This window comes from Grampus griseus (assembly GCF_964374135.1).
Source record: "Grampus griseus genome assembly, chromosome: 14".
NCBI classification, from domain to species: Eukaryota; Metazoa; Chordata; class Mammalia; order Artiodactyla; family Delphinidae; genus Grampus; species Grampus griseus.
In genome coordinates, this window is record NC_139008.1 from 72586696 (window position 1) to 72870268 (window position 283573).

Genomic DNA, 283573 nt, shown 5'->3' on the forward strand with positions numbered 1-283573 from the left:
GAAACTGGTGAAATTAATTTTAATATCATATTGAATTTAACCCAGTATATCCAAAATATCATCTCAACATGTAATCAAAATAAAAATGTATTAATGAGATATTTTATATTCTTATTGTCTTTTTTTTTTGTACTAAGTCTTAGAAATCTGATGTATATTTGACGCGTTGAAGACACATGTGGCTAGTGGCTACCATATTGGGCAGCACAGCTCTGGATTATCTGCTCAGAACCCTCATTCAACAGATGGGGAAACTGAGGCCCAGAGAGGGGCAGTGACTGGCTCTGGGGATGCAGGATGTCGACTTTATCCCACATCACCCTGCCGTGGAGGGTATCCAGGGTTCCCCACTGACGGCAGAGCAGCCCTAGCACAGCTCCCATCCTCAGCTTCCCAGGAGAGGTAATGCCTTTACATGGATCAGGCTTGAGGTGCCCGGCATGGCCTCTTATCTGACCTACTGGCCCATGATCACCCCTGAGGGAGCATCAGCTAGAAGCTGGGCTCACAGGTGTGAGGGCAGGCTCGGGTCTGCCCCTTCTCTTACACCCCGAGTCCCAGGAACCTGTGAATATTACCTAATGTGGGAAGTGGTCTTTGCACATGTGATTAAGGATTTTGAGATTTGGAAGATTATGCTGGATCATCCGGGCGGGCCCTAAATACAATTATAGCTGTCCTTGTAAGAGAGGGGCAGAGGGAGATTGGACGCAGAGGAGAGACGACAACGTGACTACAGAGGTGAGATCGGAGAGCTGCGGCACAAGTCAAGGAGTGCTGGCAGCCCCCAGAAGCCGGAAGAGGCAAGGAACAGATTCTGCCCTAGAGCCTCTGGAAGGAGTGCAGGCCTGCTGACACCTTGATTTCAGATTTCTGGCCTCCAGAACCGTGAGAGAATGAACTTCTGCTGCTTTAAGCCACCAGGTTTGTGGCGATTTGTTTCAGCAGCGACAGGAAACTAATACACTCTGTCTGGCACCAGACACCTCCGCCCCTAACTTAGTCATCATCATCCAGCTATTGTAACAGCCTCAGCGCCAGACTCCTGTCTCCTGCCTGCCCCCAGCCCTGCCCTCCACACACAGTCTAATTGGGTAATTTCCTTCCCAGATTCCCTCAGCACAGAGCCCACATTTATTAGCCTGAAGCACAAGGCTTTTCCTGACATGGTCCCTGAGCACTTCTCCACCCTCATTTCTCACCACTGGCCCCATCACTTTTGCTCCAGCTACATCAAACCTTCTTGCAGTTTTCAACGGTTACCTGTTCTCTCAAGCTTCTGAGCCTTTGCATATGCTGTCCCCTCTGCCTGGAACACTCTTCCCCTCCTGAGATATCTACATGGCTTGTTTCCTCATTGACTTCAGGTCTCTGCCCCAGAGACCTTCCCTGATGACTGATTTCAAAGTCAACCCCCTATTCACCCTCACATTTCTGATTCCCCTGCCCTACCCTGTTTTTTTCCCCCATGGTACTTATCACTGCGTATGTATTTAACTTATTTGCTCATTATCTGTTGCCCCCAATTAGAGTTAAATTTCACAGGGACACGGAATTTAGACTGGGTAGCTTAAACAATAAACATTTATTTCTCACAGTTCTGGAGGCTGAGAAGTCTAAGATCAAGGCGCCAGCAGGCAGATTCGATGTCTGCTGAGAACTCTGAGCTCTGCATCCCCTTATAAGGACACCAATCCCATCCTGGGGGCTCCACCCCCATGACCTCATCCAAACCTAATCACCTCCCACAGGTCCCACTTCCAAATACCATCACACTGGGGATTAGGCTTCAACTTATGCATTTTGGGAGGATACAAGCATTCAGTCCATAGCAGGAGGGTTTTGGGGTGATCTGTAAGGCCTCCTGGGACCCTCAACCCCTTGTAATCCTCAAGATCAAAGATTCCTAACCCTTCTGAGCCATGCACTTCTTCACTGAGCAAATCTTTTGCACGCATAAAATAAAATACATTAGATTACAAAGGACTCCAATTATTTTGAAACGCAGTTATCAAAATATTAAAAGAAAACATTTTTGATATAGTAATAAATGTGCTTCTTTATTAATGCACTAAATACCAAGAGCTAGGGACAGGTCTAATTAGTTTCATAATTTTGAAGCGGTGATGAGTATAAACAATCTTTCAAGACAGCAGCAGCGACAGCAACGTGATATGAAGATATCTGTGATTTCTCTTGGTGACAAAGTCACGGGCACTGCAAACACTATGGTTTGTTGTCAGTCTTCACAAGGGAAGGAAATGCTGAATTTCAGTTAGAGGCAAGTAAAGAGAAAGATGAATTTTTTCTTTAGATCCAAATTTACCAGCCCCCTCCAGTCAGATCCCCGGTCACTGAGTTAGAGGTGAGCCGGGAAGAGCTTGGACCCCAGGATGTTTCAGTGTGGAGAGATGCTCCTGACAAGTGTACCCCCTGTGGCTAAAATGGGGGGCCCTAGAGGGTGGCCTTCCTCAGCAGGCAAACCTGAGAACTGTGTAGGGCCTGCCCCTTCCTCCCTTCAACCCCAGGGAGTCACAAAGCCTCCTTTCTCAGGAAGACCAAATATAAACAGTTCAGGATTATCTTGAGAACAAGATGTTTGTTCACTTTAAAAATTGCAGACATGGCAAAGCGCTCAGGCCCACAACTGCAATTAATAATAATTTAGGTCAATCTTTCCTGGGGCGAAGCTGCATCTCGATTTTAGAGACAAGACCAATCTTTTTCTTGTTTTGCGTTCAGGTAACATTATGTTATTTATTTGTTCTTAGTCGTAGATATTTGTATTGCTTTTTCCCCCAGTTATAAAAGGAATACACGCTTATTGTAAAAATTTCTAAACACTACAGAAAGTGAAATTTCCCCCATTCTAACCTATTCTCCAGAGAGAACCACTGATAATGGAGAAGAATACATTATGTGTGCTTTTGTCACCATGCATGTACTTACACACATTACCACTCATATAATTCTTTTTTACCCAAATTGCATTCTATGAAAATTGTTCTATAACTTGCACTTTTCACCTAAGAAACCACAAATATTATTTGCCTATATGTCTGTCTCCTCAACTGGAATTTGAGGTTCAGAGGGGAAAATAACTGTGCTTTATTAATCTTTATAAATCTAATACTTTGCCCAATAATTTGTACATAGTAGGATTCCATAAATATTTGCTGAGCTAATAACCAACTGAATGAATAAATGAAGTTTTTTCAAAACTGTATCATAAACACCTTTCTATATTTGTTCATTGAACAATATTTCATTGTTTCAGGGTAGCTGAGAATTAAATTGTATGGATATGATTAACTTTTTCAATCACCACTAATGGGTACTTGGACTTGGGCTGTTTCCAATTTTTCAAGTTTATATCTATTCTGTGCTGAATATCCTTATATCAATATATATCTTTGCTTACTTTTTTATGCACTTTTTTATAGACTCAGAGAAATGATGGGTATTGCCAAATTGCCCTTTCTCTAGGTTGTACCAAATTACGATCCTATCACCAGAGAATCTGTTTTCCTGTTCCCTCACTAACATTGAGTATTTAAAAAAATAATATACTTTGAAATTTCAAGCTTAGAAAAGTTGCTAGAGAAATACCAAGAACTCCCATAGACCCCTCACCCAGATTCTCAAATTGTTAATGTTTTTATCACCTTTGTGCTCTCATTCTCTGTGATCCTTTTTCTGAATCCTTGGAGGGCAAACTGCAGATACAATATTGCTCATCTCTAAACACTGCAGTGGGTATTTTCCCAAACCAAGTTTATTCTGCTACGCAACCCCCATGCAACCCTCCAAATCAAGAAATCAGCATTGCTACAAGCACCACTGCCCAATCCACAGAACCCGTTCTTTTTTTCTTTTTTTCTTTTCTTTTTTTTTTTTTTGCGTTACGCGGGCCTCTCACTGTTGTGGCCTCTCCCGTTGCGGAGCACAGGCTCCGGACGCGCAGGCTCCGGACGCGCAGGCTCAGCGGCCATGGCTCACTGGCCCAGCCGCTCCGCGGCATGTGGGATCTTCCCGGACCGGGGCACGACCCTGCGTCCCCTGCATCGGCAGGCGGACTCTCAACCACTGCGCCACCAGGGAAGCCCAACAGAACCCATTCTAATCGACTGTGCTGACAGTGTGCCTGTTCTCCTCTGGTCCAGGATGTTCTCCAGGAATCTGTACTGCATTTAGTTCTTATGTGCCTTCAGTTTTCCCCTGTCTTTGAGTTCTCAGTAGTATTAAAGGGTATGAATCTTACATTCTGTTGGATGACCCTCAACCCAGATCTGCCTTGTTTCCTCAATTCCAGACTCAGGTCAAGCTTCCCAGGTGGGAGGACCACAGAAATGATGCTGCGCTCAATCAGTGTACCGTATCAGGAGGCACGTGGCCATGATCCGTCTCACCCTGGAGGGGAGGCTTTCTGAGAATATGTCAATATTCTGTTCCTTGTCAAACCTCCATGGATGACTTCTGCTGGATCAACCACCTCTGTGACTGTTGCCAAATGGGGATTTTCTATTCCTATCATTCCTTCTACACTTATTAGTTGGCTTTCTATTGTAAGGAAAAGCTGTTCCCTTTCTCCTGTTTATTCGTATCAGCAGGAGCTCATGGATTCTTATTTTATAATCCATTTCTAATATTATTTTCATGCTCCTAGTGTCCCTGATTTGGCCAGCAGGAGCCCCTTCAAGGACACAGTGTCTCCTTTGTCCTTTTGACATGACTCCATGATTCATTGATCATTTCCTTACTTCCTGGCACAATGAGATATTCTAGGTTCATCTTCTCCTCTTGCATTTTGCTTGCCTCAGCCTTGGAATCAGCCATTTCTTTGATTAGTCCTGGTTCATTTCAGGGCAAGATGGTACGTAAAACCAAGATATGGGCGCTCAGTATACTTGTCGCTACTGGAATGTCATGGCTTCTGTCTGTCTGTCTATCTACCTACCTACATACCTGTGTATGTATGTATCATCTATCTATCGATCCATTTATCTTTGTGTATGTATACACACATACAATCATTTATTCATTTATAAACTATTTCCATATCTATTTGTATGTATATTACAGAACCGTGAGTTCATATCCAACCTCTAATTCCAATCCAACACCTCAGGGTTCTCTAAGGCTCCCCTTTTACATTTGTAAATGTCTTCTCAGGCAGTGAAAATCTGGGCTCTTGTTATCTTCAACATTTTCTTTTTTAGCCTCAACACTTTTACTTATTTCTTTAATTGATTTGATTATTTGCTAATGTAAACCCATCCCCCAACCTTGCCTTCAGTCTTCTTTGCCCAACAGCTCAGCAAACCACCCATCATCCTGCATCTTTGGCTGCTTTGACTGTCAGCTCATGCCTGTAGGCTGCCCCTCAAGCCTCCCTCACCACCCAGCTTCCTCGGTCTTCAGGCCTACAGGCCTCGGGACCTTTGTGTGACACCCCCTCACATGCCTTCACCTCCAGCCCTGCATCCTTGACCACTAACTAGCGCCTCCGTGCTCCTACCCGCCTCGGTATTTTCAATCACTAGATTTTGCCAATCTTAGAGTTTCAAAGAACTGTCAGTGTTGTAATTTGAATTCTTTAGTCATTAGTGAGGCTGAGTATCTTTTTATGTTATTTCTTATTTGCATGGCTTACTCAATTATTTTGCCCATTTTTACTAAGTTCAGCTATTTTCTTAGTGATATGAAAGAGTTCTTTGTACAGTAGAGACCTTGGCTCTTGGTCATATGCTACAGTTCGTCTTTTGATTTTGTTAATGGTGTTCATTACCATTTAAAAAAGTTACATGATAAAATTAACATTTTAGGGTTTCATATTCCTCAATTTTTGTATAAATATATTTTCCTAGCATTTTAATCATTTAAAAATATATAAACCATTGATCTCTGGAATATATTTTGGTATTAGGAGGAAGGCTGGGATTTTTACCCTCCCCAAAGGGCTAACCAATTATCCCATCTTTTATTGTATAAACCATAATCTTCTCACTAACTTGAGATGTTGCCATTATTATAAATTAAACTTCAATATATTTTGGGGTCTATTGGATTCTCCATTCTATTTCTCTCCTTAGGCAACATATCTCATTATTGATTACTGTAGTTTTATAATACATTTTAATACCTGGTAAGGAAAATTCCCCTTCATTGTTCTTTTTTTTTTTTAAGGATTTTCACAGCTTTACACATTTATTTTCTTGGCAAAACTTAGAATTATTTTGTTAAGATCACAAAAAAATATTTTTTGAGGTTTTAATTTGGATTGCATTAAATTTTATATTATTTTGGGAAGAATTTATATTTTTTATGATGTTAGATTCTACTTAGAAAAAGGTATCTATCTTTATTCATGCAAATCTTTTCTTATATTTTATGTAGTGTTTTATTTTTCTCTGCATTAGAGGTTCTGCACATTTCCTGTTTGTTCATTCCTAAGTATTTTCTTGTTTTTGTTGCTATTGGGAAATGAGTCTTTTACTCCATAGTATTTTATGACTAGTTATTAATTGTATATGTGAAAGCATACTGGCAGGAAATAGTAGTCTCTGATGTGTATAAACACATGGGCTTTGGAATGGGACAACTTGAATTTCCAGCCTAGCTCTGTTATTCACAAGCTGTGTGACTGTGAGCAGATGACTTTGCCTCTCTGAGCCTGAGTTTCCTCATTTTAACGTAAGGATAAAAATAGTACCTATTTGATGGCAATGTCCCCAGTCAGTCCTTAACAAATATTAGCTATTGTTATTATTATTTAAAGTTTTGTAATGAACTGTTTTCCTGAGCTATTATAATGCATATGTTTTCCTAATTTAGTGTATTATTACTCTTGTATTCTTGTATTATATTGCATTATTGTATTCTTTCTTTTTTTTTTTTTTTTTTTTTGCGGTACGCTGGCCTCTCACTGTTGTGGCTTCTCCCGTTGCGGAGCACAGGCTCCGGATGCACAGGCTCAGCGACCATGGCTCACTGGCCCAGCCGCTCTGCGACACGTGGGATCCTCCCGGACCGGGGCACGAACCCGCATCCCCTGCATCGGCAGGCGGACTCCCAGCCACTGCGCCACCAGGGAAGCCCTATTGTATTATTTCTAATAGTTTATTAGTGATCCTCTTAGGTTTTCTAGAAAGGCAGCTATATAATACATGAATATTTTGCAGATCCTTTTCCAAAGGGATCGGTAAATTAATTTTCTTATTTACTTGTGGATGTCCTGATCTTATTTCTGACTTACAAGAAATGCACCTACTGCTGAACCTTTGAGTAAGATGTTGGTTATTGGAGACATATGTATATCTTCATCCAACAGATATCTAAATATATAGGTATATATTGATAATGTTATTAAGCTATTTTAAAATTATTTTTCATTAGAAATGAAGATTTCATTTCATGAAATACCATTTTTGGCATCTGAGGAGACCTTTGTCAGTTTTCTATTTCAGTGTATTGATATGGTGAATCATGTGTGTGGATTTCCTAATATTACACCATCCTTATGGTCTCGGAGCAAAACCACTGCTTGGACATTTGGGGGCAGCTATTTAATGTATAGCTGTAATTGATTTGTTAATATTTTATTTCATTCTTTTGCATCAGTTTTCTTTTTTCGGCTTTTAGTATAATTTATATGTCTGCTTTCTTAAAAAATTCAGAAAGCTTCTTCTTTCTGGATCATTACCCTTTCTCCTTAATTGTATTTTAAAAATTCTCATATAGTAAAATTGACTTTTTTGAGGGGATGTACAGTTCTATGAATTTTAACATATACATAGATTTGCGCAATCACCACCATAACCAGAGTACAGAATTATTCCATCACTATATACAACTGTCATATGGTTATTAACCAGAGAAAAAGGGGTGGGGGCAGGGAGGGAGGAACTTGCAGGACATAGAAGCAAGGGGGTTCCCAGGAATGGTTTCATGGGAAACGTGGTAGAATGTTCGACTGTGGTTAGTGGGATGGAAGACTGAGAGTCATAATAATTTGTTTCTTAAAATTACTATGTGGCCATTGTTGAAATCTAAGGGCATATCAGTTAACATTTGTTTCGGAATGTAACTGTTTAAGCCTATGAATTGTCTTCTCAATACGGCTTGAGCTGTTTAAATAGATTTCTTCTTTGAGTCAAGGGTTGTTGAGGATAGAAAATGTCTCAATTTCCGTTTTTCTTTTGCCTTTACTATTACTTTACATTTTTATTGCATCAAGGTCAGTGTTTATGAACTATAATATATCTACCTTTAGAATTTTTAGGTTTCCTTTGTGATCTAGCATATGGCAAACTTTTGCAAATATCACATTGGCACACAAAGAAGAAGAATATTCTCTGTTCCTTGTGTACAGGGTGTGAATATATTATATACACTCATATTTGATCAATTTTATTAATCATATTATTTAGATTATTTATATCCTTACTTATTCAACTTAACTGTCAAAAATCAAGAGAGGGGAGTTAGAGTTTCCTACTCTTGTATTTCTATTGATTCCACATTGCATTTATATTTGTAGTTTTTGCTTCATATATGTTGACACTACATTACCTGGAACATAAATTGCCATGACAATTATTCTAATGTTTTATACCTTTTATCATTATGGGTGATGCTTTTTTTTGTTCAATGATTTTTGGTTTCAATTCAGCCTCTTCTGATATTCATATCATGGATTGTGGTTTCTTTTTTTTTTTAAGTTTAAGGTGTATAATGTAATGATTTGATATATGTATATATTGCAAAATTATTACCACAATAAGGTTAGTCAACACATCCATCACTTCGCATAGTTATAATTTTTTGTGTGTGGTGAGAATTTTAAAAATCTACTTGATCGTGGTTTCTCTTAGTTTGCATTTGCCTGGCACATCCTTGAAAATTATTTTACTTTCAACTCCTGTTCAATCCTTCTCCTGGCCTCCCATTTTCTCTGCCCTCAACTCAACTACCAGTTACTGATAGAGTTTATCAAATGTTTTTACTTTTTAAAAAATAATATACTCAAACCTCAAACCTTTTTTCTTGATTTGTCAAGAAATAAAACAGTGTATCATAGTATCAATGGACTCTTTACTGTGAAAGATCACAAATCTAAGAGTTCATATTTCCTCCCCAACCCAATTTTGTTATGATCTGAGATTTTTATCACAGTTCATTATAGATATTCTATTTTTGTTGTTTATTTTTATATAATGTAGACTTTCTTTTGGGAATTATGTAATTTTCATTTTGGCTTGAAATTAATTTTTACAGTTATTTCGGCTTCGTTTTATATTTAAAAGGATCCAAGACTCAGTTCTTGCCCTTTCTTTCAATAGCTTTCCTATTCCTGACTTCTAATTTTGAATTATCTCTTGGTTGTTTGGGTTATATTATCAAAACCTTTTTTTTTTTTTTTTTCGCGGTACGCGGGCCTCTCACTGTTGTGGCCTCTCCCGTTGCGGAGCACAGGCTCCGGACGCGCAGGCTCAGTGGCCATGGCTCACGTGACCAGCCGCTCCGCGGCATGTGGGATCCTCCCGGACGGAGCACGAACCCGTGTCCCCTGCATCGGCAGGCGGACTCTCAACCGCTGCGCCACCAGGGAAGCCCTATCAAAACCTTTTTAAGAGAAATGTTGATGGATCCTACAGTCCTTGAGTAAATATGGATAAAATATTTGTTGAGTATAAAATTCTTTTTTTTAAAATTTATTTTATTTATTTATTTTTGGCTGTGTTGGGTCTTCGTTGATGTGCGCAGGCTTTCTCTATTTGCAGCGAGCGTGGGCTACTATTGGTTGTGGGCTTCTCATTGCGGTGGCTTCTCTTGTTGCAGAGCACAGGCTCTAGGCGTGCGGGCTTCAGTAGTTGTGGCACGCGGGCTCTAGAGAGCAGGCTCAGTAGTTGCGGCGCATGGGCTTTGCTGCCCCACGACCTGTGGGATCTTCCTGGACCAGGGCTTGAACCCATGTGCCCTGCATTAGCGGCCGGATTCTTAACCACTGCGCCACCGGGGAAGCCCTGGGTATAAATTTCTTAAGTCACACTTCTGTTTCCTCAAAACTTTGCAGATGTTACTTTGGTCTTCTGACATCAAACGTTAATGTAGAGAACTTGAGGAGATTCTGATATTCTTCCTCTTGTTGATAACTTGGTATTCCCGGCTGGATATTTATATAACTCCTTAAATTCTTTAAGCTGAACATCTTGATCAGAGTATGTCTTGATTTTCATCTGCCTCTAATAACATTTTTGCAAAATGAGTGTACTCTTTCAATCTTCGTATTCAGTTTTCCTTCATTATATGATGGATTATTTTTATGATGTATTTGTTTTGTTCTTTTCTTTAAGGCTACTCATCTGTGTGTTGACCTCCATTGTCTGTCATCGATGCAATCATCTTCTCTAAATTGTCCCTAGCTCTTTAACTGTTTCCTCTGCATTTTGTATGATTTTTTCTGTAGCCTATCTTTAATACTCCCATCTTATTTTTCTCCTGGGTCAGTTCTATCCTCATGGTTTCTTGTCTCTTTAATAGTAGCATAGTGGTATTATTCTGGACCAAAATTTCTTACCTTGGCTCTGCAATCCTTCTAATCTTATTCTGTTAAATTATTGTCTTATCTTCAGTTTCTTGGGATTGTGATACATTTGTGGTCTAATTTTTTTTCTGTTTCCTGGGCCATGTCTTTTTCCAAAACTGAGTTTTTATCTGTTTTTAACCTGATCTATCTCTTCCTTTCCTACATTGCTGCTTTTTGAAAATTTCCATAGTTTTAATGTTATTTTGTTGTTGCTGTTGTTGCTTATTTATCTTTGAACCGGAGGAGTTTTATCAGGTCAATTATTTGCCAGATATAGAACAGCTGGAGTCTCCCATACCTCCTTCCCTGTTTACCTGGGTCTTCTCTGTACCCATCACATCGTGAATTTCAGGGCTGCCCTTCTGGTGCCCGGAAGGTGGGACAGGAAGGGCTGGGGACCTGGGTAGTAGTTACAAGTAAAACTTGTATGATTTTTTCTCCACATAGCACATAGCTTAAAGCCCTGCAGGGGAGTCACTCAGCCTGGTTGGGGACACATCCAATCGGGGACAGTGGGGAGGAGGGACACTCTCAATTTCAGGTGGTCCCAGCAGCTTCAGAGACAGTCCACCTTCTGAGGCTACATCTTTGCCATAAAAACAATCAGTTTCAGGCCATCGATCCAGCCAAGCTCTTCTGCCTTCTTGTGAGATTGAGTTTTAAAGATCCCAGCTCCTCCACCTATTGACAGGGAGGCCAAGTGGGTAATTCTTTGCATTCCACATCTTTCCTGGGCTACCTCACCCACAGGAAGTGCTGTTTTCTCTCTCCATTCTGTAAAGCCTTTATTTGTTGTCAGAATGTTTGTCCCGGTGTTCCTCCCCTTGAAAGAGTTCTGCTCCCCTCTCAGTTAGAGGCAAATATTGTAGGTTTGTCTGCATTTGGCCAACTCACTATTTTCTAAAGGGGGGAGGGTCTTCTACCCCTGTGGTTGTCATTTAGGAAATGAGATTTTTTTCTTTTCAATTTTTGAATTTTATTTTATTTATTATTTATACAGCAGGTTCTTATTAGTCATCAATTTTATACACATCAGTGTATACATGTCAATCCCAATCTCCCAATTCATCACACCACCACCCCTACCCACCGCTGCTTTCCCCCCTTGGTGTCCATACGTTTGCTCTCTACATCTGTGTCTCTCTTTCTGCCCTGCAAACCGGTTCATCTGTACCATTTTTCTAGGTTCCACATATATGCGTTAATATACGATAATTGTTTTTCTCTTTCTGACTTACTTCACTCTGTATGACAGTCTCTAGATCCATCCACGTCTCTACAAATGACGCAATTTCATTCCTTTTTATGGCTGAGTAATATTCCATTGTATATATGTACCATATCTTCTTTATCATTCGTCTGTCAATGGGTAGGTAGGTTGCTTCCATGACCTGGCTATTGTAAATAGTGCTGCAATGAACACTGGGGTGCGTGTGTCTTTTTGAATTATGGTTTTCTCTGGGTATATGCCCAGTAGTGGGATTACTGGGTCATACGGTAGTTCTATTTTTAGTGTTTTAAGGAACCTTCATACTGTTTTTCATAGTGGCTGTATCAATTTACATTCCCACCAACAGTGCAAGAGGGTTCCCTTTTCTCCACACCCTCTCCAGCATTTGTTGTTTGTAGATTTTCTGATGATGCCCATTCTAACTGGTGTGAGGTGATACCTTATTGTAGTTTTGATTTGCACTTCTCTAATAATTAGTGATGTTGAGCAGCTTTTCATGTGCTTCTTGGCCACCTGTATGTCTTCCTTGGAGAAATGCCTATTTAGGTCTTCTGCCCATTTTTGGATTGGGTTGTTTGTTTTTTTAATATTGAGCTGTATGAGCTGTTAATATAGTTTGGAGATTAATCCTTTGTCCATTGATTCATTTGCAAATATTTTCTCCCATTCTGAGGGTTGTGTTTTCGTCTTATTTATGGTTTCCTTTGCTGTGCAAAAGCTTTGAAGTTTCATTAGGTCCCATTTGTTTATTTTTGTTTTTATTTCCATTACTCTAGGAGGTGGATCAAAAAAGATCTTGCTGTGATTTATGTCAAAGAGTGTTCTTCCTATGTTTTCCTCTAAGAGTTTTATAGTGTCTGGCCTTACATTTAGGTCTCTAATCCATTTGGAGTTTATTTTTGTGTATGATGTTAGGGAGTGTTCTAATTTCATTCTTTTACAGGTAGCTGTCCAGTTTTCCCAGCACCACTTACTGAAGAGACAGTCTTTTCTCCATTGTATATCCTTGCCTCCTTGGTCATAGATTAGTTGACCATAGGTGCGTGGGTTTATCTCTGGGCCTTCTATCTTGTTCCATTGATGTATATTTCTGTTTTTGTGCCAGTACCATATTGTCTTGATTACTGTAGCTTTATAGTATAGTCTGAAGTCAGGGATTCTGATTCCTCCCGCTCCGTTTTTTTCCCTCAAGACTGCTTTGGCTATTCGGGGTCTTTGTGTCTCCATACAAATTTTAAGATTTTTTGTTCTAGTTCCATAAAAAAATGCCATTGGTAATTTGATAGGGATTGCATTGAATCTGTAGATTGCTTTGGGTAGTATAGTCATTTTCACAATGCTGATTCTTCCAATCCAAGAACATGGTATATCTCTCTATCTGTTGGTATCATCTTTAATTTCTTTCATCAGTGTCTTATAGTTTTCTGCATACAGGTCTTTTGTCTCCCTAGGTAGGTTTATTCCTAGGTATTTTATTCTTTTTGTTGCAATGGTAAATGGGAGTGTTTCCTTAATTTCTCTTTCAGATATTTCATCATTAGTGTATAGGAATGCAAGAGATCTCTGTGCATTAATTTTGTATCCTGCAACTTTACCAAATTCATTGATCAGCTCTAGTAGTATTCTGGTGGCATCTTTAGGATTCTCTATGTATAGTATCACGTCATCTGCAAACAGTGATGGTTTTACTTCTTTTCCAACCTGTGTTCCTTTTATTTCTTTTTCTTCTCTGATTCCTGTGACCAGGACTTCCAAAACTATGTTGAATAATAGTGGTGAGAGTGGACATCCTTGTTTTGTTCCTGATCTTAGAGGAAATGCTTTCAGTTTTTCACCATTGAGAATGATGTTTGCTGTGGGTTTGTTGTATATGGCCTTTATTATGTTGAGGTAGGTTCCCTCTATGCTCATTTTCTGGAGAGTTTTTATCATAAATGGGTGTGGAATTTTGTCAAAAGCTTTTTCTGCATCTATTGAGATGATCATATGGTTTTTATTCTTCAATTTGTTAATATGGTGTATCACGTTGATTGATTTGCATATATTGAAGAATCCTTGCATCCCTGGGATAAATCCCACTTGATCATGGTGTATGATCCTTTTAATGTGTTGTTGGATTCTGTTTGGTTGTATTTTGTTGAGGAGTTTTGCATCTATATTCATCAGTGATATTGGTCTGTAATTTTCTTTTTTTGTAGTATCTTTGTCTAGTTTTGGTATCAGGGTGATGGTGGCCTCATAGAATGAGTTTGGGAGTGTTCCTTCCTCTGCAATTTTTTGGAAGAGTTTGAGAAAGATGGGTGTTAGCTCTTCTCTAAATATTTGATAGAATTCACCTGTGAAGCCATCTGGTCCTGGACTATTGTTTGTTGGAAGATTTTTAATCATAGTTTCAATTTCATCACTTGTGATTGGTCTGTTCATATTTTCTATTTCTTCCTGGTTCAGTCTTGGAAGGTTATACCTTTCTAAGAATTTGTCCATTTCTTCCAGGTTGTCTATTTTATTGGCAAAGAGTTGCTTGTAGTCGTCTCTTAGGATGCTTTGTATTTCTGCGGTGTCTGTTGTAACTTCTCCTTTTCCATTTCTAATTTCCTTGATTTGAGTCCTCTCCCTGTTTTTCTTGCTGAGTCTGGCTAATGGTTTATCAATTTTATTTATCTTCTCGAAGAACCAGTTTTTAGTTTTATTGATCTTTGCTATTGTTTTCTTTGTTTCTATTTCATTTATTTCTGCTCTGATCTTTATGATTTCTTTCCTTCTGCTAACTTTGGGTTTGGTTTGTTCTTATTCTCTAGTTCCTTTAGGTGTCAGGTTAGCTTGCTTATTGGAGATTTTTCTTGTTTCTTGAGGGAGGCTTGTATAGCTATAAACTTCCCTCTTAGAACTTCTTTTGCTGCATCCCATAGGTTTTGGATCGTCATGTTTTCATTGTCATTTGTCTCTAGGTATTTTTTGATTCCCTCTTGTTTTCTTCAGTGATCTCTTGGTTATTTAGTAACGTGTTGTTTAGCCTCCATGTGTTTGGTTTTTTACGTGTTTTTCCCTGTAATTGATTTCTAATCTCATAGCGTTGTGGTCAGAAAAGATGCTTGATATGATTTCAATTTTCTTAAATTTACTGAGGCTTGATTTGTGACCCAAGATGTGATCTATCCTGGAGAATTTTCCATGCACACTTGAGAAGAAAGTGTAATCTGCCTTTTTTGGATGGACTGTCCTATAAATAACAGTTAAATCTATCTGGTCTATTGTGTCATTTAAAGCTTGTGTCTCCATATTAATTTTCTATCTGGATGATCTGTCCATTGGTGTAAGTGAGGTGTTAAAGTCTCCACTATTATTGTGTTACTGTCAATTTCCTCTCTTATAGCTGTTAGCAGTTGCCTTATGTATTGAGGTGCTCGTATGTTGGGTGCATATATATTTATAATTGTTATATCGTCTTCTTGGATTGATCCCTTAATCATTATGTAGTGTTCTTCCTTGACTCTTGTAACATTCTTTATTTTAAAGTCTATTTTATCTGATATGAGTATTGCTACTCCAGCTTTCTTTTGATTTCCATTTGCATGGAGTATCTTTTCCCATCCCCTCACTTTCAGCCTGTATGTGACCCTAGGTCTGAAGTGGGTCTCTTGTAGACAGCATATATATGGGTCTTGTTTTTGTATCCATTCAGCAAGCCTGTGTCTTTTGGTTGGAGCATTTAATCCATTCACGTTTAAGATAGTTATCGATATGTATGTTCCTATGACCATTTTCTTAATTGTTTTGGGTTTGTTCTTGTAGGTCCTTTTCTTCTCTTGTGTTTGCCACTTAGAGAAGTTCCTTTAGCATTTGTTGTAGAACTGGTTTGGTGGTGCTGAATTCTCTTAGCTTTTGCTTGTCTGTAAAGCTTTTGATTTCTCCATTGAATCTGAATGAGATCCTTGCCAGCTAGAGTAATCTTGGTTGTAGGTTCTTCCCTCTCATCACTTTAAGCATATCATGCTACTCCTTTCTGGCTTGTAGAATTTCTGCTGAGAAATTAGCTGTTAACCTTATGGGAGCTCCCTTGTATGTTATTTGTCATTTTCCCCTTGCTGCTTTCAATAAGTTTTCTTTGTCTTTAACTTTTGCCAATTTGATTACTGTGTGTCTTGGCGTGTTTCTCCTTGGGTTTATCCTGTATGGGACTCTCTGCGCTTCCTGGACTTGGGTGGCTATTTCCTTTCCCCTGTTAGGGAAGTTTTTGACTATAATCTCTTCAGATATTTTCTCGGGTCCTTTCTGTCTCTCTTCTCCTTCTGGGACCCCTATAATGTGAATATTGTTGCGTTTAATGTTGTCCCAGAGGTCAGTTCGGCTGTCTTCATTTCTTTTCATTCTTTTTTCTTTAGTCTGTTCCGCAGCAGTGAATGCCAGCATTCTGTCTTCCAGGTCACTTATCCATTCTTCTGCCTCAGTTATTCTGCTATTGATTCCTTCTAGTGTAGTCTTCATTTCAGTTACTGTATTGTTCATCTCTGTTTGTTTGTTCTTTAATTCTTCTAGGTCTTTGTTAAACATTTCTTGCATCTTCTTGATCTTTGCCTCCATTGTTTTTCCGAGGTCCTGGATCATCTTCACTATCATTATTCTGAATTCTTTTTCTGGAAGGTTGCCTATCTCCTCTTCATTTAGTTGTTTTTATGGGGTTTTATCCTGTCCCTTCATCTGGTACATAGCCCTCTGCCTTTTCATCTTGTCTGTCTTTCTGTGAATGTGGTTTTTGTTCCACAGGCTGCAGGGTTGTAGTTCTTCTTGCTTCTGCTGTCTGCCCTCTGGTGGATGAGGCTATCTAAGAGGCTTGTGCAAGTTTCCTGATGGGAGGGACTGGTGGTGGGTAGAGCTGGCTGTTGCTCTGGTGGGCAGAGCTCAGTAAAACTTTAATCTGCTTGTCTGCTGGTGGGTGGGGCTGGGTCCCCTCCCTGTTGGCTGTTTGGCCTGAGGCAACCCAACACTGAAGCCTACCCGGGGTCCTTGGTGGGGCTAATGGCGGACTCTGGGATGGCTCATGCCAAGGAGTACTTCCCAGAACCTCTGCTGTCAGTGTCCTTGTCCTCACAGCGAGACAGAGCCACCCCCCGCCTCTGCAGGAGACCCTCCAACACCAGCAGGTATGTCTGATTCAGTCTCTATGGGGTCACTGCTCCTTCTCCTGGGTCCTGATGCACACATTACTTTGTGTGTGCCCTCCAAGAGTGGAGTCTGTTTCCCCCAGTCCCGTCGAAGTCCTGCAATCAAATCCTGCTAAGCTTCAAAGTCTGATTCTCGCAGGACCCCCAGGTTCAGAGGCCTGACATGGGGCTCAGAACCTTCACTCCAGTGGGTGGAGTTCTGTGGTATAAGTGTTCTCCAGTTTGTGAGTCACCCACCCAGCAGTTATGGGATTTGATTTTATTGTGATTGCGCCCCTCCTACCGTCTCATTGTGACTTCTCCTTTGTCTTTGCATGTGGGGTATCTTTTTTGGTGAGTGCCAGTGTCTTCCTGTTGATGATTGTTCAGCAGTTAGTTGTGATTCCAGTGTTCTCGCAGGAGGGAGTGAGAGCACGTCCTTCTACTCTGCCATCTTGAACCAATCTCCCTAAGTTTTTTATCATTACTTTTTCCATCTCATTGTTAGGCAACTGCAAAAATTCACCATTATTAAATGCAGGTGTTATTATAAGTGCAATTGTATGTGAATGTGGTTTTCTGCTCTGCCTACTGGAAATGGATGAAATCTCACCAAAGTATTGGCTCACCCTGGGTTGGAATTTTCCACCTGGACCCCTTACGTTGAGGAGTTATCCTAGACTCTGAGAAGAAAGTCTAACCACAACAAGGCTCATTTTTGGAAGGATCCCCAACTTCCTAGTGTACCCCTCTCTCCACAAGCCTAGAACCAGATATTCAATTGTCTCAGGATCCCGTTTTTGGAGGCCAGAGATACTTCAGTCCAATACCCTCCCTTCACTTCCCGCCAGCAGCTCCTTTTCCTGTGAAGCCTTTTTATCTCTGTGCCCAACCCCAGCACAGAAACCTGTGACTCATCCTGGGTTCTTCCATCCTCCTTAACTTCACCATCCGATGAGTTACCCTGTCCTGCCTCTGCTCCCAAAACAGCTTATTCACACATCCCTCAGTGTCGCTGGACCTGTTTCCTCATAGAGGATGAAAAAGGAGAGAAGTAAAGATAAAAGGAAGGAAACAGTGAGTTTTTTCTCTTTGATGTAGGCATATTCTAAGGAATTTGACATCACACAGATTGGGTCAAATCCAACGTTGCTCCTTCTTAGCTTTGTGTCTTTGGCAAAATAACACATCCCCTTTTTGAGCTTATTTTCTCATCTCTAAAATGGGTGTGATAATATGTATTTTGAACATGAAATGGCACAGTGGACCTGGCACACAGCAAGTGATGTATTTTAGCCAGACTGCCTGTCCTCCCTTCCTTCTTCTTTCCTTCCTTGTCTCATTGAGAATCTGTCTACTGAGCTGTATTTTTCCATCCAGGCAAAAGTCCCCCTGCGCCCCACCTCCAAGTGTGTGCACTGTTTGAGAGGGTGGGCCGTGAGATGAGGCTGTGAGTCGCAAACACATCGGCTCCTCCAGTTTCCGTCGCTGGCTTACAAATGTCACATTCATCCAAACAGCAATTTCAGGGCAGATTTCTTTTCTGATGTGTTGGTGTTTCTGAAAAATTAAATGGAGAGAACATTGAGGTGCCAAAGAACATGATGAACTCATGGTAGGAGCAGAGTCAGCTCTTCCCCAGGCCATAAAGCTCTCAAATTAGACTCTGCAAGGAGGGCTTGGTTCACCCTTCCCCCAAAGCAAAGGGTATCCCACTTGCCCTGAGGTTCTGAAGTTTGGGGGACAGACCTTCAAGGCTGACCCATAGTCTGTGGCATCTCTCTCCTCTGTCCACTTCCATGTGGAACCAGGTCCCACAGGAGAGGCTGCACACCTGCCAGTCAACATCTCATTGAATTGTTCTTTCTTTTAAGGTCAACTTTATTGAGGTATAATTTACATGTGAGAACATGCACCCATTCCAGGTGTCCAGTTCAAGGTGCTTTGACCGAGATCCACAGTCATGTAACTACCATCACAATCAAGACAGAACATTTCCATCACCCCAATAATTTTTATTTTAAATTTAGAAATATTACGACCATCCAGAAAAATATAGAGTTTAATATTACAAAATAACAGAAACTTGCCACCAAGGTTTAGCAAAGGTTACTGTTTTGCCATATTTGCTTTGGTCTGTTCTATTTCTCTCTCTCCCTGCCCCCCCCCCCATCTATGCTCCCTTTTAAAGAAATGGATTAAAATTCTTTTGAAGAAATGAAACATTGTAGATACACTTGGAGCCTTCCTTATCCCAGTCCCCAAAGGTAACCAAAGTCACTACCTGTGTTTAAAGGTAACATGTTCTGGGGACTTCCCTGGTGGTGCAGTGGTTAAGAATCTACCTGCCAATGCAGGGGACATGGATTCGATCCCTGGTTTGGGAAGATCCCACATGCTGCGGAGCAGCTAAGCCCATGCGCCACAACTACTGAGCCTGTGCTCTAGCACCCACGAGCCACAACTACTGAGCCCATGTGCCGCAACTACTGAAGCCCGTGACCTAGATCCCGGGCTCTGCAACAAGAGAAGCCACCGCAATGAGAAGCCCGTGCACCGCAACGAAGAGTAGCCCCTGCTCGCTGCAACTAGAGAAAGCCCACGCGCAGCAACGAAGACCCAACACAGCCAAAAAATTTTTTTAAAAAAAGGTAACATATTCTACCCATGTTTTAAATTTCATTGCATTGTGTATGATCACAGACAATACACTGCTCTGTCAGGGAGGCTTCTGATGTTTACATAAAATAGTGCCATAATGTATGTGCGTAATGTATACCACTTATTTTTACCCAACGTGTGCTTTTAAGATCCATTCACCTTTTTACAAGTAGATGTAGTTCCTTTGCCTTAACATAGTGTTATAGTGTAAGAATGTTTTTAAATTTCCTTATCCAGTGCCCTGTTGATAGGCAGTTAGTTTGTTTCCTTCTTTTCTTCCTAATAATATCGATGCTGGAGTGATTATCCTTGAGCCCATGTATAAGAGTTACTCTCAGGTATTTACCTGAAAGTGGGATCGTTGGGTCATAGGGTCATATGGTCATAGGGCAGACACATCTCCGACTTTACTAGATATTGCCAAATCTCCAAGGTGAGAGTGCCAACGCCCTCACCCAGAATGTATGAGAGTTCCTGTTTATTCCACCTCCTCCGCAACATTTGGTCTTGTTCGATAACTCTCCCCAATCTGGTGTTTATGAAATGGCCTGTCAGTTGTTTTAATTTGCATATCCCTGATCATCAGTGAAGCTGAGCATGTTTTCATATATGTGTTGGCCTTTAGAGTTTCTTGTGTGAATGCATGTTGATGTCTGATTGCTTCTACTTCCTCTACAAAATAAAAGGCAAGGTCCCCAGCTGAGGTGGTGGGGATTGGAGATTTGAGGGGAGAGGAGGTGAAGAGTGTGAGTTATCTTCCTTTGGGTTGCTCAAAAGCAGATCCTAAGAAAAGGATCCCAGAGCATGTGGTTTATACGGAAGGTGATCCCAGGACACACAGGCAGAGGAGCGAGCAGGGAAGGTAAAGAAGCCAGTACGGGGTGCATAGTTAAGCCCATTGCCACAGTGGGCAACTAAAGGTCAATCCCAGTGGGGAATCCTGGGATCCACCCATGAGGAGAGGGAGCTGGGGTATCTATTCACCAACTCGGGTAGTTTTTGCTTGAAGGTTGCTCCTGGTTGGGGATTCCTTAAGTCCCCAGCACTTAGATGGACTGCAGGGATGAGGAGAGATCTCTGCCCACCAGAGGAAGCCCTCAGGCAAAGACATGCAGATGATGGCATTAGAAGTTGGGTCAGCACTGGTATGGTCAGGGCCCAGGGGTCACGGGTGGGACCCTCACAGCATCTGCTGTGGTCAGAGAGTGAATTTACCAGCAACAGGCTTCTGAGCAGTGCCATAAAGCGCTAATGGTGGTGGTTTAAAGGAAGCCAGAGAGCATGATAAGTGCTCAAAGAACCGTGGTGATCATCAGCTCTCATGCTTACAGATGAGGAACTGAAGGACCCAGAGGAAGAGAGACTTTTCCAAACTCACAAAGTACTCTTACATGTCAAGGTGGCAGGTTGAGTTCCCTTGGGGCTTTCACAGAAGAAAACAACGATTTTAAAACAGTTTTTATTTTATGGAAGTAAAACACAATTATTGGAGAAAATTCAGAAAAGATAGCCAGAAGGAAAATTAAGAATCACACCTGGGCTTCCCTGGTGGCACAGTGGTTGAGAGTCCGCCTGCCGATGCAGGGGACACGGCTTCATGCCCCGGTCTGGGAAGATCCCACATGCCGCAGAGCGGCTGGGCCCGTGAGCCATGGCCGCTGAGCCTGCGCGTCCGGAGCCTGGGCTCCGCAACGGGAGAGGCCACAGCAGGGAGAGGCCCGCGTACCGCAAAAAAAAAAAAAAAAGAAGAAGAAGAATCACACCTATAACCCTGAGACAAATACTGTCAACCATCTGGTTTGTATCTTTCTAGTCTTTTTTTCTAGATGTATTCATATCATATCCATATACTAGTTTATTTTCAACAAAATTTCAGTCACATTAATCGTGCAGAATATACTGTCCTGTAACATGATTTTGCACGTCACAGTGTATCATGTACATCTTCCAGTATCACTGAATACTCTTCTACATCAGTGTTACGTGCTCCCCAATATTCCACTGTTAAACATTAGTATAAACACCACTGCAATAAATTTCCCAGAAACTAACTCTGAGCATGATCATGCTTATTTCCTAGGAATAAATTCCTAGGAATGGAAGAAAATGGGTAAGCACTTTTAAGGCTGTTACTATATATTGTCAATTTGATAAACTTTGCTAACTTTGGAAACTGTACCCAACTGCTCAGGTCAAAATTCTTGAGTTGTTCTGCATATACTAATTTTGTACTTTGTGGTAGAATTTCTGTAGGGTTCCTGGAAATGGGTTTGCTGAATAAAATGGTATACTTATTTGCCATTTTATTTATTTATTTTAAAATTATTTATTTATTTTTGTCTGTGTTGGGTCTTCGTTTCTGTGCGCGGGCTTTCTCTAGTTGTGGCAAGTGGGAGCTGCTCTTCGTTGCCGTGCGTGGGCTTCTCAGTGAGGTGGCTTCTCTTGTTGCAGAGCGCAGGCTCTAGGTTTGCGGGCTTCAGCAGTTGTGGCGCACAGGCTTAGTTGCTCTGCAGCATGTGGGATCTTCCCAGACCGGGGCTCGAACCCGTGTCCCCTGTATTGGCAGGTGGATTCTTAACCACTGCACCACGAGGGAAGTCCCTTATTTGCCATTTTGGTAGACACTGCTGAATTATCTTCTAAAAGTATTTACCGTAACCAACTTTGTTCTTATCCAAAAACATGCTATTTTTCTTTTTCTTTCTTTTTCTTTCTTTCTTTTCTTTGTTTTTTTACTATTAAATGCTTCAACAGAGTTAAGTAGTTGTTTCTTCATATAGATCATGCATATTTTTTAAAGTTTATTTTTAGGTATCTTTTGTTTTTTATTGCTGGCATGAATGCAATTTTTAAAATCTGCTATATTTTCTAATTGGTCATTGTTGGAAATCTAAGAAAACTATTGATTTTAGTATATTTATTTTTAAACTATCTGCCTTCACTGAAACTATTATTATTTCTACCAGGTTTTAAATTGATTTTCTTGGTTTTTTTCTAGGTAGAAAATTATATAATGTGCAAATATTGATCATTTTGCTTTTATTCCTAATATCTACACCTTTTATTTCATTCTCTTGCCTAGTGATGTTGGTAGCACCTCAGAAGAGAGTAATAACAGTCTCTTTTGTTTTTCTCATGGTTTAAGGGGAATGTTCCCAAATGTCTTCCCATTGATTGTGTGGCTAACAGTCATTTGACGTCAGTGTGAAATTTGGAGGGGTGGCGGGGGGAGGTTTCATGCTATGAAAATATCCTTCTATTCTTATTTTATGAAACATTGCTCTCAAGGATAGATGTTATCTTTTTAAATTGATTTTTGGGCATTTATTGAGGTTATTCTTTTTCTTTTTATATTAATAGTCTATCAAAGTTTGAATAATCATTGCTTAATCTCACATTTTTTCTCTTAACATACTCTTTGGTTTATGTGCTAATATCTTATTTAGTATTTTGCAGGTGTATTCATAATTGGGTTTATAGTGTTCCATTTTGTGCTTTGTCTACTTTTTTATATTGAGTCCTGCATAATTTGTAAAAATAATTGAAATTTTAATTTCATTATGCACTGGAATTACTTAAATGGCAAGAGACTGCTATAGTATTTGAATGTTTGAGAGAATTCTACTTTGTCTGATGTTAGCACTGTGGCTCTGCTTTCTTGTTTGTTTGCATTCCCTAGAACATCTTTGCTTTTCCTCTTACTCATAATCTTTCTGAATCGTTTTGTTTTACTTAAGTGTTTTGTAGACATCCTGGAGCTCTATTTTGTGCTTTAATTCAAGTAAGTTTTTTTTTAAAAATATGTTTATCCCATTTTCATTTATTGCCGTAATAATTTCTGTTGTTTAAAAGTTTTGTTAGGCTATTGCGTTTTTTTTTTTGTTTGTTTGTTTTTTTGTGCGTTACGCGGGCCTCTCACTGCCCTGGCCTCTCCTGGCGCGGGGCACAGGCTCCGGACGCGCAGGCCCAGCGGCCATGGCTCACGGGCCCAGTCGCTCCGCAGCATGTGGGATCCTCCCAGATGGGGGAACGAACCTGCGTCCCCTGCATCAGCAGGCGGACTCCCAACCACTGCGCCACCAGGGAAGCCCTAGGCTATTGTGTTTTTAGTTGCTGTGATTCATGGCAGTATTATTTGCTTTGCGTCTTTTGCTGTATTGCTTATAATTTAAAAAGTAATTTAATGACTATATAGATTCTATGCTTTAGATCTATTAATAATTGAATAACAATTAATCCTAGATTCTCCAATTCATCGATTTTAGAAGTAAGACCTGGTCCTTCATCTCTCTATATAAATGAGTAAGAAAATATACATTTTTACTTCCTTTTGTCCTCTCTGTCAATCTCAACTCCAAATCTAAACCACCAGATTTACTTATCTGTGTATCCTGAATTTTTGTCCCAGTGTATTATAATGAAATTATTATTAATCTTGTATTATGTGCCTTTCTCTGCCAAGGAATTGAATACCTTCATTCTGTTTTATAACTATATTAGTCATGGTTACTGAGTCTTAATTCCATGTTTAGGATTTGGATAGATTTGGGGCTCACTGCAACCCTTCCATAATACAACTTTCATATCCAAAAATATTTATTTATTCGACTAGTTCCTGAGGAAGACTTTTATAGTGATCTCCTCTGCAAACTCTCCAGCATTTAACCACATCTTGTCTGTTTGCTTAACAGGAGACTGGCATCTTGGCTGAGCTTAGAATTCTAGGACCATGTTCTTTTTATTCCTTCAAACCTTTTTTTTGTCTTCTGGCAGTGAATTGAATGGCAGAAAAGTCAAGGTTCTGTTTCTTCTCCATGGATATTTACATAAATTTTAATTTAGATGTAAAATGAAATAATTGTATCAGAATTTGCCTTGTTATTGTCTTTCACTTTTTCCTTTCTTTGGTGGACTGCTTCAGGCTTCAATTTGAAGTTCTCTTTCATATTAGGAAAGATTTCTTCTTTTATGTTTCAAATGTTTTTTTGGATACAGTTTGTTCTGGTCTCTTCTTTAGGATTACCAGTTATCCTATATGTGACCTCTGTTGTCTTCTCTATGTGGGTTTTCTCATTCTCTTGTCCTTTGCCTCTATATTTTGTATTATTTTCCTCATATCTACGCTCAATCTTGCTGATTTGGGTTCCTTCAATGATGAGGCTGTTTTTCATTGCTTCTTAAACTATTTTTTAAAATGTTGCAATAGCATTGTTCATTTCCTTAATATTTTTTCCTAGTATTGCCCATCCTTTTGTTAACCTGATCTGTTGTTCTAGGACCTCATTTTTAATCTTTTTTTATTTTGACCCGTTGATTTTTTCCCGTTCTGTTGAAAGTAGATTTGCCCCAAATTTTCATGCTTTATGGGTTCAATTTTCAGAAACATACTCTTCACATCTCTATGCTGCTGTGTTTGTTTCATTATTTTTGTGGCGAAGCTTTTGCTTATGTCTCCTTTTTTCATGTTTGACTAGGATTCTAGTTAGGATTTTTATTTGTTTCAGACTAACATGGTCAGATTTTCCTTGGTGATTCCCCACACCTCACACACCATCCCTATGTATTTGAGTAGCTTGGGAATCACCTTACAAGAACCATCTAAGGGTCTATATATTTGGATGCATTTAGAGAAAAATTAAGAAGGATACAAAACCAACAGAATATATTGGTTATTTCAAGGTAGGAGTGGAGGGAGAGAGAGACTATTAATTTTTTTCTTTAAAAATCTCTTTTTAAAAAATGGGCAAACATTCTGAAAAGCAAATAAAATTTGCTTGTAAAAAGATGCTTGACTTTGCTGATATCCATTGAAATGCAATTAAAACACTGAAACATCATCTCTTGCACATCAGATTGGAAAAACTATTAAAGTTTTATAATATGTAACATGGTGAAAATATGGGGAAAGATGCACTATTACAAGAAATTTTTTTTAAAAGGGAACTTGAAGACTGCATCATGTAACTTAAAATACTATTTCAGGCATTTAAAACCCAGACTGAAATGGGGCTGTGGAGAGAGCGGGTGAATTTAGTCTTAATGTATTTTGTTTTCAATTAAGAGATAATTCATATACTCTTAAGAACACTATGAACAAATTCAAGATCAGACTTAATTTTGCATTAAGATTGCCGTCAGTTTTTCTAGACTGTGATGTTTCACCTAAAATGCTGATATCTCTCCCCTGCTTTATCAAATACCATACATCAACATCATGAAATAGATACAGAGCCTAGGGGCTGCAAGTTTCTGTCAAGGTGACCTTGTAGCCCAGGTCCATGGCTCTTGCCCTCAAACTATCCTGCAGAAACTATAGAAACAGGAGGAAACTTGGATTTGAGGAATTAACAAAGAACTGTTGGGGAATTCCCTGGCGGTCCAGCAGTAAGGACTCCACGCTTCCACTGCAGTGGGCAAAGGTTCATCCCTGGTCACCCCGGCCCAAAAAATAAATAAATAAAACAAAACTGTTAGAAATCCTTGGGGAGTTTGAAGGCTGCTTTGAGCTGGAGTGTGTGTGTCTGTGTGTGGTGTTTCAGTGTATGTTTATGGTGTGTGTGTATGTATGTGTGTGAGGTGTGGTGTGTGATGTGCATGAGATATAGTATGTGTGGCGTATATGTGTGTGTTGTGTTTGTGGTGTGTGTGTGTGCATACTCATGTATGTTGAAGTGTAGGAGATAAGGCAAGTAAAGGCAATGGTTGGAAGATAGTTTAGAGCAGTGATTCTCAATCCTGGATGCAAATTAAATATTATCTGAGGAAACTTCTAAAAATATTCACACCAGATAACAATGATATGTAAGAGAATGTCCTTGTTCTTAGGAGACTCATGTTGAAGTCTTAGAGATGAAAAGTTATGATGTCTGGAACTTACTTTCAAATGGTTCAGCAAAACAAAACAAAACACCCTGCACTCCCATGAGGGAGGGAGGGAGAGAGAGAGAGAAAGAGAGAGGAAGCAGATGTGGCAACATTTGGTGAATCCAGGTGGAGATCACACTGGTGTTCATTATACTATTTTTTTCAACTGTTTTATAGGTTTGAATTTTTTTTTTTCTAAAATACAATGTTGAGAAAGACAATACTCATCTCAGGCTACATCTGATTTTATCAGTCTGTGGTGAGGTGGCATTTTTAAGAACCAGGATTAAAACCCATTGGCTTGAAGGAAAGCTTTTTAAAAGTTTTGCTCTAGCTATTCCTCCTGAAATGCCCTGATACCATCTTTGAGCATCACTTCACCACAGAAATTGGAAGCAACAGCCCCGACCTCCAGTATCAGTAGAGTAAACGCGGGACAGCTAGGTGCTCTGCTGGCCATCATGGGATCATGACTCACAGGCTAAAAATAACTAGACACCCAAGGAGTACGTCTCTTATGGAAGAAAGACAAGAAACTATATGCATCCCATCTGACACAGAATTATTGAGACAGATGGATCCAGAATTTAAAATAAGCATTATAAAAAGACTTAAGGAAATAAGGGAAGATGTAAAGAGTGTGAAGAAAAATTAAGAAATTGTTTAAAAGAACCAATATTAAGCATGAAAAATAGAACAGTGGAAGTAAAGGATACAAGAGATGGCATGGATCAAGCAACAGTTGACAGAATCTCAGGGAGATGTTGATAATTCATTATTTGTCATTGGACATTGTATCATATTCCACTAGCATCTTGCTGGATACTCGTGGGCTTTTTCAACCTGGGAATTGATGTCCTCTCTTTGGGGAGAATTGTTATTGTTTTGTTACTGACATACAGTGACATTGTGATTTATAATAGCAAATATATATTCAGTCTTCGACCCCTTTCATGGCACAGAGCTCCTAAAACCCTTCACATTTTCTGTGATAAGAGTGTTTTGCTATGTTAATGAGGTCACTTTTGGAAAGCCCTTAGGTAACCTAAGGATGGGGGCTGACTGCCAGGGGAAACAACCGTGTCATTAGAGGGTTACAACTTTCAGTACCTCACCCTCCATCCCCCACCCTAACCTCCGGAGCAGGGGAGAGGGGCTGGAGGTTGAATCAAACCCCAATGGCAGATGATAATGAAGCCTCCAAAAAAAACCCAAAGGGCCTGGTTCAGAGAGCTTCCAGATTGGTGAACACGTGGAGATGTGGGGAGGGTGTCTCTCCTGGAGAGAGCATGGAAGCTCGTGCCCTTTCTCCATACCTTGCCCTGTGCAGCTTTTCCATCTGGTGGTTCCTGTGTTCTATCTTTTTATAATAAACCGGCAATCTAGTAAGTAAATTGTTTCTCTGGGTTCTATGAGCCACTCCAGCACATTAATGAAACCTGAGGAGTGGGTGATTGGAATCTCTGATTTATAGCCAGTGGGTTGGAAGCATAGATGACAAACTGGACTTGTGATTGGCCTGGGTGGGGGGATGTGTCTTACAGGATTGAACCTTAACCTGTGGAGTCTGGTATATAGTGTCCAAATTGAGTTGAATTGTTGGACACCCAGCTGGTGTCTGAGAATTGCTTTTTGGTGTGGGGACCTCTGCCCACAATAGAATTGCTACCAGAACCTGTTTATGTACTTCCCTATATTCCTCCAGAACTCCTCTTAATTTGGACAGTTTCTTATCTTTTTTGCCAATTTCCTATATCTTTGTCTTTTTTATCTACTTTCTGGGAAATTTCCTCATCTGTATCTTCCCATCCTGCTATTGACTTAAAATTTTTTTCTCCCAAAATTTTTTTTCTCCTATTTTCTTTTTTTAAAATAAGTTTATTTATTTATTTATGGCTGCATTGGGTCTTCGTTGCTGCGCACGGGTTGCGGCAAGCAGGGGCTACTCTTTGTTGCAGTGCGCAGGCTTCTCATTGCGGTGGCTTCTCTTGTTGTGGAGCTCGGGCTCTAGGCACGTGGGCTCAGTAGTTGTGGCACGTGGGCTCAGTAGTTGTGGCTCGCGGGCTCTAGAGCGCAGGCTCAGTGTTGTGGTGCTCGGGCTTAGCTGCTCCGCGGCATGTGGGATCTTCCTGGACCAGGGCTCGAACCCGTGTCCCCTGCATTGGCAGGCGGATTCCCAACCACTGAGCCACCCGGGAAGTCCCTCTCCTATCTTATTTTTAACTTTAAGAGCACTTTTTTGTTCTCAGAATCTTTCTTTTCTCAAAAATAGAACCCTGTTCCTGTTTCATGCTTGCAATACTTTATACCTCTGAGGAAGTTAATACTTTTTAAAAGGAGGTCTTCTTCCTGAATCATATCTGTTTCTTGAAACCCCCTTGTATTGGTTTTTATTGCTTCTGTAACAAATGAACACAAATTTATTGTCTTACCATTTTGTAGGAAAAAAGTTCAATACGGATTTCACTGGGCTAAAATCATGGTGTCTGCAGGACTGTGTTCCTTTCTGGAGGCTCCAGGGGAGAATCTGTTTTCTCGCCTTTTCCAGCTTTTAGAGGCCACCCACATTGCTTCCTCATGGCCCCCTTCTTCATCTGCAAAGTCAGGAACTCACATCTCTCTCACTCTTTTCTAGTTGTCACATCTCTCTCTGACCATCACCAGGAAATGGTCTCAGCTTTTAAGGATGCATGGGATTAGGTTGGATTCATCCGGATAATCCAGGATAATCTCATCTCAAAGTCGGTTGATTAGCAACCTTACTTTCATTTGCAGCCTTTAACCTGCCACATAACATATTTCTAGGTTCTGAGGATTAGGACATGGACATTTTTCGGGGGTCATTATCTTGCCTGCCATAACCCCCTCTTTTTTAAAAATCTGGTCTCTGATTTTCACATTAGTGGTTTTCTCCGATGTCTGGTAGTCCTTAGTTATCTGAACATATTTAATAATAAGGGACTAAGAAAAGTATTGGAAGCTCTGAAACATGAATAGAGCTTGTTGACTGTGAGTTTCACTGTGGGTGATTTCACTGGCCATATCTGTGGGCAACCCCAATGTTAGCATCTGAGGGTCTTTCCTGTTGCACTGCTCAGATTCCCCAGAGAAAACTTTTGCAATCGCCTGGCCTTCACAGTTCACCAAGATGAGTAGGGGAAGAGGCTTGGGGATTTCAAGATCCAGGGTGTGTATGTTTATTCAATTCTTTTGTTCCCTTCAGTGATGCTTGGTGTCCCTTGTACAGAAACTAGACATTCAGTCCTCTGCCTGGGTGTGAAGAATCAGGGAGGGAATGGGTGAGCGGTGCCCGACAGTCTCTTCAACAGACTTTCAACTAATCATCCAGCTTTTAGTCAAATATTCCCCTCTACATCCAGAGATACCTGATAACAATTGCTGATTATTTTGGCGAGATTGGAAGGGGTTTAGTATAAATTTATTTACCCCTGCTGTCTTAGAACTCAGCTTTCTTAGTTCTCAGCTAAATATGTCTCATTGTTCCATCTTCCAAAATTTTGATGTTGCTTTTTCTCCTATTGGTCCTTATTAATCTATGCTTTATTTGTTGTTGCTAAATCCCCTTATTGTGGCTTTAATAGAAATTCTAAAGGGAGCAGAGCTCAATGCTTGGGTTCAATTCATCATCTTTAACTGGAAGTTGGTACATTGTTCTATATTTGTTGTACCCCCTGGGCAACGTGGAGATGGGGAAGTGCCCTGGCCCACTGTGGGTACCCCTTCTGACTCCCATTTTTTTCCCTTTTGGGGAGTGGATCAACCAGTTTGAAGAGATGTCAAGCTAAAGGAAAAAATCATAACCATAGGCTTTCTGTATTGAAGGCCACTAGTGTTTCCACCCCAACCTGTATCTGTTGATGATGTCGGTCTATATTTGTGAAAACAGCTTCAAGACAGTTAGCCCCCTCCTCCCCGATTCTGCCTTTGCCTGGATAACATCCGTGGTGTGTGTGTGTGTGTGTGTGTGTGTGTGTGTGTGTGTGTGTGTGTGTATGTACATGTGTACACTTTCCTCCTTTAGAACGTTGTACCCTCAGCAGTATTAGGACTCTGGATCAGAGAGATGTGATAGGAGCTTTGGGCTTATTGGGCCCCATTACCATAGCCTCAGAATGGTGTCTGTGTAGGGCAGTGGGTCTCTGATTTTCTCATGGCTCACCCATGTCTTTCTCTTCATGCCTCCAACTCGGAGATAGTGCCATAACTTAGCACTTAGTTTTACAGCCATAGGAATATCTAGTACCATATATGGCTTAAATACAGGGCAGCCCAGAACATAACGCATACCTCCATCCATTTGCCAATTTAGCACAGCCTCCAGATTCTTAGCCAACTTAAATATTAAAAAAAAATTAGTGCATAACTGAAACAGATACTTATAAATTTTTTTGGAATCATTACCCACACATTTAAAATTATATATTATAAAAATAATTTAATTTACTGCTTTGTTTCCACTCATCTTTTAAGAAGCAATTTTGTTCAAGCTCTTCACCGGCATCTTGGACATCGGTGTTCTTGTCATCTGTAGGGCCATTTTTTAAAAATCATCTAACAGTTTTCCACACCGCCTTATCTTTATTTCCATTTAAGGCATTTGAGATACATTAATATTTGAATCTATATGTTTGCTATCACAGAAACTTTTATCCCAAACCACAATAACACATTATGTCAGGACAGGCTTTGGGTTGTTTAATTTGTCCTGGAGGTGTTTGTGCATGATTTCCACAGACAACCATTTCCTGTATTGATTTTAAAGTGAGCTTTAAGAGGCTTGTTTACAAAGACATCTGACACTTGCAATTGTGAGATGATACCTCCAGCAATAATTACTAAATCTGTGTCAAATTTCTTTGCCTTCCTTATTTACTGATTCTGTCAGGTGCCATCTCTAATCATCCCAAACCAGCATTGATTGAGGTCATTTCAGGTTGATGTTTCTTCCCCAAACAGGATTTTTGTTCAAAATAAAGAAATTGAGAGTGTACTCCCATAATATGAAAGATTTTGTAAGGACTAAAATTTAGGGCAATTCTTTTCTGAGAGTTTATTTTTAGAAATACATAATATTTAGAGTAAATTCCATCCTAAATTGATTTTATTGTTAATTACCAGTCCTCTTTCATCATGATCTTCTTATTTCTGGTCCTATACTTTAATCCAACAATCATCAGGAGTTAAGTACGTTGTTTTTATTTTTTTATTATTTTTAAAAAATTTATTTATTTATTTTTGGCTGCGTTAGGTCTTCGTTGCTACTTGAGGGCTTTCTCTAGTTGTGTCGAGCGGGGGCTACTTTTTGTTGTGGTGTGTGGGTCTCTCATTGCGGTGGCTTCTCTTGTTGTGGAGCATGGGCTCTAGGTACGTGGACTTCAGTAGTTGTGGCACATGGGCTCAGTAGTTGTGGCTCACGGGCTCTAGAGCACAGGCTCAGTAATTGTGGCACATGGGCTTAGTTGCTCTGCGGCCTGTGGGATCTTCCCGGACCAGGGATTGAACCCATGTTCCCTGTATTAGCAGGTGGATTCTTAACCACTGCACCACCAGGGAAGTCCCAGTACAGTTGTTTTTAAACATCGTTTACACAGTGATGACTCTCTGTTTTATATCTTCTGACATTTCCCTTGATCTTCAACTTATATATTCACCTGGCAACTCAAAACCTCCAATTAATATCTAATAGGCATCTCAAACGTAAACTGTCCAAAGGAGAGTACAGAAGTATTGACTGATCTCCTCACCACCCCCCCACCCCAGAACCTGTTTCTCCTTCACTCTTCCTTATTTCAGTTAATGACTCCATCATGCATTTTTCTGCTCAGGTTCAAACACTTAAAAGTTATTCTTTTTTTTTTTTTTTTTTTGAGGTACGCGGGCCTCTCACTGTTGTGGCCTCTCCCATTGCGGAGCACAGGCTCTGGATGCGCAGGCTCAGCGGCCATGGCTCACGGGCCCAGCCGCTCCGCGGCATGTGGGATCTTCCCGGACTGGGGCACGAACCCATGTCCCCTGCATCGGCAGGCGGACTCTCAACCACTGCGCCACCAGCAAAGCCCCTAAAAGTTATTCTTGATTCTCTTCTTTCCCTCATCACTCCTGCACCCAATTCATCCTCAAGTTGTATTAACTCTTCCTTCAAAATTCACCATGAATCTGATCACTTCTAACTTCCTCCACTACCCTCACCCTTGTGCCAGATACTAATCGCTCTCTTTCTCTCTTGAACTATTGTAAAAAGCATTGAAACTGGTCTCCCTTGACCCCATACAGCCTACTCTTCACACAGCAGCCAGGAGGATCCTTTTAAAAACATAAATCTTTTGTTCACATCCCTCGTGTGGATTCTCTTTATATGTCGAATAAAATCCAAAGTCCTCAAGTGGCCTGTGACAGTGCCCCTCAATACTTAAGAGGCAGAACAATCATCAGGGGATTTGTTACAATACAAATTCTGATTCTGTAAGTCTGGAGCAGGGCCTGAGACTTTGCATTAATCTTCCAGGTGATGCTGATGCTGCTGGCCTACCGATGGCACTTAGAATAACAGTAGCCTTTAAAACTATTTGCAATCTGTCCCTTGCCTTTCTGATTTCATTCCTACCACTCTCCTTCTCCCTCAAACATACCAGCTGTTCTATTTTCTTTAAAAAGATATCCAGTTCCCTAATGAAATTCTCCATCTTTCCTTTTATCTGAAATTTTGTATCTGATTACTCCAAAACCTGGAGCTGTTGTGAAACCATTCATTTGTCTGTTGTTTCTGCTGGTTTTATTCATGTCGTGTCATCACCTCCTGTGCCTCGTTATTTTTGATTGTGTGCTGGACACTACATATAAAAACTTGTAGAAATAATTTGAGGCCCAGGAGGATGTAATTTTCCTCCAGAGAGGATTTGCGTTTAATTCTAGCAAGTGCCTATGGACACTAGCAAGGGAGAATTACCTTAATCCATAGTTAGGCTTTTGTCCCTGTGGGAGGGGATGGTCATCTTCCAGCTTACTCTTAACTTTAGGGTGTAGACTTTCAAGGTGAAAACCCAAAACCTGTGGTGATTACCACTCTCCCCCAATCTTGATGGGCCCTGACATTTATTTTTGCCCTCTTTGAGGATGTTGAATGTGCCACTTCTCTTCTCAGAACTTTTACAGAATTGGTGAATGACCTTTTGAGGGAAAGTGTCCCCAGCTGCCAAACTTACATTCACTGGTTTCCTCCTCCTCCTGGAGCTTGTCTTGGTAATTTTTCCCTGCTCTTTTAACTCTCAAATGCCTTCATATAGGTGTTATTTTTACATTTTAATCATTTTTTCCCCCTGATTGTATTTAATGGAATCGTTGTATAGATTGTCCTCTGTATCTTTCTTGTATTACTTCTAGGTGGAGGCATTTAAAATCAGAAGTTAATAACAAGACATATTTGTTCTTGGATTCTTCTGAAGCTACCTCCTTTGGGGTCATACAGGTCTCATATTTCAGGGACAATGTGGGAGGATTCTGGTTTTAACAAATGGAGCTGGTGAGAAAAACATAGAAGATAATATTCCATGCATCACCCCACCATATCTATCTTTGTTTTATTTATTTATTTATTTTTAATTAATTAATTTATTTATTTTTGGCTGCGTTGGATCTTTGTTGCTGTGCGTGGGCTTTCTCTAGTTGCTGTGAGCCAGGCTACTCTTCGTTTCAGTGGCAGTCTTCTCATTGTGGTGGCTTCTCTTGTTGCGGAGCACGGGCTCTAGGCACGTGGGCTTCAGTAGCTCTTTTAGAGATCTGGGTTAGCACCACAAATTCAATATTACACCCCTGCTCAAAAAACTTCAGTGGCTCCCCACTGAATTCTAAATAAGAGCCTAAGTTTTAGTCTAACACTCACATCTCTCTAGAATATGATCCCAACTCACCTGTCCCATCTCTGGTGCATTTTCCCCCCAGCATTGCCTGTCCTTCTCCTCATGCATCTGACATGCCATTCAGCACAATACAACAGAGAGCATGGACTTGGGCTACAGGGAGATCTGGTCAGGAAGTCCAGCTTTGCCACTGACTAGCTGTGTGACATTGAGAAACTTTCATCTGTCAAAATGGAGAATAAGTCTACCTATCTCACTTGGTGGTTGTGAGGTTTAAATGGAATAGGGTATGTAACTATAGGGGACAAATTTTGCTCAGTCCCTCTCTCCTCTTATTGGGGGAGAGACTTCCCATCTTACTTTCACCCTTTGGTTCTGTGGGCTGTCAGTCATTGCAGCTTTCTTCCCTGGACCAGAGCTGGAGAATGGATCCCATTGGGCCAATCGGGAGTCTTCCTAGGAGTTTTCAAATTGGAGTTAAAGGAAGAGGTGGAGCATTTTTTTAAAAAATTATTTATTTATTTTTGGCTGCGTTGGGTCTTTGTTGCTGCACGCGGGCTTTTTCCCTAGTTGTGGCGAGCGGGGACTACTCTTCATTGCAGTGTGCAGGCTTCTCATTGTGGTGGCTTCTCTTGTGCCACAGGCTCTAGGCGCGTGGGCTTCAGTAGTTGTGGCACGTGGGCTTAGTAGTTGTGGCTCATGGGCTCTGGAGTGCAGGCTCAGTAGTGGTGGCACACGGGCTTAGTTGCTCCACGGCATGTGGGATCTTGCGGGACCAGGGCTCGAACCTGTGTCCGCTGCATTGGCAGGCGGATTCTTAAGCACTGAGCCACCAGGGAAGCCCTGTAGCATCTTTCAGATGGGAGAGTGTGAAAGGTGTGAGGGAGGGAGTTTGTGGTGTTCAGGTGGCCCGGAAAGCCAGTGTATGAGAATGAAGCCTAGAGAGAGCTCTGGAGGCATTTAACTTTGGGTTCTGGTGATTTCTGCAGCAGCTGTAGCTCTTTCCATACTAAGCAAACACACCCATTAATTATTCTTTTTTGCCCAAGCTAGATTACCATAGATTTCTGACTCGTGTCTGAAGTCACCTGACTAATTCAGTGATCAGAGACTGAGGGACCCTCCAATGAGGTCATTGTCCTTCTTCATCCTCTCCCCACCTCAGAGCCCTCATCACTCCAGTTTTGTATCATTGTCTTCTCTGATTCTTATTTTCCCATCAGATCCGAGGCTCTGTGTGAGCAGAGAAACAGTCATCTGACTTGCGCTTCCTCGTGAGCTATCTTGCGGTTTGGTCAGTGTTTGAGGACGTGTTTATTAGTTCACAAGACTCAGGCCACATCAGCTGAGCGTCAGAGTCCTTGAAAGGGAGCAAGGTACTTAGAATACTCCAGTATGGTTGCCAGGACTTCTGCCACCTCCCAAGGGGGGCTAGATTTGGATTTCTGTGGATTTCAATGGCTAACCTACCTTCATTTGCACTCAGACCCACCAAACCCAAGTTTCTGGAAGTGGGTCCTGAGAGTATGTATATTTGTCAAGCATCTGGAGATTTCAATGTGACCAAACTCGAGAATCTCTGGGCTGAGTCTTTTATGATACTCTGAGTTAATAGTCTTACTTCTTCAGATTCCTGAGTAGAGCAGTTTGGGGAAAGTTATGACCAAAACAAGCCAGTGAGCTTAGTTTCTTATGCTAATGGTCACAGAGGCCTCATAATTACATGACAACACAAGTGTCCCATAATTAGCGTCTGCTGTTCTGTTCCTGGAGATCAATTGTTCTGCAACAATGGCCGTGCTCAGCACTGGACAGCCCGCATCCCGCTCAGCTGCTCCCCTCCACATTCTTTTCTCATGAGAGAAGAGCCCCTGAGCTCTCAGGGCTTTAACCCTCTCCTGCCAGGACCCAAGGACCAGAACCGAGGTTGGCGAGGTTCATGACATGAGGCTGGGCATCAGAAGGAAGTGGAAGAAAGATTCTCAGGAATGACTGAGTACTTGGGGCAGCTAGCACTTTGCATCTAAGGCTATGTTTCTCACTCAGATCTGACGAAGTATAACTTTTGGGACAGAGGCACAGGAATCCTCCCGGGGATTCTGATTATACCAGGATTTGGGACACATTGACTAAATCCTTACCTCTTTCAGGCTGAAAAGTTGGCTAAGAGGGCAGGGAGACTTACCCCTGACACATATCTATCACTCAGGCTGTCAGAGTAGACTTTCCCCTCAGTGGGATTATGAGTGACCAAGCAGCAGAGTGGTGTAGTGACAAGAACATGCATTTGGCCTTAAAATTTGTGTCAAATCCTGGCTGTCAGCTACCAGCTATGTAGGATTTTAGGAAAATTATTTAATCTCTGAGCTGCTGATTCCTCACCTATAAAATGATGATAAGTCTACCCACCTCTATTATTTGTATATTTCCAATTTCTTTCTTTTAAAATAATATTCTTGGCATTATGAGTTTAGCATTCAGGGTTCTGACCAATGGATAATACTTGGGTGTCCACAAAAACCACCTGGGGACCTTTTATAAAATGAAGTCCTAGTCCCGTTGAGCTGGAATCCACAGGGCACAACTAAGTCAGGAAGGAGTGTTTGGAAAAAGTTCTAAAGGTCCTCCTGATGGACACTGGTGGTTCAAACCCATCCGTGAGAGGCCTAGAGGGACCGTGACATGTAAAAAATGTGTGATTTTGCAGAGGCAAAATTAACGTGATTTTCCACGTTAATATGTTGGAGCAAGTTAGCAGGGAGTCACCCTAGACAAGCGCCCGGTATAGACCTGTCTGTCTCCTTTCTAAGATTCACAGGGGTCCAAACACTTTATTTGATTTTCTTATTTAATCCTGAACTTGTATTGCTAGTCTGGGCCACTCCCACGAGCTCAGACCCGTACACCCAGCTACCTGCCTGCTCTCTCCATCCGGAAGCAAACAGACTTCTCCAATATAATTTGTCCCAACTGAACTCCTGATCTCCCCTACACCTGCTCCATGCTCAAGCTCAATGGCAATTCAATTCTTATACTTTCTCAGGCCGAACCTTTGGGTCCTACTACACTAAGGCTGAGATATCTTTCCCATCCTCGTGGCCACCACTCCGTCCTAAGCCACCATCACCTCTCTCAATGATCACCATAGCACGTAAACGATCTTGCTGCTTCTACCCTTGACACGCCCCAGTCAAATGTCGCCTTAACCAGAGTCCTTCCTGCCTCAGATGCAATACCCTCACGCCATTCCATTTCCTTTCTTTGTTTTTCTTTTTAGCATTAACACTGGCTTTTATAAGTTTGCTTATTTTGTTATTGTCTATCCTCTCCTAGAATGTAAATTCCACAAAGGCATGAGTTTTTGTCTGTTTTATCGGTGCTGGGTTCCCAGTGTTTAAAACAATGCCAAGCGTATGACAGGCACTCAATATATGTTTGCCGAATGAATGAATAAATGAATCAATTACCCACAACATCTAAATATTATTGTCTTCATTTTACTGAGCAGGAAACAGAGGTTCAGAAGATGTTGTTACTTTCCCCAAGGCCACACTGTGAGTAGAGAGAAGAGCTGAGTTTCGAACCCGGGACTGACTAGTCCAGAGATCATTCTTCCACACGTGGAGGAGGGGCGATTTTTGCAATCTACCACAATTTCCTTCTAAATAGAGCTCCTGCGTTGGCATTTCAAATTGAGATTGCTATCCTCATAGGTCAACATGGAAGCTTAACCCTAAGACAAGGTGGCTTTCTTACCCCAGTCTCCCAAAGCTCTCTGCACTGAGCCAAGATATCCATGCAAGAATCCAGGCAACCATAGTTAGTACTCACATGAGAAGAAATCACACCCTCCATGGCTCTTTTGCTCAGCGCTCCCCACTGGTGAGGAATCATAAGGAGAAAAATACTCAAACCATGGGAAGACCCATTTGCACAAAGATATTTATCACTGAATTACTCACTTGGGAGAATCCTTGTGAATTTAAGTCTGAGCTTTGGCGCCCATTGTTAAGAGGTCTGGGAGCAGAGGAGGAACCAGCAAAAAATACCATGAAGGAGCCATTTGGGAGGCAGGAGGAAAAGTAGGAAAGTGTGGTGTCCTGGGAGTCAAGTAAAAAACGTGCATCCGGGAGGATTCCAGGAGACAAGATCAGGAAATGGTTTAATATGGAGAAAATAATGAATCTCCGCTCAAGGATATAAAATAGGACTTTCATAAATATAATAAGTCCAATAGGACTTCCTATTCTGGATAGGAAGAGTTAGTATAGTAAGGATGTCTGTTCTTCTTAGATTAGTCTTTCATTCAAGGTAATCCCCCTCAAATTGATGGGAATTTAACAATTATTATAAATCAGGAACAGTAGGTATGAAAGAATAGAATGGCATTTCCTGAAAAGGAGGCATGAGTGGGACTCGCCTTACCCATTTACCTAAGCATGTTGCAAGTAAAAGGGATGGGGAGTGATGAATTAATCAAAGGGGCCACAGAGCGTAGATACAGACTCAAGGGGCCGTGGCTATTGTCACATAATGAAGTCAGTGTTTCACATTTGGGGAAGAAATGATGAATTATTTATTAAATCGTATCTAAATTGCCTAGCCATTGGGATAAAAAGTTAAGCTAAAAACTGTCCTTGGGTCTTACTCCAAAATAAACTTCAGAGATAAATCAGAGATGAAGAGAAAAAAAAAAAAGAAAACAATCCTTAAATCCATACAGCATAAAAAAAAAGACCCCAAGAGAACATTTTAGTGATCTTTAGAGAAACTAAAGGAAAAGATTGACAGATTTAATTGCAAGAGGACAGATTTCTTTTGTTTGTTTTTGTTTTTTTGAGGACAGATTTCTATACAGCAAAAGAAGGCATGAAAGTAAAAGACAAACACCAATGTGGAAGAAAAACTTGAAAAACGTATATGAGAGAAAGGGTTGATAGCATTAATATTAATTTTGAGATTGGAGTAAAGTTGAGGGTTAAATAAATACTTAGGTTGGGGGAGAGGGAAAGAGCCTTAGACTCTGTCCACCCCTCCTCCTGCAGGTATCTGCCTCCCTGAATTCCCAGTTAGGTGGGATAGCTTCCAGGTGGGCAGGCTGGGCCATGGGGAGCTTGCTAAGTACCAGGAGCTGAAAGAACCCCACTCCGCCACTCCGCCACCCAGAGGGCCCCCCTGGACCCTCCCGTTATCTCCCCACCAAGGGGCAGTGATGGGAATTAGGAGAAGTCATGTAAGTCCTCTTTCCCTCAGAGGCTGACCCCAGGGGACTTGAGGCCACGCTGGGCATCGGAGCTGGAGGGTGAGAGGCTAGAACAGGTGGGTGGGAAATAAGGGGGGTGTGCAGGGTCTGAGGGTGGAGATTGTAAGCAGCAGGGAGGAGGGGAGTAATGGAGAGGAAGATTTGGGGGTGGAAGCCTTAGGCGGGTAGGATTTGGGGTCAGAGGGGGGGTGCCACAGGCCCCAGAGATGTCATTCTGCACATCCCAATCCTTCAATTTGCAGTGACTTCCCTTTGCTAAAGAAAAGGTACCCTCATGTCCTTGGTTTCAGGAAATAATGTGATGAGTGAAAGCCCATCTTGGGACATTAATTACTTAATTGGTTCATTCATTCAAAGAAGATTTATTGATTGTTTGCTGTGATCTACATGGAGCTGGGTACTGGGAATACTCTGGTGCCATTGCGTTGATACATTTTAAGGCAATGTGAGAACACTTGGGTTTAAAATGGAAAACCACGAGTAAGGGGTTTCTCCTCCAACTCTAATTGGCTGCCTTCTGGGGGAGTCAGAGAAAACCAGGGTTTGGGTTTCCATCCTAAGTTTACTGAACCTGCTGTGTGCCAGGCGTGGGGTGAGCACTGGGGTATAGGGCTGACGATCTGCCTGTGCTTATTAATTTCATAGGAGGCTCAAACAGGGTCACACAGTGTCCAAAGTGAAACAGTCTTTGAACTGACACAGCCTGTTTCAAAGCAGCTGAGATGGGTTGCCTTTTTGGCATTTGATTTTTGGTGCTAGGCCAAAAAAAGAAAAAACAAAAAAAGAGGGTGGGGGGATTTTATCATAAATGCTGTTATTTAATCCACTGTCACGTTGTAAGGGTCCTTTTGAATTTTTGATGGAAAAGATGTTTTTGTCTGGGTCCAGCTTCAGGACAAAGGGAAATTAACGAACACAGAGCAGAGTTGATAGTGTTTAAAAACAAGTTCAAAGTTCCTATACTTTGTAATGGAGTTGCTGAGCAATAATGGAAGAATCTCTGACCCAGCAGGGTGAGTTTAGCCAAGCCCCACCCACAGGGCCTGAGAATAAAGGCCCCTCCTCCCAGCTGTCACAGGCTGCTCTCTAGAAGCTTGGGAAAAAGATTATGATGTGCTGGGATGTTTTTCTGCAATGACACAAAAATCTCAGTGGTGTTCTGGAGGATCGATTTAGATGTAGTGGACTAGATGGGTCCACTAGATGGGACCTTGCTAGATGGGTCCAGCGAGGACTGGGAAACAGATGCCCTGGGTTCCAGTTCTGGCTTCTGACTTTGCCCAAGGTCCTCTGTTGGACCCTGTTTCCTCTTCTGTCAAGAAGGGGTCATGAGCTGAAGAGCTCCCTTTCCCAAGACTCAGTGAGGATCAAATGTGAGAGTCACATCCCACCCCTACCCCTGTACAACTCACCTGCATGTTCCAATTAGAGTCTCAAGCAAGGCCAAGAGCTCAATCCAAGGCTCACTTGGTAGCAGCTCTTGTCCTTGGCCACGACCACACACCTGTACCCACCTTCTTCACATCCCTGTCACCTCCTATGTCACTGAACCAAAAACCTGTGCTGCCCCTCCCATGGTGTAACACTGTTCTGAAGAGGCATTTTTCCAGGCAGGGACTGCATGTCCCAGTGTGCCTTGCATCTAGGGTTAGCCACAGACTAGTTCTTATCCAGGGAAGGTGAGCAGAAGTGACAGGTCACTTCTTGGTTGGGGTTTGTACAAAGCAACTGGGGCTTCTCCCCTCTCCTGGCCTTTATCTGCCAGTTCAATGCAAAGAACTCCAAGGCCCTGGGGGAGGGTGGAGCCCAAGATAGAGGAAGCCTGGATCCCCGAATCACACATGGAGTAAAGCTGTCAACCAAAGAGTGACAACTAGATTGGACTCTGCAGTGAGGTTAAACCACTGAAATCGGGGGGTTATTTGTTACAGCAGCTAATGTTACCCTAAAAGAGGCACCCTCTCTGCGTACTCCTCTCCTCTGGCACACCCTCCCCTGCTTCCTTCCCTTCCAAACCTCTCAGACATTCACAGATGCCATTCAGAATATCTGGATCACTGCTGTTATCAATTCGGTCATTGATTGAACAAATATTTATCGCTCATGTACCATGTGCGAGAAGCAGGGCTGGGCACCTGGGACACAAGGCAGATTCCACCCCTGCCCTTCCTTGAGGAGGTCATGGTCTGGTTGCCTCTTACCCCCAAGTCCAGCTGCTGGCCTGAGGCTTCATTCTCCCGCCTTGGGATCCAGCCTACCACCCCGTCTTCTTGTCCTGGACTTACCCTTCTCTCTGAAGGCCAGCCCATCCTCACTGCTGAGGACACACCCTAGAGACTGTCTCTCCCTTAGTACTGCCACTCCCCCACATTAAATTAAAACCTTCAGCTTGCAGGCCTCATTATACCATCCTCAGCCTTCTCACAGTTCCTCTAGCCCCATCCCATGGAGACCTCAAAAACCAGAACCTCCGCCCTTTTTCACTCCCTGTCTCCTCCCGCCTTCCTTTCTCTCTTAATTCAGAATTGACTCTGAGGCTGAGAGTTTCCACAGTTCCTTTGCAAATGCCTTCACCCCTTGTTGTGGAAGGCTGGAAAATTTGGGTGGACCGGAGGGTGCATGTTCAGACATCCCTGGCAACGCAGGTAGCCCCGGATGATTCTCCAGGACCTGCTAATTCATCCGGATTTTTGCCTGGCCTCCCTTTGGACTGGGCAGCCCCTCCCCCCAATAAACACTGCCTGAAGTTTGACTCAGGACACAGCTGCCCACCCCTGGGAACAGGCATCTGAGTAACTGATGTTTTTGCAAACTGACCTTGCTGCCTTTTTAAGTGGAAGGATTCAGCCATGGCCACAGGGCTTGGCCAGCAGAATGCAGGCTGGATTTCAACTCTGCTCACCCCCTTTACACAGTACACAATGTATGCAACTGTCCATGGTCACCTTGGCTGTGAGCTCCTAAGCCTGGCTCATAGGGTCCTCCCTCTGACTTTGCCTCTGCAGCTGTATCCAGGCCTCTCTGCCATGCTCTGTACTCTCTACCGACAGCCAGCTTCACGGGGCTGTTGCCCATCATGGGCTGCTACATACCACTCTGCCTTCCTTTTGCTGTTGCATCTGAACAAAGCATTCTTCTTTGCTCAGCCGGCTCTGGTCATTCTTTTGTTTGGGAGTGTCCTCAGCCTGGAAGTCTTTCTGTACCCCTTGCATCCTCCCTTCTTGCTTCCTGCAGCTCCGGGGTCACCCCCTCATTGGGCACTCACTGTCCTCGACTGCAGGGTCTGCACACACAACTGTCTGAATGCAGCCCCTCTGGGCAGGAGCACATCTGTCATCTGGGTAGCCTGCTCCAGCCCTGGACCTTACAACAGAGGACAGCAGGAATGGAATTAAATGAGGAAAATGGCTTCAACCTCAAGGAGTGGTTGGTACAATGAAATGAGTCCATACTGAGAGATTCACTCATTCTTGATTCACTGGTTCAGCAAGTACTTTCAGAGTACACCTTGTGCACCAGGCTCTGTGCTGGCCCCTGGTGCATAGTGAATAAGACAGACACCAGTTCTGGCTCTGCTGGAGCCCCCCAGTCTTAGCTTCTACATACATCACTGGATCAGAAAGAGGAATGTGAAAGACGATTCTGGTGGGAACAGTGATAGAGGAAATGGAAAAGGACCTCAAATGATCCTAATCTGCAGGTAGAGGGGTGGAAGCCCATGGCTCTGGAAGCAGAAGGAGGGCCACGGGCTGTAGCCTTGGCCTGGGACTGTCCTCCACCCACCAGTGACCCCCGAAGAGCCTGGGCCTGGAAGTCAGGATGCTGGGCTCCCAGCCTACTCTCACAGGGCAGTTCAGCCATCTGCCTGGGCAGTGCCCACCCCACCTCCTCCCGGGGGTTCCAACTTTGAGGGAAGAGGAAGTTCCAAGGCTGAATGACACTGGAGCCCCAGATCTGATGAGAGTACGTGGTGGGGGGCTGCCCTTGGCACAAGCCCCCTGCTCTTGGGTACAGAGGTCACTCCAGATCCAGGGGCGGCCAGAACTTCTTTCTGGGCCAGAGCCAGGCTGCTTGCTCAAGTGTGAAGAACCCATCTTCTCACCCCCTGCTGCTGGAGTTGCCATTTTAATAACCAAGTTTGGGAGATTCAATTAAGATTGGGAGCCCCATCCCTCTTCCAGGGAGGCCTCACAATTGGTATTTTTCTCTGCAAGAGCATGAATGGGGCCCTTTGCAGGGGTTTTTGTACAGCAAGCAGCACAGAGAGAGAAAAAGGAAAAAAAAAAACAACTTTGGCTCAAGGATGCCAATAATAGGGGACTTCTTTTCCCGGTCTCCCCATGGAAGGTTGTCAACAGTGCAGGCATAATCGGGCCGGCGGCTGCCCTGCTCGGAGAGGGGGACGTGTGCTCCTTTGTTACGATGGGCTGAATAGGATGTCCCTGCACCCAGACCTGGCCTCCCGGCTAACAAAGGGCCCCTTTGTCACCCCGGGCAAAGAGTGCTGCCGAGGTTGCCACAGCAACACAGAGACAGAGACTTAACGTGCAAGTGACATTTCAGATGGGAAGCGGGCATTCAAAAATTCAAATTTCTTTATGTGTAGTGGTTTCCTTCTCTGGATATTTTAAAGGAAACACATGGCAAACAAAAGAAAAAATAAATAAGCCAACAATAAACGCGTAGCCAAGCCAACAAACATCACTGCAAGTCAGCATGCTGGTTCCTCCTCCCTCAATGGGTGAAAAGCCTTGTTGACAGCATCATTGGGGCCCCTAGGCGACCTGTGTGTTCTTATCCAAAAGGCAATCTGACACCATTAAAAAAAGTTTGAAAAAAATCATCTAGAATTCTACCTGCTGGACACAGGACACTTTTTCTCTGTCTCTGTCTCTGCATTCCCTAGATGGTCCTGTATGATCTGCTGCATGCCAGACCAGGAGCTGGGGTGGGGGGATGCAAAGGGGGTGAGCAGGGCTTGATAGAGGAGGGGAACTTGAGAGGGATTTGCTGCTAACCCAGTGCTGGTGCTTAGTTGCTATTTCCAGGATGAAATGAGGGAGGAAGGGAGGGAAGGAAGGGAGAGAGAGAGGAAGTGCTCTCTCTCTCTCTCTCTCTCTCTCTCCATTCTTTTAAAGGGGAAAGCATCATAAATAGCAGGATGCAGGCAACGTGTCAGGCAGAAAATATGTCTTTAAACAATTGCTACCACAATATACAAGGTATTTTCCTTTAGCACTTTATTATGACACTTTAATAAACAACACTGAAGGAATATTACAGTGAACACCTGTATATCCACCACCTGGATTTGGCCATTAACATTTTACTTTTTCTGGCTTTATTGCATATTTATCCATCTATCCATTTCTCTACCCATCCATTAATCCTTCTTATTTTTTGGACAGATTTCAAATGCAGACATCCTTTAACTTCCCTAAAATACATCAGCATGTGTGTAATTATTTAGAGTCCAGTATTTGTTGACATTTTTTCTTTTGATTTGAAATTTACATGAATTAAATGTACAAATCTTTTTTTAAATTAATTAATTAATTTTTGTCTGCATTACGTCTTTGTTGCTGCACACGGGCTTTCTCTAGTTGCAGCCAAGCGGGGGCTACTCTTCGTTGCGATGCATGGGCTTCTCATTGCTGTGGCTTCTCTTGTTGTGGAGCACAGACTCTAGGCACACGGGCTTCAGTAGTTGTGGCATGTGGGCTCGGTAGTTGTGGCTCGCGGGCTCTAGAGCACAGGCTCAGTAGTTGTGGCGCACGGGCTTTGTTGCTCTGCGGCATGTGGGATCTTCCCAGATCAGGGCTTGAACATGTGTCCCCTGCACTGGCAGGCGGATTCTTAACCACTGCACCACCAGGGAGGTCCCAAATGTACAAATCTTAAATGTACGTTCTCTGAGTTTTGACAATGGCATCCGCCTGTGTGACCCAAACCTTTATCAAGATATAGAACGTTAGGATCATGCTAGAAATTTCCCTCATGGGAAGACAGACAAACAAATAGTCAGATATCTTCTTCAAGGTGAGAAGTACCAATGAACTCTATCTTTATTTTTCTTTGCCCAAGCCTGTACCTCACTGAGGCTACTACAGGTGATGGAGAATATAGGCCAGAGGGGTGTCTGGGTCCAAAGTGGAGCCTTGTTATCCTTAGAAGGGGGAAATATTAGCAGACATTCTCTTGTGGAAATGAAGGAGACTTAAGATCACAGATTCCCGAGTCCAGGCAGCCCACTCCTGCCGAGAGCTGAGTCAACTGAAGATGGGCCTAAGGTTAGGGCCAAGAGATACCCATCTCTTCACCTGACTAACTCCTCAGTACCCTACAGTGCCCAGCTCAGCATTACCTCCTTCAGGAAGTCCTCGTTTGTGTTCCCATTCTATTTTTTCTCACCTCTATTATGTTTACTACACTGTATTTAATTGACTATTTGTTTGTCTTCCCAATTCAGCTGTGAGCTCCTTGAGGGCACAAATTATGTCTTGATCATGGTTCAATCTCTAGTCTCTGGCATGTGATCAAAAATATTTTTCATATATTACCCTTACTAATATTTGCCAAATACTTTCTAAGTGCCAGGTAATTTGTAATTACCTTTGTTTTTAAAAGTATTGATTTTTTACCCAGTTGCTATAAAAATTTGTAGATTAGAGGAGAATACAGAAAATAGAAAATATGTAATATGGAAAAATATAGTCTAATGACAAAGACAAACCTTGAGTATGATAAAGAAAAAGTATAGATAATAGATACAGAAGAGTTCTTAAAGCCATAAGACTAAAAACACCTTTACACTAATACATTTGTAAAGTTAGAGAAAATGAACAACTTTGTAGAAAAGTATAATTTACCAACATTTACTGAAGAAAAATATGACATAATGATCTAATTATAATTTAAGCAGTTGAATCAGTTACCAAAATGCTTCCTCAACTCATTAGACAAAATGAGTATAACCTTGGCATGCAAAGCTTGGCAATAACAGTACAAAAAATTTAAGACCAATTTCAGTTACTAACATAGATGCAAAAAATTCTAAATGAAATAATGCAAATGGATTTAGCAGTGTATTAAAAAATGAATTATGACTGAATAGAAGTTTCAACAATTATCCCAGGAATTCAAGGATGGTTCACCATGAAAATATCTATTAATATAATTTACAATATTAGTAGGTTAGAAGATAAAATCCAGATGATTATTTTAATATATGCTAAAAAATATTATAAACTACTACTAATTCATGCTCCCCAGAAAAATCTCTTAGCAGAATATGAAGAAAAAGAAACTTTTTTAATTGATAAAGAGTATCACCAAAAGTTTACAGTTAGTATCTTAATAGCTTAAAGGTGAACTGTAATCAGTTTTCTTATTGAAGTAAGGAACAAGGCAAGAATTCCTGATATCAACACTTCTATTTAACATTGATTCTAGAGGTGCTGGACAATGAAATAAGAAAAGACAAAGAAACAAGTAGTAAGATGATTGGAATGGAAGAGCAGAATCAGTCTCCCCCCGCTTATCTTTCTGCAGATAATATGACCATTCATGCAGAAAATCCAAGAGAATCTACCGAAAAACTATTAGAACAAATAAGAGAGTTTAGTTAGTTTTGTTGACACAAGATATTCATCCACAACTTTAATATTGTTCCTTTATATACATATTTATAAAATCTCAAAGGATTGAAAGACTTTTTATCAAAAAACCCCTCAATTCTCCCCAAGTTAATTTAATAACTAAATATAATTCAAATCAAAACACTAACAGGGTTTTCTTTTTGCATAAACTGAAATTTATATGTAAGATTAGAGAGATGTAGTAAGGTCTAGTGGTTATGAGTGTGGACTTTGGAGCCAAACTAGTTAGTTGAAAATCCTGGCTACACTATGTACTGACTACAGGTAAGTTACTTGGCCTCTCTGTGCCTCAGTTTCCTCACTTGTAAAATAGGGATAAGAGTAGTACCTACCTCATGGAGTTGTTGTCAAGATTATTAGAGGTAAGAGATGTACAGCATTTAGCATAGTGCCTGGCACACATCGGCACTCAGTACTTCTTAGCTGTTACTAGAGCTTCTTTTAATTTCCCCTTAGAGAGCAGCACATCGTTATTTATCTTATTTCTTTTCTGAGTGGGGTTCATTCACATTTAACTTTGCTGATTTCTTTCCTTCTGTAACTAGCACACACTAATATACAGGTGCGTACATGGCAGACAAAGGTAAGGAAACCTTGCGAGCTCTCAGGGGATATGTTCTAGATGGCTCATTCATTACAAGCTTTTTGTATTGTAAGACAATCTGCATGACGTCATTTAAACTCAAGTGTAGTGTGTTGTTGCAGAAGGTGCATGGATTTCAAGTATGAACCCCAGCTCCACTGCACGTTTGAGGTTCAGGGACTTTTTTCTAAGCCTCAGTTTCCTCATTTGTAAAAAGTGCTTTGATAGGGCTTCCCTGGTGGCGCAGTGGTTGAGAGTCCGCCTGCCGATGCAGGGGACACGGCTTCGTGCCCCGGTCTGGGAAGATCCCACATGCCGCGGAGCGGCTGGGCCCGTGAGCCATGGCCACTGAGCCTGCTTGTCCGGAGCCTGTGCTCCGCAACGGGAGAGGCCACAACAGTGAGAGGCCTGCGTACCGCAAAAAACAACAACAAAAAAGTGCTTTGATAATAATGCCCATCATGAAGGCTGGTGAGGGGATGCCAAAAGATAATGTGCTGGTTCCCACAGCAGGGCTCCATGAACTTCAGTCATCTCCCAAGGATTCTGCACCCTCCCTCTTTCCTCCCAGCCCCCACTTCCTCTCCCCAAGAAAGTCCAAAGAGTGTAAAGTCTCCCAGATGGACCTTGGCACTGCCCCTCTGGAAAGCTGGAGAGCGATTCATAGGTGGGACATCAGGGAGAAGTCCCCTCCTTTTGTGAGGGGACTTTAGAGCAGTTGACTAGGTAAACATGGTTTAATAACAACGACTCACAATTTAATAGTGCTTCAGAGTTTTAGAAGTGCTTTGCTATCTATTTCCTCATTGCTTCTCATAACAAACCCGTGGAGAAGGCACTACCTTCCCATTTTTCAGAAGTGGAAACTGAGGCTCAAAGGGGTACATTGACTTGGGTAAGGCAAAACAGGGAGTTGAGCAGAGCTTAGGACTTGAACTCAGAGCCTTTGGTGTCTCAGTGCTCTTATATGAAGGGCCTAAGTGAATTATCCTGTGCTAAAGTCTCTGCCACATGTGCATCGGTTCATCTGATCTTTTGTCCAGCAGACATTTTGAGTGGAAGTTGTGGGCTGACTTGGCCAGTTGTCAGAAATAATGGACAGGTTGGAATGCTGTTGCGGGAGTACAATGGTTAGGGCCCCAAGAATGCCCAACTGATGAACCAGACAATAGCCACCCACCTCAACCAAGTTCCTGAAGGAGATGCGTGCGTGCACGTGCAAACCCACACGGAGAGTGCACACACACACACACACACACACACGGAGTGAGAGTGCCTAAAGAAAGCAGAGTTCTGCTCTGTTATTAGGTGGACTTGAGCCCTGTGGCAGACACTACTGGGGCTCTGCCCACATCCCCACAAACCTCAGCATTCCAGTGCATGAAGCCCCAACTTGTGGCTGCTGGTACCTGCATCTTCTTGTCTAATGGCTTTCTCTGGTTGACAGAACCCCATTCTCCTTGCCAGGCTGAACTGCCCTGGAATTAATGCTCTTGAGAGCAGCCTCTAACCAAGGCTGTGAGGAGTTGGTGGGTAAAGGCTCCAACTACTTGTCCCTCAGGTGGGATGACTCTGAGGCAGTGTTCTACATGGTTCTCCAGAAATCCCCAGTGGAGTGAGGCTCCCGTTGCCTACAGTGGTAATTTGCATGATAATGTGCCCATTACTGACTGTCTTTCTTTCCTGAGATCACTTTTCTACCCCCTACCTGTGTGTCCTGGGATCACTCTCCAATAAACAACTTGCACTAGGATTCTTGCCTCAGAATTAGCTTTTGGAAGACCCCAACTAAGAGAGGTGAGCTTTTCCCTGGGGACCTCTTTTTTCCACACCCCAATTGAGCTTGACATATCCCATCACATCTAAGCCTGAGTCAGATCTTATGCACACTGGCCACTGGGAGGGAAGAGACAGAGGAGCAGATACTGCCAGGAGTCACCCACATGTGCTAAATTGTGACTCCTCTCACTGGCAAATGTAGCCCATCTGTTCCCCGGAATCTGGACAATTCAGTGGCTTCTTCTTCCTGAGGGTGTGCATGTGTGTGTAGATAGGAAGTCCCTTGAAAACCCTACCTCCCCTGGAAGTGGGCAGGAAACATCCATCCTGTATGAGTCACTGGAGGCACCAAGATGAGTGAGCCATCATCCCTGCCCTGGAGATACTCATAGGGCAAATGCGTTATTACGGTTCGGTGAAATCTACACTAACAGTCCTGTGTGTAGACAGTTGTTGGAGCAGCAAATTGGAGCAATGAGTTGGATTCTTGGAGAAGTCTTCACCAAAGAGGTGTTACTTCTACTGGGTTTTAGTGAATAAGTTGGAATTTGTTAGGGTTTTCATGGTGGAGGGAAAAGAGAATAAGGTTAAGTATGCCTAGACCCGTAAATCCCCCACCTGGAAGTGACACACACCACTTCTGTTCATGTTCCTTGGCTAAAGTAAGTCACAAGGTCCTACCTAAGCACAAGTGGGTGGGGAAGTACATTTCTACCATGCGTCCATAAGGGAATGATTCAAACTAGCCAATCCTACATTTGTTTATGCTGCTTTGCCTGTTCCTTTACAAGGAACCCACAATAAATGTTCTTGCCTACAATTATTCCCTCTCCCCGTGCCTCCTAACTGACCCTGGTGCTTCCCCATGTGGCCCCTACGGCATAGCACGCCTCTCCTCTTGGGAACTGTGAGTAACAAACTATCTTTCCAATGGCAATTGTTTCCTGATCCATTTTCCTTACCAGAGCTAAATAATAATAAAGTATGTTACAACACATCCATATTCTGATATCTCAGCTATTTATGATATCAGACACTGAGAACTGGAAGATGCATAAGCAGGTACTCTGGGTCCCCAGACTGGATTACTGCAGGCAGGGCATGACCAAGCTGGCTTGAACCAGCTGGGAGACTCCCCTCTCCCAGATTGCACCTGATGTCAAGAGGAAGAGAAACCCCACTCCTGTCCTGAGAACAAAAAATGAGGCTGAGGTGTTCCTTTGAGGGAAATGAGTCATCAACTTCCTATCTGATCAATTCCCACAAAAAAAGGGCAAGCCCAAGCTTTGGGGTCTGCATGGCTTCCTTGCTGGGATCCACTACCAGACTTCCCAGAGATCTCTTTGGTGCTGACCTCCCCTCAGGGAAGGGAGTAGACATAGGTGACTGACAGGGTTGGTGTTTGCTGCTGCTGGCAGACCCCAGGGAAGCCAAATTGCTTCCTGAAGTTGACCCACTGCACATGGACCTCCATACTCTGGTGGCTGTTCTGCAGCCCTGGCCAGAGCTAGTGAGACCAAGACTGTGGAAATATGGGCTGTGGGAAGTGCTCCAGGTGGGATTCTGGACTTAAGTACTGCTGATTAGTTCTGATATTAACACTGTGATGTTGAAGATTCCTCCCTGGAATCATACTTCTTGTCTGTAAAATGGCCACAGCGGTCTTATTTCTTGACTCAGAGGATTGCTGTAAAGATTGACCTCCTCAACCCACAACAGAGGTATCTACAAAAAACAAAATGAAATTAAACAAAAAAGCAAGCAAAAAACTACAGCAGGCACTATAATAAATGGTGAAATATTGATAGCTTTCCTTCTGAGATCAGGAATGAGACAAGGATGCCTGCTATTATTACTTCTTTCCAACATGTACTGGCAATACTAGCTGGTGCAACAAGGTAAGAAAAAGAAATAAAATGTTTAAGGATTGAAAAGGAAAAACTAAAACTCTCATTTTTACAGATGAAATAGAATATGGTATATTTTTTTAAAGTCAAACAATCTACAGATAAATTGTTAGAATAAGTGAGTTTGGCAGTGTTGCTGGATACAAGGGCATTATACAAAAATTTACTTCTATATGTAATATGTTCCAGATCTATATTGCCGAGTAACAAACCATTCCAAAACTTCATGGGTTAAAATAACAATAATCGTCTATTATCTCTCATGGTTTCTGTGTGTTTTGGATTCAGGAAGCACTCAGCTGGATGTTTCAGAGTTTTTCATGTGGTTGCAGTCAGGTAGTAGATGGAGCTGGAACAGCAGGGGACTGGCTAGGCATTTTCCTCTCTTTTCTTTAGTTTCAAGGTCTCTGCATATGGATTCTCTGTGTGGGTTACTTTAGACTTCTTCAAAGCACAGCAGCTGAGGATGTCTTACACAGTGGCTTAGGGTTGCAAAGACAAATGTCCCAAAAGAGGGAGCCAGACAAAAGATGTATCAACTTTCATCACCTAGACTCAGAAGCCACACAGCATCACTTCTGGTACATTCTATTTGTTAAAACCCAGTCACCAAGACCAACCCTTTTTAAGGGTTAGACTCCACCCCTTTGGAGGATGTCAAAGAATTTGCTGACTTATTTTAAAACTACCACACTGTACTGGCAACAAACAGATAATTAAAAAATATATATATATAAAGGAACCATTGACAATAGTGTCAAAAACATAAAATACCCAGGACTAAAAGTAATAAAAGATGTGCGAATTCTCTACATAGGAAACGACGAAACATTGCTGAGATGATTTTTTAAAAAAACCTAAATAAATGAAGGGACATACCATGTTTATGGATAGGAAGACAATGTTGACAATGTCAGTTTTACCCAAATTGATCCAAAGATTCAAGGTGCAAATGCAAATGTCAAGAACAGTCAAGGCACTTCTGAAGATAAAAGTGGGTAAATTCATGCTATGGGACATTAAGACTTATTATAAAACTATAGAAATTCAGACTGATAATGGCACAATGAGAGACAAATAGGCTAATGGAACAGACTAGAAAATTCAGAAACTGTCCAATGCACACATGGACTCCCTGATTTATGACAAAATTAACACTGCAGAGAAGTGGGAGGAAAGGTGATCTTTTCAATAAATACTGCTGGGTCAGTTGGATGTCCAGATGGAAAAAAGGAGAGAGGCCAGTGGGAAATTCCTTCTAATGAGATATGGCAATGAATTCTAGAAAAAATGACTGCTGAAATTTATTTAGAAGTCCTTTCCTTTCTGAGCTGTAATTTCCTTCTGTTGTTCCCAAACCTTTAGTGAAAGTCTGTTTCCCACACCTGTCTTGTATTAGGGGATCTTTATGGTCACAAATAGTGGTCCTAGCTTGAAGCCAGGACCAGCAAAGCCCAAATTGCAGTTGGGAGCTAAGTTCTAAGCTGGTTCTTGGGTGGGCAAGGGGCTCACTCCCTTTTTTCCAGATAGCATCTCATGTCCTGCTGCCACCCAAGAATCCCATTCTAATTCACTTCTGCCTCCTGGCCTTGCGCCCTTCCCAGCAAGGCATCCTCAGTGTGCCAGAGTCAGGAAGGCAGAGGGCAGTGGTGGCCCAGTCAGTGGGAGGTGAGGGAGTAGAGACTGTTAGAGTAGACAGTTCTTAGATGGGAAGGGGAGGAGCAACAGGCCAGCTGCCAGCAGGTGATGTGAAGAGTTAGGGGGCTTTTTTTATGTGTGTGTGTGTGTGTGTGTGTGTGTGTGTGTGTGGCGGGGGAGACTGTTTCAGTCACCTCTCTGTCCCACCATGGGAGCCATCTCATTTCCATTCTTCTCTCACTCCAGAAGACCATGGTGGTGGTGGTGTTCGTGGTGATGGGGGTGGCAGATTCTGGACACTTCCCCAGAACTTCACTTTCTGGCTATTTCTACGGCCCTCTCTCTGTCATTAAAGGGAGAAGGATCCTTCTGCCTTCTCCGGGTGGTTTCAGTCCTAGATCCTCTGGGGGCAGCGGAGCCCACTCCATTACCGACGCCACAAGTCCTTGTCTCAGTTTCCTCATATGTAAAGTGAGAATTTAAGCAGCAATCCTCCAGGGCCACTCTCGCAGTGACTCAGATCAGTGGGACACGGAGGGAGAACATCCTAACGTCAGCCTCGGGCTCTAGGCCGCAGCCCCGGGGTAAGACAGCACCCATCTCCGAAAGTGTGCCTTCCCTTCCGCCACATTTAGGGCTCAGCGACGCCCTAAATATCTAGGGCGGGGAGTGTCCCACTTCTGGGGAGGGGTGTCGTACAGGCTTCTCCCTCCCTTCACCCTTGGTGGCGGAAGGCAGGACGGGAAAGGGCCGTCTGGACCGGCGCGCAACCCTCCGGAACCCCCGGGGGCGGAGAGCCAGGCGGGGGACCCGGCGTCTGCCTGGCCCGCGGGAGGAACCTCCTCACCCGGGTCCGGGCCCCAGGCCCTCCGCGGCGCCCGAGGCCGGAACAATAGCGCGCGCTGGCGGGCGGGGGCGGGGCGCTCCGCCGGGCGCCGCCCCCGGCCCGCCCCCCGCGCTCCCACACTAGCTCGCACACTGGCTCGCACACTGGCTCCCACCCGCCGCCCGCCCAGGCACTACCCGCGGGAGCCGCCGCCGCCGCCGCGCCCGCCATGGACGTCCGCCTGTACCCCTCGGCGCCCGCCGTGGGCGCGCGGACCGGGGCCGAGCCGGCCAGCCTGGCGCCCCTGGACTATTACCACTGCGGCAAGGTAGGCGGGGGCGGGGTGGGGGCCCGGGAGGGCGGGGCCTGCCCGCGCCTTCGGACCCAAAGCCGAGCCAGAGCGCCCCGGGCTGGAGCGCGGGCAGCAGTACCACAGCGGCTCGGGACGCGGGCGCTCTCGGGGACACACGCGGGGAGATGCCGGCGGTGCCGACGCGCGGGGACACGCACCCATCAGCCCCGCCGACGGGCACATGCCACTCACGCCGATCCCTTGGCGGTGACACTCACGCCCAGAGTTGTTGGGATCACAGGCAGAAGTCACCCCGACAGTCACTCACACGATGTCACAGTGACACACACTCACCCACGTCCCCCTGACAGCCTCGCATGCATTCACAAGCCGACACACAGTGACCCACTGTCACACACACAGCCATCCTGCTTACACTCCCGTCCCACACAAGTCACCCTGACAGTCATTTATTTCTACACAGCCACACGCAGTCACTCGCCCACCTGCGCTGCCACACCGCCACATGCAAGCCACCCGGTCCCACACTACGACGCCACACACCGCGTTCCATGCCCCCATCCGCCGTCACACGCAGTCACAACTGGGGACAGGCACACAAAGAAGTCGCTCCGACAGTCACTCGCTCACGCTCCCAGTGACTCAAGACAGTCGCACGCTGTCACCCATAGCCACCCCATGGACGGGGAACCTCAGGCACCCTAATCGCCCTGACAGCCACACAGTCACACGCGGTCACACCCGGGGGCAGCCGCGGCCACCACATCGCCCCTCCCCCACCTCGGCCGTCCACACTCGCGCGTGGGCGTTTTAACTTTTCGGCGCCGCAGCGCACTAATTGGGCCGTTTGGTAATCGGTTGTCACCGCCCGGCGGGGCCTCGGATTGCAAGCTGGCCATAGCCCAGCGAGGCCTGTCCCCTCCCGGGAGCGAGGCCTGTCCCCTCCCGGCTGGGGCTGCGGTGAGGGATACCCCTTCTTTCCCGAGATCGCCGCCTCCACCCGCAGGCAGGTCCTAGCCCTGCTGCTTCGGGCGCGATGCGAGCTCGCGCGCCTGGAAGCCCGGACGGGCGGCGACCGACCCCGCTCCCCGCGCCGAGCCCAGCCCGGGACGCTGAGGTGCAGCGGCGCAGCGCGCGTCTCCTCCCTCGCCCGGGAGGGAACTTTCGAACTTAGTTAGAAAGCCGGACGGTCCGTGCGTCCGCGGGTCTGTGCGTTGGTCCGGGGCCGGCCGGAGCCGAGCGCGGCTTTTCGTCACTCGGAGCCCGGATTGAACGGCGCGCGTGGGTTTCCCCGCGGCCCTGGCGCAGACGCGCGGGCTCCATGGCACTGTGTGGTGAGTGCGCGTCGGGTGGCTGGGTCGGCGGCCCTCCGGGGCCTTAACCCCACCCCACGGGCTTTTCGTCAAGCTTCTTGCTGTGGGGATGCTGCGGGGAGGGGGCGTCCCCGCGCGGAACCTGGGGCCGCCCAGGCTGAGTGCGTCCTCAGGCCTTGGGGAGCGGCTTCTGGACTCTGGGGGCAGAGCCCTGCGCAGTTCGTCTGGGGCTTGGGGTGGGGTCCGGGGCCCTCAGGGCCGGGGGCGGCGTGGGCCGGGGGCAGGCGGCAAGTGAGGTCTCTCAGAGGATGGGGCGATTATCTTTTGTCCGGTGACGGGCAAAGTTAGAAGCCGAAGAGGGGGATGGTGTCTTCAAGAGAAGGCCGGTTCTCGGGCTGCTTCCATCTGACGGAGGAAGAATTGATTAGAAGTAGCAAGTGGAGTCTTTAGGAAGGAGAAGACGGTTGGGTTTGGGGCAGCTCGTCTATCTTCTGCCCTTGGCTTTGTTATTTTTTAAAATATGAAGTTGGCAAGGTTCCAGCTCCTGGTTTGGGGGCCGGGGTGAGATTGGGGATTTGGGCCTCAGAGTCTGGTTGCATGGGTGCCCCTCGCCTGCAGTGCTCCTTTTGGGGGTGGTGTTTCTGTAAACCCCATCAGAGTGGGGTGGTCTCATAAGGGGGCCTTTGGGAGGTGGAACTCAGCCGAGGCCCCTGCTTTATTCTGATGCTCTGTAAAGCTCTGACTCAGCACCAAGAACCAGTGTGAAACCCTGGTGGGAGGGAACCAATCAGGGAGTCAGAAGCTGGTGATTCTGGTTTCCGCCTGTGAACTAGGACCCCTGACCCAGAGCTGAGGGTGTGTCCCGGTGGAGGAGGGTGGCAGCTGGGCCGCTAAGGTAGGTGACAGAAAGGTCTGGCATTGCATTTGGACGTGGGATCTGCTTCTCGATCCTTCAGCCTCATGGCAGGGTGAGGCAGAGAAAGTCACTTGGCTCAGGGAGCGGTGGGTCAGAAGCCTGTCGGTAGCAGATCATCAGGGGGCAGTCGCCTTCAGCGCTGGCGGTTGCGGGGGGCTGGGGCAAGTTGTGCCCAGGAGCTGATGTTGAGGGACTGGGGAGGCTCCGTTCTTACGGCTGGTCACTCTCAGAACTGGAGGGGAAACAGGCCCAAGATGCAGCCATGACCACAATTGGGGTCTATAGACTGGGCTGCAGAACCAGGACACAGCCTGCACAACTGGGGGCTCTGTCCCTGGAGCCCAGTTAAGAGGCTTGTCCCCACACGGCCTGAGAAACACAAGGGCAAGCCTTTGCCAAGTGATGCTGGACAGCCATGGGGCAGTTGACCTGGAAGGGCCCTTGGCGACCATTCCCTTGGTGACTGTCCCCTTAGCGATCCTCTAACACAGAGATTCCAGCCTCTTTAAACCAAAGTCATGAGCAGTGGCTGTTCTTTGGGTATCTTTTGTTTGAGAAGATACACAATGACTCAAAGCTGCTATGGTTTCATTTTTGCTTTGAAATAGATGTTTATTAATCACTATAATATTAGCATGCATTTGAAAAATAGCTTACAAGATATGAAACAGGCACATTACTTATTTTACGTAGTAATGGCGCCTGGTGAGCATAAGGGTTTGTGGCCCTGTAGCTCTGTCTGTGGCCCCCTACTGGGAACCATTAATCCCCTCCTTCTTCCTTCACACAAGGGGAAACTGAGTCATGGAGTAGTATACTCATAGGTTACGTAGCAAATGAAGAGCACAGCTGAGGCCTGAACCCAAGCTCCTGGACTCCCAGCTTCACACTTGTCTGGTGTTCCCCACACACCTCTGCCATGGTTTGGGGGTTAGGAGTCATGATGTCCTTCTAGGGTAACTATGAAGTCCCTTCATTAGGGTTTTGGCAAGGTGTTTTATCAGGCTGGGGGCATTGCCTGGGACTTCTGCTCAACCATGGCAGACTAGTGGAAACTGGCCATTGGGATTGGGCAAACCTGGATTCAAATCTCCGCTTGTGGCTTTGTGACCTAGGGCAAATGATTTTAGCTCATTGAGATATGATTTACATACAATAAAATGCAAATTTTTTTGTGTGTGGTACGCGGGCCTCTCACTGCTGTGGCCTCTCCCATTGCGGCGGAGCACAGGCTCCGGACGCGCAGGCTCAGCGGCCATGGCTCACGGGCCCAGCCGCTCTGCGGCATGTGGGATCTTCCCGGACCGGGGCACGAACCCGTGTCCCCTGCATCGGCAGGCGGACTCTCAACCACTGCGCCACCAGGGAAGCCCTAAAATGCAAATTTTAAGTGTACTGTTCCATGAGTTTTGACAAATATAACCACACATATGGTGTGGTTATATCCCAATCCAGATATAGAACATTTCTGTCACCGCAGAAAGTTCCCTCATGCTCCTTTCCAGTCAGTACCCCCTACCCTTAGAGGAAACTACTTATCTAATTTCCATTATCAATGCTTTATTTAAGTTCAGTTTAAATGTACTAAGTTAATTTAAGTTTTAGAACTTATGAAGCATATACATTTTTGCATTTGGGTTCATTTTGCTCAACGAAGTGTCCTTAAGATTCATCCATGTTGTGTATGTCAATAGTTTTTTCTATTTTATTTAGTAATATTACATCGTACGAATATAGCACGATTTGTTTATTCGCCGATGGACATTTGGGTTTGTTTCCATGTTGGGACTGTTATAAATAAAGCTGCTGTGAACATCCTTATACAAGGCTTTCTGTGAGTGGGGCAAATTATTTAATATCTCTGAGCCTCAGTATCCTCTTTAGGACAACATTGTCTACCTCTGAGGTTCGGGAGAGTTAAGTGAGTTGATATAGGATAGGAAAGTTCTTGACACATACCAGCTACTAATTAGATAACAATGCTGTCAACCACCTGGGACCTATTCCAGTAAAAGGCTTAGCATCTCTGTGTTCCAAGTAGCCTTAATCCCTGGTCCAAACATCCTGGGTACAAGGTCAACCCAGGATGAACCCAGGGTGTTCAAGGCCATCCTGGGTAGCACTTTCTCCATGCAGTGCTCCATGGCCAACAACCTTCTCTCTGTCTCCAGGCACGCCCCATCACCCCAAGAACTGGGGTTCAAAACTGCATGGGTTTTGACATGTTCTGTCATCCATCATTCAATCAACAAACAGTTATCGAGCACCTCTTTGTGCTAGGCACTGCACTAGGCAACTGATGGTACAGCAGTGAAGCAAAGTGACACATATTTCTACCCTCTGGAGCTTACATGTCAGCATGGAAAGGCGTAAATATATGGGTGAGGTAGATATGGTATTGTGACTGATGCCATCATTACAACTATGGAGAAATATGAATCAGGGAAGAGGGTTAAGGACATTAGGTCCAGGCGCTGGTTTGCAGTTTTAAGTAGGGAGGTTGGGGAAGGCCTTGTGGTCTAGATCGGTAGGTCTCAAATTTATGTACCCATTAAGCATCCTCTGGTAAGATTTGAAACAAAAACAGATTCCTGGGCATCCGTTCCTGCCCTGAGATTCTGATTCAGCTGATGTGTGCTGGGGTCCTGAGGGTCTGCCTCTCTGATGAGCGCCCATCCATGCTGCTGCGGCTCTGGAGACCACACTTTATACAGCAGCGATTTGGTTGTTTGTATACAGGCTTTTGTGGGCTCCCACCAGGCAGGAACCATGCCCAGCACCTGGCACAGTGCCTGACCCATAATTACTCAGGAAATTGTGCTGGCGGGTGAGTGATTCAACTCTCCACCCACACAGCTCTGGGCGCAGCATCTTGCCCCTGGATGGGATCTAGAAAAGCTCGGTTAGTGAATGATTGCAGGCTCCTTATGGTGAAAATCTATGAAGTAGAAGTTGCTGGTCCCACCTCACCCAGACTTGAGATATGAGACACCCGCTCAGCAACCCTAGTAGATGAGGTCCCCGCAGCATCTTTCTGCTGGGGCACAGGTGGCTGTGGATGGGTCCTGGGGAAGGAGCCCTGGCCCTGAGGGAGCTCTGGAAGGGTGCCTCTGTCTCTGTTAGGAAGATTTTTTACTTTCTGTCTAAAGGTGCTCCCTATAGCCCTCCCCCAGTGTGTCCCAGAGGCTCCTCGAGGACCACACTTCCGTACCTTACCAATGTCAGGAGCAGCAGCCCAGGCCTGATGCAGCCCCTCCCCGCCCCACCCCCCCCAGTCTGCTGGGTGACCTTGAGCATGACAGTGCCTTTCTCTGGGCCTCTGTTTCCCTCTGTGCAAAGGGAGAGCACATTAGTGACCATTAGCCTCATGAGATGGGGAGCTATGGTGTGGAAATATAACGAAATAAAGTCTGGGGCATGTCCTTTATAACTGTAGAGTGTGGTGCACCGGCAAGGATGAGGATGATGCTTTTTGTTTTGTTTTGTTTTGTTTTGCGGTATGCGGGCCTCTCACTGCTGTGGCCTCTCCTGTTGCGGAGTACAGGCTCCGGATGTGCAGGCTCAGCGGCCATGGCTCACGGGCCCAGCCGCTCCACAGCACGTGGGATCTTCCCAGACCGGGGCACGAACCCGCGTCCCCTGCATCGGCAGGCGGACTCTCAACCACTGCGCCACCAGGGAAGCCCGGGATGATGCTTTTTGAAGAGATAGGCCCTCATATGCATCAGAGGGTAGTAACCACCGTGTCTGTCTCTTTTGTATTCCCAGAGCTTGCCTGGCACATAGGTGCTCAGTAAATATTTGCCAATTGAACAAATTCAGGGCTGGCCTGTTGTTCCCTGTGGCTTGAGGAACTTAGCATCTGTTTGGCTCTTATAATCCGAAGACTTTGCGGTGAGCACATCGTGTCCAGAGCAGGGCAGGGCAGGGGCCAAGAGTCTTTTGGTTGACCTGACATTCCTAGAAGAACTTCCCTGAGTGGGCCCAGGGAGCAGAGCCCAGCATGGAGAGCAGCCAGTAAACTGGGAAGAGCCTCACCCGCATCCCAAGGATCGCCCTGCAGGGTGGCTGCCAGCTCCGTTTGATTCTGTAGGGCGTCTATTTTGCTTCTCGGATTTCCCAGCGCTGGTCTCAGGTTAGGAAGGCAGTGTAAATTCTGGGACCTGGCAGACCTGGGTTTGAACATTACCTTACCATCTTCAGTGCAGGCAAGTTATTTCACCTCCCTGTGCCTCAGTCTCTGCATCTGGAAAATGGGCACATCAACACCTCCTCCACAAGGTTGCCATCAGAGCTGGAAATCCTGCCTGTAAGGGACTCAGCCCCAGCAGGAAGTGCTTTCATTTCTATTCACAAAGAGCAGCACAACTGAAAGTTAAAATGCAAGAGGAATCTAGTTTCAGCACTGGCTGCTGGGGGAAGTGTCTTCCTAACAACAGGCCTTTCCATGCCTTGGTCTCTGGATCTGATTTTCCTGGGCCTAGGGTTTGAAGAGGTCTCTGTGCAGCATTCTGGACAGACAAGGAGCTGCTCACTTCCTTTGCATCTTTCTTTTTCCTTCTTGAATCTGTGTGGGAGGGGAGGTGGGTTTAGGAGGCAGAGAAGACTGGTTCAGACTGCAGCTGCACCGTGCATCGGCATGGGCCGCTGACCTTGTGCACATGATTCAACTGCTCCAGTTTTCTCATCTGTACAAGGGGACAGTGATGCGTTCCTCATATTGTAGCTGTGAAGCTCAGATTAAAGTAACAGACATGGAAGTTCCCTCTAATGTAGAACAGTGTTTCCCAGCCTCAGCAATATTGACATTTTGGACCTGACAGTTCCTTGTCTTGGGGGTTGTTCCATGCATTATAGGATGTGGAGCGTCATCCCTGGCCTTTACCAGCCGGATGCTAGTAGCACCCCACACTCTAGTCACGACAATCAAAAATGTTTCCAGACTTTGCTAAGTATTCCCTGGGTGGGGAGGCAAAATCACCCCTGTTTGAGAACCACTAATCTGGAAAGTGTGGTACAGATAAACTAGGAGATGATGGTGATGAGAGTGGCAGAGCTTTGGGGCTCGTGCTTTCTGTTCGGTATTTTAGTCCTGTGTCTCCTTGTCAGCAAATCCTGTATCCATGTGGTTGACAGTTATCCTGTTTGTTTATTTACATGGACCAAAAAAACCTACATAGTGATTTTTCAGCATGGTTTGGGAGCAGCAGTAAAAACATGTGGTAAGTAATTATTAACTTAATGAGTCGTGGTAAACTGTAATTTTATATCTTAGTGAAAACATGTTGTATAACACGGGATAATAAATTTTGTTCAATTACCCTGATGCTTAAACTTGCTACTGTACAGTTGCGATTTCTGGTGCCTGCTAGAATGAGCAGCAAGGTTGTGGCTTTTCAGTGCGTAATGACCTGTTTCCTGCTGGGTTTTTCAGATGTTCAGCAGGTTTTAATGAGTGCCTACTGTGTGCTAGGGGATTCAGCCCTGTCCTGAAGGTGCAGGGACTCAATAGGAAACTCGGCTTTCCTAGATGAAAGGCTGTGTGGAATATACTGGCTCGAAAGGCGCAGAGTCATAATTAAATATATAATTGTCTGGGGAAGTGATAGTGTCAGAGGTGTGGGAAGGCTGCACATGGCAGAGTCTTACAGGGAACACCAAGCAGGCCACATGGGGGGCATGCAGAGTGGTGGGAAGGCGTTCTAGGCAGAGGGGCACCCATTGCAAGGTGGCTTGGAGGGGATTTGGGGATACTGTCAGCCTAAGTCAGGGAGTGCTGCCTGCAGAGGGATGACAGCAGGAATCGTTATACGGAGGGAGGAGGGAGGGTCGCATCCCAGCTGGTTGGATTTTAAGTAGAAAGGTGCCTTGGAGCCAGAATTATGGTTCAGAGTATGGAATGTTTCATGATGCTGGATCCAGACCATTGTCAGTCACTGTCTCTTGGTCTTCTGCTGTGGGAAAGTTTTTTGGTCTTTTGTTTGTCTGTTTTTTGGTGGAGAGTTTAATATTATTATAAATGCCTACAAAATATCCTTCACTTGTATGAAACTGGGGGTTATCATAAGTAGGCATCCTATTTTTTTACTGCAGTATAGTTGATTTACAATATTGTTTTTGTTTCAGGTGTACAACAAAGTGATTTAGTTTTATATGTATATATATATATATTTTTTTCAGATTCTTTTCCATTATAGGTTATTACAAGATACTGAATATAGTTCCCTGTGCCATACAGTAAATCCTTGTTGTTTATCTGTTTTATATGTAGTAGCGTGTATCTCTTAATCCCATACTCCTCATTTATCCCTCCTCCCCCTTCCTCTTTGGTAACCATAAGTTTGTTTTCTATGTTTGTGAGTCTGTTTCTGTTTTGTAAATAAGTTGATTTGTATTATTTTTTAGATTCCAGATATGAGTATATATATATATACACATATGATATTTGTCTTTCTCTGTCTGACTTACTTCACTTAGTGTGATATTCTCTAGGTCCGTCCATGTTGCTGCAAATGGAAATATTTCATTCTTTTTTATGGCTGAGTAATATTCCATTGTATATGTATATACACACACACACGCACCACATCTTCTTTATCCATTCACCTGTTGTTGGACATTTAGCTTGCTTCCATTGTCTTGGCTTCTGTAAATAGTGCTGCTGTGAACATTGGGGTGCATGTATCTTTTTGCATTAGAGTTTTCGTCTTTTCCAGATATTTACCCAGGAGTGGGATTGCTGGATCATATGGTAACACTATTTTAGTTTTTAAAGTAACCTTCATACTGTTTTCCATAGTGGCTTCACCAGCTTACATTCTGCTCTGGGAAAGTTTAATGACTTGTGTTTGGTTTCCCCCAGTAGCCAGGGATGCTCTGCTCCTCAGACTTTAGTGCAACAGAATCACCCGGAGGGCAGTTAAAACACAGAATGCTGGTGCCACCCCCAGAAGTTCTGATTCAGTAGGTCTGGGGAGGAGTTGAAAATATGCAGTGCCAACAAGCTGGTGATGCCACTGCTGCTGGCCTGGGAAGCACACGTAGAGAGCTCAGCTCTCGTCTAGAATATGGGAGGATTTTCCCTCCTTGGCCTGGAACAGTAAGAAGGTACTGCTGGCCTGGGGCATGTAGCCCTAACTTGGACGTGGTCAGGTGTCCCAGAGACTCCTGCCTTTTTCAGGACCCCCGTGGGTCATGGGGAGCGTCTCCTTCACCTTGGAGAGAATCTTACATTGGACTCCCTGGAAATAGACTCTGATGTGGAGAGTTGCCTGTGGAAGGAAGGTGTATCTGGGGGGAAGTTCTGAGGAGGTGCACCTTGAAGGGAGTAATGGAAGCATGGCTGGGCAGAGGGAGATGCTGGCCTGGGATACAGTTAATGATGAAAGCATCCCACAGGGACCTTTGGAACTGGACTCCAGTCTGTCTCAAACTGAGGCAAGGGGGCCGCCCATTCCTTTGATTCTTGCATCTTCTGGTCACTGGCTTCAGGTGGCCCCCACAGGGTATAGCTGTGAGCCCAGAAGTTAGGGAATGAATGGGTGGAAAGGGAAGCACCACAGTGTCCATTTCACGGAGCTGCATTTGGGGGAGAAAACTCACCTTCTTCTTGTTTCCCAAGAAATCAAGGGTCAGCATATTGATGATTAAATTTTAGAGACTTTTGAGTCACTTACTAGATTCTTCGTTGCTTCATGCTGTGAGGGAGAGCTGGGAGATAACTGCTTCTTAGGTCCCAGTGAAGAAAAATGATAATTAATGGAATTTTCTGGGGCCCAAGGAGATTCTCTTACACATTCCTAGGTAGGATTCCAGAGTTCTTGCTCTGAGATGTCGCACATTTTCCCGTGTGGTAGGGAGGACTCCACATTGATTTCTGAGGAGTTTCTGGGCCATGCCTGAGTCAGTCACATCTGGGCAGGGGACCGTGGCTTTCTCTTTGGACTGGAGTCCTGTCACATTCTTCAAGAGCCTCTTTGCCCTGCCTCCACCTCAGGGTAGGTCAGCATCCATGGTGGTCCCTTTATCAATCTTTCAGCTTTTCTGAGCAACCAGGAAGCTCAGAGGCAAATGCCTGTGTCACTTGTAGGCATGATATAGGATATCATGGGACATCTTTTTTTCTTTTAATTTTTATTTATTTATTTTTGGCTGAGTTGGGTCTTCGTTGCTGCACGCGGGCTTTCTCTAATTGAGGTGAGCGGGGGCTACTCTTCGTGTGGTGCGCGGACTTCTCATTGCGGTGGCTTCTGTTGTGGAGCACGGGCTCTAGGCGCGCGGGCTTCAATACTTGTGGCACGCGGCTCTAGAGTGCAGGCTCAGCAGCTGTGGCTCGTGGGCTCTAGAGTGCAGGCTCAGTAGTTGTGGCGCACGGGCTTAGTTGCTGTGCAGCATGTGTGATCTTCCCAGACCAGGGCTCGAACCCGTGTCCCCTGCATAGCAGGCGGATTCTTTTTTTTTTTTTTTTTGGTAACATCTTTATTGGAGTATAATTGCTTTACAATGGGGTGTTAGTTTCTGCTTTATAACAAAGTGAATCAGCTGTACATATACCTATATCCCCATATCTCCTCCCTCTTGCGTCTCCCTCCCACCCTCCCTATCTCACCCCTCTAGGTGGTCACAAAGCATCGAGCTGATCTCCCTGTGCTATGTGGCTACTTCCCATTAGCTATCTATTTTACATTTGGTAGTATCTATAAGTCCATGCCACTCTCACTTTGTCCCGTCCCAGTTTACCCTTCCCCCTCCCCGTGTCCTCAGGTCCATTCTCTACATGTGCGTCTTTATTCCTGTCCTGCCCCTAGGTTCTTCATAACCTTTTTTTTTTTTTTTTTAGATTCCATATATGTGTGTTAGCATACGGTATTTGTTTTTCTCTTTCTGACTTACTTCACTCTGTATGACAGATTCTAGGTCCATCCACCTCACTACAAATAACTCAATTTCGTTTCTTTTTATGGCTGAGTAATATTCCATTGTATATATGTGCCACATCTTCTTTATCTATTCATCTGTTGATGGACACTTAGGTTGCTTCCACGTCCTGGCTATTGTAAATAGTGATGCAATGAACATTGTGGTACATGACTCTTTTTGAATTATGGTTTTCTCAGGGTATATGCCCAGTAGTGTGGGATTACTGGGTCATATGGTAGTTCTATTTTTAGTTTTCAAAGGAACCTCCATGCTGTTCTCCATAGTGGCTGTATCAATTTACATTCCTACCAACAGTGCAGGAGGGTGCCCTTTTCTCCACACCCTCTCCAGCGTTTATTGTTTGTAGATTTTTTGATGATGGCAATTCTGACTGGTGTGAGGTGATACCTCATTGTAGTTTTGACTTGCATTTCTCTAATGATTAGTGACGTTGAGCATTCTTTCATGTGTTTGTTGGCAATCTGTATATCTTCTTTGGAGAAATGTCTATTTAGGTCTTCTGCCCATTTTTGGATTGGGTTGTTTGGTTTTTTGATATTGAGCTGCATGAGCTGCTTGTAAAGTTTGGAGATTAATCCTTTGTCAGTTGCTTCATTTGCAGATATCTTCTCCCATTCTGAGGGTTGTCTTTTCATTTTGTTTATGGTTTCCTTTGCTGTGCAAAAGCTTTGAAGTTTCATTAGGTCCCATTTGTTTATTTTTGTTTTTATTTCCATTTCTCTAGGAGGTGGGTCAAAAAGGATTTTGTGTGATTTATGTCATAGAGTGTTCTTCCTTTGTTTTCCTAAGAGTTTTATAGTGTCTGGTCTTACATTTAGGTCTCTAATCCATTTTGAGTTTATTTTTGTGTATGGTGTTAGGGAGTGTTCTAATTTCATTCTTTTCCATGTAGCTGTCCAGTTTTCCCAGCACCACTTATTGGCAGGTGGATTCTTAACCACTGCGCCACCAGGGAAGCCTTCATGGGACATCTTTTGCTCATTAACTCACTCCCAATTTCATTTCATTCTTCTATCATTTCCCCCTTTGTCTTGAGTCCTGCCATTCTTCTTCTTTTTTTTTTTTTAATGTTTTTATTCTCTATAAAATAAACAGAAATATATTAGAATAAAAAAAAGTAGAGCCCCCTCTCATTCTCTTTCATTTTCCCCACTGCCCTCTCAGCCCTGCTCCCCAGGGCTAACCACTGAGGGGAGTGTGGTGGGTATACTTCCAGGCCTAACCATTCTTCAGTCAGTACTTCTAATGAGTTTATTGTTTCTATTTCTGTAATCACTTTTTCATTTCTCAGGATTCTGTATTGTTTCTTGATTGGGCTTATGGTCTAGTAGCCCATTCTTTTTTTTATGGATGTGGGAATGTCTTGAATCTTTTTGAAGATAATGTTTCAGTTTTTTTTAAAAGTTATCTTCTGTTTGCTGCATTGACTCTGTTTTCTTGCTGGTTAGGTCTTTGGTTCACTTCCTGGTCTCTCTTTTATGCTGATGTTTACTACAAACGCCTGGTGATTCTTGGTTGATGTTTTTTTGTGAACAAGGGTCCAGATTGATCTGTTCTGTCGTTGTAAGTTCCCTCAACGTCTGTGAAAGCCACGAACATGTGGGTAGGCAATGTGAATGTCGATTTTCGGTGCCCTGGGTGGGGCCTGTGTGTAGACACTTAAAGCTGGAGACTTCTACTAGAGCATGGGACCAGCTCACTTGAGGTTGGGGACATCTGTTTCTCTTATCAGCCAGCAGTTACCCGTGGGCACTGGTGCACTTTGTTTTTCCTGCATCATGTCCATCCATGGTGGGGGAATCCCTGAGACAGATTTCTCATTTAATTAAAGAGTTCTTCTTCCTGGCTTTAGCCTCAGGGCAAAACCAACAGTCAGCTTCTCTGAGGACTGTAGACTAACACAAAGGTCAAGTCACCTCCCCCTGCCCAGGGCTTTCAGCCCCTGCTGCCCCTGCTTTGGGATTTTCTGGGGTTCAGTTAGGAAAATAGCTTTTCTGGAGGTCTTGTGTTGGTGTGCTGGTGCCTTAGAACTGATAGATTTCATTGTCAGTCTGTCTCTTCAACTTCTTCCTTTCCAGCACCCTCTCAATGATTCTGGTGCCCAGCCCTTTCTTGTTTTCTTATGGGCTCTTTTGGAGTTATTCAGTTTTCATCTCCCTATCTGAATTATGAATATATGTGTGTGTACATATGAATTATGAAGATGTGGGTATATCTACCTCCCCTTTTTTGTCATTCTGGTGGGGTTTAGAAGAGGGGAGAGGAAAAAGTATGTGTTCTACCCATCATCTTGAACAAAAAGCCCCCCTCACAGATTTTTATTTCTAAAATTTGTGCTGTTTTATGGAGAAAAGTAGGGTAGAAATAAGCACAAATTATTCTCTGAGCATCTACTGCATGTCAGGCTCACGCACTCATATCATCTCGCTGAATCTTCGTAAGAACTATGCTATGCACATGTGTCCCCATCGTGTCGCTGAGAAGACTGAGATCCAGATAGGTCAGGTTACAAAGGGCAGCAGAGGAGCTGATTAGCAGAGCTGGAGTTTGGCCTATGCCCTCCCTGCTCCTGCAGCCTCCGTAGTGCCCGCTGGAGCTCTCACCCTCTGCAGGGATGCAAGAATGGACCAGCCCACCCCTTGTTTTTACTGTTGATGCATTGCCTATTCTGGGGGCTTGGGGGTTCCCAGCTGGGCCTTCTGCCTTGGTTTTCAACTTCGAACATCATTTGGTAATAGAATGCCTTCACATTAGAGCTAATTCAAATGTGCTTATGTCGGAGTTGGGCCTAATTTGTAGGAATGATATAGAAACCTGTTGGAAATGAATCCAACTCAGTAGTATAACCCAGGGTCAATCTCATGCATAAATTTTATTGTTCCACACTGCTATGTTTTGACTCGAACTGAACTTGATAATGTGGAAGGTGGACCCGGGGCCTTTCTTTTTGCTCGTTTATTCTGCGAAGATTTAACGAGTGCCTATTGGGTGCTACCTACATTATTTAAGGAGGTCTCTTTACCCCACCCCACCCGTATGCATTCTCTGTTCTATATGCCCACCAGAGCTGTAAGTTAATTTTTATACAAACCCAGATAGTGGATTCAAATATAACTTTTGAGTTCTATGGAAGTGCCTGGGTTCATATCCTGTCACTTACAAGCTGTGTGACTTTGGACCTATCACTTAACCTCTCTGAGCCTCAGTTAGCTCACATAATGGCATTTGCATCTCAGGTTTGTGGTGAGGCCTCTGGGAGATCAGGTAGGTCGTTCCCTCCCTCATTCCTGTGCCAGGTGCTGTTCAGGTCAGCTGGGCCTTCAAAGGACAGTGAGCATAGATGTCATCCCAGGTTTTTATGTCTTTTCATAAATTGGAGGTCTAAGGAGCTTTTGAGTTCAGAATTAAGTGTAGTGGTGTTTCTGGTTGGGGTGGTCTCGTTTCTCCTCTGTATCAGTTCTCTTCTTTCTCATTGAAGCTCTCACAGGAACCCTTTAAAGTTCAATTAAACATTCAGACTCACAAGACTCACACAGGTTACCCTTAGTACCCGTCTCCTTGAAGGACTTGGGACAGGAACCACCTCTTGCCAGCAGGGCACATGATCTGTCCCTCTTCTGTGGGAGTACTTCTAGCAGTGGGCTCTGCGGGAGCCCACAGAGGTGGCCAGCAGCTCTTCTCTTTGTCAGCCCCCGCCCTGCCAGGTTTTGGTAAAGATGCAAGGGAGCGAGACCCACAATGGGTGGGTTTGGAAGCCACCCTGACTTAGAAGCTTTAGTTGCCAAAGGAACATCTCTTGTAACAATTCCATAGTATCCACATCAAGGGTCCCTGCAAGGGGCATGTCAGTTACAAGAGTCACTACACTCAGGGCAACTTTAACTATGGCTTCTTTATCAAATCTTTGTAATGTATTTATAACTTATTTATAGTTCCTTCCAGTCCAGATGCAACTTACCAATCAAGGGTCATTTTACCACAAGCAGAGTTACCTAGTAATATAGTTAGCATCCTGCCTACATCAGGTTTCCAAGGGAGTTATGTCAGACAGTTAAAAAAGCTGAAATGCTTTTGCAAAAGGGAAAAGGGTTTGGTTAACCCTTTGTCCATATTTGCCATGCTATTTTCCCCTGAGGTATGGCGCTTTTCAGCAGTTCTTTTGGAGGGATGAATGAAGCCCTTGGTATGTTTTGAAATGTATCCCATGCTTGTGTACGTTTTCTGATTGATTATATAAGACACACTCACACTCTGGCCAAGAGATATGCTTTGGAGTCATATTGGCCTGGGATCAAATTCTGGCTTTGAAACGTATTAAGAGTTAATTCATTTACTCATTCATTCATTCAGCCGTGCAAAGAACATTCACTGCCTGCTGTATGCAGGGCTTGGAGGCATACGCCAGTCATGGAAAGGAGATGAAGACCTGGTCCTTGTCCTTGAGAAGCCACAGTCTAATATATTAGAGAGACAGGCAGAAAGAAACAATTCCAAATGGGCGTGAGACCACCAGGCCAGGCAGCGGGGCAGTTAGGGAAGTCTTCTCTGACGAGGGGACACCTGGCCTGTGCTTGAAGGTGAAATTGGCCATGTGAAGAAGATAGGGAAAAGCATTCCAGGTAGAAGGAACAGCACATGCAAAGCCATCGAAGGGGCCAAGAGTGTCAAGAGATGTGGCTAGAGAGGGGAGCAAGGCCATTTGGAAAGCTACTTAGTATCTCTGGGCCTCAGTTTCCTCATCTGCAAAATGGGATTAACTGTGCTTACCTGTTGATGAAATTAAATGAGATAATAATGTGTGTTTAAGCATCTGGGATACTTAATTTTAATTCCCTTTCCAAAACTCTCTATGGGTGCCTAAGAGCCAAACTTTGATTTTAAATGAGACAAAGAGAAAAAAAAAACCAAACCTGCAGGGCCTGGCCTCCCACCTGTGCAGTGCAAGCATTTCCTCCACTGGCTCTTGTGTCAGTCCTTTTACTTGTCTTGTGGATCGATCGCTAAATGTTTGCGTGCTGTCTTGGATTATGTCTTATAGTATCAGTGAAGCACATAATTGTGTTTTCCTAAAGACTCCACGTTAACAATAAGCCACCACCCTGTTGTGGCGTCTTTGGGACAATATTCCCTCTGCTGACAGCCTTGAGTCTGTCCGATGCTCTGTCAACATGTCCTGTCACTTGCTGCTTTGTCTTGCTTTCCTGAAATGTGGCCACCGCCCACATACAAGCTGGGGGCACTTAGCTTTTGGGGACATTCACTATCCAGTGACCACAAGTCACACATCACAGTGAGCTGAGGAACCATGCCGACCGTGATGGAGCGCCGTCTGATGTGTAAATTAGATCCTGTCATTTCTCTGGGCAGAATCCCTCATGGGTCTCTGTTGTGGCTTGGTGAACTCTGCCCAACTGAAATCAGACCTCTGCTTAAAACCTTCCAATGCTTCCCCTGGTGTGTAGGTAACATCAAATGCCTTTTCTGGTGCAGACATCCTGGTGTGATCTAGCCCCTGCCTGCTTTTCCAGCCTCACTCCCAGCTGCTCTGTCCAAGGCCCCAGGCTTTGTGCTGGGGATACGGTGGGGAGCAAAGCCAGCCTCCATTGACTCTGTTCTCACTACCCCACCCTTCTTGCTTTTCCCCAGACACCTCCACCCGCGTGGTCTTTTTTGCTTGAGGGGCCTTGCATATGCTGTTCCCTTGGTCTGGAGTGTCCTTGTCTTCATTCTGCACAAGGCTGGCTCCTGTTTACCCTTCAGGTCTCAGCTTTATCCTCACCTCCTCCAAGACTCCGACCCCCCTAATCTATGCAGTTACCCTGTTATTCTCTATCTCAGCCTCCAGTGTATTTTCCGCCTTGCATGATATATCTATGATATGACTTGAGTGTCTGTTCCACCTTGAGGACAGTAAGCTTTCCAACCAGTGGCATCATGCTTGTTCTCTTCACTCCCTAGTCCCTGGCACCTTAGCGTGGTGTCTGCTATGTAGTAGGTGCTCAATAAAAAGAAAGAATGAATCAGTGTGGTGGTTATACTTTCCAGAGATGGCCACCATAACATATCCCAGGCTGTGTTTCCAAGAATAATTCGCTTACCCTCTCTGGGCCTCACTTGTCATATTTGTACATTGTTGCCGAGAGGATTAAACACATAAATGTGAGAGACACAGTGTGTGGGCCTTGCAGGTGTTGTTAATAAATGTGTGTTCCCATTGTAACGACAGAGCCCAAGGAAGAAAGTGGGAATGGCAGTCAAGAGGGCTGATGGTCGAAACCCTTAGGATTTTTCATCAGTGCTTGACTCTCTGGGGGCAGGGCTGGCAGACCTCAGCCCCCTGTTTTGTCCACTTCCCATCTCCCTGTGGGTAGTGACCTTGCCATTTTCAGGAGGGAGGTGTCACTCCTGGTTGGTTGGGTTGGGGTATCTGGGGCACAGTTGGCCTGACCTTCGGAGATAAGGAAATCTCTCTCTAGCCTGTGGGATTGCTTCTGTTGGGCAAGTAGGACTTTTTGGTCACTTCTCTCCTGAAGTTATCACCCCTTTTTCTTATTAAACTGTAAATTTTGAAGACTGTGTTCCCTGCCAAAAAGTTGGGGAAATCACCCGCTACTGTCCTACCACACAGACTCAAGAACAGGGTTTATTTGAGCACTTTCCTTCCTTACTATTTAATGCTGCAGACGTCTCCCCTCCACCCCAGTCCCCCAGAAACCCCTTACCCATCTTTTTCTTTCCCCTTCTCACAGTGTGTAATGTACTTATTCGTTCTTTTTATTGTTCATGTCCCACTAAATTATCAGCTTCACAAGGGCTGACTCTTTGCTGGTGGCTCATGGATGTCGCTCAGAGCAGTTCTCGCTGCTCTGCCTCTGGTCTTGGCATTCCTGACCTATCTGGCAGGCTCCTACATTTTTAAGTTTCTGCTCAAGTGCTACCCCCTCTGGGTGGCCTTTGCTGCCTGCTGCCCACCCCTGTACCCAGCACCTGGCACACCATAGGCTCCCTGATAACTGGAGTATTCTCTGTCCCAGAGACGGGGCCTCGAAGGCTGTGTCTGCGAGGTTGGACTTTGTCTCAAAGGTGGTGAGAGTTGAGGTGTGTTGCATTTGAGAAGAATCTTTGTGGCCGTCTTAAGGGGAAAACAATGGATGGGGGCAAGAATGGATGCAAGTAGACAGTGGGGAGGTGATTACTATGGTTTAGAAGAGGACTGGTGATGGCTTGGGGGATACACTTTCCAATATGGTAGCCACTAGTTACACGTAGCTATTGAAATTTAAAGTAAAATGGAATAAAATATAGTTCCTCAGTCACACCAGCCATATTTCAAGTGTTTTATAGCCCCCGTTGGGCAGCGTGCATATAGAACATTCCCGTCATTGCACAAAGTTCTCTTGGACCCCCCTCTGGCTTGGACTGTACTGGTGGGATGAGAATGGGGAGAAGTAGAGGGATATGGAAGATGTTAGGAGGTGGAACGTATGCGCTTTGGGGACGGGTTGGCCGTGGGGTGTGCTAGAGAGGGGGTGCCAAGGCTAAGACTAGGCTGCTGGCCACGGCCCAAGTAGACCTTCTGGCTCAAAGCAGCGAGCGCTTTTATGGCTCTTGATTCAGGGCATCACGTCAGAAGGATTATCCACTTTCCACCAACAGCACGAGAAAGCACCCATTTTTTTTGGGTGCACCGCGCGGCATGTGGGATCTTAGTTCCCTGACCAGGGATTGAACCCGTGCCCCCTGCAGTGGAAGCGCGGAGTTTTAACCACTGCACCACCAGGGGAGTCCCAAAAGCACCCACCTTATGGCACCCTCCTGGCAGAGTTGATTGTCTTTTGAAAAACCTTCAATCGTGTATATGCCTCTTGCCAAACCCGCCTTCACTCGGGGTCTAGCATGTGCACCGTGAGGTCTTTGTGATCAGGGAATTATATGTATATTAATGCAGATTTCAATAAAAAGAGTTATGTTTGCCATTGTGGTACGGTCTGATGCTGTTTAAATGCCTTTGGTAATATCTTCAATGAGATGGCAAATAGAAAACAGGAAAGTTAGTAATAAAAAATGAATTAGGGTGATTAGCAAAAGGTGAACCGCTTCCCTCCTCAGGCAACAGGCCGAGATGATGGAGTGCAGGGCTCCTCCTGTCCAAACACCCGGCTGGATTATCGCAGCCTCTGTGGCTGGCCCTGGGGTCTCCTCGGCACATAGGACTTGGTTATTGCATTTCGTTTTGCAAAGGTCACAGGCATCCCCTTGGAGGGACTCTGAAGGGGCTCATTTCCCTGGGGTGGGCTAGAGTGGGGCCTCTGAAGAGGAGTTTCTAACTCAGGGCAGGTCAGGAACCTTCTTCTTCCAAGGCAGAGACATCAGTGGACTTGCTTCCCCTTCCTTCATCCTCCAAGGCCCTGGGGAGTCTGTCCTCTTTGCAACATCTTCTCCAAAGGTGCCCTTGGAGAACCTTTCCTAGCTGTCTGGTGCTGGGGTTTGGGGTCCCTTCAAGAAGGCAGTAGAGGCAAACACTCTAATTGCCTAATGCAAACACTGGGACTGGTTCCTGGGGCATCAAAGAGAAACAGAATTCTGGTGACCGTGTACAGTGTGGGGGACTGGAGCTCAAATCAGAAGGACACGGAGCTTCACGTCCACCCAGAGCATGGAGCATGGAGATGGCACAGCTGGTGGTTGGGATGGTTATGGCTACACTGGTCGGCTCACTTCCATAGTCGATGGCCAGGGCTGGGTGACACACGTGTTAGCTATATGATTGCCAAAACAGATGGGCAGATTTGGTTAATACCACGTTGGTTGCATGATCCCCCAAATGGGATAACTATCTCTCTTAATAGGAATCATGTAAGGGTCTTGTTAAAATGCAGATTCTGATTCAATAGATCTGGGTAGGGGTCAGAGACTGTTCATTTCCTACAAGGTCCGGGTGATGCTGAGCTGCTAGTCAGTGGACCACAATTTGAGAACTGAGGACTTTGTGTCAGGCTGAGCTCCCTAGCCCACCTTCCTGCCTCTGTCCTTCCTGAGAGGTCACTGCCAGGCTGTGTGCTGGTGCCTTGGAGGTGAATGGTGGAAGGACCACAAATAATCATCCCGGATGAAGACAGATGTGGGCTTGGGGTGTGTCAGCCTTTAGGGCGAGGACTCGGTTCTGAATCATCTCTATGCTTCTTCCTGCTCTTCCCCAAGGCCTGAGTTTTCTCCCCAAGTCAGAGCTGGCAACCTCCAGCTCTTTCCCTCTTATCCTTCAAGTAAAGCTCTTTCTCTCTGTGTCTCATGTTATGTAAGCTACAGTCACAACTTGGCACCTGGCACAAGGTGCTGACCTCAAACATGGAAACTCCTCCTGCCACACAGGGTTGTGGGGTTAAGATGGCAGTGAGGGGTGCCAGCGGGGTGGGGATTTATTGAATTCCTATGTGCCAGGCACTGTGCTCGGTGTCTTATGTACACTGTCTTATTTAACCCTCACAATAGCCCTTCACATTATGTATTGTTACCATGTCACAGACACCTGACACCTGTCAGGTGATGTGTGTCAGGTGACACCTGAAGCTCAGAGAGGTTGAGAAACTTGCCTAAGGTCACTCACCTGTTAGTAGCAGAGCAGATCAGGAACCGGAATCTGTGTGCTCTGGAGTCATGATCGTTATTCTGCAGCACGTGTCCTCCCATGTACAAAGAATCTTTAGCTTCCTTTGGGACGCCCTTTCACATACGCTCCCTGTTTAGACTCAGATCACGCCTCCTGGGGAAATCTGGCATGGGATGTGTCATTCTCACTGCAGAGACAGGCAGACCTAGGCACAGAGGCAGTGCCCATCTTGTCCAAGCTCAAGCCAGAGTCATAGGCCAGCAGGGCTCAAACCCAGGCGCTTGACCTTCACCCCCCAGCTGCTTTCCACCTCCCAAGAAGATTTTGTTGTTCTCAACTTGATGTTGTATAGATCAGACCTATGCTCTTTGACTGTGAGCGTATCATGGCCCATATTCTTTTGTTAGCTCCTGTATCAGTTATCGCTTGCTGTGTAACAAGTCACCCAAAATTAGTGCTTTAAAACAGCCACCATTTTATTTGCTTATAATCTGTAGGTTGGCTGGAGGGCTTTCTGTGCTGGGCTGGCCTCTGCTGGGCTCTGTCCTGCATCTCTGGCCACTTGGCCAGTGAGCTGACAGCTGGGTGATAGAGGATGGCTTCACCCCTGTGTGTGTGTGGCACTTGGCAGGCTGCTGGCTGGGGGCTGACTGTTGGGTCAGCTTTCCCAGAGCCTCTCATCCTCCAGCAGGCTAGCTCGGGCTTGCTCACCTGGTGCTCCAGGGTTCCCAGTGCAGCGAGAGAGCTCACACCAGGGCACAGGCGCTTTTCAGGCCTTTGCTTGAGGCACATTTACTGCTGTCTCGTTGGCCAGATAAAGTCACATGGCTAAGCCTGGCTTCAAGGCATGAGGAAACAGACTCTGGCTCTTGATGAGAGGAGGTGCAACACCACAACACAGAGGGTGAGCATGCAGAAACCGGAGGACCTGTGGTCATCTGTTTAACCCACCACAGCTCCCCTCGCTCTTTCAGACCACAAACATTTATCAAGCCCCTGCTGTGCGCCAGGTGCTGTGGCTGGGACTCCAGCACAAGACAGACCTAGTGTTGCACTTATGTGGCCTCTAGTCCAGCAAACAAATAATCACATAACGAAACACATAATGTGAACGTGACAGGTGTGATTAGGAGAGCTGCACAAGTGCTGTGGGTAACAGGGAGGGTCAGGAAGGACTTTCTTGACCCTTAAACTGAGACCTGTAGGGAGACCAGGAGTTGCTAGGTAATAGGGACGGAGGGGAAGCATTCCAGATAGCCAGAAGAGCATGTGCAAAGGCCCCGTGGAGGGAGGGACCTGGCACATTTGAGCATCCAGTGAAATGCCAGTTCCCGTTAAGTGTCAGCTGGTTTGGGCTGAGAAAGGAACTTATGGTTCGCAGCTGTCCCCTGAGCAGCCTCCACGTGACCCAGTCTCAGGAGGGAGGTGGGGCTAGACCTTTCCATGGGTGGCTCGCTCACAGGGGCAGCTGGGCTTGGTGGTCTCTGGGAGGAGGAAGAGATTGATGCTCACGTGGGCACCCAGGAAGTCCTTGTGGAAGAGGAGGGATTTGAGCGTTGGAAAGGGCAAGGAGACAGCGAGAAAAGGGTCAGGTGCATAAAACTGCAGGGGCAGGGGGGCGCTGGGTTAAGTAAGGGGCTTAGATTTAGTTCTGTTGGCCAGCAGTCTTTGAACCATGAACCGAGAATGATGTGGTCAGATCTGGGGTGGGGACATGAGTCCTGGGTCCCCCTGGGGAACTCCCTGCTTACTCCCATGAGCTGCCTTTGATGTCCCCAAGCGTTTGACAGGTTCTCTCAAGGCACATCAGGAGGTACAGTTTTGGGAAAAGGCCTGAGCTCCCTGGGAGACAGAGTAATGATCATAAATGAGCCAGCACACGGTTGGAAAAATGCGACAAGTCAGACAAATCCAGGTTTGAATCCCTGCTTCTCGCTGACATCACAATGAAACTCTGGGCAGGTCACTGCCCAGCCCCAAGCCTTGGTTTTCTCATCTGAAAATGGGGCCTGGTCCCATCCACCCTGGGTCGGGTGAGGAGGGACCAGTGGGGCTGAGTTAACGTTAGCGCCTTTGCTTCTGTGTATGAAGGCTCTTGTCTCTGTGCAGCCGAGGACAGTGCAAGGGACCTCAGTGACGACACAGTCTGAGTGCAGCAAACACTCGTCTTTACCAGGCCTGGATGTCAGGGAAGCTGTCTTTCCCAGAATAAACAGAAACCATGGCAACCAGGATGCATCATGTGGGCCAGCAGCCCATCCCGCTGCCGATGGCCAGGAGGAGGGCCCGTCACAGATGTCCCCTGGGGGTGCAGTGACCCCCAGGGACCTTCTTGGCCCCCCCCCCTGAGGTAGGACTGAGAAGTTCTGGAAAAATCAGTCCTGATTTTGGGTTTCAAGTCAACCTCAAATTTTATTATTTAATTTTATTTTTCCTTCTTGTTCCAGAAAGCATGTCTTGAATGAGGTAAGTTGGAGCAAACCTCCCTGCCCTCCCCATCCCTTTGTCATCTGCAGATTCATCTCTTGGAAGGATTTGCCAGGACGATGCTGGGGGCGGGCACCAACATGGTGGCAAAGCTACCCTAGGAGGGAGGGCAGGGTCCCAATAGGCTCTGCCAGTCTCCGCAGACGTGCAGCGAGGTGGTGACATTAATACCCCAGTGGACAGAGAGGCTCACCCTCACCCAGGGTTCACAGCTACTAAGTGGCAGAGCTGGGATTCGAACCTGGGTCTTCATGCTTCACAACTCATTTCCACACTGCATGTGGCTGAATTGGGCGCTCAGCCACCAGTGTGGCAGGGCAGAGGGAGTTTATCAGCCCCTCGTGTGGGGAGCCTGTGATGCCTGCCCCTAGCACAGAGGGGTCCAGGGTGGTGGCGGAGAGGCAGCTGTGTTGGTCTTGGAGACTGGGAAGGTTTTCCAGTCCTTGTGTTTTTGCCTGGCAGCCTCCTTTTGCATCTCTGGTAGGAGAAGAAGTCAGGACTTATGCCCTGACTTCTAGAAGCATGGCCTTGTCTTGGCTGGAAGTTGGGAAAGGGGTTTTCTGGAACCCCTGGCTTCTCCCTCTGTGTCTGCAGCCATCCAGACTGGACAGTCAGAGCCAAGCTTGGGGAACCCCTTGTCCCTGGGAACCTTAGGTCCTTATCTGTAAAGTGAGGGATTTGTTGACTCAGTTGACAGCCTCATGGCAGTGAGCATGGACGATAGAGCCCAGAACCTTAGTTCCAATCCTGTCTGGGACACTTACTAGCTGTGCACATCTAGAAAGTTACCCAACCTCTCAATTCATGCCTCTGTAAGATGGGAATGATAATAGCCCCTACCTAATGGGGTCATCATGAGGACCAATATTTGTAAACGCGGGAAACAGTACCTGGGACAGAGTATGTGCTGTTCCTGGTGTTACCTCTTGGAGTTGCTGGGAAGTTAGTGTGAATGTGGCAGGACCTGTCATGCTCGGCAGGAAGCAGATGCTCAGACACTGTTAGCTTTTTGATTGAGGAGAGGAGGCAGGAGATGGGGTCAGTGTGGAGGGTACCCGGGTAGACAGACCCCTGGGCTGGCTTTGGGACCTTGGAACACCCACTTCACCACTCCGTGTCTGGCTTTTGGTGGTTGCTTATTTTTGGTCATTCATTCACAAGAACACACACGAAGATATAAAAGTATAGATAATACATTAAAAAATTAGAGCCAAGGAAAATATAAAATAGAACAAATTCCAGGTGGAAAATGAAAACAGATATGTTGGCCTTGGGCTCTATAGTTATTGAAATTGGCCTGCACATCTGGTTGTGGGCTTCCTAGTGGACAAGTGAAAAGGGAAATAGATTTACTCCAGGATTTCTTTATCCAAAGGGAAGATGCTTGGCAGCTCCTCACGGGAAGCACAGCTTTAACTGGTATTTGGAACTAAAAGAAATCCCTCCCTCTCACCAGCTTCATGGATGTTCTCAGAGCTCAGTTTCCCCAAATGTAAAATGGGGGGATGAGACCCTGCTCCTCTGTCTGGCTGATTGTGGGCATATGTACCTGTGCATTCCTGGCGTGTAGTGGGCACCCAGAGGGCATAGTTCCCAGCCCTCTGCCCCATCATAGCTGGCGCCTGTCGATTTTGGGGCGAAAGTTTAAGTCAGCATAGGGTCAGCCCAAACAAAACCAGCTGTGCTCAGAGTGCCGTTCTGCTGTCAGAACCCAGTCAGGGGGAAGGTTGTGTGTACGGGGAGTAGAAGCTGTTTAATCACAGGACATATGCCAAGAACAATGAGCACTTTGACAAATTGAGGCTGGCACGTGGCGTGGTGCATAAGCCCCCAGGTGAGTACACACGGTGGGGTTGGAGGACCAGCAAGGGCCCATTTGGTGAGACCGGCTGTGCAATCAGATGTGAGTTGGAGTTCGAATGCTGGGAGGGCTGTGAGGAGGGAGAGAGGGAAACGGGAGGCAGTTGCAGGGGATGGAGGGAGGCAGGGCGCGGAGCACCTTCAAGGGTGCGACGTGGCCCCTTGGTGATCAGCGTTTCTGGCGAGGAAGCACGTGGGGTTAAGCGACCACGACATCCCAGTGAGCTTGAGGATCCAGACAGGGCACCTTAGAGGTGCAAATGGCTTCAGTCACTTCCCTGGGGCAAGATTGTTTTCATCTCGAAGAAGCTTTGTAGCTTCTCAGCACTTCCAGGTGCTGATGGCGGCATCACAATATTGTGAAATTAAGCAGCGAAGCCGACTTCATTACCAGCTTACCTGGTGAGGGAGCAGCACCTTAGTTAGCACTGATGGTTGGGTATGACAGAGCTAAAATTGAACTTGGCAATTACTACTCGTGAGAGGTTCCCGGTGCTGTGAAAAGAAGGTTCCATGGAAATCAATGCTGGTAATCACAGGGCTAAAAATTAGTCAGTTACTATTCAGGTTGCTCTGTCAGCGTACGCATTGGGGTGATGCAGGGGAGGGGGGATGGAAACTTGGGTTTTGGCTCTCTTGGGTTACCTTGTGCTCACCTGCACCAGATTCGTTTTTTACGTTAGTTCCAGGACAGAGGTTTGAGAGACCCCGTGTTAATGTCATGGTGCAGGGTGGCCGTTTGAATGATGGGTCGTTTTAAAGTCCTGTTCTTTTTATTTGCATGAACTCACACCTCTTTCTCAGCTTTCCAGTTTCCTCTACACTTGTGAAGGGGTTTTCCTAACAGGTCCTTGCCTCTCCTTGGGATGTTGCACATGACGAGCTCAGATTTTGTTGACTCCTAGTCTTAGAGGAGGGTTACTGAAGGCTATTATTGAAGGTTTCTGAGCCCTTCGTGGAATTATTTTTATTAAGCTTTGGCTAGAGTATTTCAACAACCTCAGAATAATGTCCCCATGTTGCAGATAAAGACAGTGAGGGGCCGGTGTGTGCTTGGCTGAGAGAGTCAGATGGAAAGGAAAAGCTTGTACAGATTCAGTTCTCAGTTGACTTGGGATGTGGGCCCTGACTCCCAGGAACGGGAAGATGGCAGTTCAGGTCAACTCATTGCTTTGAACCTCAGTTTCCTCATCTGCAAAATGGGAACTTGGGCTAGGCAGGTGTGAGGCTTCAGTGAGATAAGGCAGGCACAGTAGGACCTCAGCATAGGTGGCTGTTGTTATTAACAGTGATTTTTATTGTCCACCTCTTCTGTGCCAGGCACCGGACTGGACCCTTTCCATAGGAGACCACTGCTTTGTACAGAGATCCTGCAAGGAATTCTTAAGTAAATGCAGGCTCAGAGAGGGTTTAATTTTGTCCAGGTCCTCTCAGCGAGTAAGGGGCAGGGCCGGGATTCAAACTCAGGCAGTCTGGCCCCCAGAGCCTGGCAGTTGTCTCTGGCCCCATTGTGGGAACACTTGACCATCAAAAAAAAAAACAAGGCAGCCTGGATGAGCTGCCTGGAGGGCCGAGAAGAGAGAAGCATTAGAACAGAAATACCTTTTCCAAAAGGCTGCAGCCCTTCCACAGGAAGCTGAGTCATCTGTCTTTGTTTTGAACCATAACCATCGAGCTGCCTCCAAATTCGAAAAATAAAAATAAAGCTAAAAAATGCTGAGTTCTGTCAAGTGCAGGGGCCCCTCCCTGGCTCTACCCCAGGGGGAGCTGAGCGGAGGGTCTGTAGAGCTGGGACCCCCGCCACCCCATGGTGCTTGGCCAAGTACTCAGTGCAAAGGGAAGAGCCCTCCTTCTGGAATCCACGCTCTGCAGGTTCACCTGCAGGCGGCTGCAGGTACCCAGCCTGCCAGGTGGACGCTCCTGCCCCGGCCCCGTGTGCCCCGTGGGGGTGGGACTCTCACGGTGAGTCAGTCACGTTGGGACGCTGCTCTGTCACTGCACACTGAGGACAACATGGTGACACCCCAGAATTCCTCCTTCCAGTACATCCAGAATCTTCTGTCCTCAGACTCAGCCTCCCTTCCCCCTGCACATGGTGGAGTTCAGTAAGTGTTTGATGGAGAATGTGGGGACTTCCTGCATTTGTCCTGTGTTGTCCCATCTCTAACTATGCTTCTTCCCTTCTCTGTTCACCCAAACTCTGCCCCTCCTTCAAATCCCAGCTCAAATGACACGTTTTCCGTGAAGTCCTCGTTCAGCCGATGACCCTGGGGCCCTTAGCTGTGAGCACCGTCTTCCTTCCGTCATACTGTCTCACTACATGCATGAGCTGGGATGTCTTTTGAGGACACGGACAGTGTCCTGCTCACACATTGCCCTGGTGTCTGGAACCCCGCCCTGCATGGCGTGGAAAGTAGGCAGAGGGAACAGAAAATTCTTGGTGAGTGAATGAATAAATAAATGATAATTGAAGGATTTTTGCCTTCACACTGTCCGTGTGCCAGTCAGTTACACCCTTTATCAGCATCTCTGGTTTCCAGTGAGCGAGTTTAACATTCAACAAGCAGCATGAGCTTCTTTCCGTAGCAGTAAATGCTGATCACTTCCTAGGTGCCTAGTATTCCACTGTACAGAGACCTGTGATTTATTTAACCAATCCCCTCTCAGTGGATTTTGTTGTCATTTCCATGTTCTCATAAATAATGTTGCAATGAAGAAATAAACATCCTTGTTCATACAGATTTGGGCCCAGAACATCCTTTCCCATCTTAAGCTTATATGACTATTCATGGATGGTCTCTTCCTGCACCCTTCCAGCTTTGTGTGTGTACATTTCCAAGTCTTCAGTATGTCCGAAATTTTCATCCCTTTCTATCACAGTGCAAAACCTGCATCTCCCTTTCCTTCAGACAAACTTCATGTGCTTGGATCTTGGCCTTGTATCTACAGATTGTGTGTACTTTCTATTTGTTGAGCACCTACTGTGAGTCCGTTCCTGTGCTAGGAACTGGGACCCAGAGCTCAACAAGACAGATGGTCCCAGCCATCAGGGAGCTCACAGCCTAGGGAGGAAGATGAACAATAAACATAGAAATAAAAACCATCAAAACAAGCAACCAGAAGCCATCGGCTGGAGGAGTGTGCTACAAAGAAAATAATTCAGGTGTGGGTGAGTCAGTGGACCCCCTCTCTGGGGAGGAAGGAGAGCTTGAGCAGGATACAAGGGTTTTGTGGAGATCTGGACAAAGGCATTTTATGCAGAGCGAACAGCATGAGAAAGGTGCAGAGGCACAAGCAAGACTTCTTCCTCTCCGGAGCCTTTTCTTTCTTTCTTTTTTTTTAAATTAATTTTTTTTTTTTTTCTTTGGCTGTGCTGCACAGCATGCGGGATCTTAGTTCCCTGAACAGGGATCGAACCCATTTCCCCGATCAGGGATCGAACCCATTTCCCCTGCAGTGGAAGCGCAAAATCCTAACCACTGGACTGTCAGGGAATTCCCTTTGGAGCCTTTTCTAATCCCCTCAATCCTTCCTCATCCTGTCATGCTGGGCAGCAACCCCCTTTATCATGTGGCATTTGCCATTCCCCAGGCCTTTCTCTCTGTCACTTAGCTTATTATTGTTATAAGTGGGGCGACCCCCCAGAACTCCTCTCACTTAGTTCTAGATGCCCTCAGATCTCTGATGCTTCCTCAGCAGCCTCTGATGTTTCTGAAATGTCCAAAAGATTAAAATTGGCTTAATAGCCCCCAGCATAGTACATGGTAATTAACAGGTGCTATCATGCCCATTTTACAGATGAAGAAACTGAGGCTCAGGGAAGTTACCTGTTCCAGCAGGCAGAGCAAGAATTCAGACCCAGTTCTGTCTTATTCCAAAGTCCACCTTCTTCACGGAGCCCTAATTCAGCTGGATTTGTGTGAAAGCTAATGAGACTGCCAGGGGAGCCATAGTGCTTCGGGCCAGCACTGTCCCAGACCTGACCCAGCCTTGTGGTGGGTGACCTTGGCCCTTGGCTTACTGGCTTCAGAGGAGTGGGAAAGGAACCAGGGAGGCTCTTATGTTTTTGTTTTAAACTACAAATGTAGTACATGCTTGTGGAAAAGAAAAAAAAAAAAAAAACAAGAAAGGAAAAAGCAGCAGCTGAAAATACCTCCTTCTCCTACTCCCAAGGGCGACCACTATGAACAGTTCGGCACCTTTAATAGTGCAAATCCAAACACGCATCATTTGGTTTTTATAAAAACGGGGTCATGTGCTTGACTTGCTCCCAGCCGGTTCTAAGTCAGCACCTACAGACCTTCCTCATTCTATCATATTCCACAGAACGGATATACTTCAGTCGACTCAGCCTGACCCTGTTTTAGACGTTTAGCTTGCCTCTCATTCTTCTCTGTAACGAGCAACATGAGTGAGCAGGCGTGGTGCACGCAGGTACTAATGTTTCTGCAGGATGGATGCTCGAAGTCTAATTGCCAAATGAAATGACATGCAGGTTTCACACAGGTGCTGCCCAAGTGCCTTCCTAAAGCCCTTCCGGTCCAACAGCCGCTCCCAGGGCAGTGGGGAAGGCCCTTAAGCCACAAATAATGCAGAGCTGAGCTGCCTCCCCTTCTGCGCCCGGAGACCTGGTGTGGAGACCGCCGCCAGGAGCTCTGAACACACAGGCCCAAATTGGGATAGAAGATGGATTTTGATAAAAGAGGTTAAATAACAGGTTTTCCCATTTCACCTTATAGGAATGGGATGGGGGGGTTGGGGTACCGGGCCTCCAGCCAATAGAGGACCAAGAGTTGTCAGGAGGGCTTATAAAGCTTGCTATTTCTGGCATTTTTTTCTCTTTCTCTGCTGATTATGCAGCAGAATCGCACAGAGGCTGTCGCGGGCGCATTCTCTTGCTGCTGGGGTTTCTGTGGAATGAGACTCGGGTTCCTTCTACTTACAAGACGCTGGTGCATTGCAGGTGTGTTTCAGCAGAAGGTAAGCAGCGGGTGCTCGCTGCCTCCTGGGTTGGAAGTGGTCAGGCTGGCGCTGCGGGGTGAAGACAGACGATGTCTGGGTGGGGGCAGGCAGGGACCTGGACAGGTGTCTGTCACATTGTAGAATGAAGATACTTTGAAAGGTCCAGGAGGCCTGCAGTTGGCAGCTCCTTCTTGAAAAGAAATTCTGGAAGTGGCTGGTACCAGCCCCTGAAGAGCAGGTCTTGGTGCCCAGATGCTCAGAAGGCATTTGTTCGCTCATTCGTACATCCATTTAGCATATGCCCTGCAGCGGGCCTGACCAGGTGTGATGGTGGGGGCGGGGGGGGGGGTCTGGCTAACTCAGATTGAAACAAGGATGGAGCTGGCCCAGAAGATACCTGGGATGAGGGGTGGGAAGGGCCTTTCAAGGCAGGGGGGGTGAGAAGTAGCTGGGGACATCACTAGGAACAAAGTTTAAGCCTGCCTCGTCCATTGGATTTTGGAGTTTGTGGAATCAAAAATTCCTCTCCCGATTGGCGAGTGCCACCTTTTCCTTTTCTCCATTAATGATATTGAAAAGACAACCAGTTGGGATCTCCAGTTGCCCTGCTTTTGTAGAAGAAAGGACAGCAAAAAATGAGAAAGGACATTGTCACAAATTTAAGGGCAAACACACACACGCATTATAGGTGACAGGGATTTTGAATGAAGAAACACAACGTTCATGGCATTTTCCCGCCGACCCTGGGGAGACAGTCTTTGTGATGGGAGTTGGCTGAGTTGGGGGCGGGGCTTGTTACCGTTGACAGGGCTGCACCCAACTGAGCCGAGAGAGAGTGGGAGGCCTGACCTCTTCTGGCGCCCATTCATCACAGTCGTAGTCATTGTTGCAAATCTGGCTGCATGCACGTGTGTCCCAGAAATGGAAGCCCCGCCACTCTCTCAGGCCTGCTTTCCCTGGCTCGGAATATCCCAGGTCAACTGAGAGAGACCAAGAAACAGGAGCTTCTGTGCCCCGTGTGTGATCTCCACTTTCTGCACACTGGGTCTAAAAGCAGGCAGTCACAGACCCCAGTCTGCTGGGAAGGCTTTGGAGCCAGCCATCCATTGAGGAAATAGCTATTGAGTGCCTGCTGTGTACCAGGGGTTGGGTTAGGTACCGGTTGCAAATCTCAGCTCTGCCTCAAATACAATCTGTGACATTGGGCAAACTTTTTTTTTTTTTTTTTGCTGTATGCGGGCCTCTCACTGCTGTGCCGTCTCCCGTTGCGGAGCACAGGCTCCGGCCGCACAGGCTCAGTGGCCATGGCTCACGGGCCCAGCCGCTCCGCGGCATGTGGGATCTTCCCGGACCGGGGCACGAACCCATGTCCCCTGCATCGGCAGGCAGACTCTCAACCGCTGCGCCACCAGGGAAGCCCTGGGCAAGCTTTTTGAGCCTGGAAAGTCTCAGTCTCCTCATCCATAAAATGGGGACACTGATACCTGCTTTTCTGTGTTGTGATGATTGTGTGTGTGTGTGTGTGTGTGTGAGCATATCTGTGTATGACCTGGGGAGCTCTCCCCTTGTGCTTGTAGCCAGAGGCTCTGTGTTCTGGTTCTTTTCTTAGGGAGCTTGAATGCACGGCCGCAGTCTGCTTTGCAGCCCTGGCTGATACGAATTTCTCTGTCTCTGGTCACGTCCATGGGCTCTTGACAGGGAGAGGAGTAAATGACAGGGGCTTACTCGCTGTGTTGAAACAGAACTGACTCTAATTTTTAACACTTCCTGAACAGCTTACTGAATACCAGTCACCAGCGTTGTATAATACAACTGGGATCTCAAGACAAAAGCCAGCTAGTAAACCAGTGTTTGCTGAGAGCCCTGGGTCAGGGAGAAAGGCCTTGGAAGAGAGGAGGGAGTAGTCTTGGAAGGGAGGGTGTGGCTGGAGTATCACCACCCCCACCCCCATCCCCGCACATCTCTTGAACCTGGAGAACAGAAGCTGAACCCAGGTTTAAGACTTGGCTTTGAGTCCTGGCTCTACTCTGCGCTCGCTGTGTGATCTCCGGCAGGTCACCTTACCTCTCTGATCCAGAGTTTCCTCTCCTACAAAATGATGGATTGTTAGGAGGATTAAACAAGATCTATCAAGCACTCTGTTGGTGCTCAGTAAATAAAAATACTCATCTCTCTTGAGGAAGGGACCCTGCAGAGCCTTTGACAGGGTGTGGCACACAGCAGGCACCCACTGAATATTTACAGAAAGAACGAAGGTGCCCAGGGAGTGGGAAACCGCAAGTTGCAAGTATGTACCCTGCTATTGTAATTGCTTTGTGATCTAGGGCAAGTTCTTCACCTTTTTTGGTCTCTGATTCCTTCAGAGAAATAATTCAGGCGGGTCCCAGCAGCCCCTACTGTGTTACTCCTTGTTGGAAATCAGGGCTGTGTGGGGACCCTCCAGAGGAGGATGAACTGCATGTTTGAAATTAATTTCCTTCCCATCATTAGTGGCACCCGTAACGACTCTTTCCCCGCTGCCTCGTGCATCCACAAACCAGTAATTAATGAAATTGGGAGCAGAAGCAGGGATGCAGGGTTTCCCGAGGAGGCGGCTTGGGCACAGCTGGGCTGTCCCTGTGGCACCCACTGTGATTGCCTCAGGGGCCCGAGGGCTGCCCAGGAGTCGCCATCTCTGTCTAGCCAGGAGGCCTGGCAAATGTTCACATGTGTGAAAAACAGCAAACGAAGTTCTGAACAATCATAGATGGGGAGTGGATTCCCCAGCTTCTCCCAGACCCTGCGGTGACATTTTCCAGGGAGGGTGTGAGGGCTCCCCCGCTGTCGGGTGTCTGTGGAGATGGGCATTGGAATGGGAATTGGGGGCCTGGGTGGACAGGCTTCGCTCTCGTGATTTCTGGCCATGAGACTTGCGGCAACATTCTTACCTTCTGCGGGTCTTAACTTGCTATGCAGAGCCGTTGGGGCCAGGGGAATGGATGCCCCTTAAGGATGGGGGAATAGTGTAGAAAGGCAGCTTTGATTTGCACGTCTTCACCCCAGAGTGTTCATCTGAAGGAGACGGGGGCTCTAAATGGTCCTTATCTTGGTTCAGGTGCCCCCAGCCCCAGACTTGCCCTCCCCCATTACGCCCATCTTGATAAACATCATGACTGTCCACTCCTTGGCTTAAGTCATCCCTGACCCCTCTCTCTGCCGTACTCCCTGCTGGCTGTGTCTTCAGGGTACAACCACGTCTCCCTTCTTCACTCTTACCTGTGGTTGGGTGACACTGGAGCCTCTACCCAGGCCTCCCTGCCTCCACCTTCCCTCTTAGAGTCTGCTCTGCTCACAGCCCCCAGTGGGATCTCCGGGAATCAATCCCCCGCTTGAAGCCTTGGTCACTTGTACCCACTGGATCTGTTTCAAAATCCTTCATATGCCTGCTTCGGGGTGGGGGCACCTGTCGGATCTCAGATTTTGCAGTCAGAGCTAGCCTCTGTCTCCTCCCTCCTGGGCAGAATCACTGCCCTGCTGCTGCCTAATGCCCCTCCCCTGCTAACCAAACTATCATGCTTCTCGGTTTTGTACACCCAGACCCTTTTGCCCAGAATAGGTTTTCTCTACCCCTCGAGCTGCTGCTTATTCTTGCAGACAGAGATGTGGCATCACTGCTTTCTAGAAGCCTTCTCTGATTGCCACCTCATCCCACCCCCAAGAGACTGAGCCAGGGCCCCTTCTCTGTGCCCTTCCGATCGGCGCTGTGATGCTCGGAGGGGACTGAGGCCATGTATATGCACCTTTATCCTCATGCCTTCTGGAAGGCTGGATAGCACGGACTCTCTGCTTGGGAAACATTCCTTTAGATAGTAAATGCGAAGAATCCTTTGCAAATTAACAGCCTTCAGACCTAGACTGACCGGATCAGAAGCCTCAGCCTGTGGTTTGATTTGGCTGTGTGACCTCGGAAAGCCTCAACCTCTCTGAGCTTGGAGGGTCAAGAGGGTTGACAAGATGACACCTGTAACAAATTCCCTCTCCTTTCCCACTTGCTGGACAGTAAGTGTCCCCAAAGGCACTTGGAACATTTCAGTGGCCACTCCGCATTTCTCCGAGCACAGCAAACCTAAAGGGGGCCCAGGCCCAGAGCAGGCCCCAGTCCCGTACACAGAGGAGCCCTGCATCGAACCCCAAACAGGAGCAAACAGGAGCAGCCGTCGGGGCAACCTGAGATGCAGAAGCCACAGGAAGAAGCCACAGGCCGAGCGGATGTCAGCTGCTCTGGGGCCCCATGTGGTTGCTCGGATGTGCCGAGCTATGCAGCCCTCACGCCTGCCCTTGCCGGCTCCTCCAACCACAGCATCAGATAAAGCAGGCGGAAAAAGTGCTGTCTTCCTCTCTCTGGGGAGGGGTAATCTCAGTGCCATCTGTGGGGTACACTCTATCCCCTGTTACCTCTCTGACCGCTCTTCCTCTCCCCCCTCGCTTGCTCTGCCCACCTTAGTGGTCCCCACCGGCACACTCCCACCTTAGGGCCTTTGCACGGGCTGTTTCTCCCCCACCTACCTGCCCGGCTCACTCCCTCACCTCCTTCCAGTCTTTGCTCGACTATCACTTTTTCAGTGAGGCCCACCGTGACCACCCTGTTTAAACTCGCATACCCTCCACCTCACCACTCCTGATTCATCTCACCTGGCCAACCTTTTCTTCTTTCCATATAAGACTTAGAACCGTCCAACATACTAAGTACATGACTTACTATGTTTATCATTTATTTTCTGTCTCCAATGCAAAACGGAAGCTCCGAGGATCTCTGGTCACTGCTGTATCTCAGGGGCCTGCAATAGTGTCTGACACCGAGCACACACTCAATAAATATTCCTTCAGGAAGTGGATGCATGAGAGAGGGGAGAAGAACCAGCCCAGCAATGAGAAGAGGGTCAGGATGGGTGTTTTGGATTCTCGTTCCATGTATATGCACGCACGCCCTCAGCCCCTTTTTGAGCCTCTCAATGTTCGGGACACGGCTGGCCCGGGGTAAGTGCTCATCAATGGTTGTAGGAAGGAGGGGGAGACTAAGTAATGCCAGTGGAACGGAGACCTTGGCATATGCTACGAGTTGTTGAGTTGGCAGGAGAGTAGAGGTCCAGTGGGAGATGGTGAGGGATGGCACTGGAGAAATCAGGAGCCAGACCAAGCAGGACCGAGGGAAAGAGGTGAGTCTTCATCCTGAGGACTATGGGTTTTGAGCAGAGGAGTGACTTGTGTATGGATGATTTAGGACTGGGTTCTCCTGGTTTGTGATTAGGTGGGAAAACCCAGGCTTTGCTCTTCTACTTTCCAAGAGTCAGCTGTCTGCCAGACAGCCCTTGGTTATGCTTTTCACAAGGTTTCTCATGAACCCATTGTATAGATGAGCAAACTGAGACTCAGAGAATGGAGTCTTATGGAATCCGTCTTCCATGTGGCAGCCTGAGTCATCTTTTAAAATAGAAATCAGAGCACGTTGCTTCTCTGCAAAAACTCTCCAATGGCTTCCCAGTTGAGATAAAATCCAAGGCCCCACCACGACCCCAGGGCCCCACATGCTTTGGCCCCTGCCGACTGCTCTGATCTCATCCTTGCTCCTGCCCCTCTGCTTACCGTGTTCCAGCCACATTACGCCTGCCCTCATGCCAGAGCTTTCTGCTGGCTGACCCCAGGGACTATGCACTGGCTGCCCCCCCCACCACAAACACACACACTTATTACGTGGCAGGGCCCTTCTCCTCCTTCAGGGCTCCTTCAGTTAAACTGTTACCTCGAGAGAGAGACCTTTTCAAGTACTCTGTGTTTCTCTCCATCTTCTGTTTCTGCACTCTGTTTGCTTCACAGCATTTGTCACAGTTGTAGACACTTTGTGTGTTTGTTTGTCACCTGCCTCCTCTAGGGGACTCTGAGGCCTTCGGGGGCTAGGACCATGTCTGATGTGGATTCAGGGAGCTCTGGGCCTGTGGGGATGGCTGATGCTCCCAGGCCTGCCTGAGGAGACAGACACCTTGCAGGGACCCAATTCCTGTTGCACCTGGTCTTGACCCGCTCCCAGTGATGCCCACATTCCCTGTAATGGTAAATGCTCTGCCTGGCATTTCGGCATCCTGGTGGATCCATGTGTACCTGTGGAAAGATGTCAGCTGAGTCATCTAATAGGTGTGAGACCTTGGGCAGTTTCCTTATGTTCCTGAGCCTCAGTTTCCTCATCTGTAAAATGGGCATACAGAGGGACAGTGTCCCACAAGGGCCTAGTGCATGTGTGCCCAGTGCTTGATTCAGTTCTAAACTCCCTTATCTGAAACCCAAAAGGCTCTGCAACCAGCAGTTATCTTGTAACTATGCTGCAAACTCATTCGGCCCCCAAGCCTGATCTAAACTAACAGATATAAGTTTCACTGAGCCCTCTTGTGTGAACAGTCATAGGATTCACTGCAGAAATCTGAATGTGTTTTAAGTGCAGGTGTTGTCCCAGACCCCACAGAGGCTACTACCTAATTTGTGGAATCTTCACTTTCTCCCTTTTATGAAATCCAAACAGATTCTGAATTCTGAAACTCCCTGGGTTCTGGCTAAGGGGCTGTGGACCTGGGTGTGTGAGTTGCTGCCGAAGACCCTCCTGGGGTCTGGGAGGGTCCACAGGGGCCTTTGACAGCCGCGGCAGAGCCAGAAACCTCGTTTCCTCTTGGTTTCTTAGCAGCCAGTGTCTTTTTAGTCACCTGGGGTTAAGTTGGGTTTTGCTGGCTGAGGGGCCAAGGTTAAGGCTTGGGCAGGGTAATCTCCGGTGCTCAAGCATTTCTGGTTTGAATTTAAAAGGGGAAATTTTTTTTTTTCTTATGAATCATCAGAAAAAGAAATCAGAAGGAAGTGTGTGACCAAGGAGAGGAAATTAGGGTTTGCAAACTGCGTGAGTCACCCCCTTTCTGACTCTTGGGTGATCCCTTGCTCTTGGCAGTTTTCATTCATCTCTGAGACTCTTAGTTCCGAATTTTGGAAAATATACTGGAGACTGTCATGGTTTTATTCTGGCTTCAACCCTGCTTCCCTTTCTAACCATCAATGTAAATTTCTATTTTTGAATCACTGCCACACTCTTTTACTTATTATTGCTTTAGCAAGTGTTTCTTCCCTGCTCAGAGTCCTGCTTCTGAGCTCCACCCCTGGATCATCACAGGAGCTTCTGCCTGGCTTCCTAGACAGGCTCCAGTCTTACTTTCCCCCATCCATTCTTCACCTGAAGCTAAGAAGCCAGTTTCTAAAATGCAGCCCACAATCTGGGCTTCGGTCTCAACCCTCCACCCCCACCCTGTGTAGCCCTGAAAAGCCCCATGGTGATAAGGTCCTATTTGCCTTTGCAGCTCAGCTCTCACTGCCTCCCCTAAGTAAGTGGGTCCTCCTCTCCAGCCCTCTGTCCTTGGCAAATGCTGTTCCCACCAGCCTGCCTGTCCTGTCCATCTGGTGCCTTCTCCCTCACCTGGCGAATTCTGCTCAGCCTGCAGGTAGATTGGCTTAGAAACCACCTCCTCTGAGAAGGCTCTAGGCTCCCATGAACTCTGGCTCCCAGTGCACTTATCACCCACTTATAATTCCTGGTCCTGTCCTCTTCACTGCACCAGATGCTCAGACTGGGTGGACTCGAGACAAATGAGCAGTGTGGTGCAGGGGTGACTCTTGAGGCAGCAGGCAGGGGGCTTGGGTACTCATCTACCCTGCTTCTGGCTGGCTATCTGCCTGGTGGTGGCTGCCATATTCCTTTCCAGAAGGCTGTTTTCCATGTCAGCAATGGTGGGAAGTATCCCAGTTTCATTATAGTTGGTGTGTTTCATGTACTTTCTCCCATTTCCATAGAATCAAGGGTACATTTTTTCCTATGTATTTGTCTCTTGGTAGAGTGCCTCCTGTGTGACTTTCCTGTTTGTGTCCCGTGTCTTTTCCTCTGTCGGCATCTTGCTCTCTTTAATTTGACTGAGCCGTTTCTGCATCGTATTTATTAACTATCTCATAGTTGGTGCTGATATTTTCTTAGTCCGATGTCCTTTTCATTTTGGTTTTATTATGCTTCCTTCTACAGGAGATATTAATGCGTATATATTTGAATCTGTCAATCTCCCTTCCTCCATGATCACTTCAAGGGCTGAGGAAGTTATCCTGCTGCCAGAGATCTGATAAACATTCTGCTCTGTTTTCTATTTCCCTATAACATGACTTTTTAGACTTAACTCTTGAATCTGTTTAGAGTACGTTTTGGTAGGTGGCTTGCAATGGGTATCTAGTCCAGTGTTCCTAAGTAGGAACAGAGTAACCCTGTTATCCCCATTCTGTTTATGAAATAATTGGTCTTTGTTTCTTTGTTTCCAAAAGGAGAGACAAAATAGAGTAGTTGTTATGGGCAGGAGCTCGCAGAGTTAAGATTCTGGCTTTGCCACTTTCTAGCCGTGTAACCTTTGAGCACGCTGCTTACATCGAGCTTTTCTCCTCTGTAAAATGGGGTCGTAGCATCTCCCTTGTAGGCTCATTGCAAAGATTGAGTGAAATATCTTACGTAAATCACGTCACGTGATGCCTGGCATAGAGTAAGTGCCCTCCTTAACCATAATGTGTTTCTGTACAGAGTTGGGTCTAATTCTCTACCTTCTCCTCTGTTTCATTGATTTAAAGTTCTCCTTTGACATCCCTGCCCCACTGCTTTAATTATTTAACTGTTGCTTCACAGAATGTTTTATCTCTGGCCAAACTAGATGACACCTCCCCAATTACTCTTCTGTTAGGAATATTGCTTCAAACTCTCACTGTTTTTTTTCAGTAAATATTGAGTCTTCCCGTGCACTCTGCACTATAGCCCACCTCACACCTACACATACACACACACACACCAGTTTTCTCACCCTCCCAGCTGCCTCGCCTCCCAGCTCTCTGATCACTCTGGCCCCTCTACCTGGCAGGTGTGTATCAACTGTCTCACCTGGCCTATCTCTACCTAATGCCTCATCACGCCAGCTGTCATTAGTGCTGGTGTCTGTACTGCCTCTGGACCCCAAGCTTCCCTGGGGATCGTTTCTGTGTCCCTGGTACCTTCAGAGCCTGGCACATGGCCAGTTACATCATAGATTCTCAGATCAGGGATTGGGGAAGGTGGGGATGCTGCCGCCATCTTGGATTTTGAGGGTAACTGGTCTTTGTTATCTTCTGGAGGCACAGGCTCGGGAACCCCAGTACTGTGGTGGTTTTGACCGTTGGCATGCTGTGGCCAGTCACGGGGGCAGTCTACCAGCCCTGGCCTCCGTTTCCCCAGTGGGATAATGGGAAGGAGTCTAAGAGCCTATCAGCCCTGAGGTTCTATAATTTAGTTTAAACTGGGTGGCTTGGCAGTAAAGATGAATTTGAAGAACTCATTGGCATGTGCTCTGCCTTGGAGTGGGGTTTGCTCTCCCTCTCTCTCTCTCTCTCTCTGTGTCCGGGAATAAGGTCCAGACCCAGAGGTCCTAACTGCCCTCCTGGCTTCTGTGCTGCAGGGTCCCCAGGGAGAGCCCAGACCTAGGACGTAGGGCTTCCGTAGTGAAGAACAGAGGAGTGGACCTCAGCCTGGACTGGCAGGGGTGATAGGGGAATCCAGCCTCTCTAGGGCACCTCGGTGTGCCCGCACACTGACAGGAGGCACGCACAGCCCTGCCAGTCCCATTCCCATTTTACAGGAGAGGCATCTGAGAATCAGAGAGGTGAGGTTCCTGTCCCAGCCACATGGCCACACAGCCACACGGAAGCTAAGTGCAGAGCCTAGGCTTCCAAAACTGGTCTGCTCCAGTGTTCTCTCAGCTCCCAAGTCCAAGGGCTGATTTCAATACAGCGCTAAAAAATATAGTAGCAGTGTTTACAAATATCATTTCCTGTGTTATCTGGTACCAACAGAAGGAAGTGAACTTGGTACTTTGTCTATGTTAGGTTTTGGGGTTAGAGGCATAAGTGTCAAGTTCAGGTGACCTAGAAAACCTTTCTAGGTCAAATTACGATTTCAAAAGATTTTTTTTCTTTTCCTTTCTTTCTTTCTTTCTTTTTTTTTTTAACCGCCCCACGATTGAACGCTGTCGTTGACATATTTCCCTTCCAACAATACCAGCCCTTTGTGGCATGATTGAGGGCTTGTTTTGTAGCACTGGAGAGAAAATATCTTCCAAATCATCTGCTTCTCATTGTCTCAGTCACACTCATTCCCCCAAGCCACAGTCCCCACAACGTACACTCATGTGGCTTTTAGTTAATTGTCTTTGGCAAGGATCAGTTTTGGGACTTGTTCCCAACCGCTTGGATGATAGATAATTGTCAAGCACAAATGCTGGCCACTCTGGGCAGCCTGAGGCTCTAGACCGCTGACCGCAGCCCAGCCTCTGGGCAGAAGGCTGCGGGTGGATAGCTCTGTGTCTTTGTGAGTAGCAGGGCAAGGCCACGGAAGTAGCACAGCCCAGTCGTGAGAGCGTCAGCTGTGGAGGTGGGCATCCTGGGTTTGAATCCTGACTCCACCACTTACTAGCTGTGTGGCCTTGGGCAAGCTGCTTAACCTCACTTGACCTCAGTTTCCTCATCTGTAAAATGGGAGCCTTAGAAGCAGTAACTCACCTTGTAGGTTGTTGTAAGGATTATATGAGTTAAAACTCGTAAATCAATTAAACGAGTGCCTGACATATCGTAAGCAGGCTGTAAATGTTGCACAGATGAGTTAAAATGCATAAATGATCGTAGCTGTAGTGGATGCTGTTGTAAGTCACCCAGATCCCTCCCCGATTGAGACGCTCATTCTTCCAGCTGTGGAGAGTGTTGGCTGCCGCCACCCGCAGCCGAGTCTCTGGGTATTGCCTTTGGTGGAAGGAGGGACCTTGTCCAAGGTTATCAGTCACCCTCCTCCAGGGCAGCCTGGACCCAATGGCTGGGCTGCTTGGGAATGCAGTGGCTCCTGCCTCAATTTAGGACATCTCTACAGAGCCATCGCAGCGCCAGAGTCTCCTTGGGACAGGCTGAGACCTCTGTTGTGACTGCATCACAGTTCAACTTGCCCTCTGCCCACCTGCTTCCCTCTGTCTGCTGTTATGCTCCCCAATAAACTTCGAACTGGCAGATTTCACTCTGAGTCTGTTTCCAGGGAACCTGCCCTAAAACAGCACGTAACCATTCGATGTGAATGGACCCCAATAACCATCTTAAAACACACACTTATTTTCCTTGCTTATTTTTCCAGAAGCTGTTTGAGGGGTGGCCTCAGAGTTCTCCGCGGTCCCTGATCCCCATCTCTGGGTGGGCGCCATTTGTACACTCTAGACGTGGCTTGGTGAGCTCCCTCTGTTCCGAGGGTCCTGGCTGAACATTTGGACATGCGTCGGCGGCTTCAGGACCCCTCTTCAGGTGGGAAGAGAAAGGTCTAGCTGCTGAACGAACCACAGAACTTAAAACTGACTGAACTATGAAGGGCCCAGAGAGCCTCGCCCATTCAACCGTTCCACGTACAAATGGGGAGATTGAGGCCAGAGAGAGGAAGGCCTTGTTCGAGGCCACACAGTGAGTGGATACCTCTCCTCCCCACCCTTGGAGCAGAGGGTGCTATGGGGAAATAGCGGGGCAGTCTGGTCTTAGGAGCCAGACGTGTGGCAGTTGGTAACAGCATTATAGGGTCCAATAAACGCTTCCAGAGCTTCCCCCAAGCAGAGGGGCGGTCAGCTGGATCCAGGAGTGGGTATCAGCGGTGGCTTCCTGGAGGGGAACAGCGCGGGAGTGATGGGGAGTTAACCGCAAGGAACAGAACAAGAAGGGAGATTCAGGTGGAGAGTACAGAGCCGCAGAGGCCAAGGTGTGTGGGAGAGTGTGGTCCGTGCCGGGATCTCAGGACATCTCGAAAGGCAGAACAGGGAAGGACTGTGAGAGAGGAACGGGAGGCCAGCCTAGACAGTCAGGTGTGGCAGGATGGAGGTTTTTAAGTGCTCTGAATGCTACAGTAAAGAATTTAGACTTTTCCCCCAGTAGTGAGATGGACCTTGAAGGAGAATGACCTGGGCAAAACCAGGCAGGGCGCTTATCTGTCATGCTCCCCACTGGCCCCTCACTGCCTGATCAAGGCTGTGCTTGGTCCATCGTTGTGGAATAAATGAGTGGACAGATGAAGGGATGGAAGATGCTGGAGAAAGATGGCGCCAGCTGCAGTTCAGGGGGAGAGGGGTGGGAGCAGGGACAGCTCCTTATGGGGGAGGGTTTATCATTCAGAGCTGGGAGTGTGGGTCGCCCTTCCCCACCCTAGAGAGGCCCACTGGCTCCAGCTTAGATGAGACTCTGACGTACTGCGGATGCAGGTGGGACCAGCTGAGAATATGCGCGTTGGCATCTCCAGCAGCAGAAGCCTGGTGGAAGGCCATCAAAGTCTTGATCAGTCTGATCTGATGGGGTCCTGGTCCTGCTCTTGGACAGACCACACCCTGACCCACTTCTCGGGCCCCAGCTCCTTCCAGCCACAGGCAGCGTTGGCAGCCCCCTTGGAACCATTCCCCCTCACAGCGGCCAAATGAAAATGTTTGTTGAAAACAACATGTGCATAATTAAAGCTTAATGAGTGCTTGTCTGTTTGGAATGTGCAATTAGATTTATAATCGGGGATGGGAGCAAGCTCCAAATGGCTTTAAATGGAGCTGAGAGAGAGGATAATTTTTGCCATAAATCTGCAGTAATGCAGACGGTGTGTACGCTGCCACCAGTGATAGAATCACAGGCCTGCCCGGCCACGCTGTGCCCTCTGAGAGACCCTGCCCGTCAGGATGTCTTGGCAGGTGCTGGGGGGCTCAGTATCGGTCTTTGAGGTGGATCTGCTCTGGGTTGGAGCTGGAGTTTCACCATGTCTTCCTGTCTCTGAGCTCTGTGATCTGAGGTGACAATGGGGAACTGAGGAATTGGTGCAAGTCTAGCTGCCCTGGTCCCCAGGCGTATTGGCCGGGCAAGGAAACCTGCAACATCACCATGTCACCTCTGGTCTGGGATGTGGCTCCACACTTTGTCCTCTGCTGTATCCCAGCGCTTAGAACTTAACGTTTGTTGAGTGAATGAATGCCTCTGTACCAGCTGCTTGCCTTAAACATCACTCTCCCTCTATGGGCCTCAGTTTCCCCATATCTCTCGTGGAGAATTGGATTCAGCTATTGCTATCTCCAAGATTCTGGGTCTGGAGCAGATAGTGGCTGGGACAGCATCTCTGCCAGCACTGTCCAATAGAAGTATAATGCAAACCACTTACATAATTTCAAATTCTTTAGTAGTCGCATTTTAAAAAGTAAAAAGAAACAGGTGAAGTTAATTTTAATAATATATTTTAGTTAACTCCATCTATCCAAAATGTTATCGTTTCAGCATGTAATCAATATAAATATACCAATGAGGCATTTTGTATTCTTTTGTTGTTGTTGTTCTAAGTCTTTGAGACCTGGTATGTGTTTTACATGTAAACACCTTTCAGTTTGGACCAGCCGTATTCCAAGTGTTCAATGGCCACCACGCTGGACAGGCCAGGTCTAGAAGGAGGATGGTTAGAGCGAGCTGGGAAGGCCCTGCTTCCTTGTCTGTAAAACGGAGGCAGTGATTCCCACCTCTTGGAGGAGCCAGGTGCCTGGTAGCACTCTGCCACTGAAGTCGTATTGATCACTGTCTTTTTACATTACCTTCCAATATTTTTAACTGATAAAACACATGGCGTCATCCAAGCCAGCTCTGGTCAGTGGTGGGAAAGCAGGTCCTGCAGTGGCTACAACACTGGGCTTGCTCACGAGACCCCCAGCCCGTCTGGCAGACCATGCCCAAGGCATTATCTCTCCTTCCTGGTAGACAAGGCCCCTGGCCCAGAGTCACGAGGTTACCTGCTCTGGTTCACACAGCTTGGAAACGGTGGAGGTGGGAAGCCAGTGTGGTCTTTTGGGGGTCCAGCAGCCTGGACTGCAGACTCAGCTTGGGCACGTCTTGGCTGTGTGGCCTTGGGCAGATCCCCTAACCTCTCTGGGCCTCAATCAGAGCTCTGGCTTTCTTGGTGGGCAGAATAAGAATGTGCGTCACGTCTGGCAAGGCACTGATAAAGAGAAAAACTTGTTTTTGGAGAGAAATTGATATTTGACATTTAGGAACAAAGTGCGAATGTCATCATCATAGAAAAAATTAGCCCCTAGTTGGACTGTCTTACAAAGATTTTAATTTACAAATTTTATTTCAAATTACATATGGTGGGTGGAGGCATAAGGGGTTTTTCCCCCACTTAGGACCTCACAGGTTTGCGTGAAGCTCTACTCAGTTTCTTCATCTACAGAAGAGAGGCAATTATAGCAAGCTTTTAGGGTTGTTGTAAGGTTTAAGTAGTAATATAAGTAATAGCTAACAATTTTGAGTGCTTTCTCTGTACCAGGCAAAGTTCTAAGCACATAAGTTAATTTATTTAATCCAAGTGATAGTCATGCCCATTTTCCAGATGAGGAAACTGAGACATAGTAACTTAGTTAAAAAGTTGCACAGCTTGAAAAGCAGGCGCAAGATTTAGACCCAGGCAGCTTGGCACCAGAGCCCACGTTTGTAACCACTGTGCTGTCATCCTTCTTTGAGTGACCGTGGACCTGGTCTGGTCAGGGTTTGAACCTGAGGCCCTATCCCTGTCCTGCTCCATCTGTGCAGCGCCTCTCTGCCCCTCCCCCATGATCTCCCTGGTGTGATGTGTATCTCTCTGGGAGACTTCCACATTAAAACCGCACTCTCGGCAGAGCCCAGGGCGCAGCTGCCACGTTTGCTGCCTCTATACTTTTGAGCTGTTTTATCTGTGCAGAACGAGTGTTCTCACGGCCCTGTGGGGGCAGGCGGGAGCGGTGTAGGCTGCTTTGATTGTTTCCTCTTTAGATCTCCATGAGGCATATCTCTTGGCGTCTGCAACTGGCCGGGCTGAGAACTGTGCATCTTTGGTCTTTGATCTGTGTCTCTGTACAGAGGGGAGGGACAGCAGCTTCTACAGAACAACTGTTGCTCTGGTACCTGACATCAAGGGCAGATTCGGAACTGATTGGGTAGCTTTGGGCAAGCTCCCCAACCACCCTCTTGCTCATGTCTACGATGGGGCTCGTCATGCAACCTTGGGAATTCTGGGGCTTTCCAGTGAGATGACCAGGCACAGCTCTGGGATGAGGTCTGGAATAGAGTAGGTGCCCACTGGCCTGTGCTCACAGCAGCCTCAGATGTCATGTTCCCTGCTCTTTGCCTGGCCAGCTCCTATATGTTCTCCATCATGGGGCTTCCAAGTTATCCTTTTCAGGATACTTCTCTTGAAAGGCCCTTCTCCCTTCTTTCACTCCTCTGTGACAACTTTATCCTACCGTTGTCACATTTGTCAAAGATGAGTCCATCATTTTATATCAGAAACAAGATGTTGAATTCATTGCTGTACTTTGCAAAGCTAGTCTGTCCAAATCAAGCAAGAGCTGAGTTTTGTAGGGTTTGGGGAAGCGTGGAGTCCAGGGATGGGGGTACTTTCAGAAGCAGGAGGTTCTGGGAAAGGCTGACCCCCAGCTGTGGACATGTAGCTCTTGGAGTTATTGATCGCTTGACTTTCAGAGTCTGGGTGGGTACAAAACTGTCACTGACCAATTGAGATGAGCGTCAGACAAGGTTTGTGGTTACTTGTTCCTGTTGTGGGACTACGGCCAAAGAATGGCCTGTCTTCCTTTCTCAGATTTGGAGAATAGGAACGTTTTATTCGCCCAAGCTTCTCCAAAGGACTGGGGGCTCCTTGAGGAGCTGTGTCATTATCATTACAGCATGGCTAGTGTCTGTACAATGTCAGGCACATGGTAACCAATCGCTAGATACCAGTCAACGAACAATGACAGTTGCCCCTTCTGTGACCTCAGAATCCCTTTGCTTTTACCTCCTTTCAGTGCCTTGTGACCAGGTTTATTTACGGTAAACCGCCGATGTCGGGAGTGTGTTACTCAGTACATTGTAGGTGCTTGCTGCCTGATATAAGAGCATCGACTGATTTCATTTTACTCAGCATATTTAAATTAGGTCTTAGATCTAGGCGTGGGAATGAATGAGGGAAAGACATGAGAGGGACGGGGTCAAAGTGAAAGGGCTCACCTTGAACAGGAGGGAGACACTTAACCTGTTTAGACTAAAGGAAAGGAGGTCAGGATGGGTGTGATATTAATAATGTGGAGGAGGGGAGAGAGTTGAGGGAGGATCTGATGGTCTCAGAGACATAGGAGATACAGTCCTCTGCAAGACTGAGGGGCATTGCGGCTGATGAGAGGATAATAGTTTAGCATATAATAATAAAAGATACCATTTATTAAACACTTGTCAAAAGTCATTACCATTATTAAGTATTATGTTACAGATATTAACTCATATCTGATAACAGATATCAAAAACCTTATGAGGCAGTAATAATTAACTGCGATCATTACCATTTTACAGGTGAGGAAACTAAGGCAAAGAGAAGTTAAATCCAAGGTCACACACAGCTAAGTAAGTGGTGGAGCTGATACTCCTATTCAAGAATCAGTGCTGTTGCCCAGTATATCACACTATACATGGAAGTTGAACTAAGTCCAAAGCTGGCTTGAGATGGGGGCTTTAAGATTGGGCCCAAGAATACGGATTTATAGAAGCAAGCAGGACTGTTAAGGTTGGAGTGCATAGCCAGAAAAAAAAAAAAAAAGACCTAGGAAGAGTTGGATTTCAGTGGATTGAGAAAGGAAGGAGGAGGGTGCTCCAGGCTGATGATGGGGCAATGTGTGCAAAGGCAAGGGTGCTGGAGGTTCCTGCAGCCTTGAGGGGTGCTGTGGGAGCTGAGTCTCAGGACTGGTTGTCATAGAGGGTCCTGGATGCCAGAGTCAGTGATGTGGAGTCCCTGCAGGGTTTTGATCTGAGCAGTGAAATGATTGCCGAAAGATTGCTAGTGATAGCCAGGGTGAAAGATGGGTTGGGTTGGAAGAAGCTGAGCAGAAAGCTTCTGCTGGTGATTGGATCAGGAGGATGTAGAACGGAAGGGGTCCAGAGTCACCCCAGAGGTACTGACAGTGTACTCTGGAGAGGTGACATCTCTCATGATGGCAGACCGCCAGAGAAAGAGCAGGCTTCTACACATGTCGTGAGTTCCGTGTTGGGTGTGTTGAACTTGAGGTGCTCATGGACCAAATGGGGGAAATGTTCAGGGGAAATGGTGCATTGCAATCTGGAGGTAACTTGGCTGCAGGTGAGTGTTTGAAAGTCAGTGACATGTTGTAACCCTAAGAAGCCATGGCATCATCCAATCGACGAGGAAATCCCAGACCTATCTATCCACCCACTATTCAGCCCATTCCATTAGCGCAGGCATCCCACACACCCATTCCAGCCATCTGTTTATCTCCTCCACCATCCTAATCATCCTCCCGTCACACCCGTCTCTTCATACTTACCCAGCCATCCCATCTCATTCATCCAACTGCTCTCCTCCCAGCCACCCACCTGCCCATCCGTCCATTCATCCCACCTTCTAATTCCATCTGTCCAACCACTGAGTCATCTTTTTGTCCACTGACCCATCTATCCCACTCATTCCCACCACTCATCTCCCCGCCCTCCTTTCCATCCATCATCCATCCGTCCGTCCGCTCATCCGTCCATTGAACCCGTACGCCTACCCGCAATCCACCCACGCATCTTCTCCATCCCAACTGTTTTCTTCTCTATTCACCACCATTCACCTGTGACTTTTGAGCACTCAAAATGAGGCTAAGTCTAAACGGAGACGTACTGTAAGGTAAAATACATACTGGATTTCAAAGACAGTATCAAAAAAAGACTGTAAACCGTCTCATTTACAATTTTTCTGTTGATCCCATGTTGAAACCAATATTGTTAATATATTGGGTTAAATAAATATGTCTTTAAAGTTAATTTCACCAGTTTATACTTTCTTTTTTAACTTTATTTATTTATATTTTATTTATTTTTAAATTTTTTAAAAAAAATTTTGGCCGTACCGCGCAGTGCGGCATGTGGGATCTTAGTTCCCTGACCAGGAATCAAACCCGTGCCCCCTGCATTGCAAGCGTGGAGTCTTTTTTTTTTTTTTTAGTTTTTATTGGGGTATAGTTGCTTTACAATGTTGTGTTAGTTTCTGCTGTACAGCAAAATGAATCAGCTGTATGTGTACATATATCCCCTCTTTTTGGGATTTCCTTCCCATCTAGGTCACTGCAGAGCACTGAGTAGAGTTCCCTGTGCTTTAAGTAGGTTCTCATTAGTTATCTATTTTATACATAGTATCAGTAGTGTACATATGTCAATCCCCATCTCCCAGTTCATCCCACCCACCCCCCTTGGTATCCATACGTTTGTTCTCTACATCTGTCTCTATTTCTGCGTTGCAAATAAGATCATCTATACCATTTGTTTAGATTCCACATATATGCGTTAATATACGATATATGTTTTTCTTTCTGACTTACTTCACTCTGTATGACAGTCTCTAGGTCCATCCACATCTCTACAAATGACCCAATTTCATTCCTTTTTATGGCTGAGTAATATTCCAGGAAGCGTAGAGTCTTAAGCATTGGATGACCAGGGAAGTCCCTTTTTTTTTTTTTTAACTGTGGCTACTAGAAAATTTTATATTACACATGTGGCTTGCTTTATATTTCTGTGGGATTGTGCTGATTTGTACCATCCATCATCCATCCATCCCATCCTTCATTCCCTCCCTTCCTTCCATCCATTCATCCACCCAGTTACCACATTTGTCCATGCCACAGATGTTTAATTTCCACCTCCTGTGAATCAGTGGCTCTGTGGGTCATCAGAATAAGGAAACGGAGACTTCGAGCAGTTACAGAGCTTGCCCAAGGCCACAGATGGAGCTAGCATCATCTGACTCGCTAAAATCAGGGCGTCTCACCTTTCACCTTGGCTGCCTATTTGCTAAGTTTGCTTAAAGATAGAAAAGGGATCTATCCTTTTCTTTGTGCATGTGTGTGTGTGGGGGGGTGGTGGCTGTTGGACTAGAGGACCAGCTGCCCCTCTCGCCAGGGGACCACACGTTGTGGGGAGAGACAGACCCTTCAGAAGCCTCTCCTTGGTGGCCGTCATGAAAGGGTTATCCCCACACATTCGCTATTTGCAAAAATGTGGATTCTTTCAGATTCCCAAACTCATTTCCATGACAAAACTCTTGGGAAGAGAAGATGAAGGGCTGGCTTTCGCAGAACAATCTTCCAGCTGTAATGACGACTGAAGATGGCGCTGGGAAAAGGAATTATAATTAGAATATGAAATGGGGAAAATTAATCTATTCCAGTCAGTGGTAAGAGATATTCTCCTGGCATTTCGTGGAAATTCTTAGGCCGTTGTTCCCCACCCTCCTGAAACACACACACACTTTTTTTTTTTTCACATTTTAAAGCGTGTGGAAGGTTGTGTGGTGTGAAAAAAGATTTTTGACTGAGGGACTCAGAAACTGAGATATGCACAGAATTTAAGTTCTTCGGTGCCTTTGTGTGTCTCTACACGCGCGGGTCATATGTGTTTGTGTGCACGTTTCTCTGAGTTATATACGTATTCAGTTGCAGATGGCTGGGGTGCTTACTCTCATCTGGGCACCCCCTCCCTTCCGTGTGTGCAGGCTCCGGCGGTTGCGTGCCAGTCCCGTGAAGGGTCTGTGCTGTGTACGCTCATGCTCGTGCTCTGGACGTCTTTGTCTGTGATGGTTGGTGCTACCCATGCATGTGGTATGTGTGTAACTGAGTGCTGTCTTGAACACTCTGTTGTGTGTGACGTGGGCCCCCACCAGTCTGTGATGCATATGTTGTCACCATGCTTGGGCACACTGTGTGTCGTATACCTTTTTTTTTTTTTTTTTTTTGCGGTACGCGGGCCTCTCACTGTTGTGGCCTCTCCCGTTGCGGAGCACAGGCTCCGGACGCGCAGGCTCAGCGGCCATGGCTCACGGGCCCAGCCACTCCGCGGGATGTGGGATCTTCCTGGACCGGGGCACGAACCCGCGTCCCCTGCATCGGCAGGCGGACTCCCAACCACTGCGCCACCAGGGAAGCCCTCGTATACCTTTGTGTGATGCTCACTCAGCATCACCGCTGTGCAGTGGGTGTCCATGTGGGCATTTTCAGTCTGTTTTGTGCACGTGGAGGAGGAGGGGACTCTTCAGTGTCTAGGCTCTGTGACTTCTCCCCTTGGCATGCAGGTTCTTTCCCCCAGAAAGCCCCCCACCCCAAGAGGAGGGCTGAGGGTGTAAGTCTCAGGCCGTAGGGCCCTGGGGGCCAAGCCAGGGGAAGCCTGGGAGGTTTCGGAGTCCCCTTCCCTCCTTCCTTCCCCCTACAAGGGCTCGGAGGTGGTGGAGCGCTGGACAGAGGTGGGCAGAGAGCAGACATCACCTACCCAGTCACCACCTTGGGGCCTCTGTTCATAGCTGCTCAGTAGCCGAGTCCTGTGCTCCAGGACACCATGCAAAGCACGCAGGGGCGACCCGATGGAGGCTGACCCAGGCCCTGCCTTGGGAACCTCTGCCAACTTCTCAGATTTTCCTTGAAGCAGGAAGCAAGCTTCGCTCTGGCATGTGGCTGCTCTTCCTTGTTTGAATAAACCAGTGAATGCAGAAGCCCACTGCTCAACCTCTTCACTACCCCCGGCACACACGCCTCAAAATCCAGAGTCTCTGTTCCTCTGCACCATTCCCCACTGCTTGCTGCAGGGAGTTCCTTCCTCGGCGAAGCGTGACCACATACACATCGAACACCTAGTATGTGCAAGGCCCCGGCAAATGTTTGGCTATGTGTGTGTAGGGGGGGGCGGGGTGCAGCCAGGCCATGATCCCTGCCGCCAAGGAGCTTACAGCCTCGTGGGAGAGGCCAAGCCCAGGAAGCAAACAGACCACTCTGCAGTGCAGCGTCTCCCTAACTGCGTGATCTTGGGCAACTGTTTATTCTCTCGACCTGTTTCCTTGGTCTGAAACACTGGTTGTTGTGAGGGTTAAATGAGCTCTTTTATGGAAAGCATTTTGCTTGGTGCCAAGTACATTCATTCATTCACCAAATATTTGTTCATTGCCTGCTCTGCATGTCGGAGGAGAGAGCGGACCAGGGTGGCTTCGTTCTAGCCAGCATTTAATAAATGGGACATTATTACACAGCGTTTGGGGGATACCTTTCCCTCTGCTCCTTTAATACACGTCCCTGTACTTTTAATCTATACCATACTGTTTGATGACTATTGCTTTATAAAATGTTCCAAATACCTGGTTAAATTTCTTCCCCCTCCACTTCCCATCATTCTTTCTTTTAGAACATACTTATAAATTACATGTGATTTTTAAAAAGGTCTTACTTTTCTCGAAGAATATGTAGCCATGGTGACACATCTGATAAGTACCCAGGAGCTTTTGTTGAGAGCACTCTACCCTGCCTAAGTCGTAGTCCCGTTCCTGATGCCAGTCTGTGTCAGGTGTTGTGGGATTTGGAGATGACCAGGACACAGTTCCAGCCTCCATGCTGCTCCCACTCTGGGGCAGAAGACAGATATGGAGACAATCTATGTTGTTAGAGGGAAAGCCAAAGGAGGTGAAAGCATGGCAGGCCTCTTGGAGGAGGTGTTTCTGAGCAGAGCCTTGAAGCCTAAGCTCCGGGGGTACAGTGTGGTAGATGGAGCCTTGCATCTGGGGTCATGCCCAGACTCTAGGCATGGCATGGCCTTTTCTTTTGCAAATCCAGCAGTCACCAAAGGACTCTGCCCATCCTTGTGTCGGGAAGGCACTTGGGTGTAAACCCTAATCCCACTACCCCGATGAAAAGACTGGCCTGGTAAAAGACAATGTGAGTGATGTAGTGGCCGTTTCATTCATTCATTCAACAAGGATTTATTGAGTATCTGCTCTGTGTCAAGCACTATTTTAGGTATTTGGGAGGCATCAGTGTACAGACAGACTAAGACCCCGACCTCAAGTCCCCTCCATTTTCGTAGGGGAAATCCAACTGTAAGCAATGAACGTGGTAAATAAGTAAATTATGTAGAAAGGTAGAAGGTAAAGGGGCTGTGGAACGATGAACAAGGGCAAGCAGGGCAAGGGAATCGGGGGTAGTGGGCTTCAGAGCACACAGAGGTAGGAGGCCGGCATCTGAGCCGTTGTTAGGAAAACCTCTCTGAGCGAAGAGGGTCTGGATGAACTGTTGATTGCAGGATTGTGGACTTTTCCAACCTGCATGAGTGCTGCTTGGTGATGTCCATCCAAATTACAGACGCACACACGGTTAGATGCCGTGATTATACAGATTAATCCTACAGATAGACTCACACCCATGCAAAATGATGGATGTACAAAAATATTCATGGGAGCAATGTGGAAATAGCAAAAGCCTGGAAACAACTCAATTGCCCACGTGCTTAACTAGTTAAATATATATGTTACAGGCATGCTGTGGCATACTAGGTACCAGAAAACAAAATTATGTCCTGACATAAAACACTTTCCAGGATGTGTTGCTAGGAGAAAAATAAGGTGCGAAATGGTGTGTATAGTATGCTGTCATTTATGTGAAAGCAATGACTCTAATGTATATACAGAGACTATCTCTGAAAGGATGTATAGGAAGCTGATAGATGCAGCTGTTGTCTCTGGAGAGGGGCTGTGAATGCCTGGGAGGTGGGGGGAGGCGACTTTTCACTCTGTTGCTTTTTGTACTTTGGGAATTTTGAACCATATGATTATAACCCAATAAAAGGGTTTTTTTCAATTACAGTAAACTGGCCAGCTGCTGTTGGTGCCCCCCCACCCCCCAGATCCCTTTACTGTCCAGCACAGCCTACTCCCATCTGCTGTGAGCACTGGCTAAAAATGGCTCACAGCTGGCACAATTCTCTGGAGAACTGTCCTTGGCCAAATGGGGGCCACCCTTCTCAGGTTATGACTCCTTCTGTCCCTTAAGGGCAGCCCACAGCCAATGACTGATGTACATGGGCTACAAAAGTGCAGCCTCTTGCTTCATGCTGGGACTAACTCTGTGGTACCATCCATGCCCCAGAGCTTGTGGTGGAATCAGGCTACAGCGACTGTCCAGCTGGGACCACATCCTTGCTTAGCTCCTTCCCCCGTCCTATCCTGATCCCTCCCTCCCTTACAGCTTATTTCTAAAGAGCACTTCTCAAAGATCACATGCATTTGAACCCTTGTCTCAGGCTCTGCTTCTAGAGAACCCGACCCAAGACACTTGTCTCAAGTGAAGGGAACTGGAATTGAGCCAAGTGCTTTGCACGTTTCAGTGCAGCATCCCCTGGAGAGAGGACCACTGTCGTTATCCCCATTTGACAGATGTGGCACCTCAGAGGTTCAGACACCAGCTCAAGATCACACATCAGGGAGAAGGGGAGCCAGTGGCCCCAGAGCCCCTGCTTCTCCCGCTACACCTGCTCCCTCTTACAGACAACTCCAGCCTTGGCAGCCGCTCAGAACACAGGGTGTAGTTCCTGTACCTGGTTTTTGCCACAGTCCTCACTGCCTAAGGGTCAAAGGTGAGGGGGCAGAGCCACTTGGGATGGTAAGACCCGGAGGATGGGTCAGGGGCAGGCTGTCCTGATCCCAAGGCTCTGGAGACCTTGGCCTCTCTCCAGCTTGTGGAATTCCAGCTCTAGCTGAGAGCCTGATGTCATTTTGGCCAGGAGAAATACTTGCATACTTCCAGAGATGGGGAGCTCAGTATCTGACAGGGCAACGTGACACATCTATGGACAAGGTATAAAGGGCAGAAAGGTTTTCCTCTCGGCATCCTAAGTGTGATGAACCCAAGCCATCAGAGCTCACAGAGTAAGGACTGCTTCTTCTACCCTAGAGGGAGTCCTACTGAAATGGGGACTGGGCATCTTGGGCTCAGTCTTTGCTTCTCCAGGCTCCAGAGTCTTTTCCCCTCAGTGCTTTTAGTCCCCTGACCTCCTCTGGCTTCTCCTGGGCCCTTCTTGAGAACATTTTCATCAGAGCTGCCTCTCTTTCTCTGTTCCAGTTTGATGGTGAGAGTGCCTACGTGGGGATGAGTGACGGAAACCCAGAGCTCCTATCAACCAGCCAGGTGGGTGCCCCGTCCTCCCTGTCCAGCCTTGGGCTTGCTGGAGCCAAGCTGCTCCCTGGGTGGGAGGGGAGGGGTGCAGAGCAGGTGGCTCAGCCCACTATTGTCCTCTCTTAGAATGATCAAGAATATCAGCTGAGTCTCCCTCAACTGGGCAATCAAACTGGGACTGTAGTGTTTTCTGTACATCAACTACCTGGCTACTGTTGGCTTACAATGGGCATCATTGAAAACTTGATAAAACTCGAAATGTGTTGTCTGCACTCTCCATGCACAGAGGGCAGGTTTTCAGCAGCAACGGATAGAGCTGTCACATGCTCTCTGGTGCTGCCTGCCTCTCGTCACCACACAGCACCCATGGGGGCAGATGTTGGCGTGGAGGTGCTCACACCCACGTATCAGCATTCGGGGCTCTCCTGCCCACTGGGGAGGGTTGTGGACATGGTGAAAAGGGAGGAGAGCAGAGGCTTTCTGTGCAGCTTTTCTTGGTGGTGAAAGGGGCTGAGTCATCCCCGGGCAAGACTGTCCCCAGCTCCAGCCCAGCCCCTTGGGAGTCCCAGATGCCAGTTGGACAGATTTGCCACTGACAGCCTGGTCTCTGGAAATTAAGGTTTCTCTCAGCTGGGAGTATCCTCGCTAGAGACTCAGATGCCAGAGAGGGTCCTCACTATAGGCTGGGGCCCCATGGAGGGTCCCGCAAACATCCTGGAAGATGCTTCCCTAAAGCAGTGGTGCCTGCTGGGTGGCAGCAGCTCAGGGTGCTGGATGGAGGGCAGAGGGGTTTCATAGCTGCTGAGAAACTTGGGAGCTGGAGGACAAGCCTGTCCCTGGAGCTGCTGCCCCCCGCCCCCGGCTATGTAGTCGTGGAGGTCATGGCAGTCCAAGTTGGGTGGCTGGGACCACATTTTCCAGCTGGGGAAACAGAAGCCTATTAATTCACAAACATTTATGTGCCCCACTCTGTGAGAGGTACTGTAGGGGACACAGATGAGAGAGACATGGGCTTGTGGCCCTTAGGGAACACTGCCGGTGAGGGGAGATACTGTTATCATCCCAGCATGGCGTGGAAGCTCCTCTGTTACAGGGCGCTGCAGCCCCCTCCTCTGCCACTGCAGGGGTGTGCCTGTGGACCCGCCAGGCCGTACCCCGTCTATGGCCTGTGACCGTGTGAGCACCAGGGGGCCTGCTGAGAAGCTGCCGGTATATTGCTCTGACTTGTGCCAAGCTGCAAGAACTGGTGAGCCAGACTCCAGTCCTGGGAATGCTCATTTTGGAAGAGATCACAGAAGTCGCTGAATTGTCCATAATCCACTTGGAAATGTGATTGTCTCAAAAGACCAGAGTTTACTCCTGAACACCGTGTCCGAGCCCTTTCACAATGTTTCAACTGCATTTTGCTAACGTCCTGAGCCCTGGCTCTCAGAACCGTGCTGTGCTGGAGTTGGCACTGGCTCAGTCCCTAGTGGAGAGGGCTGGTACTGTGCTTCCACCAAGAAGGGCAAGTGGGACTCAGTGGGGCTCCGCGTCTGCTCTAGGCTTGGGCAGAGGGGGGCACAGTCCTTTTCAGGGTAGCTGGAGAACAAATAAATGTCCCCCCGCCAAGTTGCTAACGGTAGCTTCAGCTGTTCACCCAACACTCAACAGTTTGCCCTTTTCTCAGTGGTTATATCAACTGACCTTCACGACCGCTTTGAGACGTACCATGAAGAAGTGAGACAGTATCCTTAACCCCATTTCATAGGTGAGGCAACTGAGACTCAAGGATGTTGATTGACTCAGCCAGGGGGCAGTACAGATGGAATCTGAACCTGCAGGGCTGGGACTCAAAGCTCCACACACCTTGCTGTGTCTGTGGAGAGCTCCGTTCCCACCTCAAGGCTGCCACCAACTTGCTTCAGCCTAAATGCCACTTCCTTAGAGAGCTCTTGGTGACCCCCCAAATCCAAATTAGGTCCCTTCTCTGTAATTCTGTCTCATGGTACCATGTCCTTTTAGTTCACAGCGTTTGTCACTGTGGTCTGCTTCTTTGTGGGATGACTTGAATAACATCTGGTTTCTACCCTAGACTGTGGCCTCCCTGAGAGCAGAATCTGGTCTCTCTTATTCACTGTTGTGCCCCCCTGTTGGGCCATAATGCCTGGCACAAAGGAGGCACTCAGGAAATACTTATGTAATGAATGCATTTCCTTAACAGTGTGATGAGGTGGTTGGACTCCCTAAGGGTCCTTCCAAGTCTCTTGTGCTGTCACTCAGAGAGTCTCCCTAACTTAGAACTTTATAGAGAAGATATCAGGATTCTCTGAGTCCACGTGGTGGCACAAGCCAACCTTGACGTGGGCAGACTTACCAATTATAATCTAGACTTACTATAGTGTATCCAGTTAGCTTTTTTTTTTTTTTTTTTTTTTTTTTTGTGGTACGTGGGCCTCTCACTGCTGTGGCCTCTCCTGTTGCGGAGCACAGGCTCCGGACATGCAGGTTCAGCGGCCATGGCTCACGGGCCCAGCCGCTCTGCGGCATGTGGGATCCTCCCAGACCAGGGCAGGAACCCATGTCCCCTGCATCAGCAGGCGGACTCTCAACCACTGCGCCACCAGGGAAGCCCTGTATCAGTTAGCTTTTGCTGCATAACATGCACCCCCAAAAATTAGTGGCTTAAAACAATAAATATTTATCTAGTTCATGATTCCATGGCTTGGCAATTTGGTTGAGTTCAGCTGGGTGGCTCTTCTGGTCATGGCTAGGATCATTTAAGTGGCAGCAGTCAGCAGCCAGGTAGGCTGTGGGCTGATTGGTATGGAGGACTCCCTTCTATGCCAGATGGTCTCCTGTGCTCCAGCAGGCTAGCCTGAATTTGTTCACGTGGTGGGAAAAGGGCTCCCAGAGCAGCAAGAGCCAAAGCTGCAAGACCTCTTGAGGTCTAGGCTTCTAGCTGGCATATGACTACTTCTAACATATTCTAGAATGTGGTCAAAACAAGTCAAAGGGCCAGTCTAGAGTCAGGGAATGGGGAAATAGACTCTGTTGATGGGAGGTGCTGCAAAGCAGTGTGGTCTTTTAACAAACTATCACGTATGGGAAGCATGTGCCACGTAGTTCACACTGATTTTACTGAAGAGTAAGACGTCTCTGGGACCTGCAGCTCCTGTGGCATGGTGGGGCTCCACTGGCCTCTAGCTTTTTTTTTTTTTTTAATTATTGAAGTATAGTTGATTTACAATGTTGTGTTAGTTTCAGGTATACAGCAAAGTGATTCAGTCATTTTATATATATAAATATATGTATATATATGCTTTTTCAGATTCTTTTCCATTATAGGTTATTACAAGCTACTGAATGTAGTTCCTTGTGCTATACAGTAGGTCCTTGTTTTTTATCTATATTATATATAGTAGTGTATAATCCCAAACTCCTAATTTATCCCTCCTTCCCTTTTCCCCTTTGGTAACCATAATTTTGTTTTCTATGTCTGTGAGTCTATTTCTGTTTTGTGAGTAAGTTCATTTGTATCATTTTTTTAGATTCCATATATGTCATATCATATGATATTTGTCTTTCTCTGTCTGGCTTACTTCACTTAGTATGATAATCTCTAGGTCCATCCATGTTGCTGCAAATGGCAATATTTCATTCGTTTTTTATGGCTGAGTAGTATTCCATTGTGTATATTTACCACATCTTCTTTATCCATTCATCTGTAGATGGACAAGGCCTGTAGTCCTTAATGGCAAAAGTTCTCTACCTTTCCTTCCAGTCTCTTCCCTGGAATGCTTGCTTGAACCCACACATGCACATTTGTACATGAATACCCAGTCATGGTGTGTGGCCTCATCAGCTGTAGGAATTGTATTGTCCCAATTATTGAAGGATTGACATACACATGTGGGCAAATGAAGGTCTCATAGCTGGTAGAGGATTCAGAGGATAAACACTCTAAATGGCATGAAATGCATTTTATAAATACAGTTAAATGCAAGCTTCATCTATTCACCACATGTTTATTGGGCACCTTCTATGTGCAAAGCTCTATATGTAAGCAGGAAGCCATTTCTGGAAGATGTTTGCTTCCAGAAAGTGCAATTTTATCATGTTAAAAACCTGCTCTTTAATTTAACCTTCTCCTGAAACACCATCTTCTTTATCTCTGCAGCTGAGACAGAGGTTCCTACAGGATATGTATTAGCCAACTGTGTCCCCTTGTAAAAACTTTCAGACGAGTTCTCATGGGCTTGAAGTTTCTTTTGCAAATGCTCGCTTCATTGTTTGCTTTTTGCAAGTCTCTCCAAAATTCCTGAATAGCTGCCTTAGTTTTCATATATTATCACTTTTCCTACCTCACTGGACCTTGAGTTTCTTTTGTACCAGACTTTCTTGGGTGGTCTGAGCCCAAGATGCATTTGTCAGGCATGGTTTCTGGCCCGTCAGCAACTTCTAGGGGCGGAGGGCCCAGTAGAGATCAGCTCTTTCCCCTCCTGAGAGGGTTCCCCATTCAGGAGTTACAGGGATTGATATTTCCTGGTTAAGTGATCCAGAAAGATTCTCCCTCTTCCTGGGATGAGGGTGAAGAGGAGAGGAACTAGGCTTGGGTCTTAGCAGTCCTGGATTCAAATTCCAGCTTTTCCACATCACAGCCAGATGCCCTTGTGTAAGTTACGTCAGCTTTCTGTCAAATGGGAGGAGTAATGATTGCCTCCTAAGGTGTTTTGAGAAGTAAACGAGGAGTGCGATGTGGATTCTGTTGGTACCTCCCCTGCAGATTCCCTTCATCAGCTCAGGACATCCATTATCCAGCTGTTGTGAGTATTGGCTGTTACCTATTCACAGCTGACCCTTCCTTAGAGAATTCTCTGCCAAACGGGAGTCATGAACCAGGAAGGGGAATGGGAGATGGTCTAGAAGGCCCCACCCCTTGTCTCAAGGGGGACCAACTGGGCCACTCCCCATGGAGTTTCAGCCAACTCTAGCTGAGACCACAGCCTTACTCAGCTCCATCACATGCCCTCTCCTGCTTCCCTCCCTCCCCTTTGCTAAAGTCACTTCTCAATAAGTTACTCTCATGGGAATCCCCGTCTCAGCTCTACTTCAAGAGAATCTAACCTAAGATAGTATGTAAAGTGCCAGTGTTCAAAACAACTGCCTATGTCTTCTTTTGTTTTTATTACCATAAATAATGCTTTAATAATGGTCACTCGAGACGAACCTCTGGTCACTTCTTGTGCTCATTTACAGTTTTGCGCCCCTGTGTGCAGTGTTTCCTCTGATGGGAATCCCCTGGCCGTTTTTACCCAGCAAATGCTTATTTGTTCTTTCATGGCCACTGCAAATGTCACCTCCTCATTACAGCCTTCCTAGTTGTGGGTAGAGTTTTCCACTCTCATGGCTGTAAATACCACTTGTTTTTTTTTTAATTGAAGTATAATTGATTTACAACATTGTGTTAGTTTCTGGTGTACGGAAAAATGAGTCAGCTATATATATATATATAGACACACACACATATATATACACACATATATTCTTTTCCATATTCTTTTCCATTATGGTTTATTACAGGATATTGAATATAGTTCCCTGTGCTATACAGTAGGTCTTCATTGTTTATCTATTTTATATATAGTAGTTTGTGTCTGCTAATCCCAAACTCCTAATTTTTCCCTCCCCCACCCCATTCCCCTTTGGTAACCATGTCTGTGAGTTTGTTTCTGTTTTGTAAATAAGTTCATTTGTATCATATTTTAGATTCCACGTATAAGTGATATCATATGGTATTTGTCTTTCTCTTTCTGACTACTTAGTATGATAATCTCTAGGTCCATCCATGTTGGTGCAAATGGCATTATTTCATTCTTTTTTATGACTGAGTAATATATATATATATATATATATATATATATATATATACACACCACATCTTCTTTATCCATTCATCTGTCGATGGACATTTAGGTTGCTTCCGTGTCTTGGCTATTGTAAATAATGCTGCTATGAACACTGGGGTGCATGTATCTTTTTGAATTAGAGTTTTCTCCGGATATGTGCCCAGGACTGGGATTGCTGAATCACATGGCAACTCTGTCTTTAGGTTTTTTAAGGAAACTCCATACTGTTTTCCATAGTGGCTGCACCAATTTATATTCCCACCAACAGTGTAAGAGGGTTCCCTTTTCTCCATACTCCCTTCACCATTTATTATTTGTAGGCTTTTTAATGATGGCCATTCTGACCAGTGTGAGGTGATACCTCATTGTGGTTTTGATTTGCATTTCTCTAATAATTAGAGATATTGAGCATCTTTTCATGTGCCTATTGGCCATCTATAAATACCACTTCTGCTAAATATTTCAGACTTCGTTTTAAGAATTATTGAAAGAGGGGCTTCCCTGGTGGCGCAGTGGTTAAGAATCTGCCTGCCAATGCAGGGGACACGGGTTCGAGCCCTGCTCCGGGAAGATCCCACATGCTGCGGAGCAACTAAGCCCGTGCGCCACAACAACTGAGCCTGCGCTCTAGAGCCCGTGCTCCGCAACAAGTAAAGCCACCGCAGTGAGAAGCCTGTGCACCACAACGAAGAGTAGCCCCCGCTCTCCAAAACTAGAGAAAGCCCACACACAGCAACAAAGACCCAATGCAGCCAAAAATAAATAAATAAAATAAATTTTTAAAATTAAAAAAAAAGAATTATTGAAAGAGCTTGTGTGTGTGTGTATGTGTGCGTGCGTGTGTTAGAGAGAGAAAACTGGCACATGACTACTTCCAGCATATTTTATTAGTCAAAGCAAGTTACTGGGCTTTGTTAGTGAGAGACAGAGAGAGACTGAGATTGAATGATGTGATCAGATTTGCAGTTTTAAAAGCTCTCAGTGGCAAGAGTGGATAAAGGAAGACCAAATGGGAGGGTGTGGTAATAGTCCAAGTGAAGGATGATGTATTGTCCTAGATTGTGTAGAGGCAAAGAGGAGATGGGAAGAAGTGGGTGGATCTGAGATGTGTTTTGGAAATAAAGCCGGAAGATCTTGATGATGATGGATGCAGAGGGAGAGAGAAATAGGGGAGTAAAGGAGACTCCCAGGCTTCGATGATGAGTCTCTTTCCCAGCACGATGGTGCAGCTTTCTAAGCTGGGGATGGTCTAGGGAGGTGCAGGTTTGATGAGGCCAGACTTGGACATGTTCCATTTGAGATGTTCATCCAAGTAAAGATGTCTAAGTAGCTAGATGGTTGTATAAGTCTAGAGCTCATTGGGGAACTGAACTTGGAAGTCCTCAGCTTATGGTATTAAAACCTTGAGAGAACGAAATTTACGGAGAGAGAGGAGAGTGAGAAGAGTAGGGGACCAATGACTCTTAAATGTTGAGCTCTAACATTTGAAGGCAAAGTAGAGGAGAAGACAACTGTGAAAGGTTGAGAAGCAGTGGCTGGAGAAGTAGGAGGAGAACATGGAGTCTTAGCAGCCAATGGCAGTGTTCCAAGAAGGAGGGAGGGGATCTGGGGAAAAATGATGTTGGATCCAGCTACTTCCCTATCAAAGGATAAACTTTAAATAAATCAAAGATTTAAATGTACTCAAGGAAACCATAAAGGCACCAGAAAAAAAAAATCTTTAAAGTATACTTTACAACTTCAGAGTGGGAAAGGCATTTCCACCACTCAGAGTCTTAAAAGAGAAGACATAAAAATTGACCATAAATTAAAATACAAAACAACTTTGGTATGTTCAAAATACCATAAGTAAAGTCAAAGACAAATGAAAAATTGGGCAAGAATGTTTTCAACTTATGGTATACTGAAAGGACTGATTTCCCTCATATATAAAGAGTTCCCAGAAATCAATTCAAAACCCTGGTGGAAAAATGGGCAGGAGATATGAACTAATAGTTTACAGAGAAAGAAATATAAATGGATCTTAAATATATGACAAAATGCTAAAAATAGTTCATAAGAGAAGCAAAACTACCATTTTTCACCTATTAGATTGGCAAGAATCCAAAGGTTTGATAACGCACTGTGTTGGAGCCCCTGAGGGGAAAGAGGCACTTTTATACATCACTGAAAGGAGAGTAAATTGGTATAACCCTTATGAAAGGATAATTGGCAGCATCTATCAAAATTACAAACGCATTACCCTTTAACCCAGTAATTCCCTTTTTGGAAATATATCCTACAGATATATCTGTATACATGAGAAATGACATATTCAAGATTATTCATTTTGTTACTGTTTATGGTGGCAAAAAAATTGGAAAAAAAACCCCAAATGTGCAGTAATATGGGACTAGTTACAGAAATTATGTACATATATCAAGTGGAATACTGTGTGGCTGGAAGTGATAGAGTTCTTTCGATACATTATTTCCTGAAAAAAGCAAGATGGCGAACAGTAAGTACAGTATGTTACCGTTTATGCCAAAAGGATAGTAAGAATATATGTTTCTGTGTGCTTGTATAACTCTGGAAGGATATATGGAAACTAGTAAAAGTGACACTGTACATCGTGTGTGTGTGTGTGTGTGTGTGTTTTGGTTACTGGGAGGTAGACAAGAGTAGCAAAAAGACTTTTCACTGACCTTTTCAAGGGTTTTCAACCATGAGGATTTAGTATCACTTCAAAAAATTAAATAAAATTTAAACAAGAAGAAGCAGAAGGTCGATGCTTCTGAGGGGTTGGTTGGAATAGGAACTGAGATATGTCCAATAGTTTTAGCAAAGAGAAAGTCATCCTGGACCTCAGAAAAAGCAGTTCTGATGTGTAGGGGATGTCCTACAGGTCCCAGGGTGGATGGAGGAGGGAGTGAGAGGTGAGGACGTAAATGGCAAGTCTAGACAATGTCTAAGAAGTCTAGCTGAGGAAGACAAGAGCAAGGACCATAACTCAGTGAGATGAGGACTCCTTGGAAGGATTTTTTAAAGATGATAGAGTCTTTAGAATTAATCTTGATGGAAGGCATCCAGAAAAGAGGTGATGCTCAGGGCTCAGGACAGGAAAGAGTTAATTGATGGCTTAAGTTTTGGGAGAGGGTGGGAGGGGTGGGTCCTGCCCAGAGGTAGAAGCTCTGGCCTTGGCCAGAAGCAGGGACCAAGGAGGAGAGGAGTGTGGCTTTGTAGATGGGATGGCTCGGAGCAGAGGGCGTCCGCCCCTGTATGCACCTGTCTTCTCAGAGAGGTTGGTGAGTTGCTGGGTCACCTGCTGACAGTCAGGGCACGGGGGGTCTAAGGGGATGGGGGCGGTCTGCGATATTTGTCATGGCTTGTGGAAGACTGAGTTCTTGGTGCAGGTGCTGTAAGGGCAGACAGTTGGGTGAATCCAGGGCAAGGATTTGCCAGGCAGGTGTACCAGAAGGACACTCAAGCTTCGTTGCCCAAGAGAGACTGAAGTGAAGGACCAGGGAATCCAAGCTGGGTAAGGACAGAAGAGAGGGAACCCCAGGCTCAGAGAATCCCTGAGGGAGGTGCTGGACAGTGAGGACACCTTAGCCACGGAGTGGGAAGCGGGTGGTGATTCGAAGGTGAGCAGCCATGGGCATTGATGGAGTCTTGGGTGTGTCTGGGGAGGGGGTGTTGACAGAGTGGAGCAGATGTTCCTGGGGAGTGAGGAGCTGAGAGCCCAGCATCAGCGTGGTGGCCGAGCTGAAGGGACTTGGGATGGTGCTGGGTTGCGATGGATGGGAAGTCAGAGCCTAGATCTGAAGGCTGGGAGCATGATGGGGAAAGGAGGTGAGCTGGAGATGCATGAGCCGCTGGATGCTGACGGAGCTGAGTGGGGTGGGGTGGGATTTGTAGGGAAGGTAGACAGTGGTCTGGATGGGACCTTGGAGAAAGAGAAGGATGTCAGCCCCATCCCCAGGGGTGCCTGGTCTGTTTTTCTTACCACTTGGGTCAAGCATAGACCTAGACTGGGTCGATGCGCAGCCTCCTTCCAGCAGGGGGCAGTGTAGGATGCCCAGAACGAGGAAAGAGCCAGGACCTTTGGGTTCCAGGTTCAGCTCTGCCCTGTTCCCTTCATCTGGTGTTGGTATCTCTCAGAGCCTCAGTCCCCTCCTGAGAATAATGAAGGCAGATGGTCTGTAGGCTTTTTCCAGCCCTAAATAATGCTGCTGCTGCTGCTAATGAACATTTACTGGGAACTTCCCTGGGCTCAGGCACTGGGGCTAAATGTTTTCCGTGGCTGGTCTCATTTCATCTCAGGTAGGTATGGTTGCTTTCCTGTTTAACAGAGAAGGAAACTGCAGCCACAGAGAGAGGGGTGGTTGAGTCTTTTTGAAACAAACAAAAATACCTCCAGCAAATGTCCCGGGACCCAGAGACCTCCTGCCACTGTTGAAATCTAAGATTCTAGGCTTAGTAACTCTGGCCTCTGAATCTGTGTACATCGTAAAGGGCAAAGATGACATGGATTTTATTGCTTTAATTAAAACTTGGGTGAAGAGCTCCCGATTCATATGAAAATGAAATTGTGTTCTGCCTGCTGTGGTGCAGAGAAGGGAACAGCAGTGATTACTGCTAAGATTACAAACAAGCAAAGAGAAAAGGCCTTTTGCAAGCATTTCCTATTAAAGCCACAAACATCACACTTTAAAAATAATTACGGTTCTGTTATCGGAACATGATTCATGAATTCTGAATAAATATGAGGGGCCTTAAGGGAAACTGTTTCAAGACCACAGATTTTGTTCAGATCTGATGAAATTTAATATCACTTCGCAGCTGGAGAAGAAAATGCAAGGAAGGAAAAAAAAAAAAACCCATGATGTGTATATGGAGAGAATTGAGTATATGTCAGGCTGAACTAAGGAATGTTCCCTCATCTGTCCTACACACGTGCTCAGAAAAATGGCCCAGCCTCTCTTGTTTTCATTGAGAGAAAACCGCTGGGAAGGAGTCGGTACTTACACCTCACCAATCTTAATTATGTATTCCAATAGCTAAAATATATATATTTATTTTAAAGCTCTAGATTCCTGGCTGTGAGATGTTTAGATATTTGAGGGCACAGGCATGGGAGGCATTGGGGATGGATTCGTGGGGTGGGGGCTTGGGGGTGGGAGACCTGGGTCTGCACTTATTACACCTCCCCCGTAATGCTGAGGTTTCTCGTACAATGCAGTGAATGTTTACAGCATGTAGTTTTGTTTCCTTCCAACTATTATGAGAGAAATTGAATCCCAGGAAACGTTCACTCTCTCTAAATGGGATGGAAACAATGAAGATGGTGCAGGAAGTTTATGGGTTGGGGGAGGGAACAGCATTGGGTTGGAGACATAATTTCAAGGGTTTTCTTTAAAACAGCACCCCTCGGCCACTCCCAGCCACCCGCAACTCAGCATCCTCTGTAGGGCCTGAGTCTTTGCTGGGGAGGGTAGGAGAGTCCCTGATTTAACACACTTGTTCATTGCTGCAATGCAAGATCACCCAGTGATCAGGAAGTCGAAATGGGCCAGATGGGGGACCTTTCCAGGACGGTGCTGAGTCCTGGCTCTGGACCTCTTCAGCCTCTCTCACTGTGTGCCCTTGAGTAGGTCATGCGCCCTCTCTGAGCCCTGGTTTTTGCATCTGTGAATGTGGGCTGAATGGATGCCTCTGAGGGACCTTCTAGATTATGTCTTTTGATGGGTCAGCTTCTTCCACCCCCTGCCTGAGACTCTAGGAGGGACTGGTGTCTTTTTATTTATTTATTTATTTATTTATTTATTTATTTATTTTTTGGCTGCGTGTGGGCTTTCTCTAGTTGCAGCGAGCGGGGGCTACTCTTCGTTGTGGTGCGTGGGCTTCTCATTGCGGTGGCTTCTCTTGTTGCGGAGCACTGGCTCTAGGCACGCGGGCTTAAGTAGTTGTAGCACACGGGCTCAGTAGTTGTGGCACATGGGCTTAGTTGCTCCGCAGCATGTGGGATCTTCCTGGACCAGGGCTCGAACCCGTGTCGCCTGCATTGGCAGGTGGATTCTAAACCACTGCACCACCAGGAAAGTCCCTAGTGTCTTTTCAAGTGGCCAGAGACTGGTCTCTCCCACCTGGCTGAGTTGCCCCTAGGCTGAAGGGGCCCCTGAGATGGAGTCTAGTGGCTCTGAGTGAGGTTTCAGCCCATCATGGGCAACAATAAAGAGATGTTGTTGGTCAGATGAGTTATAAAGGTAATGACAGGGGAAGACAAACTGACCTGGGCTCAAATTCTGGTCTTGACATTTCATGGCTGGGCGACCTTGGACAAGTCAACCAACTTTTCTGAGCCTCAATTTTATCTTTAGAAGTTCCTCAAAATGATGTGGGGAGACGTAAATAAGATACATTTATACCCAAAGTTTTTATTATAGGGCTTGGTGCATGGCAAATGGTAGTCACCATGAGGTGCTATTAAAGTACCCATTTTACAGATGAAGAAACTGACTTTCAGGAAGGTAAAACAGCTTGCCAAAGTCATCCACCCAGGACGTGCTGGGCACAGGAGATTAAAAACAGCATCAGAAATATCAGCAGGGCTTCCCTGGAGGCGCAGTGGTTGAGAGTCCGCCTGCCGATGCAGGAGACACGGGTTCGTGCCCCTGTCCAGGAAGATCCCACATGCCGTGGAGCGGCTGGGCCCGTGAGCCATGGCCACTGAGCCTGCGCGTCCGGAGCCTGTGCTCCACGACGGGGGAGGCCACAGCAGTGAGAGGCCCGCGTACCACAAAAAAAAAAAAAAAAAAAAAAAAAATCCATTGGTCCAAATCCCTCTTTTCACAGGTGGTATAACTGAGGCCCAGAAAGGAGCAGTGACTTTCCCAAGGTTACACAGACTGCCAAGGGTAGAGCTGGAATTCAGACACATTCATGGGAAGATGATTTCTAAGATGGGGACAGGGAACCAAGAGACCCTCATGGGAAAAGTTAGAATTACTTTGTACTAAGCAGCATCTCTAAGGAGAAGACCACCTTAGACCTTTGCTGACTTCTTAGAACTTACAGGGAAAATAGTGCAGAGCCCAGCCCTCTACCACAGTGGGCCATCAGTAAATTCATTCATGCATTCATTCATTAAAAAAAAAGTCTACTGAGTACCTACTGTGTGCCAGGCAGTGTTCTAGGTGCTGGAGATACAGCAGCAAACACAATAGTCCAAAACCCCTATTCTCATTCATTCATGTATTATTTCATCCAGCAAATGTTTATTGAGGCCCTACTATGTGCAAGGCACTGTCCTTGGCCCTTGGGATAATCAGTGACCAAACAGCAGAATTCACATTCTAGTGACAGGAACAGGCAATAAGTACCTTTAAAAAGTCAAGAATATTGTGTGTTAGATGCTAAAAGTTCTATGGAGAAGAAAAACCACCTCTAGGACAAGGGTCAGCAAACCATGGCCCATGGGCCAAATCTGGCCCACCACTTGTCATTTGTAAATAAAGCTTTATTGGAACACAGCTTTGTTCATTAGTTTCAATATTGTCTATGGCTATTTTCATGCTACAGCGGCAGAGTTGAATAGTTGTAACAGAGACTGACCCACAAAGCCAAAAAGATTTATTATCTGTACCTTTGCAGAAAAAATTTGCAGACCTGTCCTCTAGGACATCCAAGGGAACGTGTCAAAGAGGCAGTTGGATATGTGATTGTAAAAAAATATGTTATGAAAATAAAACTCTGCCACTTACTGGAAAAGTGAGCTTGCTTATCTGTAAAATGGGGTAATGCCTACTGCTCAGGCCACTCCCTCTTACTCAAAAGCTGTGGCCCCAGGTTATCCCCAGCCTTGCTACTTCAGTTCTGCTGGGACTGATTCCTCCTAAAGAAGGGAACCCCACTGCTAATTCCTCATTTTTCCAGAAACATTCCCCACAGGTGTATCAGTCTGGAAAGCTGCCAGAACCTTAAAGTGACTCAGATAATTTTCTGAGCAAAAAAACACACAGGGATTATCATGTTTGTTCCCAGATATAGTTTTAGTAAACAAAACTCATGTCAAGTGTGACTGGTTGTCCTTGTCACATTATGATGCCTTTGTCTGCTGCGATCCAAGCATTTCAGGATCAGGCCCACCAGTGAGAGAGTTTTCTACACTCTCCTCCGTCCCTGTTGCCATGACTTGGAGGTTCTGTCTGTAAATAGAGGCTTAAAAAGCTATTACATACTCCTCCCCCCCCCCACCTCCAGAATCCACATTTAATTTTAACAATATGGCTTTTTCACTCCTGCTTCACTTATATGTGGCATGGGATTTTATTTATTTATTTTTAAGAAGCATTTTTTAGTCCTGGAAAATGATAGCCCAACAAGAAGACATAACTGTACCGATTTTCAGAAGGGTGGCAATACTCCAGATCTGATGGACTGCGAGACATGAATCAGAAAGATTCTATTAAACATCTCTGGGACGGGTGACACAGGGGTATTATCCAAGATGATTAATTTGACTCGGTCATTATGGACACAGACAATCCTGACAAAATTGCATTTCAGTCCCCACTGAATTCCATAAAATTACTATACACATAATAAGAAGTTATGGCGCTGGGTGCCCTGATCCAGTTGATGGGGTTTCAGGTTTGGGTAAGATGCCATTTTCCTTGTTTTGAAAACAGAGTCAGGAAACACTGAATTGAATGCCAGTCCTCTAGCTGAGATGTTTTTATAGGGTGTAGGTTTAATTTGTTAGGATGGTAGGTGGCCATACCAGGACAATTGTCCAAACCAGGACAATTTTAAAGTGAAAGAAGGCACTATTAAAAATTACCCCAGAACAAGAGGCATAAAGCAGGACTGTCCTGGGCTAATCAGGATTGATGTACGTGCGAGGAGGGGCATGAATAATGGTAGAGTATGTGTTGGCCCCAGACAGTCAGGGCTTCTTGTCCTTGTTACCATACATGCTACCCGTGTGACTTTGGATAAGTCATTTTGCCTTTTCGAACCTCAGTTTCCAAAATGGAAAAGATATTTAACACTTGTTCTGCTTACACCCTGAGGTCTTTCTTTTTTCCCCTCCTTGGGGGCCGGGGAGGGGATTTGTGTTGACTTCTGTTCCTGTGTTTTCACATCTGTTTCCTCATATAATTCTCTCAGCTGTTAGGTGGGGTTTTGTAGATAAAGACGCTCGGGAGTAGGTAGTTGGGATAAATTGCCAAAGGTCCCTCAGCAAGTAAGTGGCAGGATTGGAATTCCCCCAGGTCAGTCTAGGTCCAAAGACAGCGTTCTTTCTGTAGAATTAAAAAAGAAAAAGTACTCACTGATTATGTATTCCAAGAATCTTCAGGCTTTTATGGGAAAATATTTGTAATATGTGGAAGCATTTGGAACCCCAAAGTCCTGTGTCAACATAAGGTGTTGTTGCTGTCACTCTGGGTTATTCAGCGGACTGGACTCCACAGGATACAAGAAAGCAGCGGTCCATCCCATGTTCTTTCCTTCCTGGCTCATTGTCTTGGAAACCTGCAGTGGACATGGGGGTGGTCTGTTACCTCTCCATCCACTCCCATTTCCTATGATGCTGCTGGAGACTCCAGGGTCAGGACAGGGTAAGGCAGGATTAAGGGCTAGGGTCAAAACCTCTTGCTGACTAGTACTGTTGAAGTCCTACCCTCCGTGCCTGCTGCTATAGCAGGCTCTCACACGCTGGCTCTTTTCCATGGGGCATACTGAGCTGGGGATTCACTCTGCAGCTCACCTCTTGTGACCTGCTCTGTGGGTGGTATACCTGTTGACATACCTCCTGCTGCTGAGATCCCCCTGCCCTGTCAGGCTACCATCTTGGGTGGGACCTCTATAGATGCCTTCAGCCAGCCATTGTCCTTAGCTTTCACCTGTCCTCAGCAACTCACATATCCTTAACTTGCCAAACCAGGGACGTGCAGATTGCTCTCTGACTCGCTCTCATTCTCTCAATCTCTCCTGGCCCTGACATTTCAGGCAGCTTCTGCTCTCCTCCCATCTTTCAAAACCTAGTCACAGAGTCTCTCAACTCTGGGGACACAAGTTGGGTCCTCCTGAGAGCTCTTTCTTTCTCACCAGACTCACCACGGAAGGAGGTGCCGCCTCCCCTTTTGTGTTGCATTCCGAGTCCCAACAAGCTGCGCTACTGGGGTCTTTCTCACTTGGCTCGAAAGTGGGGTTTCAGGATGGAGGGAAAACCAAATCACACTCTACTCCTATAGATCCCCCCTCAGTGAATCTTCTGCCTATACAGCATCGGGGTGGGTGATGGAAATGGGTAATCCAAATGTCAGTCTGAGAACTTTCTAGTAAGCACTAATTGGATAAACCATTGAATAATGAAAGGTACCCTTCCCCAAGAAGATACGATAATCATTAATATGTAAATACTTAACCACATTGCTCTGAAATATATGAAGCCAAAAATAGACAGACATACAGGAAGAAATTGATGACATCACAATCGTGGAAATGTTTTGACCTACCTGTCTCAGAAACCAATAGATCAAACAGAAAAAGAAAACTAATAGTTATTTAGAAGATTTAAACAACAGAATGAAGCTGAAAATAAAAAACATTTATGATAGCCTTATACTCTGTCACAAAGGAATTCTCAACAACTTTCAAAGAATCAATGTATTTTTCATTCCTTTTTTGGGTGTCCTTTTTTCTTTTTCTTGTCAGTGGTTTACTCTTTTGTTAGCCTTTTCAAGAAACCATCTCTTTCCTGTATTTCTCTAAAGTTTGTTTTCTATTTTATTAGTCTTCTACTGACTTTTGGTTTCTTTTGTTCCTATTTCTAGCTTCTTGAGTTGAGTGCTGAATTCATCTATTTTGTCTTCCTTATCTTCCAATAAATTCACTTAGGTAAAAAGTTGTAAATTTTCCATTGTCCACCTCTTACAGGTTTTGTCAGGTAGTGTTCTCATTGTCTGTAATTTCAGTTGTGATTTCCTCTTTAACCCAAAAGTTATTTAGAAGATTGCTTTTAAAATGCCCAAGTATTTAGGAGGGTCTGTCTCCCTCCATGTTTTTCTGCTCCCTCCTTCTCTCCCTTCTTTTTTTTTTAAATTAAAAACTAGGTTAGTGCATTGAGATCCTAGAATGTGGCTTATATCATCCCTGCCTTTTGAACAGTTTGAGGTTATCTGAGTAGTTATCACATACTCATGTTTTTTAAGTGTTCCATGGACATTTGAAAAGAATGTGTGTTCTTTAAATTTGAGACAAATCAAGAGAGGAAATTGTGCTATTCAATCTTCTGTCCTTACTCATTTCTATCTGATTCGTTTGTCAGTTTTTGAAGAGATGTGTTAGCATCTCTTCATGTTTATGGTTTGGTTAAATCCGCTTTGTACTTCTCACAGTTTTTCAACGTTTTATATTCCTGTGGTTTGTCCGTCTACATAAAAGTTTATGTCTGTCATTTCTTCTTAGTGGATTGTGTCATTTATCAACTTAAGTATTACTCTTAGTCTCTTTTATGCCTTTTGCCCCAAATTGTACTTAACTTGTTATTAATTTTGCCACTTCTGCTTTTTATTTGCCTGATATATCTGCTTAGTTTTAACCTTCTGTGTCACTTTATTTCACGCATGCTTATTATAAATGTCATATGCTAGATTCATTTATTTTAATCAAAATATTAATTTTTCATCTTTTAATAAAAGAATTGAAATCGTTTGTATTTATTGTGATTACTAGTATTTAATCTTAATACTGTCATTTTTTGAAGGTTCTCTATCATGTTTCATAGTTCATTTCTATTTTCTTTTTTTCTTTTCAGATTTTTGTTGGTTTGATCAGGTTCTATTTTCTTTTCCATTTGTTGTTGTTATTATTGTTGTTCCTCCAGCAGTGTGGAATTTCTGCTTTTCTTTAAAATTATGATAAACAGATAATAAATGAATGCAGCAAAGTTTCGGGGTATAAGATCAATATTCAAAAATCAGTTGTGTTTCCACGTACCAACAATGAACAATCCAAAAAAAAAAAAAAAAAGAACTAAGAAAACAGTTTCATATATAACAGCATGCAAAAGAATAAACTATTTAGGAATAAATTTAACCATGGAGGTGAAAGACTTGAACAGTGAAAACTATGAAACACTGCTGAAAGAAATTAAAGAAGACCTCAGCAAATGGGGGAGACATCCTGTGCTCATGAACTGGCAGTCTTAATTTTGGTGAGATTGCAGTACTCCCCAAGCCATCTACATGTGCAGTGCAATCTCTATCAAGTTTCCACCGGCCTTTTTAGGAAGAAATGGAAGAGCTGATCCTCAAGTTCATATGAAATTGCAGTGGGTCCTGAGTAGCCACAACAATCTTGCAAAAGGAGAGCAAAGTTGGAGAACACTTCCCAATTTCTACAAAAGCACAATAGTCAGAACAGTGTGGTTCACAATAGAATAGTATAAGGATGGATATATAGACCAATGGAATAGAAATAAGAGTCCAGAAATAAACTCCTACATCTGTGGTCCATTGATTTTCAACCAGGGTGCCAAGACCAGTCAATGGGGAAAGAACAGTCTCTTCACCAAATAGTGCTGGGACGGTTGGACAGCCATGTGCAAAATAATGAGGTTGGACTCTACCTCGTGCCATATACAAGAGTTATTTCAAAATGGATCCACGACTTATGTCTCAGGGCTAAAGCCACAGAATTCTTAGAAGAAAACATAGGAGTAACTCTTCCTGACCTTGGATTGGCTGGGGGTTCTTAGATAGGACATCAAAAGCATGAGCAACAAAAGAAAAAATAGATGCATTGGACTCCGTGAAAATTAAAAACGTCTGTGTATCAAGAGCATCATCAAGAAAGAGAATGGGAGAAAACCATCTGTAGATCATACATCTTATAAGGGTCTAGTATCTGGAATATATAAAGAGCACTTACAACACTGCAACAGAAAGAAAACCTAATTTAAAAATAGACAAAAGACTTCAAGACATTTCTCCAAAGAAGATATGCAAATGGCAAAAAACACATGAAAAGATACTCAACATCATTAGTCATTAGGGAAATACGAATCAAAACTGCTATAAGATACCACTTCATACTCACTAGGATGGCTATAATAAAAATAATGCAACGTAAGTGTTGGCGGCAAGGATGTGGAGAAATTGGAACCTTCAGACGTTGCTGGTGGAAATGTAAAATGTGCAGCCACTGTGGAAAAAAGTTTGACAGTTCCTCAATAAATTAAACATCAAACTATCACATGACCCAGAAACTCCACTCCTAGCTATATACCCCCAAAAATCGAAAACAGGAACTCCAACAAATATATGCACAAACTTGTTCATAGCAGCACTATTCGCAGTAGCTAAAAGGTGGAAACAGCCCAAATGTCCATCAGTGGATGAATGGATAAACAAATTGGGTTTATACATACAGTGGAATATTATTCAGCCATAAAAAAGGAGTGAACTACTGATATGTGCTGCATTATGGATGAACCTCAAAAACATTATGCTGAGTGAAAGAAGCCACATAAGGTCGCATATTGTATGGTTCCATTTATATGAAACTATCCAGAATAGGTGACTCCACAGAGACAGAACACAGATCGGTGATTACCAGGGGTTGGGACCAGGGGAGTAGGGAGAAACTGCTTAATAAGTATGGGGTTTCCTTTGGGGATGACAGACATATTCTGGGACTAGATAGAGGTGGTGTTCACAAAACATGAACGTACTAAATGCCACGCAAGTGTTAATTTTGTGTTATGTGGACTTCAACTCAATACGTGTAAAAAATTAGAACAAAATATTTAAACTTAAATTTTCCTTACACTATAAATAACTAATCAGTATTTGGAGTCTTCTTTAAGGAAGACATAGCTTCTAGCAAAATCCTGTTGATTTTTAGTTTGTGATCATTTTTAGTTTTATAATTCTGTCCTATACCTCTTCTATTTTAGGAATCCTTATAAGATAGTCACATTGAATCCTGCAGTCACCTTATCAACAGCCATTTTGAATTAATATAAATTGTAGTATCAACAGCTATTTTGAATTAATATAGTTGTAGTAGTTTTTCAGCTCACCACTCCTTCTAGAATCCCTTTCTTGATTTTCTTTTCATTCTCTAGGTTTGAGCTTTAAGTATTTGTTTCGGAAAGGGTTATTTAAAAGAATATATCTCTATCTATCTATCTATCTATCTATATATATATATATTTGTTACTTCCTATGGTTGAATTTTTGATTCACTTATTTTATTGTGGTAAGCAAATGAGTTTATTCTGATAATTTCATGGAACATAAGCTTATCACTGTGACAGGCTTCTGGTCCAATGGATGTTCTTAGATTCTTTCTTCTCCATCCCTTTCTCAAGGCCCAGAAGCTGCTCCCTTGCTTGTTTATTCCCCTATCTCAAGGACTCATTGGCTTTGATGTTCAATTAAGACCTTTCCTCCTAGGACTTCCAGGAGAAGGCTCACCCGTCTCTGACCCAAGCGCAAGCCACAAAGGTCATTTGGACCAGTCCAGTAGTCTTCCGTTCCTAGAATTGGTGCATGAGAAACCTGCCAGTCTCCTGGATGCCCCTTCTCCCCCAGCCATATTGCTTTGCTCTGAGTTCTCATTATTTAGTTGATTTGGAAAGAAAAGCACAAATGGACGAATTGAGAAATAAGGTGATTCTAGCAGCCTCCTAACACACATCTGTATGGTAGATGTCACGTGTTGGTAAAGCCCTACCTCCTAGCCCTGTTGTTTGCCTCACTGCCTCTTCCTCCCCACTCCCACTCACTCCCCACAAAGGACAGTCGATAACAGTTTTTCATGCACCACTTCCAGGAAGGGAGGAGTGCTGGACTGATTCAACCTGTGTCTTACCCTTGGATCAGAGCCAAAAGTAAGCCTTCTCCTTAGAAGGGGGTATCTTCATGGTTTGCCAGTCCATTCATTTTCTTACCACTCTTTCTTCTGGCATTTGATGAGTAGTTCATTTGTTTATTTATTCATTCATTCATTCATCAAATACTTTATGAGTACTCATGACATGCCAGGCACTGTTGAAGAAATTGGGGATACAGCAGTGAACAAGACAGGTGAAAATCTCCTCCTCCGTGGAGCTGATAGTCTAGTGGGATGAGACAGGTAATACATAATAAACTGATAAAATATTGAGTCGGCCAAAAGTTCGTTCAGGTTTTTCCTTAACATCTTATGAAAAACCTGAATGAACTTTTTGGCCAACCCAGTATACAGGATGTTAGGAAGTAACAAGAGATAAAAACAAACAAACAGTAGAGTGTGGCTGATGGTTTGTGACTTTAAATTGAGCAGTGAGGTTAAACCTCATTGAGAAGCAGGGGTTTGAGTGAAGACCTGAGGGGTGAAGGAATGAGCTCAGTGAATATTTAAGACGAGAATATTCTAGAGAGAGGGAACAGCCAGTGCAAAGGCTCTGAGACAGAATCATGCCTAGTGTGGCCAGACTGGCATGAACGAGGAGAATATTAGGAGGTGATGTCGGGAAGCTGAAAGGGATGTACGTGGGAGTGGGGGAGTAGACCATGTAGCCATTATAAGGACCCTCTTCTTTTTTTATTGAATGAAAGATTCTTTAAACTCTACAGTGCTTCACAATTTTCACAAGTTTCACACACATGGTTTCATATAATCCCATAATAACCCTTTTCCACTCCCACCCCTATACTCCCCCTCCCCCCCTTCCCTCTCCTCGCTGGTAACCACTAGTTTCTTCTCTGTATCTGTGCGTCTGGGTCTTTTTTGTTATATACACTAGATTGTTGTATTTTTAGATTCCATATATAAGTGATACCATACAGTCTGTCCTTTTCTGTCTGACTTATTTCACTTAACATAATGCCCTCCAAGTCCATCCATGTTGCTGCAAATGGCAAAATTTCATTCTTTTTATGGCCAAGTAGTATTCCGTAGTGTGTGTGTGTGTGTATGTATATGCACACACATGTGCTACGTCTTCTTTATCCATTCATCTGTTGATGGACACTTAGTTTGCTTCCATACCTTGACAATTGTAAATAACGCTGCTATGAACATTGGGGTGCATGTATCTTTTTGAATGAGTGTTTTTGTCTTTTTTGGATATATGCCCAGGAATGGAATTGCTGAGGACCCTGTTATAATTGAGTAAGAAGGGGGCCACTGGAGGGTGGTGAGCAAAGGAATGACATGACCTCACATTTTAACAGGATAATTCTGGTCTCTGAATGAGAATAGACCAAAGCAAGGGCGGAGGCAGGGAAACCAGGTAGGAGACTACTGCACTCATCCAGGGTAAAGAGGATGGTGGCTTGGACCGTAAAGGTTCCATCTTGTATCTGTTCTGAAAGTGGGGCGAATATGATTTCCTGACTGATTTGGTGTAGGGTATGAGAGAAAGAGAGGTGTCAAAGGATAGCTCCAAGGCATTTGGCCTGAGCAGTTGGAAGGACGGACTTGCCATCAGCTGAGGAGGAGAAAACCATGGATTGACAGGTTCTCTTTTGGACGTGTTAAATTTGAGATGTCTATTAAAATCCAAACAAGGGTGTCAAATACAGTGGGCTCTATGAACCTGTAGTTCAGGAGAGAGGTCTGGTCTGGAGATATGATCTGGGGTGTCAGCAGCATACAAATTGTATTTAAAGCCAGGAGTTTAGATGAAATCCTCAAGGACTGAGTGTATTTAGTGAAGAGGTCTGGGATCTGAGCTCTGTGACATCATTAATAGGTTGAGGGAAAGAATGGGAACCAGCAAAGGACATGGAGAAGAAAAGGCCTGTGATTTAGGAAGAGCAACATGTGTGGTGTCCTAGAATCACTTGAAGAAATTTATTCCCAGGAGAAGGAGGGTGGCCAAGTGTGTCAAATGCTTCTGAGAAGGTCAACGTGGACAGTTGGGACTGAGATCTGACCATTGGACTTAGTAACATGGAGGTCACTGGCGACCTTGCCAGACAGTTTTGGTGGATGGTGGGATGAAAATGTGATTGGAATGCATTTTTTTTTTAAACTAATTAATTAACTTATTTATTTTTTGGCTGTGTTGGGTCTTCGTTGCTGCGTGTGGGCTTTCTCTAGTTGCGGTGAGCGGGGGCTACTCTTCGTTGTGGTGCTCAGGCTTCTCCTTGCGGTGGCTTCTCTTGTTGCGGAGCATGGGCTCTAGGCATGCAGGCTTCATTACTTGCTGCATGCGGGCTCAGTAGTTGTGGCTTGTGGGCTCTAGAGCTCAGGCTCAGTAGTTGTGGTACATGGGCTTAGTTGCTCCGCGGCATGTGGGATCTGCCCAGACCAGGGCTCAAACCCATGTCCCCTGCATTTGCAGGTGGATTCTTAACCACTGCACCACCAGGGAAGTCCCTGGAATGTGTTTGAGAGAGGATGGGTGGATAGGAAAAGACAACTCTTTACAGAAGTTTCCCTGTAAGATTTGCTAATCTTTTTAGCTTCTAGAGCTCTTACAACTTGGCATCTCTTTCTATATTCTCATGAGGACACTCGTGCTGGAGAGCAAATTAGGCATCACTGAGTGGTTCATTTCTTACTTAGAGGAAGTGAGGAATATGAGTCTTGAATAGGTCTCTGACCCAGTGTGGGAAAATGATGGATTCAGAGTCACAAGACATGGGCTTGAATCCCAACAATAATTCTTGCTACCCCAAGAATAACTCGGGACACCTTCATTCTCTGAGCTTCATGTTCTTCATCTGCCGAATGGAGAGAACAGTCACTTCCCTGCGGAGCTCACATGGATTAAATGGAGAATGCGTGTGGAAATACCGGGTCCAGAGACTGGCACACAGTATGAATCCATAGCAGGCTGGGGTGGTATTCAGGTGTCACGCGTTTAGGATTTAATTGCATTCAGAGGAGGCATGTACGTGTTTGCACGTTTAGTTATTGTTAAGTGGGCTAATTGCCTCTTTAAGTGAATTGTCATAATTGTGTGATTCCAATATTTTGATGCAACATATGCTTATTTTTGGAAAAGGCTTCTGGTCATTTGGGCTGGTTCCAGTGTGTTAAGGTTTTGGTTTTTTAAATGAAAGGCATGGACTCGTGCAATCATTTGGCATTTACTGTCACATGCCATGTGACAGCACCTGTTGTGGGTGCAGGGAGTAGAGAGGAAGGTGACAGTCCACAGACATGAACAGCGGGTGACTGAGGGACTTCCAGTCTGTTGGGAGGGGCAGATATGGAAACCCCCAGGTAAAGTCTAAACCCAAAGCCTGGTGCGTCCTCCCATTTCATGTGCTCATTCATCACATTCTAATTGAGCACCTACTGTGTGCTAGGCGTTGGTGACAAGACAGCCTTAACCCCTGCCCCCGTGGAGTCTGTGGGGAGGGGACACAAGCTAAAGGGAAGGAAAGAGTCGCAAATCATTGCAGGCGATAAGGATGCCATGGGGAGCACAGATGAGGCTGTGGAGGGGGAATGAGAGGAGGGGAGTTGCTGTGGGAGGGTCTGGGGAAGGCTTCCTGGGACTCTGCTTTCCGGGATGATATGATACCTGTGGCTGAGTGCCATCTAAAGGCAGTCAGCCCCTCACCCATCTCGGTGGTCAGGCTGAAGCCAGACATCACCCTGTGCTGCACAGACCTGTGGTGTGAGGAGTTAGGAACATTCACGGTGGGCAAAACAGTGAGGATACCGAGTGGGTGAGCTGCTGTCTACTTGTCCTGTGTCCTTGGGGAAGTTCCTTAATGTCTCTGAAACTCCTGGCAAGGACAATAACAACAGCAATAACAACCGTCACGGAGCAGGCTGGCTCTGTGCCAGGAGGTGTCCTGAGCAATTTACGCATGTTGATTCATTTACTCTTTGCAGAAGCCCTACAGTATATACTGTTATTACCTTCTTTTCACATACGAGGAAACTGGGGCACAGGGAGGTTAAGTAACCTGCCCAAAGCCACACAGCTAGTATGTGGCAGAGCCAGAATTCAAGGCACTGGACCACTTACACTGTACTGCCTCCTGTAGCAGCAGTAATGGCTACATACCTAATGGCTACTGCTACATAGCCGCGTAATGGCCACCTCCAGCGTAGTCACGAAGGTCGAGTGAGATGCATGCTTATGGCACCTGCCGTAGGACCTGGCTCATTCACCCATCCAGCTAATTATTTAGCTCTGACTTTGCGCCAGTTGCTGGAAAACAGGACATATAAGGGCTGTCCCGGCAGAACTCACATTAAACATTAAACACATAGTTATACAAGAAGTTAGCTACAAATCTGATGAGTACTTCCAAGAAGAAATGCAGGGTGTGTGACACTCTAGAGAGTGTCAGGGAAGACATTTAAACCAAACCTGTGGCGGAGGGATGAGTAGGAATGGGCCAGATGAAGGAAGAGCGAGTGACGGGCACAGCATTCTAGCAGAAGGAACAGACTGTGTGAGGGCCTGGAGGCAGGAAAGGTGCCTGTGGCTAGAAGGGTGATGGGAGCCAGGCCAGGTGAAGACTTACAAGCCATGTTTGGTTCTATGGACTTTATCCTAGGACAGAGGCGAGCCGTCAAAGCCTTGTAAGTGTGGGAGTTATGTGGTGAGATGATCATCTTTCAAGAGACCCGTTTGGCTGCATGAAGGGAATGGATTGGTGGGGACAAGAGTGGGCTATGGGAGACCAGTAAGGAAGCTGTTGTGGTTCCCCAGGTAAGAGATGCTGGTGGCCTGGACCAAGATAGTGTGAATGGAGAGAAATGGATAGGTTTAAAAGATATTTCAGAGGAGTTTCATTGGACTTGAGGGGTGACTGAAGGTAAGCCCCCAGTTCGTGGCTTTATTAACTGGGTGGAGGATGAGGGAGACACAGGTGCAGGTTGGGGGAAGGGGCATCGTGATTGCAGCTTTGCACATGTTCACTTTGAGATGCTTGTGAGACATCAAGTGGGAGCATTGAGTAGGCATTTAGATGCTCAGATCTGGAACTCAGATGAGTGACCAAAATTGGAGGTGGAAATGCGGCATCAAGATGGAAGTTGAAACTGAGACTGTGTGAGGTCCACCTGGGGAGAAGGTGTAGGGCAGGAAGAGCAGAACACTCAGGACTGAACCCAAGAAACTCCAACGTGGCTGGCAGAGAAGGAGTTGACACTGGAGACAGAGAAGCAAGGAGGTGGGCAGATAACTGAAAGCACGAGGTCCTGGAGGCTAAAGGAGGGATGTTTGCAAGATGAAGGAAAGGGATTCGTTGGACTGTCACTGCTGAGGGGACAGATGAGACGTGGCTGGAAAAGAAAGCCAGTTGGATCTGGTGCCATGGAGCTCACTGGTTGGTGAGGGCATGGAGGGAAGAGAATGCAGGTTGCAGTGGGCTATGGAGTGAATGGGAGACAAGGGAGGGGAGCCAATGGGTGAGGACAGCCCTTTCCAGAAGATGGGTGTGGACCGGAGGAGAGATGGTGGCAGCTGCAGAGGGATGGGGGGGTGTGTAAGACCAGAGAGTTGAGCCTGTGTCAGTCCAGCAGGGAGGGGAGGCCGAAGAGCCAGGAACAAGAACGGTTAATGGAATGACCAAGGTCCTTGGGGCAGAGGGAGAAAGGACGGGGTAGGACCATTCATACACACGTAGGGAGATTGGCCTTCGGAAGAAGTAGGGATGGCTCTTCTGGCATCAAAACAGGAGGCAAGTTGGTGCCAGATGGGCAGGTTTGTGGTTCTGGTGTCAGGACATTTTGGAAGCTATTTTCTGTTTTCCCTGTGAATGAAGTAGAAGGTGACTGGTCATCTGCAAAGGGGCAGAAAGGGAGTTAGAGGACTACTCTGGGGAGAATCATCGTGGAGATTAACAAGGTGGGAGGGAGCGGTTCCCAGCAGCACGAAGATCCCGCGCAGAGCTGGTGAGCGTGATTTCTGGTGAAATTTGGCCAGAGCCTTGCTCAGCTGTCTTGGTGAGGGTGCAGACGGGGCGGATGGTTGCATTCACATCAGAGGTGGGGGGTTTACTAGCGAGGCACCAGGCATAGAAGGGTACAGAGTGCTTTCTCTCCAGCCATTTCTGATTTCTTGGGGGTATTTCTCCCCCTTCCCCTCTCTGCTCCCTAGAGCAATCCATCTCCCTTCACCAAATTATGTACCATTCATATCCTTAACCACAAAATTACACCATTTGACCTTTGGGTATCTTGTCTTGGAAGAGAGGCACGTAAAGGTGAAGTTACATTAACACCTGCATATATGCACCAAAATGCATCAAAATACAATCGGAAGCATTTTCATCACCCTTGGGGACCATGTTAAGATGTTTGGAGGAACCTCTTTCTTTCTGTCTCTTTTTCAGTAGAGACATACTAGTGTTTAGGCAGGGAGTGTTCAGAAGGTCTTTATTTGAGGAATGGGCACTGGGAGCAGAGTGGACATAGACTCAGAGGGGGAGACTGATGCTTGGAGGGTCCTTAAAGAGGTTGCTACTGTCACAGCAATACGAGAAGATACGGATCAGACCCAGTTACCTCCTAGTTGTAACCTGGGCGAAGCCTCTAGATCTTGATTTTTTTGATCTGTGAATGGGGATAAATACAGGATGCGTTTAACAATTAGAGATTTACATGTCAATTACATTGACATGTGAATGGGGATTATTTTTTGACCTGTGAATGAGGATAAATACAGGATGCGTTTAACAATTTGAGATTTATATGTCAATTACATCTTAATAAAGCTGGAAGAGAAATAGTTCAGGGCAGGCCTACCTGGGGAATTAGGGAGACACCCACATCAAGGTAGACCTCCCTGGGGAATTTGAGGGATGTCCCAGGTCAGTTTAGACACACTTGGGAAATTAGGGAGATCATAGGTGACACACACTTGTAATTAAGGAGACATAGGAGGTCACTGTAGACACAGCTGGGCTATTAGAGACACATACCATTTGTTACACACCTAGGAAATTACGGAGAAAAAATAATTAGAGATGATGTGCACATAAAACAGCCACCATATATTGGGTGATCAGTAACTAGCAATGGGGGCTATATTCTGGGTAAGAGACAGTAAGGGAGAGCATTGGATTGGGGTCCTGTGTAAGAAAACGTGCTTTTGATCTTCACCTTTTAGTGGGAGGAGTTACTTTCCCAAGCTCATCAATAACAAGGCTGGACCAAAGCCTGTTTCTTGGTGCCCAAGCCCTCAGTTTGGCCTTGATCGGCACTGCCTCTCAGGATTGTTAGGACCCAGAGTCTCAGGGTCCAAGTCACAGACTAGAAAGCGTTGCCTTCCTTTGCAGACAGTGTAAATTAGGGGAGGAGGGAGTGAGACCTTTTTCTAACTGTGTGACTTTCGCAGGTGAATTCCCCTCCCTGTGCCTTAGTGTCTCTATCCATAAAATGGCTGTATAATAACAGAACCTCCTTCACAACGATGTTGTGAGAATTAAATGCATTAAACTTTTGTAAAGCGCTCACACCTGGCACATACTATATACTCAATAAATGTTAGATATTTATATTCCCTGATTGAAAAAACTGCTCAAGGAAATTGTTTATGGTAGAGCTGAGACCTACCAGGACATGGTTTCCACCTATGTGTCAAGCTTGATCAGGAGAAACGGGATCTTCCTTGGGCCCTCTCCTGGTCCTTCTGTTACTCCCAGGCACCAGCTGGGGGACTCCCATCAAATTGGATTGAAATCCCATGGATATCGATAGAACAGCTAATGTGTATACTTAGCCATGGAGCTTGAAAGGTGGATGAGCCCATCCCCTGTCCCCCTTTGTGCGAGTGTGGAAACTGAGCTGAGAGAGAGCAATGACAGGCTAAGATCGTGCAGTACGAGATATATAACTTTGGTTGTATGCATATAGAGCAACTAGGCAGGGGACGGTCCCCAAACCTGTGAGCTTGGTCCAGCTCTCGGAAGCAACTTCATGTGGTAGGAAGGAGCCAGATCTTGGGGTCAGAAGACTGGATCCTATTCCTGATGGCTCCGGATGCCCTTTGCCACCAGCAAGGTCACTGCTTCCTGGCCTGCTGTTTGCCTACCCGTGAAATAATCTCACAGGATCCCTGCAGAGGGAGCCAGGAAGCAAGAGGTGGCTTAGGCTCTGGGTCCAAGGTAGGGGCATGAGTGTGGCTAGGCACTACCCTCTCGGAGCCTGTTTCTGTGGCTATAAAGGGCAGTCTAGGGCTCTTCCCCAGGAATTGTGGTGAGGTTCACAGATGCCCGAGAAGAGAGGCGTTAACAACAAGCAGGTGTTTTAGAGACCATGTGGGCCTTCTTCCCACCATAACTCCACTCGAATCCTACCCATCCCCACCCCCTCAGTGACCTCATCCAACAAATATTTACTGAGAGCCTACCCACCAAGACCCAGATATTGTAATGGGCTTCAACTGCCCTAGCTATTTTAATACACATACTTAATTTACCAAAGAATATAAGGATGTTAGAAGATTTATTTCTCGTATGCTGTTGTGGTTTCATGTTTTTTTCCTTCTCTACACATTATATTTTATGACTGTTGTAAGATTTACTATCATATTCACCAGGACCTTTGGTGTCCTTCATCTGGAATATTCCCAACCATTATCTCTTCAGTTATTCCTCTGCCCCATTCTCACTGTTCTCCCTCCAGAAGGCTGATTGAACAGATGTCCATTAGACACCCTCACTTTGTCCTCTATACCTTGAAACTTCTCCTTCATGTTTTCTTGGATCCGTCTTGCAGTTCACACATAACTCTTCTCCTAGGTCTAATCGCTCTCAGAGCACAGAAGAGGAGGAATGATTCCCCAGGCTAACATAACCTTGGTACTAAAACCCAACAAAGTCAGTATGAAAAAGGAAAATCATAGGCCCATCTTACTCGTGAACTAGATGCCAAAATCCTAAACAGAATATCAGCAATCAAAATCTAATCATGCATAAAGTGACCAAGTAGGGTCTATTCCAGAAATGCAGGGTTGTTTTCACATTAGAAAAACCGAGTGTAGCAATTTACCGTATTAACTGAATTCAAGGAAAAAGTCACTTGAGACTTTCAGTCGATGCAGGGACAAGGAATTCAATAAAATTAAAATGTGATGCATGATTGAAAGAAAAAGGAATGCCCTTAACCTGTTATAAAATACCTGTAAGAACCTGTGGCAAATCATGCTTAGTGGTAAAAATATTGGGCTACTTAAGATAAGGAAAAAAGCAAGGGTGTCCACTCTGACCATTTCTATTCAGCATTGTAATGGAGCTTCCTGGTCAGTGCAGTGAGGTGGGAAAAAGGAACAAATAATGTTTGGAAAGGAAGGTGTCCAGTGTGGCTCGTAGCTTGTGCTCCTGGGGTAATGTTTTTACCGTTTACGAAGATGAGAAAGACCAAGAGAGGACCTAGTTGGGAACATATAAGAGAAGGTCGCCCAGCTGCCCTGGAAGACCATGGGGCAGGGAGTCAGGATACTTCAGCTCCACTCCCAGCTCTTCTACTAGCCCTGCATGGGCCGCTTTCCTCTTGGACCTGAGTTTTTCCATCTGTAAAATGGGTGGGTGTGGACAGATGGATTCATGGTGGGCTGCAGGGGCCAGATCTGGTGGGAAAACAGAGAAGAACAGGTGAACAGGAGCTGACCCCATTCTCCAGGAGGGCAGGTTTCTGTATACAGGCTGTACAGTAGGAGGAAGCACCCATTTGGGGATGGGTCAGGAGTCTGACTGGGCCATTTTGACTGTGTGCCTTGCAGAGGGATCATCCCCTCTCTCCTTTGCCAAGGGGTTATCATTGTTGCTATTTTTGGTGCTGTCAAACCTGTTCTGCAGCTGTAAGACATTGACCCTCAACAACATGCCCTTTTGATGTTTTAGACCTACAACAGCCAGAACGAGAGCAACGAAGACTATGAGATCCCCCCAATAACACCTCCCAACCTCCCCGAGCCATCCCTCCTGCACCTGGGGGACCACGAAGCCGGCTACCACTCACTGTGCCACGGCCTCACGCCCAACGGGCTGCTCCCTGCTTACTCCTACCAGGCCATGGACCTCCCAGCCATCATGGTGTCCAACATGCTGGCCCAGGACAGCCACCTGCTATCAGGCCAGCTGCCCACGGTGAGTCCCTTTTACCTGCCATGTTTCCTGCTGGTTACAGCAGGAAAGGGAGTTGATGGGGAGCAGCATGTCAGTGCCTTGCTGAGGACCCTCTGCTCATGGGCAGGGTCTGCGCTCGGTTGGTTACTTGCATGGGGGTCTGCAGAATATTGGAGGTGGGCATGGAGGGAAACTTATGTCCTCACACTACTTATTTCTGAAGCTGAGTTTATAATATCTCGGTATTATTTGTTTTATTATTTTTTTAATAGTATAGTCTCATCTTTATTTTTATTTTTTAAAGACTTTATTGAGGGGGACTTCCCTGGCGGTCCAACTGTTAGGACTCTGTGCTTCTGCTGCAGGGGCCCTGGGTTCGATTCCTGGTCAGGGAACTAAGAATCCCACAAGCTGCTTGGTGTGGCCAAAAAAAAAAGTCTTTATTATTGAAATATAATTCACCTACTATACAATTCACCTATTTGAAGTATATGGTTCGGTAGCTTTTAGAATATTCACAGAGTTGTGTGACCATCAACACACTCTATTTTAGTACCTTTTCATCACCCCCAAAAGAAACCTTATACCCTTTAACCATCATCCCCAAATTCCCCCATCATCTAGCCCTAGGCAACCACTGATCTACTATATAGTTGCCTGTTATGCACATTTCATATAAATAGAATCAGATTATTTTTAAAATATCGTATTGCTTCAGCTAGCAGGGAAGAGGGTGATCACTGACTTAGAGTTTTGAGGATGTGTGGGAATTTGGCAGGCAGACCAGGGAAGGGAAGGACCTTGCAGGCTGAGGGAACAGCATGTACAAAAGCAAGAGGCAGGAGCCTCATGCTGTGCTTAGGAGTGGCATGTAGGTCATTCTTTTTATTGGGCTGGAGAGAAGGGACATGGAGCTATACAGGGAGAGAGGAGTGAAAACTAGCAGGGCCTGATCATGAAGATCCTGAATACCATGCTGAGGAAATGTATGATTCTTCAGCATGGATGGTTGCTTTGAACAATCAAGACCTATAGAAGATCAGTAGAGATTTTTTTGTACAATGGGAAAATCTCCTTAAGGGAATTCTAGTACTTCTCCTGAATGACTGTGATGTGTGTTTATTTTTGCTTTTTCCTTCACAGCTAGTCACAACCCTTAAGTTCATTCCTAAGTGACAGTAATCAAACTCAAATGAGCTGATGCAGAAAAAAAGACTGAAACATCCAGGGGTGGACAAAGGGTTTCAGGCATAGCTGGATCCAGGAACTCCAGCAGTATCGTTAGTGTCATCTGCACAGCAGGCATGAAGGCTTCCAGCAGCCAACATCTTCCCTGATGTCTCTGGCAGGTGACAGTTTGGGTCTTCCAGGGAGGACCATGACAGCATGGCTGGACCCACCACTGTGTCCAGGAGGAAGCAAGTCCTTGATTTTGTCACAAACACACCTATGGAGGGGAGGAGGGGCCCCTAAATTGATTTCCCGTCAGAATCACATGATGTTGGATGGATCGTGTTTATCTCTGCAGAGGCTGCTCAGAGGTCATGGCCAGATGTGTGGCCCAATTCTAGCAGATGCCTGGGACCTTCAGGTGTACAGTTTATCGTCTAACAGTCTTAACTGTATTTTATTTATTTATTGTTTACTCTTATTACCGCCAAATCTCCTTGCTTAAGAAAAAATCCTGGTGTACTCTATGTATACTTTTGAGAGCCGCGTCACTTTTGTTTTCTCGAAGCTAGTGAGACGTAAAAGGAGAGAAGGAGAGAGGGAGGGAGGGAGGAAGCCAACTCAAGCCCCACATTTTATATTGTTCAGGGTCTGACTAAAGTGCTCAATGGAAATTGATGCTCCATTTGTTGAGGAACGAGCCCATCAATAATGCAGGTTCTCCGCTTCCCCTTCCCTCTCTAGACCTGCGGATTCCACAGCCATGTGGTTTTAATTCCACTTTGTTACAACCCTTTTACCTTAGCTGCTTGCCCAGCTAATTTCCTAACAAAAACCTCACAATTCCAGACCGTCCTGGTTCGGGATTTATGGTAACAGAGGCAGGGGCGGGGCCCTGCAGACGTCTCTGGTGTGTACCCTGGGGAGGGCCGTGGATAAGGGGTGCGTCTAGCTGCAGTTCTGGTCCACAGTGTCACTGGTCTGGGATGCTGGTGGTCAGTGGAGACAGTGTGGGCTAGTGATAAATGCATGGGCTCCGGCATCCCACGGACCCGAATTAATCCTGGTCCCACATCCTGAGCTTCAGTCCTCTTTTCTTGCAGTGACGTGTATCTGAGATAATGTATGTAAAGTCTTAACAAATGTCTGGCAGAGAGTAAACAATCAGGGAATGTTTGCTATTGTTATTATTAGTCATAAAAATGAATTCCCACTGTAACCCAATGGCAGTGTTTTCCCATTAGTCTCATTTACCTAAAGGAACAGACTGCAGGTACTCACAGGTACCTTGGTAGGGCCACCTGGTTATAATAGCTCTGATGATTACAAAGGATATTATCTGTTTATCAGAGATGACCCCTCCCCCATCCTTCCTCCTAGAAAATGCTTTTGTTGGGCTCAGTCCAAATAGGTACTTTGTAGCCACTTTCCAGATTTCTTTAAAAACTAGTGCATGTTTAAGATGCTTCACAAATTCAGATAGCTTTAATTCTTCCATTAGTGAGAGTTTTCAAGGGTTCACTGGGTTTTATATTCCCTCGTTATGAAATGAAAGATAAGCCAAACTATTTTCCCCAGGGGAAGGCTGCCGGACCAAGTAGGAAACCAAATAAGAACGTGTCCATCCATTGGGACTATATGGCAAAGAGGGACAAAGCACCCTTGAAGACAATTGTTTTAAATGTGTCTGAGCTGAAGCTTGAAGGTGTGTGTCTGTGTGTATGGATGTGCTGCTATGTGGGTGATGCTGGAATTTGTGTCAGCACCCTCTAGATGTTAAGCATTGTGCAGGAGGCTTTACAAACATTTTCCCACGTAATGCTCCCAAGTTCCGAGTGAGACAGGAACGACTGCAGTGAGGAAATGGCGGCTCAGAGCAGGTAGGTGATTGTATTAGTTTCCTGTGGCTGCTCTAGGAATTGTCACAAACTCGGTGGCTTAAAAACAACGGAAATTGGGCTTCCCTGGTGGCGCAGTGGTTGAGAGTCCGCCTGCCGGTACAGGGGACGCGGGTTCGTGCCCCGGTCCGGGAGGATCCCACATGCCGCGGAGCAGCTGGGCCCGTGAGCCATGGCCGCTGAGCCTGCGCGTCCGGAGCCTGTTGCTCTGCAACGGGAGAGGCCACAACAGTGAGAGGCCCGCGTGCCGCCAAAAAAAAACACCGGAAATTTATTCTCTCACAGCTCTGGAAGATGGAGGTCCAAAATCTGTATCATTGGACCAAGATCAAGGTGTCAGGAGGAGTGACCTTCCTCCAGGGACTCTGGGAAAGAATCCATCCCATACTTCTCCTGGCCTCTTGTGATAGCCAGCTGTCCTTGGCTTGTGGCTGCCTCACTCCAATCTCTGCCTGTCATCACATCGCGTTCTCTTCTGTCAGTGAAATCTCCCTCTGCCTTTCTTATAAGGATGGTTAAGTACTTAGGGCATTTAGGAATAATCTAGGATCATCTCCCCATCCCAAGAGCCTTAACTTAATCACATCTGCAAAGACTCTTTTTTCCAAATACAGTACCATTTACAGGTTCCAGGGATTAGAATCTGATGTCTTGAAGAGGCCATTTTTGGACTTAACCACAGTGATCAGCCTTGATTGAGAGCCAGCTAGGTACCAGGCATTGTTCTGAACTCTGGATCTACAAAATGCCCTTGAGGAACTCCTGGTGCAGGTGGAGAGACAGGTGAAGAGCCCATTTTCGAAAATGCAATAAATGCTCTGATAGAATCAGTGCATGTTGCTCTGTCCCCCTAGAAGAGGCAGCTGGCTCAGATGTGGGGTTATTGCTTCCTAAAGGAAGTGATGACCTGACACTAGTAGTCTATGTATTTTATGAATGAATGAGTATAACATAGTTATTAGGTCACAAAACCAGAATTTACTTGCAGCTGTCTACCACGCACCTCTCAGTTTTAGCAGGTGCCCAAGGGATGGAGCAGCTCGGCTGCAGGGTCACCAGTGGCACAGAGGTTGTGCCCATGACCAGGATGCCTCAGGTGCTCTCTGCACAGGCTGAGATGTCAAGGATGTGGTCCTTGGAGCAGTGGATGAGGCCAAGGTGTTTGACAGCCATCTCATTAACGCCAAGCCCTCTTGGCTCTGATGCCAGAGGCCACCAATTCCTTTTGGTCCCCTGCCCGGCCCGCGTGGTCTCCCAGCATGCATGGGAGTCGGCTCTTCTGCTTTAAAGGTATGGCTGCCGGCGGGAGTCCTATACAAGGAGCAGCGGGCTCCTTTTACAAAATTAAATATGCTTAAGGCTTCTCCCTTGACTTCAGCATCTTAACTGATTAAACATTCATTTCCAAGACAAAAAAAGTCAATTTAGTATGAAAGATATATTTTGCCAGTTTAATTTAAAGCACCGCACCTCCATCTGACCCCTATTTTCATAACTCAATAATTTTATCCTGTGTTGATTGTCTCATTTTGAGAGAGATATTGTATGTATAAATCAGTTTCTAAAATACCCAAAGAAACTAGAAGAGTGGAATTTATTACGCAGCCTCTGTTAAGTCTGAAATAATTTACTTTGCAGCCGTCCTTGGGAAATGCTCGCGCTTATGGTCCTGGCTTACCCAGAAGAGGAATTATCCTGGGAAGGGACAAAGCTTGATGCCCCCAGATAAGTTCCTGGGGAACCTGTACCTTTTTCGAGACTCGAGACACTCCTGGGAGAGCCTTGGGCAGGTGGAGACGGGGCTCGATGGGAAGTGAGTTCTGGCAGAATCAGCCATGGGTTCCGGTGATCTGGGAAATGTGGGGTCTCCCTAAGATGAGCCCTGTGGGTCACTAAAATTCTGTGGTCCAGGCTCGGGCTTCAGTTAGCACAGGGGTGGCGCACAGCCGTCGTTCGAACATTCTCCTCCAGCACCGACTCTCGTTTACCGCTTTCTCAGGGAATTTGGATAAGTCACTTCTCTCCCAGCTTCAGTTTTCCCATCTACAGAATGCGGATTGGGATTCCATCTCTGGTGAACTCACAGATAGGAAAATGGGGATAATTGCTTTGCCAGCTGTGACACTCTGGATAAGCATATGGGTTTGGGGTTGGAGAGACCCTGCTACCACCGCAACACATGCCACTGGCCTGGGGGGCTCAAAACTTATCAACTTGGATTAAAATCCTGAGTGCTAGCCTGGTAGTTTTAGACCCTTTGAGTTCTAGGGCTCTCTCCCAACTTGTCTCGCCAAGGCTGGACCTTCTCCCTGCACAGAGAGGGCTGGGGGCCATACCAAGTGAAGGGTCTTTCCTGGATAGGATCCTAGGAGGGACTTTTGGGGAGAGGGCTGGGCAGTTTCTTAGTTGCACTTCACCCCCTTGCCTTGGAGGTGGTTCCCATGAGAGCCTGCAGCCCTGGCCTAGGGTCTGGAGCCTGGGGGCAGGGCTCAGAGCTTATGGGCAGGGCCTGTGTATTGACCGGGGAGGATCCTTAATATTCACCCCCCCCACCTCCTTCCCCCTTCTCTTTCTGTTCTCACTCTTCCCCTCCAATCTCCTCTCTCTGTCCTCCCTTCCCTGACTTATTCCTTCTCCACCCAGGAGACTTGGTCTCCCTCTATTTGATTCTCACAAATTGAGATGCAGGGGATCCCCTCTGGAATCTAAGAAAAAGGGACCAAAGACCCCTAACCTTTGGTCGTCTGGTCTTCTGAGCCACAGGACCAGTAGAGACACCTCTCCCTGCCCACCTCGCCCCCGCCTAGTCCAACCTATTCATTCATTTTACTGCCCTTAATGCATGATTTGTTTTTCGTTGTTGTCATTGTTTTACAATTGAATCAGTTAGTTTTTGCTGTGTAACAAACTACCCCAACATTTAGTGGCTTAAAGCAAGCAATGAACTTTTACTATTTCTTGTGCTTCTGTGGGTCAGCAAGGTAGTTCTTTTGATCTGGACTGGCTTGGCTGACTTCTGCGGTCAGCTTGCAGCTTGGCTGGAGCTGCGTGGCCTCAGATGGCCCTGTTCACGTCTCAGCAGTTGTCTGGGGTCAATGGGGATGACGTGGTCACAGGTTTTTCGTCACATGGTGGCCTAGGCTTGTTCACATGGTGATGGCCCCAGGGCTCCCAAGAGCATCAAGAAAGAGGCTCCCATGTGCAACCACTTCAAACCTCAGCTTGCATCATATTTGCTCATGTCCAGAAATAGACCCCACCTCTTGAAGGGAGAAATGGCAGAGTCACATTGCAGAAGGGCATGAATGCAGGGCAGGGCAGGAATTTGTGATCATATTTTGTGTGTGTGTGTGTGTGTGTGTGTGTGTGTGTGTGTGTGTGTGTGTGTTTTGTTTCCTTGATGTATAGTATTACCCAGTATTTAGGAGCGTGGGCTCTGGGGTTAGGCCAACCTAAGTTTAAAACGCAGTTCCACCATTTGTTACCTTCCACCCTGTGACCCAGAGCCAGGGGTTAACTGCCCCGGCGCCTCAGGTTTTTTCATATGTAAAATGGAGGTAGTGTTACTTGCCTTATTGGAGCTTATGGAGAGTCAACGATCAGATGTAGGCAAGTACCCAGTTGCCTGGCACACAGTGGGCATTCAGTAAATGTAAGCTACTCTATTTATTAATTTATTCATTTTACTGATGAGGTTTGGGTATCTCTGTTTGTCCAGCCTGACCTGCCTGCGGTCGGCTTTGCTGGAGCCGTTGTTGGGCTGAGTTGCCAACGTGGGGCTGGTCCAAGAGGTGGGTGTCGGGGAGGGCGGGTCAGAGGCTGGGGGTGGACAGGGGACGGGCATAGTCATTAAACTAGGGCCTTGGTCAAGGCTCAGCGCTTGAGAGCAACAGCAAAGTGACAGTTCCACTGCTTGCCAAGAAAGCGAGGGCCCCGAACCCAACTCCTGTTGGCTGCGTGAGCAGGGAAAGAATCCATCTTAGTAAAAGTAGGGTGTCTGCAAGGGCGTCTACAGCCTGAACTTTTCCTGGTTGCCATGTTTTTGGCTAATTTCCCTCTGGGGTTGGGAGTGGGGTACTTATGTCCGAAATGGGCCTCTGAGGATCCTACACGGGGGCGGGGGGACCCGGAGTCCGGAGGTTTCTTTATATTCCGCAGAGTCCATAAGAAACTCCTTCCCCCTGTTTTTTAGAGGCAATAAGGGAAAGAAATGTCTTTTTACATTTCATAAAACTCGGAAAAATGGCTTTAAACAGCTTTTGCTTCCCTGCTATAATTATTTATTTTCAAACACTCCTGCAGGGGACTGCTCCGTTTTCTTATCCTGTACTCCTTTTTCTCATAAATGAACCATCACTTCAATAAATCATTATGAAAACAGAGACTAACACCGGCTCTGAAAGGTTGAAAGATTTATGTAACACATTTATGTTCCCCATTTTCTCATTCTGGTACTCGGCTGCAAAAGCTAAGCTAATAAAAGCTGCTATTAATATTTCTTGTTGCCTAGCAACCCCAGAGCGGGAGTAATAGCTTCAGCTAGAAAAATAGATGACCGATAAGGAAAAATTCAATTCTTTTATTATCTCAGGGGGAAATGGCCTTTTACTGGAACCATTATGATGTACGAGTATGAAGTTGAACACAAAAGATGTTTTTGTGTGTTTGTTTTTCTATTTTTAATGAACATTATTTTACCTCCACTGACTCTTTCAGGGCACTTTTGTTTCCTTTTGCACCCCCCCACCACCCCCATCCCTCATGCTTAATTTAGTAGCTATAGTAGTTAAGAACCTGTCAGCGTATTTTAGTTTAAAAATGGTTTTTGCAAAGGTTTATAACGCAGCCATAAAAATTCAGTCCCTGTTAAAACTCAGGCCAGTGATAAGCCAACACACGGGCTAGTTCTCTACGCACAAGCTCACGTCCGTTGAGAGATAAGACTCATGGTTTTCTCGAAGAGGAAGGTCGGGAAAGAACAAAACGTATTCTTTTCCATGTCCCAGTTTTCTTTGGAACCCAGGGAAGCTGTCTCTTTTAAGAAGGGTTTGCTATAAAGTTTGAGGGTTGTTCAAAGCAGGAAAAGATAGGGCTATTTATTGAGCACCTGCTGTGCACAGATGTGGTGCCATTGCCTCTTCCCAATAACCCTCTAAAGTAGGCAGCATTTTATCCCCATTTTTCAGATGCAGAAACTGAGGCTTAGAGAAGCCAAGGAATCAGCCCAAGGTAGCATGACGCCATGATGTTTCACCCCTTGGTGCTTTAGCATGGCGTTTCACAATTCTTGGACCTACCAGCATTAGGGGCCTGGTCAGTTTCTGTTGTGGGGGCAGTTCTGTGCAGTGGAGGATGTCTCGCAGCATCCCTGGCCTCTACCCATCATCCCTGGCCTCTAGGAGCAGCCCCCAGTCAAAATCACCCCTGTTGGAGAACCACCGCATGCTGTTCCCTCTGCTTGGAAGCCCCTTCCCCCTTGTCAACCTGGTGGACTCCTGCTCCTGCGTTAGCACCCAGTTCAGAAGTCATCTTCTCTTGGAGGCTCTCTGGATCCTTTGGGCTGGGTGTAGGCACTTGTCTCCATCACAAAACTTGAGGATGTGGCCAAAAACTCAGGAATCAAGATAAGTCATTTTTTTCATGCAGTATTTTTATAAACCAAAATTACCACCAAAAAATATGATGAACTGTGTATCAAAAATTTAAATAAAGGTGAGATCAGTCTGAGTTCATGGAAATATGTGGTTGGCCATTTAGATGCCCGTCTGTACCACCAGCCCGGCACAGCCTGAAGGCTGGGTCTGTGCTTTACGCTTTTCTCTGGCACCAGCATCTAACAAGGGCCTGGCTCGCAGATAACCCTCAGTCTCTGTTTATCGACGGAATGAATGCGAGAAGGGAGATTATTGTCCAGGGTCACACAGTGAGAAAAAGGGTAGATACGGAACTTGAATCCAGGTCTCTGGCTCCAAGCCCAGTGCTCTCTGCACCCTTCAGGCCGTATATGGGGTGAATCGAGGTTGCCTGCAGGGTGGTATCTAAGTCACAGGGGATTCAAAGATGCCCTGGGGTGCTCACAGCCTGGGGGAGGGGGAAGGGTAATGGCAGCCATGATTTCAGCTTGGTGTCCACTTGGCTCTCCCTGTGGCTGTCTTATTCACCCACAACCCCTGTGCCAGACAAGAGCCAGCAGCTCACTGATGTGGAGCATCTCCAAGAACAGAACCATGATGGCTAGCCCCCTGGAACACCACTCACACTCCCTGTGGTCACGGATGCCTTATCTTGGCCTTTGGAAGGCAAGGACCACTCCTTGTTTGACCCCTATATCCTCTCGGTGAACTTTTTCTAAATAAATGGATAAATTATCTGTAATCTGCTAACATTTATGTAGCATTTATTATATGCTTGACACCAGCTTAAGCCCTTTCTATTTGTTATCTCATTTAATCCTTCATCTTGATGAAGGGTATTATTGTTGCCATTTTGCAGATGAGAAAACAGAGGCACAGAGAGATAAATCACTTGGCTACACCACCACTAAGTGGTGGCGCCCAGATTTGAACCCAGATGGGCTGACTCCCCAGCCTGTGCACTCCATTAGCCAACCTGTACAGCCTTCATGTGAATTATTGAATGAGCAAGGGGGTGAATGAGACAAGATAGAGAACCCCTTTAACCGACTCTGAGTCAAGCCATTCACGTTCATAAGTAACCACAGCATGAAGTGTGAGGTGCTAGCCTGGAGTGAGGAGCAGAGGAGTGCTGACAAGCTCAGAGGAGAGTAGTAGCAGGGAGGACTTCCTGGAGGTGGTGGCCTTGGGGCTGGGCCTTAGGGGCCAGAGAACAGCAGCAGAAGCCTGAGGGGAGGAAACTTCACACCTGCCTGGATGTCCTTATTCAGACCCAATTGCCACCTCTTCTGCTGAGATTCACCAAACGGTTGTGATGTTTTACGATCACTTAGGTGCCCTCTGGTGTCCATCCTCCGCACTCCTTGCCAGGCTCCTAATCGGAGCCGTGACCCTCTGGCCGCGAAGGGTGCAAGGGCCAGGCATTTAACTTCCATTCTGGGCCAGATGCCCAGCTCAGCAGAGTACCTCTCCCTCTGAGACCTGCTCCCGAGTCACGAGGGAGAATTCACGGAAAATCTCAGCAACATTCGTCAGCTGCAGCTTCGATATTACCCAGTATAATGGCTCATTCCTCCGAGTGCATATTCAGTACCACGTTTGGGAAAATGAGCTTTTAATGTACCATCGGCATTGCTGAGAAACCATCTCTGGCTCCGCAGAATGTCTGGAGCACATAAAACTTGAGATCTATTGGAGTCATTTTCCCCTTGCTCTGCCGGATAATAAAAAGTCAGTCCCATGCCCTCTTTTTCTCATCTTGTGGCTTTGTCCGTTTAGAACTCGGGGTCTTTATAAAAGGCAGCAGCACAAATAAAACTCATCAAAATATTAAGGCTCCAGAAGAGAGCATTGATATACTCCTGAAGTCGAGACACCAAGAGCATTTCGAGAGGAAGGGAATCCTGGGAGAGATTTCAGCACACCGGCTGGCTTGGGCTGTGGCCCCAGCTGTGATGGTGGCAGCCGGGGTCCAAGTGGTAGCACTTAACCGGGAGTATGGAGTCTCTTCTGCCCTGGTGGGTGACCTTGGGCGTAACTCCCTGTCTCTGAGCCTCAGATGAGGTGGAGCTGGTGCTATTTACCCCACAGGGTGGCTGTGAGAACCAGATGTGTGGATGGATGGTCCTGGTGCTTAGCTTCTTGTGTGAGATGTAGCAGGTGACCGATACGGGTTTGTTGAATGACTGAGTGAGTGAAGAAATGAATGAAAAATAAATGCTGCCTGTGTAAACACTTCACAAACTGTAGAGTGCTGCCTACATTATTGTTGGTAAGTAAGCCAGATGGGGACCCTGTAGTCTATTCCATCTTACGGCCCACCTTATCTCATCAACTTTGGAGGGAGATGGAATTAGCCTCATTTAACAGATGCGTACCTGAGACTCAGAGGGCAAGTGGCTTGTCCAGAGACAGCCAGGAAGTGGTGGAGGCAGGACAGGAACCTCGTTCCCTTGACCCCAAGTGTCTTGTGCCCTCAACAGTGCAGCTCAGAGCCTAGTGGTTGGGGGAGAGTCGGGTGGGAGCTCCAAGGTCAGATGTGTGATCAGCTGTGTGACCTCAGCCACCTACTCACCCTCTCTGTGCTGCAGTTTCCTCATGGGATATTTGCAAGGAGTAAATGAGATATTCCAGGTGGTGTCCAGATCCGTGCCAGAGGGAGGTCTACCTAGTTCCATAGGGAGCTCTTAAGCATGAATTAGACTCCTGTGCGTGGTGTCAGTCATTGGTCACAGGCCAGGATGGGTGGGGCATGTGCGTAAGTTCCTAGGCAGGAAGGCTCCCATTGGCCAAGGGCAATTCTTAGAGAAGGAGGCAGCCATGAACCTTTCACAGTCAGCACGCCCAGGAATTGTTCTCGTTGGGGCTCCGGCAGTATCTACATCTAAAACAGGATCCTAAGGCCAGCAAGATCAGCATCACCTGGGAAGTGGTTAAGAGATGCAGATTCTCAGGCCCCCTCCTGGCCCCTCAACCGGTGTTTAACCAGCCCTCCAGGGGATTCTGATCCCGCTCAGAACCACTGGATCGCCATCATCCTCACCCGAGTCCTGAGTTCTCCGTGGTTTTAGGACACACAGAACTGTCGCTTGCGTTTCTGTCTGCCTTGAGAATGTCATCACACCTGTGACAGTTGCAAACCTTTTTCCCCAGAGGATCCACACCTCTGCCTGTGGCTCCTGACTCGTCCCAGCCCCCCACGCCTCCTTTTGGCTAGGCCTCAAAGCAGAAACCCTGGTGTGAGGGCCGTCCGCAGCCTGGGATCAGAAGGACTTCAGGCCACATCGCCGTAGACTGCGAGGCTTTCGTTGTGCACCGAGGGCCTGTGCAGAATTAGAAACAGCATGTACCGGGGAAAAGAAAGGGAACCCGGGCCAGGGGCTCACCAGGACCTCTGTGTGACCGGGAGGCAGGGTTCTGCTAGCTGTGTCTGGGGGACTGTGCGGTGTGCCAGCTAAGGGCAATCGGAACAGCCTGTTCTCGGAAATCGTGAGCGGACAGAGTATGGGTTGTCGGACCAAAAGACTCAAGCGACATCTGCAGCCCTGGCAGCAGCTAGACCTGATGAATTAGGCTTCGGCTAAAGACACAGGGCGACATCCCCTGCCCGAGATCCTGGGCCCAAAGGGTCAGCCTGAGGCGGTCACTCCTCCATCCCACAGGACTCCTTTTCTCGCTTGGGAACCCCAGACCTCAGACCCCTATGCCTTTGCACATAAGATTCCTCCTCCCCGCCCCCTTTCACCTGCCTTGTGTATGTGATGTGTTCTTACTTGCTGTGCCCCTGCTAGGAGAAGCGGGTTAACTCCAGCCAGCAAATTGGCTGTGCCCTTCTCTGCATGTTCCCACCATTGCGACCTTGGTCACAGTAAACTGGAACTGTATCTTCTCATAACCCCCAGTGTGGTAGGGCCCAGGTTCTGTGCCCAGGTTCCGCACATAGCGGAAGCCTGCCACCCACGCAGGTATCCACAGCGCAGGTGACCAAAGGCCAGCCAATGACACCAGAAACAAAACTGTCCTCTGGGAATAGGAGCTTAGCCTCTGCTACGGCCCCTTACCCTGGACACTCACACCGTGTCTCTGTGCCTGCTGAAAAGGGGTTAGTACTTTGCAAAAATTAATATCACTGGCTTTGGACTTCCGGAGACCTGGATTTAAATCTGAGTCCCTCCAGCTGCTTGCTGTGTTGAGCAAGTTACCCACCCCCTCTGATCGTTAGCTTTCTTGTGCATAAAATGGATATGTTAGTAACCCTTACCTTATGGGGTTGTTTTGAAAATTAAATACTATAATGCTTATAAAATGCTCAGCACGGTAGCCATAACAATGCTATTATTTGTCTCTAAGCACTTCGTGTATGAGCTGTTTTTCTTCCCTGCCAGCCCACATGGAGGACTCTGTATCCTTTCTAGTTTCCCCCAAGAAATCTACCTGCCCAAATATTGGTAGAGAAAGTTGCTTCCCTGGGGGTCTTCTGGGGGTACCCATCATGTTGACACATGTCTGTGCTCCCGAGTCCCCTCTTGGCCACACTGACACTGTGATGACCTCTCTGTCTCATCCCTGCCCCCATGGCGTGTTCGGCGTCTGGATCCTCTTGGTTCGGTCTCACACCATAATCCCCTCAAGTTCAGCATCTGTCCCCAGACCTGCAGATCTAGACGTACCTCTGAGCTCAGCTGAATGAAGGCTCCTCCGTGAGTAGGAGGTTAGTTTAGGGCCCCTTTGGTTTAAACTGAGCATCCTTGGGTCCACCCTCCACCCTGAGCAAGGTATTGGTATGTTTCTCAATACAAGTCAAAAGAAGTACAGTTTTCTCCCAAACAAGGCTTCTGGTTGCATTAGTTCGACTCCACCAAGAAGCAGCGCTAGACGGGATTAGACATGGAAGAGGTTTGTTGAAGAGGGAGAAAGAGAAGGCGGGAGGTGGGGGGAATTCCAGACTGTGATGCAGGTTTTATATCTATGGAAGGAAGGAAGGAAGGGAGGGAGGGAGGGCGGGAGGAAGAGGGATTGGGCACGAAGAGTCTTGGGTGGCAGCATAGTTTCAAGAAAGGTTTGGCCAGGCCAACGGGGGATCCTTGAACCAAAATCCCCATTGGAGGAGCTGCATGTCTCACCAGATGGCCCTGCCTCAGTACCCCCGTGTGCTCAGTCACTGGCTTGGGGTGGCCCGTGGAAAGCGTAGCCTTGGCGAGAGCACGTTCATGGACCCAGGAGAGTAGCACTGGGTTCTCACAGCAGGAGAGCTGAGTGGTGCATTTCCATGGCCACCACAGTCCACTCCTTGTGCCACACAGATCTGCTTCTCCATGCAGGCGAGGGAGCGGTATCTCCACGGTTCCCTAGACCCCAGTCCCTGAAGGAGATGTAGTGGAACTAGTGACAGCCGTCCTTGCTGCCTCTGCTCTTGGAAATGTGATCAGTACTCATCCTCCAGTGCCGTCCTTGGTTCAATCCCCCTCTTCCTCAGCTATCACCCCCGCTGATCTGGTGGCTTTCGTGTCTTACCTGCTCCCGAGGGGTCTGTTTCCTCACACATACACTTCTCAGGTCCGGGTTGCTGCATCTGTCCATGTACAGTCGCAGTGGGGAAGGGAGGGGTGAGAGGCACTGAGTGGGTCACCTGGGATACATGTGTATTCCTCCCTGCACCCACAGGGCAGACCTCCCTTCTCCCGCCAGGCAGGGCCAGTTCCTGCCACGATGGTGAGTTCCCCTCTCTCCTCCTCGTCCCTAGGCATAAGAAGTCCAAAGGGCCCCGGCAGCAGCCGGATCTGTTGTGTCCCGCTCTGGGGACCAGGTTCTCCAACTGGGCAGAGCCCAGAATTACTGGACCAGGAAGCATAAGATCCCCTAGTGGGTCATTGAGAGTGATGAAGAGTAGGACCACTCCTGCTTCCACCCCTTGGTTCCTGGACCCACGTATTCTGCACAGAACCACGTGGAGGTCTCCAATTTAATGCAAGTACCACGTCCTGAAGGTCAGCACCCCGTCCTTTCAGAGTGTTATCCCCAAGCTAGTGCTTCATCTGCTCCTGTAGAAGGCCATTCCTGCATTCTAGAGGCTAGATCCTGGGGAGATATGTGATGGGACCCATAGATCCCATGGTGACAGGCCCATCCCCATGCCTCTGTCTTTGTGAAGTGGGCCCCCTGGTGGGATGCTATGCCATATGTGATTCCAAGCCTGTGAACCAGGCTTTCTGTCAGCCCCCAGAGAGCTGGCAGAGGCACTGCAGATAGGAGAGGCAGACTGTGCCCAAAATATCTGTCCCTGAGAGGATGAACTGGCTCTTCCAAGATGGAAGAGGCCCAATGTAATCAACTTACCATCCAGGACTGGTTGACCTCTCCAAGGACTGGTGCCACGCTGGGGGCTCAGCACTGGTCTCTGTGGCTGCGAGGGTGGATAGGCAGAGGCAGCAGCAGCTAAACTGGCCTTGGTCCACGGGAGTTCATGTCATCGGGTCCGTGTATAGCCTCATCTCTGCACCTGGGCATCCACGTGCCCAGTGCCGGTTCTGCGGTGGCTGGAGATGAAGGTTGGTTAAGGCATCGGGTGAGCCATCTTGTCTACGTGATCATTCAGTGCCTCTCCCGTGGTGAATGCCTTCTGGTTGGCAAAAATGGGATTCAAAAATCGCACTTTGTGCCCACTCCCATAACTCCATCCATATGCCTGTACCCCAGACAACTGGCCCCCAAGCTCACAGCTCCTTGCCATCCAGGCCTCTGACCAGCCAGCCAGGCCATGGGCTCCTGCTGTGACTCTGTATACAGTTGATTCTCATTATTGGCAGATTTCTGTGTTTGCCAACTCATCTACTTGCCAAAATTCATTTAGCACCCCCAAATCAATGCTCGTGGTACTTTGTAATCCAAATCTCACATCCCCTGCTGAGGTCACAGGGGGTGATGTTCTGCCTTCTTGTTTCAGCCTTCATGCTGTAAACAAGTCTCCTTTCCAAGGTCTATTTAGTGCCACATTTTTCACATTTTCTTGCCTTTAGTGGCTGATTTCACTGTTTAAAGTGGCCCCCAATTGTAGTGCCGAAGTGCTGCCTGGTGTCCCTAAGCTCAGAAGGCTGTGATTTATTTAGAGAGAAAATGGGTGTGTTCAGACACGAGAGGCAGTGCCTGGAATTCAATATTAATGAGTCAACAATACATACCAAATGAGGTGTTTTTAAACAGAAACACACATAAAACAAGGTTGTATATTGATCGGTTGATGAGAATATCATCATTTCCTGTGACCAGAGGCTTGCAGGAACCTAATCCCTTATTTCTCCTAGGAGTGGTGGTTCAGTATTCACTGATTCAATGTTGGGGGTGGCTTTATAGAACAGAATCACCGTGAGTTATGAGAATGGACTGTATAGTCTCACCTCAGCCTCCTCTCCTGCCGCACAAAGTGGATGATGGGGTGCAATTGCTCACATTCCATCCCCTGGGAAGATCTTACCGCTCTCTTCTCTTTCAAGACCTGCCGTGAACGTTGCTAAAATAGAGTCATCACCCACTTTTGGTGTGTACCCACATAGGGAACTGGCCCATCTGTAAGTCGTACTTGGTCCTTTCCTTCTCGTTTCGGCAGGTTGTACAGGACTCCCTCGTCCCCAACACAGCCGCAGGTGCGAATTGAGGCGTGGGTGCAACTGTGTTTTGTGACATGATGTGTGGTCTGCTGTTTCCCATTCAACTTACTCATGCCCTCTGGTCTTGCTTGGGTTTAATCCTGGATATACTTTTTTACATTGGAATTTCATTACATCCACAAATTAAAATGGAGAGATTTTATATCATTATACTCTTGAGTTGTCCCATTCAGAAACAATGTGAATCGCCATTTATTTCAATAATTTTTGCTTTCTTTATAGTTTTATATATGTATATATCCATATGCATATACATACGTATGTATGGGTCCAACATATTTCTTATAAATTTCATTCTTTAGAATTTTATATTTTTGCTATTATGGTTAGAACTTTTCAATTACGTTTTCTGGTTTTTTGTGGGTAAATAAGAAAGCAGTGTATTTCTTATATTTACTTTTATCTGGCTGTCTCAAATTCTAACTTGAGAATTTGAGGTTTTGAGGATTTCTAGAAATGCTATCACATCTACAGAGAAGATGCTTTCCAGTGGTTGTAACTCATTTCTTTTTGTTTCACTGCATTGGGTCAAACTTTCACTTAATAGGGATGATATCAGTGACCAGTGATCTTTGCTTTCTTCCCCAGTTAAATGGGGATTAAATTCACCCTTGGCATAAAGTCAGTTTTTTAGCATATTTTAAAAGACATTTCTAATCTTTCAGCTTACTCATAATTTTTGTTGAGTTTTATCAAATGGCTCCAAGATACGTATTGAGATGATCATATACGTTTTTCTTTCCTAGTATATTGAGATAATAAATTTTACTAATGGGTTCCCAGTACATATTAATATATTCTAATTGGGTATGGCATGCGTGTATACATACATATTTAAACATATGTACACACACATATATTTTTTTAACATGAGGCTGGATTTAATGTACCTATTATGTAACTTAAGATGTTTCTTTTACATATTTTTAATAGTGAAATGGTTCTGTAGTTTTCTTTTTATGAGATAGCTTCGTCATTTTTCTGTATTGAAATGCAGACTATAGTATAATCTATATATTCACTATACAGGTTATATACCATCTTCAGAAAATGAATAGTTTATCACACTGAGATCTATACAGTTATCACCATTGAATTGTATTTAGTATAATGTAATTTTTATAGGCTTTGTACCTGTGATTATACCGCGGTCATATTCCTAAAGTTGTGTATTGTAGTTTCCCTTTTCTTTATGCTCATCTTTAACCATGTTATTGGTTAGTCAACTTTGTTTTATTCATTTTATACAGAAAACCAACCATCAGAGTTATGTTTCAATTTTCTTCATTTATTCATTTCCCCTTTTATGTTTATTAATCCCTCCCTTTTATGTTTATTAATCCCTCCCTTTTATGTGTATTAATCCCTCCCTTTTATGTGTATTAATCCCTCCCTTTTATGTGTATTAATCCCTCCCTTTTATGTGTATTAATCCCTCCCTTTTATGTGTATTAATCCCTCCCTTTTATGTGTATTAATCCCACCCTTTTATGTGTATTAATCCCTCTTCCGTTTTTCCTGTGGATGTTTGGAGTTTTCACTTTAGATCCTTTAGTTTGTTTGCTTTTACTGTTTACTGTTTAATAATAAAAGCCTTATGGCTGCGCCTTTTCCCTGAGTGTGGCTTTGGCTGTACCCTGTAAATTTTGAAACGAAGTGTTCTTAGATTTTTTACTTCTTTCTTTCAAAAACATAGCTTGATTGATTTTTCTAAAGATGGCACATGTTCACAGTCAAAATATTACACAGAAGCGAATACAAAGAAGAAATAAAAGATCATTAAAACTGCACCATCCACAGATAACCATTATTAGCCTGACCATTTGCTAAGTATCTTTTCAGTCATACCTTTGTGATTTATACACGTAATTTACATAAAAGGGACCATAACGCGGTGCCTTTTCCTGTACTTTCCAGTCTCTTCTATCGGAGCTGTTCTGCGACCTGCTGATTTTCTGCAACAGGAGGTAATGGATGTATTTCCATGACCATAATGATAGGTCGTGCCCTTATTTTTAGTGGCTGCATAACATTTGATTTTATGGCTGTCTCATTGTGAACGTAAACAGTAATCTACTAATAGACATGTAGGCTATTTCTGACTTTTCTCTATCATGAAACTCTCTTGGGATGGGTTCCTTAGGAGTTGTGAAAATGATTTTTTGAGGGTGCGGTCTCAGGAGAGGGAGGAGAGGAGAGCTCTACCCTGGGCAAGCCCTCTGAGCCTCAGTCTTCTCATCTGTAAAAATGGGAATCACCATAGCGCCTGCCTCATGGGAGGATGTGAGGATAAAGGAGGAAGCCATTTGTGGAAGCTTCAAAACTATTTACAGGTTGCAGGGGCCCTAAAGCTCACGGCGGAGAGAGGAGGCACATAGTCCTCTGACCTGGCCATGGAGGGGGCTGGGAGCCCTGATTTTCAAGGGTGGAGCCAGCCTGGATTCTAAACAGCCTGCTACCCTGAACGGCTGTACCTGATTTGGCAACATCTGCCCATGGCCCTCAGAAGGCCGGGGAGCAGGGAAGACCTGGCCTCCTCTACGTTCCCAACATTGACTCAGAGTCAGACGTCCTCAGACCCGCTTTGCCAATTAATTTGTGTTGGATTAGGCAGTGGGAACCACCCCTGAACTCCAAGTCCTATCTGTGCCTTGGATCTACTGTGTGACCTCAGGGCCAGTCCTTGCCCTCTCTGGGCTTCCCATCTGGAAGGTGATCAGGCCCCTTCCAGCCTGATCACCCACAACTCTTTTGAGAAAGGTTGTCAGAAACAATGCCTGCTGCCTACTGCCCCCTCCCCAGCGTTTCAATCTCCACTTAACCAGGGACTTCAACAGGCAGCACTTTTCTCGAGAGTTCATAAAAACATGTAAACACGGGTGAGGTTACAAAATATTGAGCGGCAAGGCAGTAAAACATGCCAGTGTTTGTTGTGTTAATTGAATATTCATGAGCTGACTGTTTAAATTACAGTTCACAACTGTTGCAGGGCCTGATGAATAATTTAAACGAGCATGGCCAAAGAGATTTCAACACCACATTAGCACACCACTTAGGATCAGCTACAGAGAATTTATAATTAGCTTGGAGTATCCTATAATAAATTCTTCAGAAAGATGGTTTTAATTAGCACATGTGCTAATTCTGAATGTAGAATGTTAAGCGTTAAGGAGGAGGGAGGTGAGTATAACCCTTCTGTTTCCTTGTGTTTCCCTCTTCTGTGGGGTCCCGCCACCTGCCAGAAATCTCTGAGCCATGCTGAGCCCACCTCCCGAAGCCCCCGTACTTCCACTGCCCCCGGCTTCAGGCCCACTGCCGAACCCCAGCTCAGCATCCCCTGTCATGGCCTGCGCTGGTGCAAAGCCTCTGAACTTGTCTCCCTGCCTCTTTCCCCCCACCCCGGTTCACTCGTGAGCTGGTTCGTCCCCACCCGGTCAGCTAGTGTAGCTTTCTGAAATGCAAATCTGATTCCACTTCGGCCACCTTTAGAGCCCCTCGTTTTTATTTTTGTTTGCTTTTGGGTTTTGTTTTGTTTTTTTCTTTGGTTGGTTTTTCTTTTCTGTTTTTGGTTTTTTGGCGGTGCTGCGCGGCATGTGGGATCTTAGTTCCCTGACCAGGGATCAAACCCGTGCCCCCTGTATGGAAGTGGAAGTCTTAACCACTGGAGTGCCAGGGGAGTCCCTAGAGCCCCTCAAGTGAGGAAGCCCAGAGAGAGGGAATGGGTCATCAATCAATCAACCACGCGGGTCCCAAGGGGCACACCAGGACCAGCTGACTTCAGCCAATCTCTAGACGTGTGGGGATGGGAGAGGCATCCATGGCTGAAGGAAGAGGATAAACAACGGCAAAGAGGCGAGAACCTGTGGTGTGGGGACTGCCAGTGGGGAGCAGGATGGGGAGAGGCTTGAAGGAAGCGGGGACCTAGCTGTGACGCGCCTCCATGCTCGGGAGAGGGAAGACGTGGGAGGCGGGTCCCACTGAGGGTTCAGTCTCCATGGGGCTGGCCTGGAGCTTCGGGAGGCTGCCGCCCTGGAGCCCAGAGCTTCCAGGGCTACCTGGATCCCTCCTTCAACATTTACTGAGTGGCTGCTGTGTGGCAGGCCTGGGGCTGGGCACCGGGGAAACGGCTCCGAGCAAAGCAGCCACGGTCCCCGCCCTTCACGGACGGAGCACACCACCAGAACGGCGTCCACACGCTGGTGAATGCATGATTACAAGTATGGCAAGGCAAATGGAAAAAATAACAAGGTGCATGAGAGAGTCACCTGGGGACCCTGGTTGAGGTGGGAGAGCCCGAGAAGGCCTCCCTGGAGGTGCTGACATTTGAGCGGAGGCCTGAGAAGGGAGGCAAATTGGGTTCCAGGCAGAGGGAGCTGGGCCTGCAGGGCGTTCAGAGCTGCCCCATCCCCAGAGGGAGGCGCTGAGGACGGTGGTCTGGCGGAGTCCCTGGCAGTGGTCTGGGCTGGGGGTGGGACTGGACTGGTTATAGTGGTGGAGGCTGGACTGGGAATGAGAAAGGGAACTCATTGCTGGAAAGAAATAACCCCCTTTTCCAGTCCTAAATTTGACTCTGGTGCTTAAAGCTGCAAGACTTCAAACAAGACGCAGGCAATTGCTCAGCTTCCCTTCACCAGGAATCATTCCTGTACTTTTTCATTCATTCTGCAAACTTCATTGAGCCCTTACTGTGTACCAGGCACTCTCCCAAGCCCTGAGCAGATGACAATCCCTGATTCTTGGAGCTTACATTCCAGTGGGGTAGACAGACAGACAAGGAGATGAGGACGTAAACTACAGCCTTCCTGCCACTCAGCTGGGGAAGCGGAGGCTGCCCGCCAGCTGAGCAGATGCACCTTCCCAGAATGTGGCTCAGCCCCAGGCAGCACCAGGCCGCCTTCCAAGAGGAGCTGAAGATCAAATTCAGGAAGATGGAGGCTTCACAGCCTCGACAGGTTATCCGCCTCCTGTGACCCAGGGTGGTGGCTCTTCCGCAGCTGTCTCGTGTCCGTGGCGTCTGCCCCATGTACCTGGTGATCCTGCCTCTGGTCTCTTAACCTGAGCGCAGGAAATCTGTTGGGCCGTCTGCTGTTCACAGCCACCCAGGCTCCCACTGCCTGCAGGACCAAGCCCTCATCGCCTGTGATCTGTCCTCTGGGGGCCCCCCAGCTTTATCCCTGCCTTGACCCCGGTGCACCTGAGTCCTAGCAGGCCCCTGGCGCCCAGGGGTGACCATCGTGCTGACTCTGGACCCCAAACGTCGTCTCCAGCCTTGTTTTAATCGCAGCATTTCCCAGTGGTTTGTCATCCCCTCCCAATCTTTCCCAGAGACACAGAAGGCTCCAGGAGTAGTCAAAACAAGGCAGATATGCTGTGCTGCCGCCCCTGTGCAGCGATAACAGAACCGTTCCCTCGGGGCACTCTAACCGTGGGCCCGCCGGGCCCATGCTGCACCCCTCCGCCCTCAGTACTGAGAAGAGCTCAGACTTTGGGGTCAGGCAGACCTGGGCTGGGATCCCGACCCTGCTCCATCTGAGCTGCGGACACGGAGCAGTTGCTTCACCTCTGAGATCCCATTTGCTCCTCCGTAAAGTGGGGGAGCAGAGCACCTGCCTCGCAGGGCTGTTAAAAGGATCACTTGAGACGGAGGGTGAGAACGTGGCCGGTGAGTGGCAGGGCCGTGTTGTCGCCCATCAGTTCTGCAGTAAACATCCCCATGGGGGCATTACTGTGACAGGAACGCCCATCCTCCACAATTGTACTTCAGCGTCTAAAAGAAAGTCGTCCTTCGACACCTGCCTGCTGTCCCATCTCTCCCCTCGTGGTCCCAGCGGAGCTTCTAGAAGGAGTCATCGGCCCTGGTTGTCTGTATTCCCTCCCCTTGCATTAACTCTGGCCTCTGCCAACCCCCCTGACTACAAAACGAGTCCACGTCGGGGGCCGGGGTGGCCTCCACGTTGCCAAAGTCATCGGGCATGTTCTGCCTGTCATACTTGGCATTTAGCGCTGTTAGATCAACTGGCCACCCCTTTGTCCTGAAACCCTCCCCCTCCTCTGCTTCCTCAGTGTGACGTGATGCTCCTGGGGTCCTCACTGCTCAGAGCCCCCCCCCACCGGCCTCCTTTGCAGGCTCTCTCTCTCTCTCTCTCTCTCTCTCTCTCTCTCTCTCTCTCTCTCTCTCTGTCTCTCTACCTGGTTCTCCGTTGTGGCTGGATACCTCTAGGACCCCAGGCCACGTTCCACTGCTCGGTCCCCTTCTCTAAGTACCAGACCATGTAATCGACCGTCCCCATGTGAAGACCCCACTAGGATGCTGGGCCCAAGCTCAGCCTGTTCACAGCTGACCTCTCCTCCCCACCTGGCTGGACCCGCCTCTTCTCCCACTTGACCAGCCCGTGAACCTCATTGGCCATCCAGTGCCACCCTTGACCCCATGCCATGACCAGTCCCAAATCTCTCCCTCAGCAACTCTCACAGCCATCTCTTACTTTCCATCTACCCAAATCTGGGATGGTGGTGGTGTCACTTTTTACCTGGAAGCTGCCACCTGCCACATACCTGCCGGGCTGGCCTTTCTAAAATTCAAGTCGCTGATCTGCCTTTCTGGGTTCCCAGCGACCCTCAGGATCAAATCTGAACGTCTTCACCTGGCATTCAAGTCCTACCCCAGCCTGGCCCCTGCCTGCATCTCAAGCACATCCTTCCCTGCCCTCCTCACCCCTCCCCAACCTCCTTCACCGCAGCCAGAGAGAGGCCTCTCTGGATCCCCGGTCTGCCTCTGACAACCTCCCCATGGCCTGTGGCTTTCCTTTCAGCGCTCGTCACCGTTGTGACTACATACTGATTTCGTTGTGGAATTGATCAATGTCTGTCTCCCCCATGAGACTGTCAGCTCCATGGGGCAGGGACCCCACCTATATTAGTCACTGTGAATCTCCAATGTCCAGTACAGGACTGAGCACATAGCAGATACTTAATCAATACAGACGTTTCTGCTGTGATATGAGAGATACAGTCCTGAAATGGCTGCAAAATCCTAAATATAGCAGAGCTTATAGGAAAACTAGGGCTAGGGCAAACCTCTCAAGACCTCTGCAACTTTGTAGCCAGAGAACTGTAACTAGCCTAATGCCTATTCCTGCACGATGAAAAAACTCTCAGTAAGAGCTGGGAAGGTAGCTTGATGGAAGGGGGTGTAACACCGCTGGGTTACAGAGACGATGGCAAAATGCACGAAGACTGGGGAGAAGCATGCGGAAAGCGCTTTCATGCCAGACATGTGGCCAGACAGGATGAGAGTAAGAAGGTGGGGTGAACGGGCAAGAGGAATAGCGCCGATTCCTCCACTGCTCGCTGAGTTCATCTGGATTTGCGTCCTCTGCGTTCACAGGCTGTTCCTTGGTGGCGCAAAGTATTAATGCACTGGAAGGATCACCTGTGCCTGAACGGGGCGTCCGTGTGGCGCATCACTCACCCGTTCGTAGGGACGGGATAGTTTGTGTCCCAGGAGCTCGGGTCGCAGGGGACATGCTGCATTTGTTGAGCGGGTGAGTGCCTTCATAGCACATCACACTGTACTCACATGGCTGTGGCTCACGTGTCCGTCCTGCTGGATTTGGTGGCCCTTCCTGAATGACAGGGCCTGGGCCTACCTTCTTTGTCTCCCAGGGCCTGTGGCTCATAGGCAGTCCCGTGTGGGCCCTGGGACTGCGACAGACCATAGGCCTCAGTTTCTGCCCTCAAGCGACCGAGAACGTGCCATGTGGCACGTGGGAGTCACCCCCAAAAACGCGTGCTGGAGAGACCTCTGAGCAGCCCAGTAAGAGACGTTTCACTGTCCAGGAAAAAGAAATGGGCTCTGTGTTAGTCAGGGTTCTCCAGGGAAACACAACCAATAGCATATCGATAGATACATAGAAGTCCCACAATCGGCCATCTACTGGCTGAAGAACCAGGGAAGCTGGTGATATAATTCGGTCCAAGTCCAAAGGCCTGGGAACCAGGAGCTCTGATGACTGAGGGCAGAGAAGATGGAAGTCCCAGCTTAAAAAGAGAGAAAATTTGCCCTTTCTCTGCCTTTTTGTTCTATTCGGGTCCTCAGCTGATGCCCACTTGCATTGGGGAGGGCCATCTTCTTTACTCAGCGGACAGATTTCAAATGCTAATCACTTCCGGAAACACCCTCACAGACATGCCCAGAAGTAACATTTTACCAGCTATCTGGACATCCCTTAGCCCAGCCAAGTTGACACGTGAAATTAATCATTGCAGGCTCTGAACCTGGGCAAGAGGGGTGGATTTGGGAGATCACGAGGAGGTGGCCTTGCCTGATCTGGAGGCAGAATAGGTGTGGGAGGAAAAGGAAGAAGGGGTCTGGGCGGATAATTCATTCAACAGACGTTCTTCTATGTGTCACGCGTTGTTCCGGGTGCAATACGATGGTGAACAAAACACAGATCTTTGCCCGTGTGGAAATTACATCCTGGCAGGGAGGGCAAGATGAGAGACAATAAAGACGTCACACAGTGTGTTTACAGGTGATCAGTGCTTTGGAAGGAAGAAAAAGAACAATGGCCTGAAGGGGCTTGGGAAGGCAGGAGCGGTGGGGGTCGTGGGCAGGTTGCAGTATTAGGTGGGAGGGTCAGGGAAGGCCTCATAGGTAAGGGGATGTTTGAACAAAGACTGGCAGGAGATGAGGGAATAAGTCGGGTAGGTGTCCCCGCTGGTGGGGAGGAACATCCCGTTCAAAGGCAACAGCTAACTTGCAGGGCGTCCCGCCCTTGGCACTGCTGACATTTGGGGCTGGGTAATTCACCATGGTGGGGGTCTGTCCCGTGCCTAATAGGATGTTTAGCGGCATCCCTGGCCTACTGCCCACTAGATGCCAGTGGCATCTCCCAGTTGTAACTGAAAATGTCTCCAAATATTGCCTGTTGTCCACTAGGGGGCATCACACAGAGCTAGAGGAGGGCCATCAGCTTGGGTGTGCGAGGGGTGGCCGGAGGTGTGGGTGCTGGAGTGGAGTGAATGGGGAGAAAGCAAAATGGGGAGAAGACCAGAGAGGTCTGGGTGGTAGTGGCGGTGGCAGTGGGATGTTCTAGGGGCGTATGATTTGGTAAAGACTCAGGCCTTTACTTAGAGTGAAGTCGGGGTCTAGTGCAGGCTCCAAGCAGAGAAGTGAGAGTTCTCATCCCAGGGATGGGAAACCTAAGGACCACCACGCCGCCATCCCAACCCGGCAGAAATTTCACAACCCCATCAGGGCAACCCCAGACCCAGTGTCTCAGCAACCTGTGTTTGCAAACCTTTCTTCAAAGACAAAACCAGCCCCAAAGAGGACAAATTGCTTTCCATTTACATCCTTCCCTGCTGGTGCCTTCATATTCATACAGGATGATCAGCGTAACCTGTAATGGGGCTGTTGCTCTCAAGGATAAAGCAGTCTGACGCTTAACTCAATAATTAAAACTGTGATGGTGCTCAGCCTGCAGGGATAATGCACTATTATTATAGTCATTTGTTTCAATTAAATGCTTACTGATTTTACAATAGCAGCTGGGCACCTGGGCACTATAGCTATTACTCTGAACAAGACATCTCAGATTTCAGGAGAAATGTGTCAGTGTGCAAGGGATCTCCCACCAAGCATGAAAGTTTATTAGAAATACTTACTTATGAGGCTTCGGGGTGAGAGGCAGGCACTGGGGAAGGCTTCCTAATGGCTTTCTATCTCTTTTGTGCTGGAGTTTTTTTCCTAAAAGAAAATAGTTTTCCGATATTTGACTCTTAAAGCCTGAGGAAACTTCAGAGAGTGGTGTATCCCTGGGAGGGTTGGCATAGGGAGAGCTTTGGTTGTGACTCCCCCGATCTCGGGTGGCCTCGGCCTGCACTGGCTTTTGAAGCAGGGTTTTGGTTGCCGGCCAGAGATTGAAGTCAGGCCGTGGCAGTGAGAGGGCTGAATCCTAGCCACACCAGTATCTAGTGACAAGGCCCTGGCCCTTTGGCTTTGCAGAAATGAATTCCCACAAAGGCACGGAAAGCAGTGAAACAAGTAAAGTGTTTATTAGGAGGAAAAAGAGTACGTGTGGATAGACATATGGGCGGGCTCAGAGAGAGAGTCGTGCCCTGTGGTAGTTTGAATCACTTCTGTGGGGCATTTCTCCCAGGTGTCCTTTGGCCAGTCATCTTGCTTTGCCTGGTTCTGAGTCCGTATTTGGTATATCTCAGGAACCTCCCATGTGTGCTTGTGCATCTCTTAGCCAAGATGGATTCCAGTAAAGAGGCGTATGGGTAGCTTGACGTCACTGCCCTTTTGACCTCCAAGGAGCTTTATAGTTGGGAAGGTCTCCTTGACTTCAAGAATGAGAAGTATGTAGTCTTTTATCTTTTATCAAAGATAAGAGGGCCCAGCCTCTCCTCCCTCCTGCTATTTTGGAATATCTGTCCACAGGGGACCGAACTTCAGCTGCTCAGCCTGGGCCCATCTATCTCCTGCCTCACCCACATCATTGATTCCGGGGTGCGGTAGACTAAAGAATGCCCCTCAGATGGCCGTGTCCTAATCTTCGGAGCCTTTGAGTATGTTACCTTATACAGCAAAAGGGATTTTGCAGATGTGATTAAGTTAAAATCTTGAAATGGGGAGATTATTCTGGATTATTTGAATGGACCCCATGATGTAAGCATGAGTCCTTATAAGAGCCGGGCAGGAGGGTCCAACACCTGGAGTGTTGGGAAAATGGGAAAATGGAAGTAGAGAAAAGGCCGTGTGATGCGGGGCCACGAGCCAAGGAGTAAGGACCACATCCATCCTAAAAAAAAAGCAGGGAGACAAATTCTCCCCTGGAGCCTCCAGAGGGAACCAGCCCTGCCCATACCTTGACATTAGCACAGTGAGATGGATTCTGGCCTCCAGAACGGTCAGGTAATGAGTTCATGTTCTTTTAAGCCATCAGGTCTGTGGTAATTTGTTACAGCAGCAATGGGAAACTGCTGTGCAGGGTGTCTGCTGCTTCTGAGTCCTGGGACAACTTTCCCCCAGGAAAGCAGTTCTGCTGCAAATCACAGCACTCCCTGGCGGCTGGCGGCACACAGCCCTGGCTTCTGACGCGCCTCTGCCTCAAGCCTTAGCACCTGCAGGCATGGTCCTCCACCTCGGCCCTCCACGTCCTAGCCTCTGCTACCCCTTTATCCTCATCTCCTTCTCTTCCCGAGATCTGTAGTCAGCAAACTGGAGACCCAGGAGAGCTGGTGGTGCAGCTCCAGGCCAGGAGGAGGCCGACGTCCCAGCAGTCAGGAGGCGAGGTTCTCTCTTACTCAGCCTTTTTGTTCTATTCGCGTCTTCAGTTGATTAGATGATACTCATCCACATCGGGGAAGGCAAGCTGCTTTACTCAGTCTACCAGCTCATATATTAACCTCATCCAGGAACACCCTGACAGACACATCCAGGATAATGTTTGGCCAAATGTCTGGGCACCCTGTAGCCCAGTCAAGTGGACACAGGAAATGAACCATCAGACTGTTGCATGCCTCTGCGCCCTCGCACATGCTGTTCCTGCTTCTGGGAACGCCCTCCACCCCCTCCTTGTCTTCTGCAGACTTCCCCTCCGAGAGCCAGCTCAGTCTTTTCTGTGGAAAGCCTTTCTAACTCTCCAGCCGTTGGAGGGGCCCTTCTCTAGCCCCCTCCCCAGATCCCACCGCACGCCTGTGCTCTTGCACTGTTTCAAATTGGATGGGACTTCCCTGGTGGCGCAGTGCTTAAGAATCTGCCTGCCAATGCAGGGAACATGGGTTCGAGCCCTGGTCTGGGAAGATCCCACATGCCGTGGAGCAACTAAGCCTGTGCGCCACAACTACTGAGCCTGCGCTCTAGAGCCCGTGAGCCACAACTGCTGAGCCTGCATCCACAACTACCGAAGCCTGAGCACCTAGAGCCCGTGCTCTGCAGCAAGAGAAGCCACCGCAGTGAGAAGCCCGCACACTGCAACGAAGAGTAGCCCCCACTCGCCGCAACTAGAGAAAGCCCGCACGCAACAATGAAGACCCAACACAGCCAAAAGTAAATAAATAAATAAATTTATAAAAACAAAAAACTGGGTGGCTGCATCTCTGCCTCCACCATCAGACGGTGCACCCCAGATGGGGTGTTTTTAGTCTGCTCTTTCGTCCTGCTTCTTCCCAGGATCTCAGACATAGAAGCCCTCAGAGAATGTTTGTTGAATGAATAACAGGAGGAGGACTCGAGAAGTAAAAGGACCACAGAGGTAGTTCTCATGAGGGCAGCTGGAGGCAGAGGCCCAGTTGAGGACATGAGAAAGAGGCTCAAGACAAGCCATGGAAGCTCAGAGTCAGAGGACAATGGCCAACTACCAGGCCTCTGCCGCCAGTCCAGGTCTTTCTGATTTGAAAGAGAGGCTGTGATGTGACTCAGACAGAGCAAGAGCCCAGCTGGTGGCCAGGGCAGGGTTGTGCCCAAGGACAGCACACCGAGCAGCTGTTTCCTAGGGCAGGGCTGGGCAGGAGGGTGGGGTAGTGCCTGAGGACCCAGGCCTGGGAACCAGTCAGCCCTTGGTTTGAATCCCAGCTCCACCACTTACAACTTCTGACCTTGGGCACTTTTCTGAGCCTCAGCTTCCTCATCGGTAACATGCTACTGATAAACACACCTTCCTCCCACGCACAACTGGGTGAGAATTACATGTAGTCAGAAGGTCAGTGCCTGGCAGATGTTAACTGACAAATACAGGGTAGTTTTTCTAGCACCATTTCTATTTACTTAACAACATTCAAGGGGTTGGCAATCCATGGCTATCGATTGGCCAAACCTGGCCCTCTGCTTGTTTTTATAAATAAAGTTTTATTGGAACATGGCCACCCCATTCATTTACATATTGTCTACTGCTGCTTTTTGTGCTATAATGGCAGAATTTAGTACTTACAACAGAGACCATCTGGTCTGCAAAGCCTACAATATTTAATACCTGGCCTTTTACAGAAGTTTCCCAACTCCTGATCTAACAAATATCTTTGAAGCACCACCCCTTTGCCAGGCCTTGTGCTATTATTTTTATTGTCATCAGAGCCTCCCTCTTGGCTTCTCTCATATTTCTTTCATAATCCAGAAACTTCCATTGTTTTTGACCTCTTAGCCCATTTGAGATCCAGTTCAAGGTTATACCCTGAGCAAGTCCATGAGGGCATGAAGGAAAGGAAACCTCTCCTGTTGAACACCTACTGTGTGCCAGGTTCTCTACAACATTTTTTCATTTGATCCTTACAGCTGTCCTGTGAGAGCAGGTTCATTACCCTCCACCTATATTAGAGCCGTTAAGGTCCGTGGGTGCAGTAAAAAGATCTCAGTCTTGGAAGACAGCCAGAATTCTGACTTTCCCACTACCTAGCTGTGTGACCTTGGGGAAGTCAATTACCCTCTCTGAGTTTCAGTGTCTTTATTATAAAATGGGGATGATAAGAGTGTTTATGTCAAAGGTTTGTTCATGAAGCTCCTGGGACATAGTGCGTACTCACTAAACATGATAGTAAGTATATGGTATCACTATGACTATGGTTACCATTCCTCTATAAAACAGGAATATTAGTATCTGTTAGAAAGAGCTGCTCCGAGGCTATGGAAGGGATTGTAAAATGCTGGTCAGTGGCTTGTTAATTTTCCTTTGTGGTTTGATGGTGCTCGAAAATTAAGGAGAAGTTTCTGGACCCTCTGGAACTGAGGCAGAGGCTTCAATGAGAGAATTGAGCAGAGTCGCTGTTGCCTCCAGAAAAAAAAGTTCCAATTCCCTGGGCAGAGCGTGAGGCTGTGTTGAATGACACCTTGTCCCTGCCTCAGAGGAAGCAGGGCGGGTGTGCGTTCTGTGAATCAGCAGAAAGTGGGAAGGAGACGGGTGTGATTTCTTGTTCTCTCCTTGCAGCGTGGGGCTGCTCTCAGCACCTGGGGTACTCTCCATAGAGAATGCAAATGATGCTCTGCAGAAAAACACCTTTGTGTGCAGCCCTGAGAATCTATTAAGCCAGGCGAACCTAATTATGTTCACAGCGACACCCTTACTATTTCCTCTGTTTCATCCTTCCTGGAGAGGCTCCTGGAGGTGACCATATGTTTCCATGAGAGAAGTAGGAGGCTTGGTTCATTTGGTTACCAGACATCTCATAAGTGCCAGCTGCGGGCTGGGCCACCTGCCTGGGGCTGGGGAAGCACATAATATATCTCTGCACATAAGCAGATGCTCCGTACCCACCAGGGTGAGCCCAGGGGAAGGCCCAGGTAAAGGGCATGGCCGAAAGAGGGAGGAGAGGTCAGGGAAGGCTTCTTTGAGGAGGTGGCATTTCAGGTAAGCTTGAAGATGATGAAAGGACCAGTGAGCCACAGGGGAAACTATCCATTCCAGCTCGAAGCCCACATGTCCTGGGAAGCTCTGGGAAGGATCTGGAGAGGTCGGCAGGAAAGAGAAGGTGCAGATCTTTGTGGGCTCCTACAAGGCCAGGACTGGGCTAGTGGGTCATGGGGGAGCTATTAAAAGCTTCTGAGGAGGGAGGAGACATATTATGTTCCTGAAGGGTCACTGTGGTGGCCAGCAGAGCACCTGGGCTTGAGGAAGCCATGCTGGGGGCCGAGAGGAGGGCTGGTGTCTTAAATTGGGATCCCCCTTAAAGCAGACTCTGACACAAAGGTTTTGGGGCAAGTAGTTTGTTGAGGGGTGATCCCAGGATGTTCTGGGAAGGAAGAAGGGAAGAGGGACAGGAAGGGAAGAAAGCCAGTAAAGGGCAGGGTGATGAGCTGTGACCACCTGGACCAACTGGAATCCTGTTGTGGACCCTCCAAGAGGCGTATGGAATGAGACTCAGAATCGTCCTCTCGAGGGGAGGGGAAGCCGGGGTTTTATCCACAAACTGCAGCCCCTCAGAGATTGAGGGTCACTTCTAGGGCTCAGCACTTCCAGCCTCCTTGGACAGAGAATGCTGTCAGGCAGGGAGACGCAGGAAACCAGCAACAGGGGAGATAACCCTTGGACTGGTGGTGTCGGGGGGACCCCCAAAGTAGGCCAGGGGCAAGCGGGCTGACCCCTCCCAGCACCTGCTATAGCTCATTCGGAGAAAAGGCAATGGTTACCAAAAGTGTTGGGCAGAGCAGGGTGGACTGTGATTGGGGAAGGGGCCCTGTGAACTGGTAGAGAATTCTGGAATGTGTGGAGGGATTGACGTCTGACCACTTCTGTGTACTGCTCCGGTGAGCTCACCTTTTTTCTTTCAAAGCCTGAAATTGGCTTTCAACAAAACACTTTCTTAGGTGGGATATGGGAATTTGGAATCATCTCTGGGAGGTGCCCCCTATTTGCAGGCATCCATGCAGAAGCCACGACTCACCCAGGGGGCATGGAAGAAAGGAGGGAAAGTCAGATGGAGCTGGAGGAATGCCAGTGTTGAAGGAGTGGGCTGGAGAAGACCAAGAAGGAGTGACTAGTGAAGTAGCTGGACAGCCAGGAGTCAAGCCCTGGAGGGAAGAGGGCTGTCGGGCAAGGCAGCAATTCTTGGAGTCAAGGACTAAGGGGTGTCTTGGGGAAGGCATCATAGCTTAGTGAGGAAGTATGACGGTCTGTAGAAATCCAGCTCCACCGGCAGTAGCTGTGCGATCATGGACAAGTCTCTGAACCTCTCTGAGCCTTGGCTTCCTCAGCTGAGAATGACTATATTACCCACCTGGTATGGTAGCTGTGGTGATTAAATGGGCCATATATGGAAAAGCTTAGCAGTGCTTCTGGCACGTATTAAATGCTTAATGAAACTTTCCCCTCTTCTTCCTACTGATGAAGATGGTGGTGAGGATGATGAAGATGATTAAGTGGTATACGTAGTAAGGAGGGTACACGCCAAATGAGTTGCCGATGGGAGGGGAGGTCCTAGTGACAGTGAGAATAGATAGTTCTCTGTAGAAATTGGCTGTGCAGGGGAGAAAGTTGGGACAGCAGTTTTTAGGAGACTTGGAACTAAGGGAGCTTTTCACGTAAAGATGGGAGAGAAGTGAACATGATTTGATGCTTATGGGGTGCAGCCCACGGAGAGGGGAGACCCATTGACCTGATGGAGAGAGACTTAGGTGAGGCTCCTGGAAGCAGAGCCTGAGACGAGGATTCTTGTGAATGCTGTTTATCGAAGGAGAAGGAATCAGAGTCCACAGAGGAAGGAGTTGAACAAGGATGTGACCTCAGCCAGAGACTTGGGGAGCCCCAGGGCACGCCTGCACGACAGAGGAAGGGGCTGTAATAGGTGTTTTATGATTTTACTGCATTTCTATATGGCCTTAAACACTTTATAGTAATGTTTTATGTTTTGAACATGTACATAAAGGTATTCTACTGTATGTATCCTTCTGAAACTCTTTACTCATTATTGTTTTGAGTTCATCCTCATTGGTAGGTGTGGCTCCAGGCCATTCACTTCAACTCTGTACAGAATTCCATTCTGTGAATAGATCACAGATTACCACCATTTCCCAACTGGCAAACATTTAGATTATTCCCAGTTTTTCTGGAGTTAAAAAAAAAGTGCTGTAATGATCATTGTTGTAGTATATAATTTTTGAAAGGTAATATGACTTTCATATCAATATATAAAATGAAAACATGTCAATTTATTTAATTCATTCACTAATGAGGAAGCCAGTAAGATATTATAATCAGCTCAAAGAACAATCTGATGAATAGGTACATATACAGGCAATCAAGAATGCTGAAATAGGGCTTCCCTGGTGGCGCAGTGGTTGAGAGTCTGCCTGCCGATGCAGGGGACATGGGTTCGTGTCCCGGTCCGGGAAGATCCCACATGCCGCGGAGCGGCTGGGCCCGTGAGCCATGGCCGCTGGGCCTGCGTGTCCGGAGCACGGGAGAGGCCACAAAGTGAAAGGCCCGCGTAACACACACACACACACACAAAAAAAAAAAAAAAAAAAAAAAAAAAGAATGCTGAAATAAATTTTCTTATAAATGCAAAACTGGTTGATATCTATAGAGCAAGAATACAATGTTCGGGTTCTTCTTTTCTACAGGATGCGATCAGCTTGTACCTCTACCAGAAAACATTTTTTGCATTTTTATGGATAAGAATCATTTGCATTCCACCTCACAGCCATTAGGATGGTTACTATCCAAAAAAAAAAAAAGAGAGAGAGAGAGAAAACAAGAGTTGGCAAGGATGTGGAGAAATTGTGCACTGTTGGTGTGAATATAAAATGGTGTAGACCCTATGGATAACAATATGGCAGCTCCTCAAAAATTAAAAATAGAATTACTATATGATCCAGCAATTCTATTTCTGGGTATATATCCAAAAGAGTTGATAGCAGGGTCTTGAAGAGATCTCTGTACATCTGTGTTCATAGCAGCATTATTCACAATAGCCAAAATATGGAAGCAACCCAAGTGTCCATCAATAGATGAATGGATAAACAAAATGCATTATATGCATACAATGAAATTTTATTCAGCCTTTAAAAGGAAGGAAATTCTGATACATGCTACAACGTGGATGAACATTAAGGACATTATGCTAAGTGAAATAAGCCAGACACAAAAGAAAAAATACCTTATGATTCCACTTCAGGAGGTACCTAAAGCAGTCAGATTCATAGAATAGTCAAATTTCATAGTAGTAAAATAGCGGTTGCCAGGGGCTGCAGGGAGGAAGCAACAGGAAGCTATGGTTTAATAGATACAAAGTCTCAGTTCTACAAGATGAAAAGAGCTCTGGAGATGGATGGTAGTGACGGTAGCACAACAATGTGAAACACTTTAAAATGGTTAAGATGGTAAATCCTATCTTATGTGTATTTTACCACAATTTTAAAAAACTTAATGATAAAACAATAAGTTGCACTAATATCATTTTTGTACAGCTTACAAAGTTGTCAGATAGCCTAGTCAAAGACAAAGGCACACATTTCTATAGAAACAGATAACCCTGAGGTCGGCTAGCCAACACCCATTGAAAGAACATTCATTTGCCCATTTCAGCGTCTTTAAAGTTTCCTGCAGTATATATGTCTTCTTGTGCATGTGGGAAAGTTCTTTACAGTAAATATCTTGGTATAGAATTGCTAGGTTATGGGATATGGATTATCAGATTTCTTCCTAATATGTGTATCTTACTAGTTTACACTCCCACCAGCAGTATAAACAGAAACCCAAATGGCCAGGAAACGAATGAAAAAATGTTTGACTTCTCTAGTAAACAGGGCAGTGCAAATTAGAACAACTTTGGGAGCATTTCAGACTTAGCAGATTTGCAAAAATTCAAAATCTTGCCATTATCAAGTGTTGGCCATATATTAAATTACTGAGTTCAGGTATACCTGACTGAAGAATTCTAAAACAGGCAGCTGGGAAGGAAAAAAAAAAGAAACAAAAACCAAGCCCTAAACACAGAGCCCCAAGGCCAATTTGCCCTTGAAGAAATAATGTCAGATCCTTCTTTAAGATTCATGGAAAAAGGAGTGTGTACATGTTGGAATAGAAAAGGATGTTTAGAGAATAGATTTTAAAATCTACCTTTTGTTCAAAGTGTTCAAAACTTTTTCCAGCTTTATTGAGGTATTATTGAGATAACATATTTAAGTTTAAGGTATGCAACGTGATGATTTGATGCATGTATATACTGTGAAATAATTACCATAATAAGTGTGTATGTGGTGGTAACTTTTAAGATCTACTCTTTTAACAACTTTTAATTATATAATATAGTATTGGTGATTATTGTCACCATGCTGTATATTAGATCCCTAGAATTTATTCATCATACAGCTGGAAGTTTGTACCCTTTGACCACCTTCACCCATTTCCCCCAACCCCCTGGCCCTGGCGACCACCACTGTACTCTCAATTTGAGTTCAGCTTTTTTAGAACCCACATATGAGTGAGAATGTAAAGTATTTGCCTTTCTCTGTCTCACTCATCTCACTTAGCCTAATGCTCTCAAGGTCCGTCCACACTGCCACAAAAGGCAGTGTTTCCTTCTTTTCTATGGCTGAATAACATTGTAAAATGTACCGTATTTTCTTTATCCCTTCATCTGTTCACGGACATTTACGTTGTTTCCCCGTCTTGGCTATTATGAATGTTGCTGCAGTAAACATGGGGTACAGATATCTCTTCGAAGTAGTGATTTCATTTCTTCTGGATATATACCCAGGGATGAGATTGCTGGATCATATGGTAGTCTAGTTTTAAGTTTTTGAGGAACCTCCATACTGTTTTCCATAGTGGCTACACCAATTTATATTCCCACTAGCAGTATACAAAGGTTCCCTTTTCTCACACCCTTGCTAACATTTGTAATCTCTTGTGTTTTTGATAATATCCATTCTAACAGATGTGAGGTGATACCTCACTGTGGTTTTTAAAAAAAATTTTTATTGAAGTATAGTAAATAAAACAGTGGAAAAATCAAGAAAGTGATAATTGCCACAGATAAAGTAGGATTTAAGATAGAAACATTAGTTGAGGCAAACATACTTTTAAAAAAATTAACAAGGAGAAGCCGTGTGAAAATATAGCATTCTGGGACATATATAATGAATAACCACATCAATATAAAGAAAACCGGTTTAAATTCTATAGCGAAGCTGATAGGAACACAGTAGTAGTAGGAGGCTTAAACTCATTTTTCTCGAGATTTCACAGCTAAAGTAGTCAAAACAGTTTATTGAATAGACACATAGAGAAATGTGTATGTTACCGAGTAAACATTATCTCAGAGGCACATGAAAGTTTTACAAAAATTGATCCTATCTTAAGCCATAATGAAAACTTCAGTACCACAAAGATAAAATCCTAGGTGTTATGTTCCCTGGCCACAGTCACAAAAGGCTACATTAATAAAGACTCTTTTCCAAATAATTTTAGGGTAAAAAGGAAAATCAGATCTTCAGTTGTAGAATATTTTTAAAATATTTCTATGATTCAGCTAGAGTCCTCCTCAGGGGGAAAACATCATGGTTACAGAGCTGGACTTCTCGCCCTCAGCACTGTTGACATTTGGGGTACATCACTCTTGTTGGGGAGCATTCTGTGCTTTATAGGGTGTTGAGCAGAATCCCTGGCCCCTCGACCCACTAGACACCAGTAGCAGCACCCCCCTCACCCAGTTAAAAACCAAAAACATCTCCTACATGGCAAAAGTGTCCCTGTTTGAACCCCTGCCCTAGCTACTTCTATTATTAAAAAAGAAAATGTGAAAATAAGTAAATTGTTTAATTTGAAAAGCTAGATAAAAAGCAACATGATACCCGAAGTTACTATTCATAGAGAGAAAAGCAAAATTTAATAATGATCAGAAAAGTTGTCAAATAGATTTGTTTAAATATAAGAACTGGTTCTTTGGACAGTTCAAAATATATAAATTTTGAGAAGGAAAATTTTAAAAAGCAACATGCATTCACAGTATTACAATTGAGAATGGGGATTTAAAACCATAGAGTAGGTTAAAAATATGGTAATGTTATCCTAATTTTATGCTACTGGTATTAAAATCTGGATGAAGTATACAATTTTCTAAATATATGTGTGTGTGTGTATATATATATATCTATAAAACCAAACTAACTCAAGAGAATGTGGAAACTAAAATAGACCTATTAGCCATAGCAAATATTGTGAAAATCAATCTTTCAAAAAGCCCTGGGCCTCAGATGTTTTTATGTCTAAACTCTTTCAGTTCTCTAAGGAAAATAATCATTTCTTTGTTATTTATACTCTTCCAGGACATAATGAAAAAGGGAAACAACTCAGTTCTTTTTCTAAAGCTGACCATCACACAAAAAAACCAACATTTGACAAAGATAACCCGAAAGAATGGAAACTGACACGTAAAAAAGAAAGTTCCTCAGAAATGAAGAAACGCCAAACAAATTCAAACAAATATATATATATATACAGGCAAGGATAGCAGTGTTCATATCAGACTCCACTGAATTCAAGGCAAAAATTAGACACTTTATAATAATACTAAAGTTTAATCCGTTATGAAGATATAATTGCCAGTTTTCTTTTTGCAATAAAAACCAACATCAAATTCCCAAAACAAAAACTTTAAGCATTAAAGGGAGATTTTGATGGAAGCAGAAAGTTGTAGGCAACTTTGACAAACCAAAGGAATCGAAATAATATAATCACCACTGATAAGACAGAGAAATGTCACACTATTATATTACTCTGCAAACACAGCTCCCCTTTGCCCTTAAATACTGTGAAATATATACAAAATTTAAACATATGTGAGTCTTAAAGGAAACCTGAATAAATTTTCAAAAGTGCAAATAGTACAGATCATATTCTTAGATCACGTTTGTTACTAGAAATTAGGAGCAAAAGGAAAAGAAACAACAAAAAGTTTTGACCTCTTAGAAATTTCAGAACTCGGACTACCCTGGTGGCACAGAAATTTCAGAACTCGGACTTCCCTGGTGGTACAGGGAAGTGGTTAACAGTGGTTAAGAATCCGCCTGCCAGTGCAGGGGGACATAGGTTCAAGCCCTGGTCTGGGAGGATCCTACATGCCGCAGAGCAACTAAGCCCATGAGCCACAATTACTGAGCCCGGGTGCTGCAACTGCTGAAGGCCACGCGCCTAGAGCCCGTGCTCCGCAACAAGAGAAGGCGCTGCAATGAGAAGCCCGCGCACAGCAATGAAGAGTAGACCCCGCTCGCTGCAACTAGAAGAAACAACGAAGAAACAACGCAGCCAAAAATTTTTTAAAATTATATTAAATTTAAAAAAAAAGTAATTTCAGAACTCTTCTTAAACATCGATTGGATGAGAGGAAATTAAAACTGAAATTTAAAAATAAATACATCAAAAAGAACAATAATGAAAATCTCACGTGATGAAGTCTGAGAAACGTTAAGGTCATGTTCAGAGGAAAATTCATAGCATGAAACCTACTTCTAAACATTGAGAATGAAAATACTGAATTGAAAATGCGACCCAAAATTGAGGGGGAAGCAACACTAATAAATATGTAAAAATCAGAGGAAGAGATTAATAAAGATAAAATTAGGTATTAAGGAATTAGAAAACGGAGGCGTAGACCTGATAAATTTGAAATTTGATTCTTTTGAGGAGCAAAAAAAAATCCCACAAAATAAAATAGAAAACCGATGAGACTCCCTAACGAAGAACAAGTAAAGGAAAACACAGATACTGGATATTAAAAGTTAGAATTTAGGGCTTCCCTGGTGGCGCAGTGGTTGAGAGTCTGCCTGCCGATGCAGGGGACACGGGTGCATGCCCGGTCCGGGAAGATCCCACATGCCGCGGAGCGGCTGTGCCTGTGAGCCATGGCCGCTGAGCCTGCGCGTCCGGAGCCTGTGCTCCGCAGCGGGAGAGGCCACAACAGTGAGAGTCCCGCGTACCGCAATAAATAAATAAATAAATAAAATTAGAATTTAACCACAAATTCAGAGGAAATAAAAATAATTGTAAGACTATGCAAATTGGCATGCCTCACTGAACAGTGTGTGTGTGTATGTAATTTTTAGGCAAAAAGTGTACACTATTCTAAATGTTTAGTATGAGAAATGCCTGTATATAAAAATTAGTAGCTTGCTTTATATTCTAAAAATAACCAGTTAGAAAATATCATGGTGAATAGATAATAAGAAAACGACTGACCTGTGGGGGAAAAATGTGCAAACTTTATTAAGGGATTTATTTATTCTATGTATTTAACAAACCCTCGTACAAGATAGGGCTTACTATGTGCCAGGCAGATTTAATCCTTAACAACCCTAGAAGGTAAGTTTAATCATTATCCAAATTTTTCAGGTGAAGAAACTGAGGCACAAAGAGGTTAAGTAACTTGGCCAAAGTCACCCAGCGTATAAGCAGCAGAACCAGGATTCAAAATGCATTCGGCTTCCAACGTCTATGCTCTTTGCTATCACGCTGCATAGTGAATAAATGCAAAGATACACCGTGTTCCAGGAAGGAAAACCCAGTATCATAAAATGATCTCTTCACAGCTGGACTAGGCTCTCTAGCAAGGGCTGAGATGCTGACTCTCTGTCCAGGGTGACTATCAACAGAATGGCCCCCCCCCCAGAGGTGCATCTAATTGTGCAGGGGTCGGAATAGAATGGACCCTCACCTGTGGGCGATCCATGGGGAAGCCACAGCTCAGAGGGGACCCCCTCCTCTGAGTCTGGTACATACACATGCAGATGTGCTGGTCCCTTCGAACTCAACATGCAATCTCCTCTTCTCTCAGATCCAGGAGATGGTCCACTCAGAGGTTGCTGCCTATGACTCGGGCCGACCAGGGCCCCTGCTGGGCCGCCCGGCGATGCTGGCCAGCCACATGAGCGCCCTCAGCCAGTCCCAGCTCATTTCTCAGATGGGCGTCCGGAGTGGCATCGCCCACAGCTCCCCGTCACCCCCAGGGAGCAAGTCGGCGACCCCGTCTCCCTCCAGTTCAACTCAGGAGGAGGAGTCGGAAGCGCATTTCAAGGTACGTAGGGATGGAGATGCAAAGGCTTAAGATGCCCTCCTGTCAGCAAGGGGACAGGCCCTGCATGGAAATGGTCATTACCTACTTCTAGAAAAGACTAGAAGAGTATAACTCTACCCTTTGCTGGAAAAAAAAAAAAGGAGGAAAATTCTGGATAAACGTGATGTCGTCTTATTCCTGAATAGCCAATGGGTCGTTTCAGTGGCATTGCTGGCATTGGCAAGATCCTCAGGGCCATGTCTTATGACCGCTTTGGCCTTTTTGGCCCACTTTGGAGGACCACAAAGATGCGTGGTCCAGCAGTGCTCTGGGCAGCACTGCAGGATGGAGCACTAAAAATGACTCCCCCCCCTTGGGGGCGTGGCCCACCCTGTATCCCTGGAACCAGGGGTGGTGCTGCCTCTTCAAGAACACGTCAGGGATGAGAACTCACCATGTATCCAGGCTCCCATCCTTTCTTTGCACTGACTCTAGATCTCCCTCCCTGTCGAAGAGCATCTTGTTTTTACGAAAACAGAGGCCCCAAAAGGCCAGGGGTGGATGTGCATGCCCGGAATCTCCCAATGAGTCGCCGGCAGAATCCAGGCTTGATTCCACAACGCCTCCCTCCCTTTCTTCTTCATAAGGGCCTCTCACCCCTTTCCACGTGGCGGCCCTGCAGAGGCCTTGGGCAGTAACCATGGCACCCATGCCATCCTGCAGGTACCCTGACCTCCAGGCTGGGGTGGGCACCTCTGGATCCTGGTCCAGCTACATCCTCAGGATAACTTGGTCTCTATTGTAGTCCAGGCAGGGAAGGTTTTAATTTTATTTTCTTTTTATTTAACAAACCCTTCTAAAACACTTTCACGGGCCAGACACTATTCTAAGGACACGACAGGAATTAATCCACGTAATCTTCATCGCAACCCTATGTGGTAGGTGCCTTTATCATCTTCGATTGGCAGATGGGGAAACTGAGGCACAGAGAGGTTAAGTAACGTATCAAGTGTCATAGAACCAGGATTTAAACCAAGGTGGTTGCAATCTGGCTCCAGCATCTGTGCTCTTAACCGCCTGCAGTGCCTCATCTGCTCAGCTCTCCATCAATTACAAGGTGCATCCGTCCGCATCTCCTGTCCTGTCAGAGCCTTGCCACGGTGCTGACAGAACTAAGGCTTGGGGAGGTGAGTGGCTGCAGAGAAACACTCAGGAACAGAACCAGTGTGGCTACAGACTGCCCCTCCCCATCCCTCAGATGTGCAGGCCTGAGTCTTATCCACTGGCCCACAGTTTCCTTATCAGCTCATGGTGTCACTTTCATTTCCTTGGTGCATAGAGCCATGGTCTCCACGGCAGGATCCAGGGCCTTTGAGCAACATCCCTGGTCCCTGGGTGGCCTGGGAGTCCTAGTCTGTGGGGGGGTATTCCCACCCGCTCCACATCCTGGAAGCCCTAAGTGAGGTGCTCACAGTATGGTGGTCCTGGCGTCTGACTGCATCAGAGGCCAGGTGTCCAGGGTGAGGCCACACCTGGCGACAGTTCCATTAACCTCACTCCATCCAACAACTTCAAAGGGGGTCAGGGGGACTAAGCCACTGGACCCAAATCACACAGCTGAAATGTGGTGGAAGAGACTGATCTTATGTAATCAAGGGTAATCTTTGGGGATTATTTGTGATCACAGGAGGGGAGAGCTGTTAAGAAAAATATATCGATCCAAAACTTGGAAATAGTCCAAAAACAGATAACTGCACGTTCTTTCAATGGCATATTACAGCATCGTCTAACAGACTCAAAAATTATCTGATTCTCTGGGAGATTGTGCCTTTGTTTTGATTCCTCCTTCATTATTGATTAGGGGGGTTTACACTTTGTAAAGGAAGATGTTAACTTGGGGGAAAAGCAATGAAGATGTGAACGATTTTTGTCTGATTACAAGGCAAATGAATTTTTCCCTGTAGAGACACAAATGACTTCTGTCCAGTACAAAAGACTAGAAGCCCCAGAGGTGATAGCTTTATTGCTCTCCAGGGCATTGACCAGTTTCTTTCTCTTGTATTTCTTTGAATCAACTTTACCATCATGCTGATTCTCATTGATGAGTTAAACGAAAAATGCAGTACTAGATTTAAAAAAAAGACAAAGAAAGAAAGAAAACAGAAAAACCCAGGGCTCATACCCAGGACATGTGTGCATGCATGTGTGTGTGTGTGTTCAAGCCCGGGAGGAGCGTGGCCAGCCCCCAGGTGCTGCCTGTGTATAAGCAGGGCTGGGCAAGCAGGGAAAAGCTGAGGAAAGTCCAGCTCTGCCTGAGGCTGGGTCAGGTCCCCTTTGGCAGGAGGTCCCAGACTTCTCTGATTTCTGACTCCTCTCACCCGGGCAGATGTCGGGAGAAAAGAGACCCTCCGCCGACCCCGGCAGAAAGGCCAAGAACCCAAAGAAGAAGAAGAAGAAGGACCCCAATGAGCCGCAGAAGCCTGTGTCGGCCTACGCGCTTTTCTTCAGAGACACTCAGGCCGCCATCAAGGGACAGAACCCCAGTGCAACCTTCGGGGATGTGTCCAAAATCGTGGCCTCCATGTGGGACAGCTTGGGAGAGGAGCAGAAGCAGGTGAGCCTCCGTCCCTTTCTGGGCCATCCCTCAAGCCTCTGAGGTCAGACTTGGAAGGTCTGGAACCAGGCCCAGCCTCTGGAACTAGAGCCTCCTGCAGAGGTCTTTGCTAGACTCAGTCTGCCCATCTGTAAGCTGGGGAGGTAGGACCCTTCTGATCTGGCTGTTTTGCAGCTGCGTTCACTAGCCACTTGGTTAAGTGGAGAAAAAAACTGGACCTCTGCTTCCTCATCTGTTAAATGAGAACAGGCATCTTCATCCATCTTGGCCTCCAACTCTTAAAAGTCTGGGGTCCAGGCCAGAGCTTTCTTATCCGCTGACCAGAGGCCCGTGGCCTCCTCTCAGGGGCCTGCAGGGAGAATAGGAGCAGAGCTAGCTCCGAGGTAAATGCCAGTTACCAGCCCTGTGAGCTCAGGCTGACCACCTGACCTCTCCTCGATACTGCCCACATCTTGGATCTTTCAGGCCTACAAGAGGAAGACTGAAGCAGCGAAGAAGGAGTATCTGAAGGCTCTGGCAGCCTACAGGGCCAGCCTTGTCTCCAAGGTAACACCTGGGATCCCTAGGCCCAGCCCTGATAAGAATGGGGCCACTTGAGGGTTAGAGCAAGAACCAAGGCGGGAATGGTCAACACCATAGGTCTTGGAAGGGGTGGATAAGACCAGTGTGGTCCCTTCTCCAGTGCACCGCCTCTGTGCCAAGCTTGTGCTTTACATGCATAGTGTACGTGCATCTCATTTAATTCTTCCAAGAAGGACCTGTTACACAGTGGAGTTAAGCGACCTGCCTGTGAGTAGCCAGCTTGTTAGGTGGCTGTACCGGGATTGAGACCCAGTTTTGCCAGTCTTCAGATGTGGCCTTTCCTCCCGTCCTGCGCCCTCTGCCTCATTCCTCAGCCCCAGCACTGCAGGAGGCTCAGCACTGGCAGTGGTTGTGTGGTCCACGGGGGGCAGCGGGTGGTCTGGAAGCTGCTACAGAGGACATGGCTTCTGGGTTAGGCCATAAAGGGCCAAGCGAAGAGGGTGTCCCAAATCAAGGGAACGGCCCACACTGAGGCGCAGAGGCTGGGGAGAAGCCTAAGTAGAGGACAGCCCAGCTGGACGATGCTGGCCCCTCGGGCCAGGCTGAGAAGCATGGGTTCTCCCGTGGGCAGGGGAGGCCCCAGGGATTAAAGCAGGGGTGGTTGGATGGTCAGAGCCAAGTGTGCTCGACCCTGGATTATCTCTGGTGAGTCCCCAGCTCTTTCCCCAGGGGCCTGAGGGCCATCCAGGAGCCACGCCAGTGGGTGACAAAACCACACAACCTCGTGGCCCAAGTTCTGGCTTATGCACCTTCTCCAGAGTGACTGGTGTCTGTCTCCTTCCAGAGCTCCCCCGACCAGGGTGAGACGAAGAACACTCAGGCGAACCCACCGGCCAAAATGCTCCCACCCAAGCAGCCCATGTACGCCATGCCAGGCCTGGCCTCCTTCCTGACGCCATCCGACCTGCAGGCCTTCCGCAGCGGGGCCTCCCCCGCCAGCCTTGCCCGGACACTGGGCTCCAAGTCGCTGCTGCCAGGCCTCAGTGCATCCCCGCCACCGCCCCCCTCCTTCCCTCTCAGCAGCCCCCTGCACCAGCAACTGCCACTGCCGCCCCACACCCAGGGCACCCTCCTCAGCCCACCTGTCAGCATGTCCCCTGCCCCCCAGCCTCCCATCCTGCCCGCTCCCATGGCACTCCAGGTGCAGTTGGCCGTGAGCCCCTCACCTCCAGGGCCACAGGTAAGCAGGGTCCAGTGAGAACGTGCCCCTCGGGGACCCCTTGCAGAAAGGGGAGGCAGCTTGGGATTCCAAATACTGGCCCTGCCACTCACCGGCTGTGTGACCTCAGCCTTAGCACCTTACCTCTCTGAGCCTCAGTTACTGCAACTGTGAAATGGGGCGAGTACACCTTGCGTGAGATGCTCTGGCTGCAGAGAACAGTTGGCAAGTAGCCAGACAGATTCTTCAGATTCTTAGGGTACCTCAGACCCTCCTCCCTCAGCCTCTGTCCATTTCTGCTCTCTGGCTGGAGGGGTTGAGGCCACCGTGGCTTCTGCTACATCAACCCTAGCTCCTGGCTCTCCCCAAAGCCTTTGAAGCCAGATCCCCCGAATTGCTCCACAGACACTGGTAATTACAAGGCTTGCTTGGCCCTGGGAGGTCACTCAGCCCAAGAAATCCATTTTACAGAGTGGGAAACTGAGGTCCAGGAAAAGAAAGTCCGTCACCCCCTCCCCCCCATGTAGCTAAGACAAGGGTTGAATTTTCCAGAACGTGCTCTACTAGGGAAAAGAAAGAAGCGTTCCAGGCAGAGAGGCAGAGCGGAGATTTCTTATAAGCCGGGGAGGTGTCTCTGTGAACACACCCCCGTCCCCTCTTGCTGCCTGAGATGCACCCCATTCTCTCTCCTTTGCTCACCGCCTCCTCCCCACCTCGGCAGGACTTCCCTCACATCTCTGAGTTCCCCAGTGGTTCCGGATCCCGCTCCCCTGGCCCATCCAACCCCACGAGCAGCGGAGACTGGGACAGCAGTTACCCCAGCGGGGAGTGTGGCATCAGCACTTGCAGGTCGGCCCTCACCCCACTCGCCCGCCCTTGGTGCTGCCCTTGTCCTGCCTACACGTGGAGCGTGAGGACGGGATGACAGGGTGGGAAAAGACAAGGGGGACACCGCAGGTCACTGTCAGCCCTGCAGGAGGTTCTCTTGGGCACCGGGTGCCCGTCGTCTTCAGGAGAGGACCAAAACAAGGCCCCAGAGGGACTCAGCTGGTCTGCTGCCAGGCCCGCAGGGGAAACTAAGGCCTGTCTTCACTCTTGCTGGTTTTCCTTCCATCCTGTTCTTTTTCACAAGTGCATGACATGGCATTCATAGCTAAGCCATCTGTCTTCAGTCAGCTTCCTCAGAAGCAGAGCTTGAGGCAGGGATTTGGGTGTCCTCGACGATGTATACATGTTCAGGGAGAACCTGCAGGAGACGGGGTGGGGGAGGGAAGCAGACCAGGGCAGGGAGGGAGCTTAGCGAGGGCGTGGCCTCAGCTGGAGACTGGCTTCAGCCTGGTCCCATGGGAGCTCTGGGCACCAATCACAGCACAGACTTGGTCTCCTTTTGAGGTTTGAGCTTTTTGTATCCGCTGAGGACCAGGTGGTCCCCTTCCAGGATTCCAGGAGGGGTGTTCGGTTCTGCCCAGTGGATAGTCAGGGAGGGGCCAGGACAGACCCTCATTCATCCTCAGAGGGGCAGCCGAATCCAGGGAGGGCGTGAAGGGCCAGGGAGCAGGTGTCCTGATGTGCCCCGGGCCTTGTGTCCAGGCCCTTGAGGGCCAGGGGGGCGCCTGGGGTGGGGTGGAGGTGTCACATCCACTCTGACAGCCTCTCCTTTCTCCCCCAGCCTCCTCCCCAGGGATAAATCGCTCTACCTCACCTAAGCCCACCTCCCTCTCCTCCCTGAGGCTTGCTGGAAGGGCACTGCTCAGAGCCTGAAGGGCTGACAGCAGAAAAGAGGCCTTGGCAGGAAGCAGGGTGCCGGAGAAGAGAGAGCAGTGACACGACCACGGCCCCGGGCTGAGTCTCTTCCTCAACCTCCCACCAGACTCTGCAGAGGCAGCGCACCGCCCGCCGCCAGCCCAAAGAACCTGCAGGAACCTTCCGCCCCCTGACCTGCTTGCTCCAGGGTTACTGTGGACCCTGCTCCTCTCCCTGCCACCGTACCCCACGTCGGGACGTCTGGCCCCAGCCCAAAGTCGCGTGAGCCGCCCCTGGACGGATCACTCTGCAGCAGAAACCCGCCCCCACATGCATAGGGCAGGGACCAGCTCCGCCCCAGACGTGCAAATACGGTTTTACAGTGCGAACAAGACATTATGAAACATAAACTGTTGGCTCCGTGTAAGTACTAGTTGACTAAGTGTTTTAGAAACTGTGCTGAAGACACCTGTAAGATTATTTTGTTGCAGGGTGGGGAGGGGTGGGGGAAAGTAGATTCCTTTAAGGTAAAAAGCATTTTCTATGACCCTTAGCACATTTTTTTAAGTGTTATCTTAAGGGAGATGTGCACGAAAGAAGCGGCCAAACCGTTTGATCGTCTGTCTGTACAGCAGGAACCGGACGATTTACAGCCACACTCAGAGACGTTGCGCTTTTGTTTTTGATCATACGTTTATTTAAAATGGCCAACAACGACTTCTGTCTATTTATAAGGAACAACTGAGAACGACACTGCAGTTTATCCTGAAGTGTGCGTGCTTTGGGGGCTCGGTTTGGGTTTGGGTTCTTAATGTTTGCAGCCGTTTCTGACCCTGCAAATGTCTGCCTCGGTGCACAGTGCTTCTCTCGAATTTCTTTATAATAAAACTTCTGAAAAGTTGGCAACAAGCCTGTCTCTCCTTACACTTGGTAAGCCAGGGCCAGGCCTTCTGGAGTGGACTTTGGTGGTGGCTTCACCAGGACAGAGCCTCTGGTGTCAGTCAGATTGAGGGCAAAGTCCCACCTGCCCTTTCCCCACCCCCAAGGGTCTCTATGGGTGACAGAGCCCTGCTGGCCTCAGTCTTCCCATCTGTAGAAGTGGGATAATGATGGTGTGAACACGTAGGGTTCTCATGATGATTCCAGGCGCTCTGGCATAGAGTGCTGGCCACGCAAGGGCCCTCACGGGCAGGTGACCGCAGTGAGTCCCTACTGACCACTCCCTCGCCACCGATGGGGCCTCTGACCTCTGGAAGCTTCCAGTCTGGTGGAGGTGAGAGGTGGGTTCAGGGCAACAAGAGCCCAGGGCGGGCAGAGGGACTCCTCCAAGCCCGAGTGTAGCCAGCATCCCAGACAAGGAGAGGCTCCTAGCCAGGTTTCCTGACAGATTTTAGGGGGTGATACTTCCCAAAAAAGTAATAATTACGTGACTACTTTCATTGTATCTGGAAAAATCACAGTCGCTGGTGTCGTGGAGCTCTGGGGAGACTGCAACTTTTGCGCCCCATGACACAGCTATTTTGAGGAGGGGGACAGGTGCTGTCACCCCAAACCAGGCCCATGACCCAGACAGAGGAGGCTCCACGGGCCTGGCCCCTCGTTCTCCAATCATGTAGCCCCGCTTCGCCCAGACAACAGCTCCCGGGATGAGGCGCAATTTCTCTGTGGGCAGTTTCCCCCCTCACTGGGCGGGGGGGCACTTTGTAATCCACTTTGGAAAAAGAAAAAAAGGAAAACCAGCCAAACAAAGACAACACGCTGTCATGTCAGTAGCATCATTGCGACGTGAAGCATAAATATTTCATGTGGTCACGACTTCCTTCCCTATGTGGAGCTTGTCAGTAACACACTGATGACTTAGTTTAATGTTCGACTCTTGCTTCGACGTTGGAGAAAACAGCATCATTGGGATCCATGCAGACAACCCCAGATAACAAGAGTGCAAGGCTCTCGGGTTCTCGCTCTCGAGGCGGACACTCCTACCTGCCCCGCCGCCCGTTGCTGCACCAGGAGCTCAGGATTCCTTCGGACACATCCACATGCCGAGGCTGGCCTCTCCCTCGGCTGCAAGGGACAGTCAGAGGCACCCAAGCAGAGTCTGAATACTCTGCCTACATAGATCAGGAGGTGGCCAAGCGGGTGCGTCCTGCGGCCCCAGAGAGTGGAAACAGGGCCAATGGTCAGTGGAAGGTACAAGAAGGCCGATTTCAGGGCCATGGAGCCCACGATGCTAACTACAGCGGATGCTGTTGGTGCCTCCCCCAGATCGCTTTATGGGCCAGAACCCATCTCCCAGCTCCTGAGTGGTGGCCACTCACAGTTCTCAGCGGCCCCCTTTGTCCCAGTCATTGCCCTGGACCAGGAGGGGATGCCCCGTTCCCCAGAGCTATCCTCAGCTAGTGACCGAATAACGGAGCAGCCGGCTCCTTGGTACCACTCATGCTCCAGAGCTCCCGGCAGATCATGATGCAGCAGGTCTCCATCCTTGCTTAGCTGCTTCTCTACCCTGCCCTGCTTACCTCACCCCCTTCTGAGAGCACCCACCTGGTAAGCTTCTTGACCCAGAGATCCCATCTCAGGCTCTATTTCTCGGGCCATGGACCTACCCATCCTAGCTGAGCAGTGAGGCCACACCAGCAAAGCTCCGTATTCTTTCACTGGCTCTGGCCCTACCTTCAAATGCAAGACTTTCAGCCCCTGAAACCAACTCAAGCTTCGCGCAAGGGGGGATCTAGGTTCCCACATACTCACAAAGAAATCCTCTCCCCTAAGAAGTCCTCTCCCCAGGAAGCAGTGTCTGCCGCCTTCTTCCATCTCTGCCCTGAGATGATGTTGGTACAGCCCACGGATTCCCCGGGAGCCCGACGCCACACCCGCCGTAAAAGCACTGAGGCCTCTGCCGCAGATGCCTTCACCCTGTGCTCCCAAACCTGCACCCCGGACTCCACAGCCTCAGAATAGACCAGGTACCCCCGCAGCCACTGCGCCCCCGCTATGCCAAGGCTGGTCTGTGGCCTGGGCCCGCCGTACCTCGAGGTCACGTGCTATTGCCTGGACCCTAGTGCAGTGGCCCTGACATTGTGAGGACCCTCAGCTCCTGCCTGCAGCTACCCTCCACGCCCAGCCCACCCCCTGTCCGTGAAACTGGCTCCAGAACCAAAACCGATCGCCCTTCCTGGTGCCAAGCGCCTGCTTCAGCGGCATCCATCTCCCAGCCCCCTAAACACACTGGAATCCAGCAGGGCTCCCAGCGGGGCCAAAGGCCGAGCCTCCCACCCCGGAAGGAAGGCATGGCTGGTCCTAGGATTGCCTAGTGGTAACCCCTCCCTCCAGGGCTACGTACAGATTTCCACATTAGACCGATTGTGGGCAACATGGCACAGATGGGCCTTCCAGTTAACTTTCGGAGTCCAGGATTCGAAAATTCAATGTATTCATTCAGCAGGAACGCAAATAACCGAGGAGTTACTCTCTGCCAGGCCCTTCGCTGAGCACCAGGGAGGCCAAGTGGAATCGAGCACAGATTCTGCCAGTCTAGGAGCTTAAGGCAAGCGGGGGAGGCAGAGGATGAAAACAGTAATATTTAAGTGATCGTAAAGTTATAATTTCATCTCATAAATCACAAAAATATAAAATTAAAACTACTATGTGGCCCGTGCAAAAAGAGGGAGCCAGGAGAATGCAGAAGAGGGGTCCCCAGTCCGGCTGGTGCCTGCCAAAGCTTCCTGGGTAGGGGACATCTGGGCTGTGCCCTGCCCAGTGACCAGGACTGAACTGGAGGACTGGCCCGCGGTTGGAGAGTGCCATGCTTCCCTGACCCCAGACGCCAGAGGCTGGCCCTGTGGCTGTGATTCTCTAAAGGGGAAGCTGGGCGGGGAGGGATGCATTCAGAGTACGGGATTGACAGATACGCACTCTGTATATAAAATAGATAAACAGCAAGGATTTACTGTAGAGCACAGGGAACTGTATTCAATATCTTGTAATACCCTATAATGGAAAAGAATATAGACATATACACATGCATAGCACATGGGCACACACGCCATACACGTCACATACCACACGCCCACAATGCCTACGCACACACCCCGCTATATCCTGGCTAGTGCATAATACGGGAAACTGTACCTTCCGGTGTAGAGATTAAATAACAACAATAATAACAATTTCGAAGAACTTTACATGTATTTATTAACTCCTTATTACTCACAGCAACTCTTGGAAGAGGAGACTTTTACTCACCCCAAGTCACATATGAGGAAATGGGGAAGGAACTTGCCCAAGGTCAGGTGACCCGTGGGAAGCAGAACCAAGATCCTCCCAGGCAGGCTGTCCCTCATCACAACGCCGTAGCCCTTCCTCTGTCTGGCCTCAGTTTCACACCACATGCAGGCGTTACCTGGGCCTCCATCCTCCCTCCTCTCCAGAGGGAAGGTGTTCCTGCTGCCAGAAGGCACCCCCACCCCCCCAGCCACCTGCCCATCTCTGCCCATCTGACATTGACCGCGCTTGATCTTCTGCCGTCAGAGCCAGGCTTTGCAGTGGAGGTAGGCTGCCCTCCAGAGGTTCCTGTTAAACACAAAGCGGGTTAATTGGCACTCGTTCAACAAATATTTAACGAACTCTTGTTAAGTGCCAGGCACTGTGTGTGGTGTTGCAACACGGTGATGAATAAGATAGGCCAGGTCCCCACCCTCTTGGAGAAAGAAAGCATTAAACGACGATACCCACAAATACATATAAGACATCACGTGATAAGGATGCTTAGAAGGGCCCCAAAATAGTTGCTCTGAACAAGAATAACGGGTGGTCCTGTTAGATTGGGAGAAGGCGGCGAAGGAAGGGCTTTTGAGGAAGGGATCCTGGTGGCTTTCCCTGCTCCAACCATCCCCTCCCACGCAACGTGGGTGTAGGTGGTACCAGGATGCTGGCTCGGCGGAGAGGCGCAGGTTCACGCATCTCTTCGGGAGCTCTGGGTATGAGTGTGTTGGGGGTGGTGATATTTGGCCCCAATTGTGAATCAATTTCTCTAACACGTACACCTCAGAGGCAGCCCTGGTCACCTGCACTGGGCCATTGGAACCGCTCCTTCCAGCCAACATATTTTTACACGAATAACTCATGAATAAGAAGGATAGTTTGAGATGGTGACAAATGCTCATAAGGCAATGTAATAGGATGACACGAGAGGGATGGGTGGAGGGAGCTTGGGAAAGGGGATGGAGGTTACCTGAGGAGGTAAAGGAACCAGCAGTGACCACATCTGAGAGGACAGAGTTCCTGAGAGAAGAAAAGGCTCATGGAGAGGCCCCGGGGCAGGAAGAAGCTGGTTTGTTTTAGAATTAGCAAGGAAAGCAGTGTGGCTGGGGGGTGATCAAAGGGGAGCGTGGCATGAGATGGGATTGAGGATGCTGCCAGCAGCCCGATGGGCACTCCTAGGCCACAGTAGGGAGTTTGGCCTTTGTCGTCAGGGCAGCAGGAAGTCATTCAAGTGAAGGAGGGACACAATCCCAATTGCATTTTCACAAGATATCTCTGGCTGTCGGGAGAAGAGTAGGAGTCAGGGGGCTGTGCTGTCCTCCAGGGGAGAGAAGATGGCGGTACCAGACAGGGTGGTGACAGTGGAGGCGAGGGATGCGCTCGGATGGCTCTAATGCACTGTGTCACTGGAAATGACGGGGACTCGAGGTGCAGTGGCACAGGGACAGCTGCTGGCCGAGAGAAGCAGCACAGGGCTAGGAGTCCATAGCCCTGGCTGCAGGGACCTCAGCCCCAGTCTCTGTCCTGCCATATACTCGCCGGTTCCACCATGTAACGTGGGACTCTTACCGCTTTTGAGGGGTGGGAAGGGAATCAGACAGAGTACTGGGCAGGAAAGCGCTTTCTAAACTGCAGCCGTGAAGCAGTTAAAGGAACCACTATGAAGACATTCCAGTCGAGGGAGAAGGGGACGTCGAGGCCACCTGTCATTTAGTTGCTGCTCTTGGGTATGGACTTAATTGTGTCCCCTCAAAATTCATATGTTGAAGCCTAACCCCCAATGTGATGGTACTTGGAGGTGATTGGGTTTATATGAGGTCATGTGGGTGGGGTCCCCACGATGGGATTAGTGCTTTTATAAGAGACCCCAGAGAGGAGTAATTTCTCTCTCTCTCTGTCTCCCCCCATCCCTCTCTCTCTCTCCTCCCCTCCCCACCTCTCTCTGCCATGTGAGATCACAGTGAGAAGGCAGCCATCTGCACCCCGAAGAAAGAGCTCTCATCAGACACTGGTGGCACCTTGATCTTGGACATCCAGCCTCCAGAACTGTGAGAAAAATCAATTTCTGTGGTTGAAGCCCCCCCCCCAAGTCTGTGATACCTGTCGTGGCAGCCCAAGCTGACCGCTATGCCCTGAGAATGAGTAAGGACTCTGGAGGGGCAAGAAAACAGGGGCAGGACCCCGTGGCGCTTGGAGCGTGCAGGACCAAGCCGGGCTCGGCGGCATGAAATCACGCCTGTGGGACACCCACCGTAATCTCATGCTACCTTACAATAGCAATTAGCAGGGACACGGAAGGAAGGATGTTAATATTCAAGGTCCTCATCTTCAACTTTTAAACCAGTAATACACGTATGGAACTTAGCAAGTCAAACTGTACTACGCGGCTTCTAACAACACTGCTCTCCACGCCTTCCAGGTCCACCTCCCACCGCCTCCCTCCAGACCCTCAACGCTTTCAGTATTTCCTCTGTGACTCAACAAGTAAATACGGTTAGATACGCTGCTGTTTCGTGATTTACCCATTTTTAATATTATTTATTCACTTCTTTGCCCCATCTAAGGAGCACCTACAACACCTCTGGGGGACCTACTCTGTGCCAGGCATTTTACATATGAAGTCCGTTTTATTTCTCACGCATCCCTGTGAAATAGTTACCATTAACTCCATTTTACAATTGAGAAAGCAGAGGCCTAGAGAGACGAAAAAAAATAATTAAATCCAGAACAAGTCCGTGGCAGAGTCAGGGTTTGGACCCCAAGTCTGTGGCCTCCAAAATACTCACACATGCGTCATAGGGTTTCTTCACCGTGTCACTGTGGACATTTGGGGCCTGATAAGGCTTTGTGGGACCGGAGTGGGGAGCAGAGGAGGAGTGCTGTTCTGTGCATCACAGGATGTTGGACAGCATCCCCGACCTGTACCCACTAGATGCCAGTAGCACCCCTCTCCCTTATGTGTGACAACCCAAAATACCCCCAGACACTGCCCATGACCCCTGGGAGGCAAAACCACCCCCAGCTGAGAACCACCAATGTATCGGAAACTTGGGCTCGTCTTCTGGTTGCTGCGGACCAGTGCTGCCTTAGGCGGCCTGGCCTTTTGAGGGTCCTGCTCTGGCCACTGCCCTCCCTATGGGGTGAGAGGTTCATGCAGCCAAGGAGACACGCCTACCCAGAGCCTCCGCCTTTCTGAACAACGTTCCGTCTTCCAGGGCCTGAGTGGGCTTAGGGCCAGTTCTCCTGGCTGTTAGATTGTGCGCGCCTATCCCTGAGAGGTGGCCCAGTGTGTCATCGACGGGGGAGGGAGGTGGACAGAGCCAGACGTTTGAACTAGGTGGTCTGGACACAAATGCCAGGCCCCTCCGCTGCAGGCTGCTTGTCAGAGGTGGGAAGACAAGGCTGGTGGGCTATGGGTGGGGCCCCATTTGTATCTTGTCTTAACCTGCAAATCTCAGGGCTGGCCTGCTCCAGACCCTGGCCGCGTGTAGCTGGTGGGAATGTGGTCATAGGCCATAGATTTTTAACACATCAGTTTGAAGAATTTATTCACCTCTCTCTGTGGGGAAAAAAAAAAGGATTTAGTGCTCATATGTCTCCATCTTTGCTCTCCCCTCCTCTCTCCTCCCGGTGAATCTCCGTAATCATTGTGGTTAAATCAACATTTCACGTTTACATTCATCCTATCATGTGAACAAATGTTTACTGATGGACCAAGGTGTGTATTTTAATTATACCTTCTCCTCGAATACTTTTGTTGTTTTTGGTTTTTGTTCTTTGGGTACTTAATTTTCCTCTGTCCCTCATTTCCCCCCAATCTCACAGAATGTGAACTTGTTCGGCATATGGTCAGATACTGGGTGTTCCAATGTGTTCTCTCCTTCTCCGGGCAGACTCACAGCTGTCGTCTGAAGCAAATCCCTTTGCTTTTCTCCACTGAACCATGCTGTACATTGAGGTGGGTCTTTTTTCATTGTCCGAAGCTCGGTAGACTCTTCCAATCTGAAGAGTGCTAGATGGCATCTCCCTACCGACTACTTCTGTCTTACCCCTAGACCATATTTTTGAACTTAGAAGGCAAGAGATTGGCTTCTCTGTGCTCTTATCCATGAGGATAAGATGTGCTCTTATAATCACTAGTAGGAGAAGAACGTGAAGAACAAAGCACACCAATTAATTCTTCCACATGGCGTCTCTTGCCGGGGGTGAGGGGCGTGGCAGGGAGTGTTGGAGCTCCTTCCTCTTCTCTCCCAGCCTGGCTCTAGGTCGCAGACTTACATCCTGAGCTCAGCCAGCCCTGCTAAGCCCCCACCCAGACCACCTTTGATGAAGACAGTGTATTAGACAGCTTGGACTGCCATAACAAAATGCCGCAGGCTGAGTGGCTTAAACAACAGACATTCATTTTCTCACAGTTCTGGAGGCTGGATGTCCAAGGTCAAAGTGTCGGCAGGATTGGTTTCTTCTGAGTCTTCTCTCCTTGGCTTACAGATGGCCACCTTCTCTCCGTGTCCTTACATGGTCTTTCCTCTGTGTGCAAGAGTTCCTCGTGTGCCCCCTCCTGTATGTCCAGATTTCCTCTTCTTATAAGGACACCAGACAAATTGGCTGAGGACCCACCCTAATGGCCTCATTTTAACTTAATCGCCTCTTTAAAGGCCCTGTCTCTAAATACAGTCACATTCTTAGGTACTGGAGGGTAGGACTTCACCACATAAATTTTAGGGGAGACACAACTCACTCCTTAACAGATGAGGTGGTTGATGTTAATTAGTAACCCCACAGTGCTGGTTAAGTCCAACTACCGGTTCATGGGCCAAGCAAAAGGAAATCAGAAAAGACACACAAATCGGGAAAAATTCTGCATGGGTCCATGAAGTAGCTGATCACTCTGATCGCCCCCCTTGGGAGGATGCTGTGAAGCCCAGACGCGTCACATCCACCTCCAGCTCACCATCGTCTGTCACAGGAAACCCACACATCCGACGTGGTGCATGCACACTGCAATTACTCAAAGAACATTTGCTAACATGTCAGGGGACAGCACTGCAAGACAGGCCTGCCTCCCATGTCTCTGGAATGACATTGGGCCACAACCATTTGTCATCTCTGCCTTCCTAAACCTCCAAGCTCCCCCAGTAGTTTTTTTTTTTTTCAGTCCACAAAATGTTATTAGAATAAAGGGAGTCAACACACTGTCATTGGCATAAATGAAGTTGCAAATTCAAATGGCGTCAGAGTTGGGCAGATAAGACCAAAAAAGGAAAGAAACGACAGTTTGACAGGGTATGGTGAGGACCGTGGCTAAGCGGAGACTGGTGTCCTGCCAAAAAGCATTTAAATTCAATGTGTTTTAAAGCATTTAAATTCAATGTGTTTTAAAACACCAAGCTGGCCCAAACAAGACAAGTTTGCCAGCCAAGTGCACCCTCCAAGCATCTAGTTTGTGCCTTCCATTGAGGGTATGGTTAAGAGTATGGGTGTTGAAGACAGACAGACAGACCTAGGTTTAAATCTTAGCTTCTAATCTGCAAAACACAATGGCCTTTGAAAACACAGAGCTGTTGTGAGGAATGTATGAAATAAGGCATGTAAAGTACTTGTGCAGGGCCTGGCATACAGTAAGTGCTTAATTTATAGTAGATTTTATTATTATGGTGAATCAGAGAATAGCAATGGTGATGAATTTTTTTTTTTAATTTTATTTATTTTTGACTGCGTTGGGTCTTCGCTGCTGCACGCGGGCTTTCTCTAGGTTGAGGCGAGTGGGGGCTACTCTTCGCTGTGGTGCACGGGCTTATCGTTGTGGTGGCTTCTCTTGTTGCGGAGCACAGGCTCTAGCTGTGCAGGCTTCAGTAGTTGCAGCACACGGGCTCAGTAGTTGCGGCACACAGGCTTAGTTGCTCCATTGCATGTGGGATCTTCCCGGACCAGGGCTCGAACCCGTGTTCCCTGGCATTGGCAGGCGGATTCTTAGCTACTGCGCCACCTGGGAAGTCCAAGGATGATGAATTTTCTTAATAAAAGCAGCCTTCTCTTGAGCACATTCACGAGAGCATTCATGTATGGAGTGGTGGCGCCTCCTGGTGGTCATTTTCAAGAACTGCAGTGCAGTGTAGCAGGCCTAACAGCGTGGGTAGTAGCCAAGGTGGGCTTTAGAGTCAAATAGTGAGTTTGAATCCAGTTCTGCCAGATACAAGTAGGTAACATGGGTCATTCACCTCCACCCTTACCCTGCATCTCCTGCTCCCAACAATTACGATCCCATGGAGTGGCTCTGACGGCTTAATGAGACAATATAATATCATTGGCATGCAAGTGATATGAATAGCTCTTAATAAGTGATGGCTATGATCCTAGCGCCCCACATTGCCAATATCCTTCCTCATGTGAGCAGGGAAACAGGTGTATGATTATTTATTTTTTCTTCTTTTGGGTGGGGGTGAGAAGGGGTTACTTTGGCTTGGAGCACCCGGCCAAAAACCAGCTCCCCTGTGGATAACTGACATTTTTCCAGAGTAAAATATTCCTTCGGATCATGCATTGCTCTATCCAGGCTTCTCTTTTCCAGTGAAAACTCCCCTGGAAGGATGACTATTCGTGTCAAATGCCCAGGTGACGATGAGTGTATCAGCTGCTTTCCTCCCAGGCTGAAGGGGCCTGGGAGACACTCTGTGTGGTCGTTATCTCCAGCCAGACCCCTCACTCCACACCCACCCTCTGCCCCGCTCGCTGTTCTGCCTAGAGAGGGGACTTCCTTCCTTCTCGGAGGCCAGGAGGGAAGGAAGAGCCTAGGCTGAGAGAACTGCCCTCCAGCTCCCCCCTCCCCTGCCCCAAGATGGAAGACCCGAGGCCATGCCTGGGCTCAGACTACAGGGTCTCCCTCACCCCAGCTCCCCACACGTCAGCCTTGCCCATCTTCCCATATCCTGCCCACACCTCCTTCCAAGCCCCTTCTGTCTGGAAACCTGGGAAGAGGGGCCTCCACCTGCTCCCTGAGCACCCTGTCCCGCTGCCAGGGGGCGAAATAAGAACAGGGTAACAGCTCACGCTGACGAAGCTGATCTTGAAGGAAGTAATCTGTTCTGTTCTCAGAGGAGGTGCCGCATGGCCAAGAAGCACTAATGAGGTCTCATTGCTAAGAGAGGTCCCTGGATAAGAGGTAGTCAGAAACGGGGACCTCAGTCCTACACCCACAAAAATGAATTCTGCCAACAACCCAACGGAGCTTGGAAGCAGATCTTTCTCTTAGCTGAGCCTCCAGATGGGGATGTAGCTAGCCAACACCATGACTTCAGACGCGTGAGCCCTTGAGCAGAGGACCCAGTTAAAATGGGCCAGACCCCTGAGCCACAGAGACTGAGATGAGAAACAGGTGGTTGTTTTCAGCCCCTGTGTCTGGGGTAATTTGTTACGCAGCAATAGAAAATGAATACAACCTGCAAACCAGGTTGCACTAATGGTGGCAGTTAGGGTTCGATTGCTAAAGAAAACTCACAGGACCCCAGATGACAATACCTATAATCTAAGGTTTATTGCAAGAAAAGAATTCAATATAGCAACTGCCCTACAGTACAGAGAGTCATCACAGACAAAGACTGCCTCGTAACCAGGTCCCGAAGGCTGTTTGTGAGCTCCAACCATCCTCCCCTCTGCAGGGTCCTACTAGCTGTGCTTTCTCTCTTGGATCAGGGAGCCTAAGATAGAGTCTTGGACGCTGCTGGTCACATGGGCACATTCTTGCTATGTAACCAGCCCCCATAGCAGAGCCTTCTAGGGGCCTCGCGGAGACCAGGTGCAAATCATTAGTCTCACTGTTATCAATAAACCATGCTGACAAGCTGTTATAAACTGCTCCCAAGCTCACCTTGAACCCATGGTTATAAAGCGTCACAGTTAATCAGTCCATTGCATGCCTTGAGCAGGGGTCAGCCCTGTGCAGGTCCATCTCTTGCTTCAGCAAAACAACAGGCTAATGCCAGGCCTCCTGGAATTATCCCTCTCGGCAAATGGATTCAAGTTTTTTCTTCTTCAGTCAGCTGGAGCTCTTCTTGAGACCATCCTGTGCAGTGACGCACAGGCAGCAAAGCCACAGAAGCAAGAGCCCCAAGAGTCTACACTTCTGCTCATGTAACTTACACCTCGAGGACCAACTTGAGCCTGGCCTTGTACGTGCCAGCTCCCCCTGATGATGGATTGCAACCGAACCTGCCCAGATGTCTGGCTTAGCGGCCTGAGAGCCAGGCATCTCGTCTCTAACAGGACCCAACAGCAAGTCCTGATATTTTTCTCTGGGGAAGGAGGCATGACTTTGCTCCAAAACTCAAAGGTCTGTGCTGTGATTCTCCTGTTGGATTTGCTAGAAGCTCCCTATTGCATCTCTATTTGACATGGACTTTTCAATATCATTACATCTGATCACGAAACCCTTATTTTAAAAAGTCAGGCACCATAAAGCCTTTATGAATCAAGAAATCAAAGCCAGTTGCTAAGTAACTTGGTTTGGATTATTTTAGTCATTAATTCCAATCCAACTCCTCTGCAAAGGGGGTCCAGAAGCTCCGAGAGGGCCATAGGCAAAGGCCTCCGTTACTGCCGGAGCGGACCTCTGCTTCCCCCAGGGGCCGGGCTGACTGGCCCATCTCTTTGGTCCCCATGTGCCGTCCCCTGTAAGTTCCTCTCTCTCCCAGTCAAGGCTAGGTCTCCAACGGTTTTAATTGCCTCATGGAAGTCCCACATCCTCTCGAGTTGCCACTTTCAGCTCTAGTTCCTAGACCCACCAGCCCCTTTCCAGGACCACTTCCTCTCAGTTCACATGCCCTGCTTCCAAGTCACCCCTCCTCCTACCCCCCATTGTCCAGCCCCGTTGTTCTGTCTCCCAGCCTTGTTACACACTCACAGTCATGGAAAGGCAGTTAAGGGTAAGGTGGTGAAGAGCCCGGGTTTAGAGTCAGCCTACTCGGGGTCCATTCCCACCTTTGGCCCTGTGTGTCCAGGGGCAAGTCGCTTCACCACTCTGAGCCACCATTTGCTCATCTGTAAAATGAAAATAATGAATACCATGGCTTCCCTCACGTGATCAACAAACTCATCCCCAGAGAGTGGTTACTATGGCAATGCTGGGTTCATGGAGAGAGTGGGAAACAAAGCTCAGGATGGTACCCTCTGCTGACCCCACGGCCCTAGGGCATGAATATCTCTAAAAGATCGCTAAAAAGTGGGCAGGTAAATGACCTGACACATGGAGGAGCCTGGCATGTGCTCTCCTGGCAGGAGGGTCCCACCTACAGTCAGCCTGTGAGCAAGGGGTCACTGTCCCCTCCGTCCTGGTCTGTCACTGACCTGCTGTATGGTCCTGGCAAGTCACCGGCCTCTCTCCAGCCTGTTTTCCCCTATGACAAGTGAGGGCGCCAGATTAGCTGATCGCTTAGGCCTTCCACCTCTGCCACCTTGGAAGTCGTTTCCTCGAGCTTCTTAAGGGAACCTTTCCTTCTGTGCCCGAACTCTCTCAAGAAACTGTGAATTATCTCACCCAGCCATTTCCAACATATGAATCCCCTCGGCCATATCCCTGTGCAGTAGCCATCTGCTCTTAGCTGGCTTATCCACAGTGACTGGAAGCTCACTCCTTTGCTGTGGGAAGCAGTGCAGTTCTGTGGAAAGAGCACAGCCTCTGCCCTTCCTTCCCTGCGATACCCTGAACCAGTAACTCCATCTCTCCAAGCCTCAGTTTCCTCATCTGTAAAATGGAGAGACATTTCTACATCGTGGAGTCGTGAAAATTGAATAAGGGTACATTTATCACGTGCTCAGCCCATGCTGGGCACTGTTCTCGGGGCTTCATTCATAGTTTTAATCTTAAGAGGCAGGTGGTAGCATAACCATCATCTTGGAAAAGGAAGTCAAGAAGATTTGAGATGTCAAGGGATGGGGCCAGGATTCAGACCAGCAGCCTAACTTTAGAGTTATTGCACTAAATCACACAGCTGTTCTGTCACTGGATAGAGTAAGTGAAGGGCACAGCACAGGGCCTGACCCACAGCTGCCTGACTCCGTTGAATGTGGGGTTTCCCTCCCTGGGTGGACTGGAGAGAGAGGGAGGGAGGGAGAAATTCAGCCTCCATAAACACAGTCAGAAGTTTGGACAAAAAAGGAAGAGCTATTCTAATTTCCGCATACATGCAAGTTTTGTGTTTTACAGTTTTGGTATTGCTTTTATTTTGAGCTACTTATTTGAGGGTCCTCCATATAACTTTTTCAGGCTTGAGGCCTCCATAGGTCGTAGTCTGAACCTGCATCTCTCCCAGCGCAGCCGGATCCTTTGTGCATTCATCAGAAATTATGAAAATTCCCATCTTAAAAAAAAAAGGAAATTCCCATCTTGCCACAAATCCCTAATCTGAATCCCACAGCTCCCAGGCCCCCTCCCTTTTTCTGCCCTGGAAGAGTCCTGCCAAGACCCCAAGGCAGTGGTCAGTGATCACAGACCCTGGCAATGCCCACAAGGTGGTTTTAAGTTCCCCTATGGCACAAGACACCTTAACCGGATCCTGGACCTGGCAGAGGACAGGACAAACTTCTAGAGCTGCCAGTGGCCAAGGCTGAAAAAGGAACCAGCCAGGCTGTAAGCTGTGCTTCGCCACCAGGGGGCGCCCGACTCCGACCAACCTTACCTGACTCGGAAGTTCCAGAGTGGGGCTCGGGAATGAGCTTTCTTGCCAAACCATTCCAGGTGATTCTAATGCAGCCGTCCTCCTGCTCTCCACCCCACACTCCCACTTTACACACACACACATCCAGTCTACAGACTAGTCAACTGGGCTGGCTGCCCACTTGCCCTGCCACCCTACCCCACACCCCTTCTCTTGGTGGATTTTACCCAAACCTCTGCAGATTACCACTCACTCCCACTCCCTCCATCCCTCCCGTAGTCCCTCCAAACCCATCCTTCTTCCTGGGGATCCCTGGATTATTCCAGGGTTTTGACAATCTCTTTACCACCCATGATCTACCTCATTTGATTCTTACAACTGCACTGCCTGTGAAGAAGGCAACAGGGCAGGAACGATGGTCTCCTTGGCAAAAGAGGAAGCTGACACCCAGAAAGAGGGGCTGACTGGCACGCAGAAAGCCCTGGCAGAAAGCCAGGGCTCCTGATCGCCAAAGCGCCCCGGGACCTGCCTGCACTCAAGCCAGTTGATGGGCGAGGGACCCTCCCCTCCAACCATCTCACTGGGGGCTCCTGGCCTTGAGAGAACCTTAATACTTATCCACAAACAAGATAACTGCTTTCCTGCCCTTGACTTGCTGTGTGACCTTGGGCAAGTCTCTTCTCCTCTCTGAGCCTCTGTAGAGTATGAAGATGGTCTCTGGGTCCCCCCTCTGACTGAGACATTCTGTGACTCTCTGACGGGGGCGTGAATCATCTCCACCCCCTTGGGGCTTCTGGGGTCTCTATCAAAATGCAAAAGGCTTGTGAGAGGACTGATGACAGCAGTTTCGTGCGAAAGCAATAAGGATCCCAAAATGGAAAGTCTGCACTTCTCACTGCTCTCAACAGCTGGGCTTTACATAAGCTTCAACATTTAACGTTATCCTCGCTACAACCCCAGGAGGTAGTATTATTATTTTCCCCATGTTATAGATGAGGAAACTGAGGCTCAGAGAAGTGAAATAAGTACGCTGAGCAGGACTAGAGCCCAGGGAGGCCAATCTCAAAAGGCAGGCTCTTTGGGGACTTCCCTGGCAGTCCAGTGGTTAAGACTCCACGTTCCCAATGCAGGGGGCATGGGTTCGATCCTGGTCTGGAAACCAAGATCCCTCATGCCACACAGTGCGGCCAAAGATTAAAAAAAAAAAAAAAAGGCAGGCTCTTTCTTCTACTATATGCTGCTTAGGGAATCTTCTGGAAGTCTGCTTTAGAAACCCAGGGTCTGCTTTAGAAGGTCTGTGGCCTTTGGGGCATCCCTCCAGAACTGAAGCCCTTCAGCCACCCCTCAGGCGGTATTATGGGAACTGTAAGAGAGAGACAGGGCCTGGACCAGCATGACCCAGGGTCCCGGGCCTCTCTTCTCCTTCAGCCAGTCCCTCGTCCTGAGCCCACAAGCAGACACTGCAGCCCAGCCAGAGCCTGTGAGCAGATGCAAGTTTATTATGGCACAGACGGCAGCTTCCTGAACCCTCACCCCAAACACCAGCCCCCAAACAAGGCCCCGGGAGGGAGCTCTGGCAGCCAAAGGCTTATCCCTGGCCCCGAGCCAGACCAGAAACCCTCGACAGTGACCTCAGAGCGGAGGCCTGGAGGCCGTCAGCCCTGAGCAGTGCCCCCAGCCCACCCCCCTCATTCCCTAGCTGTCCAGAAAAGCCCACACACAGAGGCAGAGCCCTTGGAGGATGGGAGAACCCACGGGCTCCTCTCCGCGGAAATGCAGTCCAAGGTTCCAACCACGCCTCGAGACCCCAGCGGTGCTTGAAACAGCAAGTGTGAAGCTGGAGGGAAGGTTCCCAAGTATTGAGGGAGGAGGGGAAAGCCGACCCCATCAGAAGCAAACTCCAGGTCAAAGAGCTGCCCCGGAGAGGCCAGACCACAACGCCCCAGCCCCCAGGGGGCAGACAAACAAAGACGAGCAGCTGCCCCCTCCAGCTCTGCTTAGGTGCCGCGGCCGCATCCTTTCCCCCGGCTCAGCTTGGAGGGGCCTGGAAGACCTGCCCTCCATCCTCCCCGGGGCAGAGGCCACAGCCCTCAGCCTCCCCCCAGCTGCAGCCAACACCAAGGCCCAGAAGGATCAGCGTGGTACAAAACATCTGTTAACGGGCTACATGCAAATACCATCTTCTGCCAAGCAAGCCGCGGGGCTTATTATCACAGACTGTGCCCAGTGGGAGGCCCAGACTTGCTCCCCTCTCCCTGGGAAACGCTGGCTGACAAGCACCTGTCTTCACACCTGCCCGAGAGTCAGCCCCAGTGAAATCTGCCTGGGCTTCCATGCTCACGCTTCCCCGAGCCTGTGGTGGCCCCTGGGAGCGGAAGCGGACAAATCAACTCACGGGGCATCCCCGGAGGTTTGCACCAGCCCCACGGCTCCTGCAGGGCGACCCCTTCTCCCCCCTCAGCATCCTGGAAGCCCCACATGCAATGCCAGCCCCAGGCTCAGGTGCACTCAGAGACAGGGCCATCCTCACCACCCCTTAGCCCTTCTCCCTACCCCCACCCCCTGGCCACCTGCTCAGTGGCTTCCCAGCCAAAGGCCCCAATTCCTCCCGTCTCTCCCTCTTCTACTGGTCCAGAGGGAAGCTAACTGGACCAGTGGGAGGAGACAGAAGCACTGTATCCTGGGATATTCAAATGGAACATGTCCATTTCCTCTACTGTCACCCAGAACATCTGTAAGCAAGGGACAGAGCGTGGACGGGGTCCGGACTGCGATGGGAAGGGCCACTGGGCTGTCGGAGCGTCTCCCTCGCTGGCCCACCGCAAGGATCTTGTCACTCCCTCCACTTGCCCGAGAGGCTTCAGCCCAGCAGCCAGAGGATAAAAGAAAGCAAGGGAGGGTAGAAAGAAGGCGACTGGGATTTTAACATCCTGGTTTGGTGACTTCTCCCAAAACACAGAAAACCCCGGGGAGGGGGTGACCCAGGGGTGAGGCGAGGGAGTGGATGAGGATGGGGGACGGAGCAGATCAGGGTGCTCAAGACCAAGGCTCTGCCTTCAGGGCTTTCCCTGCCACTGGGCAGAGAGCTCCCGGAGGGTGCCCGGCCCTTTCTCTCCCTCTGGGCACCGCCTGCGTCGGGCATGGGCGCCACGGGAAACCTCCTTAAATGTCTGTGGTGTGGATGCGAGCTGGACCCCCGGCATCCAGGTCCAGAGTCCAGTCCTCCTCGGCTGCCCTGCGGGGCACTGCAGAAAGATGGGTCCACGCGTCCTCAGCAGGAACTCCTGGCTCTGCAAAGATACGGCAGAGGGTCAGGCGAGGGAAGGAGGGAGCGGGGAGAAGGGCAGGGAGGCTGGGGCTCAGCCAGGCTCCAGGCAGGGTTCAAGCCTCAGGCCTGATGCTCTCTGGGGCAACATCTCCATTACCACCACCAGCCCTGCCTCCCCAAGCCCCCAGGGCAGGCTTGCCCCTTGGCTCTGACTCAGTGGGACCAGATACAAATCCCGGAGGCCTCGCCTGGCCCTTGCAAGGCCCCCCGCTGGCTGCTGCCTCTGCCTATTTGCTGTCTCTGCCTGTTCCCTTTACCTGGGACACTCTTCCCTTTCTTCCTCCTCCCCCACTGCCATCTGGCTCGCCCCTCTCCATCCTTCAGGTCAGGAAGTTGGCAGTCTCCACCGCAATCCTTCCCAGATCCCCTATGAGACATGGACCCTGCCTAGCTCAGCATCCACCCGCATGCCAGCACCTACCAGGCTAATATTGTCATTGCCTATTTACCCGGTGACAGGACAAGGATTCCTTCTCCTTCTCCTCTGGGACTGAGTAGGAACCTCCAGCCCACACTAAGCTAGGATCAAGGGAGGGGGTCTCTGGTGGAGTGGGGGAGGGCAAGAGGCAGAAACTCTGTTAGCATCACCAAGCACAGGAATTATAGTGTAAAGGCTGGTCCCGGCAGGAGAAAGATTTTATTTGCCTTGTAGCTATTTCACCCTGAGACCAACCAGGGCCTTTTTCCTTCACCCCAGCCCAGCCCACTTCCTTTTCCCCCCCGGATCTTACCCAGCCCCTGAGCTCCATCACAGGGAGAAAACCAATTGATGGAACCAACTGACTGACAGCAGGGTCTCAGGAAGAGAGGACTGAGGGCGGGGGCGGGGGGTGGGCAGGTAGAGGGTGGGAGCAAGAGAGAATTGGAGGACAGAGAGAAGAGGACCCGGCCATGCCAGGTGGCCTCAGTCTAGACCTGCGGGGGTCTGGGGGGATGGAGTCAAGAACGGTTTTGCTTGACCTTTAAACTGCAAGACTTACATAATGAGCTGTAAGTTAAAGGTTTACTCTCATGTTCACCCCCTTTCTTAGGGCAGGAGTGAGTCCCTGCTGAATCCTTAGATCCCAGCGAGCAGGTGCTCAGTAAACTGTGCTTAAATTAATGATGTGTTAGTGAATGACTGAATGAATGAAGGCCCCAGTGCTCACCTGACAGAGATCCGGTGCTCTGCGAACGCTGAGCTAATGAGGGGGTGTATGTGTGTGTGTGTCTGTGTGAGGGTGTGTGTGTGTGTGTGTATTGTGTACTGGGAAGAGGTGATCTCTCAAATCCACACTCTAGGTCCCTGCCTCTGCTGGGGGACGGGCCTCAGTTAACCACAGGATGGTCCGCTCGGCAGGCAGCTGGCCCTTACTCTCCTCCCCCAGGGGCTCCCATCCCCTCCTCCCAGCCGCACCTGGTGGATGAGGTCAGGTCAGGAGGTGAACGAAGAGGATGGCCAGGCCAATGTTAAGCAGAATCACCATGCAGATGAGGACGGTGTTGGGGACCTGGGAACAGTGGAGAGAGGCTGCCTGAGTCCCCGGGAGAGCACACCCCCACCCTCTTGCTCACTGCTGTGCCCAGCACCGGGACACACCATCAGCGCTGGAAGGATTCTTGGAAATAACCAAACTGCTCAGGGTCCTGAGAGGGGCAAGAACATATCCCAGAGCACACAGTGGGCAGAGCTGGGCCTGGAACCCAAGAACACGGCCTTCCCCACTGCTAATTCCTCTGGGGCCACAGCTGTCAGTCCCTCAGAGCCCAGCTTCAGTCTTTGGCGCTGCAGTTCCTAGCTCCCAGCCTCCTGTAGCAAGCCCAGCGGTCCAGGACCCAGGCCCCGCCCTGGGCCCCTTGCTGCCACATCTTGCAGCTGAGGCTGGGAGCCTGATGGACAGGGGCATCCCACCCCAGCCGCTTAGGACCCCCAGCCACCTCCTTCTCCAAAGAACTGCCCAGACAGCGGGCACAAAGCCCAGCCCCCTGCCCCAAGGTGGGGCTGTGTTGCATAACCGTGGATCAGGCTGCACTTAACTAAGGCCACATCCCGCCTGCCCTGTCCTGCGCCATCACCCTCGCCACCCGGCCATCTGCCCCCGCATCCCACCCCCAGCTCCCCCACGCCTGGGGAACCCGACTTCCCACCGACAGCCTCACCTCCTCCACCTCCACCTCCGCCGCCGTCGCCGCCTCCTTCCGAGCCTTCTTCTTGGCCCCGGCCTTGGTCAGCCGGGCCTCCGTCTTGCGGGCCTTGGCCTTGGGCTCGGCCTTGGGGACGATGGGCTTGGGTTCCAGCTTGGCGGGGCTCTCGGGCGCGGAGCCTCGGGGCGGGGCCGCCGTGCCGGGGGCGGCCGGGGACGGGGGCGCCGAGTCGGCCGCGGGGACCTCGGGCTCGGGCTCGTCCTCGAAGGGCGGCGGCGCGGGCGGCGCGGTGCGCACGGCGTAGCTGTGGTAGCCCTGGTAGAGCGCCACCTCGGGCTCCTGCGACCGCACGGACGGCGCCTGCAGCGCCTCGATGGCTATGCGCTCGCTGGCGGGACGCGCGGGGCTGCGACGGCCAGCGGCCTCGGACGGCGTGACCGGCCGGCTGCCCTCGCCGCCGGGCTCGCCGTTCCAGGCGCCCGAGCTCAGCAGGCCGTCCTTGGACGCCGCGGCCGGCCGGGGCCGCTTGGGCTGAGGGGGCGTCCCGGCCGGCGACGGGGGGCCACCCTCGGGCGCAGGGGTCTCGCGCTCGTGCAGCTCCGGGCTCTCGCGGGGCCGCTCCGAGAGGCCTGCGGCGCCAGGGCCCCGGTGGGGGGAATCCAGCAGGCTCTCCGAGTTCTCCAGGATCTCCTGGAGCAGCCGGCGCTTCTGATACTCCGGACCTGCCGGGGACCACACGGGGAGGCTGCAATCGAACCCCGGTCCCAGCACTGGATGACCCAGGGCAAGCCGCTCTGAGTCTCATTTATGTACTCAGCCAGCATTAACCTACGGCCACCAAGTGCCAAGTACTGTTTTAAGCAATTCCCCAATACTAACTCATTTAATCATTTTAATAACCCTATGCGGTGTATGCTATTATTTAGCCTCCATTGTACAGATGAAGAAAAGGAGGCTCAAGAGAGGTAAAAATCACTTGCCCAGAGTCACTCCGCTGACCAAGGGCAGAGCCAGGACTGGCACTCAGGCTAGTCTGGCTCCAGAGTTTATGCTCTGTATGGTCACACTGGTCTCTTTCCATTCTCTTATCTGAAAAACGGGCCCAATCATACCTATTTCATAAATACTAACGGAAGGATTAATCGGGTGAAAAAAAAAAATGCCTGTAATATGCTGAGCTCAGTGCCTGGCACGTGGTGACAGCTGTTGCTATGACCACCCAAGGGCGGAGGCAGCCAGCCAGGGTCGCTCTTCCTTGGACCAGCAGGGGGCGCACTGTGATGGGAAGCGACTTAACCTCCCAGGCACAGATCTGCGCTCCGCGGTCTTCCATCTAGTCTCCCTTTGGTCTTCCGGCCGCAGCCAGAATGTTTACAAAATACAAATCTAATCGTGCCACTCACCTTAAAACCCTCAGTGCAGGCAGCACCAGTCCCCCACCCTGATGGGCTCCCACCGCTCTATCCAAATGTAAAGTCTGTATCAGAGCCAGGGGGTCCTCCTTACTCTGCAGCCCCATTTCCCAGAGAGAAGAGACGGGCTGGAGTGGGGGGAGCCTCTGATACCCCGCCACAATCTCAGCATGAGTCCCCTTGTGCCATACTTGCACCCATCCCATGCTTGCACCACGCTCCACAGATTCTGGAACTCAAAGGCATGCGTGGACCCACTTGAGCATCTCAGCTTTCCAACAAGCAAAGAAAAGGTGTCCACCCCCCCCCAGGACCTCCCCCTACCCCGTCCTGCCCCTCCCCTCCCTGGTTGGCCCTACCTGGCTGGTAGAAGTCTGGAGCCAGTTCCCTGGCCAAAGTGCGGGCAATGTTGGACTCTTGGTTGGCAGCCAGGGCAGCCTGTTCTGCTGCCTCAGCTTTGGCCTTGGCGTGACTTGTCCTAAGGAGACAACATGGTGGAGACTCAGGATCCCTCCAGAGAACTAGTCCTCTGCCCTTCCTCCCCAACCCACAAAGAGACACTCTGGACAGAATTTTCATTCACTCCAGCTGTCAATGAATATTTATTGAGCCCTGTGGTCCAGACTGCTGTGCATTCCCCAGACCACTTCCTCTTCATTCTGGACACACAGATGGACTACATTTCCCAGCCTCCCCTGCAGTTAGGTGGGGTCAGGTGACTGGCCAAAGCATTGTGGGAAGACAGGATTATGCCATTTCCAGACCTGGCCCACAGAAACCCCCCCTGTAATCCTCTTCATCCTCTCTTTTCCCCCTGTTGCTGGTAGAATGCAGAGGCCAAGGCCCAGAACAGGGAATTTAACCTCATTTGTGTCACAGATCTTCCTGGCATCTGGTGACACCGCTGGACCCCTTCTTGGAATGTTTTAAAATGCACAAATTACACAGGATTACAAAGGGATGCAATTATATTGACACACTGTTACCAAAATATTTAAAGGGACAAATTTGTAATATAATAATGTATATTCTTCTTTATTAACACTTTAAACAAAATATCTAGCAGGTCTATTAACTACCATAATTTAAAAGTATAGATTAACATAAAGAATATTTCAAGGATACGTGCAACAACAGTAATGTGACGTGAAAATATATGTGATTTCTATTAGTGACAAAGTCAGAGATACTGCTAATACTACTGTTGATTTATTGCCAACTTCCATAATTGAAGAAAATACTAAATTTCAGTTAGAGGTTAGTAAAAATAAAGATGTATGGGACCAGGCTGACGCTGGACTCCAGGTAAGACCACATCCCTGCTTGGCTACTTCCCTGTCTGATTCTGTGTCTCTCACTCCCCCTGGAGCTGCTGCGAAAACTACTGAGAGGCAACACATAAAAGTGTTTAGCCCGGGATGGGGCTTAGTGATGATGATGATGGTGACGATGGTGGTGACGGTGGTGGAGAAGGAGAAGGAGGAAGATGACATTTGTGACATCAAAATCCAGTGTGGAGCCAACAAGGAACCTACTGTAGAGCACGGGGAACTATACTCAGTATTTTGTAATAACCTATAAGGGAAAAGAATCTGGAAAAGAATAGATATATATATAATATGTATATACATACCTAGATATATGAATATATATACACATACATAGATATACGTATAACTGAATCGCTGTGCTGTACACCTGAAACTTACATGATATTGTAAATCAACTATACTTTAAAAAATTTTAAAACCGAGTGTGATACATATATATACGTATAACTGAATCGCTGTGCTGTACACCTGAAACTTACATGATATTGTAAATCAACTATACTTTAAAACATTTTAAAACCGAGTGTGGTACATGCATATCCCCAGACTCGTATTTGCCTGTACATGGGTATGTGTGATTCAAAGATCTAAATTTTCAGAGACACTTCCCTGGAAACCTGAAACCCCAGGTTGGGGGAGGAGGGAAAGGGCTGGGCAAACCCTCAAACTGCGAAAATGTCCTTTTTTGGTAACGTGAGCTGGATGAGGCTTGTTTCCCGGTGCCCTGGGAAGCTGTGTTGCAGGACTCCTCAGGCCAGAATGGCAGCCTCCACACTGAGCCCTGGAAGATTCTGGGGGATCAACGGTGGACCCTCCAGGGCAGCCAGAACAGAGGTCAGAGGGGAGTGGCCACACAGCCCAAGGCAATAAGGGCTGCTGGGTTTAAAGGAAGCACGCTCCTCTGTCCACATCCATCAGTCTGACCAACTGAATACCTTATTAGCTCCCCACGCAAAATGCTTCTGATTTCAGGAATAGCTCCCCAGCTCCCCAGCCTTCAAGCCAGGAATCCCAGTGTCTCCCACACCCCTCTTCCTCATCTTTCAATATTCACAGACAACAACCACCAACTCCTGTCTCTCCTGCTCCCCCTACAGCTCTTGAATCTGCCCATTCTCCTTCCTTCTATCACTCCTCCTGCAAGGTCCCCCACTCCCATCTGTAGCCTCCAGGCTCGCTTCCTACAACCAATGACATGCAGCTTGCTTAACCCATACATCTCCTGGCCTCACCTCTTGCTGAAAATCTTTGCAAGGCTTCCTATTGTGCTGAAAATAAAGTCCAAACTACTTAGGGTGGCCTTCAAGGCTCTCCAAATTCTCGGCCCGAGGCAGCCTTGATGGGGTATATCTGGCAGCTTACCAGGGCAGGCTGAACTGCTGTGGTCCAAAGGCTATCTTCTGGTCCAGTGGCACTCACAGTGTGGTCCATTCACCAACCCCCCCAGCCCCTCATCATCCAGGCACTTGTTGAAAATGCAGCTTTGGGGGCTCCACCCCAGATCTATTGAATTAGAATTTCTTAGGAGGAGCCCAGGAATCTGTATTTTATAAACCTCCAGCTGCTTCCACTGCTCATTAAAATTTGAGAAGCATGCATTAGTCAGACAGAGAGAAAATCCAGTCTTCTCTTGGGCAGTTCCCGGCCTGCTCAACCCCCCCGGGAGCCTTGAGTGGCTCTCTTCAAGCACCAGGATCCCTCCCTGAGTCCAGGTCCTGCTAGGGAAGCGCAGGAACCATCTCTTTTCCTATGACCACTTTGATGTTTCTTGGGGAGGGTCTCCTAGGATGGCTCTGCCCCTAATGGGGAGAAGGGAAGGAGAGTAACTGGGGCACAGGGTGGGGCAGGGATCAGTCACCCTTCTTGATTTCAACAGATTTTCTTTCGTCAGCAGGGTTAAAAATAGGGCTGGTGGTGGTTCAGGGATGGGGCAGGGCAATAACCCAGTGGAAGCACGTCTGAGAGTATCCAGCCCCACCCCTGACTCCTTTGCCCACCCCAGACCCCTAACCGCCCCATTAGATCTGGCCTTGTTGCCCAGGTGTCTCCATCAGGCCACCGATGGCTTCATTGGGCCAAAGGGAGACACCCACAGGATGTACCCCTGACTCCTTTGTTCTGGTTGTTCTCCCCTCTGGAATGTTCCTTCTCAGTCCTACCACCTCCCAGCCTTAAAGGGCCAGCTCAAGACCCACTTCAACAACCAGATTCATTCATTTCATACAACTTTATGGACTGCCTACAATGTGCTGGGCACTATTCTGGGCACTGTGACTACAGCAAACCCAGTATCCAAAAATCCCTTGTAGAGCTCACATTCTACTGCAGGGGTCAGCAAGTCAGGGCAACAGGCCAGATTTAGCCCGCTGCCTCTGTCCCACCTGTGAGCTAATGACGCTCTTTATATTTTTAAAGGTGTGGGAAAAAACCCAAAAGAGTAATTTTATGACGTGAAAATTATATGGCCTTGAGATTTGCGTCCATATCAAGTTTTATTGGAACAGAGCCACACCCATTTGTTTACTATTATCTAGGGTTAAGTAGTTGCCACCGAAGTCCGTGACCTGCAAGGCCAAAAATATTTACCATCTGGTGCTTTACAGGAAAAGTTTGCCCACCTCTGTTCTAATGCATCCACTCAACAACGGTCTCTTCTACTACTCTGATTAATAATATTCATCTGTTATTGGTTGAGCACTTTGTGCCCAGCTCTGTGCTATGGCCACAATTACACGTGACTTCAGTGAGGTGAAGTCACTTTCTCAAGGTCACACAGCTAGAAAGTGCACCTGCCCAAGCTCTTCCCCATTACACTGAGCCGCGGCCTTCCTGGCACTAACTAACTGGGCCAGGTGTTCCACGTGCTGGGACCAGGGATGGGGCAAAATCAGACCCAGCAGCCGCCTGAGGAGCTCACAGCTTAATGCAGCCCTGCCAGGTCAACTACGCCACATCTCTGAAAATCAGTGGATGGACAGGGGCGCAGAGCAAAGCCTTGAACTGCATGGGGGTGTGGCTAAGAGGGGGCAGCTCTGGCTAGGTTGTCTGGGGTCAGGTCTTGGCTCTGCTCCTTATACCCTTGGGCAAGTCTGAGCCCCCTGAGCCTCAGTCTCCTCATCTGTAAAATGGGGATAATAACAGCACCTGCCTCAGAGAAACAGTATAAGGAGTAAATGAATAAACAGTCATATGGCCCTTAGAACAGTAGCCAGGACACAGAAAGTGCTATCTAGGTGCTTGTTAATAAAATATATAAGAAGCACAGTTGTTTTTAGACGACTGAAACAAAAAACCTGAATGTACTTAATGTCACTAATTTGTTCACTTAAAAATTTTTCAGAAATCCATCAGAACAAGGAGCCCATGGTAGGTTTGGAGGACAGAGGCAGATAATCAGAGCCCCCAACTCAGGCCGCTGCCAGCCTCTCTGAAGCTGCAGAGGTGGTTGATAAGGGCAGTGCAGCCAAGTCTTCCTGAGGGGATGCTTCAGATGCCACCGCCCTGTCTTCTCCCAAAATAGCCCCTCGCCCCTAGCTCTGGCTGGCTGTAGCCGTTTCCCCCCAGAACAATCATGGTCAGAGTAAACTCGAGGAGGAACCACAGGTGGGATGTCCAGCCACCTGCCCAGATAGCTCCCTGGGAGAAAGTTCCCCTGTCCTCCAACAAGGATGGAGACAAGGGTCCAGTCTTGCCTGGACTGCATTCATTTGGCAAACATGTGCTAAGCCCTGCTGGGAAACTCTTCACCAGAGGGATTAAGGGTACAAGTTCACATCCATCATATTCTGGGTACCTGACCTTTGCTCTCTGGCCTCAGTTTCCTCAACTGCGAAATGGGGTTAATAACATTTAACTCACAAAATTACTGGGAGCCTGACATAAGATTGCGCAAAAGTGCTTAGCATAAACTGAGCACTTAACAAATATTAGCTATCATTATTGTTACCGTTTTTGTTATTATAATGATGTTTACCAGCAACTCCCTTCCAAAATGCTAAGGACTGCCAAAAAATTGGGATTTAAGTATGCATTTATAGAAGGATATGTCATGAAAACATTGTTTCAAGGTTCACCCACGTTGTAGCATAAATAATACTTCATTCCTTTCTATTGCCAAATAATGGTCCACTGTGTGGATAAACCATATTTAGTTTATCTGTTCAACAGCTGATGGACATTTGGGTTGTTTCCACCTTTTGGTTACTATGAATAATGCTTCTATGGATATTCATGTAGAAGTTTTTGGGTGGATGTATGTTTGCATTTCTCTTGGGTATACGCCTAGGAGTGGAATTGCTGGGTCATGTGATAAGTCTTTTTAACCTTTTGAGGAACTGCCAGACTGGTTCTGAATTGAGTGCAACATTTTACCTTCTTCCAATAACATATGAGGATTCCAATTTCTCCACCTCCTTGTCAACACTTACTATTATCCATTTTTAAATTTTAGTCACACTAGTGGTTTGTGAGGTGCATTTCATCGTGGTTTTGATTTGCATTTCCCTGATGGCTAATGATGTTGAGTGTGTTTTTATGTGCTTAATGACCATTTATGAATCTTCTTAGGAGAAATGTTTATTTAGATTCTTTGCCTGTTTTCAAATTTTTTGTCTTATTATTGAGTTGTAAAAGTTCTTTATATATTCTAGATACAAGTCCCTTATCAAATATATGATTTGAAAATATTTTTCCCATTCTGTTGTCTTTTCACTTTCTTAATGGTGTCCTTTGAAGCATAGAAGTCTTTAAGTTTAATGATATCCAATTTATCTATTTTTCTTTTGTTGCCTGTGCTTTTGGTGTCATATCTAAGAAAGCTTTGCCTAGCTCAACATCCAAAGATTTACTACTATATTTTATCCCCAGGGTTTTATAGTTTATTTCTTACATTTAGATCTAGAAACATTACTTCTAATAAGAAAAAATGGGAAATAAACTAAGGGTTCGTACCTCCCTAGGAGATAGGCACCACAACCATTTTACAGATGAAGAAACTGAGGCACAGAGAGGTTAAGTCACTTGCCCATTATTATTATAATGAACATTAAGCCAGACATGGCCCCTGCTCTGGAAGGATGTAGAGTCTGGTCAGAGATAAGACAAGGTGAAAAGTTTTGAGAACAAACAGAAGGCTACAGGGCAGGAGAAAGCCCATGTGGTGGGTTACATGTTCATAATTTGTATTTTGTTATTTTTATATTATATATTATAAATATATAAAATATGTAGTAAAAATAATATGGTTTCATCATCAAAATTTGGAAAATAAGCAGATGTTTTTGAAAAAAGAAAAATTGCTGTTAATATTTTGGTATTTTGAGGTGGTTAAGAACACTGTTTTTGACTGTGGGTGGCTTACATAATTCTCTGTACTTTGATTTTTTTCCATCTGTAAAATGGGGTTATGAATAGCCCCTGCCTCATAGAGTTGTTGGGATTATAGAGTGAATGTACATAAGGCATTTAGAACAGGACGTGGCACATAGAAAGCTCTATGCAAGTGTTTGAAAATTTTAGAAAGTGAATTTGTTTTAGCTGAAGTGGAGGGGCATGGGTTTTGAGTCTAGGGGGCTGTGCCCCCCTTCAGGCCCTAGGTAGGACCTCCCGACCTTGGAAGCCCAGCCTGAAATCCCCAGGCCATGGCGGTGACCTGTTCCAGATCATGTTTTACAGAAACCTTCCTCCCCTTCTTGAAAAAGAGCTGCCAGCCCAGCTGGGAAGGGGGCTCACACTCACCATGTGTGGGTGGGTGACACCCCTTCCCCCCCTCAGCCTCTAAGGGGGAGGCAAAGTAATGAGCTGCTGTTTACTAACTATGTGCCAGACACCTGATCTTTGTGGTCGGCTGAATAATGGCCCCAGAGATATCCAGGTTCTAATCCCTGCAACCAATGAATGTTACCTTATATGGCAAAAAGGGCTTTGCAGATGTGATTAAATTGAGGATCTTGAGGTGCAGGAATTATCCTGGATTATACAAGCAGGTTCTAAATGTAACCACAAGTGTCCTTATAAGAGGGAGGCAGGGGCAGATGGGACCACAGGAGAGGAGATGATGTGATGTTGGAGCAGAGACTGGAGTGATGCCCTTTGAAGATGCAGATAGGGCCCCAAACCAAGGAGTGGGGGCAGCCACCAGGAAGTTGAAAAGTCAAGGAACTGGATTCTCCTGTCAGCCTCCGGAAGGAACCAGCCCTGTCAACACCCTGACGTTATTAGCCCACGGAGACTGATTTCAGACTTTTGACCTCCAGAACTGTAAGAGAATAAATCTGTGTTGTAAGCCCCCAAGTTTGTGGTAATTTGTCACAGCAGCAACAGGAAATTACAACAACCTCTGTGATCTCATGTCATCCTCAAGACAACCCACTGTACAGGAGAAGAAAGGAAGGCTCAGGAAATTATTTGCCCATGGCTCATAGCTAGTGAGATCCAGAGCCGGCTGGAACATGATTCCAGATCTGTCTGGCATCAGAGCCTTTGCTGACCCACGCATCTGCTACACACTTCAGTTAAGCCAGAAGAGCCCAGCAGCTGGGACTGGCCACAACCACGCCTCTTCCCTTCGGGGCGTGGGCATCCCTAGCGTTCATCCTGCCTATCATAGAGCCCAGGGCTAGTAGTTACCAGCAGTGATACCCTCAACTTCTCCAAAGAAAGGTTAGTCAGTTGGAACCTGGGAATTGCCTGGCTGTGTGACTAAAGTCTGGCTGTATTTCGGCAGCCAGTGAAGTGACAGGGAGGGGACCTCAGGCCTTGCTCCTGCCGCCGCCCACATAGGACTGGGCCCTGCAGTCCAATCTGGAACCCAGGTCTCAGAAGTGAGGCCTTTTCTGGATGAGTTGGCTGCACAGGGAAACTTCCTTTTTAAAAAGTCTACACCAGGGACTTCCCTGGTGGGCCAGTGGTTAAAAAATCCTCCTTCCAATGCAGGGGACGCGGTTCGACCCCTGGTCGGGGAACTAAGATCCCACATGCTGCGGGACAGCTAAGCCCACGCAACGCAACTACTGAGCCTGTGCGCACTAGAGAGAAGCCCGTGCGCCACAACTAGAGAGAAGCCCGCACGCTGCAACAAAAGACCCTGCATGCAGCAACGAAGATCCCATGTGCCACAACTAAGACCCGATGCAGCCAAATAAATAAATAAATATTTAAAAGTCTACACCAAATTTTAAAATCACATTTTATGAATTATGAAAAGAGTAACAGTAAAGCAACAGCGCTGGAAACCCACTGTGCTAAAACGATAGCTATGTTAGCTTTTGAGCCTTCTTTTCTAATCTTTCCACGTGTACATCTATTTTTTAACAGAGCTGTGAACACAATAAAGAGTCAATTTTGAGGGCCAGTTTTTAAGAGCATGGAATCTGAAGTTATGCTACCCAGGTCTGAAAACCCTGACTCAGACATTAGCTGTGTGACCTGGGCAAATCACTTAACCTCTCTGTGCATCCATTTCTTCTTCTGAAAAGTGAGTGTGGCAGGAAGATTTTTCAGATGCCTCCTGGTATTCATACCCTTATGGGATCCCCTCCCCTTGAGTGTGGGCTGAACTCAGTGACAGGCTTCTAACAAAAAGACTATGGCAGTGGTGATAGGATATCCCTTCCATGACTAGTTTACAAAAGATGGTGACTTTGCTCTTGCTAGCAGACTCCTGCTGGCTTTGACGAAGCAAGCTCCCACGTTGGGGAGGCTCACGTGGCAAGGGACTGAAGGCAGCCTCCCGCCAACGTCAGCAAGGAGCTCAGGGCCTCAGTCCAATGGCCCACGAGAAACTGGATCCTGCCAACAGCCATGTGCGTGAGTGTGGAGTGGATCCTTCCCCAGGGGAGCCTTCAGATGGGACCAAAGCCCCGGCCGACACCTTGACTGCAGCCTCATGGGAGACCCTGAGCCAGAGGACACAGCTCAGCCACGTCCTGATACCTGACCCACAGCAACTGCGAGATAAGAAAAATGTGTCGTTTCGTGCTGCTATGTTTGGGGATAATTTTTTAGGCAGTGATAGACAACTATTACAAATTTGGATAATAATAATGCCTACCTCATAGGGTTGTTATGAAATTTAAAGGAATTAATATACAGAAAGGGCTTAGAACAGTGCCTTTTGCACTGAGTGTGCACTAGAGAAGTTTAGCTTTCACTATTATACATTTTTCACTCACATAATTTTTCACGTTTCCATAGATTGATGTTTATCACTTCAGACTGCTCAACCTTTTTTTCTTTAGAAATTTAACATCTACATATTTTTGTGCTATAGCGCTTCCCCTCCTGGGAATCTGGCCAACTGACATACTCAAATTGTGCAAAATGACACACGTACAAGGGTATTTACTGCCATCCTGTTTGTAATAGCAAAAGATTGGAAATGAAGCCAAAGCAAGAAGTGGGGAAGTAGTTGATTAAATTATGGTGTAGTCATTTGAAGAACAATTCTTGTTGAGTGCCTACTGTGTGCCAGCACTGTGCTCAGATATTGGCATGTATTATTTCATTGAATCCTCACAGTGTTCTCTAAGGTAGACATCACTACCAATTCCCATTTTACAGGTGAGAAAACTAAGGATGAGAAGGTTAGATAAGCCACCCAGCTCACACAGTCAATAAACGGGGAAAGCCAGGAATTCCAGTGTGGTGAACACCAAAATAAGATTAATGTTAAATAATTTTTAATATGAATGTTGGAGTTTTCATTAATATTGGTGTCAGATGACCTGGTTTCAAACCCCAGTTCCTCCATGTCCAAGTTGTGTGACCTTTTCCAAGTCGTGGAACCTCTCCAAGTCTCAGTTTCACCATCTGTAACTTGGGTTAATAATAGCACTTAGCTGCCCCTAGAATTATTCTGAGGATCAAGTGAACTGCGGCATGTGAAGGGTACACTCATTTGATCGTGACAAGTATTTACTAAGCACCTACCGTGTGCCGGGTCCCGGGCTAGATCTAGGGGTACAGCAGTGAACAGAAGAAACTCACCTCCTAGAACTTACAGACTAGCCTAGCATGCCTCCCTGTGCATAGTGGGAACCCCATCAATGGCAGCTGCTACTTTTGTTACTATTACTTAGAGAGTGATTCTTCCCCCCAAGGGGTGGACTTCCCACCTGGGTCTACTGGGATCGCCCGCAGAGAGCCCACTGACCTGGCTCTGGGTGTGCTCTGCTCCCCGCCTCAGCCCACCCCGCCCACCCGGTGAGCCAGCCGGCCGTGGCATCCCACAAGGCCCAAGTCAGCAGACATCTCCTGTCTAAATAAGGACAAGGCGCACAGGAGAGCTTTCTGTGAGCTGGAGGAATGTTGACAGCTGAGCCCTCCCGGCCCAGCACCCTCCCCAGCCTCCGGCCCCTCCCCAGGTGGTACTCCGCTGCGGCATTCCAGTTTTTCCCAGAGCAGCCCCCAAGGTCCCTGACACCCCCCTTCACCCCCCAGGCTGCTCTGAAAACCGATAAGGAGCCTTAGGAAGGAATTCCAGGCAGCTCCATCTGCTCCTGAGGGCTGGCACCCCTGCTGCCACACGGGGAGGAAGAAACCGCGGGGAGGGGCCAAGCCCGGCCCCAGCCCTGGAAAATCACATCCCTTGCTTCGAAAAGCATTTCCAGAGATTTTATTTGGCCTCAGGCGCTGTGTCAGGTGTGAGGGCCCCAGAGGAGATTCCGACCACGTTGCTGTCTTCCTCTATCCCCAAACCATGTCACAGCAGTCACGACTGAGACAAGTCCATGGCTCCTGGTGGGGTGGGAAGGGGGAGACACATCTAGCCCAGAGCATGGGCTCAGGGGAGACCTCTTAGAGAAGTTCTTGCTGAGGCAGTGGCTGAACGGGGGAGCTCTGGCACCAGATGACTGGGGTTCCCATCCTAGCCCTGCTTCTTCCTAGCTGTGTGACCTTGAGGAAGTTGCTTTACAGTTCTGTGCCTCCGTTTCCCCATCTGTGAAATGGGAGAATAACAGCACCAACCTCACAGAGTTGGGAGAACTAAACGCGTGGGTATTTTGCAAAGTGCTTAGAGCAGTAAGGGCGGGGGGTGGGGGGTCACGTCCTCAGGATTTGTTTAGGGTGACCGGAGAGCTTATCATTCAAACCAGGGCATCTGAGGGTGAAAGGGGGTCTGTTTATAATTATACCCAGCATGATCCAGGGCGATCTCAGGCACACGAGGCAACGTGGTCATCCCAGCTTTGACCACAACTAAGGTGCCAACTGTCACCGACAGCGACTGTCTGTCACCTTTGTGAGCCAGCCCTGCAAGAGATGAACACCATACTCAACACACAGCAGGTGCACACGAGAGCTGCTGAGGTTTTGTTTCCAACAGATCTGACTCTCAGATTTCCCAGGAAGAAAAAATTACCCTTACGATGAAGACATGTAAAAACGAGACTTGAGCTAGAGTCCAAGGAAGAAATTAAGGATTTCAATGCATTAGTTAAGAGATATTTATTGAGCTCTTTATGTGGGTCCATGCCTAGGCCCCGGGGTGGTGGGGTGAAGGGGGAGGGGAAAGAGGTGTCATAAGGAAGCAAAATAAAGAAGTAAAGGATTCCATGCCTGGTGACCAACCATGGTTGGTCGGGTAACAAGGAAGCATTTGGAGACAAGATTCAAGATAGAACAGACACCATCAGGGAGGGGTCAGGTCTTGGGTGGGCCTGAGGGATGTGCCAAAGGGAACCGACCAAACGCAGAGCAAAGGCAGAGAGGTGGGCAGGAAGGGGGCCTGAGGCTTGGGAAGGGCATGTCCTGATGGCTAAGAACCAGGTCTTGGACCAGAATCAAGGGTCCAAGTCCCATCTCCACCCCTTATGCACTGGCTTACCCGTGGCAACTCACACGATCTACTTCGCCTCACTTTCTGCAGCAATAAAATAGAGCAAAGGATACCTTCGCTCTTCAGGGCTGCCCGGAGACCAAATGAGATGCCTGTGAAATTCCGTTCAGTTAATGGCACATTGCAAATGTAGAACGCTAAATGTAGGACGTACTACAAACGTAGTACGCTCCACAAGGAACAGATTCTTGTCTGTTTTGTTCATTGATGAATTCCCAGCACCAAGAACAGGGCCTGGCCCACAGCAAGTGCTTATTAAAAATTTGCTGAATGAATAAATGGCAGCCATTATGACTATTATTATCATAATTATTATTCAATGATAGGCCTGGCTGAGCTGGAGCAGAGGAAAATAAAGGAGCTTTTTACAGATGTGGAAGCAGGCCGAGACAGGTGAAGGGATTTGCCTGAGGTCACACTGCCAACAAGTCACAGAGTGGGATCTGCCTCCGTGGCCGGGCTCTTCAACTCTACCTCCTCCCATCTTCCCTGCCTGCCTGCCTTCTATAGGCATTCCCTGGGTGCCTACTAAGTGCAGGCATCTGATAACATAACAGGGATATGAAGAAACTTAAAATCAGAGTTCTGGCCATAAGGCGCTTATAGACCAGTAGAGAAAACCTATAGGAAAATAATCTAGCTGGGAAAGTTCAGACTTTTTAAAATGGGAAACCCAGAAGAAGAACAGACATGGTAAACTTGCCTGCAGAGGAGACCTCTGAGCTACAGCCTGAAGCAAAGTGGGAATGGAGAAATCAAGGCTGATACTAAACATGACTGGAGATGGCCCAGGCAAGCTCTTGACAGGACACGGGTAGCTGGAGATCAGCCACTGTGGCAGTGTCTACACCATGGAAACTGGCAAACTCAAGGAAGCAGGGTTCTCCATCTCCACCCGCCACCCACCAGACCCTCCAAGAGCTGTTGAATCAGCACATCACTTCACAGAATAGACATGAGCTAGAAAAAAGCTAACTGTCTCAGCAGATTCAGATCCTTATGTTTTATCTCCTACCTGGGCAATTTCTCTCCCCTCCCCCTTTGAAACACAGATTACTAGCTTTTTTGACAAAAAGCACTTGAAGTCTGCCATCTCTGATCTCAGGATCTCCCCTCCCTATTTATCACAGGACAATTCTCGGAGTGGGTCTCAGGCGGCATCTGTGGAAACCTGCGCTTTGCTCTGTGAAGGAGTTAGGGGAGCTGAAGGGGACCCCCTCCACGCTGTGCACAGGCATCCTCTCTTCTTCCTGCATGTAGTCCTGGGAAAATGACAAAGTCTTATTTTAAATTCTGAGGCTGTGGGCTTATTTCCATGTCTGTATGAGCTAGTCAGATGGAGAAGAGAAGAAAGAAGCGAGGAAAGGGTGGTCTGAATAGAGGGAACTGCAGGAACCAAGGCACAAAAAGGTGTTAAAACACACACAGACACACAGACAGACACACACCAAGTGTTTACGAAGCTGAGAAAAGTTTAGCCTGACAATGTCATGAGTGAATGAAGAATTAGGACGGAGGCAAATGATAAAGAGCCTCGAAGGCCACGTTCACTAAACATTGCTGAGACTAGATAGCAGTTCACCAAACCCCTTTCCTCTGCTTCCTGGGCACACACCCGGACTGTTTCCCAGCCTCCTTTGCAGGAAGGTGTGGCCACATGACTAGATTCTGGCCAATGGAATGTGAGAAGACATGATGTGCCCTACTTCCTGGCCAATAAGAACCTTCCACTGCCTCTTTGCGGGTGTTTTTCCTTTTCGTTGGCTTGATGCAGAGAGCACTATGATCTTGGAAGCCGTATGTTGAAGATGGCAGAGCCACAAGATGGAAGGAGCCTGGGTCTCTGAATCATGGCTTGGAGGAGAGCTGCCCGCTGAGAAGGGTACTCATTTTGGATTTTACATGCGTGAGAAATAAACCTGTGCCTGATCTGTTCTGTGTCTGTGTGTTTAAATGAAGGGATGGAAGAGGATGAGGAGAGTAGCAACGGTACTCCTGTGCTCTTCCTCTCCAGTCTGGGGGACTCCTGTTCCAATGTTCCACCAGCAAGCTTCAGCCCTGAGGTAAACCGTCTGCCACAGGAGAGGAGAGTGAGAGCAGGACATCTGCTTTCCTTGGACAAGATTCAGGAAGGCACTGTTAGTCTCAATGTCCATCCCGCTTTCGTAAGAGCCCCTCAGGCCCACTAATGAATCAGTCACTGCCGAGCATTTAGTGAGTGCCTACTGTGTACAAGGTCTAAGCTTGGGCTCCTCCCATGCAGAACTCCAGAGTCCAGTTGCCCTTCTAAAGACTGGCTTTCCCTCCCTTTCAGGCTCTGGAAAGAGGGAGAGGAGAAATCTGTCCTTCAGGCCAATGACTCAAAAGCTTACTACTGGCAGGACGGAAAATGAAAGGTGGTACCAGGACATTCATCAGATAACATTGTTCCTTTAAGAATCAAAGTCAACCATCCTGATTCCTTCAATGAGAAAGTCTCATTTAATGTTTATATACCTTTAGTGAGTCTTATATTCCATTTTTTTTTAACAGAGAGAGAGCAGAGCAGCAATCAGCCTTGATCTGAGCTTTTAGTAGGCAACCGCACTGGGGATGGTTTAACGATGTTTTGCTTCACTGTATTTTTCTCTTTTTCTTGTGCGTATGTTTTTCTGGTTTTCTTTTGGTATTGTCTGGTTGTGTTTTTGTTTTTTCCGCTAACTTCTCTTTACGTAACACTGCATTTCTATCTATGGTAATGACCTAAAGACGCTTTATAAAAATAAATTTAGGGAATTCCCTGGTGGTCCAGTGGTTAAGACTCGGCGCTTTCACTGCTGTGGGCCCAGGTTCGATCCCTGGTCGGGGAGCTAAGATCTTGCAAGCCGCGAGGTGCAGCCAATAAATAAATAAATTTAGGCTTAAGAAAGTTAAGGTTTTTTTAAATAGTAAGGAAATAATAATCCAGAGGGTACATGGCTGTGGCACAGCTCGGGAAGGTACATCAGTGACTGGCATTTGGGAAACGCTGCCTTACCCCACGTGGTCACGCATCTGTGCCTTTGCCCATGCTGGTCCCTCTGCCTGCTCTTCCGTGTTGACCGCACTAGGATGCCCTGGCCTTGGTCCAGGCTGAAGTCATCTCCCAAAGAAGCCGTGGTAACAATGTGCATGTGGCTGGGGTGTGGGAAAGGCCAAGCAAAAAGCCAATTCTGGGTCTCTGTTTTTCCCCAAAACAAGGCAAGGATGGTTCAGTGTCCCAGGACACGGAGACCAACAGAGGGCAGGGACTTGCACAGGATCATTCAGCACGTCGGGGCAGCCTTCTCACCCTCCTACAATGTGGATGGGAAGATAAGAAGGGACAACCACTACAGAGAGACTTTGACCACTAATTGCACTTGGGGGAATTTATTCTACAGATATACTGATCCATGGGTGAAATAATGAACGTACAGCTTTATCTCACATGGCAAAGTTCTGGAAACTACCTAAACAATCATGTGCAACAACAGGGGCCTGATTAAATAAATGATGATTCAGCTATATAATGGAATACTATGTGGGAGTTAAAACGGATAAAGTTCTTTGGGCTTCCCTGGTGGCGCAGTGGTTGAGAGTCCGCCTGCCAATGCAGGGGACGCGGGTTCGTGCCCGGGTCCGGGAGGATCCCGCGTGCCGCGGAGCGGCTGGGCCCGTGAACCATGGCTGCTGAGCCTGCGCATCCGGAGCCTGTGCTCCGCAACGGGAGAGGCCACAACAGTGAGAGGCCTGCGTACCGCAAAAAAAAAAAAAAAAAAATGGATAAAGTTCTTTATTTGGAAAGATCTGGAAAGCTCTCTGATATATACACACAGCAAAGAGAAAAAAGCAAGGTTCAGGTGAATATGTGTAATATGCTACCTTTTGTGGCAGAAACAGGAAAACAGGAATCTCTGCATTCGCTTACATTAGGAGGAACCATGCGAAATTGCTGTTTTGTAGGTCAAACGTTAAGTTTCACCTTAATATAAGCATAAAGTAACTCTGGAAGGAAAAGAAAAAACTGCAGGTAACAGTTGACCAGGGGTGGAGGTGGCAACCAGAGGGGAACAGGGAAAGAAGATAAACTTTACATTTTTGTCTAACTGTGAGGACCTTTTAAAAATGTAAAGGAAGAACTAATGAGGGCTGCTGGTCTCTATTTCCACCCCAGCTGGGGTGCCCAGGGAAAAACTATCTATGCCTGGGCGCTACAGGCGTGGAGGGCTGCCCGGGTGAACCTCTGACCAATTCTCACCGGAAGGACCCACCCTGTGGCATTTCTGACCCTACCTGGTGGGTCAGAGCTCAGAGGACCCTGTCCTTGGCCAGGCTTCTGGCAAGGCTACCTCAAGTCCTGTGGGGTTACGGGGTTGGCAGTGGGCTGCCATGACCTTGGGGTAATACCCCCTTCCCAGATAGGGTTGCGCGGAGCCGGGGCTGATGGGACGAGCCCATGGGCAGTAATGCGATAGCCCTCACGAGGGATGTGCTTGGCCAAAGGTGGCTTTAGAGACGGATCCTCACCTCAGCCCCCTCCTCCTCTCTGTGGTCCCACTCTACACCCCTCTGGAGACGAGAGGAGACAGGCTCTCCCTGGGGTGACTGCTGGGACAATGGAAACACCCAGGGGACCCGGCAGAGAGCTCCCACCATCTGCGGTCTCTGGTTCCTCATTCATCAACACCGGAAGGAATCACTGAAGCAAGAGGAAGCATAGTTATAATAATAAAAATGACAACTGCCACTACTGAGTGATGGCTGTGTGCCAGGCGCTGCGGCTAGTACTTGACGGGACTATCTCATCTTACCCTCACAACACCCTCACCAGTAAGTACTCTATTAATTTCCACCATATTCCACAGTTGGGGAAACTGAGGCTCAGGGAAGTGACCTGTTGAAAGAAACAGTGTTATATGACCCTAAAACCCATGCTCTCGATCACTAAATGATGTCTGTGCCTCTGTTTCTCCACCTGGAAAATGGAGAAAGTGATGAGATTTGAAAACAGGGGCTGAGGAAAGGGGCTGGAGACGTTTAGGCCGGTGAAGACTCTCAGAGGCACTAAGATCACAATCTTTACATCTCCGCAGGGACGTCCAGGGCAGGCATTGCTAACCGCTCACGAAATATCCATTCTCTCCTTCTTTCCTCCTAACAGAAGCCTACTCTTGTTCAGGGAAGGCCATGTGACCCACTCTGGAGAAGGAGATGTTGCATTCCGACCTCTGCCCTGGATGTGGAGGTGAAGCTAGGGGCGCTGTGACCACCTTTGAGGACAAGGACAGAAACTACATTCTAAGCAGAGCAGGAGGGAAAGACAGAGGGGGGCGTCCCCCGGGGCATCTTGGAGCTGCCGCGTCAGCCTGGCACTGCCTCTCTGATCTTCTTCTGTGAGAAGATATAAGCCTAGTGCTCAAGACAGGTTCTGTGACCTGCAGCTGAACACGTTTCTAACCCACAGAGTCCCCGAGGGCAGAACTGGGACCAACGAAACAAGAGACAGAGCAGCAGAGCATTCTCCTAGTTTGAGCAAATCTAAAAGCCAAAGCTGTCCAGAGTTGGCCTGGACTGGCTCAAGAGGTGGTGAGTTTCTTACGCCTGGAGACACAGAAGCAGTGACCGAAGGGCCGTTCGGCAAGGATGATGGGGAAGGCATTCTGACCTTGGCCGGCGCTGAACCAGATGGCCTTGCGTACTTTTATCATACCCACTTTGAGAGGTGAGGAAAGGACCCCAGGATGTGTGCCCAGTTATGTATGGCAAGGTTGATGCCCTACAGTGACCTGCAAGGCCCCAGCGAGGCAGGGTTTACAACACTTTCAACAAGGAGGGAAACCGTCTACCTCTGTGCCGTCCGACACGGTAGCCATGGGGCCCTTGCCATGTGGCTACTGTGACTGAAGAAGAGCACTTTTAATTTATTTAATTTCAATTTATTTCCATTTAAATTGCCACGTGTCGGGACTTCCCTGGTGGCGCAGTGGGTAAGACTCTGTGCTCCCAATGCAGGGGGCCTGGGTTCGATCCCTGGTCAGGGAACTAGATCCCACATGCATGCTGCAACTAAGAGTTCGTGTGCCACAACTAAGAAGCTGGTGAGCCGCAACTAAGTTACCTGCGTGCTGTAACTAAGACCCTGCGCAACCAAATAAATAAGTATTAAAAAAATAATAATAATAAAAAAATAAATTGCCACATGTAGCTAGTGGCTCCCACATTGGCAGCGACCTGTCCCCTTCCCACCCATGCACTCTCTCCGGCCTTTTATACTACCGTCTTCTCTCAGTCCACGTCAGCCACGCTGGTCTCCTTGCTGCTTCTAGAACATTCCAGGCACATGCCAACCTTGGAGATTTTTCCTGACTCTGCCCTCTACTGGGCTGCTCTTCCCCCAGGTACCCGGTTGGCTAACTGATTCAACTCCTTCATGTCACATATTTAGAAAGGCAATCTGCCCCCTCCCATGTGCTCTAAAATTTATTTATTATGTCTGCTGTGCTGTCTCCCCAGATAGAATGTAAACTCCATGCAGGCCAGGATCTTGAAGTTTTCCTCCCTAAGTGCCTAGAACATTCCCTGGCACACAGTAGGTGCTCAGTACATATTTGTTGAATGTGATTGAAAGCTTAACTGAGTCAAATGGAGGGTGCCTCCCCTTATGAGATGTTGGAGACCTAACATCAGTCATTCAGCAATGCTTCCTGAGCCCCACATACGTGCTGGGTGCCGTGCTGGGTGCCGCCACCTGGCAGTGAACGCAGCCGACAGGGTTGCCATCCTCTGGGAGTATACAAAGTAGTCGGGAAGACAGAATGAGTAGGGACAATTGTCGGGGTGGCAGGTGAGGCCAGGGCACACAGGAAACATATAACCGGGAGCCCAGACTAGGAAAGAGCTCAGAGCTTCCCTGAGGAAGAAACATTTGAGCGGGGTGAGGCCTGATAAACGAGGTGCTAGCAAGATCAAGAGTAAGGGAAAAGCATTTTAGGCACATGGAATAGCACGTGCAAAGGACCATGGGCAGGAAAGAGAACGGCCCTTTGGAGGAGCTGAGGCTGGAGGTGAGTGATGGGGAGACTGGCGTGAGATGGGGCTGTTGTGGTAAGCTTGAGCCAGACAGGAAGGGTCTTGGGGGCCAAGGCAGGGGAATCTGAAATTTCTCCTAAGGGCAGACACCCCTGCTGCCCACATCACAGCCCCTCAGTCTACCCCCACTTTCACCCATTGCTTTGCAGGACAGTTCCACGTACAGGAAGATGCCCTGGTACTGCCAGGGTCCCACCCAAGCTTCCCGAGTTCTACCCAGAGCCTGCTTTCAATGCTGCAAGAGGCCCCTTCACCCCGACCCCAAGTGCAAGCACACCCGGAAGTGCAGTGGATTTATGCCCCTGGGGGAAATCTTCAGTGAACAGGGGACTGGAGCCAGTGGCTAATGCTTTGCCCACCTACCACCCCCACCCCTGCCCCATCCTCCAGGTTCACAATCTCGGGTGTGTTCTTTACCGAGGTCCCAGCCCAGCCCAGTCCCTGTGGCTGCCGCGATGCCTCGATAACACACATTTATATTGGCTTTTCCTTCTTCCCTGTCTCACTCTACCCATCCACTTCCTCTCACCTCCTCCTTCCTGGAGTCACTTCCCAAATCAACTTCCTGCACCCAAATCCTTGTCTCAGGCTCTGCTTTCAGGGGAAACCAAACTGAAGACGCCATGAAGGTTTTGCTTACTAGAGTGGCGTGGTCACGCTTAACATTTTAAAATCTCACTCCAGCTGTTGCATGGAGAGTTTAGGGCAGAAAGAGCTGATAAGGGGCGCTTACAGTGGGGCAGTGAGAGGCACTGGTGGCCAGCTCTGGGCTGGAGAGAAGAGGCTGGAGATTCTAAGGGATCCTTGGTTGCCCCTCAAGCCCAGACGCTCGGCAGCAAGGCGGGGTGATGTAGAGGCTTGGCCCCCGCCAACCTGTCAGCAAGAACCAGCCTCGCCAATTTCCATCCCGCAATCCCCACCTGGCTCCAGAGACCGGTTACAAAGGCGCTATTTTTAGAGAGCTGGGTGTTTACTTGAAGGATTTAAAGACTGGGCTTTATTTTTAACTCCTCTCCCAATGGCAGGGACTCACTGGTGTGGACTTAGGAAGTCAAGTGGAAGTTGGACTGGGCTGTGGAAACCCAGGGGAGGGAAACAGCCTGCAGTTGGGGAAGGACGAAGCTTGGAGGGAATGCCTGCTGTCCTCTCCGAGTTCCACCCGCCTGACTCTCTGGGTAAGAAGAATGATGATAAAACTGGCCTCTCCTTACCGAGCACCGAGACCACATAAAATCCTCTACACACATCATCTCATTTAGTCCTCATCACGACAGTGAGCCAGGCTGTTACTGTCCCCATTCTACAGACGAGGAAAGTGAGGCTTAGGAAGGACCAAGGACACAAGGCCGGCAAGAAACAGCGGGATTCGAACTTCAATTTCTCCACCTCCCCATGCTTTCAACCACTCTGCCATACAAAAGCATGGCCAGACACCAAGGTCAAGGCACAGAATATCAGACTGGCAGGATAGTAACCTAAAATGTTGGAGCTCAAAGACTTTCTCTTCCAGCAGTGGTTAACGGGGTAGAGTCCAGATCAGAGAATTTGAAGCCCTGCTGTGTCAGTTACTCGGGGACTTTGGGCTAGTTTCCTCATCTGTGAAATGGGTTAATATAATAGGTAGCACCTCCCTCATGAGGACTAAATGAGATGATGCATATAAAGGGAATCAGCACAGAGCCCGGTACCCAGCAGTGAGAACAGGGCCCTGACCTGTGCCCGGCCCCCTAAGTGCTTGATCCTCTCATATGCCCAAGACTGGACCTCTCATGATCCCCATCTTAGAGATGAAGAAATGGAGGGACAGGAAGTTTGTGGGGAAGTCACTTGCCTGCAAGGCTAGCAAGTGTCCAGGACCAGAACGCAGGCAGCCTGACCCTGAGTCTGAGGCCTCAAGCGCTTACCCTATGGTCCCCACCGTTATTCTCACTGTTACCGTTATCCCAACACCCTGTGTCCAGGCCCTTCTGGTGATGACCCCTGAGTCCCTGGCACTGCTGGGGCTCAGCTCAGGTGCCACGGTCAGGGCCAAGCACTGGCTTCACATGGTCAGACCTTCCACTGGGACATGGGGAAACCCTGGCATTGGAGGAAAGGGGAATTTTTCTCCCAAAGGTGCAGGCTGTTTGCCTGTCTGTTCTCTGACTGCTGTTTAGGCTGAAATATCAAGCTGGAAAGGTTCCAGAGTCAGACTGAAAGCACAGTTTACAGGGCTGGGGCTGGGGGAGACAAAATGCTCCTTTCTACCTCCCAGAGACCTGTCCTCTTCCTGGATGACCTATTAAATGTGACCCCGAAACCAACTGAGGTTTCAGAAGAGCCTCCCACACTCTGCCCCCTGGCCACGCTCCTCTCACTGGGTCACTGTCCCTTTCTAGGCCTCAGTTTCTCCATCTGTAAAATGAGCACATTGGGCCATGTCCTTTGACCGGCTTTTTCTGAGGACTGATGGGAGTGATGCTGTCTTTTCTCTGCTTCTCCCCTCTCCAAGCTTGGAAGGCCTGCCTCCCCCAAAAACACTGCCTCACAGTTTGAATATCTCCCGCTGCCAGGGACCCAGGCAAGATCTTCCCTCTCCATAGACCACTCAGCTCAGAGTCACAGCCTTAGAGTCACAGCTGCCTCATGTATATCATGAGAATCCAGCTCTGACAACTCAGGAAATTCCATTCATCCCAGTCTTCGGTCTCTGGGAGCAAAGGGATTTTGTCCATCTGGCAGTTCTTGAAGGACAGATGTGATGGGCGGCAGGAATCCGGGGCTGGGGGCCTTCCCAACATTTTGAGGCCACCCCCTGAGAGTTTAATGCCCCCGGTGGAACCGCATATTCAAGAACCTCTGGAGGTGAGCCAGAAACAGAACAAGGGAAAACTTTTGCCCCTGTGGGCCTGGGCAGTGGACGGTGATCACTGGGTTCACGGAACACCTGACTGTCCTCAAACAATTTGGCAAAGATGCAAAAGAAAGATAATCATGGTGTTGGTGATGGTGTGAGGAAAACCGCCCTCACACAACTGTACATTGTTGATGGGGGTTATGAATTTGGTACAGCCCTTTCGGAGATTAACTGGGGTTCTGCTAATAATTAAAATGCACATTCTTTTTGACTCAGCAATTCCGCTTCTAGGAATTTAATCCATAAAAGTATATCTGTGCAAGCAGGGACAGGCAGAGACACGGGGACACCGCAGCAGGCTAATGACTTGACACGCCTTGCAACGATTATTCTTAAATTTCTATTTAAAAAAATATGGAGGGGCAGTGGGACCTTTGACAGGGGTAATTTGGAGTTTTGCTTGTTTGTGTTAATCCACTCAAGAGTACCATAGACCTTGTCAGGGGAGAACACAGAATTTACATTTTGACCGTGAACGTCAAGAGTCAGTCCCTTGCCAAGACCTGGGCTAACGGCATTATATTTCCAATGCATTCTGCTGATGCTCAAATATCTCTGATAGGATAAGGTACCTGGCTGAGCCATCCCTTTAACCAGCTTCACGAGCAAGAATATGGGCCAAGGATGTTCACTGCAGCCTCGTTTGTAATTGTAAAAACATGAGATGGTTTCAGTCTCCATCAAGAGAGATCTGGCTAAATAAATCATGGTACATCCGAACTGTGGAATATAATGCAGTCGTTAAAAAGATTAAGGCAGTACGTGCATAAGATGAAAAGATCTCAAAACATGTTAAGTTTAAAAGCAAGCTGAAAGGCTTCCCTGGTGGCACAGTGGTTGAGAGTCCGCCTGCTGATGCAGGGGACACGGGTTCGTGCCCCAGTTCGGGAAGATCCCACATGCCGCGGAGCGGCTGGGCCCGCGAGCCATGGCCGCTAAGCCTGCACGTCCGGAACCTGTGCTCTGCAACGGGAGAGGCCACAACAGTGAGAGGCCCGCGTACCGCAAAAAAAAAAAAAAAGAAAAAGAAAAGAGAAAAACACAAACCAGAATAGGTAAATGGAAGGATGCTATAAGTGAACTGTTAACAATGGTTACTTCAGAGGTGCAACAGAGGTAGAAGTAGAAAAAGGGTTTTATTGCTTTTTATCTTCTATTATTCTGAATTTCCTTAAATTTTAGCAAGTATGTTTTTCTGAACAATGTAAAAAAAGAAAAAGAAAAAAAAGAGGAAAGAGAGAAGTTCACTGTATCTCAAGTGGCAGAAACTGTCCTGGATAAGATCAGACTCTGGGGCCAGAATTATAGTTCTATCACTTACTAGCTATGTGACTTGGAGCATGTTTTAACAACCTCTGTGTGCCACAGTTAGAATTAGATGAGTGAATTTAGCTAAGCATTTAGAACAATGCCTGCTGCATAGTAAGTTCGAAACTCCTTAACCTGGCATTCAAAGCCATCCTCACCTGGTGCTAGGCTGCCTTCCCGGGCTCATCTCTAATCTCTTTCCCCACCCACACCAGCCCTGCCAATGACTCATGGCTTCCAAAACAAACCACACACATTCCTACCTCTGTGGCTTTACCTGGAATGACCTTTCTCTCCCTCGTCTCCATCTGCAAACTCCTAAGCAGAGTCACCTATCACCTGCAGGGAATCTCCCAGACCACCTCTGGGGCAGTTAGTAACTCTTTGCTCACTTGTCCCTCTAACCCACCACTGACTGTGTCAAATCCCATTCTGTCTTGGCCACTAGGCTGTGAGTCCCCAGAGGATGCTGGCCATGCGGATCCACTGGGTGACCAATGCCCCAGCACAAGCCTGGCCCAGGGTAAGTGCTAATCAATGTCTGTGAAAGAAATCCAGCCAAAGGTCAGATCACAGTTAAGACCGTTCTAGAACCAGGTCTCCTGGCTCTGGGGTCTCAACTCCCAGTTCTGCCATTACTCAGAGGAATGACCTTGTTTGCGATACTTAACCTGTCTGTGCCTCAGTTTCCTCATCTGTAAAATGGGAATAATAGTACCTTCCTCATAGGGTTGTTTTGAGGATTAAGTGAGTTAATATATGTAAGGTACTTAGAATCCTTCTGGCTCCTAGAAACAAGGACTACCTGGATTGTTGTTAAATAAAAATTAAACAGGCTCGAACATGGGCAGTTACCTAGACCGACCTTGGCCTAGCCTAGGGCCAGACCCTCTTCCCCAGGATGGTCTGCACACCCTGTAGGTGCTGGAAATGGGCAGATGTGAAGCCACAGCCTGAAATAGCATCAGACCATTCTTCTTGTTGGTCAAGGACAAACCTCAGTCAGGTGCCTACAGGTCTCTCAGACCTGTCCATCTCTTGTCAATGTCTCTTTTTAGCAAAAAGAAAGCAGTCTTCAGGATTAGGATCTTTGGAATTAATAGTTTGACCTTAGACTTGAATAACATCATTCTGCTTTCAGAACTTCCCGTGCTATGGGTCTCTCACTTTCAACAGGGAGTCGAAAGTCTTTCTTTTCAATAATTGTACATATTTTGAAGTAAGTTGATTTAAAGATAGAGATTAAATTGGAAAGCAGAGGTGATACATGGATATAGCAAAAATTGGGACTCTGGCATGCACAAGATGCAAGTTTGGGAAACAGTTGTAGGGACTGTGAGAGAAGACAGAGGCTTCCCTTGGGGTGATATCATTCTCAGGGAGACTCAGATCAGTACAAAATGATTCATCATAACCGGATTCATTGTAACAGCGTATATCTCCTTGCATGCCTTCAAAGCAAAATCCATTTACATGGGCTATCTCTTTTACTCTCTGCAACAGTACTTTGAAAGAGAATTAACATAATTCCCATTTGACTGAAAGGGAAAGTGAGACACAGGAAGGTGAGGTAACTTGCTTAAGGTCACACAGCTTGTAAGTAGCTGAACCCAGATTCAAACCTGGGTCAGTTCAATGCCATAACCCAAGCTCTTAGCTACTTACCCAAGAAATTCACCTCCCGGCAACTCACAAAGCCAACTCTAACCCTGCATTCAACTTGGGAATTTCCAGGGTCAATCTGGGTGTGTGTCTGTGTGGGGGGGGGGGTAGTTTGAAATGGGGGTGGGGAGGTGTTGGAGCAGAGGACAGACCAATTCAGGGGGCCCTGTTTTCAGGGCCACACTGATGCCACCCTGGTCAAAAACCTGAGATGTTCCAAGCCTCACACCCTGCGGCAGCTGAGATCTCCTGCAGGCCAGCCCCTGCCTCTGCTGCAGGGGCACAATGACAACAATAACAACAAGAATCCTAGACAATGACAAGAGAAGCTAACATTCATTGAGTCCTGCTTCCAGCCCTGTGCTGAGTGCTGCATATGCAGTCTCTGATTTAACCCTTGTGTAAACGTTTTGAGGTAGATACCATTATTCTCCTTTTAGACATGAAAGAATTAAAGTCTGGAGAGAAGATGAAATTGAGCCAGCAAGAGGCAGAGCCGGAGCCCCACTCTGAACCACTCCCTGTGCTCCTTCCAGAAGGGAGCCATTTATCAGGGTGTTGTCATGACAACCAGAAAAGTTTAGCCACCTCCCCAAATATCCCAGCTTCCCTCCACAGCCCAGTATCCACGACCTTAAGAGGCATTACAAAAAGAGTTCGTAGTCACAAAATCAGGAACCATGAAGCTAGCTCCCCCCTTGATCACTCAGTGACTATGGGTATCTCTTTGTCCTTTTCTGTACCTCAGTTTCCCCATCTGGTCAGTGAAGGAGTTGGACTATCTCCTTAGGGCCCTGAATGGGTCTAGAGCAACACTGTCCGAGAAAAATATAACGTGAGACACACATGTAATTTTTTTTACTTTTCTAGTAGCCACATTCAAAAAATTTAAAAGAAATAAGTGAAATTAATTACAATGATACATTTTCTCTAACCCACTATATCTATTTATTATTACTATTATTATTATTTGCGGTACGCAGGACTCTCACTGTTGTGGCCTCTCCCGTTGCAGAGCACAGGCTCCAGATGCACAGGCTCAGCGGCCATGGCTCACGGGCCCAGCCGCTCTGCAGCACGTGGGATCTTCCCGGACTGGGGCACGAACCGGTGTCCCCTGCATCGGCAGGCGGACTCTCAACCACTGCGCCACCAGGGAAGCCCATAACCCACTATATCTAAAATATAATCATTTCAACCTGTAATCAATATAAAAAATTATTACTAGGTTACTTTACATTCTTTTCTTACTAAGTCTTTTTTTTTTTTTTTTTTTGGCTGTGTTGGGTCTTTGTTGCTGCGCACGGGCTTTCTCTAGTTGCGGCAAGTGGGGACTGCTCTTCATTCAAGCCTGCCGGTGTGCAGGCTCCTCTTGTTGCAGAGCATGGGCTCTAGGCATGCTGGCTTCAGTAGTTGTGGCGCATGGGCTTAGCTGCTCTGCGGCATGTGGGATCTTCCTGGACCAGGGCTCGAACCCTTGTCCCCTGTATTGGCAGGCAGATTCTTAACCACCGCACCACCAGGGAAGCCCCTCTTACTAAGTCTTTGAAAGCCAGTGTGTATTTCACATTTGCAGCACATTTCAATTCACATGAGCCACATTTCAAGAGCTCGACACACACATACGCCTAGTGGTTACCATATTGGACAGCACAGATCTAGAATCATTTTCAATCCATCGCCCACTTTAGAGGATGAGACTTCTCAGCTTTCCCCTCCTCCCTGGGAAAGCTGTCCTGATCCTAGACTTTGAGCTGATAGCTTCCATGTAAGCCCAGGACAGGGAGCCTGAGGCCACAATAGACAGAAACCCTAGGCCTGCCTGGGCCTGAAGGCTGCTGGGAAGGCTTTCTGTTCTCTGCAGCCCGAATACTCACCAAAGCCCCCAGGAGAAAGACAACCCTGCTTTTCCTCCTAACCCCAATATGACCTTAATTGGAAATTCAATCTGAGTTTAAAACCGAGTAAGGCAGCTGCCCCCCACATGCCACCAGCCCCGCGGGCATCCAGGATGAGGAATCCAAATCTCCCCTACACTCCCCTCCCAGTGGCACCGCGCGGAGGAAGCTGGTACCACCTTCTCACTCCAGAGACTCAGTGCCCAGCTGTGGGCCTGGCAGCCTTCTTGGAGGCAGCTCAACACCTTCATGTTCAAGGGCACAGCCTTGGCAGGAAGGACCGGGAAAGCAAAGGGGCAGAGAGGGTCAAGAGTTTGCCCCCAGCAGGGGAGAGCTTGGGGGAATCCCTCCTTCTCTCCAAGCTTCCACTTCCTCACTTTTAAAAGCAGACATGTTAAATGCTGGCAATGACTGCTTTAATTGCTGGCTGCTCTGTGCCAGGCGTTTAACAGGCGTTAGCTCATCTACTCCCCCAAAAAACCCTAGGAAGAAAGAAGATCCAGGGTTCAGAGTGGTGAGGCAACTTGGGCAAGGTCACATAGCAAGTCAGTAGAAGAGCCAGAATGCTAACTCTTGGTCTTCCAAATCAAGAGCTTCAGCTCTTACGTAATCTAAGCTCTGCTGTGTCCCAGGGTGGCCCCAGACAGTGCTGGCTTACACCTGTCGTAACTATATACACTTGGCATAATAATTTTAAATGTTCCATTTGGAAGAAGAGACAAATCTTCCGTACAGAAGGATTCCAAATAATGTATGTGGATGCTTCCCCCTCCAAAAGGTAGAGCTTAATTCCAGACCCTTCTCCGTCCTGAATATGGGCTGAACTTGATGTCTGTGTTCCAAAGATTAAATTAGGGAAAGGGGAAAATGGTGACTTTATAGTAGAAGAAGCTGGCAGACACCACCTTAAAGTCTGGAGTTCAGGTAACAGTGAGGTATGAATGTTGGCTTTGATGAATGTATTACTGTAATGAAAGAAGTTAACATTAGAGGAATCTGGGCGGAGAGTATATGGGAACTCTCTGTACTATCTTTGCAACTTTTCTGTAAATCTAAAATCAGTACAACATAAAAGTGTTATTTTTTAAAAGTGCCCCCTTTTACTCATAAAAGTGTCCAAGTTTGGACAATAAATTATATGATCGCCTGGTCACAAGCCTGGCTCTGCCCCTAACCAAGAAGTCTTAAGAAAATTACCCACACCTTCTTTCTGCCTTAATGATACTACCTACGCACACGTTCATGACAATTTAAAGTTTACCAAGTTTAGAGTGGGAAAATGTGCTGGTTAAAGCTTTGGAATCAGAAAGCCAGGGGCTGAAGCCCTGCTTCTCTCACTCGCTTGTCAGGTGGGCTAAATCATATTGTCTTCCTTCTCTGAGCCTCAGTTTCCACATCTGTAGAATGAATTCATCGAAGGACGACAATGACTAGTAATATTGATGAAGTCCTTGCTAGGTGGCCAGCACTGTAGTAGACAATGGGATCTGCTACCCAGTCTCCCCTTCAAAACCAAGGATTTCTTTCTCCCCTCCCCCTGCCCCCAACCCAGCTGCTCAGACTGCTGCCCGCTGTCAGTCCTGTCCAGGGATTGCCCTTGGCTGAGAAGAGCCATCCAGCCCCAGGTCACGCCCCTTTCTGGACGTTAGCCTGCATCCAGTGCAGAGGGTGTAAAGATCCAGCTCCCTCACTTCAACTTGGGATAACTTTGAAGGTCATCTGCACTGCAGGCTGCCCCTTGCGGTCGGCTGATGCGTTGTGGAGACTGCACGGCAGCCCGGCATCTCCCTCCGCCCAATCCTGCCGCCTTCCCTTCGCCACAGGTGTTGATCCTGAGAGTGCTCCTGTATAAACTTCCTGCACGCTAATCTCCATCTCAAAGTTGGCTTCCAAGGGAACTCATGCCATGACAGGGCTGTGAACCACTGGACTTGCACTATGTTTCTTAACTCTCAGACCAACCCCATTTTTATAAATGAGACAACTGAGGTTGACTTAGCCAAGAACGTACAACTAAGCAATGGCGGCACCACAGATGGGGAAATGGAAGTTCAGACGGGCAAACTGATTTGCCCAGGTCTGAGCTAAAAGATGGTAGGGCCAAGATTTGGCCCTCGGTCTGCTTAATCCTGAAGACCGCAGTGCGAAAGCCTCCAGCCCGCTTCATTCTGAGCCGCCAGCAGGATGGCTACAGGCACTGGGACAGGCTAGTACCTGTCACCACTGTCCCGCCGCCCCCTCTGCTGTCCCCGCAGCTCAGCCACATTTGCAAAATGGGAATAATAATAGTACCTACCCCCTCACGATCTTGTAAAGATTAAATGAGTTAATGTATGTGAAGACCTCAGAATGGTGACTGGCTCATAGGAAGCTCCTTATAAGTATTAGGTTAAAAGAAAATCACATAAACAGCATAAAGTTGCAGCTGTGAGATGTTCTAAGAAGACATCCACGCAGCTGAGTGAGAGGTGGCCTGTGACGGGGGGTTGGGCCTCATCAGCTCTCTATGGGGGTCAAGCTTGACCTGAGCTCTGAAGGAGGAATAGACACTAAGGGGGCAGCAAGAGAAAGGAAGAGCAGTCCAGGCAAAGGAACCAGGAGGAAAAAAAGCCTTCTGACAGGAAGAACCAGAGAAGGATAATAAAAGGCCAGCGTGACTGGTACAGAGAAAAAAATCCAGGTCCAAGGAAAGGGTGGTAGAAAAGGAGGCTGGATAGGAGGGGAGGAACAACCTACGACCTGGCCACTAGCTACCTGGGTGATTTGGGACAAGTCACCTTATCTCTCAATGCCTCATTTAGCTCATCTGTAAAATGGAAATAAAAATAGTACCAATACTATAAAACTGTTAAGGAGACTGAATGAGTCAATACCTGTAACCACTTAAAATAGTGCCATGCACACAGTAGGTGTTATAAATCTTTGAAGGCAACATTGGAACTTTTTCTGAAGTACAATAAAAAGACATAGAGGGGCTTGAATATGGATGAAAGGGTAGGTACTGAATGGATGGAGGGCGGATGGACGCAGGGCTGGCGGATGGGTGGGTGGAGGTGGTTTAGTGAATGGAAGGGTGGATGGATTGTGGGATCTAAGTATGGTTGGGTGATGAAGGCGGTTGGATGGATGCATAAAGGATGGAGAGTTGGATGGCTGGCTAGGTGGGTGGGAGTGGATGTTGTTTCGGTGAATGGAAACATGACTGGGTAATGGGGTGATTGGATAAATGGAGGTAACTGGGTGAATGAAGGTGGCTGGGTGAATGGACGTATGGTTGAATAGGATGGCTGGTGGTTCAGTGGATGGGAGAAGTTGAGTGAAAGTGGGTGCTGGGGATGAGGGGATGGATGGGTGGTTGAATGGGTGCCTGGGTGGTTGGATGAATGGCTGGTGGCTGGATGGGTGACTGGGTGGTTGAATGAGTAAGCAGGAAGTTAAGGGGCTGGGTGGATAGGTGGGTAGATAGATGGTTGTTCACGTTGATATTGTAACGGTTGGGTGAATGTAAGGTTTAAAAGTGAAGGTAGGGGTTGGGTGAATGGGCGGATGGGAGTCACTGAGTGGATGGATGGATGGATGGATGATGGATGGATGTCTGGACAATAGATGAACAGGTGACATGAGATCCCGAAGCACCTCCAATGAACCCTCTATATAGAGTCCTCTATACAGAGTCATGAAGGAGCCCCTGATGGAGAAAGAAGCCGAAACAGGGCCTCCTAAGTTGCCCTGGCTCGGGATTTCTTCCCCAAGCGGGGCACAACCCATCTGCGCCCGCCCCCGGGGTCCTACCTGGAGGCGGCGATCTCGGCCTTCTGGCGCGCGATGGCGGCGGCGCGCTGGGCGCCCTCCACGCTGTGCTCCACCTTCTGGCGGACCTTGCTGCTCTTGAGCGGCAGCACGCGGCGCTTGGTGCCCTTGACCAGCACGTTGTGGCGGTACTTGCCCTCCTCGCGATGGCCGTCAGGCAGCGTGGTGCAGCCGTAGCCGTGGCGCAGGTTGTCCAGCCACTCGCCCTCGTAGCGGAGGCCGCTGGAGCGCTCGCTCACGCCGAAGCCCGAGCGCTTGTCGTTCTTCCACTCGCCCATGTAGGTCTCTGTGGTGGTGGCGTCGATGTCGGCCTCGAAGGGCGCGGCCTCGTCGGCGCCCTCGGCGCCCTCGCCCAGGCTGGCGGTGGACGCGGCGTCGCTGGCGCCCGAGCTGAGGTCGCTCTTGAGGAAACTGACGCGGCTGCGCTGGCTGCCCAGGGACGCGCGCGACTCGGCGCGGCGCATCTTCCCCAGCAGCGCGCCCCGCTGGAACAGGCCGCCGCCCTTGGCCGCCCGCGCCGCCGCCTCGGCGTTGGCCAGGAGGCTGAGCGCGAAGCCACCGCGCGGGATGGCGGGCGCGGGCAGCGTGGGGCCGTCGGTGGCCGGCGAGGCGGGCGAGTCCGGGGCCACCGTGCCGTTGCTGTGCTCGCTGCGCAGGGACGAGAGCGACGTGCGCAGCGGCGAGCGCACCACCACGGCCATCCCGTAGGGCACGCTCTGGCGCACGCCGTAGCCATGGCGCATGCCGTTGGTGAACTGGCCTTGGTACGTCCCTGCGGGCGAGGAGAGGGCGGTCAGTGGGGCGGCCGGACGGGGCCCCCGGGGTCGCCGGGGCGGGGGCGGGCCAGGCCCTTGCGGGGCAGGGAGGGTGGAGTGACCGAAGCCTGTGAGGCTCCGAGCGTGTGAGGTTGCGTGAATGAGTGTGGGAGAACAAACGCGTGCAAGCCAGAAGTCTGCGGAGTGCTGTGAATATTTCCGTCGGTGGGAACGTGGCGAGGCCACGAGCGTGCAAGATGGAGTGAGGTGGTGTGATGCCGAGTGTCGGTGTGTGAAGTTGTGCGGGAAGGCAGGGCCCCGGGAGTGCGTGCCAGGACACGAGCAGACAGGCCGGAAGGAGTTTGCATGACCGGTGTGAGTATTTCTGTTGGTGGGAATGCGCCAGGATCTTTACTGTGCGAAATCGGGTGAGGTTGGGTGAGTCCGTCTTAAGTGTGAGGTTGTGTGAGCAGATGAGGCTCTGTGAGTGTGCACAGATTTGGAATCACACAGAGCAAATGAATGTGCCAGAGCACGAGTGGTACAACAGTGAGTTTGTGCGGTAGCGTGAATATCGCATTTGTGTGAGTGTAGAAGCTTGAGTGTGCAAGGCAGTGTGTGCACAGAGGGTGACCGAGATCACGTGAGCATGAGACGTATATAAGGTTATGAGAGCATTTGAGGTCTTAAGTATGCAGGAAAGGCAAAGTTGAGTGAGGGTGCAAGACTACTAGAGGATCAAAGAGTGCAAACTTGTGAGCAGGCAAGGCTCTGTCGGTGTGTGAGGTTGAATGCGTGTGCATGGTTGTCCTAGTGTGCAAGGTGACGTGAAAGTCCAAGGTCATGAATGCATAAGATGGTGAGTTTGCATAGCCGTGTGAATGTTGCAGGGCACAGGCGAGTGTGTATTTGTGCAAGGCCATGGGTAGAGGAGACTGTTAGGAACATGCCTATCGGTGTCCTTTGCCTCTGTGAGCTCATGAGTGTATGATGCAGTGTGTACACACTGGAGTGAGTGCCCAGTGGAGGTGACATTATGGGTATGTGTGAGGTCTGAGTACACAAGGCCATCTGAGTGTCAAAGCACAAAGTAATCTGAGACACTCGAGGCTGAGTGAGTGTGTGAAGTTGTGCGCATTAATGAAACTGAGACCGTGTAAGACGACGTGTACGCAAGATGGCGTGTACAGGAAGCTGGTAACAAGAAGGCCTTGCATGTCCATGAGTATGAATACCTGATCTCCTGGGAAATAGAATCTGTGCATGTGGCCACGACGTGAATAGAGAGGCAGCACAGAGTAATGGTTAGGAGCACAGACTGCGGAGCCAGGCTGCTGGGTCCGAACCCTGCCTCTGCCCTTGCTAGCTGTGTAACCTTGGGCAAGTGACTTAACCTCTCTGAGGCTCAGCTTTCTCACCCGTCAAACAGGTAACCATTGCCTCTTACCTCATAGGGTTGTTGGAGGTTTAAATGAGTTAATATTGCTGAAGAACTAAGAAAGAAAAGATATGTGTGATGTGATTTTTACAAAGTTATGCTAGCGTGTGAGGTCACCTGAGTTGTATGAACAAGCTGATACAAAGGTGACAAAATATCGTCGTATCCCACCCCCATCCTAACAGGCTGTGCTCCCCGGGGCTCCGTCCAAAGCCTCCTCCCCACCGTCCCTGGGTGACTGCATCATCTGGTGTTTTTATAACTGCCATCTGTGTCCTGCAGATTCTCCTGAATATATCCCCAACTTCTTCCCCTCTGCAGCTCCACATGTTGCCTTGGAGATGGATGCCCCCAGATGTTACACAGCATCTCCAACTCAACACCTCCCTCACCCCCACACACAGCTGTTCTACCTCCTTGGTCTCTCCGCAGCAGCACCACTGAAAGCCATCTCTCTGCCTTCGTCTTTGTGCCTTTTGTATGTAGAACAGTGCCTGACACATCATGTTCACTGAAGGGAGGGGGGAAATTCAGAGCCGCTGTTTTAAACACAAGCTGATGTGCTGCCCTGGTTAACCAAAAGAACCAAATGGCTTAACAACAAATACCCAGGATGGCTGGTAAGGGACTCTTAAGGTCAACCTGACAGGCATGTTCCCATTCTGACCTTTGCACTGGCTGTTCCCTCTGCCAGGAACTCTTTTCCTACCTATATCCTTCAAGTGTTTGCTCACTGAGGACTACCTGACCACCCTATTTAAAACTACAGTCTGCCTGTGTCCCCACAAGCACCAAGATATCCGTGATCTACTTTTTCTTTTTTTTCTATAGCATTTATCACCTTCTGACATACCATATGACTTATTTATTTATATTTATTGCTTTATTGCTTTTCCTCCCCTGCTAGAATGGAAGCCTTGTGGGTGCAGGGATCTCTCCTGTTTTCTGTTCTGATGTATCCCCAGCATCTGGGACAGTGCCTGGCACATAGAGGTGCTCCAGAAATATTTGCTGATTGATTGGCTTGAACCTGTCCAGAGACGCCATCTCACTGTGTGACCTTGGGTGACTCTCTTCCTTTCTTACAGGCTCAATTGCCCCGTCAGTCAATGACGTGTTGGTGATGAGGCTCTAAGGTTTGGCCTCACTTTGAGATGCTGGGCTTCTAGGAATCGGGGCACTGTGACTCTGGAGGCAAAGGACAGTGAGTCCCCATGACTCCACGCGGCCCGGCCCCTCCCAGCACAGACTGCTCCGGCTCAGGGTCCCACGCCTACCCAGCCCCAGCCCTTTGTGTGTGAAGAGACCTCATCAAGGATCACGTACAGTGCGGGGGGTTCACTTACACCTCCCAGCAACCCTGTGAGGTGGGTCTCATGCAGATGCTTATTTACAGGAGAGGAAGTTGGTGATCTGAGAAGTTACTAGACTTGACCAAGGAAGCAGGATCAAAACCCAAGTCTATCTGATGCCCAAAACTCATGCTCTGAGCCCACAGCTCTCAATCCTGGCTGCATGTGAGAAGCTAAAGATAAAATACAGATCCCCGGGCCTTGCCCCCTGAAATTCTGCTTTAATTTGTTGGGGAGGGTGTCTGGTGCTTCTGGCCCCTCAGTACGGCAGGCAGGAACAGCCAGGGGTGAGAGGACAGCAGGGCTCACCTCCCTTCAGTGACCAGCCACGAAAAACCAACGATCAGAGAACGTCAACTGTAACAGGGCCAAAGAGAAATGGACAGAGACAGAGAGAGATGAGAGCGTTGGGCATGACCTCGCAAAGGAAGATGCAAATATGGTCTCCATTTCTTAGGTGGATTGATGTTCAGAGAGGTTATGTGACTTGCCCAAAGTCACACAGTGAGGAAGAAGCAGAACTGGGATTTGAACTGAGGTCTGACTCAAGGGGGGAAGTGGGATTATGTGGCAAGTGTAGAGAATAAAGAAATGAGAGTGTGGTACAAAGGATGAAAATGTGAGGAGACAGATAGAAAACTATTATGCTCCATTTTCCAAGTTCATCCACATGGGGCCACGTTGTGTGGGAAGCAGGGGGACAGAAAGAAACACAGAGAGAGACAAACTGGTTTCAAACACCATCTAAGTTGGGGAACCTTGACCAAGCTACTTCTTCTGATCCTCAAATTTCCTTACCTGGAAAGTAGAAAAATAATACCTGTTTTCCAGCTTCTTTGGGAGACAACAAAAGATGGAAACAACCCAAATGTCCATTAACTGGAAAAATGGATAAACTGCGCTCAACCACACGATGGAATACTAGTCCGCAATAAAAAGTAGCATGTTACTGAAACACACACCAACATGGGTGGATCTCAAAAACATGCCAAGGGAATGAAGCCGGAGACAAATCATATGATTCCAATGACATGAAAGCCTGGAGAAAACTAAACTATGGTGATAGAAAGCAGATTGGTGGTTACCAGAGGGGTAAGGGGGATCCACTGTGCAGGGGCACAAGGGAACTTGCTGAGTTGATGCAAATGTTCTGTATCTTGACTATGCTGGTGGTTACACAGGTGTAGACGTTTGTCAAGACTGTGCACCTCGGGGAGGTGGGGGTGGGGGTGTGATGAATTGGGCAATTGGGATTGACATGTATACACTGATGTGTATAAAATTGATGACTAATAAGAACCTGCTGTATAAAAAAATAAATAAAATAAAATTCAAAACAAAAAGACTGTGCACTTAAAATGTGTTTTATCGCATGGAAATTATCCCTCAATAAAGTTGATTTGATAAATGAATAATTTGTAAATAAATTTTTAAGGAAAAAAAAAACCCTACCCAGTACAGTGTCCTGCAAATATCCATCAGGAAATCCTGTCCACTCTACTTTCCAAGTGAATCTAGAAGCTCGCCACGTCTCACCACCCCCATTGCTGCTAGATGGTAGCCCGAGCCACCATTATCTCCCTAACGCACCTATCAGAGGGGATTCTGTTCAAATATAATAAGCCAGATCACGACACTGCTCTGCTCCTTCTTACTCAGAAAAAAAGTTGAAGTCCTTAGTGACCCACAAGGCCCTACCTGATCTCATCCCCATCACTCCTCCATCCTTACCGCCTCCCATTCTCCCCTTTCCCTCACTTCACTCTAGCCACAGAGGCCTCCTTGCTGTTCTTCCCACACACTAGCCATGGTCCTGCCTCAGGGCCTTTGCATTTGCTGTTTGCTCTGCCTAGAATGTTCTTCCTCCAGATATCTGCATGGCTCACTCCCTCACCATCTTCAAGCCATTACTCAAATGTCATCTCCCTGAAGACTCCCTCACCACCCTATTTAAAATTATAACCCCCACCCAAGGTTTTTTCTTTTTATCTCCCTTCTTTGCTTACTTTTTTCCTTCATAGCGTATCTAATATTACATATATTTTGCTTTTTCTTTTGTGTATTAACCATCTCTCCTACTGGAATGTAAGTTCCACAAAGGCAGGGAGTCCATTCTTTTTTGCTCACTGTTGTATCCTTAGTACCTAAAACAGTATCAAATAGGTACTCAATAAATATTTGCTGAATGAGTGAGTGAGTGAGTGAATAGCATGCACTTTCCAACTATTTTCTTTTCTTTCTGCTCTATCCATCTGAAAACAGGTCTGCGAAATGACCAGAGAGATATTTAATAGTTCCTATAAGGCTCACCGAAGATGACACAGCTAATAAACGCACAGAGTCAAAACTCACACCCATGTCTGGCTGTGCTCCTTCCAGAAGTCTCAGAAGAAAGAAGAAAAAAATATATAAATCAAAGTGGGAAGTGAGTGAGAAAAGAGCAGAGAAGATGGTAAACCAGAGAAAAGAAGGAAGACATCTAATCTCGAGATTGGACAAGTTTGTGAAATTAAACCAACCAGTCTACCTTTGGCTTAAATTTGGCATGAGATGGGCTGACGTGGCCACTTTAAGCCCAGGAAAAACTGAGATTGCAACAGGAGAAGGGCTCTTGGCCTCCAGTTGGGGAGGAAATGGCCAGGCTATATTAGGAAACTTACGAGCAAGTGGCAAGAGGCACAAACACCCAGGGGAGGCTGGGAGTGATGGGGCCCTGGGAAGGGGGAAGAGCCAAGTGCTGGAGCCATCCCCTGCCTGACTCTCTAAGGCAGGACAGTTCTCTCTGGGGACAGGAAGAATGCATCCAAAGAGGGAGAGGAGGACCCACCCACAGCCATCTGGCTGAGAGGAAGCGCTTCCTAATACCCTTGGGGATGATCCCCTCACTGGGACTTGTAGACATTACAGGGCTTCCCACTGCCCGCAGGGTAAGGACCAAGGTTCTCAGCAGCCTACAAAGCCCGGAGTGGGCTGCCCCTGCCCACCTTTCCTGACTCTTTTTGAACGGCTCTCCAGTCACACTCGCCTTCCTACCTCAGGGCCTTTGCACATGCTTCCCTTCTTTTTCTTGGTGTGCTCTTCTCTCTCCTCCCCTGGCCAGCTTCTAGTGATATTTCAAGATTCAGCTTAAACCTGACTACATCCAGGATGATTTCCTGAGCCCTTCCCCCTGAGTACTACCACATGATGTCAGTACTTCTTCTGGGCATTGTGTGTAGTAGCAGCTAACTGATTATTATGATCATTTATTCACCTTAAGCCTTCCCTACCAAACTGTGGCTTCCAAGAGGGAAGGCATCATATCTAGCTTATTTGCTGTGATCTCAGCAACTAGCACAGTTCCCAGGCCTGAGGAAGCCGTGAGTTAACATCTGATGAATCTGAGAGGATTTTCTCCTGAATGACACCCTGCTGTTCTTTCAAGGGCAGGAACTGCATTTTTCTTTCCCCTCATGACTCAGCGCATGGTAAGTGCTCAGTAGGGACTGGCAGTGGCTACCGAGAATACTCACATCTAACTCTGGGAGTTACTGGGATATTTGTAAAAGGCTGGTGAAGTCTGTAACCATGGTAAATGTAGTCCTAATATACAGACCAGGCTCCCAAGTTTAATAAAACCTGAATATCGCCTTCTCCCTGCAATTCCCCTTCAGGTTTAGTATAGAATAACCTGGGTTTTAACCTTAACTCTGACACTGGATAGTTCTAAAACACGCATAAGTTATTGAAACCCGGTAAGCCTCAGCTGTCCTATAACATGGAGGTAATGATACCTACTTTATATGGCTTTTCATTCATTCCTTTGAATCAGCGAGTATTTGCAGTGCACCCTGCATTCACTGGGCTAGGTGCTGGCGATGCAGTGTGAATAGACGTGGTCCCTGCCCTCAAGGGGCTTGGAGTCTAGTGCCAGCAATAGACTGGATTTCATCAATCATCAGAAATAAACGTTAAGCAGCCCCAGCAGTGTGGTCCAGAGAGATGACGATCCAGATCCTGGTTGGCAGTGGAGTGGGGAGGGTTGGTTGACCAAAGATTAAGTGAACTCTATGTGAGGCAGCTAGCACACAGCAAGTGCTCAATAAAGGCTAGCTTTTTGGCAGGTCAGAGTCTTTGCTCAGAAAAGCTGGCAAAGGATTAACTGGGATTAACTGGGAAGATGAAGAGGAGCCAGGGAGGACAGAGAGAACTCAGAGGGAGAGAATGAGACCAGCTCTGGTTTTCTGCCTAGGTGTGTGTGCTGGTAAGAGAGCGGGCTGGTGGCCTGGAATGCCCGGCTTTCGCTGGTTTGGGAACACCCCTGAGTCGGGCCTCAGAACTTCTGTCCTTGAGAAGAACATTTGGGGGTCTGCTCATCAGTGAGACCTGCCTCCACACCCTCTAAACACACAGGATGGAGGAGTTTCTGGAAGCCACATCTATAGTTTAAGATCCACTCCCCAGGGCCAGAGGTTATGACTTTGTTGATGTGGATACTGGAAAGCATCTCAGATGATTCTAATATGAATTCTGTAAAAGTTTTCCACTGACCTACAGTTAGCCACCATGCTCTGTTCCTCTGTTGTAAAACCTGCTAGCTGATGCCCTTAGCACCCTGATGTGCCTGGCCAGCAGCCTATGCCCTAGCAAATCCACGCCTCTGGTCCCACATGTGGAACTGTGTGTTTATTTAAGACTGTTCCTAAACCTGTTTACCTCCATTGTACTCATTATTGAAATTTTGTTATTTATTAATATTTGTTCTCTAAACCAATGGACTATGAGTGTACAGAAGAAGAGTCTTACTTCTCCAAACACAAGCTGAATGTTTTTGGATGTTCACAGGGAGACAGTTCCTTAAAAATCGCTCCCAAATTTGGCATGAATGGGATAACTATAAAAGGTTGGAACAAAATTATAGAAATCTAGATGTTTTCTACACTCGGACTACGTTGCAGTGTCTTTAATTTCTTGCTCCATTTTAAAGAAACCAACAGAAACTGGAAATTATAGATGATACGTTACAGGAATGGAAGACAGACAATGGGAAACTCCACTGCCATCATAAAAAAGGCTTTGCCGGGAATTCCCTGGTGGTCCAGTGGTCAGGAGTCTGTGCTTTCACTGCCTAGGGCCCGGGTTCAATCCCTGGTCGGGGAATTAAGATCCCACAAGCCGCGAAGCACAGTCTCTCTCTGCCCCCCAAAAAAAGCTTTGCCATCAAAAGATTAGTGAATGAAAAAGACTGAATATCTATACACTATACGTAAATGTGATATAAATGAAAATAAATGTCATAAGATATATAAATCATTTTAAAAATCTTTCTCTGATCTTACTAACATTCAGTTAACCAGCTTGCATTTGGTATTGATGACATCAGATAAGAGGGCTTCTGCAGTTTTAAACGTCAGTGTGAATACATTTGCTTTAACAAAGAGAAAGCAAGGGAAGGAAGACACCGAAAGGGTAATCAAAACTAAGTCTAGGAAAATAAGCAAGTAACCACACGCCAGCACCCTGACGTGCGACTTCCCCATAGGGTCTGAATCCAAGTTTTGGATGAGTTTAGTTAGGGCAAAACTGCACTTTTCATTCCTTCTCAGGAAAAGGATGCCTGTGGCCTGAGTCACTGGGGCCTCTATCCACTACCTGGTCTGCAGGAGTCTTCCCAACGTGGTAGGTACTGCTCATCCAGTTCTGACCATAAGAGGCCAAACTGGAGGTGTATAGCCTGTGGAAAATTTTCCTGGCTGTATAACTTAATCATCCATTAAGGCAGGATCTCCAAAACATGTGTTTCGCGAAACTGGTGTTAATGTATTTTATCATGGAAAAAAAGAAAAACAATTCTGAAGTCAAGACAGTTTGAGGAGGTTAAATGAAATGAGAGTTTTCCTGCCTGTGGGAGTTTGTCAGAACTCCTAAAGTGCTCCTGGGGACCATGAGTCTCCGTGAGGAGATGCTCATTAATCAGAAGACCCTTCTTGCAGAACACCTGTCAGGGTTAGTATTCCTTGGAACCCACTTTGGGAAATGACCATAAGGCTCACATCAGTTTAACCTGGTGGGGTCAGGGGAGCAGGTATTATTGTACAGCTACTGTTGGTTGTTGCTTACCCAACAACAATTGTCCTCTTTGCTAATAGAGCCTTAATTTTTGTCCCAGGGTCCAGTATTCCTCCCATGTGACTCAGAGTAAGGTCTCCAATCCAGGGGCAAATCCTAATTGCTCTAAGCCAGGCATTCGGGAATTCCCTGGTGGTCCAGTGGTTAGGACTCTGTGCTTTCACTGCCAGTGCCTGGGTTCAGTCCCTGGTAGGGGAACTAAGATCCTGCAAGCTGCAAGGCACAGCCAAAAAAAAAAAGGCCAGGCATTCAAGTCTATCCACCTTGCCAGTGATTGGATTAGACATGAGCATATGAACATGTGATGAACTCTGGCATTGAGACCTGAGGTAAGTCAGCAAAATGTGTGGGGCAAGGGAGACAAGAAAGAGTTCTTAGTTCTTCTGAAGAGATACTTGTGGAGAAACATACCCTCTTTTTCTGCTGGATGTTGTCGCATGTGGACATGACTCCTGGAGCTGTGGCAGCCATATTGGGACCATGAGGGGAACTAGCTGAGAACAAAACTGACACTCTGTGGATGGCAGAGCAAAAAGGTAGCAGGAAACTGGGTTCTTGCTGATGCTGTTGTGCCTCCAAATTAACCAGTCCTGAGACTTGCCTACCTCTGGATTCTTGTCTATGTGTGATTAGAAATATCCTTATTAAACAAGGTCTGTGCTGTCCAATACGGTAGCCATTAGATGCGTGTGGTTATTGAGCACTGAATTTAAAAGTTTTAGTACAGGGACTTCCCTGGTAGCGCAGTGGTTAAGAATCTGCCTCCCAATGCAGGCAACACAGGTTTGAGCCCTAGTCTGGGAAGATCCCACAAGCCTCAGAGCAACTAAGCCCACGTGCCACAACTACTGAGTCTGCGCTCTAGAGCCTGCGCACCTCAACAAAGAGTAGCCCCTGCTTGCCGCAACTAGGAAAGCCAGCGCACAGCAACAAAGACCCAGTGCAGCCAATGAATAAATAAATAAATGAATAAAAATAAAAAGATTTAGTACAACAAAGAATGTAAAATATCTCACTAATAATTACATATTGATTACATGTGGAAATTATAATATTTGGGGTAATGGGTTAAATAAAAGATGTGATTAAAATTCATTTCACCTTTTTAAATGTGGCTACTGGAAAATTTTAAATTATGTTTGGAGCCCATGTCATATTTTTGTTGGAAAGGGCTAGTTTAGGTCATCTGGAGTTAGGGTTTTCTGTTACTTGCAGACAGAAAAAAATATCCAAACAGATACAAGTATTAGCATTCTGATTTTACAGTGGGAAAAACTGACACTAAAAATGTAAATAGGGCTTCCCTGGTGGCGCAGTGGTTGAGAGTCTGTCTGCCAATGCAGGGGACGCGGGTTCGTGCCCCGGTCCAGGAAGATCCCACATGCCACGGAGCGGCTGGGCCCGTGAGCCATGGCCACTGGGCCTGCACGTCCGGAGCCTGTGCTCCGCAGCAGGAGAGGCCACAACAGTGAGAGGCCCGCATACCGCAAAAAAAAAAAAAAATGTAAATAACTTGCTCATGATCACACCAGTGTAGCAGTTGTTGGTGATCACAGCCAAGCATCCTGGCCAGTGCTTTCTCCTCTGTACCTCTAAGAACCTCAGAATACCCCTTACAAGTGAAAGGTTCAGAAACCCTCACCCAAACCTCAGCTCGGAAGAAAGCATGACCGTTTCAGAAACCCAAGGGGAGACAGAGAAGAGACCTGTGGGTCAGACCATGGATTCCGCCTCCAAATACAGAATGAATACTGAGAACACCATCCCCTCTGGCCGGTGACACCTGCCTATTTCTAGGAAACTGAGGTCCAACTGTCAGTGTCCCTAGGGGACTGAACAGAGATGGAGAGAAAGTAATCAGGAGTCGCTCCTCTCCAGGGGTCCCCACTGCCCATGGAAGTCCTTACCTGAGTCTTCATGACCTGGTCCCAGCTCACCTTCTCAGTTTTCCTCCCCAAACCTCCCAAAGCCTACTTTCAAAACCACCTCCTTCAGAAACCTACCCAGGCCACCTGCCTTCCTCCAAACTCTCATCACTTCTTCCCACCCATGGCCGCTATCTTGTCTATATATTGTCTATTTTGTCCAACAGCCATCTCTGATCCTTCTCCAAGTCCTCTCACGTAGTCTTAGAAGTTAGTTCAACATCTTTGGGCAGGACCATGGAAGTGTCAACAATAGATTTCAGACAGGGTTTAAGATAGAGCATGGCAGGTAGGGGAGTGAGCGCCAGAAGAGTCCAAGGGTCACGGCTCTTGTCCAGGCACCCTAAATCAGATGAGGTAAACCAGGAATGCACATTGTGGTGAACACACGTGCCCATGCCATGGACAGCCACATAGATGCTCTTGACTATAGGGGACCCATCCCACCTTGATGAAGACCATGGATTCTGTGTCCCAGAGAGAGCAAGTCAAACCTGAGACATCTTTGGGAGCAGCAAAGAATAATGGAAATTGCTTGGGTTTTGGAAACAGACCTGACTCTGAATATCTCTTTAATCTCTCCCCACTTCCCTTTATCTCCACTCCATCCATCTAGAGCAGGGCTGTGCCAATATTCCCTGGTTAACTACAGTAGCCTCTGCCCTGGTCTTTGCCTCCCCAGATACCCACTTCAATCCATGCTTCGCTGCCGCCAGAGTCATCTCCTTTGTAAGATGCAGATGTGATCAGGTTATCCCCACGTAAAACTTTGTGACGGCTTCCCAGTACCTTGAGGGAGGATTGTCCCCTAGGAAACATATTCTGAGACTGAGCTTGCATGTGGGTGATTCTGGGGAGAGGGCTCTCAGGGCAAACAGCCGTAAGGAAGGAAGCAGGCTTCAATGAGTGGAAGAAGTCGAACAGCTGCAGCTAAAGCCTCACTGGATCCCGTGGGGATCTCTGGAGCTGGTATGGCCCTCCAGAGTTGTCCAAAATCAAAGCAAGGAGGCTGGGTCTTTGTACGCCTGTATCAACTAGTCCTTAACTGTGGGTTACCCCCAGAGGGAGGTACCTCCTTTTGACAGAGGGCAATGGCCAGCTATGAGCCATCAGCAGCCCAAACTTCCGGCGGCTGGCGAAAAGAGGACCCTGCTCCCGCGGCGTGACTGAGGGTGTCCCACAGCATCTGCTGTAAGGATGAAATTCAAACTCTTCGTTGTGACCCACGAAGCCCTCTTGGCTTGGGCCCTGCCAACCCTCCAGCCTCATGTATCCCACTCTCTCTCCCAGTCTCTGTGCTCCCACCTTTTCTTTTTTTATTTATTTATTTTTTTTTTCAGTACGCGGCCCTCTCACTGTTGTGGCCTCTCCCATTGCGGAGCACAGGCTCCGGACGTGCAGGCTCAGCGGCCACGGCTCACGGGCCCAGCCGCTCCGCGGCACATGGGATCTTCCTGGACCGGGGCACGAACCCGCGTCCCCTGCATCGGCAGTCGGACTCTCAACCACTGCGCCACCAGGGAAGCCCCCACATTTTCTTGAACACAGCATGCTCCGTTCCCACCTCCAAGCCTTTGCACTCAATATTCCTTTTGTCTGGCACCATGTGGTCCTCCCATCACCCATCCTTAAGATCTCAGCCTCAAGGCTAAGATCATTTCCTCAAGGAAGCCTTCTCTGATTACCCAACCAGACTAGGCTCACCCATTATCAGCTCATAAACCCTTCTACTTGCCCTTCAAATTATTTATCCCATGTTGTAATTAAATAACTGTCCAATGCTGGTCTCTGCTGTTAGAATGCACGCTCTTGAGGGCAGGGACCCAATGCCTTGCTCACCACAGCATCTCCAGCCCTCAATGTGATGCCCAGAGAAGGCATCCAGCAGATACTGTCAAATGAGTACATGAGTACCTGGCCCTGGTCAAGTTCTTTTTGAGTCTATCTCTGCTCAACAAAGGAAGCAAAGCAATTTTCCTTGCAGGGTTGCTGTGAGTGTCCTGTGAGTTATCTAGCAGAGACCTCAGACTCTCGATAAATGTTGCCTCCCTTCACTTCGTGGGAAAGGATTGCAGGGTGACCAGTCATCCCCGTTTGCCTGAGATTGAGGGGTTTCCCGAGAAACTTTAATACTTTCAGTACTAAAACCAGGACAGTTCCCAGGCAAACCGGGAGGGTTGGAAACTGGGAGCGTTGGTTGCCCTAAATTTGGGTGGGAAGGAGAGAAGTGCATTTCATATTAGCACATTGTTCCTGGTATGCTGGTAAAACAGCCCTTTGGAAAAACAAACAACCCTGATTCGTGTCGGCCAATTTCCATCATCTAAATATTCCCACCCTGGCCAGTGAAGCTACCAGAGGTCGAACAGCCAGCTTGCAAAATTCCTGAAAACTTAACAATGGGCCGTCATGCACCAGTAGGAGCTGATGCCAGCGCCCCGTAGCTAATACAGACTGTCGCGTTCCTGATATCCACACATGCACAACAGGGTCATAGACAACCTCAACTCGGGGGTAAGTGAGAATATTTCAATCCCAAGAAAGGCACAGCTGGAGTGGACCTTGAAGACCATCTAGTCCAAGGCAACAAGTCATCTGTCACATGGGCTACCACTTCCCCATCCTGTGTCCACAACAGACATTGTTAATCGATCATGATGCTGAATCCTAATAAGGCGGAGCAGTCTCCCCTCACCACCTCTCCGGGCAGCCACAGTCAAGTAGCTGATGTTGCATGTGCGAGAAATCGACTTACCTCCAGGAGTAAGTGTGGTTCAGCCCCTCATTATACAGGGTAGGAAACTTAGGCACAGAGTGGTACAGGGACCTACCCAAAGCCACACAGCCAGGCAGTAGCTCAGCTGGGACTAAAGAACAGATCACCTGCTTTCCTTGCCCTTTCAATCCTGCTTTGCCTTGAAGAGTTGAATACCCCAGAGTGGGGCAGAATGAAGGGAACTCATTTGGGATCTGAGCCTAGATTCTGGGGGACTCTCCTTAGAGCCCCCAAACTCTTTTTGTACCCTGAAGGCTTCTTAGCATGTCAGCATATAAACGTTTATGTGTTGCGGGGAGAGCACTTCTGAAAAACTTACAAAGTTGCACATGCCCATTGCATAAAATTCAAACAACAGAGGAGTATTTAAAATAAAAAACTCTTGTATTGTCTCCCCAGAGGTAATCACTGTTAACAATTTCAGTCCTTCCAGGACTTTTTCTACTTATTTACAAGCCTGTATATATCACAAGTGAATTAAAAGATTAGCTGCTCCCCACCCTAACACCGTCCCCCCGCAATAAATATTTGTCCAGTGGTTCTTGTTTGCTTAAAATGCCTTAGATTCCTTTCCATATGAGTATAGGTGGGTTTGTCTCTGTCCTTCCCCCGCTTCCCCCGGCTGCGCCGTGCAGCATACTGGAATCTTAGTTCCCCGACCAGGGCTCGAACCCACGGCCCCTGCAGTGGAAGCTCAGAGTCTTAACCACTGGACCACCAGGGAAGTCCCTGTCTCTGTCTTGTTTTTTTTTTCTCTCTCTCTCTCTTTTTAAACTTTTTTTTTTTATTGAGGTGTAGTTCTGCCTCGGTCTTTTTAATGGTTTTCATACTTCCTGGCATGGTCTTATGAATTAACTGAACAGTCCCTTTGGGTGAGCATATAGATGCTCTTCCGTTTTTCCTGTAACAATCCCAAGGCCTTGCTCTCTGGCTCGCCTGCGAGGTGGTCCCGAAGTCCCTTCCTGTGGCCCCCAAATGCTACCTCCCATCAAAGCTCCACTGTCTCTGGTTTCGCAGGATCACCAACAGGGGATTAATCAGGTGACACTGAGCGGATGCTGACAGTCCTGGGGCCTCGGGGGAAGCATCTTTGCCAGGCCCTGGGTCAGCTCAACAACGCTGAGGGCCTTGGAAGCCAGAAATAATTGAGTGTGGGGGAGGAAAGAGATCAAGGGGAGACGGCCTGGGCTCAGACCCCCCACTGGTTGCTCAGGGCTCCGACCCCCCACTGGTTGCTCAGGGCTCCCTGTCTGTGTGCACGCCCGCCCACAACCCTCACGCCCACGTGCCGTGTTTAACGGGCTTTGCTGACTCTCAGTACACAGCACCGAGCTCCTGACCTTCCCTCTTCAAACCCTCACCCTATCTTAGCTCAGGGCAACGCCATCCTTTGTGGCTCAGGCCAAAGCCTTGGAAGCTTGCTTGACTCTTCTTTCTCTCACTCCCCCTATGCAATCTATCAGCCCAATCTTTCGGCTCCAGGTTCAAAACAGACCCAGAGTTCGACCACTTCTCCCCACCTCTGCTGATCCAGGTTGAAGGTCCAAACCATCGTCATGTCTCATTGCAATAGACACACTAATTGATCTCCCTGCTTCTACCCTTTCTGCACCACATCCTTGCCTCCAAACCGTCTCTGAACACAGTAGCCAAAGGAAGCCCTCTAAGCAAAGTCAGAGCATGTCACTTTTATAGCCCGCATTTTTCTCAGGGTAAAAGCCAGATACTTACAATGGCCTACCAGGCCCTGCGTGAACTACCCTGTACCACACCTTCCCGGCAGGAATATTATATAGGGGATGCTGTGTCCTTCTCTGTACATCCCAACAAAGGCCCCTATTTTCTGGTTGTCCTGTCATCAATGATGTGAAATTTGATCACTTTGTTAAGACGGTATTCACAAAGGATTCAAATTGAATTAAAAATAAAAGTAAGAAAAACATTGTGCGTGCCACACAGAGCATTTCCTGCAGGTTGCGGCCCCCCCTCAGGCCTCAGGGTGCGGCCCCCATTCTACACGGTTCAAACAATGGTCAGCTGCACATGCTTGAATACCTCCAGGCACAAGGTGCTCACTACTCGCCTAGGGGGAGAGGCTTCTGGAGTTCCCACTGCCCCTGGATCGCCCTCTCGATTCTGCCAGGCGGGTCCGGGTCAGTCGACTCCCAGTTATGCAGGAGTAAGTAGGGGCCTTGGTCTTGACCAGACCCAAAGCCCACCTACTCTGTGGCTCTGGCTTGGGAAAGGAAAGGAGAGAACAGGGGCGGCCCTCTGGTCTATGGCAGGAAGCAAGCCTGTCTCCCTCACCCCACACCCCGCCCTCAACCAGGGACCTTAGAAAATGAGACTGGACATTCCTCACAAAGGTGTGGCAGCCAGGGCTGGTCCAAGCAACAGCTGCTGGGGACATGAAATTAGCAGGCCCTGGAAGCAAGCCAGCTCGATGAATGCCAAGGGCCTGGCCTTGGACAGGGGTACGTCTGGGGAGATTTGGCCAACTGGACACATGCATCCCAGAAAACAAGGCTGCAGAGAGGACTAGTGACATCCACTTCCCTGTCTCACTGAGGGTCCACTCTGCTCCCCTGGAGTCCCGGATAAATGCTAAGAAGCTGCTGTGACAGCAGCCCAGATGACTATCATGCTGACCCCCTGGCTGTGAACTGGGACATGAGATTTTCAAGATGAGGTTAAATTATGCTGATCCTACATTCGAAATGGAATCATGCCTGACTTGGGTTCCATCTACACTGGCAGGACCCAAGGCAGAACTAAGCAAAGTCTTGGCTTATTTAAGTGCTCCAAAATCAAAAGCTAGGTTTTGTACTGAAATATTCTTCCCCAAACGGAGGCAGGTGTGGTTCAGGCCATCCTGAATTAGTTCGTCCTTTGGACTGTGAAAGAAACACAGAAAAGAGAATATATGTCTCAGCATTTCCTCTGTGCCAGGCATCCTGCTAAGTCCTTTTTATGTATTATCTCATTTCATTGTTTCAATCGCATTTTGAGGGAGATTTTGACATCCCTAATGGAAAAAAGGAAATGGAAGGTGAAAGAGATCACATGATACGCTTATGTTTGTAGACTTAAGAAGTGGTCCCACTGGGATTTGGACCCAGATCTGGCTACTCTAAGCCCCAAGTGTTTAAGTAACACAGGCTTCCTTTAGTCCCATCAGATTCTCTTAGGACTTCTACACTTGAGTTTTAATAGCAATCAAGAAATTCTAAATTAAAAGACATTCTTTTTAAATCTGAAAAACAACCCCCCCCCAAAAAAATCCCACCAAAACTAAGAAATTAATTTAGCAAGGTGAAAGGATTGAAAAAGCAGTGAACAATTGGAACAATGAAATTTTAAATGCCATTTATAATATCATAAAAAAGTAAAATACTTGTTAATTTTATCAAAAAAAAAAAGTGCAAGACATTGAAAACTCTAAAACTTTGCCGAACAAAATTAAAGAAGACCTAAATAAATAGGAATATATACCATGTCCATGATTGGAAGGCTCACCGCTGTTCAGGTGTCCATTCTCTCCAAATTGATGTGTAGATCAAATGCATTTTTTCTGTAATTATTTTACTCATAATCACACAATAAATGAATGGAACGAATGCATCAGTATGAACAATGCAGCACATTTTTAGAAAACTAACTAGGATCCAAGAAAATGGAAAAAAAGAATTTAAAAAGCAACAAGACACTTTCCATAGATGGGTCTCTTAAATTCTCTAGTGAAGAGATAATACAGTCACTCCTTTATAAATTGCCTTTGGTTCTTATGCTTATCTTAATTGTGAAGTTGTGCCGAATCTACTTCAGCAAAACCCATCAACTGCATTTTTAATCAAATTTCCATCAGGCATTTTTAGTAGAAATTGACAACCTGATTTTATCATCTATATAGAAATGGAAATGATCTAGAATAACCGACACGGTCTTGAACAAGGAGAGCAAAGTTGGAGGATTTACTCTGATTTAAAAACTTGTTTTAAAGCTCCACTAACCAAGGCAGTGTGATATTGGCACAAAGATAGACACATAGATCAATAGAAACGATATTCCTTTGCAGAGCAAATATGTAAAGAAATATGGGGGTTAAGTTGCTTCGTGGAACCCATATCACAGGCCCAGATAATGTGACATCAGGTATTATTCAGGCCTCTAGCCTGGCAAATTCATTTAGCTCCCGTGTTCAGAGTCAATTGGGCTAAAATGAGCTTAAGTCATCAGCTTTGGGAAGGATAAAGAAATCTGTATCCAGAGCATAGAAGGTTGTGTTTTTGACCCAGGTCTCATACTTAAACATAAAAATATCAGTGTTTCAGTATGTAATAATAATAATAAGAGCACTAACCACATGCCTAAAACTGTTCTAAGTATTTTAAGTATTTCAGTGCATCATTTAATTCTCTCAACAAGAGAGAACAATAATTCTATCAATAATATCTCATAAAAGAGAAAAGAGCAAGTACAGCATATAGGAAGAGAAATATTGTTTCATGATGATTTGCTTCAGTTTTATGTTTTTGTGTGTGTGTGCATAGAATTACAATGGGAAATACATATCTTAAGGTGGGCTGTGGTCATAAAAATTTGAAAGCCGCTAGTGTAGTAGATGAGAGAGTTGTTAGGAAGCCTCAATAATAAACTGGGAGACTGGGATTGACATATACACACTACTATATATAAAAGAGATAACTAATAAGAACCTGCTATAAAGCACAGGGAACTCTACTCTGTATTACAGATTATGTATAGTCTGTAATGGACTATATGGGAAAGGAATCTCTAAAAAAAGGGTGGATATATGTATATGTATAACTGATTCACTTTGCTGTACACCTGAAACTAACACAACATTATAAATCAACTATACTCCAATAAATATTTTTTTAAAAGACCCACTACTGGGCATATACCCAGAGAAAACCATAATTCAAAAAGACACATGCACCCCAATGTTCATTGCAGCACTGTTTACAATAGCCAGGTCGTGGAAGCAAACTAAATGCCCATCGACAGACGAATGGATAAAGAAGATGTGATACATATATACCATGGAATATTACTCAGCCATAAAAATGAACGAAATTGGGTCATTTGTAGAGACGTGGATGGACGTAGAGTCTGTCATACAGAGTGAAGTAAGTCAGAAAGAGAAAACCAAACATCATATATTAATGCATATATGTAGAATCTAGAAAAATGGTACAGATGAACCGGTTTGCAGGGCCGAAATAGAGACACAGATGTAGAGAACAAACACGTGGACACCAAGGGGGGGAAAGCCGGGGTGGCAGGGTGGGGTGGTGGTGGGATGAACTGGGAGATTGGGATTGACATGTATACACTAATATGTATAAAATAGATAGCTAGTAAAAATATATATATATAAAATTATGTTAAGGAAAAATAAAAAATAAACCTCACTAATATAATGAACGTATGATTCTTAGCACAGAGCCTGAGAGATAAAGACTAGTAAAGACTCCGTAAATGGTAGAGACAGTTATTACTATTGTCACAGAGCCTGATAAAAACTAGTAAACACTCAACAAATGGTCAAGACCATTGCTACTACTGTCACGGCCAGCTTCATGGGCATTTAACCGGTGTAGTCACACAGGACCCTGCTCAGAAGGGTCCTGAACATGGCTTAATGCTCTCTTGTCACCATCTTGAAATTCTTACTGATTTTGAAGAAGGGGCCCACGTTTTCATTTTGCACTGTGTCCCTCAAATTATGTAGCCAGTCCTGATTATTTTGTATAGTTGTCTGTCATTTATTAAAATACTGATTCATCATATGTATAAAATATTTAATTATCACTTACAACGATCAAATGCCATCTCTGCCTCTTATCAGCTAGAGGACCATGAGAGAATACTTACTATCTGTCTCAGTTTCCTCTTCTATAAAAGAGGGGTAACAATAGAACTTCCCCGTAAGGTTACTGTGAAAGTTTAAATAACATAACACATGCCACGTATCAAGATCAGCACCTGGCACACCCTTCCTACTCCGAAAATGTCAACTATTATTATTATTAACTTCATGAAAAAAAGGCAACCTTGGGCTTGGTTTTTCCTACTGCACATTTTGGGGAGGGGATTATTGAACTAGACCTATGGTTCTGGAATTTATCTGAGCACCAGATTACTTGGAGAATCTGATGGCTCTTTGAGGAAATACCTCCCAGAAAAACACAGATAGTCCACGCACATATGCACACATCTTGCCTGCAGTTTCAGGCCATTTATGGGCCTCTGAGGCCAAGGCTCAGGCCCAGGTCAAGATCCGAGGAAAGCAAAGATCACTAGTTGCCCTTCTAGTCCTGGAGTCTGTGGGTCTCTGGGGAGGAAACCGCCAGGCAGCACGTTACTACTTAAGGACCTGGTGTATGCAGGCTTTGGGCTTTTAAGTCAGCAGCTATTTTTAGCTTTGCTATATATGGCCAGGGGAGGAATGTGGGGCTATAGGCAGGGGAGGGGGTGCCAGGAGGCTGAGGGCAGAGTTTGGGAGGCTGGAGCTCCTTTGCCTTGACCACCTTACCCTTCCCACCAAAGAATTGGAGCTTAACTTCCAGCCAAAGCAACAAGCGTGGGGAAGAGAGAAGGTCCGTGGATTTAGGAGTGGCAGGGGCTTCCGTGAAGATGCCAGGTCAAGTCACTTTAGAACAGTGATATTCATACTTTTTTGACCGTGACCTGCAGTAAAAAATATATATGTTTGAATCATGACACAATCATAAACACATTTTTTTGCCCATGATGAATAATTGATTAATCTACCATGAAATCATGAAAATAATAATGTGCGAATTTTCTATATTGTTGAATTTAATTTAAAGGGTCATCTTTTATTCCTGATTAAGTACTTTGTGTGGAGATATTAGTAGACGGTAATCATCAATGTAGAAACACAGACATTTTAATACACACACAATATATATACATATATCCATATATGTATATATATACATATATCTCCAACTGAACAAACATTTCAGGAAACAATACTTTATCTCATTCTCTGTGAAACACTTTGATATTTTCTATTCTGTTCTGTTCTATTCTATTCTTTCATTTTTTAAAATGCAGGTCATGACCCAATAAATTGATTTTGCCAATGAGTCAACATCTCCAGTTTGGGTTTGGAGCAGGCAGACACCTGTAACATTGGACTGCAAGGTAAGGTAGGGAGTGGAGGAAAGGGGACATATTATCGCTTAGCTCAGTACTTCTCAAAACTGGGGATAAGATGAAGGTTTCAGCTTGATATCCGCTGGATGGCAAGCTTTGGACCTCAGAGTCTTTGTACACTGTTCTCTCCACCTGGAGCACGCGTCCTCCACCCTTGTCACCTGGTTCACTCTGGTACTTCAGAGCTCCACTTGCCACTTATTCCAGGAAGCCTCCCTGATTGCCTCAGTCTGGTTAGCTGCCTGCTTCTTGCTCCCTTAGTCCCTGGCACATCCCTGCTTGGCACCCAACACAATTTTTTCTTAGATTCTCTGGAAGGCAGGAACCTTTCCCATCCTGTTCATTTCTACACCCTCCTCACCAGCCGCCCACCACCCACCCAGTGTAGCGTAGCACTGGCTTCCTAATAATCACTCAGTAAATATTTATTGAATGAACTGATGATAATTAATAGTAATAATGGCAACTACACATTTATTGCATGAGAAATCTTAGGAGAGATCAGTATAAATCCATTTTAGGGATGAGGAAACTAAAGCTCCAAGAGATCAAATAATATGATGGGGGAGGGGAATAATCCAGCGTTGCCTGACTCCCAATGGTACCTAATTACAGGATCTTATTTGTCCACATTCCCCTCAACACTGTCCAGGATGGGGCAAAGGGCAGGTCCTTAACAACCCCTGGGAGACCTGATGACAGGTTGATTAAAGAGATTTTCCGAAGCAGTGGCCACATCTAATTTTGGAGGGTTGCACTCGTAGGAGAGGATCTATGAGGTTTCCAGGCCCCCTGGATGTGGGGCTGTCTCATTCGGGAGGAGAGTCTGGGCTTCTGACAAACCAGGGAGGCAGGCCTTCCAATGACACACCTTTCTAGGCTCCTGGACACACTTAGGCTAAAACCCAAGGCCCTGCAAGTGTGTGTGACCTGGCCCATGCCTGCCACTCCAGCGGCAGCCCCATCAGCCCGGCCTGTTCCGCTCAGTCACGCGGATCCCGCCGCTCCGGTGTTCTTGCTGTCCTCACCCATGCCGAGCCCAGTCCTGCCTCAGAGCCTTTGCAGTCGCCATTCCCTCTGCCTGGGATCTTCCCTCCCTCTCTAGTCCTCTCCACCCTACTTCTCAGGAACTCCCCATCCAAAAACATCACCCTCTTCCTTCTCTGCTATTTTTTTCATAACACTAGTAACTTCTGGAAATTGCATATATGTTTGTTTTCCGGTTTATTTCTGTCTTCTTCACCAGACAGGGAAGTCCCTGAGGACTATGCTTGCTCACTGCCTTGGCCCCTAGGACTCACTGTGGGAGGGCGCCTGACACATAGTTGGTGATCCATGAATGAATGAATGGGTTTCCCCCGTTTTAGACATCTTGGGACATCGGCCTCTAGTTTCCCAGAAATGTGTGTCCCTGCAACTCACATCCAGGCCCGCAAAACACACAAACCGTGGTTTGGGGAGGGGAAAGAAGGAACTTTCAGCACGTGCGTACTTGCACCACTCTGCATGGATAACTGATGTCCAGCAAGCATGCAAGGATTATCTCCATCTGGTAATTGGAGAATCTGAAGCTTGCTCTCTGCTTGTCCCCAGTGTGTAGTGTAGTGTCCGGCATAAACATCTGGTGAACTTAATTGCACTGAATTGCAGAGGTTCCGCAAACTGCTCAAGGTCACCAAATTAGGAAATGTGGAGCCAGATTTTGTTCAATTCCAGCCAGGGTTGCGTGGCCGCCATAGTGCCATAGAAACTCCAGGGACACAACCTGTTAACATCCAGAGGCATTCGAGGGTGGGCCCTCAGACATTCACCAGTTGGGAGCCCAGTCAGGAGCCCATCCTGCACCTGAGGTCATTCTCTATCTGCTTCTCAAACATAATTTTCCCATCAAGGTTCAGTTCAGATGTCACCTCCTCGAAAGCATCCCCTGATCTCCTCAAATCTAACTTCTCTTTTCTGCCTCAGCACTCTGTGAATACTTGTGTATAATTGTTTGTCCACAAGCCTATCTTTGAACCCATGGGATGTATCTTGTTCCTCTTTATATCGAACCCTTTTTACAGTGCCTGGTGAATAGGTGGTACTACAGGAATATGCACTGAATGAAAGGATGCTTGGATGGATGGGTGGATGGATGGATGGATGGATGGATGGATGGACAAATGGGTGGATGAATGAATGACTGGAAGAACAGATAAATGGATGGATGGATGGATAACTGGGTGGATGGAAGGATGAATGGATATGTGGACGGATGAATGGGTGGATGGATGGATGGATAGATAGATGAATGGTTGGAAGAACAGATAAATGGGTGGATGGATGGATGAATGGATGAGTGGGTGGATAGATGGATGAATGGGTATGTGAGTGGATGGGTGAGTGGGTGGGGGGATGGATGGATGAATGAATGAATGAATACTTCATGATCTATTGATTGAAAATAATTTTCATGGCAAAGTTGACATTAGACACCAATTCTTCTGGAGCATATTCCACACCTGATGGTACACCCAGCATGCAACAGTAGCAGTAGTGTCTTACTGAACGTGTATTTCTATGGCAGGCCTTGCATTAGAAGCACTTCTGCCAATCCTCTCAATAGCTCTGTTATTGACCCCACTTTACTAACAAGGAAATAGATGCAGACAGAGGCGGAGCCGCTTGCCCGAAGCCACACAGCAGATAACGTCCTGGCACCTCTGATCTGGTGCTGTACTGACCCTGGATCTTCCCACCCACCACCCATCTTCCTCACCCTGCCTGGCCCCTCCCCCAGGTCCGCAGGCCCCAGGCTGGGCTCACCTCCGTCTGCATAGGTCTCCGTGCCGTAGCCGTCCTGCAGGCCATTGTTCCAAGTGCCCTCATACTTGGCACCGCTGCTGCTGCTCTGCCGGGTTCCGTAGCGTCCCTTGAAGCCGTGCGTCCACTCGCCCTTGTACAGCCAGCGTCCCTTGGTCTCTATGCCCAGCCCATGCCGTTTGCCCTGGCTCCAGTATCCCTCGAAGGTGTTTCCGCTGGGCCAGGTATACACACCCGCCACTTCAAAGCCAAAGTTCCAGGAGCCCGAGTATTCGCCCTGGCCCTTGGGGCCCGTGCACAGTCCGTGCCCGTGGGCCTTTCCCCCCTCCCAGCCCCCGCAGTACGCCCCGCCATCATCAAAGTCAAAGCGGCCCCCGCTCATCTCATCGTAGCCCCTGACCACCTCACCGTCCTCCAGCTTCGGGGGAGAGGGCAATGGGGGGGGGGCAACGACTCTCTCCAAGCAGCTCAGGGCCGCCCCCGCCCCGACTCACTGCGCCCCTGGAGGGGGTAAGCAAGATGCCACCCGAGGCTGAAGGAACCCAGGAGCCAAGTCAGCACTGGGTCGGCTGGTCAGTGCCATGCCTGGGAGGCCCCCACTCACTCAGCCAGAGGAAGGCTGCCAGCTGGGAAGGAAGTGGGAAGGAGAGGTTCAAAGTGTCCACGGAGTGTCCCAAACCTGGCTTCCATGGAGTCAAAGGAAAAACGGTGTGATCCCTTTAAGAAGTGCAGTGAAAGGGGTGGGGTGGAGGGGTCCCCAGTCCGTTTTCAAAGAGGAGAAATTCCCCCTCGGTGACAACCCCCAGCCCGAGGCTGAATTCCTGCAGCCGGCTGGCCCCCTTCTCCTCCACCCCCGGTGGGTGTGCAGGGCTGTGATTCTCCCACCCCTGCCCCGCCCCTCTCCAATCCTGCCCTCCTCCTGGGATGGAAAGGTCAGTGTTGCCCTAACAAGGCCATTGGAGCTCAGAAGCTGCTCCCAAAATAACCCCCTGGCCGGCCCAGCCTCCTTCAAAGTGGGAGGGGTATTTCAAACTGGGCTAGCGCTCCAGACTCAGGGAGTGGTTGGAGGGATGAGGACGGGAAGCTGAGAACTAAGCGTGGGCAGCTGGGGAGCTTTGGTGGCTTTTCCTCTCTTGGGTAAGAGCTCCCTTCCACCTTCCTGGTCCCCTGAGTCTGCAGGCAGGGAGAGGAGAGGAAGACCAGCAGAACACCCGGTCCCGGAGCACTTAGAATCCCCCAGAGCATAGAAGTTAGCATATCTCAGCCCCAGCACCACTCACATGCCCCCGCAGGACCTGGGGCTGTTATAGCACCACTGCCAACCCCATAAAGGAATCTGGTGACCTAAAGAGAAAGGAACGGGGCGTGGGTTCACGTATGCTTTTGAGAGTGGAGGAGAGAACTCAGGAAGAGAGGTGAGGTTCTGGAGACAAGAGTTGGGAAGATAAAGCGAGTCTGAGTCTAGTACAACCCCAAATTCCCTCCCTTCCCCCCAACCCTGGGAAAACCCTGGAAAGAACACAGTGCAAGAAGCATGGGCCACGGATCACTCCCTTTCTCTCTTCTGACGGGCAGGGAGACTGCCCTCCTCTCTCTAGTTCTGAGACACAGTGTTTCTGGTTGTATTGGAATGAGGTCGTCTCAGAAATACTCAAGGATTGTGATTCTTTTTTTTTTTAATTCCCTTTCCAAGCTCTCTTTTGCTGTGCTGTCCTAAGAGCCTGGGAGGCCAGACTTCAGAAAGCTCTTGGGGCAGGGTCAAGAGCAAAGGGACTGACCAGCACTCAGGTTCCCACCAAAATCCAGCGAAAGGGACAAATAAATCTCCAAGACGAGAGGCAGTGGCCAAGGCTAGAGACTGAAAATTCCAACTGAGCCCAGGGTTACCAGGAACACGGAGTAATTCTGGAAAAGGTAGGAGCCACCAAGCACAGGAAGCTGTGTGTGTGTGAGATGGGGGAGGAGGAGGATAGAAATCACCAAAAAAGCAAGCACAGAAGTGACCTGAGAACATTCAACTATTATTATCTGACTTCAGACTAATCCGTCATACTCCAAATCCCATGATGACTTAGGCCACTTAAAGTCACTGTAGAAGATGTGTTCTTGTCTAAGGAATGGATAGAAAAGCCTCTCTCCCTTCACCCCAGCTGATCCTGGTTCTTACCACTTGGTTCCTTCCTCGTTCACAACCCTGTCTTAAAGAGCCCTTCTCTGCCCACATTTCACCCCCAGGTAGAAACACCCAGCCTCAGAGCTCTCTACTGCTGGTTCTTTGCCAAGCTGACATGCAGCAAAAAGCAGTAGATAAAGACTGTATCATCTGGGTTTTGACTCACTCCTCCCGCGGGTTGACCGACAGCCTGCTTGCACAGTTCACAGCTGAGAGCACCTCAGTGCTGCCCCTAGAGAGTTCTGCTGTTGCCACTTCTGCTGGGTCTTTGGAAAATCACACGTTTCTTTCCAGCTCTGCTCTCCAGGGGAGAGGAAAGAGCATCTCAAACTGGAAGCCAGAGGGAGTTCAATACCCTTTGTAGTTAAATGCCAGCCAAATCACCAAAATCCTGTTCTAAGGCTGGTGGCTACTGTGTTCTAGGGAGCTGTTCAGCCTGCATAGGTGTAGCCACCGTACAGCTCCCTACGGTGGTTCCCTACCAAGGGTGGGTACATGTAAGAATCACCTGTAGAACTTAAAAACATGAACAGAGTCCCACCCCATCTCCAACCTACTGAGTTAGATTGTCCTAGGAGAAGGCTTGGGCACTTGCATTCTTTTTAAAAGCTCCTCAGATGAATCTGACTCTCATCCCTGGTTAAGAACCACTGTGGGGGGAATGGGGGGTGAGGATGAATTGGGAGATTGGGATTGACATATATACACTAATATGTAAAAAATAGATAACTAAAAAGAACCTGCTTATAAAAATAAATAAATAAAATTAAAAAAAAAAACCCACACACAAATGGGGAGGGGTTTAAAAGTCATCTTGTCCAATCCCTATCAATATATCCAGGAGATTTTTCACAGAACTAGAGCAAATAATCCTAACATTTATGTGGAACTGCAAAGGAGCCCGAATTGCCATAGCAATCCTGAGGAAAAAGAACAAAGCTGGAAATAGAACCCGCCCAGATTTCAGACTATACTACAAAGCTACGGTGATCAAAACAGTGTGGTACTGGCACAAAAACAGACACATAGATCAATGCAACAGAATAGAGAGCCCAGAAATAAACCTACGTACCTGTGATTGATTAATCTATGACCAAAGAGGCAAGAATACACAATGGAGAAAAGACAGTCTATTCAACAAGTAATGCTGGGAAAACTGGACAGACACACATAAAAAAAAAAAAAGAACCACTGTATGTTTTCAAATTAAAAAACAGTTTCTTAATGATGTACAAATTCATGCATCCACTTACTTACCATCGGCTGTGTCAGGTAGATAGTTGTGGAGTTAGATTTGTGTTCAGATCCCAGTTCTGCCCCTCACAAGCTGTGTGACCTTGGACAAATTGTTAATTTCTCTAAGCCACAAATTCTTCATCTGTAAAAGTACCTATCTCAAAGGATTCTTGGTATGAAGGATAATAGTATCTACCTTATATGGCTGGGTATTATGTGAGTTAATGCTGTAAAAAGGCTTATAACAGACTAAACACCTAATATCAATATTAGGTATCAATATCAAATATCAATATTATCCTCACATGACAAGTTGCTTTTCAAACTATCATGATTAATAAAATAGTCACCAAAGAGGGAAGAATCACCCCCTAAATATTAAGTATATTGACACTGAAGCACTCCTTACTCTTCCCAGTACATGTTTACTCAACGTTACCCTGTGGTTTTTCCTTTTTTAAACTGATAAACTGTGTTATTGGTAAAGGGACACTTTGATTTCTTAAAAGTTTAAGTAAATTCTTTGCCAAATTTGGTACTGGCCTTACGTGACCAGCCATCCCTTTTTTGCATCTCCCTTTAAACCAGTGAGTTTCAAGGAAAGGGAGACCCCTTGTGGCCACATGTGCATTACAACAGATTTTTCTTAGGAATACCAAGTTCTTTCAAACCAAAGAGAATGGTCTTGGGATGAATTTTAAACTGTTATTATAGGTAGCTATCCCATTCTCTCTTTTTCACAGGGTTTTTCTCACTCCATGGTTCTGTTCTTTGGTCGGAGGGGGCAGTCACTTGCTTCCTCTATTTCTTTCTCAACTTCTCAAGCATGGCTTCTTCCTAGGGAAGGTGGAGAGGAGAGAACTGAAAATGCAGAACAGAGAAGAAATGCACACAGGTATCCGCTTGAGTTTCTTCTCAGCCATCAAAGACTTAGCTGAAGAAGGCTCACCTCCCAGACAAGTTACCTGGCTGGGTTATGTGCCTTCCCACATACTGGCTCCTCCCTCAAACTATGAGCTGTTTGAAGCAAAGATTACCTTGATTCCAAAAAAAAAAAAGTGCATGAACACCTCCTAAGTGCCTGCCTGGCACTCTGGCTCCTCTTTGCGTGCGTGGCACCTGCACATACTGGGTGTCCTCATCTTCCCTTCCGCGCATTATTTGGCAACTGACCACTCCCTTCTTGAGATGCTTTTTCATTCGACTTCTAGGGCTCGTCTCTTGGTTCTGCTCCTGCCTCACTGGCTGCTACCACTCAAGTCTTCTGCTGGTTCCTCCTCATTCCCCTGATCTCTATACCTTGGAAATGGCCCAGAGTTTGGTCCTCTGACTGATTATCATTTACTTCCTAGGTGATCTCCTTCAGTTGCAGAGCTTTCATTAACAGCCACATTCTGATGGCTCCTAACTTTGTATCTCCACCCTGTACCTCTCTCGATCTTCAGTCACATAACCAACCTCCAACTCAGCATCTCTACATGATATCTCATAAGCATCTCAGACTTGAGAAGATCAAAATCAAACTCCCAAGGTCTCCTCCCAGATCCGCCCCTCCAGCCAACTCCCAGTGTATTAAAACCTTTGGAGTCATCCTTAATACCAACGCTTCTCTCACACCTTATATCCATCATCTCTACCTTCAAAATAATCCCGGGATACGTCTTTTCTCCCGCACTGCCAAGCGTCCGAGCCACTAGAAAGCACTGCCTACTGCAGGAGCCTCCTGACGGCCTCCTTCTCTTCCTTCTCCTGGTTTCCCTCTTAGTCTACAGAGCAGCCAGTGCTCTTTCTAAAAGACAAGTCTGATATGCCTCTCCTCTCCTCCAAACCCCCTCAAAAGCTCCCTATCTCTTTAGGAGTCAAAGCCTTTAGAACGGCCTCTGAGGGCCTCCACGATCTGCCCCTAACTCACACTTCTGGACCTCGCCTGCTTCAGGCCACAGATATCCTTGCTGTCCTCTGCCAGGAATGCTCTTCCCCCAAACATCCACATGGCTCACTCCCTCACTTTCTTCTGGTCTCTGCTCAAATGTCACCTCACAGAAGCTTCTCTGATCACCCCAATTAAAATGGCAACACCCCCCTCCCCCCCCACCCCAGCCCTTACTCTCTCCTAATCCTTCTCTCTCCGTTAACATTTTCTGCACTGAGGACATGATGCTGTTCTAGTCCCAGCACCTAGTATAGTGTGCCTGGTGTGTTGTCAGCACTCGATAAATATTTGTTGAATGAATGTTCAATAAACAGTTATTAAGTAAAGGGACATGTCAGGATGCCACCTTCCAAAACATCAGAGTAAAAATTCCTCAAGCCACGATCTGAATCCATTTTTCAGGATGCATTTGACAAACACTGGTCCCATAAGTTGCACTCACAAAAGGTCAAATGTTCTAATCAGGGACACATTAAAGCTGGCCCATCTGGGTGTGAGCAGAGTAACTGAGGGCTTCAAGATTCATGTTTTGAGGAAGATTTTGACTGAGATGTAAATGCTTACAACTCCTTCCTGCAAATCTGGAATGCCTAAGCTTTCATCCAAGTTTGGATTTCTTCAACAGGTTACTCGGCCATTGGAACTTGGTCCTTTTCAATCCTGACACCCCTCCTAACAACCTTGTATAAAAGGAATGTGCATGATTCATCATTCTCTGGTGACTGTTCTGTTAATATACAGAATTAAGTAAATAACCAGATCACTGGTTTGATAAGTAAACTAAAAAGGACTTAAGAGACTTAGGAACAATTTTCATTCAAGTAACATGTTCAGCCCAATTTGCTCCACTTCTCTCTAGTAAAAAAGGTGAAGCAAAACACTAGTTGTGGAGGTCAGGGCTGGGGAGGTAGGTAGTTTTACAACCAGAAGCTCTAATAGCCTAGGATCAGTGGTTCTCAAAGAGTGGTCCGGGAATCCACTCCACCAGGCTATCTGTGCAGTCAAAACTATTTTCATAATATTAACACAGCATTTGTCTTTTTCATGCTCATTCGCTCACAAGTGTAGAGTTTTCCAGAAGTCATACGACATGGGATGTCACAAGAGATTGCAGAAGCAAATATGAGAATAGAGCTGTTTTCCATTAAGCCCAACATTAAAGAGATTTGCAAAAACATAAAACACTGTCACTCTTCTTACTAAATATTTGTTTTGGAAAAGTTGTTTTCCGATTAAAAATATTATTTATATTAACTTAAATGGATTTGTGGATTCTTCATTATTTTTAAATGAAGTAATAGTCTTAAAATTTCTTAGTTTTAATTTCTAATATGGTAAACACAGGTAAATATAACCCACATAAACAAGAGCTCTTTGAGATCCTCAAATTTGTAAAAGAGTCCTGAGACCAAACAGTTTCAGAACTTCTGCCTCAGTTATTTGAAATAGTGCACCTTCTGTTCGCATTAAGAAAACTGTTAAGTTTCTAGCACTGTGATGACAAGGCTCTCTTGCTCCAACCAGAGTCTTCAGATATTACTAAATTCATACTAAACTAGTAACTAGCTGGGGTCTCTCACTACTTAAGTTCAGGGCTTTTCCAGTAAATACCCTTCCCACCTCTCCCAAGTACAAATCACCTATTTATGAAGCCCAAACCCCACTGTCATGAATCAACTCCACATTAGTGGGATGTTTTAGTGAAGAGTAAAACCTATTTTGTGATCAAAATAAAAGTGCAACAAACTTTCTGTTAACACGTTAAAATGGCTGGACAAATTTTCACTAAATTTGATAGGTACGCTTAGGATGGTCTGAATTGTTATACGGCATACATAAAATTCACTTTGGAGCCACCTGGAAAAGGAAGGGATTAATCCTCCAGCTGACACTGAGGACAGATTTTTTTTACCAAACTTTGGAGGGAACTGTGGGGCTGGTTGGCCATTAAATACTGGATATGGCATGTATAAAATTCTCTTTGGGGGTTGCCAGGATAGGAGGGCAGTACAAAGAGATAATATCCATCCAGAACATTTGAAACTGAGGTATGAGATCTACACTGCAAGTGACTGAAACGTGCCATATGTACTAAAATGCCGGAGATGGAGAAGACGCACAGCAGTTTCAAATACCACACCCCCTCCCCCAACTGAAGCAGCCCCACTCCAAGTCACTTCTCACGTAAGAAACTTCATGTGACATGTCTCAGGGTGAAGAGCACCAGCAGGGGTTTATTTAGTGATGGTTAATGATTCTCTCAAACAATATAGGGCAGGCCAGCTAGTTTATTCGTATTGAATCTAAACCTTAGATCTCTGGCTTAACAATAACACAGGAAACCTTTAAAGACACAATAAATCTTGCGTTAAATCAGAGCTGGTTTAAACCAGTCATAAAACTTCTAATACTCTGGGCTGGCAACTACAGCATGACAAATGTTCAGTCCAGGTACAAAACCACATTTCATTCTCCTTGGCACCCAAATCTGAAACAGATCTGAAAAATGCTGAAAAATTGTTTTTCAAAGGCTTTCACCACAGGCCCACTGCTACCGGTCAAGCAGTCATTTCTTCATCCCCCAGGAACAGTTCTAAATGAGAGGGACTGTTCTTTTGATCGGCTTGCCTTGGTGGGTACGTAAGAACTCAGAGAGTTAAATTTCAAGAATGAAGATTAACTGAGATGCCAAGAAGTTTTTACTGCAAGCACAGTGAGCAGAAGGAGATGTCTCCTCAACCAAGGCGGCCGCAACGTCTGCCGTTAACTAAGCTCTCCGACAAGCCTTCACTGGTTAAAGCACAGTAATGAGCTTCTTGCTCTCAGGTGTACATCATTTCTGCCATGTGGGACATTTTCTTGGGAATATACAAGTAATATTCCATGTAGCCTGACAGGTCCTCAATGGTCACGTCATCCACGAAGACTCGAGCTTGCTCAGAACAGGAGCGGGGGGAGCCAGACAGAGTTCTCGTGTGAAGCGACTGAGAGTAGTCCTCCAGCGTGGATCTTCGCTCTGGGGCTAAGGGAGGGACGTTCTGCAGGCCTGAGAAGGAATATACCTCCATATCATGCCACCGCTTACACTGGCACTCCTTGCCTACGCATGCACATGGCTTGCCCTGGTTTAGCCTGGAAACGGATTGGAAGTCAGAGAGATCATTGGCCTTGAGACTTGCTTGGGAGCCCTGGGGAGCATCAGAGGAGTCTTCCTCCTTACTCTCTGATGGGAGCCTTGGAACCGAAGTTCTCAAAGGCTCAATAACTGCCCCTGTGTGATGAGTATCGAGAGAAGCTGAGCATTCTCCTGCACTGAACTCTTTCGGGGTTGCAATTCCCAGCCCACTGCCGCCATCAGGGGAGTCCGCCTGGCTTCTGTGCTTGAGCTGGCTGCTCGAGGAAGCAGCTATTGTACTGCAATGTATAAACTTTGGAGGATGAAGGACAGGAGACTTAGAACGCCGACGACGCTGGGTCCTCACTGCTCCTCGTGAAGACTTCCTTGTAGACCTAAGAGGAAAAAAATGCACAAGAAGATGTTGGAATACAGAGGTCTCCTAAAGAGATTCTTTAAGATAGTTGGAAATTTGCCACCTCTCTGGTTTATGAGTCTAAATAAGTTTCCCCCAAAGAGATGTGCCTATCTATTTTCAAGCTGCCTAAGTCTCTGTGTCTCAAAAACGTCAATATCTCCTTATTACCAAGGTATAGAAACAGGAGAGGTAAAGGGGAGTTTTAAATCGCACTTCTTGGACAAAACATTTGGCGCAGAATACCTGTCTGCCCTGCCCAACCCTTGGCTTGGGAACCTCTGACCAGTGGGTCTGGAGAAGCACCCTGCACAGACAGCTTAGACTGATGCTGTTAAAACCTCAATGTTGTGCTCCACGCCCTGAATGCAGCACAGCAGCTTCAGTACCCTGCGGGGCTAATGCTACAAACAGCCACTCTGCCGTGATTACTCAACAGAAGAGCAGATTTAGAATTCATTTCTATCACAGCTGAAAAACAGATTTAGACTCTCTGAAGTTTTCAGATATTGGGAATTATCAGACATACTGTAACATTTTATAAAATTTTAAATAAATAAGAATTGAGGGAGTTCCCTGGTGGTGCAGTGGTTAAGAATCCACCTACCAATGCAGGGGACTCGGGTTCGATCCCTGGTCCAGGAAGATCCCACATGCCACGGGGCAACTAAGCCCGTGCACCACAGCTACTGAGCCTGCGCTCTAGAGCCCGCAGGCCACAACTACTGAAGCCTGCGTGTCTAGAGCCCGTGCTCCACAACAAGAGAAGCCACCGCAATGAGAAGCCCACGCACCACAACGAAGAGTAGGCCCCGCTGGCTGCAACTAAAGAAAGCCCGCGTGCAGCAAGGAAGTCCCAACGCAGCCAAAAATAAATAAATAGTAAGAAAAAAAAAAAAAAAAAGAATTGAGCAAAGAGAAAAAAGACTCAAAATTGCCAAGCAAATTTGAAAACAGAACCAAGTAGAACTTTAAAAACTTTGTAACTGAAATTAAACTAAATAGATGGGCTAAACAGCAGAACACATACAGCTAAGAAAAGAAAATACTGGAGGATAAATCTGAATTATTTACAACAGAGGTCAGCAAACTGCAGTCTCTGAATCAAATCCGGCCCCCTACCTGTTTCTGTACAGCCCATGGACACTGCTCCCATAGGCTAGAACTGTAAGCCAGGCAGACATGCCTGAGGACCCCGCTTTGCCCCTGTTCTTCCCTCCACTCCCTGTGCCCGTCTTCCTGGCCAGCAGACATGTGCATTACACCACGGCCTGGGGCCCTCACTGGCTACCATCTACATGTTGGGGCTCTGCTGTCAACAATCGCTAGGTACTGAGAGGTAGAATCTCAGTTTGTACCAGGCTCTCTGGAGGAGAGAGGGTGTGCTGGAATCTGGGTGCCACTGAGGCAGAGAGTAAAACTGATCCTGGCAATGCTCCCTCCCCACCCATCCCACCAGGCTCATCATTTCAGCCTCAGACTGTCTCAGCAACTGAACACAAAGTGTGTCCACCAGCCAGGATGGTGAACATCAAGCAAACAGGGCAGGGCAGGAGTTTTCTCCCTTTTTAAGTACCTACAAAATATCCCTGGATCTCACCTCTTGGCCTCCAAAGCCTAAAATATTTATTTTCTGACCCTTTACCAAAAAAGTTTGCCAACTCTTGACCTAGAAGACAGCACAGAAACTTAAGAGATTTGGAAAAATGTAAAAGTTAAGAGGTATGTAAGACAGAATAAAAAGTCTGAAGTCTCTGAAAGAAAGAATACAGTGAATGGGAACACAGGTAATTTTTTAAGAGATGATGGCTGAGAAATTTTCTGAATTGATGCAATAAGAGAATCTACAGATACAAGAAGCACACACTAAAGCAGGACAACTAACTGGAGAATACCAAAAACAATAGGAATACCTTAACAGCAGCTAGAGAACTAGGCAGATTATTTCCAAAAAAAAAAATTATTTGAAAAAAGATCCTATAAGTAACACATTTTTAAACTTAATTTAATGGACATATATAAAACCTAAGAATGATTAAAGGAGAGCCATTCTTCTCAAACACACATAGAACATGTATAAGAATTGACTACAATCCAGGCTATACAGCAAGTCTCAGCAAATTCACAATGAGAAGAAAGGGTCTTCTTTAACTGGTGCATCTTGGGTTCTATATCATAACACTCTTTTCTGGATACTTAGGAAAGAAAATTCAATAGTATGTTAAGATGTTGGGATAAAAATCATCTGCAATGAGACGCTCTTACCCATGCCAACTGTCTTTAGATGCACATGTGGTTTTAGGTTTGGTATCATCCACTGCTGTTCTGACTGATGCTCTGACACTTGTGCCTTCTCCAACAGACAGAGATGCTATGGACCTGAAGACAAAAACAAAGTTTACTGCTTAGAAAACCATGGAAGGAGGAGAACATATTGCTCTCACCAACCCAAATGCAACTTGTATTAATACCTTTATTATCTTTCTAGTTTGGGTTTCTCAAAAATTGCTCAGCTTTTAGTGTAAATTTTCCTCCGAAACCAAAGTTGGAGTATCCCTAAGAGCTCGCAGTTGCAAAATCATAAGCAAAAGAATGATTCTTAAGTATAACCAGCAGTGGGATATAAATAGACTTTTAGGCTGTTTATCTGGGGCAGATCAGGCCTTATGTCCAGGGAGAATGCTAACGACAATGACCACTTACTTTATATGGGCAAACCAGAGCCATGGAAACTAAGCTTAGGAGCAAAAACTTTAGGAGACTCAATCTAACTTTAGGAGACTCAATCTAAATAAATACTTTTTCAAACAGTATACAACTTATACAAAAATATTCTAATTTTTACAACCAATAAACTTGAAATATTACTCAGAGCTAAATCTCTGCAGTTTAAAATTACATAAGTAACATGGGTTCCCAGTAAAGATGAAAAAATTTAAAAGAGAGAAAAGAATCATCTATGATCTCACAACCCAGAGATCACCAACATTAACATTTAACATCAACTTCTTTTGGAACTTTTCAATACACACATACATACACACATATACAGGGCTCCTACTATACATGCTGTAGTCTTGATAAATATCCTTTAGAAAGAGACAATCTACTAAGTAAAAAGATGTTCACTAAAATATAGTTTAAAATAAACTTAAATGTCTAATAATAGAAAATAGTGTACTATATAAATTATGGCCAATCTGTACAATGGAATATTAGGAATTTATTAAAAATTAACTGTGCAAAGAACTCTTAATGACATGGGAGAATGTTTATAACATAATATTATGTTATGCTTGTAACGTAAGAGAAAACAGCATGGATAAACACCTGTACGTATATTATGACCTCAACTGTGTAAAAAAAGTGAATGCTGTTATTACAGATGATCTAGATATTAACTGTGGTATTGGTAAATTGTGATTTTTTACTTCCTTTTTTATCCTTTTTTTTTGTTTTTGTGATTTACCCATAATAAGCATGTATTATGTTATAGTCTGATGAAAAGGACTATGTTGTTTTACAATAAATATATAAAGATTTGTCCTGATAAGACAAATACCATTAGAAACCAAAACCTGTTGAACAGGATCATGCTAAATTCCTGGCAAGGCTTGGTTACTTTATGAGTCAGTACCTCACATGTTCCATTCGTAAATCAGCAACAATACAAAACAACTAGAAACGTATGATACACTATACAAGTCTTATTCTGCTTAGTCACAGTAATGACTCACCCCTTGTATTCTTATTTGGTTTTCTCAAATGCTCTGCACTGCTCCTTCTCTTTCTATAACTTAACTCAAAGTAGAGCGCATGCTACAAACATATAATATTTGACCATATATTGTACAGACATTTTGAAAAGTTTTTTTTATGTTCCAAGTAAATTTTAGGGGCATGGAACTAGCTTAATTTTATGCTCCAACTTCTTAAAACACCAGGAAAGAAGTCTGTATATCAAGAGTTATATAAATTTATACACTAAGGGATACATGTACGTGTGCATTTACACATTCCTAGCATTTTCCTGATTAAAAAATATTTATTTCTATACCAGAAATCACAAAGGAATACACTATGACTGCAATCTGGAACTATTTGTTTTTCTGCTTTGTTTCTGTTTCCCAAAATAGCTTATAAAGTACTAATCAATTCTAATGGCAAGATGACCATATTGGAAAATCACTAGGAGAAGATACTTATTTGAAGTATCATGGAAGCAAATGTAAGCACCTGTAACAGCTACTGTGCAAATCTATTAGCATAAATTCTCTCATTTGGTAGGCCAAAAATAGTACTAGCAATAAGCAGACAGCTATAACGATAACTAACAACTATTTAATTTTACATGCACCAGGTACCGAATGCATTTCTTCATGTTGTCTTCAAGGTACCATATAAAGGAATGGTTAAGAGCAGAGGTTCTGGAGATAAACTGTCTGGGTTCAAATCCTGGCTCTACCACTTCTTACCAATGTGACCTTTTGCAAGTGACTTAATTCATCTGTAGCTCCTCTGTAAACTATATAGTATACTCTGTAGTATCTATCTTCTAAGTTGGTAGTAAGGATAAGATGATGTGTACAGAGTACTTAAGCCAGTGTCTAGGGCATAGTAAATGAATAATAAATTTGAGCAATCATTATTTACTCCTTGCTGTGGAGTGTTCAGTTTCCATTCATGAAATGAAATATTCTTATATCCATTAAAACTTTGAGATTTCTTCTGGCCTGGGGCAAAGAAGGGGGATGAAAAGAGTCCTGCATAGAACATTTTGCAAAGGGTGAAATATTAACATTCAGACAGCAGCTGGTCTGCAGGTGCTCTAATTAGTTTGGCCAAAGGGTCCAAGATTATTGATCTCAGTGACAGAACCCTAATGAACAGGTTTCCATAGTGATAGGGTCAGCAATCAGAGCCCATGAAATCGCAATGTCTGCAGAGATTCCTACTGAGCCAATTCACTTTTAGTGAAAAATACTGTGATTCCCTAGAGATGTATGAGGAACTCTCTGATGGGACACTGCCTAATGTTTGATTAAAAAGAGGTGGGGGGAGGGGGAAGGGGAACCCTCCTCAAAGTTAAGAAGAAGAACCCCCAGCCTTGGAGTACAAATGAGCACCTACTTTTCAAAATTTAACAGAAGAGTTTCTTTTATAAGTAAAACAATGCTGTACAGAATTTGGTAAAATGTCACACTATTAACATTGACACCTTCTACAAATAAAAAGAAATTTTAGAAGAGAAAGAGCTCCCCTGAGGAAATGTCTATTTAAATCTAGTAAACAATTCCCCAATAATATATTCCATATTTAATTACCCTGATGCATCCACTCTTAATTTCTTGAAAGCAGTTTGTAGACTCTCCTCCTCTCCATCCTTGGCTTCAGATTTCATTGTGAAAGTTTTACACTACTATCGATGTTCCCGTTAATACTAAAAAGAAAATAAAATGAACAAAGTGAAAACAGGTGAGTTCAAACATATACTTTTGTTAAAATCTATATTTCTGATACTACCATTGCTTGTTAGGGGGAGAAAAAGCAAATTTCTACTTCTAAAAGGAAGTTTCAATGACTAGGAAACTGTAGGTTTTATTTCTTAAGAGAAGACACATGAAATAATACAGAAAAAGTATATTTATTATGATGGAATTTAAACTGTCCAAATACTTGATGCCAATATCCTATTACACAGTTTTGGAAACTACGTCACCTAAAATCTGTGTTTAAGTATACTTTTTAACAGGAGGTGAATCTCTCCAGTTGTAGAAGTCTAGAAACCTACAGACAAAATGACCTCTACATCAGAAATATAAGGGAAAAGCTCAACATATAGAACTCTGAGCTTTAAAACACTACTGAGGGGACTTCCCTGGTGGCGCAGTGGTTAAGAATCCGCCTGCCAATGCAGGGGACATGGGTTCGAGCCCTGCCCCCGGAAGATCCCACATGCCGCGGAGCAACTGAGCCCATGTGCCACAACTACTGAGCCTGCATGACACAACTGCTGAAGCCCACACGCCTAGAGTGCCTGTGCTCCACAACAAGAGAAGCCACTGCAATGAGAAACCCAACGAAGAGTAGCCCCTGCTCACTGCAACTAGAGAAAGCCTGCGCGCAGCTACGAAGACCCAACGCAGCCAAAAATAAATAAATAAATTTACTTAAAAAAAAAAAACACTACTGAGTGTTTGTCTCATCCAGCTCTAAACATTTCAGGTAAGAATAACTTTGTGACACATGATAGCATTTCTCTAAAGCAATCCTGACCCAGATATCAATGTTTATACTCATATTAATATTCATACCCACGTATCAAGATGTTACCATTACTAAGGCAGGATTGCAAACAAGTTTCAATGATACTGCTTACTCCACACTCAACCTTTGTTTTCTTTAGCTTCAAATATTTTCTTACAAGAATAGATGAACTATACTTGCAACTCAAAAACAAACTTAAAACAAAATTAGCTAAAAAAAGAGGTAGAAAGTAAAGGAAAAAACTGAAATTATTCTACAGATGTGCCTTTAAATGATCTCCACTTAATCAACTAGCTTGATTAACCAAAGTTCTCCATTTCTTCTACCCTGATTTTTATATTTAAACCAAAAAAAAAAAAAAAAGATGGGAGAGAGACCAACCAAAGCAACAAGAGATACAATAGAGAAGTTAATAAATTCTTTGACTCTAGTCTCCCATTTTTTTTGACTCGGGGTAAAAAATTTCTTAATACCACATCCTGAACAAAGCATAAATCAATCTCTATAAACATATCACAGGGAATCAGAAAGAAAAAAAGTAAAACAAAAAATATAAGATGGGGAATTTTTGAAGCGAAGAATTCACTTTACCTTCTCTATTTCCAGAGTGCCCTTAGGCACCCTCAGAGGGAGCAGTGCCTCTGTGGATCCTTGGATCCTCTCTGATTCTATATCTGCTCATTTCTCAGGGGTGGGTTTGATGTTATTGTGAGACCTCTAATATTCTACAGGTCACGGTGTCATAACATGTTTGATATAATGTAACCATGTAGTACCAGTGGCAAAATTAAGAAGCAAGTGATCAAGACTATTTGTTTCATTTATTAATGTGTAGAAGGTATTTTAGGCAGATCTCTGGGGAGCACTGAAAACAGTGTCAAAAGAATTCAGCTAGCTTTCACCTCAACTTCTTAAGACAAAAAATTTAAATACACTCCCCATATGTATTTTGCTGGTTTACTTAACCAGTACATCAATTTGAGGAAACATTATCAGTTCCACATTTCACTGGTTCTTAATTCTTCAGGATTCAGAGGAGGACCCTCTCCCAGATACACAATAATGTCCTATATACTTGGGGAGAGGGGTGAGCAAAGATCACATATTCTATTATTTTTGAAGCTCCACAGCATCTAAAAAGGTGCTTCTGTAGTCTATAAACAAATTCTTCCTGCTGAAGAATACGGGGATACAAGGGAGATACAAGGGAGAACCTGACACCAGGACTGTGAACCCTATTCCTGTAAGGACTGGAATCTCATTCCTGCCCTAACACTGTGCTAAGATGCTCTGCACCCAAACATGGAACTTTTAATTACACAGTGTTAACTTAACATTACTGCAGGTGACCTCTAGATGTTAATACAAACTCAGCTAATATTCTTGTTGACACACTAAAAGATCCATCAGTTAAAAACCAAAACAGACCAAAATAAAACTGGCTACAGAGTAAAACTTTAGGAATGAAGTTCCAATTAAACTAGTCTCAGACTTCCAGCATTTTGATTACTCACCTTTTCCCTCAGTTATATTAACCCAGGGCAAAGGTGAATCTTAGGCATGACCGCAAGAGCTAAATCAGAGCATGTCTGTAATTACAAAAAGGCTTATTATGCTCCTCCCTCTTCCCAGCTTCCCATTCACTCAACTCAAGAGCTGTACAACTAACTCCGGGAAACATGTACATGACTTGCCCTTCTTCATTAATATTAAATTTGTGGGAGGCATTCTTGCAGTTTTTATTGCTCTAACTTCTTGAAATTGAACAATCCCCCCAAAGATCAAACTTCTACTTTGTTTTAAGTCAAATCACATGGGGCCTCGGATTTTCCCTAACCTTTCAGAAAACACAAAATTCTTTTAAGTTCCTCCAACAAAAGGGCAAATTCCGGATTTTCTCTGACTTTCAACGAAGAGTATGTCTCACAATCTTATTTACATCTTGCAGTTTTAACCAATACCTCTTTGAACCTCAAGCCTAGGTCCAAATTTCCAGGACCCTGAAAAGAGCTGAGAACGATCAATAAAGGATCTGCGCGCAAGAGTGTCATCACAATGTTACAGATTTAGAAAATTTCCCTGCCCACCAGGAAGTGTGGAATCCGGGGAAGAAAATCGCGTCCAGCAACTCTGGAAGACGCAAACAAGACTAAGTTGCAACAATCTGCCCCCGAGACAAAACACGTTCACGCTTCTCTCTACTCACTCAAACCCCTACACTCTAGGTGCAAGAGCACTATGTTAATTCTTTTTACCCAGAAACTGGATCGGTCGTGCTTAAACATGGGGAAAAAGGTCGGGACCTGGGGGGTTCGGAGAAAGGGGAGCTGTCCAGGGCCCTAGCTGTGCCCGCCCGGGGTCTCCCGCTGGAAAGCTGCTCCTTGAGGATACTCCCCGGGCCAGAATGAGAGACTTGAGTCAGGCCAATAGGCAAGGGATGCAGGAGGAGGCGGGGGCAGAGCCGAAGAGGCACACAACGAGACTGGGGCTCAGAAACTAGCGGGAAAGGGCGGGAAAGGGCAAAGGGCGGCCGAGAAAGGCGAAAAGAGGAAGCTACGGACGAGAGGGAGAGGGCGGAGGCGAGGGACGGGGCGGGAGCAGCGGAGGCGGGAAGGGGCGAGAGAGCGGAGCTCGGGCAGGGCCAGGCCGCAGCAGCAGAGGGGGCGCGGAGAAGCGCAGGCCCTGCCCGGCCCAGGCAGCTAGCGCCGGGGAAACAACGCGACGCGAAGCTGGACGGCCCAGAGGAAGCCGCCCGTGGCCAGACCGGGCCTGGAGGCCGAGACGCGGTGCCGCAGCGTCTCCCCGTCACGTCTGGGCACGCACCTCCTGGCGCCAGGGGCGCTCCGGTGAGCCAGTCCGGTCACTTCAGATCGTCTCTCCCCGATCGCGGCGCCTGACTGACCCGGATCTAAATCCGCGGAGGGGGCGACCCGCGCCTCCGGAGTCGCACTGCGCCTGCGTCACTCAGACACGCTCCCCGCCCCCTGTTCGTGCTCCTCCCACCCCAGTGACTAGGCAACGCGGCAGGCGGTGGCTGCGCAGGCGCGGGGCGATGGCCGCGCCTCTCAAACGCCTGACGCCCGCCCCTCGCGAAGCACGTGCTCCTGACGTCATTTCCTGTTTTTCTCTTCATTAGTCCCGCCCTCCGCAAAGGATTCGCTTTGGAACGGGTTTTGGGGTGTGCCTGCTTCCTCCTCTCGGTCAGGTGAGTGAGTGGGCGTTGTTCTTCGTTGTCGAGCTGCCTCCGCTTCCCCGCGTCTCCTTGTGCTTGGTGCTCCACCTGGAGTCAGCGAGGCTGCGGAATTCTGCTGGGTGAGGCCGGAGTGGGGGGATTTTCACAGCGACGGAGCCCGTCTGAGCGCTTGGCCCAAGCCTCCTCGATGCTCGAATCTGGACGGCCTGCGACATCTCCAGGGCTCCGACACCAGCCCTGGACTCCCGGGGATCTTCCAGGGCTGCAGAGAAGCAACGAAGTATTGGACACGGTCAGGACCGTGAACGTGACGCCGGAATTGGAACTGAAATGCCTTCGCTTTAATACGCCTGTTGTTTGACTTGAGGCAACTACGTTTCCCTCTCTGGGCCTCATTTTCTCCCTTCCGTTAAGTGAGGACCTTGGACTGTTTCAGCGAATCTCGTTTTTTTCAGGCATGGACTCCTTTGAGAATCTGGTGAGAACTGTAGAACACCTTGACAGAGAAGCGCACATGCATACTAAATTTTGCAAAAAGTTTTGGACAGTCCACCTAAGTAGGTTATTTTTAGGGATCTTTTCCATTTGTATGACTCTGACGGTTGCTCAGACGGCAGGCAGAGAAGGGGTGGGCTGAGCAACAAGCTGCCACTCCCTCCAACACCGAGACTGGTTCTGCTGCGCTAGCTGTGCCCCTCCTCACTCACCACGCCCCAGCTCCACGTCTGCACTTCTCAGAGCTTTATAGGAAAAGATGGCTTTCCTCAGTAGAATGGGCTAGAGTTGGTTACGGCCCAACCTTCGTGTGAGGTTGTCACCTGAACCAAAACTTGACCCTCCCACTCCCCAATACCTTAGCTGTAATCACCTAACTAGATAGGCTGCTGAGAATAGCTTAGTATATTAAACTTAACTACAGCCAGATCTTGGAATGCCTGGCCCATGCCTGGGAATGGAATCTACAGGTCATTGGATAAGGTTGTTAAAGCATGTCGCGGGTAAAACATTTTAAATCCTTCTTGTTCATAGGAGAGGCTCAGTAACTGACAAGGGATGAAAAAAACCTATTGGGACTTACCGGTGGCGCAGTGGTTAAGAATCCGCCTGCCAATGCAGGGGACAGGGGTTGGAGCCCTGGTCCGGGAAGCTCCCACATGCGGCGGAGCAACTAAGCCCATGCACCACAACTACTGAGCCTGTGCTCTAGAGCCCGCGAGCCACAACCACTGAAGCCCGCGGTGCCTAGAGCCTGTGCTCCGCAACAAGAGAAGCCACTGCAACGTAGAGTAGCCCCTGCTTGCCGCTAGAGAAAGCCTGCGTGCAGCAATGAAGACGCAACACAGCCAAAAGTAAATAAAATAAATAAATTTATTTTTTTAAAAAAAGAAAGAAAAAGTCCTGTTAATTGTGAAGTTCCAACATCAAACCTAATGATGCTAATAATGACTACCCTGTACTATGCAGCAGCCATGCACATGTTCACACATTTAATATTCCTGTGTTTTTACACATTTTACAGATGAGGATGACTGGGACTCAGATATTAGGTATCTTGTTCTAGCTCCCGTTCTATGTCACACAGTGCTAGGAAGTGACTGAGTCAGGATTTAAACAGTCTCAAAAGCCTGGTCACCCACTGCTGCCCATTTCTCAACATCTCTTATAAAAGAATAAGCAACAGGAAAGTATTGGGATTTCCCTGGTGGTCTGGTGGTTAGGATTTGGTACCTTCACTGCCGTGGCTGGGGTTCAATCCTAGGTCGGGGAACTGAGATCCCGCAAGCTGTGTGGTGTGCCAAAAAAAAGGGAAAATGTGCATTTTTTCCATCAGAAGATGTCAAGGGAATTTCATCAAGACCAAATACATGTTTTTAAGCTGTCATTTGAAAGTATTCCTTCGGGTAAAACCACACATCCTTGAGGGCAAGGACTGCATCTAGATCAGTTGAATTCCCAAAGCCTAACACAGTTCCTGGTTAGTTAGTTCCTAGGTATGTACAGTTTTGGTGAATTCTTCATTTTACCTTATTTCCACCCATACAGCGTTAAAATCCTAAAAACTGAAACGTCTTCAAATGCTTTGTTTTAGGTAAGCATGTCTCCATCATAAAGTTGGGTGCTTTCTGAGGATGTGGCTCATTGATCGGGGAGTATTTGGAAGGCGAGAACCTCTCGGGAATAAAGTCTGTTAACTCACACTACCTGATGTGGCCAGAAATTTCAAGTCATTAGATATAGGCCTGATTCACTGTGTGGTACCTCATGACAGAATGAGAGAGAGAACCTGAGGGAACAAAAAGCCCGATCTGCGCTCCTACATCAGTGACACAGGATCTTTCCAGCCAAAGAAAAAGGCCTGAACTTATGTGGAGACTATATTCAGGAACTTAATGCACATAGTAATGCCATCTAACCAGAAAGCTATGGTAGCTGTAAAATTCCTTTAACAGTATACTTCCTTCTTGGTACATGAACCTTATAAGTGATTGAACAGAGGAAACCTAGTTCCATCAAATTATACTCAAAAGCAATCAATTTATATAGGAAGGTAACTTTTTTTTTTTTTTTGCGGTACGCGGGCCTCTCACTGTTGTGGCCCCTCCCGTTGCGGAGCACAGGCTCAGCGGCCATGGCTCACGGGCCCAGCCGCTCCGTGGCATGTGGGGTCTTCCTGGACCGGGGCACGAACCCGTGTCCCCTGCATCGGCAGGCGGACTCTCAACCACTGCGCCGCCAGGGAAGCTCCCCACTGGCTTTTGAGACCTGTAACTGGGGGCTTTTGGCTCCTTTGACAGTTGATTTTAGCAGCACGCCCCTTCACAGCAGTCTCTTGTTTGGGGAGGAATAGGCGAGAGGTGGGGAAGTGGAGATTAACTGTGTTTTCC

General features: G+C 47.1%; 3 protein-coding genes across 9 annotated transcripts; 1 reads left to right on the forward strand and 2 right to left on the reverse strand.

Moving 5' to 3' along the window:
• Positions 1 to 54245: 54245 nt before the first annotated feature.
• On the forward strand, positions 54246 to 185575 carry TOX2 (TOX high mobility group box family member 2; the record flags this gene model as incomplete). Of its 5 annotated transcripts, none has more annotated exons than XM_082670341.1 (9): positions 54246 to 54344; positions 108462 to 108527; positions 139204 to 139449; positions 179065 to 179304; positions 181670 to 181897; positions 182363 to 182443; positions 183264 to 183659; positions 184360 to 184487; positions 185509 to 185575. In XM_082670341.1, 9 exons carry the CDS (start codon positions 54246 to 54248, stop codon positions 185573 to 185575), a joined length of 1551 nt encoding a protein of 516 aa, XP_082526467.1. The 5 variants fall into 5 exon arrangements, with proteins under 5 accessions (XP_082526467.1, XP_082526469.1, XP_082526470.1 ...); XM_082670343.1 differs by lacking the exon at positions 185509 to 185575 and adding an exon at positions 185308 to 185344 and having other exon boundaries at positions 54246 to 54359; XM_082670344.1 differs by lacking the exon at positions 185509 to 185575 and adding an exon at positions 185308 to 185344.
• Positions 185576 to 201774: 16199 nt separating this feature from the next.
• Positions 201775 to 263256, reverse strand: JPH2 (junctophilin 2). Of its 3 annotated transcripts, XM_082669688.1 has the most exons (6): positions 262360 to 263256; positions 237974 to 238763; positions 207520 to 207638; positions 205764 to 206470; positions 205021 to 205114; positions 201775 to 203586 (listed from the first exon to the last, which is right to left on the reverse strand). In XM_082669688.1, the coding sequence occupies exons 1-5, from the start codon at positions 262736 to 262738 to the stop codon at positions 205034 to 205036; spliced, it is 2076 nt and encodes a 691-aa protein (XP_082525814.1). In that variant the 5' UTR covers positions 262739 to 263256; the 3' UTR covers positions 201775 to 203586; positions 205021 to 205033. The 3 variants fall into 3 exon arrangements, with proteins under 3 accessions (XP_082525814.1, XP_082525816.1, XP_082525815.1); XM_082669690.1 differs by lacking the exons at positions 201775 to 203586; positions 205021 to 205114; positions 205764 to 206470; positions 207520 to 207638; positions 237974 to 238763 and adding an exon at positions 252896 to 255239; XM_082669689.1 differs by lacking the exons at positions 201775 to 203586; positions 205021 to 205114; positions 205764 to 206470; positions 207520 to 207638; positions 237974 to 238763 and adding an exon at positions 257787 to 259059.
• Positions 263257 to 269935: 6679 nt separating this feature from the next.
• OSER1 (oxidative stress responsive serine rich 1) lies at positions 269936 to 280459 on the reverse strand. The gene is made up of 4 exons (XM_082671467.1): positions 280319 to 280459; positions 276553 to 276668; positions 273494 to 273607; positions 269936 to 271208 (listed from the first exon to the last, which is right to left on the reverse strand). The coding sequence occupies exons 2-4, from the start codon at positions 276627 to 276629 to the stop codon at positions 270521 to 270523; spliced, it is 879 nt and encodes a 292-aa protein (XP_082527593.1). The 5' UTR covers positions 276630 to 276668; positions 280319 to 280459; the 3' UTR covers positions 269936 to 270520.
• Between the last annotated feature and the right edge of the window lie 3114 nt (positions 280460 to 283573).

Bases quoted from the DNA above. Each gene is read 5' to 3' on its own strand.
- JPH2 (XM_082669688.1), bottom strand. From the start codon at position 262,738: ATGAGCGGGGGCCGCTTTGACTTTGATGATGGCGGGGCGTACTGCGGG. The intron at 206,471-207,519 runs GTAGGGCCAACC...GGTCCCCGGCAG, and splicing joins TCCAGACTTCTACCAGCCAG to GTCCGGAGTATCAGAAGCGC. The intron at 205,115-205,763 runs GTGAGGCTGTCG...CACTGTTCCCAG, and splicing joins CGGAGGTGGAGGTGGAGGAG to GTCCCCAACACCGTCCTCAT.
- OSER1 (XM_082671467.1), bottom strand. From the start codon at position 276,629: ATGAAATCTGAAGCCAAGGATGGAGAGGAGGAGAGTCTACAAACTGCT. The intron at 273,608-276,552 runs GTAATTAAATAT...TTTTGTCTTCAG, and splicing joins TTAAGAGTGGATGCATCAGG to GTCCATAGCATCTCTGTCTG. The intron at 271,209-273,493 runs GTAAGAGCGTCT...TTTTCCTCTTAG, and splicing joins TCTAAAGACAGTTGGCATGG to GTCTACAAGGAAGTCTTCAC.